At 33.0% G+C, this 241,633-nt stretch overlaps 12 protein-coding genes across 17 annotated transcripts; 7 read left to right on the top strand and 5 right to left on the bottom strand.

Annotated features, from left to right (window-relative positions):
* Window positions 1–4,760: 4,760 nt before the first annotated feature.
* On the bottom strand, window positions 4,761–28,800 carry LOC134252686 (uncharacterized). Its single transcript, XM_062735183.1, has 4 exons — window positions 28,725–28,800; window positions 18,463–18,634; window positions 10,406–10,526; window positions 4,761–5,067 (listed from the first exon to the last, which is right to left on the bottom strand). Exons 2-4 carry the CDS (start codon window positions 18,560–18,562, stop codon window positions 4,761–4,763), a joined length of 528 nt encoding a protein of 175 aa, XP_062591167.1. The 5' UTR covers window positions 18,563–18,634; window positions 28,725–28,800.
* Window positions 28,801–33,378: 4,578 nt separating this feature from the next.
* LOC134252678 (uncharacterized) lies at window positions 33,379–37,795 on the top strand. The gene is made up of 6 exons (XM_062735168.1): window positions 33,379–33,684; window positions 33,863–33,918; window positions 34,054–34,107; window positions 35,204–35,372; window positions 36,417–36,466; window positions 37,410–37,795. Exons 1-6 carry the CDS (start codon window positions 33,396–33,398, stop codon window positions 37,446–37,448), a joined length of 657 nt encoding a protein of 218 aa, XP_062591152.1. The 5' UTR covers window positions 33,379–33,395; the 3' UTR covers window positions 37,449–37,795.
* Window positions 37,796–46,422: 8,627 nt separating this feature from the next.
* On the bottom strand, window positions 46,423–56,447 carry LOC134252700 (serine/arginine-rich splicing factor 7-like). 2 transcript variants are annotated; one of them, XM_062735206.1, is made up of 5 exons: window positions 56,343–56,447; window positions 50,433–50,641; window positions 49,846–50,064; window positions 47,669–47,779; window positions 46,423–47,024 (listed from the first exon to the last, which is right to left on the bottom strand). In XM_062735206.1, exons 2-5 carry the CDS (start codon window positions 50,639–50,641, stop codon window positions 46,952–46,954), a joined length of 612 nt encoding a protein of 203 aa, XP_062591190.1. In that variant the 5' UTR covers window positions 56,343–56,447; the 3' UTR covers window positions 46,423–46,951. The 2 variants fall into 2 exon arrangements, 1 of the variants encoding a protein (XP_062591190.1); XR_009989007.1 differs by lacking the exon at window positions 46,423–47,024 and adding an exon at window positions 48,892–49,523.
* Window positions 56,448–56,577: 130 nt separating this feature from the next.
* Window positions 56,578–70,137, top strand: LOC134252692 (serine/arginine-rich splicing factor 7-like). 2 transcript variants are annotated; one of them, XM_062735190.1, is made up of 7 exons: window positions 56,578–56,681; window positions 56,916–57,195; window positions 59,046–59,213; window positions 61,042–61,104; window positions 69,084–69,107; window positions 69,367–69,393; window positions 69,668–70,137. In XM_062735190.1, exons 2-7 carry the CDS (start codon window positions 56,918–56,920, stop codon window positions 69,957–69,959), a joined length of 852 nt encoding a protein of 283 aa, XP_062591174.1. In that variant the 5' UTR covers window positions 56,578–56,681; window positions 56,916–56,917; the 3' UTR covers window positions 69,960–70,137. The 2 variants fall into 2 exon arrangements, with proteins under 2 accessions (XP_062591174.1, XP_062591172.1); XM_062735188.1 differs by having other exon boundaries at window positions 61,042–61,110.
* A 2,847-nt stretch (window positions 70,138–72,984) lies between these two features.
* On the bottom strand, window positions 72,985–78,967 carry LOC134252685 (uncharacterized). Its single transcript, XM_062735182.1, has 4 exons — window positions 78,886–78,967; window positions 76,079–76,235; window positions 75,720–75,884; window positions 72,985–73,135 (listed from the first exon to the last, which is right to left on the bottom strand). The coding sequence occupies exons 1-4, from the start codon at window positions 78,965–78,967 to the stop codon at window positions 72,985–72,987; spliced, it is 555 nt and encodes a 184-aa protein (XP_062591166.1).
* A 485-nt stretch (window positions 78,968–79,452) lies between these two features.
* On the top strand, window positions 79,453–92,938 carry LOC134252702 (RUN domain-containing protein 1-like). The gene is made up of 16 exons (XM_062735208.1): window positions 79,453–79,596; window positions 79,781–79,927; window positions 80,889–81,033; window positions 82,518–82,610; window positions 82,751–82,858; window positions 83,524–83,636; window positions 85,545–85,587; window positions 85,811–85,901; window positions 86,139–86,197; window positions 86,696–86,928; window positions 87,090–87,201; window positions 87,760–87,852; window positions 88,841–88,951; window positions 89,432–89,622; window positions 89,755–89,849; window positions 90,265–92,938. The coding sequence occupies exons 2-16, from the start codon at window positions 79,782–79,784 to the stop codon at window positions 90,369–90,371; spliced, it is 1,740 nt and encodes a 579-aa protein (XP_062591192.1). The 5' UTR covers window positions 79,453–79,596; window position 79,781; the 3' UTR covers window positions 90,372–92,938.
* Window positions 92,939–93,839: 901 nt separating this feature from the next.
* LOC134252695 (patatin-like phospholipase domain-containing protein 2) lies at window positions 93,840–103,267 on the top strand. Its single transcript, XM_062735196.1, has 8 exons — window positions 93,840–94,101; window positions 95,382–95,614; window positions 96,721–96,786; window positions 99,017–99,284; window positions 99,611–99,826; window positions 100,049–100,184; window positions 100,478–100,597; window positions 101,507–103,267. Exons 1-8 carry the CDS (start codon window positions 93,939–93,941, stop codon window positions 102,126–102,128), a joined length of 1,824 nt encoding a protein of 607 aa, XP_062591180.1. The 5' UTR covers window positions 93,840–93,938; the 3' UTR covers window positions 102,129–103,267.
* A 2,982-nt stretch (window positions 103,268–106,249) lies between these two features.
* On the top strand, window positions 106,250–133,867 carry LOC134252690 (tetratricopeptide repeat protein 17-like). The gene is made up of 26 exons (XM_062735186.1): window positions 106,250–106,399; window positions 109,080–109,224; window positions 109,620–109,734; window positions 110,131–110,242; window positions 110,483–110,599; window positions 110,774–110,883; window positions 111,461–111,608; window positions 111,976–112,115; window positions 112,256–112,422; window positions 112,545–112,678; window positions 112,802–112,906; window positions 113,261–113,379; window positions 113,514–113,709; window positions 115,016–115,090; window positions 115,406–115,630; window positions 115,823–116,095; window positions 119,729–119,864; window positions 120,231–120,293; window positions 120,617–120,714; window positions 125,101–125,271; window positions 130,060–130,363; window positions 130,598–130,727; window positions 131,670–131,901; window positions 132,171–132,290; window positions 132,562–132,705; window positions 133,035–133,867. Exons 1-26 carry the CDS (start codon window positions 106,286–106,288, stop codon window positions 133,182–133,184), a joined length of 3,843 nt encoding a protein of 1,280 aa, XP_062591170.1. The 5' UTR covers window positions 106,250–106,285; the 3' UTR covers window positions 133,185–133,867.
* Window positions 133,868–136,745: 2,878 nt separating this feature from the next.
* Window positions 136,746–178,680, bottom strand: LOC134252680 (protein saal1-like). Of its 2 annotated transcripts, XM_062735178.1 has the most exons (14): window positions 178,483–178,680; window positions 173,653–174,694; window positions 170,345–170,523; window positions 154,260–154,396; window positions 143,250–143,369; window positions 142,899–142,982; window positions 141,101–141,180; window positions 140,940–140,999; window positions 140,679–140,794; window positions 140,304–140,427; window positions 139,983–140,065; window positions 139,212–139,379; window positions 137,629–137,966; window positions 136,746–137,111 (listed from the first exon to the last, which is right to left on the bottom strand). In XM_062735178.1, exons 2-14 carry the CDS (start codon window positions 174,624–174,626, stop codon window positions 136,848–136,850), a joined length of 2,727 nt encoding a protein of 908 aa, XP_062591162.1. In that variant the 5' UTR covers window positions 174,627–174,694; window positions 178,483–178,680; the 3' UTR covers window positions 136,746–136,847. The 2 variants fall into 2 exon arrangements, with proteins under 2 accessions (XP_062591162.1, XP_062591161.1); XM_062735177.1 differs by lacking the exons at window positions 170,345–170,523; window positions 173,653–174,694; window positions 178,483–178,680 and adding an exon at window positions 156,033–156,130.
* Window positions 178,681–197,956: 19,276 nt separating this feature from the next.
* Window positions 197,957–206,865, bottom strand: LOC134252667 (battenin-like). 3 transcript variants are annotated; one of them, XM_062735152.1, is made up of 15 exons: window positions 206,810–206,865; window positions 206,410–206,476; window positions 205,858–205,937; window positions 204,932–204,999; window positions 204,735–204,809; window positions 203,729–203,781; window positions 202,310–202,344; window positions 201,178–201,284; window positions 199,861–199,912; window positions 199,608–199,765; window positions 199,358–199,443; window positions 198,939–199,058; window positions 198,712–198,822; window positions 198,460–198,625; window positions 197,957–198,278 (listed from the first exon to the last, which is right to left on the bottom strand). In XM_062735152.1, exons 2-15 carry the CDS (start codon window positions 206,431–206,433, stop codon window positions 198,217–198,219), a joined length of 1,197 nt encoding a protein of 398 aa, XP_062591136.1. In that variant the 5' UTR covers window positions 206,434–206,476; window positions 206,810–206,865; the 3' UTR covers window positions 197,957–198,216. The 3 variants fall into 3 exon arrangements, with proteins under 3 accessions (XP_062591136.1, XP_062591135.1, XP_062591137.1); XM_062735151.1 differs by having other exon boundaries at window positions 206,755–206,838; XM_062735153.1 differs by having other exon boundaries at window positions 206,793–206,815.
* An 890-nt stretch (window positions 206,866–207,755) lies between these two features.
* LOC134252666 (uncharacterized) lies at window positions 207,756–217,782 on the top strand. The gene is made up of 12 exons (XM_062735150.1): window positions 207,756–207,886; window positions 208,318–208,427; window positions 208,903–209,038; window positions 209,669–209,789; window positions 209,900–210,115; window positions 210,272–210,393; window positions 210,547–210,676; window positions 211,461–211,537; window positions 211,985–212,178; window positions 212,476–212,796; window positions 213,010–213,171; window positions 217,342–217,782. Exons 1-12 carry the CDS (start codon window positions 207,822–207,824, stop codon window positions 217,464–217,466), a joined length of 1,779 nt encoding a protein of 592 aa, XP_062591134.1. The 5' UTR covers window positions 207,756–207,821; the 3' UTR covers window positions 217,467–217,782.
* A 1,844-nt stretch (window positions 217,783–219,626) lies between these two features.
* On the top strand, window positions 219,627–222,340 carry LOC134252703 (ETS homologous factor-like). The gene is made up of 6 exons (XM_062735209.1): window positions 219,627–219,742; window positions 220,580–220,681; window positions 221,087–221,254; window positions 221,686–221,745; window positions 221,929–222,124; window positions 222,215–222,340. Exons 2-6 carry the CDS (start codon window positions 220,600–220,602, stop codon window positions 222,300–222,302), a joined length of 594 nt encoding a protein of 197 aa, XP_062591193.1. The 5' UTR covers window positions 219,627–219,742; window positions 220,580–220,599; the 3' UTR covers window positions 222,303–222,340.
* The last annotated feature ends 19,293 nt before the right edge of the window (window positions 222,341–241,633 follow it).

Below are 241,633 nucleotides of genomic sequence, written 5' to 3'. Positions count from 1 at the left end.
AAAAACATTGGGTATCATCAATGAGAAACTTCAGCATTCTCTGAGAATAAACTCCAGAAAACATGTGTATAGAATCATAGTAGAAGACTAATCACAAGACATAAAATTGCATGTATATTGAAGCAGTTGTCTATGATGTCGTAAGCTTGGTATTTATATTATCATGAGTAATGGTTGTATAAAATGTTGAAATTTCAAAAGTCGTGCTTTTTATTATTTTTTTTTATTGATTTTTATAAAAAGTGATTTCAAACTTTCAAGAGTTCATTTGATTTTATTTAGATTACACATACAACTTATCCATTTACATGTATCTATAATTGACTATAACATAGAAATGCAGAAAAGATTTCCTGGAACGCGATTTCTTTACATATATGGCATATGGCAGACTATTTATCAAGGAAATGGTAAACGGTGTAAATGTTTTTAGACGACGTATTTCTCTAGATAATTTACGGTGTGTCTGTGATGTAGCACAGGAATTATATACATTAGCACAAAACGTTCGCCCAAAGCTTTGGCTCAGGGATCGATGGAGACCAGTAATTACCTTCTTCTGAAATTAAGAAAAAACGTGACATGAAACATAAGAGGATAAATAAGAGCTCATAAATTCGGTAAACTTCATCTTTGTGTTTTCACGCTGTGAAATAACTATCAACGGTAAAATATTTTCACATTTCAAACACCAAACTCTATAACTTAGAATTTACAAATCTGTGCTTACCTCTGTCTAGCATGTAATCAATTCTAAATTTCAAGTGTATTAGGCAGTAGATAATTTAAACAAAAACTCAGAGAAGAACCAAGAGAAAGAAGATCCATCTGTTCTTTCTTTAATTGATTTCAGTTTTTGAACTAAGAGGAGATATTCAACATATCCTAGCTCTATTGCATGGTTAAATACGTTTCATTGATGGGGCGTTTTGATTAGCTCAGCGTTATAATGTTCTAGGTAAAAAAGAAATTTCAATGGCTGATTGAATCTATGTTGTTTTACGTCCAATACTAGAATATTTCACTCATATAGAGACGTCATTATGAAGGGCTTCAAATGTTGACGAAATTTCAATGAAAATAAAAAAGAAATGCAACAAGATAACATCATGTTTCAACACACACCTAAATCACCTTAGAACTACTGTTATTTCTTTAAATGGCCTTTCTATAACTACTTGCTTTTAAGAATGCAAATTTCAGCACGTGCTATATTTTAAATTAAAAATACACTCGAGTGAGTGCAATATACTTTTGTTAATTTTGAAAATAATTAAAACGTGATTTTTGTGACATGAACACGCGTCAAAAACTTCAAAAATCAAATTCAAAACTATATTTAATAGAGATTACATTAACCAAAAGTCTTAACATCTGTAACGGTTCAATTAGCACTAGTTATTATTATTATTATTATTTTTCTTCAAAATTTTGCTCAGATCTTGTCATCAAGAAACCTTTTTAGGGAAGTTGCAATAAATTTTTGCGCGCACGTTCTGAAATTGTTGCTTGTTGCCGTAACTTTTACATTTTTATAAATATTTAGAAATATAGACATTAAATTTGCTGAAACTTTTGTGTGCACGTGCTGAACTGACTTTTAGTTCCTTTTTAATGACTGATATTATAAGGATATAGTAGTAGCATAGACAATATGACATGGTAAAATTTTTGTGATCATGGTCAACTTATCTACGAAATCCTTTGAAATTTTGCTTACCATGTTATAACACACACGTGCACAAACAATCAAATAAAACACAAGAAAAATGATTTGGAACATAGCACCTTTTATATATAAAATAAAAAATTAAACAATTTTGGAACATACTTCTACACCTATACAAATATACACTATTTCAGCTATAACTCCCGTTTTCATGTTTATGGATTTTTCATATTGCTCAGTACATTCAAATCAGTTCATACAACACAAGTTTTGAAAGTATATAAATTGTTTACATTACGATGCAAAAGCTGATACACAAACATATATATATATAATGAAGCTTACAGGGAATATGGCACCAAAAGGGAGATGGGGAGCGTTTGGGGAACATATATCAATTAGCACTAGTTCAAACTTTGTTTTACTGAAAAATTATTTGATAGAACTAAAGAAAAGCGCCACATAAACTGAAAACTCACGACTAAACTCAGAGCAAAAATAAAACATAGAGGCATTGCTTATCATCCCTTGTTATGTGAATTCCAGATTTTCTCGTAAGTGCCTGGGAGTAAAGAAGTGTGGCCCCAATATGGCGGCCAAAATTAGAAAAAAAAATATAAAGATCAAAATTTGACCAAAAAATAGCAGAAATATGAATGGTGTGAGCGTTGGTGGCCTAAGGAACTCTTGCTTTTAAGAATGCAAATTTCAGACTTATATTTTACCGAGTTTATATTTTGTTAATTTTAAAATAATCGTGATTTTTGTGACATTCAAAAACTTCAAAAATCATTCAAAAATATAGCACATTAACGTCTTAGAATTCTTTGTAACTTCAGCTCGGTCATCAAGAGGGAAGTTGCAATAAATTATTTTATGAAATTGTTTTGTCTAATATTTTTTAAAAAGCAAATCATTAAATTTGCTGAACTGTCAGTAACTGACTTTAGTTCCTTTTAGTGACTGATATTGTAAACGATACATACAGTTAAAATTTTTGTGATCATGGTCAACTTTTACGTGGCTTACCATGTTTCACACATGCACAAACAATCAAATAAAACACAAGAAAAATGAAAGCACCTTTTATATATAAAATAAAAAATTAAACAATTTTTACTCTCACCTATACAAATATACACTATTTCAATCGCATGTTTATGGATTTTTCATATTCAGTACATTGGGATCAGATTTCATACAACACAAGTTTTGGACCTACGTTTACTCAGATAAAAGCTATACACACATATATATATATAGTTAATTGGTGTTTTATATCAAAGCTGCCATATAAAACAAATTTATCACAAATAAATACTTCTTTCAGATTGTCCTTATAAATAACATAATTAACCATAGCATTGACAATACGTCTAAGACTAAATTCAAAGAACCAGGACTTTGGCCCCATGGTGAGCAAGATCCACCTACGGTTTACGTTAAGTATGGTGCATTATTTATCTTCATTTATCAATAACTGGTAAAAAAAAAGAACCCACATATTTTAACCCAAATAATCCTATTCGATCTTCAAAAAGCAAAAACAGTCTTTTTGATATCAAAAATTCCCCTTTTTTAATTGAAAATGTGATTTTTGAAAATTTAAAATACGTGGAAAACTGTATTGCCATTCAACAAATTTCGAATTCAATTTTAATATTCAATTTTCAACATCTTAATAAATATGTGGAGAAAGCTTGTACAATGGTGTGTAAGATAATTAAACCAATTAAAGCATATATTATAATAAAAACAATGTACAACTCCTATCAATGTATATATAAACTTTCAAAAGATTGGAATGTATAAATAAATAATAAAATAAGAGTAATATTTCTGAACAGACTGTACAGAGAAACAAACGTAGTTTTCCTTTATAACTATAAAAATTTACCCTTGTATTAACATACTGTATTTTCTAAGTTAAAAGACTAGAACTAAAATTTCAAATTATACAGATACGGAATGATTTGTGAAATACACTTTTCAATTATCGTGACATTCAAAAACTTCAAAAATCATTCAAAAATATAGCACATTAACGTCTTAGAATTCTTTGTAACTTCAGCTCGGTCATCAAGAGGGAAGTTGCAATAAATTATTTTATGAAATTGTTTTGTCTAATATTTTTTAAAAAGCAAATCATTAAATTTGCTGAACTGTCAGTAACTGACTTTAGTTCCTTTTAGTGACTGATATTGTAAACGATACATACAGTTAAAATTTTTGTGATCATGGTCAACTTTTACGTGGCTTACCATGTTTCACACATGCACAAACAATCAAATAAAACACAAGAAAAATGAAAGCACCTTTTATATATAAAATAAAAAATTAAACAATTTTTACTCTCACCTATACAAATATACACTATTTCAATCGCATGTTTATGGATTTTTCATATTCAGTACATTGGGATCAGATTTCATACAACACAAGTTTTGGACCTACGTTTACTCAGATAAAAGCTATACACACATATATATATATAGTTAATTGGTGTTTTATATCAAAGCTGCCATATAAAACAAATTTATCACAAATAAATACTTCTTTCAGATTGTCCTTATAAATAACATAATTAACCATAGCATTGACAATACGTCTAAGACTAAATTCAAAGAACCAGGACTTTGGCCCCATGGTGAGCAAGATCCACCTACGGTTTACGTTAAGTATGGTGCATTATTTATCTTCATTTATCAATAACTGGTAAAAAAAAAGAACCCACATATTTTAACCCAAATAATCCTATTCGATCTTCAAAAAGCAAAAACAGTCTTTTTGATATCAAAAATTCCCCTTTTTTAATTGAAAATGTGATTTTTGAAAATTTAAAATACGTGGAAAACTGTTTTAAAGTACCAACCCATTTTAATATTTTTATCATTAAAGTGTTAATATCACAATGCAACTTTCATCCTGTGTTGAAACAATTGTCTAAAAAATTGAATGTACATTTACATATCTGGAATATTTGATTTTTGGCAATTACTTTTAATTACTATAGAAAATAAAAAGATATTTCAATCATGTAAAAAAAAAATTACACAATGCACCATTTTCAACAAAAAATAAATTTTGAGTTTTATATCTCTTTTTTCAGGTATATGTTCGATTCCTTCTGGTGCTGATTGGTCGGGCTCGAAGTTTGGAATGTTACAGAAAAAGACTTTGTGTTCGGATCATATGTTTGGCTAGCTACTGTGGAGGGATCTATACTATTGGATGTAGTGAGTTGTTTACAAGATTTATAATTCTGAATTTTAGTTAAGTCCTCATCTGTGATATGACAGTCATAAGGGCTTTGGAAATAGGGCGCCTTTAGCTCCATCATTTTATCTAAACACATCGGAGCTACATTTCCAACACAAAATAGAAAATCTACCAGGCTTCTGTAAAATAAAGGCAAAATATGGACATCATATTGAGATTTGAGAATTATGCAAAATACGTTATATAGAAAACAACGCGATATTAAATTTAACTACTCTAAATCGCCCGCGAGAAATATTTGCTTATTTCACATCCGACTTTGAGTCGCTATTGTAACAAAGTAAATAATTGAAAATCACTGGAAAATCTGAGTTTAACAACTGTTAGTTGATAAAAGTTAGTTGAAACGACATTTCTTTATCTAATAATTTACCATAACATTTATGCTTCAATATACCTCATTACCAGCATATTGGATTTATATATCTCAGTTGATTCCATACGTAAGAGTATGCTCTTCCTATAAACAGTTTCCAAATCTTGGTAAATTATTGACAAGCAAGTTGATGAAACAAGAATGAATGTCAACAGTCTCTTTTTAAAGTCCTAATTTTGTGAGTTCTTTGGTCTATACAATGAACTTGTCAGCAAATACAATCTATTAAAAAGGCAAGTGCTAACTGACATTTTTAAACTAATTGTTATGATATTATTTTCACACTGAATTTCCAATTATGAGAAGGAGCACAGGACGGCTTACTCCTTGGTGACACCTGGACTGGGTTGCTCAAATTACTGGTTAAAGAACAAAGTACGGTATTGGTCGATATTCGCCGAACATTAAAATAAATTTATGTTTATCTGACTCAAAAGTTAAGAACTTTGTCTTTCTCACAATATATGACTTGCTTATATCTGATTAAGTGTAATACATCGCAAATAATGATAAAAAGTGGTGTTTAAGCGATGGTAACGTCCATTCCGACGTTCATTTTGCTAGACGACGCCATTGACGTACATGTCTTTCGTGCGTCATACAAAGATCCTATATGTATAAAACAGTAAAAATGATGTACGATTTTCTGTACAATAGAAATCAATCAATTCAAAGATATTTTAAGAATTTCTCTGCAATTAAGTTTACATTTGATCATTTGGGTCATAGCAGAGATAGCCCGGGGTAGGGATGACAGGATTTTATAAGAATTTATAATGCATATCGAATCATCCATCTGCCTGCATATATAGGACACAAAACAACCTCTCATGATTTCAAATTTTTCCAGGAGCCCGAATTACTTTTATTGCTTTCTCTCTTTCAATCTCAATATCTTATTAAATACACCGTTACATACCTATGTACGTTTGTATATCCTGTATATAATTTCGAGGTTATGGAAAACGGATAACAGACCTGCCTACCCTTTTCATTGCAAGGGTGTAATTTCAGTACATTTTTGATGGAATTTCAGATGTTAAAGCGTAATCAATAATTTTTGCCTATTTTGTTGTTTTTACTATAACACTTTATTTTCTTTCAAAGCAACCGAAATTGTACATTACTAATATAAACAATGCTGGCATAAACTTTTCTTTTTCGAATCATTTATTGGCAAATACTTGTTGTAAAAATCAAACTCAATTCAACCGAACACCCTTAATGAAGCATTTCGTGGACTTGTATCAAATAACTTAACTGAAGGCTTGCGTTTGCATGTTTACACAAATAGTACATAATAACATTGTATTTTATCTTTTTAACACAAACATTTCTCTTTCTTGTTCTAAGCAATGTGAAAACTAAATTAATTGAGCATAGAAATGGCTGTACTTATTGCAATATTATTTAATAGTTAATTAACTAAGTAGTGCCTTCTCGTCTTCTTTCGAATATTCGCCATGTTTGCATGTAACTATAAGGTACCGGTATATTACGTACGTTATCGAACCGGTCTTCTATTAATTACTTTTATTAGAACTTATTTCATTTCAGCAGGTCGTTCTATAACTCTAACTTTAGTCGTTCATAAAGGATTTTAAACAAAAATATCAGCAGCGTAAAATTAATGTAAGCGGCATAATACCGGGTAGTGTAAGCTGATGTCGAGTAAGAAAATTAAGGTCAATTTTGGAATTGATTTCAGAATATCTCAAGAAGTATACGGAATTGCAGAATGAACTTTGGTAGTAATTAAGATCATCGTTTATATATGAATAGATATGGATAGAAAGTAAAATTGTAAAGCATCTGATTTAAAAGAATTGTTTTTGGCGAAAGTAGGTACCCTATGAAAAGAGTTCCATACCTTTTTTTTTTCATAACACCTCAATTTTTTTTTCTAAGGGATCTAAAGGCCTGGGATTTCCCCCAAACTTTGCATGTACACTGAAGGTATTGAAGTTATATAAGGTACAAAAATGAAGAGTTTCGCTATTGTAGTTTTCACGCAATAAAACCCCAGTCGGCCCCCTTAAAACGTACCTATAATAATTATTATTTATTTTTAGCAGGAGAAGGTCACTCAGTAAGATCCTTTACAATGCCAAGGAATTAATCCTTGAAAGAGTCCATTTAAAACATTTCTGATGATGATAAAGACTTGAAAACCTATCATATCCCTTACAGTTTCGTTATCCCTGCCTAATATTGCTACAGAGCCACTTCAACTTGACTTATAAATGAATGTCTTTTTTTAGTATTCATTAACATTAATTTTTTGATTGCAATATCTATACTCCTTTGTTTCTTTTGTTATCCTCCAAAATTTACAACAAATAATAATTTGTTAGTCATAATTATCCACTGGTTAGGAGACTTATCCCACCTCTGTGGAATGGCTAACTTTAGCCAATATATAACCACTGGATAGCAAAGTTAACCAGTGGATAAATTTTGAGCAACAGAATTTAACCAATGGTTCAAAGTTAACCGCTGGATAAGAGATTTAACCGGAGGTTAACGATAAGCAATGTTTTGAGCAACTCAGTCCTGATCACCTGTGATGTTTACGAAGTCAGTTCTGCTCCTGCTGATTTGTACTTTTTTAATGGAATTCTGAGCTTGAATACTTTTTTTTCATTTATATACTAGGGTCATTCATTAATAATGCAACATGTTACCTAAAAATAAGGAAAGTACGCAATACATATTCTTAATAGTTCCAATGCCTCAAGACATTTCCTTTTGCCCTTTACAAATGTCTTATGTCTTTGTATCAATGAACAGAAAACTTTAGCATACTCATCTTAAGGAATGCCCCAAAGACACCGATGAATATCATTTCTCGTGACTTATATGACATTATATAATCTTCCTTTGATTGTTTTCATGTGTTTTTGGAATAAAAAGATCTCACAATGGATTAGATCTAGCTATTATGAGCGATGGAAAAGTTTTGTTTACTTTCTTTTCTTCAAAATCTTATTTATCTATTTAAGCTTAGATGCAAAGTTCTGCGTTGTAAGGAACAGAAAAAATACTCTGGTCATCGAAATTTTGACTACCATTGCAGGAAATCTGTTTTTAACTTTACTTGGTGTAATTCTAAGATAAAAGTAACCATAGCTAGTCCTTTATTTTGATGAATGTATTCGTTCTGATGGACCCCTCTAAATACAAAGACTATTAAAAAATTTTTGGAGCCCTTACTTCTCTTCATCATGATAAAATGAAACCTTTTCTTGATTCCAATTTTTTTTTGTTATTAATATTATTTTTCGGCTATAAAAATGTACATTTATGTTTTGTCATTTATCAAGCAAGTTTAAAAAATCTTTTATTTATTAAAAAAAATTGTTTTTAATTAGACCGTTTGCACATTTAGCACGTGTTTTCTCTGAGGCATTTGTGAGAAAATAGGGCACCTATCTGATAGAAATATTGCAATTTTTTTTTCCTTTTTTAGAATTCTATAAAATGCTCTGATGATTCTAAATGTTTAGTATCTTAACGATGTCTTTCCATTAGATTTAGCATTTTTAGGTATCATGTGGCACATAACATCAATATTTTTTTTGGTGTCCCCACAAATTTCAGTCAACCAGATTTACTGTTATATTTAAACTCCCTTTTTTCTTCTGAATTATGGAATCCATCCGAAAAGTATACAGCGTTAAAGATCATTCTTTTACATATGAAAATCATATCTTAAATAAGAGTTTTTCGGCAGTTTATGTAAAAAGCACAATTTTAACATACGCTGTTTTTTCATCTTCTTGTCAGAGATCATTTATAAACAGCTTTCTGCTCAGTGCAGTGACTATGCTTACTTTAAAAGTAAATTTCTTTGCGAAGACAACAGGAAAATTTATGGGGGTTTCTTTGTTTAGGACCTCTTTAATAGAACTTTTCAAATGTGAAAAAAATAAAATTGAATGTCTCAGTCTTTATTATGATTATTGAATATTGCATCACTTATTGAATGACCCTCATACTATTCATTTACAAATGACACTATATATTAATAAGAAATTTAGTTAATATCGTGAAATCAAAACAACTGTGAAATGACTAACATGAGAATTCGTATGAAATATCAAATTCGTTGAATTCAAGATTGTTCAGCAGACAGTTTTTAGAAATAGAAATTATATAATGACTTTATATTTCTACATATATATCTGCATATTACTTGATGAAACATAAGAAGATAAAGAACAGTATTCAAGATCAGAAGTCCATTGAACAATACAAAATACTAGCAGAGCAAACATGAACCTCCAAAACATCAGAGGTGGGATCAGGTACCATGAAGGAGTGAGCCTCTCTTGCCAACCGGTAACACCCGCCGTGTGCTCCTTGTCATGATCTGGGAATAACGGAAAAATCCGTTGTCAATCCAGTGTAGAAATAATAGGATAACAATGAGTCTAAAAAAAGTCAGTCAGCATTAGACTCAATGATAAATTGTATTTGCTGACAAGGTTATTGTATCGACCATAGAACTTACGAAATGGTGACTTTAAACGAGACTGCCGATATGCTTTGTTTCACCAACATTTGGTCAATGATTTACCTCGTTTTAGAAATTGTTCATACGTAGAGCAAGCTCTTGCTCATCGAATCAACTGAGATATATAAGCTCCGTATGCAGGTGATGAAGGTATATTGCTGCATAAGTAAGGGAAGTTGACAATTGTAAAGTTTAAGTCATTAATCTCAAAAGATTTCATAGATAATGTCAATGAAAAACTCCAGCACATTTAAGTGAAGATCTTTCAAAGATCTTTCAATCTTAGGTCTTCAGTGATTTTAAGCTAGATTTTTGCAAAATGTATGTGATGAAATAAAAGTCATATATTAAAAATCCTGTTAAAAAAATACTAGGTTGCCAATCAAACCAACATATTGTGTAATGCACATTACAACAGACCAAACTGAGTACATATTATGTAATTGCAACATACATAATACACCGAAGGGACCCCGTGCATATTTTTAATATCAACATGGGAGTACTTGTTTGTAGAATTAGATTTTTAAAAAGAATTTATCATATTGTATTCCAGTGTTCTTACCGACATAATTCTGTGCTTTGTTCAAAGTTGTCATATTTCGTTATCTTTGTTTCGTATTCGTTACATCCTTTTTGCATGTCAAAGAACTTTTCTTCACAAGTCCCAGTGCAAGCATTTGCATCTGCAATGGAATAAATAAATCTTTATTATTTCTGTGGAAAGTTCACAATACACTCAATGTTAATAATTGTTTATGCTATTGATTTACACAAAATAACATACTTTCCGGTATTATTGTCAAAATTTTGGACTACACTTCGCCTGTATCTAAAGATATAATCATTTCATAGAACTAGATAAATAAAAAATAAATAAAAAAGATCTCAAGAAAGACTAAAGGAAATCAATGTCTCCATCTGTTTATATCTACAGGATTTGAGGCCAATAGAAGTGTAGGGAATCTGAGTTTACATCAAAGTAAACTAAATTAATTTTATCGTGTGTGAATACAAGTGTTTGCAAATTGTGTCAGTAATAATCTGTATTGTAAGTAATAAACGTATCGTTATAGACAGATTTAACTCTTAGATGTGGTTTAAAGACACAAAAATCAGCACACATAGTGTGATATATTATATAAACTTAATCCAAAATGTTCCAGAGGGAAAGGTACAGATGTTCGGCTGAAAGGCCGTATACATATACAAAATTATGTGTTCTGTTATTATAATAGTACGCGAAATTAGTACAGCTACTTATCAATACATATACACAGCAAAACTCGGTTATAACGAAATCACTGGGACCTATGAAAATACTTTGTTATATTCGTAATTCTTTATAACCGTTTCAGAAATTCATTAAATTTATATAGCTGGGCATCCAAGATGACTTCGCCATATTATCCGTAAATTCACAATATCCGTGTTCGTCCTAAACGAGTTTTGTATATTGTCTTTTTTGATACATTGCTCCACAATCCCAAGTCTTGTTTCAAGAAAAAATGACAAACAAAAGTTGAAGAAATTATCATTTCTTTTACCTATAAGTTGTTTTAAAAAAAATATAAAGCAGAATTTGTCAAATCTTATGCGTGAAAAGAAGAAAACACTTGATGTGGCCTTCAACTCGACTTTCAGATATATCGACGACGTATTGTCAATTAACATTGGTAATTTTCATTTTTATGTCGATACGATATATCCTGGAGAGCTTGAGATAAAAGAAACCACAGAGTCTGACACATCTGTTTATATTTGAATATTTCACTTGAGAAAGACGTTAATTGTAATCTTACAACCAAGCTCTATGATAAACGTGATGACTTTAACTTTTCAATCGTCAACCTCTTTTGCTTATGCAGCAATACACCTTCATCACCTGCATAAATAGTTTACATATCTCAGTTGATATGCAAGAGCATGTTCTGTGTATGAACAATTTCTAAAACGAGGTAAATTATTGACAAAAAATGATGAAACAAGAATTTCAGCAGTCTCGTTTAATGTCATCATTTCGTAAGTTCTATGGTCGATACAATGACCTTGTCAGCAAATTCAATTTATTATTGAGTCAAATGCTGACTGGCGTTTTCATACTAATTTTAAGTCCATTACTTATACACTGAATTGAGGACGGATTTCCCCGTTATTTCCTGATCATGACAAAGAGCAGACGGCGGGTGTGACCTGTCGGCAGGGCCGGGATGCTCATTCCTCTATGGCACCTGATCCCAAATCTGATGGTTTGGAGGTCCGTGTTTCCTCTGCTCCTATTTTGTATTGTTTTATGGATTTTTGATCTTGAATACTGTTCGTTATCTCCATATGTTTCTTTTTTCATGAAATCAATTACATGAATCACAGGCAATGTATGCCGATGTATTTTTCTGCTTTTTTAAAGTACCATTGCAGTATTTTATTTATTCTTCAAAAATATTAATTTAATTTCAGTTGTAACACGTCATTTGATTGGGTAAAAGATTTAATCCATTTCGTATAACATAACTTGCCTACGTCACAATGAGTTACGTCAAAAACGTATCACTCCGCTTGACATTAATTTCTCGCATAATCACCAGTGTAAGATTGACTTGTCAGGTGTGAGACAGCAGTGTGAGATTTTTCTGTCTTACACTGTGTATTACTACGCCACGAACGAGAACGTAAACATTCCGTCATTATATAAAGAAATTATAACAATGTAAAAAAAATATAACACATAATTAAACTGTTGTCATTTAACTTATTAATATAAACTTATTTTCATTCAAAATATTGTCGTATTTTCACTTTTTTAATGGCACTATTTTTAGATCGCGGAATGATTCTTCTTTTACGCTGTCGGATAGATAAGTTTTTTATTCCCAGTTTTTATCTTTCTGATTAATTTACACGGACTGAAAATTATTTTATAAGTTTACACTACGTGTAAACCATTTTCAGGTACGTTCTCTCCGATGGTGTATTCAGATTTTTAATTAGATGGAAAATTAAAAAAATTTTTTTAGCCCCATCATGGCGACGTCATTGACAGGCCGTTATTTTGGATAAAATAATGCGAGAAAAATAATCATTCATAACCTACTCGTGTTGGATAGTAAAATTGCACCTCGGGACCAAGATTCACGGTCTAGAACTCGCAAAGCCTCGTCCTAGACCGTGAATCTTGTCCCCTCGGTGAAATTTCACTATCCCTCACTCGTAGTAATGAATGATTCTATTATTATCCGATATAACAAAACTTGGGGCAGTTTACGCTTATTTATAAACCGCTTCGCGGTTTATAAAGCGTAAACTGCCCCAAGTTATGTTATATCGGATAACATAAGTTGAAATAAGCTTCATTCCTTAAATAATTAAATAATAACATTAGAAAATAAATTCATTTTTTTTTTACATGCGTTGACTATAAATGAAATTTGATTTTTGTCACCAATCTCAAATTTTAAAACAAATCATATGTTACGGATTTTCCCCATGACTAAAATTACCCACAGATTGGATCACCCCAATTATGCCCTGAATATTTAATCTACGTATCGTAATTTTATTTGTAGATATCATGGGAATATTACCAATCATCGTATGTTATTAATGTATGCTTTATAATTCATTGTATATGTTTATTTCATGAATATCATTTCGTTGTATTGTACAAACCCGAATTTCCTCCACAGATCGTAATAACTTATGGCCGTCTGGCATTGTTATTCAATCAAGGTACCCAAATCCAACTTGGCATCGTTACCAAAACAATTCCCAAACAACAAATCATCCCTTTTCCCGCATTTGTAATGCTAAAGCCTTTACTTGATGCAAAAGTTATGAGTGTTACCATACAAACGTCGCGCGAATACTGGCGGTACCGCTTGTTATTCGCACGTGAACTAATTCGCACCGGAATACCAAAAGGTATATAAAGAAGGCACTTTAGACTTTTTCTTCAGTCTGGGGGGTTGGTCAGCCCCTTTAACATCTGACCAACTCAGAGTCCCAACTGAGGCCCTCACATTGGGTAAATTTATCCAATATCCAATATTGGGTAACCCAATCTACCCAATTATTATATATCCTGACCCAACTTAAATCAGCTGAACGTACTATCCCATTGTTGATATTGAGGAACCCAATCAGCTGATTATTATATATCCTGACTCAACTTAATTCAGCTGAACGTACTATCCCATTGTTGATATTGAGGAACCCAATCAGCTGACTATTATATATCCTGACCCAACCTGAATCAGCTGAACGTACTATCCCATTGTTGATATTGAGGAACCCAATCAGCTGACTATTATATATCCTGTCCCATTATCCATAAGTATACTCTGTTTGTATTTAATTCATCATAAATCATTATTGTTATTGTTTGAATAAATTCATTTTTATAGATAAACAAATCTTGTTGATTAATTAAGGTATATCACAGGAATAAGAGGACTCACATAATTTTTGTAACACCCAAGATCGGGTTACGTTACACATATCCAAATCAAATATTCTCAGAGCATCTGTCACAGAGGCGACCACGAGGTCAACAGGTTCACCTGAGGTCACATTCCCCAAAGGCATAAATGGCATGAGACGCGCAATAATAGGTTACTCTCGATACCAATATATTCCATTTAGTTCTCAAAGATCTTATCATAGAACCTGCCGAATGATGCCCCTGCGGCAACCTGCAGACTGAAACAATACGGCGAGACGTGGAAGCATGGCTATTGATTCTGTGGTTGGGTGATAATAGGGTTATAATGTGGTAAATTTGTTTTATTTGGATTACAGAGAGTTGGAATAATTATACGACTTATTACAATCGGTTCAACTAACGTGTTAAAAATAAAATAAATTGTGATTTTTTTTAACATTCAGGTTTAAAGTGTTGAATAGATCTAAATACTAGAATATCTATACAACACAAATATTTTATTTTCCGCTCTCTTTAACAGACGGAAATAGAGCTCATTTACTGAAAAGAGCAAACAACTTCTTAACTTCTCATTAATAAAGAGATAAAATCATACATCATGCATGCTCATTAATCTAATGCATTTTGTCGTGTCCTCAGTGAAATTAAGAAGCATTATCAGGTAACAAATGTCAAACTGGCTATCCGTACATCGACTTCCTCTCAAGCTACATTGACTTTCTGTCAAGTTAAAACAGAGCAGATGCTTTTGTAGCTGTGGTAACTACTACTAGAAATAAAGCACATCGAGAATTTCAAAAATTCTACAATTACGAAATGAAAGATTTCATCGGCAAAAAATGAGAGAAATATCGTATTATGTAAAAGACACATCTTTGAACACAATTTTGTGGTGAAAAGATTCCTTCTGATTAAAAAAGAGATCATTGAAAGAATTTTTAATTAAAAAAAAAAAAACTTGTTACTGGCCACAAACAAATACAGGGGTTGTGCATTTAGTTTGTACTTCCCTAAAACCCCTATAGTTAACTGTATTTTACTATCGTAAATTATAGCGAATACATGTACTTTAAGTTTTTTTTCTAGAACTTTTTTGAGATTAAGTGCCTCAGTACAGCTCAAACATGAAATATTTCCATCTTTAAAATAAACAAAAAATGCATATAATAATAAATTATTAATAATTGGAGAAGAATACCATAACAATATGAAATTCATGGTAAAATATCGCTGCAGTTGCTTTAATTCTATAGTTTGTGAAAACAAAGAACAGTAGTCAAGCTTACATTGGAACTGTAGAAATCTGGAGGAAAGCTAACAAATATCTCTAAATACATAAGTGGTGGGATCAGATGCCATGGAGGTGTAAACATCTTTCGTCGACTGAGCATACCCGCCGTTACTCCTTGTTAGGATCAGGCAAATGGACGAATCCGTAGATAATAGTTTGAAAAAATAGTGACTTATTCTTCTAAACGTCGGTCAGCATTCGACCTAATGAAAGATTGAATTTGCGCCAAAGTCAAAATGATATAATTTTTCTTTACTGACACTTAATAATACCCTAATGTAGTATTATTTCTATGGATTTTGCCAAAGTAGTGTGAACTACAACAGCACAATATTGCTCATTCAATTATTAATTGGATGACTATAAAACGCCAATATACATCGATTTATAGTCATTTTCACATTTATTTCATGGGTTTTAGTACACCCTCACCAAAATAAAAAACAATCCCTACCATCCCACACACACGTAGAGTAAGTTCTAGTGATACGTTGTTTAAATACATATCTTTTTATATCTTTTTATTATAACAAATGCATTAAAAATGTTAAAAATTTCATTACTTTGCAATTTCTGTTTTCAAAAAAAAAAATGCCTCGTAAGGTACCTCAATTTTTGGTGAGGCTACTTTTAAGATTTTTTTTAATTAGCATTACTTCGATGACAAAATCTTTTGGGGTGGGGGGGGGGGTGAGGGGGGGTCGTCAGAACTGACATAGTTTTTCGTTTTCAGGAACTTAAAATCGCACCCCTGTCTCCTTAACATACAGAAGCCCATAAAGGATCCCTAAAGATATTTCTTAATTTGATAAAACACATTGTCAACTTGATTAAAAAGAATGTAATAAAATTGTTTAGTTTCAATATGACAGACTCCCCTTGTAACATGGTTTAAAAACACAACAAAGCATAACTTATTGAAGTACATAGAGATCCTGGCATGAACCTTACAGATAAGATAAACTATGCAGGTTCAATGAGGGATCGTTTTATAGTTCACCACATTCTTATAAATAAAGCTTTCCAGTGTACTTTTCCTTTTCCATTATCCAGAAAGTTTTCAAATTTATCGACATTCCATGTAAACGTCTGCCTAGATATCTATGGAAGAGTTGTTTGTCCAACAGAGAAATGCAGTTATGAAAAAAACCTTTCTTATAATTCTAATTTCATCTCATAAATTTCAAGTGTAAACAGAGAGCCTATTTTAACAAGAAAATACATTGATTCCTCTCTTGTGTGATCTTTGAAATTACACTATCGATGATTCAGTAATCTACAAGACCAGGTTTTGAAGAAGCGATTCTATACCGGTCATTTAGTGTTCCTGTGACGAAATTCTGAAATCATACTCTCAACCTCAATTATTAAATATCATGAAATCAACAATTTCAGGGAAAATGCATTTAATGTATAACCTTTGCATTTTAAAAATAAGCGAAAGTGTTTTGAATAAATAAGCTGGGCAGGCAGTACATATTGCTATTTAGTTTTAATTTTAAAACGTAAAAGTGGAACAACTTTAATGAGAAAAAAAGCGGGAAAATTCTATAAAGTAACAATTCGCCATGCATAACGTGGCCCTTGCACTGAGCAAGTAATAAATATGTATTGCGATTTTCTAAGTAAAGTGTCCTGTGACAATCGGCTAGGGATAAATGCAGGTTTGTATCTAAATTTTATTTGTTTCACTCAAACTTAGATTTTAAACATTCTGACAATAGTTTATGTTACAAAATTACAACAAACGTACATGCATTTATTTGACCCCATCAAACAAATACATGCAATGTTTTGCTATTTGTTAACGTGTAATAAATATCATGATTCAAACCTAAATATGACACTACATGCAACAGAAGTGATGAGTAACAGTGATACAATAGGTGACTTTTTCCAAAGGTATGCTTAGGATGTAAACGTTTACACCTTTAAGTTTTTGGTTAATATGAGTAATTAGAGAAGTTATTTTATCTTATATGTCTTGGTGGGCGATTTAAATATCTTTCAGCTGGATTACACAATCCTTTCTTTTCAATACAATAATCAGTTTTCTTCTGCATGTGCTAATTCACTGGAAATTCCTTGGAGTTAAAAAAAAAATAAATCTGACAAACTTTTCTTTTACATATATATATAGTACATACATTGTAATTCGGCTCCAAATAATACAAACACAATTCATGATTTATCATCCGAATAAAAACACACTTAGACATTTTTCTTTGATAATTTATTTCAGTGAAAGACGATATATTCAGTTTAAAAGACATAAACTGACATGCGTTGAAAATATATACAAAGATAAACATGCAGGGTTAAACAAGAAGTGAACCATTATTCGTTTTTTAACTTTCAGGTGCGTTCAGAACACCGGGTTTGATCGGTTGATACATTAAATCGTCTTGGAATCGTTTATTCTTTCTGTAAAGAGAACCGATTTGCAGACTTTGCAAGAAAACAAATGTGCTATCTGCAGATCATAAAGTGACATTAGGCACATACAAAGCGATCAAGTTTCTAGAGCAGATGAATTGATTACACAAAGTTGGAAAGCACTTATTATTGCAAGTCTGGCAACCCTTAGATGATATTATGATATAGAAAATATTCCACTGTTAGAGTAAAAGACAATAGATTCAATATCATGCAACAACGAGGAATACAGCGAAAATTTGTAAGCAATGCTGACGATGAGCATGCACATATGCTCAGTAGCATCAACCAACTCATTATTGATTTCCTTGATTCTTTGACAGACCCAGACTGTCTGGTATTAATGAATGGACATAATACATTAATGATTTGTTTATTAAAGATTGCATCGCGGTCAACAAGTGCGAATATATGAAGCAAAACGTCTAAAAATATGAATGATATTGAAATGTCTTACCTGTTTTGGATAAATGACAGGTGAGCACCAGCATCTTTACGAACACAGATATATTAAGTATATAATCCAGAAGTGGACATCCTTTGCATATAAGTTTCATGCTGTTTCCTGAATTAAACGCCAAATATGGTCCGTCAAAGGTAAGGGATCGCTACCGTTTCATCACATGCACCTACAATGTATACATTTAAATGACACACGACGCCGAAAAACACCTTCATGTACAAAACAAATATTTTTATCAGTGTTTAAACATGAGTCAACTAATCATGGGTTCCACTGATGAAGGGACGTTAAAGAAAAAGACCACGACAAGAACTTGGCAAAAGGCGAGCCATAGGTGTTATTTTCTGTGATGGAGTTTAAGCGCTTGTCCCTTTCCTGTTGGTGTAGGAAATCCGAAGGACAAAAATCGAACGATGCTATCACTGCACTGCTGACAACGCATTGGAGATCTCTGAGCTGTTCCTAATTACAGCGATCTATTTCTTTCCTTAGTTCCTCACAATTGAAATCTCATTATATTTTAAAACATCGGGAGAGGGCATCTATAACTCGGTGGTCGGGTTTTTGAGTAGACTAAGAAATGCAAGACGATATATATTTTTATTTTTACTTTTATCTTGGATTCTGAGCAACTGCTAGGAGTGAAAAGAACTAAATTGTATATTTATCTGGATGTGATCAGAAAATTATGGTCTCAGCTCCTAGATTTCGTGATGTTGTCATAAATTATTACGATTCTAGGCTAAGTGGAACATTGTAACAACATGCTTCATATTAAACATAAACCCATAAAAATGATAAAAAGTTACTGCTATGTACCGAATTCACACAGTACCCTATTTCTTGTTGAGTTCACTTATATCACTCTTTATGAATTTATGAATATGAATTTAAAGAGCTTGATATTAAAATTATTTTTTTCTTTCAATAATGGTTTTGATATCAGAAGGTTATACAAGAAATCCCCATGCTTTATTATCACCACAGTCAGACAAATATAGAACACGAGAAATATCCAAATGTTCTAGCATATGCGAACTGTGAACATTCGACGCTTTATGAAAGAGTTGTTTAAATAAACTATTACGCAATTCATGAGTACATGATGTTATTTTGCCGAAGAGACAGAGGTAGTATTACGGTAAGAAAAAATTCCGTCTACTTGATCAGTACAAAGTAGACAAACTAGGGCTCACAGTGGGTATTACACGGGATGCTTACTTTTACAAAGCACTTGAACCCACCTCTGTAATTAAATTTCAGGGTGTCTGTGTGTAATCCATGTTTACAGATTTGTATTTTTAAAAATATCCTATAAGATTAAAATATCTTTATAAAAAGTCAATCTTCGCCCTTTTCACAGTGTTGCAATAGACTGACATTAGAGCTCTGTGAACTATAAAGATAAGGAGCAGTATTCAAACGCAAAGTACTTTTAAACCATTCAGCTAGAGAGCAAAGCATAAACATCAGAGGTGGGATCAGGCGCCATGGAGGAGTGAGCTTTCCATGCCACTGTGTGATCCTTGTCATGATCGGGATAAACGGGAAAATCCGTAGACAATTCACTGTGTAAATAATGACCTAAAAATAAGGATGACAAACGTCAGTCAGCATTTAACTTAACGATAGGTAATATTTGCGTACGAGATTGTATCGACCACAAAATTTGCATAATTATGTCTTCAAACGAGACTGTCGATACTGTAAATTCCAACTTACCATTGGAAGACCCGGATCTCCAAAAACTACATATTGTCAATCAGAAACTCAAGCATCTTTTTTATCTTAACTTCAGAGTACTTGTGTGTACAGTTAGAATGTTCTTTGGTAAAAATTATTTTGCAAATGACCAATGAAAAGGTAAATAAATTTACGAGTTCAAGTTTTATTGAAAACGTAGATTTCAATGATATTACAAAAAAGCCTGGACTTATCGTGGGGAATGGTTGTGTCCAAAGTTGAAAATTGTTTCCTTGCTGTTGATTTTGGTAAAATCTTGTGATTTCAAATTTTCTTAAAGTTCCTTGAAATTTTAAGTATCCACATCTGATTTACACCACTTCTCGAATATACTGTTGCACATTACTCCTGAAGTTTTCCCTTAACTACTGTTAATATTGTAGTGAGGATTTATTGTTTTATTGAAAACGTAGATTTCAATGATATTACAAAAAAGCCTGGACTTATCGTGGGGAATGGTTGTGTCCAAAGTTGAAAATTGTTTCCTTGCTGTTGATTTTGGTAAAATCTTGTGATTTCAAATTTTCTTAAAGTTCCTTGAAATTTTAAGTATCCACATCTGATTTACACCACTTCTCGAATATACTGTTGCACATTACTCCTGAAGTTTTCCCTTAACTACTGTTAATATTGTAGTGAGGAGTAAAGAAAGAGGCTTGGTAGAACATTTGCTGGAACCTGCTATGTATCTTTGATTGTAGGGGATTTTTATGAAGTTTTGGAATCCAGTATATATATGGTAATTCAAATTCATAGTGGTTGATAAGAATATTAAAAACACATTATAATTATTGTTTCTTTGAAGACATTGGTTTTAATAATTCTACGTCTGAAAATCCAACTTACACTCACAGTTCCCTTTCTAAGGATGAATTTTTTTTCAGTGTTTAATACTTTAAACGTTAGCGTCAACGTGTTTTCAATCTATTACAACTATACTGGATTTTTATAAACTTCATAAAATCCCTGAAAACAGGGATACCTTACCGCTCTCTTAAGGGGGGACCTATGTCCGAAAAGTCTTTGTGTGAATTTTTCAAAACTTTGACATTTCTTTCCTGACCACTTGATCTTAATTTTTAGGTATTAAAAACAATACCTTTATATGCTTATTTTTACACAGGAGCACGTGCAAAAACAGTGTGAAATGCTAAAAATAGATTATTTTCAGACATTATCTTTCTACTCCAAAAATGCGCTAAAAAGAACAAAAAATGTCAAATCACATTCGAAATCAACATGTATTTAATTTATATGACTTGTATCTTTGAAATGAAGGCAAATTCATTGTAATTCATCTCACATGAAAAATTATAAAGGAGCACAATGTAAGTATCACCCCGTTTTTCGTGTCGTATTTTTTACAATTCCGACATGCATAACAGGTAATATCTTAAAAAGTCTTTGTGTGAAAATGTTGTAATTCATATTTTTTTAATGAAATGACCCCTCTCTTTATTTTAACAAGGAAAAAAGTATACCTTTATGATATAATAAACGAGAAATATGACGTTTTCTTTTATTTTCGTACTCTTCTGTCATATATATTGACCTTTCTGCACTAAAAAAAAAGGTAAGTTAGCACTGACAAACATCTGAATATAAAACTATTTTGCAAAACCGAGTATTTTTTTTTTTTGATAAGAAATAATTTAAACAGATAAACTCTTTTCTTCTTCATTCTAATCATTCTGCCCCCCCCTTCCCCATGAACAACTAACACCTAATAGAACCTAAGAATGACTTTCTACAGTAAAATCTACATACACTATAAATCAATAAGTAATATAGGTACAAGTACATTTCTTAATTTTTTTCCTAGTTTTATCCAGAAAATACAATAAATGGTCATCATAAAATTAAACATATTTCCCTAATTTAAGCCGCTGTCTTTGCTGAATTTTATCTTATATTTTTTGCATTTATATATCAGCATATCATAGAGGTATTTCTTCACAACTGAAATTGCTATGAATTATCAACCAAAGGAAGAGAATTCTGATATTAACAAACTCCATAAATCATAAAACTGTTTTAAATGATGAAAAAATTTTCTTTTTGTAAACTGTGTACGTTTTTGATTAATAACAATGTTATGCCTATAATCACAGTTGCAAAAGTCAGCGGGAAAAAAAACAAACGTCGCTATTGTGACGTCACATAACGCTGCTTTGACGTCGAACGACATAGGTCCCCCCTTAATGCTCTACCAAGCTGTATCTTTTCTCCTTGCAAATATATTCTGTTATGAAATAGAGACTCCAGACTTTCAGTGATATAGCATATTCTTCAAGTGCAGCGCAAGTCAGTTGTGGATTCTCATCAAAACGTACGACTTTTCAACACTTTTTGCACATTCTTTACATTATTTCTCCCGATGAATTAAAAGCAAGGACTTATGTGTTCATAGATTACAGTTTTTTTTCCATAAAAATAGAAGTCGGATTTTTTTGTATGTTATAATTGACATCATCAAACAAAATTACCTTGTTTGAAACAATTATAATTGTACACAAAAGAAATCTGAAGTTGGTATTCAAAAAAAGCTGAAGTTTTTTCATTTACTGCATTTTTCTAGTTTTCGGGAGACCAGGTCTTGCAACAAACTGGAAATAGAATTCCAATAAGCACTACTTGTACGCCTTTTTATCCGACTGTTATAATATTGCTAATAATTTACTCAAAAACTTCCACATGAGTAGTAGAAAACACTTGTTGTTGCCTTAAACACGATACAGCTGTATTCAGATAAATAGGCGACATTTTTTTCAATTATCAATAGTTTACAATTTTAAAGGGTCATTTTCAAAAAAAGTCCATTTTTTGAATGACATATTTTTGAAAAATGAAAATGGTTTTACCATGATTTCTTCAACTTTATTTGAATAGTATAGTAATAAACTACTAAAATCCACTGCATTGCATAAAAGAAAATATTTCTTTTAAAAAATATTGATATTTTGTCTTAGTCATTTAAACTTTAATGTCCTTCCTGTAACTTTCATAAAAAGAGCTGTAAAACTCTATTTCAAAATTTTCATCAAATTATCTTTTGTATACCATTAATAAATGAAAAAAATTATCATTGAATGCCAAGATGTTTGACATTCATCTAATATATGAGCGTTTAAAAGCATGTCAAACTACCATAAACCAAACAGAAGCAAAATCTCCGGGTTTTTCTTCATGAAAAGCCTTATTGCGGAATGTTTATATGCTATTGTTTAAAAAAACATTCTTGTACATTTTTTTTGTGATAAGAATAAACAATTACAGAAAGTTATTTATACAGGTGCTCTGCCAAAGCAATTTAAACTAGGAAAATATACTGGTAACAGTAAGGACTCGGGTAACAGGAAGGACAAAACAGTAATAGGATGGACAAAACAGTGTAACAGGATGGACAATGAAATCTACATTTTAAATAAAAAATTGACTTCTTTAAAATTTATTGGTTAGGAAAAGAGAAATAAATGTAGAATAAAAACATGATTTTTTTCAAATCTGGCACATTTGAGACAATAAAAGACATTTATGTCCATCCTGTTACGAAATTTAATTGTAAAGTGCTATCAAAATATTTATCAGTTCAATTTTTGTTTATTAAAGGTACTCTATGCTGTTGCAAAACTAAGAATTTTTCATAATTTTAAGAAAAACAAATGATGAAACTTAAATAGGTATATAAATACCAGGATAATTTGTCCCTCCTGTTACAATTTCTGTCCATTCTGTTACAAGAGTGCATGTTTAAGTTATAATGGCACTATTTGAGCACTAACTTATTTCAATATGATTTACGAAGTTTTTTAACATGTGTTATTAAACTTATATTACTTAGAAAAATAAAAGTAATTGTTTTTATTGTTAAAACTCAAGATTTGAAGTCCAGTTTTCCTTACTGTTACCATATTAATGGTAACAGGAATGACAGTAACAGGATGGACGTTTCTCGTATAAATCACCAGTTAGTAAGTATAACGTACTCTTTTTGCATCATCGAGACATTGAAACAGTTTCTTTGTAACTTAGTTAATCTGATTGTTTTAGCAGAATAGACAATTTAAAGAGTACTTGCATATTATGAAGGTAACAGATAGGACATATTTTCATTATACTCTACCAATAAGACAAACTTATCGACCTTTGAACCCTTTCTTTACTCACTTTCAAATCATGGCGCTCATAAACTTGAGACAACAGAAAATGATGATATATTGTGGATCATTAAAACAGTTCCTAGGAAAGTGAGATAACTTTTATTTTAACATTTTCTTTTTGGTAACAGGAATGGCATAAACTGGAGGGACATGTCACTTCCTGAATGTTAAATGCACAATACTAGTCTTTAGTGGGCGGCATAAGTAAAACAATCATATTTAATTAATCTGCAAATGAATTCAATAAATATGAGGTGCAAAATTTGTACATATCTTCACAGGGTAATATTTTCCCTATCATTTAAATAAGCGCGTTATAAAATTTTTGTTAATGTGACATGGTTTTACTGTTAAATTTTACTCGGAATGCATAGAATATTTTTTATAAAACACCTGGGAGATGATCATAAAAATAACTTATAAGCTGTATGACCATGTATATTAACCAACAGGAAAAAAAAATTCACTCTAAAATTGTTTTTCCTATTATTCTGATCAAAAGACAAAAAAGTGGACTTTTTTGGAAAATGACCCACTTACTTCCATTCATATGTCAGCCCAAGGTATCCATTGAAATAAACCAGAGTCAGTCATATCTGTTTAATATTTAGCCTTTTGTTGAGAATCTTTGACTTAATTTTAAATTGCTAGTATTCGATCTACAAGGATTAAAATTATATATTAATTACTCATATCTTTAAAGTTAAATGCATTTTTTTTATCATGTAAGGATAAATACTGTCTGATTTTTTTGTTTTGGTTGTGAAATGATTTAATTGTTCATTTGGAAGAAAGTGTAACTGACACTAAAAATAGTATCTTTAGAACTTTACTTTTCATACAATGTGTTTGCGATTAAAATGGGATTCATCTACTGTCTAATATGATTTGTTACTGATAATTATGTTTGAATAAAGTCCAAGAAACTCGGGACATTAGAAATATTAGTTATATTCTTATCATTCCAATATATGTCATTATATTCTAAAAAAAGAGGTTAATTGATGATAAACTCATACTCTTTCATTGGATTCAAACATTTTCCTTTCTCACATCTGTGATACTAGTAACATATATATTTGAATACAGATAGGTTTTTAATAATACTTTATTTTATTCCAAAGATCGTACAGACGATTATTTTAGCATATCTATTTTCAATGTTTAAAACTTTTAACTTAATTCTCTTATCGTTTGAGTTTGTGTATCGTCTTCTCCTTTACGAATCTGACAAAAACGCCCTCTTTATGAGATGTCGACAATATTATGTAATTCTGTTCTATGCATGAAAGTTACATCCGTGGGACCTAAAATTATTAAACTAATCTAAGACTCTAATATATAATCTAAATATTTCTCTAGGACTAGTTACAAAATTTCAATTTCTTCTTAAGCTGGTCAATAAATTAGCATCGGCATAGTAATTTTTTCAGGAAAAAAGCAAATTCAGAGAATTGTGGTCGCCCTTTTTCGGTGTCTAAGTGGTGCAGATACTATTTTTATGGCATATCGTGTCAAATATGAATGTTTTATCATATGTCATTCCAAAGTCATCACCAAGGTAAGTTTATTTTTATGCGCCCGAATTTATTCGGGGCGTATATTGTTTTTGTCCTGTCTGTCTGTTTATCTGTTTGTCTGTCTGTTTGTCTGTCTTTTGTCAACTTTAACCTTCGCCATAACTTTTGAACCGTAATAGATAAAGACTTCATATTTGGTATGCATACTCCACTAATTAAGAACTTTCAACTGACACCAGAGTCAATGACCTTGTGACCTTGACTGTGACCTCTATGCTAAAATTTTTTTTTCGAACTTTCGCCATAACTTTTGAATCATGGGAGATAGAGACTTTATATTTAGTATGCATACTTCACTAAATAAGTGCTTTAAAATGACACCAAGGTCAGTGACCTTGTGACCTTGACTGTAACCTATATGCTAAAAATAGCTTTTTCAAACTTTGTTGCCGCCGGGCGCATAGTGTTTCACAAACACATCTTGTTTGAAAATGAACTCAAACATAAAGGTCAAGGCCAATGGTTCAAAAATCGTAGTATGCTCCGAAACATCTTGCCTCGAGTAATGTACATGTCAAATATGAAAGTCACACCTCTTGTCATTCAAAAGTTAACAACTTTTTAAAAGTAGGTCAAACTTCATTGTCAAGGTCCTGGGTTAAAAAATCATAGTATATTTAGAAAGGTATTGCCACAGGTAATACACATGTGTAATATGAAAGCCCAATTTTTTTTTCTTTCTAAGGTTATGACTTATTTAATGTAGTCTTATTTTTTTTGTTGAAAATACGTCAGTCATGAAGATCAAGGTCACGGGGGAAAATCATAGCATATTTGGAGAGGTTTTGTCCCAGGTAATGTACATGTAAAATATGAAAGCATTATCTCTTCCTCATTCAAAAGTTATGACCATGGTTTAAATTTTTGACAGACTGACTGACTGGCAGACATACAGACTGACGAACGGGCAAAGGAATGAGCATTAATGTCCCCTTGCTTTCACGACAGCGGGTGATAAAAGTCAATATTTCCATCGAAATAAATTTGCGAAGAAAATAAAAAGTACTTCCAATGCTAATACTGTTTGTCTGATTGTTGATCTGAAAACTGTGAACATTTTTGCCTTTTATTAAGAAGCTTTCTCTGATGAAGAGCCACGTCCTTCTGAGAGGGGATATAAAATTATACATGGTGAAAATAAGATGGAATCATTTTAAATTTCTCTAAAGCGATTAACCAGAAAATATGGTAAATGTTCAAGCGTTCTAGCTGACAAAGGCGTAGATTCAAATTGAGTCTTGGTGAACATTGTAATTCTCAGGTGGCTAAATCGTCATACATGTATTGATCTCAAAACAGCAATAATTATATACTGTAAACCAACTTTTATTCGCGTGCGAGAAATTTTCGCGAAGTTCGCGAGAGACCCGTCATCGCGAATATTTCTCGCCGCGAACCGGTCCTTAAAGTGTATGTGTCTATTAACAACAGATCCAAAAAGGCTTGATCGCGAAAATAAATCGTCGCGAACTAGTTTATCCCTGGTAAATCGCGAAATAAAGTCGTCGCGAATAAAAGTTGGTTTACAGTAATATCACTCATCAAGACATAATAGGGTTTCAGAATTTTGTAATGTAGATGCATAAAAATTTGGGACAGCTAACAGATACAGTACTTGAGCTTATGAAGCAAATATCATTATTTTTAAACAAGGAAACAAGATGTGTTTGTGAAACACTATGCGCCCGTCGGCAATAAAGTTCGAAAAAAGCAGTTTTTAGCATATAGGTCACAGTCTAGCTCACACGATCATTGTCCTTGGTGTCATTTGAAAGCACTTAATTAGAGAAGTATGCATACCAAATATGATTTCTCTATCTCCTGTGGTTCAAAAGTTATGGCCAATATTTGTAAAAAGCTATTTTTAGCATTTATATCACAGTCGAGATCACAAGGTCATTGACCTTGGTGTCAGTTGAAAGTGCTTAATAAGTGGAGTATGCATACCAAATATGAAGTCTCTATCCCTTACAGTTCAAAGGTTATGGCGAAGGTTAAAGTTGATAACAGACAGACAAACAGACAGACAGGACAAAAACAATATATACGCCCCGAATCTATCGATTCGGGCGCATAAAAATGCATAAAAATGCAACATATTTAAGAAATAATCATTATGGTGATTTTTGTCACCTTAAAAGGTTAAGAATAACGCAGACTGATCTATCTCCAAAAAAAAAAAACAATAAACAATACAATTATGTAAAGATGGTGTTAAACACGGATCCCTGGAAATTCCAGAGGAGGAAGTTTAAGGTGCCTATGACGAGAAAGCAACCCCTGTTGACCGGCCAATCCGTGAGCCCAATGTTTTGATCAGGCATACGGAACTTTACCTAGCCGGTACAGTATAAAAACAAAGGCCTAACAATTGGTATTCGAGGGACAAATTTACAAATTATGATAAATAGGTTTTGTAAGTTTTAAAAACAACTTGCAAAAACATGTCTTTAGGTGGTGTTTTTGAACTTAACAAATGGGAAGATACCAAAACTAGTTAAGGTGATAAACCAATGATGTTATTTGATAAGTCTTGTTAAAGTTTTCCTGATCGTTGAAAATACTAATAATTGAAAAATAAACAAAATAATTACCAAAGAAATCGCAGATTCAATTTATTTCACGTCATTGATAGAAGACTTCAAGTATGAAAATAAAGTAGAACTGACAAGGTAAAGCTACCAAAGTTAACGGAGATGAACAGAGTGAAATGGCTGGGTATATATGTAGAAGTAGAGAAAAACACTGAAGAGGAAGAAATAGAGTTACATACCGCCATCAAAGGTTAAGTATCTAGCAGTCGCAAAGGTAAGGCAGGATGTAAAACTTTCACAAAAAAAGTTACAAAAGAACTTTTTCATCGCGAACTTTGGAAGATTACAATTAAAAAAACTGATGGTAATAAACATTAAACGAAATGCAAAGGGTTTGAGTTGCTACATGTACATGGTGTGTTTCTTGGAAAGTAAATTTAAAGGGGATGTAAAATTCCCACCAAAAACCCCCGTGTTTTCCTTTTTAAGAAACATACAACCCACAGATTAACCTTCAAACAAAGTTCCTTTATAATTAGAGAACGAAAGCACACAGTATACAAAAACTCCACAGCAACTCTTCAACAATTATACATGTCCAGGTAAAGTTGCTAATTATGTAACGTTGTAAACAAATAGCCACTTCGAGGTATCAAGGGTAAATTTCAATAGAATATGCATAGCGGGACTGCATTTTGACTTCGAGGGATCAAGGGTTTCGAGAGATCAAGAGATCGGGAAATCAAGAGTAAATTTGCTGAATTATTTAGGGAAAAATTCGGGACCGGAAACTCACTTCGAGCGATCAAGAACTTCGAGAGATCGAAGTTCGAGCCATCAAGAGTTACCTGTATGTAAAAGATCTAGACAAACAGCGATTAGTCTCTAACGTCCATTCAAGACTAGAGCTCACGAAATAATACCCTCTGCCTCCCATATAATTCTAGTGGCAAAATCCATGCTTTACTTTTGGAGACCCGAAATAAATGTCAGATCAAAAATTGAAATAGGAGGTCACAATGGCACTATGTTATGCAGAATCTGTGAAAGTATGATTGAATTTTATTTAGTGGTATGGAAAGAATTGCGGATAAGAGATGGGTACCCGTCAATATTATATAAAAAATGGCAGTGTCAGTGTTTTGCTATGGGAGGTACGAAATAAGTTTCCGATCTTAAATAAAATTCTTTTCGTTGTTTACTTGCTAAAAATACTCATAGATCACGTGACTAGGTAACTATAAATACATTGGGTCATACGCATTCTTTATCGACTCTCGCTATAACCTCGATACACGTATATTCACGAAAAATAATGAAATTTCAGGAAAAAGATTTATTGTCTGTTGAAATACCGATTTATGCAAGTTTAATTAACTGAAGTATATGTGTAAATAGATATCATAATTTGATTGTCAATTGATTAAAGGTTATAGCGAGTAGCACTCCTAAAATGGTTTTTCTTGTTATTACTTAGAATAGAATTAATTTATATTCGGACGAACAAAGTGAGGGAGAATATAAAACAAAATAGGTCGCAGTGGCACTACGTAACAAAGAATATTTGAAAGTCTCATTAAATTTCATTCAGTGGTATAAGAAGAGTTGTGGATAAGAAATGGGTACCCAAAGCGTAACAGACGGTGTAATGAGTTCTGTGGAAGTCTGGAAGAAAACTACGGGTACTGTGAGCACTGACCTTACTAAATGATACCATCCACCCCCTATATGGTTATAATGGCAAAGTTCATGTTTTGCCATGAGAAACCCGAAATCAAAAAGTAAAATAAAAGGTGCACAATGACAATATGTTTCGAAGAATCTATGAAAGTTTCATCAAATTTCAATCATTGGTATTAGAGGAGTTGCAGATAAGAGATGGGTACCCCAAAGCGTAACAGACGGACGAACGTGAGGACACACGTACGGACATCCTGATCACTATAGACCCTCCGGCTTTTCAAGCGGGGGTATAAATATTTAATGATACTTTCACAGATTATATTCTTCATCACATAATGCCATTGTGCACCTTTTATTTTATTTTTTGATCTGACAATAATCCAGTTTCTCCCAGAACAAAACATGGACTTTGCCATTATAATGGTATGGGAGGCAGTCGGTATCATTTTTAAGTGAGCTCAGTGCTCATAGTACCTCTAGATTTATTTTGGTTGCGTGAAATCTTTCTTAGGCCGAAAGCTTCACATAATTTGCCTTATCTTACTCGACTTTGTACTTTAGGATTTCACGGTTCAGTATCGTTTGTTATACGTGATTGAAGATCATTTTGCAGATTCTTAATACCGAATACCATCGACATATTGAATGCTCCTTAATTTTCATGTTCAATCTCAGTAAGCGATTCATTCGAATAATTTTTTCATAAAAATGAATGATTAAACATTTATATATGTTATACTAGTTTTCGATAGATAGATTCGATTGTATGTTGTTTTACGTCCCAGTCGAGAATCATAAACTAGAGGTACTGTGAGCGATGAGCTCACTAAATGATACCCCCCGCCTCCATATAGTTATAATGGCATTTTCCGAAAGAGAAATAATATTTATCGTTCACGGAAATGTTTTGGCAAAGTCCATGTTTTGCTGTGGCCGGGAAACCCAAAATATATGTCGGATCAAAAAGTGAAATAGGAGGTGCACAATAGCAATATGTAATAAAGATTCTGTGAAAGTTTCATCAAATTTCATTCAGTGGTATGAGAGGAGTTGCGGATAAGAGATGGGTACCCCAAAGCGTAACAGACAGACGGACGGACGGACTTAACGATTACTATATACCCTCCCGCTTTTCAAGCGGGGGGTATAATAAACATTTATACATGTATAATATTCACTTATGTTCATAAATGAATTTCTCTTTCTGGACAGATCTTGGATGTATTTGAACGAAAATATTTTTACAATTTTTTGGTATTTCGATTTATGTGCATGAGATCAAAATAATAGTGTATAGACTGATTTTAATGTATTTTATTAATCAGATTAATAAATTTATAAACAGTAGTATTACAGTATTAGGCACTTTGCTTGGCAGCATTTAAATACCGTAAGTCTGGAAATTTTTGCTGTAGATAAATGTTTAGCAAATTTGCGAGTTCATTGCATTCGCAAAAATATTTTTCTTAAAAATAAAATACCAACTAGAGGTACTGTGAGCAATGAGCTCACTAAATGATACCCCCCGCCTCCCATATGAATATATTGGCAGTATCCATGTTTTGCTCTGGAAAATCCAAAATATATGTCAGATCAAAAAGTAAAATAGGAGACAATGGCAATATGTAATAAAGATTCTGTGATTTTCATTAAATTTCCTTCAGTGGTTTGAAGGAGTTGCGGATAATTACCCCAAAGCGTAACAGACGGACGGACGGACAGACGGAAGGACGGACGGACAGACGTACAGACGGACGGAAATACCGATTACTATATACCCTCCCGCTTTTCAAGCGGGGGGTATAATAAGGAAATGTAAACAAAGCAGTGGTCATTCGCAAAATTTTGAAACGTAAAAATTAATCAACAGCATTCTGACCCGAATTCGCAAAATAAAATCGACGCAAAAAATTCCAGATTTACGGTATACAAAGGCAATGACGATGTCGTCATTTTTGGAATGCATCAAATTGATTTGAAAATTGATTTCATACTGAAAATATTGTGAAATTCATAATGTACTTTTGTCAAATTTCTCATATGATAAAAGGTGTGATTGAATACCCTCATGGGTTCAAGACTATATTAAGATAAAGGAATAGTAAACTATTATAGAATAGATAAGATAAAGCCAGAATCGTGTTACTGTTTATCACCGATTCCAAACTCTACGAGGAAAACTGTATTTTCTTAAGGTAACTTTACTATTTAATTATCGAAGCTATATTTGAATATTAAATTACGTGCATTCGTTTGTCTTTAAATTTGAGATGGTTGAAACTTATTTGGGGGTTCTTAAAAAGAAAAAGACAAACATATGAATAATTTTGTGGGGTTTTAGTGGGAGGGGTTGGGGTGTTAAGACATTTCTTATTACATCAACAGATGCAATTCTTTTTATAAACCCCCCCCCCCCCACTTAAAAGTGGGATGGTATATAGTGATTATTGTGCACCTCTTATTTTACACATATTTCGGGTTTTCCATAGCAGAACATGGACACTGTCATTCCTTCTATGATATTGAAGGGTACCCATCTCTTATCCGCAACTCCTCCTATACCATTGAATGAAATTTAATGATACTTTCAGGGATTCATTGTGCAACTCCTATTTTATTTTCTGATCTGACACTTATTTCGCGTCTCTGAGAGCAAAACATGGGCCTTATAATGGCGTAGGAGGCGGAGGGTATCATTTAGTGGGGTCAGTGCTCACAGTACCTCTAGTTTTATTTAAATGTAACATAATATTTCTTGAAAAAAACTTTTTCCAAAACATACTGAGATAAGAAGTGAATAGCCTTTAAATATCTAAGATACATTTTGTTTGGAAATATGTCAATTTTTCTTGTTCTTTGGTTCAACTTTCGCCAGTTCAGAGGTTGTGTGAAAGTTCTTATAAATATGATAGGTAATGTTTGCTGTTAACAGACACAAAAACAGAATGGTGAAAAATTGCAAACTCTTGCAAAATGAAAATTGAAATATATGGAGATGATGAACAGTATGCAAGCTCAAAAGTCCATAAAACAATATAAAATAGGAGCATAGCAAACACAGACCTTGAAAACATCAGAGGTGGGATCAGTTGCCATAGAGGAGTGAGCATCCCCCTGCCGACCGGTCACACCCGCCGTGTGCTCCTCTTCATGATTGGGAAATCCAAAAATAATGTGAAACAGGGTTTTTTCTCAACTCTGTAATTTTTTTTCAGTTATAAAGAAAGATGGCATTTTGGGAATACCTTTGCTGCCTTCTTGCTGTGGCAATGCTACCTATCAATGTCAATGGTGCGGCATCGGTGACATTAACAACACCACCCCATCATACCCAGCCCATTGGACAGGACCACTTATTGATTGTTTTACAGAATATGCATCAATCGAATACCTACCATCAACTTACAACCCAACAGAAGATTTTCTTGGTGGAACTTCTTGCCGCCGCGGAGGTAGATGCCGTGACTCATTACATTGACACAGTTGGATTCGATAAATTTCTCTTATTTCTTGATGGTACGTTATATCTATCATGATTTTGTTTTATTATTTAGGATTTTGGAAAGTTTCATTTTCTTTTGCATGTAATTTTTATTTTCAAAAACTCACAAAAAAGTTGATTTGTTTGCAAAGTTATTACATAGAATGCTTAACGTTAGAGACCATATACTACATCAAGATTATATATATTTAGTGGTGACAAAAATAAATGCAACTGAGGCACATTTGTTGGAACATTACATGGTTCAGGTATTTATTTGCGCTTTTTAACAATATTAATCAAACAATTGATTGAATCGCATTGGTAAAACATGTTTTAGTTGTTAATTATTCTGTATGAATTGCTTGACAATAATTTCATACTTTTGCAATTGTTTTTATAAGGAATTGAATCAAGAGAACCCTGACGGCACTGGTCAGGGTGTTGTCGGAAGAAAGGTAAGAACCACCTTATTTCCATTAATTTTAATTTGATGTCGAATGGGTAAGTCAGCTTCCCGGACAATGTCACTTGTTGGTGGCCATGCATGAACTTTATTTCAAGATAGACAGGTCTAAAATAAACCTTTATAAATTTTGTTTCCTTTTTGTCAATCAAACTCTCGACTCTGGAAGCAAAAGTATTGAGGAAATCTGTCATTTATCCTTTCATGTGGAACTTTATATTTGCAACGAAGACCTTTGTCGATATATAAAAACAATGAACTAGATAGTACATAGTTAGGTTAGAAGTTTTATTGGGGAATTCTCAGTCAAATAAAAATGCAAAGGATTGTCTTTCATAAGAACGCATCCATCTCGATAGTACAGGTTTAGATGTGAAACAGATGAACGAGATTGTACTACTGTTGCACATTATTGATTCTGTTGAATGATGATTGCTAGATAGCGTGGAAACTAAGAATAAGTAAAGGATATGTTATTTCGAAATCCGTTATGTTTGACATAAAATGCTATAAAACAACAACTGAGTTTATCTTTCGTGACACTGATTACGAAATGGCGGTCAATCAGAAGAACACACTGTAAGGCACCAGATAAATTCATCATCATATAACATCTGGATGCACAAAAATCTGAATATACATTGGGCATGGGAAACTGACTCAAAAAGAGTTTTATGTTGTTAAAGAAGAACATCACACTTTTTGTTCTTATACACCAGTCTTAATAAGAGTGAACTAGAGGTAACTTTTTTCGTCTACTCGTCAATCAAACTTACATGTCTTAGAATAATTCTTATGACGAAAAAATATCAATTACCGGGTAATAAGAATTAATTTTCAAAGCAATTTAGATCTCTTTTCTTGGCATATAATTTTTTTTAAGTTTTCAGAACTTTATGAGTGTAAAATGTAAAGGCGGGTTATTTCTAATTCAAATTTGGTCTTTGGAGTTGGCCTTATAGCTTGAAATTGGGAAGATTTCTTCGGTGGGGGCAAATACTGTACCTAATGATTTTTGTCAAATAACCCTTTTGTTGGAAAACGGATATGTCCTATGTAGCATTCATTGTCCCATTTTTTTTAATTAGAGGGATTTAGCGAAGTTTCTGGCCACAGTACAGCAGAACCCCGCTGTGCAGTCACTACCCCCCAGTGATCAGGCCCTGTTGGACGAACTGTTGAGAGCCGCTGAAACCCACACACTGACACCCGTCATCCACAGAGAAGGATACGCCAAGATTGTCCAGCTTATCGAAGGTAATCAGAGAGAGAGAGAGAGAGAGAGAGAGATGGCGTCTAAATATGTAAAGACACATTTTTTCTAATTATGAAAGCGTTTTTCATCATATCCTGCATATAAAATTTATTTTATAAATTTAAAAATATCTGATCTGATTTGTTCCAAGATGGCCATTGATTATATATGCTATTTCGTTATGATAAAATGAAGCTGTCAACATTTTGTAAAATATATTTGAAGCTATGATTTGAACACAACTAATTCGACATTGGATTTCCATATCTCCATAGGATATCACATGAACATAAAATTACACATTAACGGAAAATATGTCTTTTTCAATATTTATCCACAGAAAGCAGAAACATACGAGAAAAAAGCAGAACAATATCGCCAGGGATTATTTTAAAGCTTTATTTATTTGATACACTTAGAATTTTTTTTTTTTTAGAAAAAGTGTTAAAATTAAACTTTTCAAGGAGTTATTTATTTTAAATGTTTTCACAAATCCTGTATCATTCTACATAATGTTAACGAGAGTAGTTGAGCAATTTTCATTTTTAAAAAGCCACGAAGTGGTATTTAGAGTTGGTCCCTGGGAATTAAAATAGAGCAATTCTATAAGAATAAAAGTTTAAGATACAACCCACAATATATTGATGACAGTACTCATAATCTGAAGTGCTGCTTATAATACGCAATCAACGCTTTCTATAGAGGAGTTTATGCAAGCTGGTGATAGGAACTATTACCAAAAACTCGTTGAAACATTAAATTGCACTTATGTACCTATACAACATAAGTTTCAAGACACTGCTTACTACACATGCATAATTTTAAAAAAAAAGTACCTCGTGGAAAAATCCCTAGGCTTTTTTTTTAATCATATACACTTCTGCTTTCATCGTTCATGTCTAGTGTGGCTGCTGTTCTTTTCATGTTCATTGTATACTTCTTTGTACGAGTATATCATGAATAAAACACCTCTTAAACTAAACTTCATAAAAACAATACAACATCGTTATAACGTCTTTATATATATAATATATTGAATTTTACAGACATTGGTACTCCAACTGAAACACATACTTTCATTTCTTACATGGTGTCGGTAAGTACAAAACCCAGGTATTTATGTAGAAGACGACGAACCTCCTTCTAGAGTACCCAATGAGACTGTGTTGAAATTTTTCAGTGAAAAAAAAGATATATTTTCAATGCATTTTTTGTACAATGACCACTACATAAAAGATGATATACAGGTGCACATATATATCTATCATTATGTATATGTTAATTTGGAAACTTCCTTTAATAAATTTTTTGTATTTATTGCTGCCTTTTACACCGAATACACCTAAATATAAACGAAAAAAATATTCCAAAGTCCCAGGGGTTTTCTTAAGGGCAGACTTGTAGTTCAAACTTAGTTACAAATAATCAAAGCAATATGAGATGCATTTTTTAGGAATTTTATTTTGCTGTTCAAATGTCTTATTATGACTTGTAAGTAATTTAAACCTTAAAATTTAGACTAAAATAAAGCATTAAATTGTTTCAGAACAAAGACTTCTGTACAATCAAATATATAGCATTATTTAAGAAATCAATATTATACAGAACGACAATAATGCAATTTTGCTTCAATCTTACTTATAAAAAGTTCTTCCGTCACTAATATGAACAACAGAATATTATATTCTTTTATCTCTGTTCTTGAAATAGTACTAGGTAATTACAATTTTGCAATAAAAAATTCCGCATCAAAGTTACAGCTCATATTGCTTTAATAAGTTATTTATTTTGAATTTCAAGATTAACATAAATTTACGACTTTTTTAAAAATTGTATAATGATTAAATAATAATAATAATAATAATAATAATAAAGAATAATGCTATTACATTTTTATGTTTGTTGATTGCTTTATACATACCGGTATATAATTCTTATTGTTTTATGATTCTGATGTGATATCCGATTTATAAGCCTATATAGTGCTTTTTGTCTATTTGTTTTATACTTTCTTCGTTTTCTTCTTTTTACTTTTACAGCATTTGAACCAGGAGGCTGCTCATCACTCTTCTACATAGACGCTCTGTTTTCAGACTGTTACATTAAATTGTGTTTATTTATATCTTCACAAAACCTTTCAGTTTCTTTCTTGTCTATCATATGACAAGGGAAACACGGCGGGTGTGACCGATCGACAGGAGATGCTTATTCCTCGAACGCACCTGACCCCACCTTTAATCTTTTTGGAGGACCATGTTTGCTCTACTCTCGATTTGTATTGTTTCACAAGATTTTACCAAAATCAACAGCTTTTAAACTTACAATTTTTCAACTATATACACAACCATTCCCCATGATAAATTAGAGTCCAAGCTTTTTTAGATCATCGACAGCTGCTTTTTCATTAAAAATGGAACTCGTAAAATTACTTACCTTGTCATTTGCAAAAGTATTTTGTTTAAAAACATTCTGAATGAACACACACAAACTCCAAAGTTGACATCAAAAAGGAGTTAATATTAAAAGATGCTTGAGTTTCTGATTGACAATATCTATGTGGTTTTTGAAGACCAAATCTTCCAACAATCTATTGGAATTCCCATGGGTACAAATTGCGCCCCGTTGTAAGCAGACCTATTCGTGTATTCATATGAGACATATTTTGTCCAAAATCTTATACGTGAGAAGAAAACACTTGTTGTCGTCTTCAGCTCGACATTCTTATGTCAATACGATATTTAATGGTGAGCTGGAGATAAAAGATGTCACAGAGTCTGACAAATCTCTTTCATATTTGGTTGTTTTAATTAAAAAAGACGTTACATGTAATAGTAATCTAACAACCAAGCCTTATGATAAACGTGATGCTATCGCCATCTTCCTTTACTTATGCAGCAATATGCCTTCATCGTCTGCACACGGAGTTTATATCTCTTAGTTGATTAGATACGCAAGAGCATTGTCTTCAAAAATTTAGAAGTGAAAAAAGATCGACATTTGGAAGGTTTGTTATTTTTTTTTTAGATGTGGAAACTTAAAAACTTTAAACGACTTTAAGAAAATTGTAGTAACAAAATTTTAATTGAAATCATAACATTTTCAGCATTCAACGTACGACTTTCCAATACTGTAAACCAACTTTCATTCGCGTGCGAGAAATCATCGCTAATATTTCTCGCCGCTAAACCGTTCCTTGAAGTCTCTGTGTATACTAACAACAGATTAAAAAGGCTTGATCGCGCGAACTAGTTTACCTCCGGTTAATCGCGAAATAAAGTTGTCGCAAATAAAAGTTGGTTTAAAGTACCGTATACAACCTTTTCCCAGCCCCTTATTTCTATATCAATATATCATTTTATCATCTGCATGTGGAATTTAGGTCTTCTGGTTGGTTAGATATGCAAGAGGGTGTTCTCATAACAATTTCTAAAACCAGGCAAGTTCAGATCTTATAACAAATGTGTCTCTTTTTTATCTCTCGTTCAATTTGGCCTATTTTCATGTAATTCTCCAATTATGTTTACAAGGCTTTTAAGGTGTATCGAATATGCATATGAACATTGTTATATCATGCACCAGGTATCTGCTTAATATTCGAATCAAAAACCAACCGTGGGTTCTTGTCTTGATGGCCCATAGGTTATCTATATACTGGCCTAACAATTTCTGCGAAAGACGTCAGTCAACATTTGACCTAAGTAAGAATTTAATTTGATTTGTAAAAATTTACTATCCCCTGCCGACCGACCACACCCGCCGTGCGCTCCGTGTCATGATCGAGAAATGACGTAAAATCCGTCGTCAATATCAGTGAATAAATAATGGACTAACAATTAGTATGAAAAACGTCTGTAAGCATTTGACTCAATGATAAACTGTATTTGCTGACAAGGTCATTGTATCTACCATAGATCTTACGAAATGATGAGTTAAAACGAGATCGACTGCTGATATTCTTGTTTCATCAACTTGTTTATCAATAATTTACCTCGTTTTAGAAATTGTTCATACGTAGAGCATGTTCTTGCATATCCAATCAACTGAGATAGAGATATGTAAACTCTGTATGCAGGTGATGAAGGTATATTGTTGCATAAGTAAGGGAAGTCAATGTTAAAGTCATCACGTTTATCATAGAGCTTGGTTGTTAGATTACCATTAACGTCTTTTTCAAGTAAAATATCCAAATATGAAACATATGTGTGGTATCTTTATGTCAAGCTCGCCAGGATATATCTCATCGACATATATAAGAATGGAAATTACCATTGTTAATTGACAATACGCCGTCGATATATCTAATTGTCGAGTTGAAGGCCATAGCAAGTGTTTTCTTCTTTTCACATATAAGATTTTGGACAAATTCTGCCTCATATGAATACACGAATAGGTCTGCTAACAACGGGGCGCAATTTTTACCCATGGGAATTCCAATAGATTCTTGGAAGATCTGGTCTTCAAAAACCACATAGATATTGTCAATTAGAAACTGAAGCATCTTTCTGATTTTATTAATTTTTTTTTATATATACAAAATTTTATTCACATAAGTGAATATTGGGCAGCAGGCAAAACCTCCAAGATATATAGGTATGAAAATAAATAGACAAATATAGTAACAAAGAAACAAAAGAAAAAAAAAGTAGATGTGTTGTACCGGTTAGAAAGCGTTGGCATAAGTAACATACATGACAGTGTCAATTAAAACGTTTGGTTGCTGTGATGAAAGCATGTACTGCTTCAAATATTTGAATATTAATACCTAGTCCATGATTGGGACTACCATACAAAAGTAAATCAAGTTCATGAGTTTGATCACAATCAATAATATTTTGGATAATTTGGAAAAGTACATTTCTTGGAGAGTTATATTTAAAATAATGATGAGCATCTTCAACAGAGTCAATACAGTATTCACACATTGGTGTTACTGATAAAAATTGGTTATATAAGTCTGCCTTTAAATTACTTGCATTATTTCGCAACTGACAATGTATTATATTTACTTTCTTATTCCAAAATGATAAATTTCTTTACCTTTTTTACAAAAATAAGAATATAAAAGACCTTTGAATGAAGATATTCCAGGAGCATTTCTGATATAATCAGGCAAGTTATTCCACAGTTTAACAGTTGATGGAAAGAAACTTTCCATATATGATGTAGTTCTAATAAAAGGAATTTTGAATTCTGCATCATTATTTCTAAGATTATAGGGGTGGTTTGTAGGACGAAAAGGTTCAATCAAGTCCTTTAAATATACATGTATAGGTGAATAGCCATTTATGATTTTATAAAATAGTAGCAATTTATGAATATTCCTCATAGTTTGTAAAAGATCCCACCCTTAAACCAGTAATGATTCTACCTGCTTCTACTTGGATATCTTCTAAAAGTTTTGCATCTTTTTCAGAACAATTGTCCCAGACAACGTCAGAATATTCTAAAACAGGTCTAATAAATGCAAAATATATCTTAACAAGTATTTTCCTTTTCACTTTATACCTAAGCATTCTGATGATATTTAGTCTTTTTGTAGCTTTTTCATGAATTAATTGTATATGCGATGTCCAGGTAGCATCACTTTAAAAATGTAATCCTACGTGGGTATGAGATGCATTTTGAATAATGGATGGGCCATGTTCACCAAATGTAATGGGCGGATATTTTATGTTTTTGCGGGTGAAATCAACATTTACAGTTTTGTTTGGATTAAAATCAACAAGCCATTTTTTTTTACCATTTATCAATTAGATCTAGATCACTAGTAAGCGATTGTGCTACATTTGTGGCTTCTTTTTCTACAATAGCAGATAAAGAAATGTCATCAGCAAAAAAAGACGTATATTATTTGCTAAATCATCACAAATATCATTTATGTATAGGAGAAAAAGAAAAGGTCCCAAAACAGAACCCTGAGGAACACCAGCATTTACTGTCTCATGGTTTAATGAAAAGCCATCAATTACAACTTTTTGTTGTCTATCACACAAATAATTCTCAATCCAGCCCATAATTTTTTAGTTTAGATAAAAGAACTTTATGCCAAACTTTATCAAATGCTTTTGAGATATCACAAAAAATAAATCTAACATCTTTTCATTTGTCAAGACTTGAAATTATAGTGTTATATGTTTCTACTAGTTGGTTCACAGTTGAGTCTCCAGGTTGAAACCCTGACTAATATTTGTAAATTACATTATTATCTTTCATAAAATTATGCAATTGTTTGAACAATATTTTTTCCATTATTTTACACAAGACACTTGTTAGGGATATTGGTCTATAATTTGATACTTCTTGAGCACTACCTTTATTTTCAAATACGGGTGTAATCTGTGATAGTTTCCAAATATCTGGCAACTTTTTTCATTTAGTGATCTATTAAAGAGTTTTGTTAGAGGGGTTTTAATTGTGCTAGCTATTTCTTTCAACACTCTTGGGGAAATGCCATAAGGACCAGGTGGTTTACTGCTGTCAATGATACATAATTGATCGTAAACTTCATTTTCAGTGAGAAATATTTCAGATAAAGTGTCTGTATTTTGTAATGGTGGACCAGGACCATGAAGAGGAATGTCTGGTTCATCTGTAATAGATGAAACTTGTGCAAAATATTTATTAAGAACTGTAGCCTTCTCAACTGGATGGAAGATAAGTTTACCTTTTGATTTTAGTGATGGTATAGGTTCATAATTTTTATTTAATTTTGATATTGACTTGACAAATCTCCATCATTTTCCAGGGGGATTGATTTATCAATCATTGAGGATATTCTCTTGTTATATTTTTCACGGGATTTTCGAATTTCATCAATAACTGTATTTCTGAGTTCTCTGTATGTCTGCCGATGTAGTGGATTGTCTGTATGCTTTGCTTTATAGTGTGTCCTATTTCGTCTCCTCGTTAATTTCCGTATGGTATTATTCATGAATACTTTATCTCTAGGTCTGATGGTAATGGTTTTCTTAGGAATATGTTTATCAATACAAGTGTTTAATGAAGAGACAAAATTAGAATATGTTTCATTGATATTGTTTGAATCATACAAAATAGAGTTCCAATCAAATTGTCTTAATTCCTCGTTTAGTGCAGTAAAATTTACATTTTCATAATTTCTTACTACCCTTTTGTAAGCATATTGTTTGCGGACAGTGAATTTAAGTTCAACACTAATAACACAATGAGAGCTGCAAAAAGGTGCTGATATGTCATGATTTTTTAATCAGACAAGTATTGTTTGTTATTATTAAATCAATACACGTCTGGGCAGTGCTCACAGTAAAGTTAGTAGCATTGTCTATGAGATTTGTTAGGTTGAGTCGTTGTAACAAGAATTTAAATTGTCTACTTTGGTTGGACATAGTATTGATATTAAAATCACCTAATAATAAAATTGGAATATTAAAATCTAAAGCTTGCTGTAGGTTATACAGAAAATGATCCCAATATTCTGCCTTTGAGTTAGGGGGCCTATAAATAACACCCACAAGTAATTTATTATTATTTACTACTACTTCAGACCAGAGAATCTCCATATTTCTAGAGTCTAGGTCTTTTCTTTCTGAAAAGTGTATACTCTTAGAAATGTATAAAGCAATGCCATCTCCGAAACGATTTCTATCTTTACGAAGGGGGGTATGATACCCAGTAATTAATATATCTTCATCACTGATAGAGTTATCTAAGTGGGTTTCAGATATAGCTATTATGTCATACTCAGAAAGTTCAGCTGATACAACATCCATTTTTGAAAGTAGACTACATACATTATTATGTGCTATACGCAAGTTTTGTTTAAATAGATTTGGTGGTCCAGGGTTTGTTTCCACACCAGACATAATCAAGTAATAAAAAGTAAGTACTCTTCGTTAATAATAATATACGTTAGTAGATCAGTACATACCTAATAAAACTCAATGTCCTTGGCAATCTAAGTAGACACATGCACTTAATCACAACTATCAAAAATGAAATAATGCTGATGAAGAAAACAACTGGCCTCGGACATTCCTACACTGCACACGTTACTTTTGAATCGGAAAAAAATAAAAGCATAGTAAGGCCATTCCAAGTTTTTTCTATGTTTAGCGTCCGCGTGCGCCTTGGTTTTTGAAACCCCATGCCATGTCAGAAAAAAAAAACAGAATCAGGAGTCCGAAAATTAATCATTCAGGTCAAAAATTGTGATTTTCGGCAATATCTCTAAATATTTTTATAATATTTCATAATTTGAATAGTTTCAATATTTAATACCTTGATTTTGCTCAAGAAAATAAGTTTATTTATGAAAAATGGATAAATAATATCTCTTGAATTATGTCATTCTTAATACTATAAAATATGTGTTTTATTTTTTCTTTTTGACTTGTGTGTTTTTTGCGAATAGGTAGCTAGGTTCTTGAAATATGGGTGGACGCTAAACAGAGAAAAAACTTGGAATGGCCTAACTGCCAAACCGGTATTGATACTGAAAAGCATCTTTCTGATGTCAATTTCAGAGTACTTGCGTGTACAATCAGAATGTTTTTTAACACAATAATTTTGCAAATGACCAGTGACAAGGTAAGTAAATTCACGAGTCCCATTTTTATCGAAAAAGCAGCTATCAATGATATCAAAAAGCCTGGGCTTTAATTTATCGTGGGGAATGGTTGTGTATATAAAGTTGAAAAGACGTAAGTTTTTAAGCTGTTGATTTTGGTAAAACCTTGTGATTTCAAATTGTCCAAAAGTTCCTTGGAATTTTTAAGTATCCACATCTGATTTACACCACTTCTTGAATATATACCGTTGCAAAGTACTCTTGAAGTTTCTCCTTCACAACAGTTGATATCTTAGTGAGGAGTAAAGAGAGAGACTTGGTTGAGCATTTACTGGAACCCGCTTTGTATCTTTGTTTGTAATGGTTTTTGTGAAGTTTCGGAATCCAATATAGACATGGTAGTTCAAATTTATTTAGGGTTTTGGGGGATCTTAAAAATATTCAGAACTGACATATGACTTTGAAAAATTTTTTCTTTAGAAAGGGAACACTGGGTGTAAGTTGGATTACCACTTGTAGAATTAAAGCCAAGTTCTTCTAAAATACAATTTATATAATGAGCCTTACAAACGAAGACAATGTTGTTACCTGCTTTGTCATCGGGACCAGTACATACTAATCATGTAATCTCTCTAATTTTTGTCACTTCTGAATACAGAAGGATAGATAGTTTTCATATAGCTCCTCAATCTTTTAATACGCAATCGTAACATAGATCTGATACATTTCATCCATTCTGACAAAGTGTCGTCTTCTTTTTCATATATGGCCCATCACCTGGCGTAATCTTCTATAGAATCCATAATATTTAAGATATTCAGTCGCCAGTTGAAGGATCAGGGTTCCCTATGTTTTGGACATTTTAAAATCATTGATATAAGGTCCTCATTATTAACTAAAATTACATCACTTGTAATAACGTGTCCAGCAGGACTTTAGTTATATGGTGAAGAAGAATATAAACACGATAGAGGATTATGTTTCAGATATTCGATATCCAGGCCCTGTAAAATTTTCTTGTAATCAAAAAGTGTGGAAGCAATAGTCGATGTATATTTTGCAAGACTGGACCTTTTGTGATAATATTAATGTATTTCTTTTTTCAAATTGTTCTTGTACAAACTTTTTAAAAAATCTTTTCCGCCGCCAGTAGTTTTGTTGAAATCAATTCCCATACTATTTCCTTGAGGCTGTTAGGCCAGTTTGACATACATTTGAAAACTTTGAGTTGCCAAACAGGCAACACATGAGTGTTTCAAACCCAAATGTTTAATTTGGCCTCCATTTAGTTCTCTTAATCAGTTTAAGATCGTTCTTGAGCAAAATATTTTTTCCTACTTATTCATTTGCTAAAATATGACACCCATTGTTGGCTATCCCTACCCCTGGGGGTCTTCATTTGAACTAATTTGATTTTACACTACTTAAGGATGCCTCCATATCAATGATTAATCAAGGTTTCTCTGTTCTTGAGAAAAATTTTTTTTCCTAATACATGTTCCTTTGTAAAAATTTGATCCCCCATTGTGGCCCACCCTACCCTCGGGGGTCTTGTGTTGAACAAACTTGAATTAACACTACCAGAGGATGCTTCCATATAAATATGACTTAATCATGCCTTTGCTGTTCTTAGAAAGAAGAGTTTTAAAGAATTTCCCTATGTATTCCTATGTAAAACTTCAATCATCCATTGCAGCCTTGCCCAACCCCCATTGATGATTTTAACATTCTTGAATCTAAACCAACTGACGATGCTTCCATATAAATATGACCAATCATGGCTTTGCGGTTCATGAGATTTTTATGGATATTTTCCTATATACGTATGTCTATGTAAAACTTCGATCCCCCATCCCACCCCTGGGTCATGATTTGAACAAACTTGAATCTACACTATCTGAGGGTGCTTCCATATAAATATGACTATTAAATCATGCCTTTGCTGTTCTTATAAAGAAGAGTTTTAAAGATTTTCCATATGTATTCCTATGTTAAACTTTAATCATTTAATTGTGGCCCCACCCGACCCTCGTGGGTCATAATGTGAACAAACTTGAATCTACACCAACTAAGAATGCTTCCATATAAATATGATCAAATACGGCTTTGCCGTTCTTGAGAAGATTTTTAAAGATATTTTCCTATAATTATTTCTTTGTAAAACTTTCATCCCCCATTGTGGTCCCACTCTACCCGTGGGAGTCATGATTTGAACAAACTTATATATCTACACCTCGTAAGGACGCTTCCATATAAATATGACCAATCAAGGCTTTGCTGCTCTTGAAAAGATTTTTAACGATATTTTTGCATGTCTAACATAACTTACATGAAAATGTTTAACGTTTATGACGACAATGGACAAATTTCGATCACAGAAAAAGGAGATTTCTGTTCATCTCTGTATAGCAAGGGTCATTAAGTTTGAGATATTTTTTTATTCCCACAGCATGCTTCATTAGGGTTATGGTTATCTTTCCTCTGATCTTATAAAACACAAACATTGCTGAAATTTTTTATACACGTTTATTACAATTTCATATAAAACATTCTGTAAAACAAAGGCTTTAAATTCCTAACTGGAAATGTAAACCTTTCTTTGAAATATTCAAGTAATATTCAGTCTAGATATTCTAACATGATGAACATAATGATGATTTTCAGTTCAGATGATACTCTTGTCTGTTAGTCACTCAAAATTATTGATATTCTTGCATATTAACAACTTATGCAAGAGTTACATGGATATATTGTTGTTAAAATATTTTTGCAAGAAATACACTGGACACATCAAATTGAAGTTACATAAAAAAAAAGAGGGTGTATGTATGAATTCAACAAAACATGGGAGAAAAATGAATAAAACATCAATGCACAAAGATATTTCATCAAACATTTGCTGTAAAGTTGATGATGTGTAACAAAAAAGTCATGGTTTTCTTGTGTTCAAATCAATGTGCCATGTCTGAAAATGTCACAAAAGTGGTCACAAAAAGTCAGTCTTGCATGGACAGAACATGACTGGAGTCTGGAATTCTAGCGCTCGTCGTGCTTAGAGCTTCCCTCCCTACTGACGCTCCTGGTGCGCCTTCTTGGTGGGGAAGAGGACCTGTAACCAAAATAAGCAGTTTCACATTTAATTCTACATTCTAATGCAATTGTTTTGTAAAAAACGTTTTGACTGGCTAGTGCACTGATGTATGAAGCAGTAAAACAAGCATTAATGAGACAGAAAGCTTTTCATTGCGACATCATAACAGGGCGACACAAAAAGACAATGCCCCGTGACACATTTCATGTGACAAAATTTAACAAAATAAGATGTTAACAACAAACAAAATGCAATGATTGCATTAAAATGGAAATTCTTTCAGCTTATGCGTCGCCGGTAAAAGTAAGTTTGCGACTGTTAAATCAGCATTAATGGTCGCAAATACCAAATTAGAAGATAGTTATTCCCTAATTCAACTTATTCAAGTATCTAACGCTGTAGTCCACTTGAAACTCAATCAAAAGATCTCTAACATTTATTTCATGATCTCACTACTATATAATCATTTCAAACAATATTTTTAAAGAAAATTTCTATTACAAATGCTTTTTAAAACACATTTTTTCATCTGAAGTTCCAAGATAATATAATCCTTAGGTAAATTTACGTAAAATGTTAAACTAAACTTTATACAATAAGATAATAAGCAGTGATAATTCTACAGTACTGCTTCATGACTGTAATGAGGACCTCACACTGACCTGCTCTTTGTCCTACTTCTGGTGCGGTACCTGGGTCTGCTGACACTCCTACTGCGAGATCGGGAATAACTACGTCTCCGTGGAGATCGGGATCGGGATCTGGACCGCGATCTGTAATGAGGCCAACAGCAGTTCATTTACTAAAATGTTAATAACTATATCAACTACACTCAACTGGAGACCTCAATAAAAACTCTTATCTGTAATAAGAAACAAAAGAAGGGGATTGGCATGGTGGGATCTTCAATTTTGAGTGGCACTGACTGAAAAATCTTTCATTTGGATAGGATACAGGAGTCCGATTTACAAATGAACTTACAACAAAGACCAAAATTTGGTTCTGTTTATAACTTTTTAATTTAAATACGATTAAAAAAGTTTTTTTATGTTTTTAAAAGGAATACAGATAGATATTTTTACGCTAGAGATTTTAAACAGACACCACTTTTGCAAAGTTTAATACTTAACAAAAGTTTTTGGTCTTAGTTGTAAAATCTTCTGTAAAATGGGCCACTATTTTTTTTTATGTTTATTTCAATACTTCTTAAACAGTTGTGTACAAAATTATTCAAGCAATATACGTTTTAAAATATTTAAGAGATAGACATTAACTTTTGTTGATCATGAGAATTCACTTGTAATTTTTTTTTTTTTGTGCATTCTGAAGTTGGGGATCTCTTTTTTGCCTTCTGTTTACATGAACTGTTTTAAATCCAGAACTCTAAATTGCACAATCTCATGAAACTCCTGGATTATTTCAATTTCACGACATTAATTCTTAGTTTTTACATTTATACCCATAAACACATTGAGAATTTTAAGGAGCATACATTTTCATTGTTTCTTTTTCTGGTATGAAAAATCCCAAATTCATTTCCTTCATGAAACATCAAAATTCCAATATCTTATAACTCAATCATCATCAACCAAAAATTGACTCCTCAAACCTTAAATTTTTCCTTAAACAACAAAAGTGTGTCCCTTTAAAAAATTAAAATCTGCATTAATTAAAACTATTTCTAATGATTTTAATGTTTCATTTGATTCCCCCAAATCAACTGTGTTCAACATAGTCATTTCATTGGGTGATCAAACAATAGTTAATGTCAACCCCCCCTTTTTTCCTTTAATTTTATGCTTCAATTTGTGCAATACTTGTACAAAAAACCACCATACCTTCTGAAACTGAAAAAGTAAAATGCATTCAATGAAGAATAACATACCCATTTGTTGTCAACAAGTTATCAAAATGCAGAAAGATCAAGAAGAGTCTGAAGGGGGAGAATCAGGTGGTGACTCAGTCTACCTTCAAATCTTATTGGCTGATCTGAAGAGGTATATCTATTCTCTCAAAATTGATTGGCCCATAGTGGTCTGGTGTGTTGAGATCTGATGTGAATCTACTCTCAAATCTGATTGGTCAAAGGTAGATGTTGTGAAGAGGAAGAAGTAAATCTATTCTCTGATCTAATTGGCCAATGACTGTCGATTGTGAGGAGATATCTAACAACTTTAACCGGCCAGGACGATCAGGTGTCCAAAGCAGGGTGTGAATCTATTCTCAAATCTGATCAAACCATGATAGACTGTTGTGATGAATGCAATTCTTGTCATCATGATCAGCTGAGGTGAAGATTCTCAGATGGGCCGTGATGGACAATGGCAGGGATGACTTAATCATTTCCGAGACAGGGGAAGCTACAATTTTGTGTTTTCAAGTTGAAAAAGGGGCTGTGAACTTGAAGATTCTGAGCACTTCTAAGAGAGGGTGCGGTTGAGCTCAGACATTGTATGTTGCAATCTAACTTGAAAACCGAGGCAGTCTAGATCATTTGCCAATGGTTCATGAGGATGTCTGCAATGCATTAGTGAAGATCTGTGTTATTATTGGCACTTATTTTTTTATATAAAAAGCTGTTAAAATTCGAATGCTATGTGCAATTAAAATATGAAACATGCATATATTGTACAATAAGGCTATTCAAGTATTTCATATAAAAAAAAATTGTCCTTGAGTTTTTTTATGCATGGTTCCAATGCATCTAACCTAAAATGTCCTTGAGCATATAATATGATAATTATCAAATGTCTGTTTCTTAAGACTTGCTCCATTATTTCCCCCTTGTAATCACTGAAAAAAAAATCTATAACTTGCACAAATCTTGACCCTTAGTTACCTGGATCTTCTGGACCCCCTATTGGACCTCCCTCTGCGGGTACAGTCATATGCGTAGTGACCTCTCCCACCACACTCATAACACTTGTCATCTGGATGAAAAGGTCGACGACCTCCCCCTCCTCCACCTGACCTTGGGGGTCGACCTCCACGTAACCACGGTTTGGGTCGAACTTTCCCTGTAGAGTGTTCTACTCGAACTCGGGATCCACATATTGATCTGGAAATAAAAAAAACACTTAGCTACTTGAATGTTGGCTCCTGTTATTTCAGATGTGGAGGGTACTAAAAACATAGTTAAAAAGGCTCTCTTATGAGCAAAAGGACACACAAACTCCTGTTAACACTGGTGTTCAATTAAGGTGTGAATCACCACCTCGTCCGTCTTATTCAGTTCATGCATTTTAATTTCTTTTGTTCTAAAAATCCACGCTATATTGATTAATAAACATTACATAGGAAATTTTAAAACATTTTTCTTAACTTCCACAATATGATTTCTTTACTATACCCAATTTACTACACAGGACAAAACTAATTTGAAATCAAGAACATTCAAGTCCTGTTTTATAAGTTACAAAGGCTTACGTTCCGTCCATCCCTCTCACTGCATCATCAGCATCTCTTGGATCTTCATATTCCACGAAGGCAAACCCTGCTGGATTGCGTGCAACCCAAACATTTCTCAGTCTGCCATAATATTCAAATGCTCTCTCCAAGTCCTTCTCACAAGCATCACGACTCAAGTCCCCAACATAAATTTTTCCTTCCAAGTTATTGTCCCTGTATCGAGACATCTGCAAGGAACAAAATATTCTGTAAATTATACACAACACAATTGGCCTTTTCTATTAAAATCTAACAAATTGTATTCATATCAGTTCCCTGAAAACTGAAATAGTTGGCATTGACTAAATCAATTTCTTTACCTGAATCCTAATGATCAAATAAAATTAAAGGACTAGAAGACCGCATCTATTTGAAAATCAGTCCAAAATTATGGCAAAATACTATGGCTTATCGAACTGAATCAAAACCCAACAAGTGATAATGTTAAACCAACAATCAAACAATTAATTAATTTGAAAGCCACTTTTATGTATCTTCATGCAAAGAAATATACACAGAGCATGCCAAAAGTGTCAGGTCCAGGAAAACACTATATTTAGCTACATAGCTTAATTTACCTATATAGCTTTTTTTACCTATGTAATATTGCTTTATTTAGCTATTTTAGAACAAGTTTCTGTTTTATGAAAAGCAGACAAAAAGTCGCATGAAAATTATGGCTGATATCTTTGTAAAAAGGTTTGATAAAAACAACCTAGGGCATAGATAGTAAAAACATTGCCTCTTTTAAACACTTTTTAACCAAAAAAGGCATTTCTATTGTTTGGATAGCTGTCCCTCACCAGTGTTTTCCCTAAGAACCGGCCAAATTGACCACTTCAATTGACAAATATGCCGCTTTGAAATAAAAATTTGTTGTAAGGTCCACAGAGATTTTGTTTATAAACCTCATACCCTAACCTGCTGAACTATTACAAATCAATTACCTTGTTGACCAAAACTGCTTTTCTTTGTTAAAGTAGCTGCTTAATCACAGATTAACTGTTATACATAGCCCCAAAACTTTTAGATCTTTGATTGCAATTGCACAAAAGGAGAAATATTTTTAAAAGTGGGTTTTTGGTGAATTGTTTTCACTTTCAGTCCATTTCAATGTTGAAAACTAGGCCTAATACTGCCTCATTAATGACATTATGCGACTTCTTGTCTGCTTTCCTTAAAACAGAAATTTACTCTGAAATAGCTAAATAAAGCTATATTAGAGGGCGGAGCCCTCTCACGGGCCCGAAGGGCCCGTGAGAGCGAAGCTCTCCCTATAGGTAACACGTATGTATATGAAAAATAAAAGAAATCTATTGAAAACTATATGTCATTTACGAATGCTGGACAACTCGCCCCCAAGACAAGTCGCCCCCAAGACAACTCGCCACCTTTTCAGGACAACTCGCCCCCAATTTAGGACAACTCGCCCCCAGGTTAAGATAACTCGCCCCCAGCTTTAAGAAAGCAAATTGGGGGCGATATTTTTTATATAAATGTATATATTTTTTATTTAATATATATATTTTCATATTATTTCGATATTTATTTTTATTTTAAATGTTTCTGGTGTCAGTTACGCTAAAAAATTGTACTCCTCTCCTCACGTGAGATGCCTGAAAAAGAAATATGTTTTAGATTAAATTCATCAATATTTGCATTTATGCTGTCATTTATGCCTATAACATTGCGCTTAAAAAAGGAGAAGATACGATTAATATAATTTTTTTCTATGAAATTAAAATGTTTATTTTTTATATAATATTAAATATATTTTTTTATTGAATTATTTGAATGTGATTTTATATTTTAAATTATTTGTTTCCAACTCAAGCTTTCTTGAATTCTTCATCACTTTAAGGTTTTAAGTTGCTTCGGAGCTTGGATACACCATTTTTTTTTTTATCAACTGTATATACGTAATTTTCGAGGCTTGCATGCTCTAATTCTTCATTACTTTAAAGCTGCTTTGGAGCTTGGACAAGCCAATTTTTGGTCAACTAAATATACATAATTTTCTTGGCTTGCTTGTCCTAATTGATCATCACTTTGAAGTTCCAAATTACGTGTGGTTTCATTAAAATTCTGCCTGATGTTTTCATTTCAGTTTTCATAAGCCGATGTCAATGGAATATCATTAATATGTCATTAAATAATTAAGATTGTTCAACTTAGAACGCTGTACTTGATTTACCTAGACATATTCTACAGATATAATTTTAAAACAATATAATGCATTTTTTGCTTTATTTCATAAGAAAAAAGTCTAAGGAAATAATAAATATTTCATACATATATTGTATTTACTTTATATATGAAAAAACCCAAACAAATAACAACATATTACACACACAATCGTAAATATTAATTTTATTTTACTTATAATAAATATCAATTATAAATCATAAATTAATTTTGCATTTAAAATATATTTTAGTGAATAATATATGTCGTTTTTTCCTTGCAATACACAATGAAATATAATGGGGGCGAGTTGTCTCTACAGTGGGGGCGAGCTGTCCTGAGTGGGGGCGAGTTGTCCTAAACTGGGGGCGAGTTGTCTTAACAGGTGTTGGGGGCGAGTTGTCTTGGGGGCGAGTTGTCCTGATTCCTCATTTACAATACCTATGGAACTGAGATTCTTGGCGACAATATGGCGTCGGCACAAATGGCGTCGATTTCATCCACGCGCAAATTCTCGTTGTTGATGAGACTTTCATCAAAGTAAAAAACATTCAATCCAAGGATAATGTGTAGTATTTGTTTTTTACTCAAAATCAAATCCATTAGTAATCAAACCCTTCCTACTTTCGTTTTAGACGTTTAGATTTATTTATAGTTCGCGCTAACAAGTAAAACGGCATTTGATTGGTCAGAATTTCCCTGAAGGCAGCGCTGTCGTCTGCACTATGGAGGAGCGGATCTACATGTGGCCCCTTTCACAAGAATATTTGTTAAATAAAATCTGCGAATAATAAATGTCTTCAGGATTATACTTTTCAATACATACCAAGCTAGAAATATAGAATTTTTTTTGACAGTACAGTATAATTTTTTGAACAGTTAAAAATGTTTTAAAAGTGTTAAAATAAAATATCATTTATTGAGTCTCAGGAGACTCAATAAGAGTGTGTGGATTTCTTTTTTTCTTTTCCTTTTTTTAAGGTATCCAAATTATTTATGAATATCTACTTGTACATGTATACATAAATATTTAGCCAATCTATGGAAGTCTGATTCTCATTTTTGTTGTGATTTTTTAAAATTTAATATTTTATTTTATAAAGTTTTTCAAATGACAAAATTTCAGTTTCTTATAAAGATCACTATCAAAAGAAAAATCTAATATGATGTATGCATTTAAAAAATTCAAAAAGATTTTTTTGACAATTGGAATAACATATAAAGCCTAAATTAAAGCAGGAAAAAATAAGTTAAACAGTGTATAATGTACAGTCTGGGGTAGTTGTTCAGTCTACATACATCTTTCAGTAAATGCATGAAAATATCCACAAAGTTATACAACTTCAAAGTGCAGTGCATGCTGTTAATGTATACCTATTTGTACACTACAATACTCAAATTTAATACACATCAAGCATATAAGTATAGTTTTCAATCCTAATACATGTGCTTATCTATTAAAAACATGAAGCAAATATTCAGAATCTTTGTTTGACATCGATAAAATATTCTATTCATAACTTATCAAAAGTGTACCCTATTATATTATTCACAAGTGTTGGTCTTGAAATTATATAATTAACTATTTATGATAAAGATACCAGAAAAAACTTTTAATTTCAACGTTTTTCCCACAGATATATAACTGTTTTCTATACGATTGTGTTAGATCTAGAAAATTCTAAAGACTATTTAAATCAGATTTGTTTTTTTTAAAATTGAAAGGTGAAATAGACATTTTTCATTAAAATAAAGAAAACCACTGGTTACCAATAATGTAAAATAAAAAGAAATAAATAAACAGAAAAAAAGATATATCACAACAGGGACATAGTATTAAATGTCCCTGATCATGCATCCTTTAGTTTCCATTTTTTTTTTCTTATATAAGGTGTGATGCTTTTATATTTTCAACCATTTTGCTACATTGTAGTCACAGTCAAATGTTGGTCTGATGATTAGATTCATCTAAGAAGTAGATCATCTGTCTGTAGTTTGGGTTCCAAGTTTGTCTTCTGATCTGGTCTTGACAATATTGTTCTTACTTTAGATGACATCATAACCATGGAATGGGAGTAATACCAGTTGAGAAATGACTCAATGTCTCTAGATAAGTGTTGTTAAATAAGCATATAAATCAAGAAGTGAAAGAAAAGGATTGATGCTCAGAAAAAGTTTATGAATTGATCTATTTTAGAACAAGTTTACTGTTATGTGTATAACTATTAAAGTTTGAGGTGTCGTTGGACCGAGTGTCTCACATTTCTTGGGCCCAGTATGTTGAATCCAATACTGGTCCAATCCATGCTCCTCTTTTTTCCCAAGATGTTCTTCAACTTTAAGTGCTCTGGCTAGACAACCATTCATCTCATAATGAAATATCTTAGTTTTCAGATTTATTAAGCCATTTTTTTTTCAAGAGAACTGAGTTCTTTTTAAGATTTTCTGACACTACCATAGACCTGTATGAAGTGAACCCATTGCTTTAGGTATATGCACTGACAATTTCAGAATTTAACTGATCAGCTAATTTATTATTGCTAGCGCTCTCGAGCGCTAGCAACTACGTTAGTCCAAATTCCTTGAATACGCATGCTCGGCCGCCATGGTCGTGCATTCTGGGAAAACTGTGAAAAACTACTACAGATAGACCGTACGATAACAATTTCGTTGTATCATGTTGTAGCATGAAATAACTGTTTATTCATTGTGTAACTTACACTTTAAAGATAACTCCATATTTCTAATATTTCAAATTCTGGGGGGTCTGATCTGATTGTTCTAAACAATGACAAGGGAGGTTGTTTTTTGTTTTGTTTTTTTTACATCTAAGCATAATCAAAGATAGATTCTAATTTCTGATTGGTCAATTCAGCCAATCTTACAAATACCAGAAACAAGCAAAAATTTACACTAAAAATAACGAATAAATCCATCATTTGTGTTTAAAAAATTCTGATGTGTATGGCTTTTAACCTTACATATCTTGACAAATATGACCCAAAAGACCAATTAAGCTACTTCACATGCGTTCCAAACTCTCTGGACTCTTTGGTACACGACATGCACTTTGAGCTATTTTCTATATTCCTTTCAGCTCCCATGTATTTTCTTTGCTACATTGCCAAGAAATTCTCTTCTTTAAATCAGCTCATACATGCAATGTCTCAATTGGCATCTTCCCCCCCCCCCCCCCCCCCCCCCCCTCTCCAGTAAAGGTTATATATGTTCCGTTGCGCCAAAACTCGAATAGGTCACCCCCCCCCCCCCCCCCCTTATTTCTTAACCTTTGTGTCTATAAAATACGCCTCACAGAACAATAATATCTTTACTCTCCAGCCTTGATAAAAATTAAAGAATTCAGCAAAATAAATCACTTGATCACGGATCTTCCTTTCTGTGTTTAAAAAATGCTACGGCGCTAGCTCACCTATCTTTTTAAAAGATAAACTTGTTAAACAATAAAATGTAGAAATTTTCTCTTCACGGCTCCGCCCTCACTAACGGTCACACCGTCTAACATATTATAAAGGTAAGTAAAGCTATAAAGGTAAATTCAGCTATATAGCTAAATATACTGTAGTGATTTTCCTGGATCTGAGTGTTGCAGGCTGAAACATGAGAAGCGTATCGTACCTTCAAAATAAAAAATTTAAGGTAAAGTATTGTATCTAATGAGCAAAGGACCAAACAGTATCTGCTTACACTCGATAAATGTAATTTTCTTCCGTTTTAGTTTTCTTTTCTCTCTGTCGGTAGGTCAACGTTTCGCCGTCTCAATCCAAAATGGAGCCAACGCGTGAGCGAAAATCACGTGACTTACTTTTTCTTCATAAATAAACTCATGAGTTATAAAATATTTCTTCTCTTTTCAAAATAATTTAAAAATTAAAAATCCAGTGATTAAATTTATTTAATAATCTTATTTTCTATTTTTTGCAGATTTTCATTATCACGTAAACGTTTAGGATATAGTGTTTTGACATATTAACTATTAAAGCGTCACATTAACGTTGATTTTAGGCGTGCACTTGCGGGGAAGAAGTAAGAACATTTGTTTTATTTTTCTCCCCATATTTCTCCAATTTTAGATGCGTAGTCTTAAGCTTTCCTTGCGTAATCAATATTTCTTTTACTTTAACTTATAATCTGTTCTAATATGCGTAACAGTGCATGATTTTAATTGACTACATAAATATGGTAGACCTAGAATTGATGTAGGACCAGGAAGATTTAAAAGATCCTGGCATTTATACAAATGACACTTTTTACACATAGAAATGGGAAGATCTAGATCAAGAAGTCGTAGTCGAAGCTATGATCGCAGACGCAGCAGGAGTGCCAGTTATGACAGCAGAAGCCCTTCTCCTGAGGAGGGTTACAGAATCCATGTAGCTGATTTGGGCATGGATCCCTCCAAGCGAGACATTGAAAGAGCATTTGAAAAGTTTGGGCCATTGGTAGAAGTATGGGTTGCAAGGAACCCACCATGCTTCGCATTTGTTGTATACAAATACAGAGAGGATGCTGACAAAGCTATTAGAGAAATGGATGGGAAGTAAGTCTTCTTATCATAAATGAAACTAGTTAAACTAAGTTATACAAGGAAATAATTAGTCCTTTTCGGGTACTACTAAACAGAGAACCCTAGAGAACTCTAGAGAACCTTAAAGAACCCTATTGATTTTAAATTATTTATTGTCTGTAAATGAAATATTTATAGTTTAGATAACTAATATGTCATGTTAAAACAAAATCAAATTTTAAAAAAAATATATTTTGACAAGTTTTTTGCTTATTTAAAAGAGTACTATAATCTCTTAAAACTTCAACATAGCTTTCATGATAAAACTAGTAAGAAATTAATTAATATTTTTAAGATCAGAGTAATTGCTTAAGAATTATACATATCATTAAAATTAAATAAAAAATAATGTGAAAATTGCGTGAGGCCATCCTTAAAAAAATGTTTGTTTGGAATTGCCGCCTGGGGGTTTTCAGACCCAGGAGGGAGGGAGGGATTTTATTTTTTTTATTTAAATTGAAGCTAAATGATAAAAAATGAAATCTCAATGAACAGTGGTAATTTCCATTTATTATCCTCTTTCTTTTATTTTATTAATATTTGGTCCGATTTTGAAAAAAAGATATACACAGAACGGTACTCAAATATTAATCTCATTTAGATGTTAAAATCTGTTCATTTATTAATAGTTAAATTTCAGCATCAAACTTCTAATTTATTTTGAGAAATCTTTATTAAACAATACTTTTATCAGTATATTTCGTAGTATTTCTTTTTGAAATTTACCCCTTTGTTAAGACAACGCTTGCAAAAAGTTTGAACTACACAAAATTTCTTAGGAATAGTTGGGATGTTTTGTGGAAAACCGGGAGGGGGTGCTTGGTACGTTCTCGAGTTTTCACCATGCATCAGTTTTAACATTACGTTTCAAAGACTTGTCATACTGACAGACAACATTTTTCCTTTAGTATTTGGAATAAAACGTTTCTGATCCATGTAATTTTTTAAGTGGGAACTGGACGATCATTTTTTTTTTCAACATGACGGACTTAACTTATCAAGTTCAACATGTTCAATGTGCAATCTATTACAATAGCTCTTTCCAGGTATCGATGTATCATTCCATTTAATTTTTTTATTCACCTTTTATCTTTATAGAGATGCATAAATGTTCTGCTCTTCAACACATCGCTTGAATGTTTCCAATATGGTCTGACATTTTGGCGGCTTTTATTTTGTCAAATCGCAACCTATAATTGCTATATCATAAATACTATGAAGAAAGCGTTTTATTGACCCGAGTTGTTAAATTAATGTGAGCTCAAACCCGACTTTTAAAAAGCTATTTCGACGAACGAACTAACTTGTACTAAACATTTAAAACAACGTAAGACGATAAAACGATAAAAAAAATATTGTTAATATTTTGCCAATAAAATTTTTTGAGCGGGGGGTATTTTAATGAGGCTGGCAGCAATTCCAAACAAACTATAATTTTATTTTGGCCTGATAAAAATTTTTATTGCGATAAACAATGTTTTTTTAAAGTCAATCGGGATCGGGATGTCAAAAAATATTTCGCCATCTATTTTGTTACGTTTTTCCGATGAAAACTTCCATAAAATAACTTTCTAATTGATTTTATGTATAAAATACTATTTATTTAATACAAATCAACTCAATTGCGCATAAAACATATAAAAATTCACCATATAAACCTAAGGTTCTCTAGGGTTCTCTGTTTAGTAGGACCGGTCCTTTTCCTCTGATTAAAGAAATTATTTTTTGGATTAAACATTGCAGTGTCATTTTATGCATTCCCATTGCCAGTAAACTGAATATTTCAAACTAAAAGTTGTGCTGTATATGGCCTTTTTTTAAAGACCTCTTGCAGGAGGAAGAGTCAGATGCTCATTTGCACGACCAAGAACAAGAGGAAGAAGGAGGAGAGGGTTTGATCCAAATTTACGGTGTTATACTTGTGGAGAGAAGGGTCATTTTTCCAGGGACTGTGTTGAAATTTGGAGACAAAGGCGAAGAAACAGAAGTCGGTGTGTACAGTTCTCTAGCCATTCACTAATTATGTTTAATGAAATAATTATTTAAACAATATATATTTTTCAATTTTTCTTTCCAATATGTAACTAGATTTTGTTTTACACTGTGTGATCTTATATGTGTTTAATTTTCAGGAATCGGAAAAATATTAATTTGAGAGTTTAATCCGTTTTCCCCTTTAAACTTAACAATTCCACAAATTAAAAAAATCCTTTCACACTCCATGGTTGAGGGTTCATTATGTCTGATCAATATTTGTTTATTGTTTACACAGATAAAAATTTGTTTTATTAAGAATGGATGTCTAAAACACCTTCTTCAGTCAAACCCAATTTTGAGAAAATAAAAAAAGAAAAGAAACCCTGATTTGGAACCAGCTATTATTATGAAAATGAGCTTTGTGGCCTCATTGCCATTTACCTAGATAATTGTTTGTTTTGTTTATATGCAGGCCAATTGTGTTTGGGTTCTGAAGACATTTTTCAATTTTCAAATAAACTTTTCCCATTCATCTATGTCTAAATCCATACCTCTTATTTACCAACTTGCAATTCAAATATCATCATCAATGAAGTAGTATTTTTGGCAGGAGTTTATCAAGTTCTTGATTGTAAATTACATTGTCATTCAAAGAGCAAGAGGATGAGAGGCATCTTCACTAGCAGAACCAGATATTTTTAGTCACTCTGAAAAATGGGTAACCAACATGAACATATTTCCTCTTTCAAAACTTTTTGCATACTAACTACCTCACAAGGTAAAGAACAAAAATACCACTTTGCACTTACTAACAATTCCATTATCATGAAAAAAATGAAAAGAAAAAAACTGTTTAACAGTGGAAATTATCTGAAGAATTCCACTCCATTTATGACTCTCCGTAATGTTTTTATCAGGCAAGTGGTAATGGTATATTGATTGTGTTGGCAAAGAGTTGGCAATGGCTTGAGTTGATGATGGTGGTCCGCCGCGAAAATTTTGCGGATCGGACCTTTCTCTAAAGTGTGATTGGTTGATTATGGTCAACAGCCCTGTGTTCAGGAAGTGCGCCCCCTGAAAAAATAATGGTGCGTCCCTCTGTGGTGGGCATTGAGTGGTATTGAATGTAGGCCTGTGTATAAGAAATAATGTGATATATTGCTATTAGTCAAAAGGGGTAAGTATTGTGTTTATGGAAAAACAAACTTAATTGTAGACAATGACATTAAGTGTTAGATTGTAAAGTCATTTATCCATGCCATTATTTTACCAAAAGAATTAAATATTATGCAAGAAACCTCATTTTCCTCTCATATTCTAGAAATTCTTCCATTCAAACCACAGCATGTAAAGCTTTTTAAATGCATGATTATCTTTGCTGGTGCTGGCCTCTTTTAAAATTCTTCAAGAATTGTCAAGTCAGTAGTATGTTCATTTCAAAGAAACCAGTATACAGGTATTGAACAAAAAATATAGCTTAATGTACATGATTTTCCAAAAAAAACAGCAGGTTACCAGATCTTCATGAACAGGAGACCAAAATTTACAGGGGCTTGGAGCATTTATTAACGAATCTGGATGAATTAGTAATTAAGTATGCCACCATGTTATGCCTTAAACTCTCAAAATTTATAGAAGAATGATATAAGAGTTTGATCCTTTCAGGGATTTAATTTGGTTATATCCCCTTCCCTTTCAAAAAAATGTTCATGACCCCAAAAATTGATGTGATGAAGATATTTTTTCTATATAACAGTAGATATGCATATTACATGTAATTTCAACATTTTCATTCATTTCACTCCTGCTTCACTCTTTGATACCTATTTCTTGTATTTACAGAGATCGCCGAAGGAGAAGAACAAGGTCTCATTCCAGAAGTGGGTCAAGGTCAAGAAGAAGCAGGTCAAGGTCAATTACATAAATTATGTATACAGTAAAACTCGTTTAGTACGAACACGGATATAACGAATTCACGGATATAGCGAAGTTTTTCTGGGTCCCCGGCAAAATTCTTAACAAATCTTTGTGAAATTTTACGGTTATAACAAACTCTGATATAACGAATTTACGGATATAGCGAACTCATTTTGAGTCCCGATGAGGTTAAATATAATGAAATTTACATCTTTTATAACGAACTTTCAAAGATCTTAAAATTTGCTAAATTGAATTGACTTCATTTTCTTGTAGCATTTGAATATAAAATTCAATTCATAATAAAACCTTAGTTAGTGACGGTATATTTTGTAATATTTGCTTCAATAACATAGTGTAACGGGGTGGGGGGGGCGGACGGTACCTCTCCTACTACTGCTGGGACCGCCGTCTCCCTCACTCTATCTATAGGGGCTGTCTTATCTTTCGTGGCAAGGCTTGCGTTACACAGCTCAACCCGAGCTCAGGAGGGCTAGTATGGAACAGTGGTTAAAAACTCAATACTCTTTAATCTTATATCACCACACACTAAATTATCTCCCTTTAATCAATGAACTCAGATAATACACCACTGCCCAAAACCTAAACCTCCTTTTATTAACCCGCGCTCTCTAAGTTACACTAAATTTATTAATACACGAAATCTCTCTGTTTTACTTCTCTATTTTTCAAGCTTGTTACAACCTAGATCTAAGGAAGTCACTATAAATTCTCTAATACTCATTTATTTCATTAATACTCATTTCTTACTCTTTTAAATCCCACAATTTCCATCTTGTTGGAAAATCACACTTTGATAAAACCTTGTAAATCTCTGTACTTGAAATGAGACAAAATACAGTTTTACAATTTATTATAATAATTATCTCTCAATTAAACAATCAACAAACAAATTCTAAGTTCTGTCTCAGTCTGTCTGTGTCACCTATTAGTCCTGACTTACCTAAAACCAACCTCAATACAACTCACAAAACTCCTAATTCTCAGAACTTCCTTCCAGACCTCCTGGATGAAAGTAAAAACCAATAACTAAAACTTAATCCCTTAAACCTAATTAATTCCTAACAAATTTCAAACACCAGTAATTCCTGCAAATTTCCTAAGTCTGAATTTCAGTTTAAAACAGTAGCAAAATTTAGAAATACACTAAGCTTCCTTAGCTAAATGTATAAATTACCTAAACAATTTCAAGTAATTCTAAAATTTAACAACAATTTACCAAAAATTCAAACAATCATCAAATTTTAACCAAGTCCAATTCTCAGTTAAAATTCACTAAAATCTGACCAAAACTTCCTATAAAATTCTACAAATATTCCAAAAGTTCCTAAATATCCTTAAACTAACCCTGGCTCTTCTTAAAATAAAACTAAAAAGTCATTATTAAATCTAATTTAAAAACGCCCAACCCATACTAACTCCTTACCCCTAAAACACGACTTCTCTAAACAAACCAACCTAGCAGAAGAGCAAAAATTCCTTGAATCTCTCTCTTTTATACAAGAACATGACGTAAATGTTGGAAACTGTTGGACTCACTGGAAAACGTTGGAGAATCTCTCGTGACATTTCCCGTAAAATGCAAAGTCTATAGAAAAATCTAATAACAACATACAAGACAACTTTTCTGAATGAAAGTAATCTCTAAATACATTCTTCAATTAGAATAAGTAAATTAATCTCTAAATCAACAAATAACACAATTAACTCCAAAAATCCTAAAACTATCGTAACTTTTACGATCGGGCTCGACCTACACAATTTACGACCGCCAAGTTCGTAAACAAATCTACCAGTTTGCAACAGGACATTAAACTGCCAATAATTAACTGAAAACAAGTTAAACTTCAAGAAAACATGATTTCATCTATAAATCTATGGTTAATCTTCTACAGAAGACCAATTAAAGTACCTGAAACATGAAGTAAGCTAAAATAACAGCACAACTTTACTACTGCCATGATCAGCTGATTTCTACGTAACTCAAAACATGTGCACAAACTATTTCAACTCATGTAAATCACTTAAACTTGTCAATAATCACCTATCAATTACATGCAAAGCATAAATTAATACATATTCCTGCATGTCAAGTAACTATAACACATAGATTAAAAATTCATCTCAACTCTCCTACAAATGTCAACAATAATCAGGTTCAATAACTCTGTATAAAACTTATCTGTCAAATCTCTGGACCGTTACACTACCCTCCTCTCAAAATATTTGTGTCCTCACAAATGACTTATCTCAAGTAAATGTCAAATCTAAACATTAAGGTCAAAGTGTCTACCTTACAATGTACAATCATCAATACATTATAATATTATGACATAATATCTGAAATAAGAACTTTGGCTATAATTTACACATATCAATGCTTTAATTTACCGTCCTTTATTCTTTCCTAGAATAGAATATCACTTAGCACAGTTCCATTTAACACAATTCCATTTAGCACAGTTCCATTTAACACGATCACGCGCAGTTCCTGGTCCTTCTCATCAAGGCATCGTCTCGTCAGATTACTTCTTCCCGTCAAGCATCACTGTCTGGTCCTATGGTCCATCTCTGCTTGGCTCATCATCATCACCTCATACCATCATGGTAATCGTCAAAGCTGTAAAACGTTTACCTTTGTGTTCTCCTTATGTGGATCCTCTGTGAATGATGGGGGTCTTGCTCCACCAATGCCCCCTTCTCCTGTCCCCTTCATGGCGAGATTCCTGATGATTCCAACGTTGGTTTCCCACTGCACAGGTAAGGCTGTGGTGAAGGTTCCATCGTTGCCACCATAGACAGTGGATTTTACAGATGGCAGTAAGTACAGTCTCTTCACTGGCACTGCACCATAGCCGGTATCCTTTCCTTGACTTTGAGGTAACATCAATATGTCTGATCCTAAGTCAAACTTCTTAGTTTTGTCTTCTTCATCTCCCTGGATGATCACGGTGTTCACCTCTTCCTCAGAGATTTCCATGCTGATTCTACTACCCATAACTTCATCATTATTCTCAACAACATTATCTGCCATTGTCTCTGGATATCTAGCAGCAAACTTTTCCAACGGTTTCACTGTAAAACCTTTTGACACTTCACTAAACTCATCCTCTTCTCTATCAACAAGTACTGGTACATCCACAATCATTTCTGATTTGGAGGGAATCTGATAATCTTCCACAGCACAAACTTTCCCCAGTGGGCTGGGTTGATGGTTCTGTATGCAAGGGATGGGACAACTATTCAACAGGATGACACCCTCATGGAGATTAATGATGGCTGGTCCACCTGGACCCTTCATCAGCACATCTAATCCCAATAAAGCTTCATCTTCAATTTCAGCAACGACTAATTCTTCCTCAAACTTCAATTCTCCTAACTCAAACTTGAACTTGGCTTTCCCCATCTCCTTCAGAGGTTGGCCATTTACACTGGTTAACATGTAAGACTTCTCTAAGTGGGGTCGTACATCCTCAGGGATCTTCCTGTAGGCCCGGTCTGACAGCACCGTCCGGATTGCTCCTGTGTCGACTGTGAGCATGACCTTCATGCCTTGAATCCTCCCTTTTATGTAGATGCCCTCACTCCTCATGAGTTGTCTTGCAATTTGTGTGATACCTTGATCACCAAGGGTGGTTTCTCCTGTTGGTTGTGTTGTCTCCTGCATTTTCCTATGACCGTTATCTTTCCCATCAGTTTGGGTCACTCCCTGGTCAACAGGAGTGACCCTCTCTAGTTTGACGACAAGTGGGTCAAATTTGGAGAGTAACTTTGTAAGGTTACATCTCCACTTCGCTGGATATCATTGGATGGTTGATTGGCAGTACTAAGAGTACTCTGTTGGAATCTCCCTTCATTGTTATGAGTTTTCTGTTGATTCCTCTGTGGACAGCTCCTGGCAAAATGTCCGTTTTGGCCACAAGCAAAGCAAATTCCATTATTTACTCTGCTTGTTTGAGGATCTGCTTGTCCCTTGGGTGCTGGTAGGTTACCATGGTAAGGTGATCTTACATTGAAGGCACTAGTGGGATTTTCCCTCCTCCCTTGCCATTGGTTGGAATCAGATGATCTCTCTGTAGACTGTGTCTGTAATTGAGATCTGATTTGTTCCTCTACCAACTGCTTTACCAGATTTTGAAGATCTCCTTCCTGTATGGTGATGGTCCTTGGAGCACCTGTTTGGGGTTTCTGTTGTGCAGACTTCCATGCTGTTGATTGCTTTTCCTGTGGCTTTACTGATTTCTTAACAGGTTTCTGCTTGACTGGAGCATTGACCTGTCTTGTGGGTTTCTTTTCCTTCTTGTCACTGTCTTCTGGATTATGGGGATATCTGGTGGTCTCCAGGTAATGTACCACATGATATACAGCATCCTCGATTGTCTCAGGCTCCTTATTCAATTCCACATAAATCCTTGTCTTCTGGTCTCGAAGTCCTAGGAGGAATCTCCTTAACAAATCCTCCTGTCTGATTGAGATGCCTCTGTTTTTGTAAGCTTTATCATACAAACGTTTAAGCTCAGCAGCATACTCCTCGGCTGATTCACCAGGCTGTTGGTTCCTGCGGGTAAACTGCATTATGTAGAGTTTGGTAGTCTCAACTTCACCAAATCTGCTTTGTAGCTCCTTCAGTAGGCGTTTGTAGTTACTTAGGACTGAGGTGGGTAACTGTCCGTATGCAAACTCCCCAGCTACTCCTTGTAGCCTTGGGAGGATTTCACGCAGTTTTTCCTCCTGTGTCCAATGCTCAATATGGGCGACAGCCTCAAATCTGTTGTACCAAACTTCCCATTTTTCAGCCTTTCCTGTAAAAGCTGGTAACTTCACATTTGATTTCTGGCCTTTGTGGGTTGGTTGGAAAATTTCACTGGTCCTGACACTGCCATTTGATGACCGTCTCCTGGGTATTGGTTCTATCTCTTCCTCTGAAGATGAGGGGGATTGATACTGGTCCCTGGGTGTTAACTGGGTTTTCCTCCTCCGATGTGCCATGCTCCTCGCTAGGCGGTCAGAGGACTTGCCATTTTCCAGGTTTTCAACAGCATGGGCAGAATTCCGTTGGTCGGTGAATCCCGCAAAGGCTGTCTGGATAGCTGAGATCTGATTCGTCATCTCCTTCAAGGCTCCTTTTATTTCATTAAAAATACCAAGTGAATTGTCTCCCGCATCGTTGGAAGAATTTCTTGTAGGAGTTGGTTCTGTTAGATCAGCGTTTCCCAACCTCCTCCGTAATCCAGGTCTTCCAACATGCCTCAATGGTGTAGGCCTTCTCACTTCATGTGGATCTGTCTCTCGCCTAATGCTTGGTAGTGATGGACTGCTTCTCATATGGACTTCAGCTCCAACGTTGATTTGTGGTCTGACAGTATTTGGCATGTCATCTTCCTCAGATGACCCAAATTCATTTGCTGTAGTTTCATAATCTGTTTCTCCTTCAGTGACAGTTAAGGCTTCAGTGTTCATCTCATCATCTGTAATCTGCTGTATCTCCTCATGATCAGCCTGACTTCCCTCACGTCTAGTTGTTGAGGCTTGTTGTCTCCTCTTCACCATTTTTGTAGTTAGAGATGTTCGTTTCACTGGATTTGTGGTACCAACACTCCTTGGTTGGAAGTACAAATCCTACCGGCGACGCCAAGTGTAACGGGGTGGGGGGGCGGACGGTACCTCTCCTACTACTACTGCTGGGACCGCACTCCCTCACTCTATCTATAGGGGTTGTCTTATCTTTCGTGGCAAGGCTTGCGTTACACAGCTCAACCCGAGCTCAGGAGGGCTAGTATGGAACAGTGGTTAAAAACTCAATACTCTTTAATCTTATATCACCACACACTAAATTATCTCCCTTTAATCAATGAACTCAGATAATACACCACTGCCCAAAACCTAAACCTCCTTTTATTAACCCGCGCTCTCTAAGTTACACTAAATTTATTAATACACGAAATCTCTCTGTTTTACTTCTCTATTTTTCAAGCTTGTTACAACCTAGATCTAAGGAAGTCACTATAAATTCTCTAATACTCATTTATTTCATTAATACTCATTTCTTACTCTTTTAAATCCCACAATTTCCATCTTGTTGGAAAATCACACTTTGATAAAACCTTGTAAATCTCTGTACTTGAAATGAGACAAAATACAGTTTTACAATTTATTATAATAATTATCTCTCAATTAAACAATCAACAAACAAATTCTAAGTTCTGTCTCAGTCTGTCTGTGTCACCTATTAGTCCTGACTTACCTAAAACCAACCTCAATACAACTCACAAAACTCCTAATTCTCAGAACTTCCTTCCAGACCTCCTGGATGAAAGTAAAAACCAATAACTAAAAACTTAATCCCTTAAACCTAATTAATTCCTAACAAATTTCAAACACCAGTAATTCCTGCAAATTTCCTAAGTCTGAATTTCAGTTTAAAACAGTAGCAAAATTTAGAAATACACTAAGCTTCCTTAGCTAAATGTATAAATTACCTAAACAATTTCAAGTAATTCTAAAATTTAACAACAATTTACCAAAAATTCAAACAATCAGCAAAATTTAACCAAGTCCAATTCTCAGTTAAAATTCACTAAAATCTGACCAAAACTTCCTATAAAATTCTACAAATATTCCAAAAGTTCCTAAATATCCTTAAACTAACCCTGGCTCTTCTTAAAATAAAACTAAAAAGTCATTATTAAATCTAATTTAAAAACGCCCAACCCATACTAACTCCTTACCCCTAAAACACGACTTCTCTAAACAAACCAACCTAGCAGAAGAGCAAAAATTCCTTGAATCTCTCTCTTTTATACCATAACATGACGTAAATGTTGGAAACTGTTGGACTCACTGGAAAACGTTGGAGAATCTCTCGTGACATTTCCCGTAAAATGCAAAGTCTATAGAAAAATCTAATAACTACATACAAGACAACTTTTCTGAATGAAAGTAATCTCTAAATACATTCTTCAATTAGAATAAGTAAATTAATCTCTAAATCAACAAATAACACAATTAACTCCAAAAATCCTAAAACTATCGTAACTTTTACGATCGGGCTCGACCTACACAATTTACGACCGCCAAGTTCGTAAACAAATCTACCAGTTTGCAACAGGACATTAAACTGCCAATAATTAACTGAAAACAAGTTAAACTTCAAGAAAACATGATTTCATCTATAAATCTATGGTTAATCTTCTACAGAAGACCAATTAAAGTACCTGAAACATGAAGTAAGCTAAAATAACAGCACAACTTTACTACTGCCATGATCAGCTGATTTCTACGTAACTCAAAACATGTGCACAAACTATTTCAACTCATGTAAATCACTTAAACTTGTCAATAATCACCTATCAATTACATGCAAAGCATAAATTAATACATATTCCTGCATGTCAAGTAACTATAACACATAGATTAAAAATTCATCTCAACTCTCCTACAAATGTCAACAATAATCAGGTTCAATAACTCTGTATAAAACTTATCTGTCAAATCTCTGGACCGTTACAATATTTAGTAGTAATATTTGAAGAAAAAAATTCATATTGCGAACTCGCTATAAATGTTTATACGAATTTGTTATACGGATATAACGAATTACGGATATAGCGAATTAAATTCACAGGTCTCCTGGACTTCGCTATAACCGAGTTTTACTGTACCTATATTTTTAATATTTTTGTTCTTTATCATGTGTATCCCAAATAAAAATCAAATTGTTGTGTATCTTGTTTCATTTAGATGACTGATGTTAAGTTTTTTCATTGATATCGTAAACATAATTAGTATTTTGATGTTTTATTTAGCAATGGCATTACGCATCTTTCATAAACAATACAATAAACATTAAATAAACAAAGCTGCAGATTGGACATTTGTGACCAGTTAAGAAATTTATGATGTACAGTACTAAATTGTTTTAATAAACTTATCTTTCACTGTTTCAGATCCAGGTCAAGAAGAAGGGATAGGTAAGCTTGTACTAATCTTATGATTTCAAACAATCTCGTATATTAATTAATCCTGTGAATAGCAAAAAAATGTCTGTATATTTGGCATTTTTGAAGTCAAGTTACAGTAATATATACCCAAAACATAAAGCAATTAAATTTCAAAAAGACAAGGAAAGTTGCACCAATTTTTTTTATTCCTTGTGGTCCTTGGCTTTAAATACAGCAAGGTTCTTATGGGTTTCAGAATATTTATACCTTGTTATTTATTTTATTTTAGGTCAGGTTCCAGGTCTAGGAGCAGCAGGTTTGTATTAAACAAAACCAAATTATAAAATTGTAGCTTGCCTATTTTATTATGAGGATGGCATTTTTGACTGGGTTAAACAAGTTTTCTTCATTAAATTCTAAATGGAAACAATAATTATAATTGCTTGAAAAATAAACTTTTGATATTAAATTTTCATACAACTTTTAAAATTTGCATAAAGGATGTAATGTTATGACCATTTATGTGGACTTTGTTGTCAGTTTTGCTTTTTAAAGCTATTTTTATTAAGTTGAATGTGATTTCTTTGTAGAAGAGACAGGGACAGAGAGAGAAAATCCAGGTCAAGGTCACCGAAACGTGAAAAAAGGAAAGAGTCCTCCTCCAAATCTCCACGAAGAAGTCGAGATCGCTCAGATGATAGAAACGACAAGGAGGGTTCTGACAAGGAGAGCCCTCCAAGAGCAGACCAGGAGAAAGTTCTGGATGAGATCAGGCCCTCGCAGTCCCGCTCTCGGTCCAGGAGTGCCCCAAGGTCAGAGAGGTCAGCATGTTCTGGAAGCAGGAGTCCCCCTCTAGGGAGGGAGGAAGATGAGGAAGACTAAGGAGTACTGGACCAGGCACATTGGTTGTTGTTAATCTCTTTGGACTGAGAGGAAGGGTACTGGACCAAACTGATTGGTTGTTGTTAATCTATTTAGTGTATTTTATCCATTCAATGTTTATGTGTAAGAAAATCATGATTCTTTATGATTGTATCATTAAATATGAAAAACATACAAAGGATTTGACTGTTTTTTGTGCTTGTCAGTTACAAATACCTTCAGTTTCCCCAATGGAAATCTCTGTAGATGTATCTTCATCAGTTTATGCAGTTGAGTGTCTTAAAATCTGCTGGCTTCGCAGCACTGTTAAGGCCTACTATGAGAAATCAACGGAAAATAGACGCGCAAAAAGTGGGTTTTTTTAAAACTGGATTTATTTTAATTAAGCTGTTTTATTATCAAAGAACTTACATACTAATGGAAATAGCATAGTATAACCCACTCTTTACTGTATGAAGTTTGGTCCCATCGATGGACAGTCACGTGATGAATGCATAATATGTCTACTGAATGTAGGTCATTAACAAATTTCAATATTGCAAGGGCATACCCTAGTTGAAGTTAAAAACTCCAGCTATTAATTGTTTCTGCATACTTTGTACTTTCTGAAAATGTTGCTGCATTGAATAGAATTCGCGTTTTAATAGTTAAAATTTCAAGTAAATGGGCCAATGTCGAAATATGTTTGACTTTTACCAAATATTTTGTGTACTTATAAAACCACGCTCTCGATTTAAAGAAAGCAGCAGCACTTTTCAAGTTAAGGAAAATATCCTATATCTATATTCAAAAAATGGTTAAGATCTATTCAGTGTATGCCCTTGCGAAAGTACAATTTTATGAGGCATCTCGCTGTTAAATATAGGTAACCTGTACATAATAACACGACATGATTAATTAAATACATTCTCTTGATAGTTAATGAATAAATGCAATAAACATAGGATATACATTGGTATTAATCGACCATTTGAAACCTGTATATAATATTCCGTTTAATAATAAAATGCATTTTTCATCGTTTACCAAAATGACGTCATGATTGACAAGTTCATCAAGATCAGTGATTTGTTTATAACCAGCTACTTAGGATTTAACTAGCAACTTTTTTTAATGCATTAATAAGTTTTTTTGTTGTTTATAATGCTAATACAGTTTAAAGTTGCAAATCATTTCATTTTCAGGTATTTTGAGGAATACATAAAAGTCATATTTTTGTGTGACGTCACAGTAAACTTTTCCCTTATAAATTAGGCCCCGCCCCATTTTTTCAGCCTTAACAATGCTGCGATTGGATTAACGATGTATGAAATAAGTAATGCATCTATTTATTGAAGGATCAACGTTCATTTGGTTCTGGTATTAATGTGATATGATAAAAAATTTTCCATCACTTAGTTCAAGGTAAGATTTTAAGTCGAGATATATAATGAGAAATACTTCAACAGGCCAAGCTTGGGACAGCCCTACACTGAGCTGCAACAAAGATTTGCTTTTGTATGCACATAAAAAAAAATTCACAACAAAATTTGTTGTAAAAATTTGTAAATTCAATTTTGATATACATGTATAATATATGTATTGCTAAAACACACTATATCTTGAATTTCCCCAGTGAATACATGTATACTTATAATAAATTCAAAATCATGCACTGCAAACCCAGAGACAAAATGTATGACAACAAAGCAAAGGTTTAATTTTCTGAAATGTGAATCAAATATGTTGGTACCTAAAGAAGCCTTCTCACAAGAAATACAAATACGAAATATAAAACCCTAGCAACGCCTCTTCAAAAGGTTTGGCCAGTCAAACTTTGGAGTCAAGGGTCAAGGTTGTTGGTTTCTAAAGAAAGGCCTTAACACAAGGATTACATATGCAAAGTATGAAAGCTCTTGCCGTAACCGTTTACAAGTCATTACCAAGGTTAAAGTTTTTAAATAGTAGGTCAAGGTCAAAGGGTCAGAATTTTGGTAACCAGTAAAAGGTCTTGATATAAAGAATAGAATACTTATTTGAAGTATTAAAGCTTTAGTCCTTGCCGTTCAGAAGTTATCTCCAAGGTCAAAGTTGTTGGTATTCAATGTACGTAAGGTCTTGTCACAAAGAAGACATATGTGAAGTTTGAAATCCCAGCCCCTACTGTTCAAAAGTTATGGTTAGTTAAAGTTCTTTTTAAAAGTAGGTCAATCTCCAAGGTCAAAGTTGTTGGTATCCAATGGAAGGTCTTGGTAAAAAGAATATATATGTGAAGTATGAGAGTCCTAGCACCAACCGTTCAAAAGTTATGGCCAAAGTAAAAGTTTTCGATTTTGGTGTAAAAGTGTGTCAAACTCCAAGGTCAAAAAGTCAAATTTGGTGGTACCCAAAGAAAGGTCTTATCACAAGGAATATACATGTGAAATATGAAAGCCATAGCCCCATTGACAGTCAAAACTTTTGGGCAAGAGCAAAGTTTTGCGAACAAACAGACAGACAGACGGACAGAAAGGGCAAAAACTATATAACCCCGAATCTTCGGTTACGGGTGCATAAAAAATGAAACTCTCCAAATAAAAACTTGTTATTTAACCTTGTAATAAGAAATGTGTATCTAGAACCAGTAAGATAAAAAGCTATCACGTTTGATTATTAATTTGCTCTCCGAATTGAGCTTACCACTGTAAATATGAAAACAAGACTTTATGAAAGAAGCCATTGTGCACCTCATTTTACTTTTAGCATCTCTAGATACAACAAAACATCTAGATTATAACCATATATGAATCCCTTATAAGCAAGTTGCTGTATAGCACTAACCTTGTAATAAGAAATGTGTACTGTTCCAGTAAGAAAGTCATATATGATATAATTTGTAAACTATATATTTCATATGCTAAACAAGACTTTGAAAGAAATTGTACAGTCATTAATTACTAGTATAGCATCTCAAGATACAATCTAGATTTCCTTGTATATGAATCCCTTATAAGCAAGTTGCTGTATAAAAGACAAAACAAAATCATTCTATATGTGAAGAGTCTGTTTATTCGTTTTTGATGAACTGTCCGTCCCACCACCTGTCATTTGACGTCTCATCATGGACGTCCTCAGGGAGGGACAAAGCTGGCTGGTCCTTAGACTTCGCCATTATTTCAGCCTCCATTTTTCTCTGTTCCGTTCTACTAGCACAGCATCTGCAAAACGGCGAAATTTCAACATTATTTATGAAATACTAGTACACATGCATATAAAGTTATGATATTGTTTTTTGCACAAACTTTATGTTTTTGCTTTGTAATCACATTTTGGTTTCTTCTTCCATAAAAAACAAATGGTTAAGAATCCCCTTTCCTCTATAATTTATTCCAGTTATGACCCCCCCCCCCCCCCTCGATTCCTCGTGAGTTTCTTAGAAAACTCATATATCGAGGAAAACGTTTTGAAATTTCCATAAAATGTATTTCCCTCCCTACAAAGACGAACAATATATTCAAGTTTGGGATTTTCAACGAAAGAATTTCTAACGAATAATATACACACATGTAATATGGAAGCGTATTAGTGCCACGCAATATTTTTTTAAGTTAGTAATTCCAACTTTTAAGTTGGAAATTCCAACTTTAATCTAGGCTTTTCCAACTTTAAAGTTGGTAATTCCAACATTAATCTTGGCTTTTCCAACTTTTAAGTTGGAAATTCCAACTTTAAAGTTGGTAATTCCAACTTTAATCTTGGCTTTTCCAACTTTTAAGTTGGAAATTCCAACTTTAATTTTGGCTTTTCCAACTTTAAAGTTGGTAATTCCAACTTTAATCTTGGCTTTTCCAACTTCTAAGTTGGTTTTTCCAACTTTGATCTTGGCTTTTCCAATTTAAAGTTGGTAATTCTCACTTTAAAGTTGGTAATTCCCACTTTAAAGTTGGTAATTCCAACTTAAATCTTGGCTTTTCCAACTTTAATCTTGGCTTTTCCAACTTTAAAGTTGGTAATTCCCACTTTAAAGTTGGTAATTCCAACTTTCAAAGTGGTAATTCTCACTTTACTTTGGAAATTCCAACTTTAAAGTTGGTAATTCCAACTTTAAAGTTGGTAATTCCAACTTTAATCTTGGTTTTTCCAACTTCAAAGTTGGTAATTCCAACTTTAATCTTGGCTTTTCAAATTTTTATTCGAGCTCTTCTATCCGCTTTTCTTTAGTTATTTCTTTTGTTTAAAGTATCAAAACTTGATAAAAGTGAAAATAGCTATGGAAGCGTATTAGTGCCACGCAATATTTTTTTAAAAGTTGGTAATTCCAACTTTAAAGTTGGTAATTCCAGCTTTAATCTTGGTAATTCCAACTTTAAAGTTGGTAATTCCAGCTTTAATCTTGGTAATACCAACTTTAAAGTTGGAAATTCCAACTTTAATCTTGGCTTTAAAGTTGATAATTCAAACTTGAATCTTGGGTTTTCCAACTTTAAAGTTGGAAATTTCAACTTTAATCTGGGCTTTTCCAACTTTTATCTTGGCTTTTCCAACTTTAAAGTTGGTAATTCCAACTTAAATCTTGGCTTTTCCAACTTTGGAGATTCCAACTTTAAAGTTGGTAATTCCAACTTTAATCTTAGCTTTTCCAACTTTAATCTTGATTTTTCCAAACTTTAAAGTTGGTAATTGCAACTTTAATCTTGGCTTTTCCAACTTTAATCTTGGCTTTTCCAAATTTAATCTTGGCTTATCCAACTTTTTTCGGCTTTATGTATTAAATTGTCTTAGATACTTTGTAACTTAAATTGTGTTACGTTTTATACATGTTATTAAAATGAAAAGATACAATTTTGGCGGTTGCCGACCCCCCCCCCCCCCCCCCCACCCCCCACCACCACCAATAATACAGAAGTTGCATACATATAATATTGGTAGTTGGTTGTTGATAGTGCCCCAAACTGAAAATATTATGCTCCATATACAAAATTGATACGGTCTCTTTTTTTAATGCTTAATAAAAGTCCGATCTCTTAAATATCTTAGTTTGAAATCCTGTCATGTACAGAGTTGACTGAAAGTCTTTATACGAGGGTTATGTAACTATTTTTTTCCTGCAACAGCTTCGACATTAATTGCCATACTATCAAACAAAGAAAGCATTTTATTATTTAATATAACTTAAGAAATTAACATTAACATAAATTAGGATCCTACAGTAGTCTTTACATTATACGTAGATTTATTTTTACTTAATAAAAATTTGACACTGAACAAATAAACTGGCACAGATAAAAATTGCTAACCAATTCATTTCAATGTACTCGTATATATTAACTTTATTAAGCATAATTCAAGTTTTATACCATAACTCCCTATGGACCCGTCCACCCTTCTTAAAGAGCCTCTCTTCTGCAACCCCCCCCCCCCCATTTAGGTTGCGAAAATTTATTGATACCCAGTCTGTTCCAGTGTATTACAGTTACATTAATAAAGTTGGTAATGGTTTAAAATAAAAGGGAAAAACTAAAATAAAAAGGGGGAGATCTCAAATTAAAGTTAGAAAAGCCAAGATTAAAATTGGAATTACCAACTTTAAAGTTGGAAAAGCCAAGATTAAAGTTGAAATTACCAACTTTAAAGTTGGAAAAGTAAAGATTAAAGTTGGAATTTCTAACTTTAAAGTTGGAAAAGCCAAGATTAAAGTTGGAATTACCAACTTAAAAAAAATATTGCGTGGCACTTATACGACTTATAGTGACCCCCATCCACCCTGTCTTCAATGCTATGCCAATCTTGCTGGAAACTTACGGTATATTGTCCTCTACTGCGTAGTATTTCTTCTGAACTCTATCAAACAAGCGATCCAGACAAGGAACTGTGCCCCTTTTGCACCAAAATAGGTAAATGTACAATAGAGCCAGGAGGATAAAAGTCACTCCTATACCTACTCCAATGGCAATCATTTTATCCCACCTGCAAAAAAGACATTACCACTTTAGTACATGTGTATACAGTTGATGTGTATGGTTTTTAATTAAAAAAATATTTTAACTTACCAGTAATTATCTTCATTAACAAAAAAAAGTTTTAATGTCGTAGAATCAAATTTTAGACTGTTTCTTTAAATAGAGGTATCCAGTGTATCACGTGATTATATTTCTACTCACCTTTCGCCGGGCTTGCAGCAGCCCACGGAGGCCTCCTGGGAGCAGCACTCGGTCTTGCCCTGGGCCACCAGGGACTCGTCTGTACAGTCCATGTAGTTCCCTTCGTCTGATGCAGGCTTAGTTTTGTCCACGATACATTTCTCATCATCCCCAACAGCTTCAGTGATAAAACAAGATGTATGTGTGTGAAATACTGAAACTTTTTGTGAAGATTTGTGAAGTTTCTCAAATGCAAAGCAAACTTAATAATTGAGGTCAAAAGATCAAATTTGTTGTTACTCGGTCATTTGAAAGGACTTGTGTCAATAAATATACTTGTGAAATATAAATACCCAAGCACCAACATATTAATGTAATGGCCATTAATTAAGAAGGAATACATGCATGAATGTAAGCACCTTAGTATTAAATTTTCAAAATTCATGGCCAAGGTTATTTATGCCCCCGGATCGAAAGATCCCTGGGGTACATTGTTTTCTTTCCTGTCTGTCTGTTTTTCTATTCTTTTTGACTGGGTACCACCAAATTTAACCTCTCGACCTTGGAGTTTGATCTACTTTTACAAAAAAAAAAAAAAGAATACCACACTTAAACCGGGCCATAACTTTTGAACAGTTGGAGCCAGGCTTTCTTACTTCACGTGTGTATTTATTGCGACAAGACCTCTCAGTGGGTGTAAATGTTTTTACTTTGACGTAAGTGTTTGACCCACGTTTTAAAAATTTTAACCTTGGTCATAACTTTTGAACAGTTAGAACTGGGGTATATTTCACAGGTACATCCCTTGTAACAAGACCTTCCTTTGGGTTCCAACACTTTTGACCTTGGCCTTTGGAGTTTGACATGCATTTGAGAGATTTCAACCCTCGTCATAAGCTGCCATACGGGGGCATCCGTGTTTTACAAATGCATCTTGTTTTTGCTGCTCAAACTCTAAATAATGTCAAAAGGTCAAAAATATTCATAATAGTAGATTAAGGTTTTGTCACAATTAATATACATGTGAAGTATAAAAGCCCTTATTACGTCGACTGCATGTTCAAAAATTAAAGCCAAAGTTTTGAATTTTTTTGCAAAAGTGGCCCAAACTCCAATGTCAAGGTTAGAAGGGCAAATATGTTGGTATGCAGGGAAATTTGGTCTTCTCACAAAGAATGCACTTGTGATACATAAATAAAAGCCTGGAGTAATTTTTTGGCGGACAAACAGACAGACAGGCGGACATGAAAATCATATATACCCCCCAAATCTTCGATAACGGGGGCATAATTACGCTTTATCAAATTTTATCACCATGTCATACCGACATATTTAATGATTTGTTTTTGTAGCTTGTATCATAGAACACTACAATCAAATATCGCGCATATAGTTTTCTGCCCTATCCGACCGTCTGCATGTTTAGCTGTCTGTCTGTTTGTCTGCAAAATTTTAACCTTACCCAGAACGTTTGATTGGTTGGAACTATACTTTTCATATATTCATTTCACAAGTGTATTTCTTGTGACAAGACCTTTAATTCTTTGGAAACCAAGATTTATGACCTCGTAACCTTGACCTTAAAGTTTGACCCCTTTTGCAAACTTTTACCACACTCTAACCTTGGCCATAACTTTTGAACAGTTGAGGGTAGAATTTGACCTGCTTTTGAAAAAAAACATTAAAAATGGTCCTAACTTTTGATCAGTTTTTTACATTTATACGAATCTGGTAATTGAATTAAGTTCTAGAGTTAAGGAAGGTCCATACTTTTACGGATCCGGTTTTAATTTTACACACCAATATAAAATTCTGATCATCACTTTTTTATTGAAATAAAATATTTTGGGTGCTTGAAAATAATTTAATAAGTATATATTTATTAATTATAGTGTCAATTTGATTATATATGCGTTTGATATATATACTATTTATGGAAATTAACACTTTACACTCTGTCCATAGGATTTAGCACATACACAGACACAAAATTCTTAATTGCGTTTATGAACCTACACCTTTCTTATTTTTTTTTAAAACAAACTAACTGGAGATCTATTTTAATAGATTTTAGGCCTATATCATCTTTTTAAATTTTACTTTCGTTTAAAATTTTGTAAAAAATGGTTGAAAAACGTGATATTCCAAAAATGGGGGTATACGTGTTCAAAGGGCTGTTTTGTTAAATTTTTCTGGTCAATCATAATAAAGTTTGTGTTTTTGTTAACCTTAGATATAATTATTACTACTTATAAAGAAAAAATGGCATGTAAACAGTTAAGATTTTGAGAATTATTAGAAATGAAGATATTTTGAGATTTTATTCTTAAAGACGTGGGCAGATTCAACATCAATTTGTTAATGCTTTCCAGGAAAAATTTCAAATATTCTCCTGGCAAATGAATATTTTTTGTTTCCACAAGTTTTAATATAAATTTAATTTGATTTGGTGCATAGCTAAGTAAAATATGATATCACACTTCTTTATGTTTAATTTTGGCTGTTGAATTTTTAGAGGTATGTACTCTGAGACATGTTGTACTAAAATTAACCTGCAAAGATATGTTTTTTTATGGGTGTTTTAGCTAGTTCATGAGTTATTCGAGGTATTCAAGTTAAAAAATGATCAGTTTGACAGAAAATTTTGAAAGTACGGACCTACCTTAAGTATATTTAAACAATAAATGGTTTATCAGGTAGGGATCTACTAGTATATACTAATACTTATTAGTTTATATATCAGTCCCTGATGGTATTCATATCAAAGTTTTATGTGTATTAATTCTCGGTGGATTCATTTTATATGCAGAAAATGTATAAATACCTACCTGCTTGAGTGATATTTGAAACAAAACCTAGAACCAGCACAACAAGAAATGTTTTCTTTAAGATTATTATTCGAACAGCCATTTTGTAAGGTTTTACTTTTATTGACCAATATACAACGCTCTGTTAATGCTTGTTTAATTAAGTGCTTTTGTGTTTTATACATTTGGTAAGAACTCTTACAGAAATCAATAACGTCTATAAATAAGATCGGAATATTAATCAATTATTTTACTGTTTAAAATGAAAATTTATCGATCTTTTTATGTTAAAATTTTGGTAAATTTGATCAAATTTAAAAATAAAACAGGATAAAATGTAAATAACACTCTAAAGAACCATTTGTGTCCAGTGAAAGTTAACAATGATAAATTAAAGATGGTTCCAGTGTTGTATGAAAGAAATAAGTTAATAAGAAATCTGTGAATTTATCTCAACCTTGAAATCAAATTTTATGATATTTTCATATGCATAAAACAGAGGGGGAAGTCAAACTATAGATATTCTTTTGGCTGAGGGGAAAAGGACCTTGATACGAATATTATAAAGAATGTCATAACTAAGAGTGAACGCGCCCTAATTGTATTCACGTAAGAGTCCCGGATAAACAATGGAAAACCGACAGCTGCTGCTGATAATTTAGGAAAATGTCACAGTTACATAACACCGGGAACAACTGAAGCATTCTTTGTGCAAGCATAAATATTTTCGAGGTAAGGTATATAATAAACAATACGGATCAAAGTGATGTTTTCATTCTCGAATCTAGTGAAACCGAAACGTCACAACACAACACATATTTCGAATTTCCTCTGGAACAGTTTAAGAATATTTGTTTTCATCTTCCCCTTGTTTCTGTTTGTTTCAAAATAAGATATATTTAAACTATTTAAATAGTATGATGGAAGAAACGACTCTACCCGCCGAGGAACCCGAGGAATATGATTATGACAGTTTCGATGAACAGTTAGATGATCGTCCAACTGAAAGATGGGCTCCTCTCGGACAAGCCACTAGTCCAGCCCCATCAAGAATGGAACTGAAGTATGGGATTTATTTACACACATTAAAAATGAATTCAATAGCTATGCAATTTATACTTTCACTTTTTAACCTGGGTGGAGTAGTTTGATTAGATAAGACAATTAATCATATAATGATATTGTGCAATCAGGATTGTCCACAGGATTTTTAAGAATAGCAGTGGATGTTAAAAGAGTAGAAGGGATATCCGGGGTTCCACTCCTAACAGGGGATTGATGATAAATATCAAAGTACAGGGGGATTATGTCATTATATGCAGTGTAATTCATTGCAACTACAGTGGGATTTTGTCATTACTCATTACGGTAGTCACTTTTTAAGAGTAAAATATCATAATACAGAGGGCAGTGTAATATTCCAAATAAAATTCATTAAAGCATCATTTTGAAAGCTTACATAATTGGTGAATGGGGACATATTTCTTCTGTCCTGTTATCTTCCTCTGTTCCACCTCAAATCTCTTTGTCAAAACACTGACATTTAAATTTATTGACAACTAATATTGCCTCAGTGTATTTTTTTCATGCTGCTGAACTCCTTAAAATGTCTCAATCAACCATATATGGCCTTTGAATGTCAGCTTTAAAAATAAGCATTCTGGCTTTTCATGTTAAGGGTCTTTCAAGGTGAAGGTCCTGAAAAGTAAAGAAATTATTAGAAATAGGAATAAGATATATAAAACCATGTTTTAAGTTGGAACACATTTAATACAATAAATAATACCATAGTGAGTGCCAATAAAGCATTGCCATTAATCTATTTTTACAAAGTAGATCTTTACCTTTCTGTTTTGTTTGTTCAAATTTTCTCAACCAGAGCTACTCTTCTGCAGCTTTTCATCAATTAAAAGGTAAAAACACAGTGTTATCAAGCCTCTGTCATTTAAAAAAGGATATATCCATATCAAATCATTGTTATCTCAAAAGAATCTAACATCTTATATCATAATATGTTTTGGCAGCCATGAAAGTCACTTGGAAGAGTTAGATCGACTGGAGAAAGAACAGGAGCAGCTGAACTCTTCACTTCTTGCCCTCACGACACACTTCGCTCAGGTTCAGTTCAGACTGAAGCAAATAGTGAATTCAGAGCCGGACCAAAAGGAGGTTTGTCACAGATAAAATTATAGATAACTTATTCTAAAATTGGCAAAAATGTTGGCAAAGTGTTTATTTCTTTATTGCAGCCTATTGGTTTAGTGACATACATGTGATAAATAATTTGTTTCATGTTTTATTTATTTCCAGATTTATTTAAAGATTTTCTAAACAGAGTTCAATACAAGTAGATACAAAGTTTTTTCATGCATCCAGCATGTCTATGTTAGCTATGAAAATTGTGGCCCCATGTAATTTAAAAAGTTTACTAACAAAAAAAAACAAAACGAAATGATGGTTTTCATGCATTCTAGTAAAGTACTTTTCAAGCAGATGGCAGATAATTTGCATTACGTTTCATGCATTCCTATTTTCTTTTTCAAGTTAACTTTTACACTGAATTGTTTTAGCATTCCTCTACTAAAGTAGCATCATAGCCAGTACTTATACATAGCAAACTGCAATGAGCTACTAACTGTATTAAACAAGGATTTTTTTCTCTCGATAAAATAATATAACACAACACACTTTTTAATGAAATTATGCATGATAAAATAAAAAAGCATGTATTAAATGGAAATATAATTGAAGATGATATAAGCATATGCATTCAAAATGCAATCAGAATATGTGTGCATTCTATTTCATGTGTCTCTTAGATACATGTAGCTTGAAGATATTGTTATCTGTGTAAACTATTTTTACATCCAGTTAGCTTTGATTCACCCTAAGGCATAAACACCTATATTTATACTGTACAAGTAATTGGTAAATGTAGGTATGAATAAAGAAGTGTCAATGCTTGAATGACACTCTGAAATCCAATTGGAAATCACAAATATACAAATATTTAAAGCAATATGAGCTGCATGTTTGACATTGGAAAAAAATATTTCAAATTTGTAATTAACTATTTCATTGACATGAAAATGGAACGTTTATTAACTTTTGTTGTTCATATTTGCTAAGGAAGAACTTTTTTATAAGATTTGATTGCAGCAAAATTGAATTATTGTCGTCCTGTACAATAATGATTTCTTATATAATGCTGTATATTTGGTTGTACAGCAATATTTCTTCTGGGACATTTTTACACTTTATTTTGGTCTTTGTGATCATTAGGGTTTAGATTACATACAGATTAATCATAATAACACATTTTAACAGCAAAATATAATTTTCACAAATGCAGCTCATATTGCTTTAAATGTGTTTGGCATTATATTTAGTTGTTACAAAGTATGCATTTGCCAAATTTTCTTGTACATTGTATATATATTATTAAAAGAAATCAGTGCTAAAAATTAAAGAAAATGAACTCTCATATATAATATATTTTAAAAAATCCCAATATTCATTCTTTTAGAATACCAATAGTTGTAATACATGTATATGTAATATTATTAGCTCTATTTTACTTCTAGCATTGAACAACAGTACAAGATTGATTTTAAAATAAAAAATAATGAAAATTTGATGAATCTTTGACACAGGTATTGTTAAAGGAATTAGAAGAATTTGCTTTCAAAGGAATTCCAGATGTAAGGGGGAGTCGAGTACAAGATGCACAGATTTTGGAAGAAAGGGTCAGTTAAAATCATACTACATGTAAATCTCTCTCTCTCTCTCTCTCTCTCTCTCTTGTGTAACCCCCCCCCCTTCAGTCTTCACTATAGGTGTTTGGTAAGATTCTGACATACACTTTGATGATTTCTTCTTCTTCCAGAGTGACAAAGAACATGAAGATAAAATAAATGAACAAAGAGAGAAACAAAGGGAATTAATTCAACAGCTGAAATCACAGCTTGAGGATTTAGAAAATTATGCATATGAGGTAAAGAACTGATGCATTTTTTAAACAATAGCATGAAAGTTAAATGTGAGAAAAGTTGCTATCGGATATAATAATTACAATACTAGCACTCTTCTCAAAATTCTGGTCAAAATAGGCTACTGTGGAAAAAAATAGTTTGTTTCTCCTCTCTTAACAAGTAAAAATACTGTTTTTTAATATCCTCCATAGGTTTCACATGAAGTTTTGAATATTTATGTTTTTTACACCCCCCCCCCCAATTATGCTAAAGTGAACTCTTAAAAATCAGACTATCTGGGGTTGTGTTAGGACAGAAATGATATAGGATCACATTCCAACATCTGTAATATTTTGGGAGGTGGGGGTAGGGTGGGGGTGCTTCCACTGTGAGCAGACTGGAGAAACAACAGGGCTGACAATAAATTTTACATTAAGGGAGATAATTGCATATGTAAATTTCTTTTATTTTCCAAGGAAATTAAATTACAATGAGTAACTATGCACTCTTCTTTCATACACAAATTAGTTATGATTCAAAATCATCCAAATTTTGGGGCAATTAGTTTAAGTTAGATAGTTTATTACTCTTGAAGATCAGTATGATAAGCAATAGTTGATCAAGCAGATACTTTTAACAAACCAATTAAGACTATAGATTGTAAAAAAAAATTGTTCTCTGTTTGCAGACAGGAGATGTTGAAGAGCTGCCCACTAATAAGATGATGGAGAAACAGAGGATTGTTATCGACGAGCTTAAGACCAAACTGGACCTCAATATGGAGAATTTTGATAAACTCAGGTACAAATCAAGAACTGTAATAATTGTATACAGTGTCAATCATGTGTCAACAGAACAGAATATAAGAGACATACAATAAAAGTCAGTCACTGCAGTATTTAAGGTAGGTCTCGGGTTTACTGCGTAAAAATTCTTACGAGAAAACATATCCTGAAAATTTGATAAAATGTTCCTTAGCATTTAAAGCGTATCATCTGCAATTTTTATGAAATTTGCCTAAGTAATTTTAATGTTATAGTACTGTAAACGCGGTATAGTTTTTAATCCTTTTTGACGCTTTTATCATTGAAATATATGGGAAAATGACGTTTTTAAGCCAATTTTGTGAAAATAGTTTCTTTTAAAAAGGTTGGATAACTTTTTAAAGACGTAGACGAATTATTCAGGAATTTCAAAATGTCAAGATGAGGTAAAATCAAAACCATTAATATAAAATAATCAATATGTCTTCTCGCTAGATTTTTTGCTAAATAATTTCAAAGTTTTCTTTTAAAGTGATAAAATTTGGCGTTTATGGTGTTATTAATATGTACAACGTCATTTGTTGAACGTAGTCACGTTTACAGTACTAGAATAAATATATTGACCTATGGAATATGCAAGTATTAAAAGGTGATATCGATACAAAATTTAATTTTATTCATCATTTAATTCATTGCGGAGACATATTAGGATGACCAGCAACTTAGTTTCACTAGTATTGTGAAATTCATATTCTGATCACAAAGTCAGAATGAACGGTATAAATAATCCTCGTGCAGCGACATTAACATGCAGCGACAATGTTCTCCGCGAGTGAGAAAATATTAGTACCTGTATTTTTATGCATGGAAATGCATGGTCAATAGGATTTCAGGCATAAAACAAAAATTTGATCACTTTATTTGAAACGGTAGGAAAAACATCCCTATCATGAGGAAATAAGTAGGCGGGGGGGGGGGGGGAGGGGGAGTACCTGCAATGTTCTTTCTATATTAGTCGCAAGGTATTGTATATGGCTCTAAATCTCAAGCAATTTTTTTTAATTTCGAATTTTCTGAATTAAATTTCAATACGTAAAATGTAAAACACTCGCATTTAGCTTTTACACGTTGAGCTTTTGTCATATCCTGAAAAAAATTATACTTGTAAATTGTTTACAGTGTTTTGTAAGTCTTAAAATCCAGGTGTTTGAATAAATTTGATTTTTAAACGCATTTCACAATTTATTATCAAGAAAAACAAGGTGAGTGCACGAGATTTAAATTCATAACAACCAACCAATATTAATAATGATAATTAAAAAAAAAAAACAGGAAAATACTTGTTATTAAATATAACTCGTTTTTAGTGATGAGGATTAATTTCCATCCTGAAAAGTAAACGCATATTTTCGCCCCGGCTTTGGTTTGAAGTCAAGTTCTCCTGAGTTTCAAATAACGTGCGCACATACAATCCCTCAAGTTTCTCGCTAAGCAATTTTTTATTTATGATAACTTTCTTTCTGCTAGCCATTAATTTTACGCTGATTTATTCTGATTGACTTTTAGCAGTTTAGTTACACTTCAAATTTAATTTATTGCTTTCATTTGGTATTGTAGTTAATTAGTCCAAAGACATTACATATAATCACACCAAAATTTTGACTGAAATTTATTTTTAAAACATGTACGAGGTTTATGTACAAAAGCATGCACTTTGTGTTAAATCTACTTTTAAATTCGTACAGACTTGAAGTCATTCGCAGAGAATTAAACGGGAAACACAGTGACGTTGCCTTTGTGACGTAACTGACGTCATAATCAAATGTGCACAAAACAACCTCTCGAATCGTCAAAATTGTGTACCAAAATTGATGACAAAAGCAAACCCGCGACCTACCTTAAGAATTGTCAAATCAGATATTGAAATTCTTGTTTGTTATTTCAGCACGGACGACTTGAAAAACGTAGTGGATCATGCCATAGGACAGGTAGAGTTTACATTCATTAATTATCATTCAGTCAAAAGTGGTAGAATTCAACTATTTAATGTTAATAAAATTTGAAGAAATAGATAAATTAAGATATTTGTAATATCTCTTAAGATAACCACAAAACATGGAGGTATGTATGAATTAGGCACTTAGTTAAAGTCGGCATGGTAGAAAATGCTATTTAGAGAAAAATAGTTTAGAGTTTATGATTTATTTTTAGATTGTTAACCCTGCCAAGGTTAAAGAAAAGCTTGTAGGACAGCTTAGAACTCAGGTGGTGGATCTAGAGAGGTTTATTGCTTTCCTGCAAGGTAGGGTTAATAGAGTTCCCTCCCTTTAAATGCTTTTTATAGCTTGTTTATGAAACAGTTGCTACAGTAAATTTTTATTTTCTTCTTGAAAAAAAAAATGAATTGTTTTGAATGTTTCTGTAATATTTTTAAAGAGTCAGCTCAAATATTGTTAGGTTTTGGGTATTATAAATGTATGCTTATTAACATATATACATGTACGAGTATTTCAGTTGCACATTTCATTGAATACTGTAGGAGAAGCTAGCAGCCCAGGACCTCTAGGGAAAGAGAGATGCACTTGCCCAGTTCATAAGGTAAATATTTTCCTAATAAATAATTAAATATGAAGAACTTGATACGTGCATTTAGGCCACAGGTAATTAAATGCAGACACATTTGACTGTAAACAGGTCCATTTGATTTCATGGTTTATTTTATATATAAAATCACCCAATCTGTAGATCAATTAACTGTTACTTTATATCCAGTTTCTGATTTTATTTTATTAAAAGCAGATTTTTAAATGCTTTCATTACCTGTTATGTAAACCTTCTATGGCTTGGGATTGACAGGTTTATAAAAAACATAAAAAGTAATGTTCTTGAATTTAGTTATTTGAGTACTAGTCACAATCTTTTGCTTAAAAATACATGTTTACTCTTCTAGTATGTTTTCATTGTTCCTAGTTGTTTTAGCATATGTGTATATTTAAAAAAATATTTAAAAAGTAAGACTTAAATAGAGAGTAAATATTTTTTAAGTTCTTAATTTGAGTTGTAAACAAATAAAAGATGTAAACTTCTTTTGTTCAGTTTCCGGATGACAGTTCCGATACCTCAAAAGACTGCTGTACGGGAGTACCCCAAAGCCAGAATCGTCGCCTGAAGGAGAAAGCCGAGAGGGAAAAGAATGTCAAGGATACGCAGGCCTTCATCAAGAAGACCTTAACCATACTACAGATGTTCATTATCTCACAGTTTGGATGTGGGTCAGGAGAGTTCAAGAAAAACATGATGAAAAAGACAACAAAGGGAAACCACTGGGGGTAGAGAGTTATTGTACTGTATTCAATGTTCTAGCAACCTAAAATCATGAATGTGATGCCCCTGTAATAGCATCAGTAAAAATATGCTAAACAAATTCAGAGCATAAAGTACAAATGAATTTTTTTCTACCTACCTCATATCTATAATTTTTTTTAACCAGTGACCTTAGAGCTAGGTTAGAATTGGCCATCAACAAAACATTAGAACTGTCACAAAATCAAGAGGAGGATCCAAAAGATGACCAGAGTGAATATGGAAGTGATTCAGAAGAGGTGAGTACCAGAAAAACAATAGAACTGTCATAATTATAAGACAAAGTACCAAAAGATGACTGAAAATATAAGTGAATATGGATGTGATTAAGAAGAGGTGAGAATGCTGAACTTCCAACCTTTGTGATATTAACCTCAGGTTTATGATTTGAGAGACTAAAGTATCCAGGTACACAGTAAAATTTTGTAATTTATTCTTTTGATTTCCTTTTTTCTTTGTTAAAAGTTTGAATTACCCAAATTTTCATCGTCCTTGCTCTTCATGTGCACTGATATAATGAGTCATAGTCCTTACAGTGCCTGTGTGTATTGTCTTTGTCTGCTTCACTTCTGCTTCACAGTGTATAAGTCTTCATCACTTGAAACGTACTTTTGGATGACTTTGAGGTCATTAACATTACCGTTATCATAATTGTGTCAAAGACAATGACTCAGTACAAGTAAGAAATGTGACATACTCTATCACTGAACAATGATGTGCAGTAGATAACAGTTTGTAAACTAGGTTAGTTTTAGTGTTTGATTTTGTGCTTAATTACCCATTCCTGTGTGTTTCAGAGCCAGGAGCAGAGTAGTCCCGCCCTGACTCAGTGCGTGAGGAAGGACCTCGCCATGGCGATCCGGGACCTGATGCAACACGGACTTATGGAGGTCAGCACTGTCCTAAAACAACAGGACACTGTATCTAATCAGTCAGATGACATGCATGGTATAAGTGTAGCTATGTGAAAGTAAATTCATGGTCAGTTTCTTAAACTATTGACCTACCATGTATACAGTTTGTAAACAGGAGATGCACTAAGCACTGGTCATTAATTAAGGGAGAAAAATGCACATTTCTCATCAACATCGGTAAAATTCACATAATGTTTAATGCCCAGTGCCATCATATTCTTTGCGAAAAAAGGGATGGGTTATAGAAGTTCTGATGCAAACTCCTGAATTTCAGATAATTTTATATATGAAGCTTATTGATGAAGAGAAGTGAAACATGATTGTAGAAAACTGTTCCTTCAAACCTGAAACAGAAACTTTATATAAAAGATATATGAACTGGCTTCAGTTTAGCAGCAAATATTGCATCATTTATTTATTTACAGATAAGATTTATCTGATAATAAGATATAGTTCATCACACTCCGGAGACACCTGTGCATTACACTTTCTGTGTATTCAGGCCAATTCAGTTCACGTACATCTAGCGCCCACTTAATTATCTTTGTGTTTGTTTATCGTATCATATCCATGGCCTATATATCCTAAAGGTTTCAGTTATCAATAACAAACAAATTCTGTCATGTGTTCCTAAATTTAATCAATGCATTTAGAGAAATGTTAGTTTCAGTGATAATGAAATCATATACAGTGTACTTGTATCAAACATCAGATTATAGGTTCACCATTGTATGAAAAACTTTCCTATTTAAAAAAAAAACCCACAACCAACCACTTTTTTTTTCAAAGGGGGGAGGGGGAGGGGGGTCAGTGTGTGAAGATTAAAATTTAATATGTAGTTCTTTATATGCTTGTTGGAAACTTACAACAAGGATGTAGGTAAAAGCTTGGTTCTTTTTTTGCTCTACCCCGACAGATCAGCAGTTGTCACACCTAACCCTGTAACTTAGGGTTTTCGTTGTAGGTGGGGCAGAGTAAGAGTTTGGTGCCTTTTGGCTGTATCCCCAACAGATCAGCAGCTATCACACACTCTCTACATGCCTGGGATTTACTTCTCAAGTTTTATGATATGAAGGTAAGTTTGAATGTAGCTAAACAGTGTAAAAATGATATAACTACTGGTACCTTAAGTCAAAAAAGTTTTAAGGTGGAAAGAATACTGTAAACCAATTTTTATTTACATCTTTCATTCTCATCCCAAGTTTAGAATCCATCAGCGCCAACTAGGCAGTATTCTACATAGATACTTTGGTAAATGATTGGGTCTTGAGGAAAAATACTTACGAGTGAAGAAAGGTTGCAAAACTCGCAGATAATAATTCTCACACAAAAATAGATACCGTATTTGTTTACAGTAGTTCATTGCATGAAAAAATCCAGATACTTTGATGACTGAGAAGGCTCTTGGGTCATTTGATTATGTTGATGATTGGAATGGAAATTTTATCATGTCAGAAGTTAATTCCTATCTAAATGGTGAACATTTAATACTTTTTGATCAACTCTTCCTTTTAAGAAGCAATGAGACAAAGTTAAATTCTAGCTTTTTTTTCAGCATGGCAGACAATACAATGAGTCCCCAGCCAGAAAGTTGTCCCAGTCCTTTCACTTGGAGATGGTCGGGGGAAAGCCCATCACAGCCAAACAGACTTTACTGGGGGCCATAGACACAGTCATCTCCTCACACACCCCACTCAAACGCTCAGAAGACTCTCATTTTAAAGCTTTCATCTCCTTGGCTCTTAAGTAAGCAGGAAAAATATATTTTAAAACTCTAAAGACATTTGTTGCCTTATGCAGAATTTTGAAGTTACATAATCAGAGGTTAATTATTAGTGATATATTTCTTGATTTCTTAATCTGTTTTCTATTTGACAGTGAAAAGAAGTTGGTGGTCTGGTTTAAGTTACTTTTTCGCACTCAGACTCTGATAGATAGCTACTATCAGGACTGGAGTTATGTGGCCAGGACAGGTTAGATATCACTGTGTGGGGAAAACGGGAAAAAAGAGATATGTTTAGTACATTGTGTTTAATGAATACCATAGAGTTTTGGAAATTTTAATTGATGTTTTAAAAATAGGTTAAGGGGGTTATGGCAAATAAAAAATTGCTACCTTTAATGGATAACTTTTAAAAGCCATCGCAAACAATTTGTTCAAGTTGTTCATGCAAAGTCATTCTTGTGTGGAAGAAAATTTGTGTTCATTTTCCTCTGCCTCAGGTTATACAATAACCTGATAGAAATTCGCAATGCTGCAATCCCAATTACAGGAATCCTCAGACAAAGGGATCCTTATGTGTCTCCTATATGCTATGCAGGCAAAGTAACATATTTTGCTGCAGATTATGTTATTTAACTGTTGCAAGTTTTACATTTGTTTTATAGGTTTTGATGATGCTCTTAAGTCCCTGGACAAGCTGAACAGCATTCCATTCAAACTTCCTGTTGACCTTGCCGTACGACCTTTCAGTAATATCAAGGATGCGTTCTAACCTTCTTCAGCTTAAAGACACAATATTGATGGATTCAGCAGGGGGTATTTACCCAAAGATTCAAAAAATAAGATTCCTACTTAAGAATTTTTTTCCATCCCTGTCATCTTTTCAGGAATTTTGAACTCTGTTAATAATTTTTTTCACTCAACATCATGTGTTTGTTTTATAATCCTTAAACAATTTTTGTAGATCATATTTTTTAGACTTGAAACTGATAAGAAGCATTATCATTATAATATTCAATTGATGAATTTAAAATTTCATGAATGTGCTCTTTTATAGCATAGATATGTCCAGTTTTCATATTAATATCATATGCATACCAACTGACAAGTCTCGTTTTATGTTGGAATAAAGTTACTTAATCTCACAATATTTAATAGGATAAACTTGCAATTTCAAAGATTTCGATACACTAAATCCATTTCAATTCTTTTTAACTTAGTCAGAAAACTTATTGTTATTAGTTTAGTTCCCTAATGGAGTAGGATTTTTTTTAGGGGTGGGTGGGTAGACTAGGTAATCATAGAGCTAAGGGGATGTGGCTAGGTGTACTGTAGTTACTCTACTCTTTTCAATTATTTCTATGCGCCATTTTTTCAGAAGGAAAGGGCATCAAGAGTATTTATTTAGCCTTATTGGTTATGATAAACTAAATGTTTTAGAAGTCCAGATCCCTGTATCCCTTTGGAGTTACAATGTACCAAGTTGTATCCACATGTAATTCTTGTATATCATAATGTCATTTAGAACCATTTCCAGCTTAGTTTGGACTTTCAGTAAGTCATGGCATTCTCGACGCTACATGTTTACTGCCTGTCAAATGGCGAATAGATTCTCATTGGTTAAGAAATTAATAACATCAGGAACTTTAAATTGTTGTTGACAAGATTGTTGATGAGATGAATTAAGCTTCAGCTCTTTGTAGGATGAAACAATGTAATTGGTTATTCGATACACTGATTGGCATTTGCCCGAATTTCTATCCCATGTATATTTCAACAGTGAAGGAAAGCTGTGTAAATTTCAGAAGCTATTTATGTAACGTCAAGAATGTCACACCTTACTGAAAGTACAAACTAAGCTAGAAATGGTCCTACCTAGGATAATTCAAAATTCGTGAGTGACTCTGACATTTTTATGAATAGGAAATTCAACTTTTATCCCTTGCTCCAGTTTATTGAACACTGAGATGAACTCAATGATATCTCACAATATTCACTATGTCCAGTTTTTTCTGACTTTAATGTCATGAAATCAACACCTGCCTACCCACCTCCTTTCAAGAAAAACCTAGATATATTATGTAAAGGATCCGGAGATGGTGCTTTATGTTCATAAAAGTTATTATTAAAATATAGACATAATATTTGTGCAATAGATAGACTGAGTAAAGAATCTCTTCTGAAATGTATACAAAGTACTTCATATGTAGGTCTTCAATATTGACGCAATACTAATTGTATCAGAGTTTCATATATATTAGCATTTTTGGATATATACCTGTAAGTTAAATATAAAGCGAATCTCACTTTTTCTGTCTCCAATCATGGTTAAATATTCTATATCACTTATATAATAGCTCAATGATAATTATTTATTAGCTTTTTGTGGATTACGCTGTAGTTGAGCATATTAACTAATGAATTCCATTAACTTTTACATTCCTTAAGTTATGTTCTGAATTAATGATCATAATAGATCTCTTTGCTTTATAAAAATACATTGTATTTATAAATGTATTTATTCTTGTAGGAAATCCATCTGTTTACATTTATGTTATATTTTATTCTTCACACATTATACATGTATGCTCATATTATTATTTTTCAAAGTTTATGTACTAGTATTTATGAAAATGAAATCCTTTGTTCTTTATCTGATTAATCTATCTTTTTTATGGTTGTGTTGATAAAATACTGCATATTTTTGTGCAATAATTTTTGTTTTGAAATCCAGTTTCCTATCCTATGTATGTTATAATTATAATAATAATGTACTGTACTTGTATGTATGAAAAGCCAAAATTCATCAGGTTACTGTATGCATGTTTGAGAATATTTATTTGTAAACTTACGGGGAAATGGGTATATGTATGATGTCATGAGTAGTTATTTAAAAAAGATCAATTTCAAAATATACCAAACATTATAAATGTAGATTACAGCAGTCAAATATCAAATGAGAAAATAATTCATAGGTATACATTTTTCACCACAAATACAATTACTATAAATGTTTGTAATGAACTATATGTAAGTAAAATCTTCTGCTCTCTTATTTATAAAATGTGATAAAATTTCAAATAATTGGTTAACATGTTTCTGTGCAATATCCTTGTAAATATATAAATATAGTACATAAGAGACCGTATAACTATACATGCTACATAAGTCTCTGGTTCATGCTCTTGAGTTTACCTGCAATACCTCTTTTTAACGTGAATTATGGTTAGAAGTAATAAGATATTTTACTCCTATTAATGATAATTATAATTGGCATTTAAATCTCTCACATTGTTATCTTTGTTGTAGAATGAATAAATTTATTTTGATGTTGCATTATTTAGTCTTTTTTTTCTCGATACAAATGTTCCTTTTTAGCCATTACATAGTGGCATTGAATTTGAATTATTTAGAAAACAGGAATCTCTTCAGTAGGACTTTTTATCCATTTGTTACAATATCAGTATACAGTATATGGCTGTAAGTGAAGCATATAATTTTTATAAGAACAAAACCAATTTTTGCTAATTTTCCACCATACAGTCAAACTTCATTATCGTGAACCTGATGGGGATGAGAAAAAACTTTGAGATATCCAAGGATTCAAGATATCAAGGGTAAAATACAAATACATGTATGTGGTTTGGACTTCCACATCACTTTGACATATATCCGTGGAATCCGAGATACCAAAGTTCAACTATTTTCTTTCAAATGATGTAAATTTCTCCCTTTTTTAAATAAAAAGATACATGTACATGTACTATAGATCATTAACTTACAAGAAGTGCAACAATTCTAACCACTTAGACTGACATAGTACAATATTTTCTTAACAAAATGTTTTGTATCAGATCTGAGTCAGTGCAAATAAATAATAATTGATTTCAAAAAGTAAAATAAATGATATGAAGAAATATAGTAATCACTTTTACTTGGAAATATTCTACAAGCTGAAAAAAGGTTTCAATTTTTTTATAGGCCTAATATGATGGTGAAAAAAAAACACAAATATTATCGGGTACAGTCAGTATATATCACTTGTGTTATTACTTACTTTTATCAATTGTTTTTACTCAATATAAATTATTGAAAAATTCACGAAAAAGCGAATCCGGATTCAAGTCTTGTATTTAGATATGACACGATTAGATTTATCCAATCAAATCGTGCTATTTGGGGGGCTCGGCAATGAAATTATAGTCACGTGGTCAAAACAAACAGTTCAGTAGCATTCAGATCAGTCGACAGTATTGACATCGAACATTCAAGAATTTAGCCTATATTAAGGGTTTCGAATAAAACATCCCAAAAAATGGACGAGTAAGGAAGTTTTATTATGAATTTTTCTTTCGCGGGTTGTGGTTTTCTTGGAATTTACCATGTTGGTGTAGCAAGTTGCCTCAAACAACATGCACCACAACTGGTGGAGAAGGCGACGTTTTTAGGAGCTAGTGCAGGTGCCCTAGTGTGTACTTGTTTGTTATGTGGTATAGATATAGGTAAGTTCTATTTCTTTGTGTTTTGATTCATCGTTATTTTGTTGATCACCAAGGCTTGCATTTCGTAACATGGCCATAATGGTCCTTGACCTTTAAACGTGTGCTCTATTGACCCAATTTCACACGATTTTACGGTTACTTTTCTAATTAGGTTTAAAATCCATGTGAGTGGACACCACTTATGTTCTTAAAAAGCATATTATTGACGAAAATCCAAAATGATATAAAGTAAACATGGTAAAATACTTTCAAATTACTAATTTAATTAGATCCAGGCATATGTAGGAAGGTTGGTGCATAGGAAGTCCCGGTGCATAGTAGGCTTAATGGAATAATTCTTTAATGGGTCTAATGATCAGTGTCAGCTAGCAGTTTCTCATGAGGCAAAAATGATTTACAAATTTTCTAATATATACCTCTCCTCGTGAACATAGAAATTAGGAAAATCATCAAATCAATCAGTGGATTTATTCAGCCTGTGTCATTCATCCTGATTTATGAACAGGATTATCTTATAATAGGGAAAGGAAGAAAGCTCCGGTAATTAAGGAAATCTCAAGTTGATTGTGTTTGTATATCCCAGAGCTTACTTGAGTTGACAAGATGAGTCAGATGAGCAGCTGACCATGCATAAAAAATTTGACATAATGTATGATAATATGGAAATGTAGGGCAGATTTAACCCATCTGCCCTTTCATGACCGTGTTTAAATTAGGTCCATTCTAACACCCCTTTTTTCACCTGTCCTCTACACAAAGGAACATGCATAACACATCTAGCATTTGTACTTTTGTGGCCAGAGGGCCCCCCAATTGTGAACTATGTAACACTGAATAATATGTTCCTTGTTGAATGACAATTAAGTAACAGTTTCAGTGGGAAGTAGTACCATTAAACTTTAAAAAAGTAAATATACTTATATAAAAAAAACATTTTCGAAAAGTTTGTTGAAAATTGACATAGTGAAAGTAGTCACAGTTAGAAGTCACTTTTAGATTAAGTATTCATAAGAATAGTTTTTTAGATTTAAAATTTTTTTAAAAAAAAGTTCAAGGTCTCTCGAATTTAGCAATTGTTTAATATACCCAAGTAAATAATAATGAGGACTCCATTGTGTACATTTATTGAATATTATTATGAAGGATGTACATGTGTACATTAATTATTTTGGAAACTGCAGAGTAACAAACAATGAAACATCCTAACACGACCCATCCTAACAGATTAAATTCACTACAAGAAATGCTCAAATAATAAATAAATTTATGTTCAACTTTAGGTGAATGTACAAGTTTTGTGTTACGACTTGCGACAAAAGCTCGTTCCAGAGCTCTTGGACCTCTACATCCAAGTTTCGACATTTCAAGAATTCTCAGGGATGTGCTGGATACCATATTACCAGACAATGCCCACGAGATTGTCCGGGGTCGGTTATATGTCTCCCTGACCAGGGTCAGTGACAAGCAGGCAGTGCTGGTGTCTGATTTCCACTCTAAGGCTGATCTTATACAGGTAAGTCCACACAGCAGAGCAATAATAATGCAACAAAACCTTAAATGACAAAATTGGGGTATGCATTTTAGAGTGTGAGGCTGATTGGCTGTTAAGAACCAACATGCCCAATATTTGAAAGCATGTGAGAGTTTATTTAAGGAAACAAAGTTTCTAGGTCATTTGGCCAAAGATTAATATATCATGTGAATTTCTCCCAATTTACAGAATAATGTATGTCAGTGTAACTTGACATTGTGCCAGAATCCCCCTATAAAAACTACATATATTTTTTCATTGTTGTGGTAGAATGAAAACAAGAATTCATAATTATAGTTCATTAACTCCATACTATTCTCATTTCTTGTATAGATATGCATATTCTTGAATATGAAAATAAATGGTAAAAGAAAGTACACTGAATATGTATTTTTAGATTATTCAAAATTAGAGCATGCACTATATGCACTTTTTATTTGGGTAATCTTGAGATGACATTTTACATAGTTCTAGATTTCAACCTGGCCAGGTATAACAACAGGTCGTTTAAAAAATGCTGTCAAGTCCTTCACTCTGAATTTCTTAGATAACAGAATACACACTTACATACCTAAGCCGACTATAACTTGATTTGATATATTACATGATAATTGATTTAAAGCTCAAATGATTACATACATGTATAAAACAAAAACAAAAAAAACTGGTCAAACTAGAGCCAAGATGTCAAACTGAAAAAAAGTTATTTTTAAAATTTAATATATAAAAGGAAAATTGCTGTTAATCATAATAAATGCATTTGATCTCGATTCTACTGTAGATCACTTAATTTTTGCGATACCTTATTTTCGCTAGATAGTCATTGATAATTGATGAGCGACACAAAATTTTCATGAATTGTGGTAATTGCTCTATATAATCTTAAGGAATACATGTACTACTATACGCGAGAATTAAATTTTCGCAAGCACATTGTTTCGCATAATTACGCGAAAATAAAGTTCACGCGAATAAAAAGTGATTTACAGTACCCTGGTATGTATATGTAGAAGTTACTTTAAATGTAATATTTCTGCTTCCCCGGAGTTTTTCACAGAATATTTAATATTCTATCACCTCTTTTTTAGGCTCTGCTGTGCAGTGCACATGTTCCACTTTACTCAGGATTGATTCCACCTTCATTCCATGGAACGGTGAGTTTTTACAATTGTCTAATAGTATTTATGAGTACTTCATTATACCTTCAGCCCAATGCTGCTGTGGACATTCATTAGGTGATGTCATGCCTAAATTTAGAATAAACAGTGTTGTTCATTTTTTTTTAGACATTAATTAATGTGTTAGCATTAAAGAGGTTAAAATAACTTTGTCTTATGACTTGGTGCAAAGATTTTTTTTGAGATGAGGTTCTGCTTTTGTCATACTGTGATACGTATTGTTATCCATCCAAAAGTCAAAGCTATTAGTTTAATAAGATGTTAAAGATGATCTCACATGTATGGGTCACACAGTTAGGGTACTCATTATCTTCTATTGATAGGGTAAATGGTATTATGATGTAGAGATAAAGGGAACAGCATATAAGTTTGATACATAGTACAGTAATTTTCTTTGCTGGCAGTTCTCCAGTAGCATGGCAGTTCTCCAATAGCACTATTTCTGTTAGATGTAAACATGATCAAAGGGAACCTACTACGTAATAAATGAGTTATTGGTGTGTAAATCACACAGACTTAATTGTCACGTAGGTATATTTCATGAAGAGCGCTAGCACACAGATTTTTGACATCTTGGGCATTGGGGGTCTCCAGGTAAATAACACCACTGTTACTTTGACCACTCCCTCTCGTCAGGTAACCGTACGGTAAAAAAATTGGGTCTTTAACCTATTCTCTTTACTTTAACATGTTTAATGTGATTTTTTACATCTGTGAACCCTCATCCTGTTTAAATTAAAAAAAAATTAATAAAAATACTAGTACATTAATTTACTTTCAAACACTATTTTGAGGTTGAAAATCATATTGTTAAAAATGTTTGAATTTCCTTCAGTTAGCAAAAGTGGCACATTACTGCAGTAGTGGTTGGAGTAAAACAGTTTACTTTTATTAGCTCACCTGAGCCGAAGGCTCAAGTGAGGTTTTCTGATCAAAATTTGTCCGTTGTCTGTCGTCGTCGTCGTCGTCGTTGTCGTCGTCGGCGTCGGCGTAAACTTTTCACATTTTCATCTTCTCCTCAAGAACCACTGGGCCAATTTCAACCAAACTTGGTACAGAGTATCCTTGGGTGAAGGGGATTCAAGTTTGTTCAAATGAAGGGCCACGCCCTTTTCCAAGGGGAGATATCATGAATTTGTTAAAAATTAATGGCATTTTTAAAAAATCTTCTTCTCCAGAACCGCTGGGCCAGGAAAAATGAAACTCATGTGGAAGCATCCTCAGGTAGTGTAGATTCAAGTTTGTTCAAATCATGACCCCCGGGGCAAGGGTGGGGCCAAAATGGCCGACCCAAGTTTTACATAGGAATATATAGGAAAAATCTTTAAAAATCTTCTTCTCCAGAACCACTGGGCCAGGAAAGATGAAACTCATGTGGAATCATCCTCAGTAGTGTAGATTCAAGTTTGTTCAAATCATGACCCCCGGGGCAAGGGTGGGGCCAAAATGGCCGACCCAAGTTTTACATAGGAATATATAGGAAAAATCTTTAAAAATCTTCTTCTTCAGAACCACTGCGCCTGGAAAGATGAAACTAATGTGGAATCATCCTCAGGTAGTGTAGATTCAATTTTGTTCAAATCATGACCCCTGGGGCAAGGGTGGGGCCAAAATGGCCGACCCTAGTTTTACATAGGAATATATAAGAAAAATCTTTAAATAAACTTCTTCTCCAGAACCACTTGGCCAGGAAAGATGAAAATCATGTGGAATCATCCTCAGTTATTGTAGATTCAAGTTTGTTCAAATCATGACCCCCGGGGCAAGGGTGGGGCCAAAATGGCCGACCCAAGTTGTTCAAATCATGACCCCGGGGCAAGGGTTTACATAGGAATATATAGGAAAAATCTTTAAAAATCTTCTTCTCCAGAACCACTGCGCCTGGAAAGATGAAACTCATGTGGAATCATCCTCAGGTAGTGTAGATTCAAATTTGTTCAAATCATGACCCCCGGGGCTAGGGTGGGGCCAAAATGGCCGACCCAAGTTTTACATAGGGATATATAGGGAAACCTTTTAAAATCTTCTTTTCAAGTACTTCAAAACTATGATTAGTGATATTCATATGGAATCATCCTCAGGTAGTGTAGATTCTAGTTTGTTCAAATGATGAACGCCTGGAGGGGGGGGGGGATACAAGTCCGATGTGCTCAGGTGAGCACTGTGGCCCCTGGGCCTCTTGTTTTCATTATACTTTCATTTTCAGCGATACGTAGATGGAGGCTTGAGTGACAACCTTCCAATCCTAAATGATGAAACCATCACTGTCTCTCCTTTTGCGGGAGAAAGTGACATCTGTCCTTCTGACAATTCATCCAATTTTGAGCACATCATACTAGTCAACACGAGTATGCAGCTAACCAGCAGGAATCTCTATAGAATCTCTAGGGCCCTGTTCCCTCCCCACCCCTCCATACTCAGCGACATGTGTACAGAGGGGTTTGATGACTGCTTGAAGTTTCTACAGAAGAACAGTAAGAGCTTATATGTTATGTTCTTTTAAGTTCAAATGTGCAGATTCAGAACTGTGTATCAAATTTTGATAGTGGCTTTAATGAAAATAAAATTCCAGTATTCTTGGTAGTTAAACCAATATAATTGGCTGACATACTCATTGTTTACTGTATTTATACATGATAATAAGAATTTAGGAAAAGGAGCATGTATTTATAAATATTAAAAATGATCTTAGATTTTATCCAGCAATAAGGAGTTTCATAATGATTGCATCTGAAACGTAAAATTTCTGCTATAAGTTTAAATCAATTTATGAAAATAACTCCTTGTCATTGTACTACAGATCTGATCTCCTGTACGCGTCACCTGAAGGTTAAGTCCTCCATTCGTCCCGTCCAGAGCTCGTGTCAGTTAGACGCCATGGATGTTGAGCAGTGTGACGGGGAAGAGTCAATACTGGAGGAGGAGGAGGAGGACCCCCACGGGGAAAACTGCCAGGAGTGTAGACAGAAAGTCCAGGGGGCCCTGACTGATACACTACCTCCAACTGTGGCAGAAGGTATGTCTGGTATTGTGTATAGATCACTTATTAAAAGTACATTTATAAGTAAAATATATTCCTTATGCCTTGCTCATAAAGGCTGGAAAAATGCTGTAATGCTTCTCTGCTAGCAAAAGGTCTCTTTTCACGTCTTTATTATTGGATTGAAAACGCAGTGTCTAGGGGAGATGGCACTGGAATGACTGGATATATGTAATAAGATGTCTTGTATATTTTCAGCTTTCCAGGTGGCGTGTGATTCGATGAACAAAGGTTTCCAGTCGTACCTCCATAGACACCGAGCACTAAGAGTAGCCTCACTTATGGTTGCCCCGTGGTTCTTACCGGCTGATATTGTGTATAACTACACACTCAGGTAAACACTAGTGAGTTCTGTTAATTAGACAAGGTACACATACACAAATGTGCGCACATAAGTAAAGGTACTTGTGGTCTTAATGATTCAGTGAAAGCGTATATTAGTAGGGAATTTTTTTTTTTTTTTTACCAGAAATGAGGAAAGATTAGAATTCATGTTTTTAACAATACCTATATGCCTTGGTATAATCTGCTTCACATAATTTGTATGATTTTATAGTATTGTATACCCAAAAGATTTTAACAGTTGCGTATAAATTGAGTCCTATAAAGTAACCTTTATCTTGACAGGGTGTTAGAGTACTTGCCTTCCTTGCCAAATGATGTGCGAGTAATGTCTCAGGAAGTCGTTAGCATACTGCGCCATCTTCTTCATCAGTTCCAGCACACCAAACGCAAATACCGTGCACAGTAAGTACTGGATAATAGATTAAGCATCATATTTACTAGAAAATCCCCAAATCCCCAAAGTGTGTGTTTATTCATTTCTCAAATCACTATAAGGTATTTTCTTAATAATACGTGTTAGCTTGTTGAAGTCTAGTAAAGCAAGAAAAATTTAAATCTAAGGACATTCTATTTTAAGTGATAAAGCTTCTTAACCCCTTACATAGCATATACGCATTTCTACGTATCTGATTGAAAACCGAGTATAGTGTGGAAAAAACATTCACAACCTCGTTAATACTGCAAATATCAGAATAAATCTTGCATCGTTGGAAAGAGAAAATAATTGAGATAAAATAATATATAGAAATTTTTTTATTGGTTGTACCAGTTTTTTGCTGCTTGAGTTAAACTTTGCGCATTATTTGAGTGATTTTGCCATTATCGAAATCAATGCAGGGGTAACACGCTATATGTAAAAAATGCTAAATTCTGGTGATTACCTCCCAACCCCCCCAACCCCCACCCCACCCCCCACCCCCCAAATACCTAAAATTGGGGTTTTTTTTTAAAAAGTACATGCTCATAATTTTCAACACAACAATATTTTTTTTAAAAATATATTTAACTAAGCGAAAAAAAAAAACTTGAATGATATCTCATTCTTGATTAAATGGAAATTCCTGCATGATTATGGTGTATTTCGTTGCTATGGCAACTGAAATGATATTTTTATAATCATTTTCAGAAACTGCACAATACCTGCTCTCAGAATATATACATATACATTGGTAAATACAAAAAGTACAAGAAATACTAAAAAAAAAATGCATCGAAATCTTAATATCAATTTGTTTAGAAATGCTTAAAATCTTTGCCATGGAAGGGGTTAAAGCAATTATCTGACGTTTGTTCCCCTTCATTATTTTATAGATTCACATGCCAGCTTGCCATCACAGAGATCAACTATGGAAATCAACCTCGGTTGCCAAACTCGCTAACAATGAGTCCTTATCAACCAGAGCCTATCAACCCCTCTGTCAGGAACCTCAACATTGGCTTTGCAGTTGACTTTGAAACAGAATCCAAAGATCTGGTCAAGTCTATAGGACACATCGGGAGACATCTTAATCAGATGGACATCAACCAAGTGGAGGTACGCTCCGAGGAGAGGGGTCGGAACATCCATCTGAACATGTCTGGTGACCAGGCCTCCAATCAACTGTTTGACACTTTTGAACAATGTCTGCTTATTTCAAACGAGATGGAGTCAGCCATGGCCTACTATTACAAGGATGAGAGCAATAGAGAGTGCTACAATGTGCAGGAAATCTATGACATAGACAGTGTAGGTATTACGTTACCTAGTCCCACTGATCTATCCTCAGGACAGGACTTACCAGATTCTGACTGGCACACCTATCTCGAATCCAAACCAGATATTGAGAATGAGGTGGGAGACAGAATACAGGAAGTCTTAGCCATACCAGAATTCCAGAGCAGTGACCATGGTGATACAATGCAATCCAAGTATGAGGTTGAAGAAGATGATTAAAAATGGGCATGACATTCCACTTTGTTTGACTGCTTCATTATTTATTGTTCTGCAAGCAAGAATTGACTTATAATTTTGCATTTACCATTTCTTAATTTTGCTATTGGTCAACATTTGGGAATCTGTTGTAAGTTTCCTTTTGTTCCGAGGTCATGCTGTCCTGTCTCTAAAGATATTGTTAAACAGCATGCACTTAAAATTGAAATGAAAGGTTTACTCAGTGCTTCTAACATAGTGCCAGTGTCTGTGGGAGCTATTACTGAAAACTTTTTTAGGAGATAGCTTCAGTATTCATCTTCCTTTGTTTGAAATATGGATATTTTCCTCCTGTATTCCATTCATACCTATTTATTACCACATGCACATGTGCCAAATTTGTGTGTTTTTATGTAACAGTTTGTCAAGATGAAATTTACTATATTTTAACTATTTATTTATAATGTCATTTTGTTTTAATTCCCTATAGCATTCTGTTTTTATTGTAAAGGACTTTTGAGATATTCCTTTTGTAGATCAAAACCGATGTAAAAATGCATATCTTACAATATATGTTCATTGTACCTGTATTAACAAGGATTCGGCCAAAATTTACCTCATATATGTACTTGCAATTTTAACTTGGCTTTTAGTGTTTATACTTTTACTGTAAATTTGGTGCTTCCTTTCATTGCCATTCCTTCATTCTCATCACAGTATTTTATGTAAATTGTACTTTCATTACTTCTAGTTTGCTGTTTTGTACAACTAAAGCAATGCAATTTTTTTGTGTGTCCATTTTTTTTTAAGTTTTCACATCTAATGCTTATCCTAAGCATTGTATGTGTACACTTTATGTAGAACAATTTTCTTAGCTTTGTAAATATGTACATACACACACGTTACAACAAAACTGATTCACAACCAAATATTCAGTCCTAGTGCTTGTTGTTTTAAATTCTGTTGCAGATGGCTGATATTCTGGTTTATATTAAGACAGAACTTGTATCATTTAGTAATAATTATGTATTGTTATCCCATAGTGTTCTTGTATTAACGTCAGTGTTGTTATGTAGTTAAACTGTTGATCAGGATTAATCATAATGGCATTAGTTCAGAAAAAAAACTTGTTACAGAATACAAAAAATAAATAAAAGAACAATACACTGTTGTTTTTTCAACGAACTAAACAAAAGACTCAAAGGCAACAATATTTTTGAGCTTGAAATTTTGCTTCTCTTAATACATAATAATAGCCATTCTCTGTAACCACTTAAACTTCGTTGCCACGCATGGTCACCGATTTTGATGAAACTTCACCCATGCTTAGTACTTGACTCCAGAAACAAATATCAAACAAAATTTCGTTGCTATGTGTCTCGGTTGCTACGGCAACAGCCGGAAAAGTTTGAAAAATCGAGATTTTCAGCCACTTTAAATTTTGACTGTGGCTTAATAAAAACTAGAAAAAGCAAACAATCCATTCTCACAAAAACATTACACCTTGATGTCACTTATACTGTAAAGAAACTGTTTAGAATATATCTCTAAGTAAGTGGTAACCAAGGGTACATTTGGAATACATTTAAAATGCTGAAATATGCTGAAAAACACTCCGTATTCACTAATGGTAGGTGTTACATGCTAAAACTCAATCAGAGACTTGAGAAAAACAATGAAAATGTTTTACCTTAGGAATATAGGTATAAGCAATATTATTTTATAAATAACTTTTATGGTTGCCATGGTAACACAGTGTAACCATGCAAAACCAGTAACTAAGATTGGGTTAATGCTACTGTCTTGAGGAAAAACATGAAAATTCAAGACTGGCAAATTTGCATCCTTAGGACCTTGCAACACCAAAACCGTAAGAAAAATTGGGTATTATTGCTACTTTGCAGTGTTACCATGGAAACAAAGTACCAGTGCTTAAAAGTGAATTATTTTTCGCTGCATTAAAAATTAAATTGCCATTTAATCAAGAAACAAATTAAAGGACTCAGCTTGAATAGTACTTATCTGTTAGAACTAAAGTTGAATATCATATATTGGTAAAATTTTATGAATAAAACAACTCTGTTGCTATGGTTACCAAGAAGGGAAAATGTTCGATTTTGTGAACTTTATATCAATATTAAACCCTGTGTGCCAACTTCTTGCATCCACTTAGAGATTGGATGATAGTCAAAATTAAAAGTCAAGTTAGCTGTTCATAAATATCGATCATAAAAGTTTTGGGAATCTACATTTAAGGGTACGTATCCAAGGAAAGAAAATATTTTTCAGGTTTTTAAGCATATATTTTCTGCTTATTTCCATAGCAACGCTCTATTTAAAGAATCTAATCTGAATTTTTTCAAATGGGAAAACTTGGAGCACACCAACGTCTTATAAAATTGATCATTGGTTATGAGGAAATGTGCTTTTTTTAAAAGATAGGATCAGATTTAACATACAAAGTGTTACATTGAAGGCTCTCTGTGGTATAAAAACCTTGGCAACCATTGTCAACCAAAATGAAATATCATATTTTGTTCTTGGTATATGTTTCAAGGCTCTTTTTTCTACTATTTGGTCACATTTCATCTTATAATTGCTTTTTATTTTTACGTGTATGACTTTATAAAATTCAATGAATATTTTTTTTTACTTTTGAATACTTTGTTACCATAGTAACGTATGTAGTAGTTGATTTACCAAACATGTTTATCATGCATTTGAGACATCTGACCTTCAACTTTTGGAAACAGTCATTGCCAATTGTTTGCTTTGCCGCAAATGTTAACTATGGGGCTCTAAACATGTTAAAAAATGCCATTTTTCGAACTTGAAGACATGTTGCCATGGTAACTATAAAACATAGCAACCAATTTTTGCCTGATTTCAGTTTAGGGTATCAATGACTTTTATCATAGAGAGTTTGGAGAAATTCTGAGACTATGCGTGCCACAGCTCCTATATAAAATTTCAAATCATTACAGAGAATGGCTCTTAAAACTCATTTACTGTAATAATTTCAATCCAAATATGATTGAGCTGCGTAATATCTATTCATTCCTTGTCTGTTTTAGAATCATGACATCTCCATTTTGATGATATATTATAAGGCACATCAGGATGTGTTGTAATGTTAGAAGATAAAGTATTTTCGCCAAAATTATGATGGATATTTTTTGCATACAAATTCATAAAGTAAAAACACAAATGCAAGTACAAATTTAATTTGCACCATGAATTGCACCATTTACAAAGTTATAAAATTAATACATTTAGCTGCTCTAATTTTATGTAGCTGATACATCTGCTGTTGTGGAGAGTAGGGAAGGAATGAGTCTGATATTTCATGTCTGAAGCATGTGTAACAAGAAAGGATAAAATGTAAGGTTGGACCCAGGGAATTAAACTTGGACCTCCCTGTATCACTAGTCAGGTGCTTTACCAACTGAGCTCTCCAAGCAGATAGCATTGGCCCTGACCATTATTACATTACTCCCTCTGTATATTGTCTTCTCTGTTGGAGACTTGAACCAAATTCCTATTTGCCCCTGCAGGATTTTCACCTGCAAGACCAGGGTGGCCAATGGTACCAACTTTGTAACAGGAAAGAATAAAATATGGCTGGACCAAGAATCGGACCTTAGCCTGACCCTGTATCACTTTAGTGTCTCAGGTGTGAAATAAATTCCCCATCCATTCATAGAAATTTAATTTCCTATTGAATAATTTTGTTTGTTTTGTTGTATTTGAAGGGAAGAAAAATCACGAGCTTTTCCCACTTTTGATATTTTTACAGTGATGATATTAATACATGTAACTTATCTTTTTTATTTAAAGGAGTATTTGACTGTATAGCCCGAAATATCTGACTTTTTCCAGGCTTTTTTTTTTTTTTTTTTTTTTTTTTTTTTTTAATTTTGATATATTACCTGCCAGGAGAACGTAAAATAGTAAAATACTAAAATAGCCTGGAAAAGTTTAATACATTATAATATTCCACCTGGTCTTTGTATTTACTTAAAATTTGCTCAGTAAACAAAAAGACCACAAATATGGCATTCAGGTATCGGTAGACACCCTGGACTTTTAATAAACGTCACTACCAACAATCGATAAACAATGCCACGTGTTGCAAGAGTAACGGAAGTTTCGTGTCTCATAAATATTCATAAGAAAACAATATGGCGTCCATGCTGGTGGTTGTGTACATGGTCCAGCTAATTTTACACCACATATCTCCATCAGGGGGTTCATCACACTGGGTTGTGACCGAGGATGGACGAATTCAAGCCCAGGTACAGAATTTGCATCATAAATTTCACGCTTCTACAAAGTTAAAGCTGAATAATTTGCCATTTATAGCCATTTACAGAGATTCTGTACGTAATGACAGCTGAGCATGAGGGAGCAAAGATCAATTATTATCTTTTACAGTCAGATGATGTTGACTTTGCTTGATATGAAAAAAGAACAAACTTTAATAGTTTGAATAAATAATTCAATTTAGTTGTGATGTTTTAAAATTCATGTAGTCAATTTCTTTTTAATTTTAATAATAAAGCATCAGTACATGCATGCATTATACTAGACCCTTTGATTACTTTTGGACCAGCTTCAACAAATCAAATTAGTGTTTTAATTTAAATTATAGTCTAAAAATTTCATAAACCTTTATGTGATTTGTCCAGAGATAAGAAACAGATAAAAGAGAGAAATTTTGGATTTGAAAGATATGCTAGCTCAGTAGTAAGCACAGTTAGTGGGAGATCTTGGGATTTGAGTACCAGTCTGGCAGACATTTTTCCCCGCCTGATATATTTGGTGCCCAACATTAAAACCATCGGTGGTTGGGAAGAGATTCGGGGAAGTTTCCAAGAGGAAAAACCTCAAGAAAAAGGGGGGATAGTGAAAAGGGGATGGGTACATTGGCCCTGTAGCTCAGTGGTTAGAGCGCCTGCATGGTTATATTAAATATATATAGCCAGAGGTCCTGGGTTCGAGTCCTAGTCTGCCTGTTATATCATGTTGAGTCCTTTATGACATGGATATATACTTGATATAACTCATTAATTTTGTATTTCGTATCACACTGCTGTCTCACAAAATGTCTGGGTTTTGCTTGAAAGTGATGAATTGAAATAATGTGGAGTCATTGTAATAAAGAGTTCAAACAGTGTAAAATATTTTTTTCATGTATAGAACCTGATGAAGAAAACTTCCCATGATTTGTGGTTAGATATGATTTTTAGCCAAATGGTAAGGCTGAAAAATGAAAAACATACAACTCGATCTTTGGATAAAAATAATATTTAAACACAAATCATGAGAGATCCTATATGAATATATATTGATATTTACATAAAAGGACAAAACAGTTCAATTAAAGCATTAGTATATAAAGTACCAATAAGTAAAATTATGCTTAAGGACCAGTATTTAACTAATTTTAATTTTAAAAGTATAATTTGTCAAACAAAATAGCTCCAATCATTGTTTTTTTCTTGCTGCATGCAATAATTTTATAGCAATGTTGCAATACTTCAATAGTTTGATTATGCAGTTTAATTTAGCAATAATCAATAGTTGCTGGTACCGGTTGAATACTCGTTCAAATTCACAATAAATATTTGATAGTGTGGATATGTTAAACTTTGCAGTATGTTATTAGTTTTTGAAGTGTATTCATTGATTTTTTTCAAAATGTTATATATTCCCCAGGTACATTCAGTCATCTAAGTAATATGCTGCAATTTAAAAAAAAACATTTTTTTCATTTAACAGATTTCAAAACCAATGGTTTCTGAATGTAAATAGTGTATATTTGATATACATCCTCTTGTCATACAAAATGGTTGGAAATACATATTGTGCTATCTTGCAACATCGTCTCTGTGACAAGAATTGCTCAAATATTTGCTATTAATTCTCACTTCCATTAATTTTCCATTTATTGTACCAATTTACATATTATAATTTTGGAATGGAAAAAAAACAACAAATAAAACAATGATATCTTAATTAGTATCCAACCATGCTTTAATATATGAACATTAAAAAAAAGTGAATTCAACTTAACTTAATTATTAAGTAAAGCTTTTACAATATTTTTTTTTTATTAAATTTTTTTTTAGAAATTTAATATTAACAACAGAGTGAAAAATGTGTGCAGATCATGATATTTTAAAATCATATGATATATCATGATAGAAAATTTTGGTTAATACCCAACCCTCATATATACGGTGCAAATTGTTAAACCTTATGGTGAAGTGGTAAATTTTAATTTTTCTGATCATCTCTTGGTTAGAATATTAAAATAGAAATTGAAATGAGGAAGAATAATTTTCCAAAGACCTTGTTATTAAATTTGACTTCATTTACCATCCTTTTTATTTGTGTTTCACATTACTCATGTTTGATAGATTATTACAGTCTTTTGATAAAGTGATGGTAGACTCCTCTTTGTTCCTGTTATAAAGAACCTTTGTTTTATCTTACAGGAACATATGAAAATGATTTCCTGTTTTATCATGTTTATATGCACTGTGAATTATTATGTTACCAAGTACTGTTATTGTCTGTATCCATAAAGAAAATTGTCTCTCTGAATCATGAATAAGACCGTTGTAAATATCAAAATAATCATTACTGATTAATAAAATGAATTTAAATGCATAGCTTAATTTAAATTAGGAATTATTTTTATTTTTCTCAAGAGAACATTCAGATGGAAATAAAATTATCAATTTGATACAAATTTATAAATATACGTAAAAATTTCAAGTAAAACCAATATATATGTGTAAAAAATTTCTAATGTTGTAATTTAAGGGAATTAGTTGTATTATGAGATATAAGTTTTTGGTTGAACCCTCATTCTTAGAAGTACATGATTACATTATGATTTAATGATCTGTGACTGAGTGTTCTCTATCTGTTACAATAAGCATGATTTTCATACATTTGTATTAACAGTTGGACACAGTTTTCAATATGAAGAGGCCCTATGATCTGGTAGCTTTTATGAGACAGGAAGAAAGATCAGGGATGTTAGATAAGTTAAAAGAGGAACTGCTGTCCAGGAAAGACGAGATAGATAAAAATGAAGATCGGGATACAGGTATATAACATCTACTTACTGGTAATACATTAAGGTTTCTCGACCCTCTGGTAAGAGAGATAACTCTCACTGGAATATATGTTCTATTGCTTTTTCAAAATAAAACGGCAAGGTTAATTTATGTCAAATTTGACCCATCAACTAAGGCATGTACATTCTGAAATCATGTCTATGAATCAAAGTCCTTTAGGTTTGCATTAAAGCAATGTTTTTATGGGTGAAGAATAGGGACACCTTAAGAAATTTTACAGGTGCCCCAGATTTATGCAAGAATTAAGTAAAATAAACATATCATATAGGGCATATGGTAGATTATTTCTTGCAAGAAATTTCAAACCATGATAATCTTTTTTCAAAAATTTAAATTATTGAATTAAATGGAATGTTATTTTTAGGTCTGGAACAGAGGTTTTATAAAACAGATCCAGACTGTTTGATGGCAGTCAAGCCTCTACCCGAGTTTGATTTATACATCAGTACCGTGTTACCTTTAGAAAACAAAGGCATACGGTAAGGAAATCTAACAGATCGATCACATGCAAACATAACAATAACAATAACTGAATATTAGGTACATACCAGTATGGGTAACCATTCTAAGTATTTTTTTTTTGTGGAAAAATATTAACTTTGAAATTTCAAAATGTTTTTTAAAATATATCACAATATTGAAATTTGAAATGGAGCAGAGAAAGGTAACTTAGAGTATTCTGGAACTTAAAATTGTCTAAGGACAGGTGTCAAAGAAAGCATTTTGACAATCTCTGATGAACATTTGTACAATTTTTTTCACTGATGTACACAATCATAAAATAGTTTAACTTCACCTATCTACAGTGTATAAGTGACCAGCACATTAATTTATCAGACAGTCAGTTGCTAATTACATGTATCTCTGTTTTACAGGCCTGAAGATCATATAGATATGAAGAGTAAGTTACCCTCAACTTTACTGGCTCCAAATTGTGAATTAATAGAAGATTTATCATTTAGTATGGATGCCTTTGAACATTTAGAGGTAATGAAAATTTATATCTAAAGCTAGCTCATCTATATTTTGGCGATTAAAACTGCAAATTATTTTAGCGCATGTTCAACAATTTTAATAGTTATCTTTTGAATGTAACAGAAATTCTAATCAAATACACTAGGTTCATATTTGAACATTCCAGTCCACAAAGAACATGAAGTAGGATTTAAAATGTTGAATTTTTTGTTATTTATAACATTGATCTGACCACTGTCTTGTAAATTACAGGGCATGAAGGACCGCTTGTCCCTCTCTGGTACCCCAGAGTTAGGTCTGAAGAATGCCATAACTTACCAAGACAGTGTTGAGGAATATGGGCATAGAGTATATGAGGCCCTTAAAAAGGTAAATGTAATGTATGAAAATATTGACTACTTAGGCAGTGCCTAAAAATTTATTTTCCTTTTGCTGGTGGTACAGTACATATTGAAAGTATATGTTTGGTAATTTTCAAAAAAAAAAAGAAACACTTACAAATTAGACATTCTTATTACAGTGTATGTGAACTTCTTTTTTTAGAACACAACATCATGGGTGCTTTATAATATGGCTGCATTCTTTTGGAGGATAAAAGGGGATCCATATATGACAATAGAGTGTCTTAGAAGAGCATTAAATTATTCTCCAAGGTAATTCTCAATGTGCCGGTTATATATGTTCAAACGTATGGTGTGTCTCCATGACCTTGGATTTTTGGACAAAGACAGGGTTTTGTAAATCAAGGGAAGAACTTATGAATTGTCAGTTATTCTATATTTGAAAAATCTTAGAAGCACAATTTTGACTGAAAAAGTTGTATACAGTATAAAGTAAATGTCTACAGCTTAATTGACCAGATGTGGTTCACATACAATAAGTATTTGCATTTCATAATTTATTTTTTGTTTGTCACTGAAAATTGACTACTGTAGATTCCTAAATATATGTGAGGAATTTTACTCACTTTTATTTTAATGATGCTGAAATCCATGTATATTTTCTTCATGAAATGTCCATTTGCAATTTATTATTCTCGCAATCTGATTTCGCAATAATAAATACTCGCAAAAAATAAGGAATTTACAGTATCACTTTGTACTAAAGATTATATAATGGGTATTTTTATAGCCAGATTTAAGGCTTTAATTTGGCACATAAAATTTATTCAGAATATTAGACCTTCTGTACTGCATGTACTTTGATTTATGAACATCAACTTTTTTTCAGGTTGCATAAAGATGTAGCATTAATTAGTTTGGCTAATGTACTTCATCGAGCCAGATACTCTAATGAAGCAGCAATTGTTGTTCATGCAGCACTTGATGTGTCAAAGGAACTTAATGTAAACCACTTTACTCTAGGAAATATTTATGCTGTAAGTATTGGATACTGCTCAACAACCATTCAAACCAGACATGTTTATGTTACAGATGCTTCATGTTTAAATTTGTGTATGTAGACATACATGAAAATATTCAAAATGAAATTCTGAAAGAAATTTGCAAGTTGTTATGTCTGTAAACACATGATAACTTTTTATGTGATTGCTTGGATGGTAATGTTAATTAGATAATTTATTTAATACATTTATAAATATCAGAAGAAAGTGTGGATGTGCACTATGCACAAGAATGCATTTCATAAGAAAATTAAAGACATTGAAGACTTTGTATTGACCCATATGACTGGTTCTTGACAGCACTTAGGCAGAACTCTTAGGCAGAACTTTTGCTTGTCCACAGGTGATGGCTGAGTACAATAAGTCTGTTATCTGTTTTGAGAATACTCTGAAGATCCAGCCTGATTTTAAAGCTGCTGCAGAGAGAAAGTATGCCGTGTTGTGTCATGCCAAGTTAGAGGCTGCCCTAGAGACACAGCACAGGTACATAAACAGTAAATAGAAAATAGACACTGTAAAGAGGCTGCATGCTTACAGCACAGGTACTTGTAAAGTGAAAGTAGAATAAAGGATATCAGAAAAAAATTATTCTGAAAGTCTTCATATTGATGTATATTTTGTAGATCTCTCCAGAAAACACTGAATGATTTAAAAGATTACCAGAAGAAGCATGATTACTGGCAGCAACAAAACGAGAAGCTGGTGTCGGAGCAGGTGTCTGCCAACATCAAAATCAACCAACATGTCGCTCACGAGAGTCTCAAAATGCAGCAAACTAATGTGGAAATAGGTTTGTTATCTGCAGTATCTGAAACTGAATGTCTGATCCAAAAACTTAAATGTTGCTTGTGTAAAGTAGCATGTTTCTGAAATTTGAGAATGCAACTTTGACTGTTTTTTTCTTTTTGGTAGGTGAGTTTTGTCAGATGGTGGACAGGAATGGCAGACAGGTGTTAATGTGTACTTGGGGTAAGAAAGCCATGGAGGATGAAATGGACTTCACAATGTTTGGAGATTTTGAGCATGGAAACCTAGTAGACATTAATGTAGGTATTTTAGAATTATTTTCCTGTTTTTGAATATAAGTAATGATGGTTGGTTTGTTTCAATATAAACAACTTTGTAACTGTAATTATCTGTAAATAATTTAAACTTATCTTATTCAATAGAAAAGAGAGGAGGAAGAAGAGGAATCTCCCATTATTGACTACACCAAACCTGTCAGAGCTCCACTGTATACCAATTATCAATTAGATAGAAAAGACACACCTCTCGTTTTCTTCTACTCTGCTCCATTTCCATACTTTCAGGCACTTTGACGTCATCGTTGGAATTTATTGTTTAGGAATTTAGCAATCGTACAAAAAATTAGTTAAATCACTGTCCCAAAGGGCTTGTTGTAATGCATGCTGTTTCCAAAAAAGAAATTATACTCTGAAATAAGTTATCCCCCTTTGAATCCATCCATATTAACTTGCAATAAAGAGATTATGTAGAACATAGCATGAGAAAAATGAATTTTTGAATAAATGATTAAAGCATATTACTAGAGGCTATTTTCTTTAATGTCTGTTGATGTACACAAAGAAGATTTTTGTTGTTACATTCGGTGATTGTGTGTATTTCAGTACAATCATCCTGACAGTGACTGGCCAGCTAAAGATGAATGTGATACGTACGTCCAGAAGGTCCCAGATCCTCGGAATCTGTCCACCATTTATCTCAGTCCCGAAAACAAAGGATTCGAGTAAGAAAATAGCCAGGTTTTATTATTAACCGTTCCTAGGTATAACTTACTCTGTGTGAAACATATTTCATGTTATTGATACTCATTTGTTTTGAGGTAAAGGGAACAATTAATTTTTGTTTTATTCACACCAGGGTGAAAGCATTGTTGACAGAAGCCCAGAACCTGTTACCGGAGGATGAACATCCTCTCCCATGGTACCCACCAGTTTGTGTGCCCCTAATGGAGATTCCCGAGGGTCAGAAGAAAACCTACGACCACATCAAGTCCGTCTCTTACGATGAGAGAACAAGAATACCGCTAAAACTTAACGATCCGTCCATGTTTCCTGTAAGTATAGATACTGTAATAACTAAATGATCCGTCTTTTTCCTGTTAGTATAAAAGTATAGAATATCTCAATAACTTAGTGAGCTGCATCTGTTTCCTGTAAATATAGAATGCCTCAATAGCTAAATGAGCTGTTCCATTTTACTGTTACCTCAGTATACAATGTAATTCAATGATCTGTTCAGTGTTTCCTGTTAGTATAAAATACAAGTAAATTACAATGACCTGTGAATGATGTTTTAGAAGTTAGTAGAGAATACGTCTAAAATTCATGTTTTGTCAATACCTTCTTTTTAAATAGAGGATATTCAACGTTTCCTGTTTCCTCCTAGTATTGTCCCAGTGAGAGTCCATACTTGGAATAGTGTGAATCAAAATAATCACACATTTCATATTCCAATAATGAATTCAATAATTCTTGTGTTACATACACATACATTATAGGGGTGGGACGATACACACATTATCAAATTTTTATATTGGCATGGTAACGTATCTCGATATTATGAGAAATTATAAAACTTTTTAAAAAAATTAGTATTTTATTTCCTTTTTTTTTTTTTGTCTTGATATTAATTAAATCAACAAATTATTCTATATCAAGTCATGTTTGCTTTGAAATTAATACTTGAAGTACATCAATTTAATTGACTAAAACTTTACAGAAACATTAATACATGTTACTATAACCAAATTACTATTCAGAAGTTGTTTAGAAATAGTTGTGTAGTTTATCAGAGAACACTGAATAAAAATTCATTTAAAAAACATCGATCATATAACATTTTTATTAATTCATTGCTGAAAGTCTGTAGCCAAGTTGAGATTACAAAAAAAAAGTACAAGATGGACTAACAATTAATAATATCAAATGTTCCGGAAACGTGTTTTCTGTGTATAGCACGCATTTGGACATTTTCAACTTTTCTCTTGTCCAATCTTTCGACCAATTTCAACTGCTTAAAAGTAAAAACATTTTACCCCTAACCAACGACTTATTAGTTCTAAAGTGAGTTTTCAATATCAACATCATCTCTTCCCTCGTACAAGCCGCCATTTTCCAAGGACAGGTACTTTCATTTTCAATTTTTGGAATCGTTCGTGTAAAAATATTTGAATGCTTGTATCGAAAACCGTATCTTGGAGGAAAATATCGATATGTATTGGTGTATCGGTATATCGTCCCACCCCTAATACATTAAATATTATCAAATTTTTTTGGCTGGTAACTACATGTACCTAGATAGCATAATTTTCCTCTAGTTGTCAGACAGCTTTTTTTTCTTACTGAATCTCATTCTTTCAGATCCTGATTGCCCATGTTAATGATGGGATTGCTATAGAAGAAATAGGACAAAGACTATTGACTGCTCTAAAACAGGTACCTTGTTCATGCAAATCTGCAAAGTAGATACACATGTATTTGGCACCAGAATAAAAAATCTGTTGCCTATCAATGTGATTATATAACTTTACGGAATTGTATTTTACTAATTTTGTGCTATAAAGAGATGTATAAACATAAATTTCAATGATTTTGTATGTAGTTTTTTTTCCAAGCAATTTATCTATATTGTACAAATCAATTTAGTTGTTCTATATAATTTTTTGATGGAATATTGAAAGGTACCTGTTTGCAATCTAAATATATTGCAGTTGTCTATGAATTTATCTATAAAAACCCCATAATTTGTAGAAAATAGGTCCTGGGTGGGTTTTGTATAACTTGGCTGGACTGTATTGGAGGATCATTGGTAACAACTACCAGGGGATAGAGTGTATCCGGCGCTCGCTGTACCTAGTACCGGACGAGTACCGAGATGTACCGCTGATTAACCTAGCTAACATTCTGTACCTGTGGGGGCGGTTTGAAGACGCTGTCACGGTGATGAAGGATGCTTTGGCTGTTAATGATTTGGAGGTATGCTCATCAAATAAATGTCATGTTTAAACATGTTATGTATTTCTGTTGAAGTAAGAAAGATCAATGATTTGAGAGTAAACAGATCAAATGAAAGAAGTTTTTAATATCCTATACAGAAAAAAAAGTCTAAAGTATTTACATGTATGTATATTGAATTTAATTTTTAATATCATTGAATTCGTATTTCAGCCAGAGTCTCATTATTTCTATGCAAACCTTCTCTGGGCAACTAAGAACTACACAGGAGCCGTCAAACATTATGAGAAATCCCTGGACATCCTACCAGAGAGTCAGGACACCTTCAATAATCTCCGAGCCATTAGATGCTACTTGAAATTTCACCATGCAGCTCAGAGTGCTGTTGCAGCCAAGCAGACAAAAAACCAGGGGTGTATGTCTAAAAATAAAGGGAGTGGATCCAACGGAAACCAGGAGACGGAGAGCAGGGTTATCTGTAAAAATGTGAGGCAGTTTATATTTGTTGTTAAAATATTTATTAAATTTTGTAAGCATTGTTAGCATTTAATCATATGCTGTTTCCCTAACACACAGTACTAGTGTACATATGTACATCAAAAAGATAAAGGCATCATTTACAGTCAAACTGGGTGGTAGCGAAGTCACTGGGACCTATGAAATTACTTCGCTATATCCGTAATTCGTCATATCCGTATAAGAAATTCATTGAATTTTTATATAGCTGGGGATCCAAGGTAACTTCGCTTTATCCATGAATTTGCAATGTGATATCACATATAAACGTAGAACTGATTTTGAGATCAGTAATATTGAGACAATCTGGCTAGAAATTAATCTAAAAAATTCTAAACCTATATTTTATTGCTCTGCTTATCGTCCACCATCTGCAAAAATGCTGGGCGGAGGACCTAGCAAGGGAGGTGAACCGTGCCTCCTGCTGTGACGATACTGAAATTATTCTATCAGGTGATTTTAATATTGATCTAATGAAAGACCCCCCCAATATTGGACATCTGCTTTAGAGGAGTTTGGACTTTCTCAGATAGTACTGTTCCTACTAGAATAACAAGTACCTCAAGTACCTTAATTGATCATTTTTATACAACTAAACCAGAAAACATATGTGAAACAAATGTGCCCCCTATTGCTATTTCTGACCACTACCCTGTATGTTTGACACGGAAAACTAATTGTATACAGCGTAGAGGAAAACATACTGAAATCCAATATCGAGATTTTAAACAATTCAACGAAAACGAGTTTTTGAGAGAGTTAGAAAATGCAAATTTTAACACTCTTCTTAAACTTAAAGACCCAAACGAAATAATGAATAAATTTTATGAATTGTTTAATGATATTCTTAACAGGCATGCCAAAGTAAAAACAAAAAGAGTCAAGACTGAAATTCGACCTAAATGGCTAACACAGGAAATAAATGATGCCAGACATTTACGCGATACATATCATTTACAAAGGAATTCAGAAAATTACAAAATTTGGAGAAATAAAGTTACACAATTAATAGATCAAGCAAAATCAAAGTATTACAAATCTGCAATTGAAGAAAGCTCAAGTCCTAAAGAAATGTGGAGTTATTTAAACCATTTGGCATCTAAATCCAAAACTTTTACACCTAGCCGTATTACACAAAATGGTTTAGATTTTGAAGATTTACAGGATATTGTTGATATTTTTAACAAACACTTTACGGAAATATCCTGTAAATTATTAGCAGATATGTCAGTACAAAGTTTTGATTCAGAATTATTAAATCGGTATACAGAAACTAAACTAGGGAAAGAAAATGTTTTCAGTATTAATGAAATAACTGAATTTGAAGTATTGAATATGTTGAATACACTTGATGTAAATAAGTCAGCCGGTATAGACTTTATCGGACCTCGTCTTCTAAAACTTTCGGCAAATGTCATATGCAAATCTATTACACATCTTATAAATGCTAGTATCACTAATGGAGTATTTCCATCCAGTTTAAAACAAGCAAAAGTCACTCCTATTTTCAAAAATGGCGACCACGCAGATCCAGGGAACTACAGACCGATATCCATTCTTCCAACATTATCAAAATTAGTTGAAAAACACATAGCAAATCAAATACGTAACTTTGCCTCTAACTTTGATCGTTTATTTAAATCACAATCTGGATTTCGAGAATTTCATTCAGGTCAAACGGCTCTTACAAAACTTACAGATAATTGGCTACAAGCTATGGACCAAGGAAATCTAGTAGGCATAACTTTCATCGATTTTAGCAAGGCATTTGATTTGGTTAATCATGAAATTCTTATAAGTAAACTTCAATCATATAACTTTGATCAAAGGGCTATTAAATGGTTTCATTCTTATTTAACCTCAAGGTCTCAGTGTGTAAAAATAGGAACATATTCCTCTGATTTTTTGCCCGTCACAGCAGGAGTGCCCCAAGGTTCTATCTTAGGTCCCCTATTATTTTTATTGTATATAAATGATCTCCCTTTACATGTAAATAGAACAGATATTGATATGTTTGCCGATGATGCAACCTTGCATACATATCATAAAAATATAGAAGGTATTGAGAATGCCCTTAACTTTGATTTGTGTGAGATTGAAAATTGGTGTTCCAAAAATCAAATGGTGTTAAATACCAATAAGACAAAATGTATGCTTATGGGAACTCAGCAGAGAAAATCAAGAATAGATTCACCTGAACTAAATTTATATGCTTCAAACAAATTAATTGAAAATGTTGAATCTGAAAAACTTCTGGGAGTGCATATTGATGGTTCATTGCGCTATAATCACCATATTGACTCAGTTTGTAAATCTTTGACATATAAATTATATACGTTGCGCAAAATTAAAAAATTCCTCCCCTTACACACAAGAAAACTATTCTATAATGCATACATTCTGCCCTCTTTGAATTATTGCCTAACTATTTGGGGTAATGCGCCAGGTGCTGGCATAGATAGAGTTTTTAAATTGCAAAAAAGGGCAGCCCGTATTATACTAGATGTGGCTTATGATGCACCTTCACTACCATTATTCGAAAAACTTGGATGGCTGACTATTTACGAGTTGATTGATTTTCATAAATATATATTACTGTACAAAACACTTCATGGTATGGCACCTACTTATCTAAGAGACTCTTTTGAATTTATTTCTTCTAGTAGTTATGCTCTACGATCTGAAACAAACTATGACCTTCATCTACCGAAATATCGAACAAATCAATTTAAAAATTCTTTTCATTATTCCGGTGTTCATTTATGGAACAAACTACCTTTGTACATACGTTTTTCACAGAATTTACACACATTTCGTAAAAATGAAGAAAAATTCATAATAACATGCCGCAACTAAAATCTCCTGAAATCTATATGTACTTGTATTTTTACGTCATGTTGTATTATTTATTATTGTACAATGATTTCATTATTGTATTATTGTGAACATGCTTAGAGGGCCCCGAGGAAGACTAGTGCCTTGCACTAATCGGGTCACCCTCTTAAAATAAAGTATTATTATTATTATTATTATTATTATTATGTCCATGTTTGTACTAAAGATAGTAAAGAAGTTTTACTGTATAAATGCTTTTATATGTTATGACAGATAGCAATACAAAAATTGCAAGAAATTGTAAGGGCTTGTTCAAGCCATAGTTTCCTCTTTAAGATACATCTATAACGTGTATACAGATCTATATGAAAAATTTTATGCCCCCCTTCGAAGAAGGGAGGGCATATTGCTTGGCTGCTGTCTCTTGGTTGATCAGTCTGCCTGTCCACCATCAGTTTTGATCAGGCCATTTTGGACAGAGTTATGCCCCTCGGACTTAGAAAAATTCCAATCATTTGAGGGAGGGGGGCATAAGTGTTTTACAAACATCTCCTGTTAGGAGAAGGTCCTGCCAGTTATGTAGTGTATATTTTGACCTGTGATTCAATTCTATAAGAAAAATTTCTCTGTTTATCATTTTACAAAATATAACATGAAAGATTGATTTGTTTGTTTAATACTTGGAGAACAAAATAATATGTACAACTGGAACTTTGTAGAAAACCCTGGAAGATATAATGATTGATTAGATTGGTGAATGCTTTATAGGAGAATGGAGAAGAGAAGTGTGTCATTGAGACGAGGAGTCGTACAAAGTCGGGGGAGTGTAACGGTCACTGTACCCAGACCTGTACAGTCACACCCATCAAGTTTGACAGCTGTAATGGGGAGGAGCCAGGGGCAGGTACGAGTAGTCAAACACGAAATAAAGAGAAATGTGGGTAACTCACAAGGAAGAGGGGGAAGGGGGCTGTGGTTGGTGTTGCAGGTGGTTGGTCCTTGAGAAGGTGTTTAGACGGAGCTTTAAATCCTTCCTAAACCAGACTATCATGAAATAGGCATTATACATTTATACCTTTTCAGCATTATGAAAAATCTTAAGACTGAAGTCTTGATTCGTGACTCAGAGTGTCTGGTTTTGACTAGTTATGAAGCAGATTTTTTTTTCTGTAATTAAAATGGCAACAATCTTTAACCTGTTACAATATGTATAAGGTTTCCATTTTATACATACTTCTAAGTATTTTGTGCAACTTATTTTCAATTTTAGGTAGTGCATGTTCCCAGAAAGGACCAACCCAACCATTCCCAAACAGTGCTGATGAACCCAACTGTAAGAGGCTGTAGTATAGTTTATAAAAGGGGGGTTCTTAAGAAATTAAGTTCAGAATGTTTTGGGGATTAATTTTAAATTGAAAAAGTAATTTGAAAGAATGTTAAACTGCAAAAAACTTGTTTAAACAGAAAAATGTTCCACCTATGCATCAAATATTTTACACATGTGTGAAACTTAAAGTAGTCCTTGCAATTGAAAACTGCTCCTTCAATTATTTAAGCACATATTAAGTATTTCACCTGTTTATTTGTCAAAGTTAAATAGAAGTAATTTTCTTGACAGAGAAACACAAAATAGCATGTGATAACATTTTATTACAGTGGGAGGTGATTTTTCTGATCGGCTTGATGACGTTAGTGAACACTTCATGTCTAAGGGGGTGTGTGAAGGGGAGGATTGTAGACAGCTCAAAGTACAGGTACGTCATTAGTACAACCCACTACTCTTACTCTGTCACAGTATAGACAGCTCAAAGTATAGGTACTTCATCAGGACAACCCACTTCTATATTCTGTCACAGTAAATACAAAGGAGTGTCTTCCTTAACAAATCATTGTGTGTCATAGCTACATGTAAATAAACAAAAGTTTCGGAAGTGAAAAACTACTGTAAACGTATTACATTTGGCTGTGTATTCTTTTTAGTACCTTTGGCAGACAAACTTCTGCTAATTCAAGTACAACTCAAATGTTGTGCACATACAGTTAATTCTCGATAAACCGCCACCTTTTGTAATTTAGAAATCATGGCGGTATAACGAATTTGGCGATGAATTGAATTTCCCATCGTTTAGGAAACCAGAAGTAGAGTTACCGTTCTTAGAAATACAATTTAGCGTTTCTATTCTCATTATTACATGTACATGTACATATTAAAACATATTTCTAAGTTTTAAAATACTTCAAGTAATTTTTTATGTACAATTTCGCTAAAACAGAATGTGCAGTTATGAAATAAAGACAAGCACATGTGGATGCATGTAAATCTGCACGACTGATATTGAAAAAAAAATGCTGGGTCGATCGTCGTGATATATTGCCGATAATATGTAAAATGAATTCTTGAATAAATTCGTTGTTTAAGGCATCATTGTTAATAAAACGTTCACAATTTATACCGTATTATTATTTTTAGAGCAAACTTTGCAAGGTTTAAAGCAGCAGAGATCATCAAAATAATATCGTTATCGGCGTACTTTAACAATGACCGCTTTGAGGCAAAGTCTTGACTAAATGATTTTTATTAAACAGAAAACAAAATTATCATAACAGTTCATGTTAAAATCATTGTTTATCTAATTCTTATTTAATTATTTAATTGCATGTACCTTGCCTGGCTTTGCATGCTTTACAACAGGGATAGCGTCAACCAATTAGCCGCGCTTCACTGACCACATGCACCTGTGGCGGTATATCGAGATAATTGACACTTAAAAATGGACGTTTGTTGTGAAAACAGGGTGGCGGATGGCGGTATGCGAATTTGGCGTTATAAAGAGAATTTTATATAGCAGGAAAAACGTTCTTGGCAAATCATGGCGGTATAGCGAAAATGGCGATGAATCGAATGGCGATAATTCGAGAATTGACTGTATATACATAAATAAGAACATTAAGAAATACACTAAATCAAATCTTTGCTAACATGTTCATTAATCAATTTCTGCCAAATTTTGTGGACGCTTAATATAAAAGTATACATTTACAGTATGTCTTTGAAATTTGAGTTCCATATATTGTAAATTATTTTGACAACCCTTTTGTCCCCATCTGAATTAATGTTAGTAATGTTATGAATAACTTTAGTATAGCTGTAGAAATCAAAGAAATTCTGAAAAATATTACATTTGTAAAACATGCTATAGAGAGTATGATGGGATTTTAAGTATAGCTTATGTATGGTTATATATGTCAATAATTTGAGGATGTATTTTTGGTTGACTAAATTTTCAGTGTACGGTACCCATAGTGACAGGAACGGGGACCATTAGCTACATGAGTACCTTACCTAAATACCTGACTCGACCAATATATGCTTACAAAAAATGCCCGGTAAATCATGCAAGCCAAAAATTTACATGAATGTTTTGTGCCATTTTTCAAGTGCTGTCTTTCAGTCAGATGCTTTATTGAATTCATTTGAAAAGCTCGCAATCACATTTTTATGTCTCACCCACAATTTATCAAGAACTTCCCTAGTTTTATTCATATCTGTCGTTTTCTATTCTCTACAACTTAATTTCAGGAATATGGCATTTTTGTAGACCTGACCATTTTTTCTGGTATACGTTTACAGAAAGAGCTTAATATTTCTTGCCTGATTTTATATTGAGATGACATACTTTATTTAAATTTTCTTCTCTATGGCTGATGTCATCTTTGCTACACAAGAGTTTTTGGTCCACTTCATTACCTACAGACCTTTGTCAAATTAGGCAGCTAAGACCTTGATCGATATTAATTATTCATTACATGCTAGACCCCTTGAACCCCCCAAAAAAGACAGGTATAGACCTACATTATGTCAGTAAAATACTTACAAACATTCATTTGTAAATGATTTGCTACTTTTGAATCCACATATGTTTTATATCTTTACTCCCCCTCTTTTCCATCGGTGAAACTTTAAATTATCAAACGCACTTTAGTTTACCCAAGTATTGAGATAAAACTGTGAAATAAAAAAAACAGGTCATGGTGACCTACATTTGGGTTGACACAATATGAGGATGTAAGATGCATCAACTGACAACTTTGGAGTAATAATTCCTGTCATTGTTAATGTGACTCAAGTCCATGTTGTTTCTTCTTCAATGCTTAATATGTTCTTACATGAATGCTTTTCTCTCTTCTCTGTAGAATGCAAATAAGTTTTTTTCTTTTAATTTTTTTTAATTTTTTTTTTTAGATTTCTGTAGGAATTAAGTACATGTTTTTTCTTTTTAGATTGTATGATTTTCAGTTAATTTTACATCAAATTTGTTTATTTTATGAATAGATATGATTGATTATTGACTTCTTTTTCTCAAGTTTCATTAGCCATATAGCTTATTATTACCAAACTTTTTGAAAGGGGAATTGAAAAGAAAACCTTTCGAAAGGGAAAATTGTATACAAAAATATTTAGGTTTGTAACCCTTGGACTAGAAATGAGTGTAACATAGGTTTTAAAAAATCAAAATGGTAGTTTCAAAAGTATTAAAAAATCAACTCTTTTAAGAGTGATTGAGCTGAATAATTTGTAACTATATGTTGGCTTAATTGGAAAGAAATGAAAGATATTTCTCTATAGGCATCTTCCAGGATAAAGTTGAATGTTGATACTACAATGTGTAGCAAAAATTGATCCTAGAAAAATACACTTAATTAGAAAACAATAAAGCATTTTTTTAAATTCAGACCTGTTTTGTGCATAAGAGCAAGGTGATTGGAGGTCATTTTAGAATGTAATGCATCAATTTTAGAACTAAGAATATGAAAAAATCCTTTTATTTAGAGTGGACAGAAAATTATTTTGGCACCTCTGAGAATAGTAAGTTCTTGGGCAATGCATGTTTTGGAGCGGAGAGGAATCCTGAGCTGAATAACTTAATGTTGGGGGAGAGGTTATGTGTAGAATCTTTATGCATGTTCTTACTAGTGATTAGATTACAGTATTCACCTACATGTACATACACATGTATATTATATATTTACTTGTTGTGAGGCCACTAGCAAATTTATTGTCCTGAAGGCCCCTAATAGTCAACAGCTTGAGGTGTAGCCAATGGAATATTTGCTGTCAAGGGGGACACTCGCTCATTTAGTAAATAGGAGTTGCTTTATACCAGAGCTGATTTAGCTTAATACCAAACTTTGAATTCTACATCTGCATAGATTCAGAAAAGTTCTGAGATAAAAAGCAAGGAAATCAAATGCTGCTGGTGAATAATTTTGATTACTATTTGCCAGAGTTTAAGGTTATTTAGGGGAAAAATAGGAATTTTTTGCTTCATTTTTATAAAAAAAAAATACAATCTTATTAATTAAGAATGTGTCCAGTTTGACGCTTGAAGTGATTGGGTTTATAACTTAATTTGCATGTTTTTTGAGGCAGAAAATGCTTTGTGTACTATTTCCTTTATCATTGCAACTAAAGAATCTTAAAATTGCAAATTTTGTGTGTATCAAGGTTTAATTTATTACTTATTGTCTATGCTACAGTGTATTATAGCACAGGAAGAAATGGTGAACTTATCATTTAGGAATTTATAAAACTAAAATTTTACGTCACAATGCTATTTCTTCACAGATATGAACTTTGTTACTCTAATTAATAATGTAAACATGTACTATGACCTGGTTAAATGTCCTTTACAAAGACAAACTCCAAGTAATATCACAGTGACAAGTATGAGATATGTACAAATTAAGTTAAAATTATATCTATGGATGAGGGGAGTATATGTCTTATTTATCAAAGCATAATAAAAGCCAGGTTGTGTAGTGCAGACATGTATAGGCCCTGGGTTTGAATTTATACAACTGATGTAAAAAGATAAATAAATAAATACTGTACTTAGATAAATGTAGAAAATACATTTTTTTGTACAAGATATTAATATTAATAAATTTTCATGCGAGTAACATACATGTATGTATTCAGACTTAATTTATTCAATTTGTCATTTTATTTTATATGAAGCACAGTTTCTTTTACATTGTTCCTATTGAAATTAAAAAAAAATATTCATAACAAATGCCACAGGTGACCTGCCCTGTACAGGTGATTTTCTATTCGTTAATTATGAGTTTTTATGTTGTAGCATGGAGGACAGCGTCCACACATCAAGCTGGAGGTGGAGAATGGAGTCCTCCATCAGAAGCTGATCTTCGCTCAGTCCGTAGAGGAACTTTACGTCGAACCCCACGAATGTGTTATTTTTAACGATGGAATGAAATCCAGTGGATGCAGCAGACCGGAATATAAAAACTATGTAAGTACCAGCTTTGTTGTGGCCTGATAGGTTTTACTGATGATGAAGGGTAGGAGGTGTGTGGGCTGTGGAGGTTCTCTTAGATTCGGTATTATTGTAAAAGTTGTTTGACTATCGAACTTTGTATGTCAAATCAACTAGTACACTTATAATTTTATGCAAAGTTTTCAGATATGCTTACAGTTGTGTGACAATACAGTTACATCTGTAAATAAATTATAATATTTCAATATGAGTTGTGATCTGTGTGTAGTAGAATTACTTACTATTGCATTGCTTATGGGTTCCTAATTACCAGTACTTGTTAGAATATGACAACTGTACTATATAATGTGTAAGACAATGATAAGTTGTTCCTTAGATCAATCAGTTAATCAATGGTTTCCAGCTAATATCTTATGAACCTTTCGCTTGTCAGTCATAAAATTTTTTAAGCAGACTAGATATTTTTTCTTCTTTTTCCTAATCTAATGCTTTTTTAACAATATCTTCAGGCTTTTTGCTCCGGATGGCCTTGATAAATTTGTTTTCTCCAGTTTTCTGGTCATGCAATTGTTTAAGGTGATAATTTTTTTTTAAACCTATTCATATACATGTACAGACATCCTAGTATTTTGATAAGCATGAAATGTTGGTTGTGATAAATAGAAGACCTCCTTTGATTTTGATAGCAAAAGGTCAATAATCACTTAGTTTTCTGTTATACTGTAGAGTTGTATTGGTTGATTGATATTCATGATATCACAATGTGATTTTAAGGTCCAGGATCAACAGGTTTTCTATCATGACTTTTCCATGTCTGTCTGTTCAGTATATTGGGAACCTTCTGTTTTATCTGATTGTGTGGATAGTTGGTGTTGACATTGAGAAATAAATACTGCTCTGTAAAGGATGGAATGAAAGAGGCCTAAATGTTTGACATATATTTCTTACATTAGATAAAAGGAAATAGAACTGTGCTCCATGGTGTTTATGTTATGTTTAGTTGCTAGTTGCCAATCCAGACATGACAGTGGTTATAGATGAGAACTGAGAAAGTGAGTACAGTGTATCTCTATTGTCTAACCCAAGTGTCTCCCTCCAAATGTCTAGAGCTCCTATGCCATTGATTGAGTTTGTTACAAATATAAACCCAGGTTCACAATCAAGTCTAAAGGAAAGACTGTTGTTCAATGAATTAGGTAATTTAAGGGCTACTGTTACATTGTATTTAACTGGGTTGCTTTACTAATTTTAAGCATTTAATATTTAAAAAACTGAATATTATTATGTTTTTTTTGGTTCTGTAGATAATAAAGACCAAAATTTGTTTTCAATCGCCTTGGTTAAGTAGAGTGATTTGTTGATGTCAGAACTTTTTTTTCAATACTTATGTATAATGGGTTTTTTTTTGCTTCTAGAAAAATGAAATATTGAATTGAGAAGGTATCTTGCACTCAAATAAAGTTTCTTCATGCCATACTTTCATTGATTTCTTGGTTTTGAAAAGTTTGGGAGGTATTGACAATGGCTGAGTTATTAAATTAAATTATGAGGAACTATATGGAATAAATTCAATAGCAACCCAAGTTTTACTTGTTAAACCTGGTTGGGAACAGTTTGTTCTTTTTTATAAACCATTTTGTGGTTTAAACTATTTACAAATGACTGTTTTATTTTTCAGCATCCCTAATAGTTGAGGACACTTGGTATTTTTAACACTTGCTTTATAAACTCACTCTTTGGAAGCTTCAGAACAGCTGAAACAGAACTGTTTATTCTGTGTTAACAATCAAACCAGAAATAACAATTGAGTCACATTTTTATCAAGGGATACAAGTATTTTTCCTTTAAGATAAGCCTTTTTATGTTTTTTTTCTTCAATTTTGGTATTTTATGGGGTCTTTTCCCCTAAAAATTAAACTTACCTTTATTATACAGATTTGAAGGGTTTAGTTTTAATTTTTAAAATTTTTTATGGTTTTCATATATGCTCTCTTTAAATAATGATAGTGATGTGATAACAAAATCTGCTCAGTAAAGGTAACCTTTCTTTTAATTTCTTTATTTCTTATGCAATGATCGACTAGGGTTAAGTTAATGGAACAGGTCCAAGTTGATATTAGTCCTATTGCTTAACTTTTCATACTAGCTGACCAAACATGCATGGATTATGCTTCAAGGGATGCACCATACTATGTTTTAGATGCTGTATCTGTCCTAGCTGTATTATCTGTATGATAAAAGTGGTTATGTTTTAGAGAATGGGTCCATTCCAAAGTAAAGTAACTGTTAACCCTTTGATGACCACATTGTCAATTGATGAACAATGGGTTTCCCTCAGATCTTGCATCTGACCTACATTTTCTGGAGGAGTTTACTAGGCTCAAGTTTTATTGAGCAGCTCCATTCCCAAGTGACTAAAAGCCCTATACAGTGAGCAAACTAGCTAGCATGGATAGTGCATCTAGGAATGCACACGTCTACCAAATGTGCCATGATGGCAGATCCAAATTATCATTGAATCCCCTTATTGACTTCTTGATTAAAAAAAAAATACAGGTAGTGTACAAACATACCATTCTTTTTCTATTTAAAAAAAAAATGAACATCTAAATTGCATTGAATTAAAAAAAAATCACATTATTTATTTTTTAAATTCATATTCAAAATAAGAAAGTATTTATATTTCTATGTAAATTCAGATTTGTAAGGAATGTCCAATTCACATATCAGCATTTTTAGTAGTTTTTTTTAGTGATATGTAATGATATTTGCTTATTGTGAGAGTATAAACTAACTTAAAGAGTGATGCAGATGCCAATTCTTTGAAGATTAAGATGAAATTCACATGTCCAAAAAGCACAAACATAAGCAATCAATATTCATAGGTATATTTAGAGTTGGCAAAGAGGTCAAGTTCCTTGCCTGTAATTTTTGCGAACAAAATCCATAGCAATTATGTTACTGAAAGTCAATATTGCCGTAGAATAAAGGAAGGGGGGGTCATACTTCACTTGAAAGTCCTAAGAGCAAAAATCAAGGTCACTTTCCAATTAAGTAAAGGGCCTTTAACAGAATGATATTTATATTAGGGCAATAAGCATGTGTTTTGCAAATCACAAGTGTAAGAAATGAAGATTAATCATTGGGAACTAGGAAAAGACAAAAGACTAGTCTACAAATACATGTGATTCAATTTCATTCAAATTTTTGATCATCATGGTGAGAAGTGGACACTTGTACAGTACTTTAAATTGTTTTAGGTAATTTTTTTCACTTAATTAGCTGATGTTTATTTTTTTTTAGACAATTAAGATTCAGTGCTTTTAACACATGCAGTTTTCTAAGATATTTTATTTTCCTTTCATATCAGAGTTGCTCAAAATGTTATTTGATACTGTATATATATATATATATATATATATATATATATATATATATATATATATATATATATATATATATAAAAGAATGAATAAACCATTCCAGAATGAAAGTGGTCCTGAGTTTTTGAATTTCTCTATATGTATACTGCATACATGTTTTTATGCAAGCAGACTGAAGTTTTCCCATTTAGAGTAAACCAGAATATTTTATGCTGATTTAAGATATGTAAAATTTTATCAAGTTCAAATAATGTTCTGCACCAATTCTTGATATTTGGTGGATTAGGAGAAAAAGCTACTTTAAAACATAGAATTTAACATAAGAGTATTTTGAGTTAAGATTAGGAAAAGATAAAGGTATAGTTTGTGAAAGCACAAGAGGTATAGTCTGTCCCACGACCGGAACGTCACTACTTTTTGCAAAATATCTCAAAATAAATAAATACCTTGGCCTTCAACCTATGTCTGATTGGTAGATTGATTTTTTTGCCAAACTTCCTACATTTATATACCCTCGAGGTCAACCGGTGTATACACACGGCGGCAAATTCAAAGTCTACGGGGATTTAACATTGTCATTAACAACCTCCCCTTTATGCTAAGGCAATATTATCTTGGATATCCAGAAAAGACAACACGAATAATGTTATTGATGGAGGTAAATTATCTGTTGTCTAATGTTGTTATTGTGAATTTTTTCTCTTTTAATTTCAACTTGAATGAATGTTGTTTCCCTGATACAATGACAGAGCCATTTTGTTAATGCCCTATAGATTTTCATTTGCATGGCTAATTTTATAGAGTTGATTTTTAAAGCAGTACTGTTGTTGTTCAGTGTAATGTGTTTTTGTTCTGCTCATGTACCCTGTGTGTAGGTTTCTGAGTCTCTGATTATGATAAATTACATTTTCCTGAAATTTCCCTGAAATTCGGTGATGTGTTTTCATTTCTTACAAAGTGTTGATGTTGTGATTTCCTCAGCAGCAGCCTTAAATTATTTATCTTGTTGATAGCAGTTTAAATCAACTGATGTAAATTTTACATTTAAAAAATAGGGCCAGTCCACACTTGGTTAAGGTACTCTAGATCTAATAAACAGAGATAAAGTAGTAGATTTAAATCCAATGCCCTTAATTTCTGCAGGTCTTATGTGGAAGTGACAATACTTGTATTAGCTGAAATAATCCAGATAGCTTTTTTGTGTGGATTGGCTCTTGTTGGTATTTATTTCTGATTCAGTATATGAGTATGAAATATTGAAGCAACATAATATATTGATATGTTCATGTTTAGCTTTGTATATTGTATACAATTCTGTTTTTCTCAGTTTCATTTATCATTATTTTTACAGCCTTAAAAAATATAATGAAAGCACACTTAGTTCTTAGGAATGATCAGTATTCTATTTTATTTTATCTAGCTACACAACATCATCACCAACAAAATCGACTATGAGCAGGTTGAACTTATTCTGATGGAGCACCTAAATGCCCAAAATGACCCAAAACACCAGACCAAGTGTTCAGGAAAAACTCAGAGTTGTAGCTGTTCTGAAACTGCCTCCCCTGATGTCAAACCCCCAAAAGGCCCCATGGTAGAGAAGATTGAAAAAGTGACCTTGACCTGGGGGAGTGAGGATGGGAACCCAAACAAACCTGACGTGTCTGACGGGAAGGAGCAGGAGATCGCCCCAGTGGAGCAGCTGCCAGACAGTGAATTACCAGGTAATGTAGGATTCTACTGAGTAGTTAAAGTATTAAGTCACTAGGAATAAACACATCACAAACAAAACTTTGGAGCTGTATACAACCTTGAAATATTAAATTTTTAGTCTTTTGTTTTGAATATAATTGAACATTGAAATAATTGGAGTTAATGTGGTCTTCTAGCACTTAAAAGTAAATTTTATCTCTCAACTGTATTTCATTAAAACGAGATTAAAACTTTACTACTTGTAGATACCACACACCACATAGGTAGGAGGTACCATATAGCCATGCCTTCTTTGGAGGAATGCCAGAATATGCCTAAAATGGATTTTACTGAGTTCACCAGCACTTTCCTTTGTGTGTCTGCAAAAGGCATAGAGTAAGTTCTATTGTCATTATCCTCATGTTAAATGTTGGTGACATTTTCGTGATAATCATTTTGTACATAGTGGACAGTGCAAAAGATTTTTAAAATAGAAGTCCTACTAGAAACTGCACAAGTTGTAAAACAATTAAAACAATAAAACAGTTGTACAGAAGGTAATATATAAAAAAAAATCATGTGTCAAAATGATTTGAAAGTCCAAATCATTGCTTCATGAATTCTGGGATATCTCAATATTTTTCTCTTAAGTCCATTGAGCTCAAGATAACAAGGTTTGATCGTATACTAAATGAAATTTTCAAGTTATACTGTACTGTAATACGCAAGTTTCGAGATTATCTCCCTTGGTGCGCTCTTTCGTTGAGGAGGGGAGATTGGTTGCCGCGTAAATTTATTATTGGATATACTCATCGATATACTTTTCTTTATAATTGTAAAGATTGTTCAGTAACCAATTTAAAGTAAAGATGTCATTTTTTAAAGCAAAACATCGGAACAGAAAAGAAAATTCAGAGGATTTGAGACTTTTCAGACAGGGAAGAGATATATGGACCTCTAATATGAACATTTTCACATGTTAAACACATGTTTTTTTACCTTATTATAACTTAAAAAAAAAACACTCTTTTTAGTGTTGTCTTTTAAATTATTTTGTTTTCTACAAAAATGTAAATATACACACTTGATAAAATGACGCATACTGCTTAACATTTTTATCTTCTATTTTTTAAAGTTTAAAAGCCATAAACATCGTTGATTTATTTATGCGCGGGGCTGAAATGGATACTTTTTGGGGAGAGTTACCTCGAAACTCGTGTATTGAACATTGAAATAGCTATAACAGTAGGATGTTTAGAAAATACAGAACTGTACAGGGATATCTTTTCATGTTGATAGAATTACTTGACCACCTCTGATTTTAATCTTTGTACACAGTTTGAGGAAACATATAGATTTTGAGACAGTGATTAAGAGGAACCTGGAGGAACCTGTTTGTATGACGGACTTCTACAGTGACCTAGAACTGGACATGTTACCGGGGATCGTCAACAAGCTCCACCTTAACTACCACCCCGAGAGTGTACTCAAGGAGGTCCTACAGAAACTCGGGGGCGATAAACAACCGGTGGAGGTTATGGGGACAAGGATCGCACAAGCTCTAAAAAAGGTAAACTAACTGTTCATATATGGGGTCCGGAATAACACAAAATAAAAAAAATACAGCAATGGTTACATATTGGTTTGTGTTATTGAAAATAGTTACACATAATTGAAATTAAACAACCAGCAGTTGGCATGTTCTGTATTCTAGATTATAGGACCAGCATTTGGACAAAAAGTTGATCACAATAAGGACTGGGCCTGTAAATCAACTACTGTGGATATTGAAAGTGTAAGACTTTTCAAAATGTTTTACATTGACTGTTTGATTTTCAGAATATGACATCTTGGGTTCTGGCTAGCACAGCAGCGTTATACTGGAGGGTGGAGGGGGATGCTAAACGTGCCATAGACTGTCTCCGGCTGGCTCTGACCACAGCTCCAAAGGATGTACAGGTCAGCCAATACTGAGAAACCACATGACCTACATTTTTATATTAAATAATTATGAATGCAGGCAAAGGCTGATAACTAAACTGTAATGACTGTCAGAAAAAGTCAAAATTGGAAGTACTGAAATGGAAATATGTCTTCATTGTATTGATGTACAAGTTGACAATTCATACTAGTATACATAGATGATCCTTACATCGGTGTAACATTAGAAGTACCAGTATTCAATGGCCATAGTACTATTTACACTAAACACAATGATTTTTAATTACAGGATACTGCTCTTATCAGTGTTGCCAACATTTTACACAGATCCGGCTATTTGAATGATGCCATAGTGGCTACAAACATGGCCCTGGATGTACCAGTCAAACTGGTGGTCAGCCACTTCACGATGGCCAATCTCTATGCAGCAAAGGTAAGGAATATACATGTATTATGTTTATTATTAATCTTTTCTCTATCCATGTGTTTGAATTTGTTATTGCACATTCTGATGACAAAAAATTATACTAGACTTGTGTAAACTTTTTACCTGGGTAATTTGTTATAAAGGACAAAAATTCTTGGAATATTGTGTTAACTTAAAAAAAAAGTTGCCTATTGTATTCATTAACAAAAAAATCCTAATAAAAAATTTTAATTACAAAGTTTTACTGTATTAATGAAATTGTCTCAAAATACGATTTTATTCTTCAAGCACTTTAAAAATATACACAATCTCCATAATTTCATTATTTGATTCAGGGTCAGTGGGATAAGGCCACCATGTTTTACGAGTCAACATTAGGACTTCAGTCTTCCTTTGAGGCAGCTAAACAGAGACTGAAGAGAATTAAATGTCGCTTTGTGATGCAGAGGCCGGAGAACCAATCAGGGAAAATCCACAGACCCTGAACCGCAACCTTATCTTTAATTACAGGGTTTTCAGTTTTACTTGTATTTTATATGAAGATAGTCCCATTTTTTTAATTACACCGTTTGTTTTGTATTTTTGCGAGGATACAGTTTCAAAGATTTTTATCTGACATCATGTTTCTGGATAATATGCAGACAAGTAGCTGTCTTATGTTTATTGGGTTGTACTGAAGGTTTGAAAACCTAGTAAATCAGTGTTGGAATAATTTTTTGGAACTTTGGAAGGCTGGATCCATGTTAGTCTTATAATTGCTTTTTTTCATTTGTTAGAGTTTCTAAAAGGTGCTTAGCTATTACAGTCATTGCAGCTGAAATAGTGATATTTGAAATATAGCTGTGATGTTTTTGATCTCATTAATTGCATGTGTTGTTTACTTGTGACTGAGTTGTGTAAATCATGTGAATGATAATTTGAATCTGTTGAAATATTTAACAGGAAAATTAGGGATGTGCGATTTTATTGGTATACCAGTATATCGCGATTTTTTGTTGCATGATACGTATCGTGATACGGAGACCTAAATACCGGTCTTTAGGTACATATTATAAAGTCCAGAAATTATTCATTTATTTGTTCAATCTTTTAAATTACAATTACAGAAAGTACAAAAAATGTTGTAAAAAGTGAAAAGAACGGCATCTTACCATCCAAACCTAATTGATTTTATTTACATAAAAATTTCAAGGAAGTAAAATTTTGTTTATCTAGGCTAAGCATATTTTTTAGAAAAATAATGACTTTTCATATAAAATCATTGTTAAAACTGCTTTGATATTATTAATGATAATATTATTAATGATATTATCGTGAAATTGTGGGGAAATATCGTGATATATCACGATACGAAATTTTTGGTGATACCCATCCCTAAGGAAAATACTTCATCTGTAATTTTTTTTTCAAAAATCCTGCAAGAAAATAACAATAACTGATAGCTCAGACGAAGGATTTTACTTTGGATAGTGTATTTCCAAATCTGTTTGTAAGCAAGTATAAAGAAATAAAAATTGAGGATTTTTCAAAACTTTTAATGGGGATGGGCTTTGTGCCTGGTAACAAGTTATTAGATTCTGAAGTTGAGGGGGGTGGGGATTTCTTAAAATATTTGATTGTACAAGATCATGGCTTCCTCATCCTGCATCTTATTAACTCTTAAGTATTTATAGCAAGGCTCCTACAAGGAATCTGTGCTTTCAAGGCAGAAAACATGCTTATATAACAAAATTTTAGGGATGGATAAGATTGATTATTATATCAGTTAATAAAGTTCGTGATTTTATAGCCTTAGGAATGGAAATCAGGATATAGTAAGGTTCAGTTCATTTCAAGAACTTTTTTCTTAATATTCAAATTTAAAATTAGGTCAGTATCATTTTTAACGATTAACTTAAAATGTACTTAATACTCCAGCAATAATTATGTTAGCCCTATTGGTAATGGGCAATATAATGCTTTATCAATATTTTATGATATACAGTTCAATGTTTACCACAAATCCAACTCATTTTCATTCTTTCCTCATTTTTATACTTTTCTGGTTCTATAAAATTTCAGTCAGTCCTCATATTTTAAATATATCTTGTGCTAATTGATAGCAGTACATGCTTTATATTTTTAGTTATGAAATATTTCCTTATATTTACCCCCGGCCATTTACAACTACACATATTTCATGGACATATTCCTTATTAAAATTGTACTTGTAAAACTTTTAAAAAAAAAAAAAAAAGCATTAATTTTGTATATTTAAATAAAACAAAAAGTGTTTAAAGGGTTTAAATACTGCTTTATAATAATTAATAATAATTAATAGAAACTCAATGTATACGGTAGATATAAGCAGGGAAATTTAATGTATACAGACGCACTAAGAAGATATAGGGTCTGCAGAGCCAATTTTCTGTTCTCATGTACATGTACATCAGGTTGTCATGTTTCATTTTGACTGGTTGTCATCTTTATTATACATTGACACAATCATTGTGTACATTTATGGTTAGGAAGCTTCATTGCTTTTGTGATCTAGAAAAATCTCTAATCACTGTAACTTCATTTTAAATATTTTAAATAATTTTTTTTGATTTATAATAATTAAAAGTAATAACATATTTCTTTTTATTCTGAGTTTTCATCATTGTACCATTGTTCTTGTTGCGAACATTGACAAAGCATAATATGACTTCTTATCAGCCTTGCAATTGAGCTAAGTGAATAGATGTAGTGAATAATACACAAGCTTATTATGTTACCTGTATAATTGTTTAATAATTTCAATTGTGTTATAAATTATTTCTTTTGCTCGCTCTGTAATAGCAAGGGGTATTTAATGATTAAAATGTGATTGATCATTTGCAATTAAAAGCAAGAATGCATTTTCTGTACATTGTCATTCCGGCATTTGACAAAAAATTTTCCAAGAAAGGAGAAAATTGTGACTGGACTGGGAATCAAGGCTGTGACAGCCTGCATTACTTGTCAACACTCTAACCACAGATACATGTATCTAGAGTCATATCACCAAAACCAATACAAAATGATAAAAGTATACTGAATGATTGGTACTGATGGCATATTTGATATATATACCTTTATTTGACAATTGCCAATTATCTGTGATTGAGCTATCACATAGAAAAGTGAGTCATTTCTGTCACAGCTGTTCTACATAAAGTTTCTAACAGAAGGCCCAAGGCCTGAAATCATTTCAGATAAATTGTCCACCTTCACTTCTACTCTAAGCCTCTCTATGTGTATCGTAAATATAATGTATTTAGATAAAGCCTTGATATAGGTCACAGTGACTTGCTTTTTGAGAACCTTGGATGCATCAATTAAATTGACAAGGATGGAGGATTCAAGCTTCTTGTCATATGAAATATTTATAGCATTTATCCAACAGTAGGTCATTTTGGCGTTGTTTTTGTATGACACAATCTGAGAACTGTTATGATGTTATTTCAAGGGTGATATGTATATACAGAGCATTCGATGAATACATGTAAATATGTTGACAGAATAATGATGGGGATGTGGGTTTATGACAAGGGTTAACTCTAAAATCCTCGAACACAGGTCCCCTGCAGATGATGATTCCAAGGGGTTTATATCTCTCAGTTGATTAGATATGCAAAGTATAAGTACAATTTCTAAAACAAGGTATATTATTGACAAACAAGTTGATGAATCAAGAACATCAGCAGTCTCATTTAAAGTAATTTTGTTAAGTTCCATGGTAGATACAATGACCTTGTCAGCAAATACAATTTATCATGGAGTCAAATGCTGACTGACATTTCTAACCAATTGTTAGTCCATTATTTACACACTGAATTGACGACAGTGTTTTTCCGTTATTTCTGGATCATGACAAGGAGCACACAGCAGTCTGTGTTTGCTCTGCTCTACTTTATATTGTTTTATGGACTTTTGAATACTGTTTGTTATGTCCATATATTTCACAGTATCAGAAAATGTTAAAAGATGTCAAAACAAATATGAGGAAATATACATAGATGTGTTGAAATAGAAAACAACTCATGCACTGATAAAACTTTTAATATTTTATATTATGAATCAATGATGATATACACATGTATGTATAACAGATGTACAAGATTCTTTAATCTATACCAGAACATTCACTAAGTTCCATTTCCATCAGAATTTTCTCTGCTCACACAGCGTCCTTCTAAGACTGACTGAATGATTCGACCAAGTCTTTCAAGTTTGAGCTTGTTTGCTGCAGTTTTTAAGGTATCTACAGGATTATATGATTCATTTGTGGAGTCCTTAAGAGTGGTTATGAAGTAATTCAGACGAAGCCTGCTGACGGATTCGTTCAGGTAGATGAAGAGATTTTTGTGTTTCATTTCTTTCGACAAATTCTCCTCCTCTTCTGTCATGGCCTGTAACATTGAATACAGTTTTATATCACTTATTTTTTTTTTTTAACTCAGAAACTACATAATAGCCTTTACAATGCAAAGAAAGAAATTTTTGTACATCAAAATTCAAATGTTCAAACTGGTCAGCTGTGTATGCACACCACACATCTACATTGAAAATGATAAAATGGTTTCGGTTCTACATTTCTGACTCTTGTGGTATGGCACATTACTTGGTATTTAAATTTTAAAGAAAAAAAATTGGTGTACTTGTTCACAATAAAATGAATTTTTCCCTTTTTCCATAGACCAATGCTTGCTGGTTTTCTATAATCAATCAATTGTACTGTCAAACTTGTTATGATTTTAATTTTTTTCTTTTCTCTAAATTCAAATTGAAAAATGTTATCCTTCACAATAGCACCCAGACCCCCCAAGCAATACTTTATCTGAGCCTTTGGCACAGTGTGCTAATATTATGGAATGTTATAATATCACTCAAAAAAGTAATGTGGATGAGTTTATCCTTGAAACTTACCATGTGAATGGAAAACAAAACATCATATGCAAATCCCTGAAGGATTCTATAGAGCATCATCAAGTGTCTCTTAGTTTTCTCTGACATTTCATCATCATCATCCTCTTCATCATTAGCCACATCATCGTCTGATTTCTGAGCCACCTTTTCATCGGTTTTGTTGTCATCAGCAGAAGATGAACACTGTGCCTCTTCTGTGTCTGTTTTGTCCCCCTCTCCATCTACATCAGGCTCCTTTTCCAATTCTTTGTCTTTGGCACTTTCCTCGGAATTAATTTGCTGAATGTATGGCATCAATGGCTCTAAAATTTTCAGGAATATCCTCAATAATTTTTCATCTGAAAAGAGAAAGCCCTGTTTAAGTGAACATCAAGTTCTTTGCCATTTCAAACAAGAAGTCTGTGAGCCAATGCTCAATAGTAATACCCCCACTCTGATGTGAATATACACTATCATGTTTATATACACAAGTCCAGTCCCGGATAAAGAGAAGTTGACATCAGGTTCATACAAAAATAAATCCCACAATATGGCATGTCTCAACAAAGTATGTGTTAAAGCTGAACATGACTAGTAAATAAGCATATGCTATTTTTGATATTATTATCTACAATATATCAACACTGGGGTATACTCTTCAGATTCGTTACACCTGCTGCTTTATTGTCATGGGTATAGGCATGGAATGTCGACCCATGTTCGTGCTGGTTATCTTGCATTACCTTGGTTTACATTTTATTGCAGTTACGCAGTATACATGTATTTGTGTTTGTTTGTATACTGCACTAACCTGTGCAACTGTTGTAAGTGTCTTTGGTATCTTACTTTCCTGAACTGGGAGAGGTACAAAGTTATTTTTATCAATACTTAGTATTTTATAGGATTACGTCCGTATACCCCGGTGACAATTCCTTACACTGAACAGTGACTAAGTGATTTGCTCTATTTATAGGGGTCTGCAGATATAGCGAGAGCTTGAACAAAAATGGCGGACAAATTCCTTTTACAAATCGTGTTCATCTTTTAAATTTCAATCATCTGCAACAAGTAGTTACTGAGAAAACTGTGACGAAAATTTGTTATGCATGGTACTGACAGATGCACGGATAAAGAGGAAGTTGACATCAAATTTAAAAAAAAAAATGAATCCCACAATATGGTATGGCTCAGCAAAGAATGTGCTAACATTTAAAGCATCTGCAATGACCAGTTGCTATGAAAACTGCAATGAAAATTTGTTGTGATAGTAGGAACAGACACACTGATAAACAGGAAGTTGACATCAGATTTGACCAAAAATGAATCCCACCATATGGAATACCTCAGTGAAAAATGTGCTAAAATTTTTTAGTATAGTTGCAATGAGTAGCTGCTGAGAAAACTGCAAAAAAAAAATTGTTACGGACAGACACACTGATAGACAGATGGACAGACACACAAGGGTTAAACAATATACCCCCTCTCCTTAATAATTATATTCTTCAGCTTAGTAACTGAAATATATCCAAAAAGAATATTTGTACATGTATTTTTCATAATCTCAGATAAAAAAATTTGACGAAGACTGATCTATGCTTGTTTACCTCTGAGAAGCTTGGCTGCCGTTTCCTCATGAGAAGTAAATATGACATTGAGGACAGACAGGGCTGAGGATATTGCTGCCTCCCGCCCCTCCAGTCCTACTATTTCATCTTCACAGAGTATTCCGAGGTACTTCATCAGCGGGGGGCATAGGCCATCAGCACACTCAACTATACACAAAAAGTATAAAGTTCAATGACACATTCATATTTTACATGCATAACAAATGTTTGCAGCTGGTCAAGATAGCCTGAAGGTAAAGTGTTCACTTCATCATCTAGAGAGCGTGGTTCAAATTTCATTTGCTGCTTCAAACCGAAGATGCATAAACATAGGTAGTGACTGTTCCTTCTCCAATTCAAGTATCCATCATAAGAAGTGAAGGCATTATAGTCTTTCTAATGAGAACTAAAAAATGGAGGTGCCATGTCATTGAAGAATAAAAGACCCTTGCTGCTCAATGGCCACAAGTGCCAAGTAAGGCCTAAAGGTCTAAATTTGTAGCCTTTCACTGCTTTACAGTGACATCTTTATACGAGTGAAAAATTCTTGAAGGGGACATAAAACATTATACAATCTATTAACCAAACAGTCAGAGTCAGACAAATCCAACACTGTTTTAGTTTAATTACATAAAAAACGTATAAATAAAATATAATTATCAGTTTATTTTTATTCCAAAAAATTATGGATTATTACTTTTAGCACTTGAAAACTCTTAATTTAATTCTGGACCTGTATGTATTAAAGTAAAGGAGCTAAGATTCACTTACCTAGAGATTCGACCCCTGTTTCTGTGGTGGACAGCAGCTGGAAGATATGTAAGTAGGTTTCCAGGGCTTCACTGTGTTTACATCTGAATCAAAGACAGTAAATAAGTATGCAAAATCTGATTCATATGTCCTTCAAAAACACAAGAAATTAATGTTTCAGGCTTATTAACATTTTATAATCCTACACATAACTGACTACCTTCAGAAATCACTGGGTTTTTTTTGTTTTGTTTCATGATTCAGCTATATACAAATCAATGAATTTATCAAATCACTTCTACTTTTATGGATTATATAAAGAAAAAGCAAAGAATCTGTTACCCGATCTGTTTGATTGCTTCCAGCATGGACTGTATAAGAAGGGGTGTGGCCCACTTTTCACAAAGCTCCTCATCTACATCTAGTAAAACATCTAAAAACTCAGCCGTGTTGTGTAGCAGATCACCTATAAGAGCAGTGCATAAATGTAACTTGTAAATTACATAGGGCATGGTACATGTATCTTCAGAGATAGATAACTCATGATAACAATTCCATTGCAATTCATTTATATATACCATCATTTGATTTGAATCTTCATATACAAATAACAATCATTAATCTGTAGTTTAAAACTTAATAATGAATTATTGTAAAAAAAAAAAAAAATCATTTGATTACTGGGATTCATTAAAAATCTAAAGAAACATTGACTACATTTTGTGGAGCTTTGAAAGATAAAGTTGATGTGATCCTGGATGTTTTCTGATCGGGTGATAGTCTCAATCCACGCCCCCCTGGCCGCAGGGTTAGACAGACTGGTGTAAAGAAACCTGAAACATTAGACAGTTTATAATGTTAACATACTACATGTACTTTATTGTGGACTTTCGCCTTTGATTTATGACATCCTTAAATATAATGTAGTAAACAAGACATTTTTCTCCTTAGAACAACCAAAGCTATACCAATTCATACCTGGTTGTTTCATTTAATGTCTGAGGATCAGAATTGTCTAACAGCAGCAAGGCCATGCTCCTAAAACAATTGAATTAGTTTTATAAATAAGAATTTTCAAGTTTATTATTGATAAAATCATTAGCATTGTACATGTATGGAATGTGAAAAATCAAGCTTACCTAACTTTTTCATTTTCTGACATTGTCACACAAACTGTTTCATCACAAGCCATGTTTCCCAAAATACCTACACAAATCTCCTGTCAGAAGAGAAATTGACATTTAAACAAGTAAAAGTTCATACTAGGACTAAATTTTTAAAAATGAAAAAAATCTCATTTATATACGAGGGTTGATCCAAAAGTAATATCACAACTTCGATAAAATTTCTCCTAGTCGACGTAAATTAACAAAATTTTACATGATGGAAGCTATATATATTTTAAATCAGTCCTGAAAAATTCAAATTAAAATGACTTATACTTTTCAAAATATCGAATTAAACACAGAGTGCGATTATGGTAGTCGCCGCACCTAAATAACGTCATAAAACGGATCTATGCGCCGTCACACACTTTTAAAAACGCCTTCACATCGTTTTATTAAAAAAATGATATTCACAAAACATTCACATATTTTATTTTCTTTAAGAACAATTGGCACCAATTGTACACTTTATTTATAATTTAATCCCTCATCAAAATTCTATGAACAATACCATAAGACAAACTTTAAAGTGTCTCATATCACTCAAACTGCCGCTAATCTCTTTTACGACAACGTCGACGCCATTGAACGTTTCCACCCGACCTCCTATCTTTCGGTATTTCTGTCCCCAAATGATCATTTATTTACCTATTACCCGCCCAAAATCTCTGAAACCATCTATGAACAAGTCTCGTTGACATTCTTTCCTCTGCGAGTTTGATTTACCATCATAACTGTTTCTACTTGTGATTTCCCAATTTTGAAAGAAAAATACATTACAACTCGTTTCGGTGTTTCATTCCATTTCGACATTTCCTTTCTGCAATACATCAGATATAAACAATATTGTTTATGATGAAAAAAAAAAACAATGCTGCCATTTAATTTTTAACTAAAGATCAGAAAATGTCGTAAAATTTGTCTTTTAAAATATTGGACGGTTAGACGATTTTTTAGATACTTTTTTAAATGTGCTTGTCTTTTTTCATTCTAACAATATTTACTTTAAAACGTGACGTTTAGTTGTGACGCGGCGACACCCCCTATGTTTAATGTTTAAAACATCTATAAAATGAATTCAATTGAACATTATTAAATGAAATTTTCAATTTTGATTAGATTTATGTTTATGCATCTTTTGGTGCATTATATTTGATAATATGACGCCAAATATTAAAGATATGGACACAGTGACATTACTTTTGGATCAACCCTCGTATATCTTTAAAATAAATTTTATTAGCAGCAGACCTTATAGATAGTTGGTCTGAAAAATTGGGATGGACAAAAAGATTGAGAGAGCGAGCCAGTACTACTGCCACCATTAAAAAAATTGCACATTTATTGCACACAAGAAATATTGTGCCATGTTCGTGATTTATTACTCGATCTGTATATTTAAACTGCCATTTCCAAATATTTTTAACATATTTTAAAAATTTTCTACAATGAAACATTTAGAAAGACTGTGGTGATAGCCCCACCCCACAACCTGAAGTGAGATCATCAAAAATTTGGCTTATTTATGCATGTACTCTTACATGTAGGTGGCAAGACAATAAGGTCCATCCTGCTTTAGCATATGTCAGCTAAGAGATTGACAAAGATCTAAATTGAACGTTTGTGCAGTTTAACATGCTGAAGTAAGAAACTGGAGTAATAAATCCTGAATCCAGCACTTTGTATGAATAAATAAACATTTTTTTGCTTTGGAAAGCACTGTAGCAGCGTCACCTCATAATGGCAGAAAAGCTAAATAAGTATCACTTACTGTGACCCTGGGAGCTTTTGATTTGCCAATAACTCCAACAAATATATCAATAGCTTTGAATTCATGGAGAAACTGGACCACTTCCTGTAAAAATATTCAAAAGAATCAGAAAAAATATAAATTGGACAATTATTTGAAAGTCCATCATGTATATATGCCTGATAAGAAATCCTATGCTATACCAAATAACATTACAAACAAAAATTTTACCTAGAAAGACAATTTATATGTAAACAACATATGTTCTATAAATGTTTCCATCATATAGTATAAGAATGAGACTTCATATGAACAAACTCCTGTATCCACTTTGACATTCCCCTGAATTCTGCTATGATTTCCCAGACTTACGGAGTTCATGGACATGTCCCAGAGTTCACACAGCTCGTTCTGTAAGTCTTCGTCCACATCCACACTGAAATCATTCTCCCCATCCCCTACCGCTCTGTTGTCCCTCTCTTTATCTACTTCCTGTCAATACAAAATGGAATTTTTACATGGGGACTCAGGAGATACTGATAAAGAGAAATGCATGGTTATTCCTTAAACTCTCTCTCATTCATTAAGAAATTTTAAAACAGTGGACTAAAATCATAAATCATTTATTTATATTTTAATCCAAATGCATTTTAAAATACAGAGACTACAGACCAAACTAATATCTATAAACTCAATAGTGGTTTAAGTTCATCCCCACCCACCCAAATATATTATATTGTGGAATTACAATTTCCTTTTTCCTCCATTATCAAATAAATCTGTTCACAGATTAAATATGAGTTATGGTAGTTTCTTTACAGTATAAATTTATTGTTATCGTGTAAGACCTAAATATAGCAAACATTCTGAATAACAAATTCAAAACCTTTTTATACTATGTAAAGTCATACATAATTATAAGTTTCTACAATCTCATAATAATAATGTAATCACAATATTACTCTCTCTCATTCATCAGTTTGCTAGCTTTCAAATTAATATTCTTTTAATAAGGTGTACAGTTCGGTGCCAGACAACTCACCGAAAGACAGATCACCAACAAAAGTGAAAATCACCGAATGGACAATTCACCGACAATAGTGTCAGTGAGAAGAAATTCATGGACAATGTTTTCATAATAATTGTTAAATGTCAAATTAACTAATCTGTTCAGATATAATAAACACATCAAAGATGTATAAAAAAAACCCATGTATTTCTTTGTCTTTTTTGTATATCCATCATTGTTGGTCTAGAGCATACAGATTGCTTTTCGTGCATCCGAGCAAGGTCATAGGTCGGCAATATTAGGTGAAGTTTTTGATTTAATGAAAAAAAGATTTGAAAATGAATAAGAACATTTATTCACATGCTCGATTTTCTCTAAATATTTGTTAAATTTCGATGTTTTCTAAATTCGGTCGATAATGTGTCTGTTGGTGACCCTTCTTTTGGTGACTTGTCGTATCGGCGAGTTTTATAGTTGTCGTTCGGTGAGCTGTCTTTCGGTCACCTGTCATAGACCCGTACAGTTTGATACAATTGTTTCTTCTGCCATTGATATACCAGAAACAGATATATTTTTTCCAAAAAAAAAAGTCTTAAATAAAAAGTCAGGAAATATCTCACTCAATTCACGTATTTACTTATCTTGGAAAATCAATTTTATTTCTAAATAAGTCTTTGACATGATTAATTCAAAAAGTGTTTAAACATTAATATTTTTCACTGCCACCAGAGTAATACTAAGAAATGTTTTTGTACTCTAGCTGGCAGGTGTTTGAAAGATAAAGAGGGGGAGGATGTGGCATGTGTTTGAAAGATATAGAGAGGGGGAGGTTGGGGATTTTTTTTTCTTCAAAATTATACAGTGTAATATCCATTATAGTGATCCATTAAAAATGATTTTAATCAATTAGTTTTTTAATCATATAATATTATTTTCAATTACTTTTTTAATATTCCTTCAAATTTTTTGTTATTTGTAAGATAATTTGTTCAAATCATCAAAGTGGTTTCAGGTGTACTAATAATTATAGACAATACTAATTAAGAAGTTAAACATCAAAGGGGGAAGCCATATCATCAATAAGCACTTGACACCTTGTACAATTATCAATGGAATCACAAAATAAACAGTAATTATGAAGCCAAGAAAACTGGCATGTCAGTATCCCTTACAAATCCCTTTGATTCCCCTGGCACATCAATGGAATAGCCCTATTTTTTTTTACTTAAATAGAAGTGAATTTGCTCCTTCTCTACACCTCAGCTGTCAACTGAATGGTCACTATGCCTTCACAAGTAAGAATTTTTTACCTCTAGCTTATTACACTATGCCTAATCCCATTGGGAAAATTGCTGTTACAAGTAATTTTTAACATACTACAACCATAAATAAATTGCTTGGAATGGAAAATGCAAATAATGACACATTGTACTGTTGTTAACTGGTTTTAGTCAAAATATCATTTCAAGTGCCAATTAAACTTTGATAAGTTTGATAAATACTCTCAATCCTTATTGAACTGTTTAAATTATGCAAGAATGGGTGTGTTCCAATATTATATCCACAGGCCGCAAGACCATAAACTAAGAACTGACTTAAGTCAAAAGAACTATGCATGATAACTCCGGATTCCTGCCACTTTACAACCATTTAATTCAATATTAAAGACAAATTGGCTATAAATTCTTTGTTTAATACAAAAAACAGTTCAATGCTAGTTGATTAATAATTTTAGTACCAGTGCTGTATAGTAAAATATCCCTAATTCCAGCTTTTGAAATAAGGGGGGTAGATTCTATTTTCCACTGATGTCAGCCTAGAAAGCATCACAATTATCTAAAAAAAACTTTTGCATATGAATAAATTTTTCTTATGTTTTATGCATATAAAATTAATCATATATATTAGTAAAACATTAAGTTTCAGTTGTAAAGCACTTGGAAATGGCTGAAAAACTGAGCATTTTTGTCATTTTTTTTGTCTATAAACTTATGTCCTCCCAACCCTGAATCACAAAAAGCTTTGGTTTGAATTTGTGAAATGACAGTCCATATTACCCATCAGAAGAAATTTTTGTGTCACAGATCCAAGGGGTACAGTTTGGTGTTGTGTTAGGTTAGAACTTAGAGTAGTGTTAGTATCAGGCAGTATTCAATGCACCCCCACCAGACGAGTGCTGACCAGTGAATACTTCTTGCTGTTGTGTGAGGTTATAACGTAGGCTTTGTATCACACTTATTTCTCCACAAACACAAATTCTTTGCCAATTTCTGACATCCATACAGCTATGATCAAACTCATATATACCGTTGTCAAAAACATCAAATTGTTACCAACTTTAAGGACATAAATAGAAAGGATCAGTCTCAAAGAAGTGAGACCTCCATATGCTTTTATAATTGTGGCACATTTTGTAACATCATTAACAATAAATAACGACCAGTTCCAAAATAATCCACGAATATCATCTATCAATTTCTGAACACGAAACCAAGGATATCAATTGAAGACACCTTAATTTTGATAAACATAAAAACTTAGAATAGAGTAGGGTTAGTATCAGGCAGTATTCCTCCCCCACCAGAGGGGTGCTGACCAGTGAATACTGTTTGGTGTTGTGTTAGGTTAGAACTTAGAGTAGGGTTAGTATCAGGCAGTATTCCTCCCCCGCCAGACGGGTGCTGACCAGTGAATACTGTTTGATGTTGTGTTAGGTTAGAACTTAGAGTAGGGTTAGTATCAGGCAGTATTCCTCCCCCGCCAGACGGGTGCTGACCAGTGAATACTGTTTGGTGTTGTGTTAGGTTAGAACTTAGAGTAGGGTTAGTATCAGGCAGTATTCCTCCCCCGCCAGACGGGTGCTGACCAGTGAATACTGTTTGGTGTTGTGGTAGGTTAGAACTTAGGGTTTGTATCACGCTTATTTCTCCACAAACACGAATTCTTTGCCAATTTCTGACATCCTTACAGCTAAGACCAAACTCATATACTGTTGTCAAAAACATCATATTGTTACCAACTTTAAGGACATAAAGAGAAAGGATCAGTCTCAAATAAGTGAGACCTCCATATGCTTTTACAATTGTAGCACATTTTGTAACATCATTAACAATGAATAACGACCAGTTCCAAAATAATCCACGAATATCATCTATCAATTTCTGAACACAAAACCACGGATATCAATTGAAGACACCTTAAATAATTTTGATAAACATTAGTACTTAGAGTAGGCTTAGTATCAGGCAGTATTCCTCCCCCGCCAGACGGGTGCTGACCAGTGAATACTGTTTGGTGTTGTGTTAGGTTAGAACTTAGAGTAGGGTTAGTATCACGCAGTATTCCTCCCCCGCCAGACGGGTGTTGAGCAGTGAATACTGTTTGGTGTTGTTTAGGTTAGAACTTAAGAGTAGGGTTAGTATCAGGCAGTATTCCTCCCCCGCCAGACGGGTGCTGACCAGTGAATACTGTTTGGTGTTGTGTTAGGTTAGAACTTAGAGTAGGGTTAGTATCAGGCAGTATTCCTCCCCCGCCAGACGGGTGCTGACCAGTGAATACTGTTTGGTGTTGTGTTAGGTTAGAACTTAGAGTAGGGTTAGTATCAGGCAGTATTCCTCCCCCGCCAGACGGGTGCTGACCAGTGAATACTGTTTGGTGTTGTGGTAGGTTAGAACTTAGGGTTTGTAACACGCTTATTACTCCACAAACACGAATTCTTTGCCAATTTCTGACATCCATACAGCTATGATCAAACTCATATATACTGTTGTCAAAAACATCATATTGTTACCAACTTTAAGGACATAAATAGAAAGGATCAGTCTCAAAGAAGTGAGACCTCCACATGCTTTTATAATTGTAGCACATTTTGTAACATCATTAACAATAAATAACGACCAGTTCCAAAATAATCCACGAATATCATCTATCAATTTCTGAACACGAAACCACGGATATCAATTGAAGACACCTGAATTTTGATAAACATAACTACTTAGAGTAGGGTTAGTATCAGGCAGTATTCCTCCCCCGCCAGACGGGTGCTGACCAGTGAATACTGTTTGGTGTTGTGTTAGGTTAGAACTTAGAGTAAGGTTAGTATCAGGCAGCATTCCTCCTCCACCAGACGGGTGCTGACCAGTGAATACTGTTTGGTGTTGTTGAAGGTTAGAACTTAGAGTAGGGTTAGTATCAGGCAGTATTCCTCCCCCGCCAGACGGGTGCTGACCAGTGAATACTGTTTGGTGTTGTGGTATGTTAGAACTTAGAGTAGGGTTAGTATCAGGCAGTATTCCTCCCCCGCCAGACGGGTGCTGACCAGTGAATACTGTTTGGTGTTGTGGTAGGTTAGAACTTAGAGTAGGGTTAGTATCAGGCAGTATTCCTCCCCCGCCAGACGGGTGCTGACCAGTGAATACTGTTTGGTGTTGTGTTAGGTTAGAACTTAGAGTAGGGTTAGTATCAGGCAGTATTCCTCCCCCGCCAGATGGGTGCTGACCAGTGAATACTGTTTGGTGTTGTGGTAGGTTAGAACTTAGGGTTTGTATCACGCTTATTTCTCCACAAACACGAATTCTTTGCCAATTTCTGACATCCATACAGCTATGATCAAACTCATATATACTGTTGTCAAAAACATCATATTGTTACCAACTTTAAGGACATAAATAGAAAGGATCAGTCTCAAAGAAGTGAGACCTCCATATGCTTTTATAATTGTAGCACATTTTGTAACATCATTAACAATGAATAACGGCCAGTTCCAAAATAATCCACGAATATCATCTATCAATTTCTGAACAAGAAACCACGGATATCAATCGAAGACACCTTAATTTTGATAAACATAAGTAGTTAGAGTAGGGTTAGTATCAGGCAGTATTCCTCCCCCGCCAGACGGGTGCTGACCAGTGAATACTGTTTGGTGTTGTGTTAGGTTAGAACTTAAGAGTAGGGTTAGTATCAGGCAGTATTCCTCCCCCGCCAGACGGGTGTTGACCAGTGAATACTGTTTGGTGTTGTGTTAGGTTAGAACTTAGAGTAGGGCTAGTATCAGGCAGTATTCCTCCCCTGCCAGACGGGTGCTGACCAGTGAATTCTGTTTGGTGTTGTGTTAGGTCAGTATTCCTCCCCCGCCAGACGGGTGCTGACCAGTGAATACTGTTTGGTGTTGTGGTAGGTCTTAGAACTATTCCTCCCCCGCCAGACGGGTGCTGAGAACTTAGGGTTTGTATCATGCTTATTTCTCCACAAACACCAATTCTTTGCCAATTTCTGACATCCATACAGCTATGATCAAACTCATATATACTGTTGTCAAAAACATCATATTGTTACCAACTTTAAGGACATAAATAGAAAGGATCAGTCTCAAAGAAGTGAGACCTCCATATGCTTTCATAATTGTAGCACATTTTGTAACATCATTAACAATAAATAACGACCAGTTCCAAAATAATCAATGAATATCGTCTATCAATTTCTGAACACGAAACCACAGATATCAATTGAAGACACCTTAATTCTGATAAAATTAAGTACTTAGAGTAGGGTTAGTATCAGGCAGTATTCCTCCCCCGCCAGACGGGTGCTGACCAGTGAATACTGTTTGGTGTTGTGTTAGGTTAGAACTTAGAGTAGGGTTAGTATCAGGCAGTATTCCTCCCCCGCCAGACGGGTGCTGACCAGTGAATACTGTTTGGTGTTGTGGTAGGTTAGAACTTAGAGTAGGGTTAGTATCAGGCAGTATTCCTCCCCCGCCAGACGGGTGCTGACCAGTGAATACTGTTTGGTGTTGTGTTAGGTTAGAACTTAGAGTAGGGTTAGTATCAGGCAGTATTCCTCCCCCGCCAGACGGGTGCTGACCAGTGAATACTGTTTGGTGTTGTGTTAGGTTAGAACTTAGAGTAGGGTTAGTATCAGGCAGTATTCCTCCCCCGCCAGTTCAGTGCTGACCAGTGAATACTGTTTGGTGTTGTGGTAGGTTAGAACTTAGAGTAGGGTTAGTATCAGGCAGTATTCCTCCCCCGCCAGACGGGTGCTGACCAGTGAATACTGTTTGGTGTTGTGGTAGGTTAGAACTTAGAGTAGGGTTAGTATCAGGCAGTATTCCTCCCCCGCCAGACAGGTGCTGACCAGTGAATACTGTTTGGTGTTGTGTTAGGTTAGAACTTAGAGTAGGGTTAGTATCAGGCAGTATTCCTCCCCCGCTAGATGGGTGCTGACCAGCGAATACTGTTTGGTGTTGTGGTAGGTTAGAACTTAGGGTTTCTAACACGCTTATTTCTCCACAAACATGAATTCTTTGCCAATTTCTGACATCCATACAGCTATGATCAAACTCATATATACTGTTGTCAAAAACATCATATTGTTACCAACTTTAAGGACATAAATAGAAAGGATCAGTCTCAAAGAAGTGAGACCTCCACATGCTTTTATAATTGTAGCACATTTTGTAACATCATTAACAATGAATAACGACCAGTTCCAAAATAATCCACGAATATCATCTATCAATTTCTGAACACGAAACCACGGATATCAATTGAAGACACCTTAATTTTGATAAACATAAGTACTTAGAGTAGGGTTAGTATCAGGCAGTATTCCTCCCCCGCCAGACGGGTGCTGACCAGTGAATACTGTTTGGTGTTGTGTTAGGTTAGAACTTAGAGTAGGGTTAGTATCAGGCAGTATTCCTCCCCCGCCAGACGGGTGCTGACCAGTGAATACTGTTTGGTGTTGTGTTAGGTTAGAACTTAGAGTAGGGTTAGTATCAGGCAGTATTCCTCCCCCGCCAGACGGGTGCTGACCAGTGAATACTGTTTGGTGTTGTGTTAGGTTAGAACTTAGAGTAGGGTTAGTATCAGGCAGCATTCCTCCCCCGCCAGACGGGTGCTGACCAGTGAATACTGTTTGGTGTTGTGTTAGGTTAGAACTTAGAGTAGGGTTAGTATCAGGCAGTATTCCTCCCCCGCCAGACGGGTGCTGACCAGTGAATACTGTTTGGTGTTGTGTTAGGTTAGAACTTAGAGTAGGGTTAGTATCAGGCAGTATTCCTCCCCTGCCAGACGGGTGCTGACCAGTGAATACTGTTTGGTGTTGTGTTAGGTCAGTATTCCTCCCCCACCAGACGGGTGCTGACCAGTGAATACTGTTTGGTGTTGTGGTAGGTTAGAACTTAGGGTTTGTATCATGCTTATTTCTCCACAAACACCAATTCTTTGCCAATTTCTGACATCCATACAGCTATGATCAAACTCATATATACTGTTGTCAAAAACATCATATTGTTACCAACTTTAAGGACATAAATAGAAAGGATCAGTCTCAAAGAAGTGAGACCTCCATATGCTTTTATAATTGTAGCACATTTTGTAACATCATTAACAATGAATAACGACCAGTTCCAAAATAATCCACGAATATCATCTATCAATTTCTGAACACGAAACCACGGATATCAATTGGAGACACCTTAATTTTGATAAAGCATAAGTACTTAGAGTAGGGTTAGTATCAGGCAGTATTCCTCCCCCGCCAGACGGGTGCTGACCAGTGAATACTGTTTGGTGTTGTGTTAGGTTAGAACTTAGAGTAGGGTTAGTATCAGGCAGTATTCCTCCCCCGCCAGATGGGTGCTGACCAGTGAATACTGTTTTTTGGTGTTGTTTTAGATTAGAACTTGGAGTAGGATTAGGTTAGAACTTAGAGTAGGGTTAGTATCAGGCAGTATTCCTCCCCTGCCAGAGGGGTTCTGACCAGTGAATACTGTTTGTTGTTATGTGAGCTTAGAACTTAGAGTAGAGTTAGTATCAGGCTATTTCTCCACAAACACGAATTCTTTGCCAATTTCTTACATCCATACAGCTATGATCAAACTCAAATATACTGTTATGAAAAACACCATATAATTACAAACTTCAAGGACATAAAAATAAAGAGGATCAGTTTCAAAGAAGTGAGAATATCAGATGCTTCTATAATTGTAGAACATTTTTTGACATCAATAACAATGAATAACAACCAACTTTAATTCATGAACATCAGCTATGAATTTCTGAGCAAGAAACCACGGGTATCAATACGCCAGTCTCCCTTGGTGCGCTCTTTTGTTGAGGAGGGGGGTTTCATTGCTGCGTGAACAGACAGGTGTGACAGATATGTATATATTGGATATATTGTATCATTTATCATAGCTACATGATTGTCAGGTTGCACTCTACAACTCGATAATAACCGAGCTGATGTAAAGGTGTCATTTTTTTAAAGGAAAAACTCGTCACAAAAAGGAAAATATCACTGGATGTGAGACTTTTTAGACGAGGGAAGAGATATGAACCTCTAGTAAATACGATACACATGCATTTGATCATTGCATGTCTGCAATCTAAATGACAATTGATTCTTTTCCTTATAAAATTTTCAAAAAGCCCAATAACTTTTTAGAAAATGTTTGTACAATCAAGAAAATATGTTACTCTTTACAAAGACTACAATATTTACAGTTACTCACTTTACAAAGACTATAATCAATTTCAACAGAATTATGTAGAAAATAGGGTATTTACATGTCATTCAATTTAATATCATATGAAAAGTTTCCATGAACATACTAAATACCGTTTCCTGAGAGACTGTAGGCAATCTGGATTTTCCTTTGTCGAAGTACCTGTTTTTCTATTTTTCATTAAAAATGATTTACAGTATATTTGCAAATATGCATAGTTGAGCTTGATAAAATCACTGCTTAACATCATTATCTTTCTATCAAATTTATCACATTCTAAAAGCCATAAATATCATTCATTTATTCATGCACTTTTGTATACAGAAACAACCTGTCCCAACTCCATGCTGAAATGGATACTTTTTGTGCCTTTAACATAGGAGAGTTACAATTACAAAACTCATGTAGTGAATACAGCTTAATTTTGATAAACATAAGTACTTAGAGTAGGGTTAGTATCATGGTAATTCCTCCCCTGCCAGACGGGTGCAGACCAGTGAATACTGTTTGGTGTTGTGTTAGGTTAGAACTTAGAGTAGGGTTAGTCACACTTATTCCTTCCCTGCCAGATAAATTCTTGGCCATTTCCTGCTATTCATTCAGTTATGATCAAACTCAAATAAACTGTTATCAAAATACATCAAATAATTACCAACTTATAGAATATAAATAGCAATGATCAGTCTGAAAGAAGTGAGACCTTTATAAGATGTCTTATAATTGTGGCAAATTTTGATATATCAATAGCATAAATATTTATTTATTTTAAAGCTTTTTTCCTTCGTGAGCATTTTCAAAGAAATGGCTTTATAGCTATTACTTTTTTTCCTTGCGGATGCATTGACTGACAAATTCAGCATGTAACTTCCAATGGCGATTTTGATCAAGCTAGATGACCTTAGCTAGTACTTGACACCATAAAAACACTACCCTTCATGGTCAAAGAAATACAAAGCTTTTTGGAATATACATGTATGTCCATATACATGTTGATGTTGAGCAAAAAATATTTTCCTTCCCCATGCAAAGCTGGCTTATAGGTAAGTATATACAGTATTCAATATCTTTTTTTTCTAATGCAAAGACTACTTACACAGGCCCAAGAAATTTTACCAATTGAGTAACTTACAAATAAAGTGCAGGATTGAAAAATGTCACCACATCAACATGTATATATACTGTTAATCACTTTTTATTTGCATGGACTTCAATTTCATTTACTGTAGATAAAATGTCGTTTTACGTATATATCCATGAGCATTTGATATACCGGGTATATAAAGTAATAATTAGAATTTGTTAGAATTCTTTTTCTAATAAATAGTAAATAACTCTCACAAAAATAAAATATGGCAAAAGTTGTGTTTTTCTTTTATTTTATAAGTGTGATTTTTATATATATATTTACATTTGCATTTCATACCGTTTAAGTGGAAATTTTAGCGAGACACAAATTTAGCGATTTCAACCTAAAATCTGGTATTATATTTTTAGCGAGAAGTAATTTTCGCAATTTTAAAATGCTAATCAAAGAAGCTGTTACAAATAATATACAATTAATTTTTAGCGGTATTCAATTTTAGCGATGTCGCTAATAATGCCAAATTAAATTCTCGCTAAAATTTCTACTTATACGGTATGTAAGATACTCAGGGACTGAACTGCCTGTGTTACATATTCATTCTGTGTGTTCTTTATTCCATGTATGTCAACCTGCCCCAAATCGACACTAGAAAGTATGGAATATTGATGTAAAATATCAGCCTTTAGAAATCATTGTAATGTAGGAATATGTGCAAATAATAATTTTACAGGTACTACATAGAAACAGGTACTACTGGAGTTGAGCTGCATATTGTACCTCAATAAGTTTCATGAGAGTTGAGAATAGCCAGTGTTTGCTGAAGGTTGTGTTGCGAATGGCCCCAGCTTCAAACAGATCTTTGTTCTCCTGTAATTCAGGGGGAGGGGAGGGGTTCCTCGCACAGCTAGGAGAATCTGTGGGGAAAACTATGATTTTGAAGAAAAGTGGAAAGTTTGTTTACTGTAACAGTGTAACAGATGCCTTTAAATACTATCAGGTCTAGCACAATCTTTTGATTAAGCCTTATTAAGCTATTTTCTCATTTTCTTCTCAAATGGTTTCATTTCTCAGCATTTACGAAAAAGTCGCACGATGGTGCAGTTTTATTATTCAACTTTCAGTGATTTTTCTACAATTTTTAAAAGGGGCCTGAGCCTTTTCAATTGGGAAAAATTGTCGACATTTGAGTAAAATTGGGAAAAACAATAAGATTGTAATTTACCTTCATATTGACAAGTAAATAAAATATATAAGTAAATGTAATATCATTTACTAAATTTATTTGCTGCCTACAAAATTTTTCAACAAAATGAACAAAGTTCTACTTTTTTAATGTTCTTTCATTTTGTTTTTTTTGATTGTCCTATATTCTTTTTTTTGCCATAATGGTAGACATAATTGAGAAAAAATCACTCCCGATTTCTCGTTATTGCTCGCGTTGGAGACGGAATAATCTTGACACGATTGATGATGTATTGCTGTATTTCTCGACAATGCTAGTCTCTGCAGGATGAAGAAACAGTTTAATTTTCGTGAACTCAAGTACGCTTGTTGTAGAACTACTAGTACTTGCAATTTAGAAATTGAGCTATATTTAACCGATTCACATGCATATTTAATTTCTTCAATGTATTGACACACAAGTTTGACTTCGATGTGTTTTTCCAAGTCTTGCAAACACTTAAATAAATTGCTGTTTTTTGCCGTTATTTTAAGCGTCCGAATGACCAAAAACAATAGCGTTCCATTTTAGATAAGTCGTACATAAAAAATTCAATATAACCAAAACAATACGTTTTTGATTTTGGGAAAAAAAGCAGTTGAAAATTGGGGAAAAATCGGTTATTTTTGAGAGGGGAAAGGGCCGATATTTGGACCTAAATTGAGTGTAGAAAAATCACTGACTTTGAACTCTTCTGAATACAATACATGTAAAAATCACTCACCAAAGTGCATCTCCTTGAGAGACTTTTTCAAGTTTTCAATGTTTTGGGGCTCTTGATGAGTGACCACACAGTTACTTCTTGAATTAAATGATAAAGGAGGTCAGCTATGATCAACAGGATAATTGATTGGTAACGGCTCCAATGCAATGAGGAGCAATCATTATAACTTATCCATGCCTTACTGCACACAAGGTAGTCACTTCTAGTGTACAGTCACACAAGGAAAATTCGTCTTTTTCTTAAAAGTATTCAACAGCTGCAATGTTAGAACTTGGTTTTTTTTTCTTTTTTTATAGCCCATAGTAAGCTGGTAAATATAGGAGTAGTCAAATATTTGTGACTTTTTGCTTATTTTTTATCCTTACTAAAACGTTTCTATGGAAACTTCATATAAATAAATTTATCAAGCTATTAGTTTAATGAAGCTAAATATCTATTTCAAGCTATATAGCTTAATCAAGAGATTGTGCTGGACCTGACGAACACAGGGTAAGTTATTGTTTACATTTGCTTATTTACAAGTTTTAAAAAAAAATACTTTTAACCTCTATTTCAGGTTGTGCATTATGAATCATAAATATTAGCAATATAACATCAAGTTTACCATCGCTCATTTTCCTATTGAGTCGTTTGCATGGAGTCTCACCCTCAAAATATATTTAAAATTTAATTTTGTTTTCCCTCATGCTCTCTTCCTTTTGTGTATACCGAGCCCGATTTAAACTCTATTCCCAATTTTCAAAAGTGAGTTATCTCCCCTCAAAATCGGAACTCTTCTACACTCGCCTAACTTCCGCGGACTACTCAACAAAATAGTGATTAACTTACACGCTGTATTTAAAAATTTTAAAAGAAGGAAACGGTTTGCATTTTTTTAAGATAATAAATTATTCTATAAAGGGTCTTTTAGCTCCCCTCCTTTTCTAGAGAGCTACACGAATTAGCCAGGCACGTAACATCGTCTTTAAAAGTGGGGGGGGGGGGGGGGGGGGTAGCCAAAGAAATATTTTTTCTTACCTGGAAAAGTTGACAAGCAAAGAAAAACCTTGCCCAAAGTTGAAAAAGATACTTATTTCAGTACCAGTTCCTTGGCATACAATACTACATTTCCCTTATTTAACTTTTTCGTAGTATTAACTGTGTGTGTGTGGGGGGGGGGGGGGGGGGGTTGGCAACCTGTCTATCAATGAACATTTTCAATAGAAAAAGTAATATTAGGAAAAAAAGTGGGGGTGGGGCTAAGCCCCTTGACCACCACCCCCAACCCCCCTCCCCCCACCCCCACCCCCCGTGCGTACAGGTACAGAATATGTAAATGGGTTGAACAGTTGAATATGAACCATAGTTGTGAAAATTGAAAATTATTAGAATTATTAATTGTGAATTCAATAAAATTACGGTACATATATTTTTTCACAGATGTACATGTATGTCAGTTACACGGGGTTACATGAGTCTCTCTCTCTCTCTCTCTCTCTCTCTCTCTCTCTCTCTCTCTCTCTCTGATATTGTTTTTTTTACACACTTTGCAAAAAAGAATAACTTATAAAAATAAATACATGTACTTACACTGAAAGTATTTTAAAAAAATAAATAACACTTGAGAAAAGAATGTTTTCCGTTAATTAACGAGAAATACGCTAGGAAATTATTGTATCAATTTCGTGTTTCTGCTCTCAATTCTCTGATCTAAAACAAAATGTGTATTTTACTCGGGAATATACATGTATATATGCTTAGATCCTACACTAAAACTTTGATTAAATGCAGCTAAGACTTTATACGACATATGTAACACGAATTCAGGTCAATGCCATTTTAATTAGTCTTTCTTCGTTACATGAGGACATGAGATTAAATTATTCATTTAGAATTCCATTCAAAGTTTTAATACTATATAGTGAATCAATTATTTTACAAATAAAAAATTCTAGAAACACTGTTAATTCAAATGAAATAGGCCTTTAATTGTCACCAAATGTGTTCTTGTAAGTAAAAGTTCTTTGTTATGACATACAATCGAGCAAAAACGCAGTTTCTTGATATCGGTTGCGGAAGACGAACTACTGCTGTATATGCAGCAATTTCAGAGGTAAAACTGTAGATGGACATGTCATCAGTCTCCAAAAAATTCCTAGATATACAAAGAAAATATGGCTGCAGCAGGCTAGATTAATTCGTAAAAACTTTATAACTAAAAATTTGTTCTGCACAATTTGTAAATAATGATGATCCGTCTGTAGAACATCAACTACCGAAAATTAGCTTATTAGGTTTTTTTTTTAATTTCTTAATCTTAAATAGGCCTATTCGAATATGTATCAGCATTTATCAGTAATTTGTTTCGTTTTTTTTTTTTTTGTAAGGGGGGGGGGGTCACACAGCACCTTATTATAGTACTACACTGATTAATACAAATCCAGAAAGAGACTATGAGTGGGCAATTTAAAAAAAATACGAATCAGTTAAGATTTCTTTTTATTCACAAACACAATAACATTTTTCCATATGACAGAGGCATTACACCATGAACATATTTACATCAAGAACGTCCGCGGAAGTGACTTTATTTATAGCGCATGCGTATTAAACACAGTAAAAGAGTTCCCTTCAGGGGAAATAACTCACCTTTTGAAAATGGGGAATTCCGATGAGCCACTGCAGAGTGCGTCAAAAGCACTATCCCGATACTCGAGCATGAGTAAAAACTACTAAAGCATTGTTAAAACTAGAAGAATTTTCAGCTTTATTATTTCACTTCTCTATTAGTGTTTAAAGGTACTTGGACACAGATTGAAGTTATTATTTTCTCTATAATATTAAGACCTATATGTTTTAATAGCATTTCACACAAAAATTAATTAAAAATCTTATTTCTTATAAAAGATATTAAAATTTCAAATTTTTTGGCGGGTTTGATTGACACATCCTTGCACTTTCATAAATTAATTTTATTCTTAATCCTTAGGGAAAAGTGGCAATCTTGTTGTGTATAAATGAAAAATATTAATACTATAATCCAGAAAATTCAGAGTAGACATGTTCGAAAGCAAAACAAACACGCAATATATTGTCAGTCCGTGCAGTTGTGGTAAGCAGACTGTGACGTTTGAACGCACCCGTAGAATTATAAACATCAACAATAACAGAACTCGTGCCCTGTTAATGCTATGTTCCCACTATCACGATTGGCGCTACGATTGATATCGGGGACTCGAACGTGGACAAATCGTAGTTCTCGTATCAAACCGAAACAAATCTTGTGTTCACTCGTGACCATCGTGTTGATCGTGAAATTTTTTTTGACTGTCAAAAAATTTTCTACGATTAACACGAATAGATTTTAATCGTTATCATCGCATCAAAAAGCATTACATCGTACGTAACTAACCTCAGCTGCATCGTAAGTAAACGCATCTAAGCTGGCTTTCATATCGTGATCATCGGGATTGATGTCAGAAAGGACAAACATCCCGCTGAATGGCGATTCGTTGCGATATCTCACGTTCTGTCACTATCTGTGACGCTTTGCGTGGCCGTACTGCTCACGTGCTGACACGATATTTTCCCGCTCAGAGACGATTTGATACGGACCGACGTATGAGAGTAAACGCCATTAGACACGAGTGTTAACGCTTTTTTGCAGACAATCACGCTATATTACGAGTACTTACGCTGGTAAAAATAACGGGAAAATTGAAGGCGTTTCTTTCCCGACTGAAAAACATATCTGAGTTTTGGAAAAATATTTTAAAAATGCTACCTAAAACAGGTACAAAAAAGGGGGGGGGGATCCTATCTTCTTCTGAACCTGAACCCCTTCGATCAGAGGCAACATCAGTGAAAAAAATATAAAAAGATAAGAAATAGATATACTGCTGCTTTTGCCCTACTTTGACAGCAATAACATACATGTATGACCATAGTTACACAACAAACACCACATTTATGAAGTTGTCATCAACCTGTACTTCTGCCATTATCATTGATTGTATGTTTATGTTTGTTTGATTTTCATTAAATAAAATAGAATGAACTCAGTATAGCCAGATTTTTATATGTCTATCGGGGTACAATCGTAGCTCAAAGCGTGTTCTATCTTGACCTTGATCGTGAAAGGCGTTGCAATGAACGTGTAATTCTATCGTACATTAGCGCAAGAGTGCGCAATGAACGTATTATATCGTATTAGTGCGTATTAAAACGAAGGAGATCCTTTCTAATCGAGAACTCGGATCGTGATATTCGTGACTGATCGAGGTCCTTTTTCGACTAAATCTTGATAATCTTATCGAAACGTAATTCATCTTATCCGCACGGTAGTCAGATCGTCAGAGATCGCATCACATGAAATTTATCCATCGTGGCAATAGCGCATTAAAGCGTAACGAAACGTATGAGAACGCACCTATACGCATCTCTTCGTATCTTGGCATAAAATTCAATAAAAACTCTGCGATCAACTACGATTGATCTATCGTGACGTTCGTAACTGACCGCACGACAGTGGGAACGTAGCATTACAAAAACTGTGTACATAACACGAGTGTGCTCGATTTGCTAAACTCTGTACGCAACTCTTAGTTCGGAATGACGATACTTGTGAAGGAGTTTTGCTTTCTAACATTTTTGCTCTGAATAAAATCATTTTTCTGGATAAAAGTTTTAATATTTCTCATTAATACACATCCAGATATATAAATATATAAGTCGTTATATTATAGAGAAAATATTGACTTCAAATCTGTGTCCAAGTACCTTTAATAATTAATTTCGTTCTAGGAAGACATAAACCGTTTTTTTTTATTCATTATCTTGATATATTATACGACTTCTCAATGACTTTTTTGGCTTCCCATGCTTGTTTCAGTTATTTATAATAATTTTTTCAAGTCACCATTAAACAGAAGATAAACACAAGATTTTTAATAAATATCAATAAATCAAAATAATTAAATAACGCAAGATATCTTAAACTAGAAGAATAAACTCATTTTCAGACATTGATCTGTTTGCACACTTATCTTATTTTAAACATCAGGCACGTAGCATCGTTATTGAAAGTGTGTGTGTGGGGGGGGGGCAACCAGAGAAAATTTATTTTTTCTTACCTGAAAAAGTTGACAAGCAAAAAAAAAAAAAAAAAAAAAAAAATGAAAATTAATAGTTGCCCAATCCCCAAAATCCTATTTCGTGGAGGGGGGGGTAGTGGCCAACTACCAGAGATTTTTTACCGGGTGGTAAATTCCAGGTGAGGGAGGGGCTTATTTTGAACAGGTGTGAATGCCTTGGGGGCTAGCAGTCTACCTGTGGCCATCTGTCCCTATACACAGGAAGTGATTTGATACACAGTGAAATACCCAGGTGTCAAAGTTTATCTGTGTTGGGGATTATGAGACAATTTTAAATCAGAAGTAAAAGTTTCTCAATAAATCTATACTGATTTATTTTTAAATGTTTGAAAACATCCCTACCCTTTTAAAACAATTATGATGATATCATATTATAAATTCAAATATTACAACAAAGATTATTTTAGATACACATGTACTAATATTAATGTGTGTGTTAATTTTAAAAAAAAGTCCTCCAGTAACAACCAAATTAGACTTATTTCATTCATCCCTAGGATCCCATCTATTAAATGAAATAAGAGCTGTGTTGCTGTGTTAACTACACTTCGTTAATTTTTTTTTAGATTTAACCTATTCTTTGTCACCATGAAACATGCTAGCCTGAAAAAGATTGCATGTAAATTCTTATCTGAATAACAAAGAAAAAAAAGTTACCCGTGATAAGAGAAACATTTATAAATATTTTTAAATTTAATAATATACTTCACACAGTGTTGCTCTAAACTTAAACAATAACATTTTCATTTTAGGTTACTGTTTAGCATATTAAAATCAATATAGAAATTTCATCAGAATTTTTTTTTTTTATCTACCAAAGTTTATTTCTTTTTAATTTATATTATATTATAATCCTTTCAAATACTTAATTAAAAATATTTAATTCATATAATCAAGCTAAAATTTTTTATTGTAACTTGCAATTTCTCTATACCCTATTTGGTAAACATCAAAGGATCAAAAGTTAATTTGAAGGTCCCCATGAGTACCAAACAAGGTGTACAGAGTATACACAGGGACCAGTAAGTAAATGTCAATCGAGTTCCAGCATCCAATCATGGACCTTCACGCATTTGATTGACAGGGCTACCTAGACCAGGTATTTTTGAAGGCATTGCTTAAAATCTCTGCCTTTAAAGCAGCTTAATAAGATTAAATTTGAGGAGTTATCGTGGGTAAAAACACGTTACTTTAAGAATTCAGAGACATTTATGAAATAAATGAAGAAAATACCAACTTTTGAAGTTGGTCATTTCTAAACAAAATATCCTAAATTATACTTATACAAGCACTGTGTTGATAAGCATCAATGCAAACATTCCAATATATTATTGGCTATTGTTCAATAGTTAATACACAGGGATTTGGGTGAAAGATGTTCTGTAGCTCAGCTGTTGACCACTTCGAAAAGACTGTTAAAAACAACAGATGGTAGAATTATCCGAGCAAACAAATGTGTGTCATTGACAATATTAATGGCAAGTAGTCGTAATGACAGATTGTATACCCATCGGATTGAGAATCATTCATGATCACCTAACAACTTTTTAGAGGACCTAACCTTGAACCAATTTGTCTGAAAATTTAATAATTTCTAACTCCATTGAAAATAGGTAGTTATGGGTAGTATGAAAAGGAAAAGAAAATCTGAAACAAATCTCACAAATTACTTCTAAGGTTAAGACTAGAACAATCAATGACTTAAATGTAAAAAGAAAACGTTGCACTTTTCATAGTTACTTGCGTGTATGAGAGGGTTGTGTGAGAGGGTGCGTTAGTTCGTGTGTGAGAGGGTGCGTTAGTTCGTGTGTGAGAGGGTGCCTTAGTTTGTGTGTGAGAGGGTGCCTTAGTTTGTGTGTAAGAGGGTGCCTTAATTTGTGTGTGAGAGGGTGCCTTAGTTTGTGTGTGAGAGGGTGCTTTAGTTTGTGTGTAAGAGGGTTCTTTAGTTTGTGTGTAAGAGGGTGCTTTAGTTTGTGTGTAGGAGGGTGCCTTAGTTTGTGTGTGAGAGAGTGCCTTAGTTTGTGTGTGAGAGGTTTGTGTGTGAGAGGATTGTTTGTGGGAGGGTGCCTTAGTTTGTGTGTGAGAGGGTGCCTTAGTTTGTGTGTGAGAGGGTGCCTTAGTTTGTGTGTGAGAGGGTGCCTTAGTTTGTGTGTGAGAGGGTGCCTTAGTTTGTGTGTGAGAGGGTTGTGTGTGGGAGGGTGCCTTAGTTTGTGTGTGAGAGGGTGCCTTAGTTTGTGTGTGAGAGGGTGCCTTAGTTTGTGTGTGAGAGGATTGTGTGTGAGAGGGTGCCTTAGTTTGTGTGTGAGAGGATTGTGTGTGAGAGGGTGCCTTAGTTTATATGTGAGAGGGTTGTGTGTGAGAGGGTGCCTTAGTTTATATGTGAGAGGGTTGTGTGTGAGAGGGTGCCTTAGTTTGTGTGTGAGAGGTTTGTGTGTGAGAGGATGCCTTAGTTTGTGTGTGAGAGGATTGTGTGTGAGAGGGTGCCTTAGTTTGTGTGTGAGAGGGTTGTGTGTGGGAGGGTGCCTTAGTTTGTGTGTGAAAGGGTGCCTTAGTTTGTGTGTAAGAGGGTGCCTTAATTTGTGTGTGAGAGGATTGTATGTGGGAGGGTGCCTTAGTTTGTGTGTAAAAGGGTGCCTTAGGTTGTGTGTGAGAGAGATCTTTAGTTTGTGTGTAAGAGGGTGCCTTAGTTTATGTGTGAGAGGGTTGTGTGTGAGAGTGTGCCTTAGTTTGTGTGTGAGAGGATTGTGTGTAAGAGGGTGCCTTAGTTTGTGTGTGAGAGGGTGCCTTAGTTTATGTGTGAGAGGGTGCCTTAGTTTATGTGTGAGAGGGTGCCTTAGCTTGTGTGTAAGAGGGTGCCTTAGTTTTTGTGTGAGAGGGTGCCTTAGTTTGTGTGTGAGAGGGTTGTGTGTGTGAGAGGGTGCCTTAGTTTGTGTGTGGGAGGGTGCCTTAGTTTGTGTGTAAGAGGGTGCCTTAATTTGTGTGTGAGAGGATGCCTTAATTTGTGTGTGAGAGGGTGCCTTAGTTTGTGTGTGAGAGGATGCCTTAGTTTGTGTGTAAGAGGGTTCCTTAGTTTGTGTGTAAGAGGGTGCTTTAGTTTGTGTGTAAGAGGGTGCCTTAGTTTGTGTGTAAGAGGGTGCTTTAGTTTGTGTGTAAGAGGGTGCCTTAGTTTGTGTGTGAGAGGGTGCCTTAGTTTGTGTGTTAGAGGATTGTGTGTGAGAGGGTGCCTTAGTTTGTGTGTGAGAGGGTTGTGTGTGGGAGGTGGCCTTAGTTTGTGTGTGATAGTTTTTCCTTTTGAGAAACGGAAATGACGTGATTTGTATCGGGATGGATGAAGAATGCTGCACTGATTTACTAGTATTGGCGAAGGGACTTCACTTAACGGAGTCCCTTGTTTATTAACATTTTATGTTCCATAATTTTATGATGTGATCCATAATTCATACATATTAATGCAACAAAACTTTATCAGAGGTGATTACGGCGTGAAATAAATCTTTAGTCGGCAAGCAAAGATGGGCGCTGTCGGGAGTCGTCGGAAAACAAGACCACAGATCACAATGCTCATCTGAGTAACTACTAGTATTGCTTTGTTTTTCATCGGCAGAATTTTTTTACTTTTATATTTTATGTAAAACTTTGATCACATAATGTTGCCCCACGAATCTTCCACGAGGGTTTTGATTCCGTCCTCGCCTAGCTCCTGTGATGCCACGGGTTTTAGCAAAATCTGTTTTAAAATTCATACCTGAAAATATTGTAAAGAAAATATTGTAAAGAAATTGTTATTTTAGAACTTCCATCAAAATTCTATACATGAACTAGTTTTTACATTTTTAAATACATTGTTTACTGAAAATATTTTTTTTTGCTGGTATATACTTATGTTTACTTATGTCCTTACAATGTTCTTAAGAAATATGATTACCTATAATATTTAAAGCGATAATTAGTCAATATTGAAACTATATTCAGTGAACATAAATACTTTCTCTACGTTGAAACCAATAATATTGTGAGGATGGAAATACCATAAGCAAACTTCAAGATCACACAAAATGATATAGAGCTCTGCTGATCATAAAAAATGAATTTTCCAATGTATTTACATGTACATGTATTCGGATTAAAAAAATCATTGCCCATACTGTCTCAAACCTTCTCTCAGAGAATATGCTTTGAACAACCTAGCTTGGATTAATCCTACACATCAGAAAGCTTCCGCGTGTTTCATATTTTCTGGTCCATGCAGCGGTTCGTAGAATATATGAATGAACATAATCATTTTCACTAAGTATTAGTATTTCAGGCGCGGATCCAGGATTTTTTTTCCCGCGGGTGGGTTCCTTCCCATGCATTAAAAATATCCAACCTCAGAAATTTCTTGACAATCAAAAAATTAAAAAAAAACCTAACCTTCTTATCCCCAAACGTTGACAACCTATTTCAAGGGGGTGGGGGGATGAGTTCGTAAGCTTCATACATGTATCTTTGATTTTTCTTAACACCTAAAAGCGACATGGACACAGTTTCAACTGATTTTTATAGAAACAAATTTTAATGTTCACAATTCTTTATTAAGGCAAATGATCAGCAAAAATTTGAACTTCATTTGTTGATTTGCGAAGGAGATACAAAACTTAAAGTCCTTCATAATGTGAACAAGGCTCGTACCTTGTTTTTGTTTACATATAGAAAATATTATACTTATATCAAAATAAGATTCAGCAAATCACTAAAAAATGTCTAATCGTACTTAGAATTAACTTCTTCATTGAAAAAATATGCTTTGAACGAATATATATTTCTATATTTAACAAATATAAACAAAAACATGGCACGAGCCTTTGTTGCATTTAACAAAAGTTTGGAGCTCTTAATCTGTCAAGATTGTATTTAGATAACTGAAATTCAAATTTTTGATAATAATTAAAAATACTTTAATAAAATATTTATAATAAAACATAGGTAATCAGAGATTACAGAGCTCACCTCAACGAATGTCGTCTTTAAGAAAGGCAAAGTTACACAATTACCCAATAAAGAGTGTACATCCAAAAATGCAAAATTTATGCAATTTTGATATGATACTTTGGAATAGACCTATATAAAAACTTCAAACTAGTTCTTCATCACGAAAATGGGATTAAAATCCAGCATCTGAAGCAACCTTGAGAGTTTTCATCCCTTGATGTATCATTTGGGCAAGTTTGGCTTATATAAGCCTTATAGTTTCTTGGTAATAGACCTGCACCCATAACTTTTACCTGGTCCATTATCTGGAAAATGTATGTCGAATTCAGCATCCGGAGCAAGTCCATTAGTGTGCATCCTAAGATGTATCATCCATGCGAGTTTGCACAACACAGGGCTAATAGTTACTTAAAAATGAAACCTTCATAAAAATTTAACCTGTTCACTCATCCAAAAAAAATGTAGGTCAGATTCAGCATCCGAAGCAAGCCTGGTAGTATGCATCCTAAGATGTATCTTCCATGCAAGTTTATGAAAAGGAAAATTCTTATGCATTTACAGTTTGAAACGTTAAAATTTTTTGTGTGGGGTGAATCTTTCATGTCATTATAGGGCTCATTGTAACTTGGAAATGAAAACTGCACCAAAAATTTAACCTGTTCACTCAACTGGAAAATGTAGGTTAGATTCAGCATCCAAATAGTCTGGCAGTATGCATACTAAGATGTACCATCCATGCAAGTTTGGTCATTATAGGGCTCAAGGTATCTTGGAAATGAAACCTGCACCAAAAACTTTAACCTGTTCACTCAACCGGAAAATGTAGGTCAGATTAAGCATCCGAAGCAAGCCTGGTAGTGTGCATCCTTAGATGTATCATTCATGCAAGTTTGGTCAACATGGGTTTATAGTTACTTGGAAATGAGACCTGCACCAAACATTAACATGTTCACTCAACCAGAAAATGTAGGTCAGATTCAGCATCCGAAGCAAGCTTGGTAGTATGCATCCTTAGATGTATCATCCATGCAAGTTTGGTCAACATAGGGCTTATAGTTACTTGGAAATGAGACCTGCACCAAAAACATTAACCTGTTCACTCAACTGGAAAATGTAGGTCAGATTTAGCATCCGAAGCAAGCCTATTAGTATCATCCATGCGAGTTTGGTCAACATAGGGCGTTTGGTCAACCTTGGAAATGAGACCTACACCAAAAACTGTACCAAAAATGTTAAAAGTGCTCCAAAAACATTAATCTGGTCATTCCTTTGCTGAAATTGCAGCATCTGAAACTTTGACTGGTACAATGAAACACACTAGAATAGCATCTTCCATGCATGTCTAATCAATATAGGACATAGAAGTACTTAAAAAGAAATTCAAAAAACTTATACATAATTAAAAATACTTTAATAAAATATTTATAAGCTAAAAATTTTAAAATAAATTTGATAATATTTAGCTGAAACTGTGTCAATGACCCTTTAACACAAATCAGTGTTTTCAAAAGGGTGTTTTAGGGGGAGACTAAGGGCAGGGGATACAACTCTACATCAGCGCATGTATTTCTATATATTCTACCCTTGGAAGAGGGTATGGTCTTCATTCTTCAATTTGAACGAACCTGAATTATCCTCACTCAAGGATACACAGTGTCAAGTTTTGTTAAAGGAGAATAAGACAAGAAAATGAAAGTTTGCGATAGGCAACAAACAAATTTCGATTCGAAAAGCTCGCTTGAGCCTTCGGTTCAGGAAAACAGATAAAGACTATACAAGTAGTTTTAAAAATCTATTATTGTGCATGAAAAATAATTACTGTAAAAAATTTAACCTCATTCAGCGAAAAAATATCCCTTGTGTTTACTCGGTATTTTACGACTTAGATCACTTGAATAAAATTGCCTGGTTTAAGGCAGTTTAAAAAGGTCATGAGTTCTCAATAAATAAAGGTCGTACATCTAACGAAATGATGTGCACAAGGTTATCTAATATAACAACAAACGTGACTGGAGTCTGCGTCACACGGACCATGCCTGGGAGCCCATCTCTAAATTTAACGTCCTCTTTCTTCCACAATTATATTAACTCACATTTAATCCTCATAGCTGCAAACTTTAACTTCATCAAAATGATTTTAGTATCTAAACTCTGCTTTTTGTGTATATAAAATTTTGTAATGAAATGTAGTTTAAAAACATTTCACTCCTTATTGTTCATTCAAGTTTTGATAGTCTTTTGATATCAAATTAATCAAGTATGCTTTTTTTTCCCTTGGAATGCTACAGAAAAGCATTTTCAAATTATCCACCTGTCTTACACGTCTTATCAAAAAGCTATCTCTAAATAATTTAAAGAAGATGGGCGACCCAGACGTGGAAAATGACCAAATATGGTGGAATTTTCTTTACGTACACTTTGAGGGAAAACATTTTTTTTTTAATGGAGTATTGACCAACTCAAAGAACTGTTGATATTACGTCAAAAAAATTGGCCATCTAGCCTCCAAAAGACAACATCTGAAGAAGTCTTGGGCAAGCTAAAAAAACTATAACCCAAGCTATTAAACGCATATTTGTTTTTAATAAATTTATTTTATTTTACAGCAGCTATAAATTTAATACAATCTTGGTGAAAAAAATATGGAATGTAACCACACTGGAATGATTCATTCACCGATAAGACAGACATTGTATGGAGAACAAACAAGACTGTATATGACAAAGGACTCATACAACTGAAAAACTAGCAATGAAACGAAATAACATAGTAAAAAATCATTAAACTATCTCCAAACAGTTGGAGGTAAAAAAGATTGACTGATTGACATACATTGCAATTCATCATTATTATTTTTTCAAATAATAAAAAAAGGGTAATGAATGATAGGATTTCTTCTGCCAACAACTGTTGCATTTTGCATCAAAAGCGATGTTTTCCATTATCACGTATGATTTGATATCCTGTATACCATACTGTGAAAATGATCACAGGAAAAAATTACATGCATGTTTTTAAAGAAAAAAGTATGAGAAAAGATTCACTGTTTCCAGATATATAGATTTAAAATGTAAGAAATGTAAAATAATATTCTTTGGAATGGATTTTTTTTGTTTTCTCATTAAACTTGAGTAATCTCTCTTTTGATCATGTTGTAAATTTTGAATTTACTAGGGGGAGGTAAATACAAAATAGGTATATAATGTTGTAAATTTTGCATTTACCTCCTAGTAAATTCAAAATTTACATGACAAGTTGCTGAGTTGCGGTATGATAAATGCTTTATATAGAACTGAAATGCAATGAACAATGAACTCATGAATACCCCCCCCCCCCCCACCCCAAAAAAAAAATCAAATAAATATATTTGACACATGTATTATATAACATTGTTTGATAAAGAATGTCCAAAGATACCTCACTCAAATGAACCAGGACATAATGATAACAAGCTGTTCATAAAAAAGGGAAAAAATCTAAGTAAAAATCAATATATCTGCATATAAAATTTAACTACAATCGACTGAATACAATTCGTGACAGCAGTTTAGCTGCTTATCTGGGTTTTAAATCTGTCACAAAGAACATCCTGTTCATGCTTAATATAGGAAAAACAAAAGAATACGATAAATCGTGACTGGACCTCACCTATAATATCTTTTCTCAAATACGCTATAATTTCCACTGCAATCACTGGAATATTGATATTTGTTTTGTTAAATGTTAATATCTTTTAAAAGATCCTACAATTGAATGACCCATTCATTAGTATCGTATTCAGCTCTCATTTTTATCCAGGAATCACATACATATACATTGTATGTACTCGTATACACTGTAGACACAATCATAATATCTACATACACACATACATATGTACCCACTTAATATAAACAACTGGAGGTTCATGCACGACTTCATTTCTGAACTTCTCTTTGGATCGGGACTAAGAGTATAAAATACAAGATTTATGAAGAAAGAAAATAAAATGTACAAAAATATAAGAAAAATGGATTTCTTTAGATGGACATTAAAGCTATGAATAAAGGTCACGGCAGAATAATCCAAATTAACATTTACAGACTTTTACATAACTCTTGATAACTGCTAACATTACAAACATTTGTCTTTTTCTCTCCTTCCCTCTTTACTTGTATTATGTAAATAGAAAATAAAAAAAATCATTAATGTAAGTTTATATAATGTAAAAAAAAAAATTGTGAGGACAAAGGGATTTCTTCAAAATTTTGATCAAAAATACATTTGTTCATACTTGTTCTCCAGCCTATGTATGTTATCATGAGAGACACATGATTTATGGCATGTAATACATGGACGGAGCGGCGGAGATTCTGACGCTAAAATCAACAACATCCAACAGCACACTTCACTATCACATCCGGTCACGTGCCAGTGCTCCCTCAAAAAGAATCACAATTTGAACACTCGTAGAAAAATAAACGTTTTGCAATATGGAATGCTGTTTACATTCAGACGCTCATCGATCAATATTCAGACAATATATGGTTGATAAAACATCCTCATTTGTAGTCTAGAGCTTTAAAAGATAGTAATACACTGTGTACCAAAGAATCATCATCCAATCGCACTCTTATCAAAAAGTATCAATACTTGTCTATTATGATTTTCTTTCTACTTTTCATATTTTCCCGCCAGCGCGACTGGCCGATACAGACACCAGGGAAGCGCCACCATCGCTCGAGATCGTGATAAACTACCGGGTGATTATTTTCCCCCACCTCATGAATCATGGAGCAGATTCTACACCAGAAGAACGTGTTGATATTTCCACCGGTGCCCTTCCATCTGAAGTATTCGTTGTATAAAGAATCATTCTTATCTAGTTTATGAAGATATTCGGCGAGATCTTTAGGGGTTTCGAACTCGTCCACGTGGATGTATGAATGATATGGGGCCGCTCTTTCGTAGTCCTCTGGGGCTGCACCCATTACAATTGGTAAAACATCGTTCCTGAAAATTATATATCATGATGAAAGACAAAATCACAAAATACAACTGTTTTATGTAAAAACAATACATGGCTGAGCTACACATGATGATGTATGATGAAGTAGATTCTGAACAGTTTGAAATAGATTTATACAGGATGACTCCATAAGTAAATGGCATAATCATTAGGAAAAGGCCAGTATTTCTAGCAGAGTAGGTTTCCCTGGGAGAATAAAGAATTATCCATATTGAGACGCAGGTACTTGTCGGTGAAGGGCTGCCAACACCTAATTCAACACAGGACCTCGGTTTATTAAAATGACCAGTCTCTTTGTCCCGCAGTGTGATGTAAACGGTCATTTGCAGCATCTGAGGCATCTTTGATCAACTCTAGTTGCAACATATATATATATATATAAGCAAGTTCGCTCAATGTATAAAGAGAGTATTCTAAAATTTCTGTTTGTTATAAATAATGTAATGTATAATGTATAAACTGCATCTTTGCTTTGTTACTATGTTCGGGTGCTGAGCCAACTCCCCTCAGACCTATGGTAAGGAGTTGACCCAGGGTCACTTGTGTTGTAAGGATAAACAAACCAAGCATTGTACAGTGTACGTTTATTAAAGTTAGTATATTTTTATCATAAGTTCATAATACATGGTACATGTTTCTACCTGTAATGAAACCAGCATGGCAAATAGTGTGTTTTAAATGCAGCCAAAGATTCATTTTCCATTTGCACGTTTTAATATAAGTTTTACACAAAAATTCTCTAAAAACGTGTGTTTTGTTCACAAAATATTAGCGAACGCACAAATATACAATTAATAAAGTTTCTTCGCGTTTGAATCTGTTACTGGAAGTAATCAAAATCGAGCTTAGTGGAGTTCGGAAACATCAATACAAGTTTGAACAAACATGGCCACTAAGAAAACAACTCCGTCCAGACCTGCAAGACTTCAAGCTGCCCGCTTATCTGGAAAAACAGACCATCTAGGCATCTACAGCGTCCAAAACCTGTTTTCATTATTCCAAACAAAATATAGCACTATGTGATAGGAATCGAAATTACTACATCTCATTACATATGATCATTCTGTGACGTTGCAAATATGGAGAAAGTAATATATAGATCGCTCGAAAAGACAGATGTGAGTACAGTAACATTTTTAACCTAACCCCATTTAATTCTACGTCCTGGGTCCTAAATCAAGTTACAAAAAAACACACATACTGCCAATTGATATGGCCGTAGATACATGTATTAGTCTAACAATTTCTTGTTGGTTGTAAGAATAAAAATTGAAATATCACAGTCATTGCAACTACGGTTAAAGTTTCTGAAGTTAATATAAGCATAAAGAAATTAAAACTCTGGAGCCCGCTGCATAAGAGAAAGAAAATTTAATGATATTTTAAGTAGAATCAATAACTGATTAAAAGACTTTTTTTCTCGAAAAATGACACAATCAAAGAGGCAATAAAGTATCCCATTGCAGGTACCAACTTATGTTTAATCAAAGAAATCAACAAATCATGATGAATTTTTCATTGGCATTTGCATATTTTTCCTATGTGCATGGAATGTTGCAAAGTACAAACAATTTGGTTCGGAGGTAATTATGAATTCTAATATAACTGTATTTGGAAATTTGTCAAAATGAGGAATGTAGCACGTCTCTTAACAGAGTAGTTATGTTTGTGGTTCATCAATAATTCACATTGCTCTAGCGTTACAAGTTATACACAGAGAACAATTTTCCTCAATTATGATAAGATCCAGCACTACGCTATTAGTGGGTTAATAAAGAAATGTGTCTTAACTTTATTAGCAATCAGCTCATTAATATTACATGGAAGAACTGACATTTTGAAAGTGGATGAAATACTGCTTTTAGCTTAGAGCACAAGCTTTAATGCACATATATACTTGTAATTAAATACGTGTATTACGTGAAAGTGCTTTGACCTTTCAATGTATGTAGGTTAAGTGTAGTGTTAATTAAACATTTTGTTATTTTTTCGTTTTGCAACGTTTCGTTTCGCAAATTCATATGACCGGAACCGGAAAAGAGTTTTCTTAATAGCAACTGAATGACGCTCAAACTGGCGGCTTCTGAATGAATAAATGACCTTTTCTCTCATAAATATGTCCCAAAATGCAATTTATTTCCGATTTGATTTTATTGAGGCCCCATTAAAGAAATTTAGCCACGTGATTATATAATACCTTTAAGACGTATATGAAACTATTTAGATATATACTATATGCAGAGAAACGAATCCTGCAGACTATAATAAATTGTGTAAAATTGTTGCATGCTGTAACCATTTACCATACATGTTACAATATCACTAAACTGATGCCCATTATGAGAATGTTCCGTATCCGAACTCTTTAATACACAGTTTATGGGAAGTTCTGTTCAAGAAAATCTACACGCAGACTTCCTTTCATCCGCTACAGTTATTACATTGACAGATATACATTTCTTTGCTGTGATCTTTGCATTTAGCAATTTATATACATGTATTGTATAATAGATTTACACTTGAATTTATTTGAAAATTTCTATGTTCGGTGAGCTAACGTTCTACTCAAAAACTAATTTTTTTACTGACATATTGCCATGCAATTTTTGAGTACGTGTTCTTTTAATCATTCTACTTAATTTTACAACAATTTTCAAGCGGTTTCATTGCATACATTTTTTTCAACACTACTTTAATCGAAATTCAATATGCATTCTACTTGAGGTAAAGTTTTTTGGTTGTACATTCAAAAAGTAGGCTCCATTAACTGCAAAATGCAATTTATTACCTTGAAATGTTAAAACAAGACTGAAGTGATTTGAGAATCTGCTCTAGAGTCGAGAAGTAAGGAGCCAATCCTTAAGTCGCGGGTTCGAATCCCACTGTGGGGCGTGGACACCGGATGAGACCGTATAAACTGAGGTCCCGTGTCGCAGTAGGTGCTGGCACGAAAAAGATCCCTCACTGCTCAATGACCTTGAGTGCTGAGTATAGGACAATATTTGTAGCTCTCTACCGATAAAAAGTGGCGTATCCATATGAGTGAAAATTGTCGAGGGGGACGTTAAACAACATACGATCAAGCAATCAATAAAACAGGACTGGATACTTACGTTAGGCCGTTCACGAAGAACTTTTCCGTTATATAATCTCGGCAGTTTGAGTTTTCGAACGATAAATAAAATTTGTAGTCTTTACTGAGCATTGTAAAACAATCATTAGCTTTGTGTCTCGGGCACCTTAATGGTCCACAAGCACCGTAAATATCCACAGGTATATATTTTGATAACTCCTCTACATACTGACGACGAGCATTCCTTGCACCACAGTTTGACACAAACCAAGCCACTTTTTTGGTTTTACCTTCAGCATAATTCTTTTTAAGCGGTAACGTTCTTACTGATTCATTGTGTAGAGTAAAACGTTCGTAAGGCGCAACTATCACGGAATCGTGTCTATACGTTGCCGTCCAGTTAAACACGTCATTCACACCGCTCAGTCCCGGTGTGTGATAAGGAGACTCCAACAAAAACAAAAGCCAGATTTGGTTGGGTGGCCTTGTCGCCCAGGGTCTGGATGGTGAGTGGTGGAACATGACGATGTCAGCGTCATTGATTCGGCGTCTATCGTCGGTCACGTGACAATGCTGAACTGGACATTTCTGTTCCTTGAATTGGTTACGTCCATGTTGTACACCCCAAGCTCCATAACCGTGGTAAACTAAAATCACTTTCTCCTTCACTTTTTCGCCTTTTTTCTCCTTGTCAAGCACACCCTTTGGACGATGGGCCATTTGAGCCAAAATTCTGTCATCGTCATAATATTCCAAAGATGGCCAAAGCAAGGAGCTTAGAGAACGAATGATTTTGGTGGTTGTGGGTGTCTTTTTCTGATCTTGAATCACGTGACTGTGAAATCGACCATGTGGATCTACTTTCAGGGCTCGTTTGTAGGCAGAATCAGAATCTTTCCACGGAGGGTCATTGTCTACGCTCGTCAGCTTATTCTGATTGTAAAACAGGAATACGAAAAAGACGACCAGGGTAAAAAGGCCATAGGTCACGACCTTCCGTGGATGGATCCTCATTGTGGTCAGGCGGTGATCATCCTCTCTCTCCGCGCCCCTGGCTCACCTTCACACTCCACACCCGATGCCTAAACAGACAACACATAGATTAAACAATTGTAAAGTGCAGAAAAATCAATTTAAATATCGACGTTTCTTGTGTCATATACAAGTACTAAGTATTGATTTTAGCTGGAATATGTAACTAGTAACATTGAAACTCAAATACAGGAAAATGCAATCAAATTTTATTTTTCAAGCCTCCTTTTACACTTCAGAACATATTAAAATTAACATTTATCATAAATATTCAAATTGGAAAAGGGTAAATTAATATTTAATTAACAAATAGCAGGGAATAAAAACTGCTGTGTCTGAAACATATGCACATGTAACAAATTGTTAAATTGAATAAATTCATATTCATACAGTCATCTGTAATCTGCACTAAGGACAATTTTAAAGTTCATTATGTGTATGTGGGATACGATATGTACATCTCATCACAGAAATCACTATGGTAGGTAAATTATTAATGTGAACTAAATAAAAAAAATAATCATCAATGTGTATGATGGTAAATAGTCTCTTACAGTAACCTTAACATACAAAATAAATATATTTTGTTTGTGGTACTTTTCAATCTTATAAAAACAGCTAAAGATTCATTAGACAATAACATGTCATCCCCAATATATATCAACCTGAAACATGTTAAAGAGGCAGGCTTTTGAATCATTATTAGACTTAGATAATTGAATAAAACATTTTTATTCTCTGCACTATTAAATTACATATTATTTTTTAACTCCATCTTTCATCAAGATAATTGATATAATAACATACATGTATTTCTGATTCTGAACAATAATCCACGCCGTGTGAATGCTGACTGGGTATATAACTAACCAGGGGGTTGGGGGGGGGGGGGGGTTACTGTTTTGGACTCGCAGATCAATCTTACAAACAAGGGTATAAATAAAGCACATATCTACGTTTTTCCTATAACCCCCTCACCATTATTCTCTTTAGAGAAATAAACTGGAACAGCCTACTTCCATGATGTTGTGTCCTAACGAGAATGACTAGCCAACAAAATACTACCATTAACAGTGATTTATGAGTAGAAATGTAAACAAACCACCCGGAAAAAAATCAACCCAGATATTTCCTCTTATGAACGAAAAACTACATACAATTACAAAGCAAAACATTTCCATCTCTAGATTTACATATAGAGATAACTAACCTTTCATAGCATAACGAAGAGAATATTTATAGGCGACGGTCAACACTGCCATTTTAATAATCGACCTTCGTGTATTTATTCACCCGTGTAGCTAGAAATAAACCAGAACATGACTATAACACCTGTTTGGCCCCTACCTTACTTGTTCAGAAATCTGGCCTACAATAAATCCATATCCAATGAAAGCAAGGCGTCAACCCTTTATCTAAGGCGTACAGAATGAACGTGTATACCGAGTATGTACAACACAATATTATCACCACAGCGTACCTGTCGCAATCCCTGCAAAAGATCGTGTCACGTGGTTCTTACCGATTTTTTTCAGGCTCGAGTTCATAGATCTTTACTATGTATGTATTTCGCACATTTAAACTCCCAGTATTTTAAAGTAGAATCAGTAGAATCCACTGAGATAGGTAAAAAGAGGGCGTTTATGTCGGGGTATATCACCTGTAAGATATAGTGCATTTTCCAGATTAGGGCCTTTCGCGACATAGTTTTTTTTAAACCAAGTATTATAATATAATTAGTAATAAATTGTATAATATGATATCACATAATTGTTCAGTAAAAATAAAAAAAAAATCACAACTTTAAATTCACAGTGTGTATCAATCGAAAAGGTGTGAATCCAATAAATTAAGAGTCTTGCTATTAATACAGTGTTCTCGCCACAACAAAGGATTGTGGATTCAAAATTTAAAACAAATATCTACACGACTCTATTATATTAGATACACATTCTTCACTGTTGTTGGCTGATTGTAAACACCATATCAAAATCTAGGTAAGATCTAAATGTAACCCTAGGGTAACATGAAATTGTCTTACGTATTAAAAGAATTTTACAAATAACTCACTAAAGAAATAGTTCGTACTTGGCGTAGTAAATATTTCTTACACGACTAAAAAGTGACAAGTCTCCAGGCATGGGTAAACTTCAATATGTAATAAGATTTTTTAAAACATCATGTGACTGTTGATTTCCTCATGTTATTATGCCTTTAATTATTTGATTGGGAGTTTGTTATATGGCCGATAGTGAAGAGGCTTTTATCCTGGTTGTTCATCTTTTTTGAATGACAATCTTACATTGCTGCTGGCTAAACGAATATGAAATGTATGTTCAGCTGTTTTGTAGTAAAATCAAAACAAAGCCTGAATTAAATCACCATATTATTACAACAATGTTGTTTATTGTTGATAAATGTGACAATCACTGAGCAATGGATAGCCTAGGTTCGCTGATACATCACACCTACATCCTTTGAAACCACATAAGGCAGTACATGTACTTAAAAAGATTACTTTTTAAATGTTTCATGCAATTGTCCAATAGAAAAATCATAAATGTCTCTAGCATATGGATATTACCCCGTAAATATGTATTAACAATAGAAAATGAATAAATAAATAATTGATAGTATTTTCCAAACTTTTAAATAGATTGTGCTTAGTAGTCTTTGCCATAAATAATAAATGGTTTATACAAATGGTTAATATCTATTATTGTATTATACGGTAATGTACGTGTATTAAAAAAAAAATAATTTCTCAATCCTTCAGATTAAATAATGTTGCATTCAAACATAAACCTAAAACGTTTTAGGTCTATGATTAAAATCAACAGATATATGTTCATATGAGCAATATACTGCATAAGATGAGTTACATTCCTGCACTGATACATGTAAAGTCAAGGGTAAATGACCATGTAAGCTAGGTTAGGTCACCAACGTTTTAAAGTATCACAACAAAAATTAATCACTTAAGAGAGAGAGAGAGAGAGAGAGAGAGAGAGAGAGAGAGAGAGAGAGAGAGAAAAGTCAAGGAAAAAAAATGGGAAAACATTGCGTGTAAGAAACACACTTATTAAAAATGTCTTTTGTATTTATTTGAATTTCAAGCCCATTTTTTACATCGAAAATGGCCGAACAAATCGACAAAAAATGCATGACATGAAACTTCTAAAGGCTTCGTTAGTACTTTTAACAGACCTGTTTACCCATTTCGCTGTCTCTCAGTATTTTTTAGCAGATTTGTCCGTGAGATTTTGCATTTGCCAGTAAGATTTCACTTTTGATCGATTTTTCATGTATTAATATTGAGAAAAAATGTTCTTTTTACTACAAAAACAAGGTTAAACAACATTATTGGTCTTTGACCTTTTATAAAACCACAGCGTTTTGGCAACCCGACATCGCTTACGTATTTGAAATTTTCCCCTTTTAAGAAATTAAAAAGCGTGAAACTAAGAGAGATCATTTTAATGAACAACAAAAATGTGCGAAGAGAGAGAGAGAGAGTAAAGGAACGTATTTCCAATTTCCGTATTTTCATAACAGCAAAACGTGATTACGTATTTTATGAAATAAAAATCCGTAAAAAATATGGCGAAATCGTAAGAGTAAACAGGTCTGTTTTAAACACTCAAATTGAACAGGTTGAAGACAAGTCGCCAGAAATACATCCTGTTGGCTTACACTCAATAGTCAGCTCAAAATTTCTGTAATTCATTTCCGTTACTGGCGCATACGCAGTATCATTTATACAAATCTAAAGAACCACATGCGCTCTATTTCTGAAAGAAACGAAGAGAAAATATCAAATGACATGACCAAGACTAACCTGCTATCGTGTTATGAAATATACCCTCTTGACTTGGATGTACTTTTCAAGTACCATGTTAATGACGAGATGTCCTTCCGGGCCACACAATATATTCCTCTTACATAAAACTATAATTATCAGGGACGTAAAATGCAGAACACTTTCGTGTTTCTACACAGTCCCATAATCCTCTTTTCTTTCCCGGAATATCCTCATTAATTGAAATGTCATGGGTGGATCTATCATTTTATCTACAAGGGAATTGTCAGTCAATATAGTTTTGACTCGGGTCAGTCGGGGATTATTTGATGTGGACATCTAAATGATGCTGGTCGTTTCTTTTCCCTATTCCTGTTGGATACCGAAACCAAAAATGATGTCTCGGAAATACTAACTAAATATGTTATTTCATTGTTTTGATAAATCTAAAGAAAGAAAGTAATAAAAATAGCAACAAAACCACGCTGATACAGGAAGGAATAGAGATTTATGGTATATAACTGAAACCCAAATGTTCATGATAAGATTTTGTGTACAAGCTACCCAAAGTACTGCAACTTGTGCCCAACCATCCTCGCGATGTCATGGTCCCTGAGTCAACACTGGGCATACAAATAATTAAAGAATATGCACATGTATATAAGAAAATAGACATAAATTAAGTCTACAGCAAAAGCAAGCACTGTTTACTAAGTAGTTTACCGTAATAAAACTTTTCTTGCAGAGACAACATATAGTGATGAGTTATACTTACATTGTATATATATTTATAGCGATCTATTCAGAATTTAAGTTGTTCAATGATTTGGAAGATAATGCTATCCGAAATCTTGTCTAAATCAAAACAAACATCACACCTCTTTGATTAATTAACCGGAAGTAATATTACGCATTGTAAATGACAAAATGCATGACGGCATATAGTAATAATTTTCTAAAGTTTAAGATTCATAGAAACAAAACCCCAAATACGTAATTTATTATAGATAAAGATGAAACAAGCTAAGGTTCTAAGGAACTTGGCCATTATATGTTCTATTATACAAAATTAAAGACTTCAAGGACAAGGGACTGCAAGAAATGCCTGTACGTGGTATAACCCCCCTCCCCCCTCCCCATGATTTAGTTGTTATAAGCCATATTTTGCAGGTCTTGATTTTTATTAGCTCTACAAGGCTTTATAATTCTTTTTGATCTTGAAAACTGTTCGTTATCTCCTCTATATTTCATTCTAGAGTCGCGGATTTAGTTGCGTCGCGGGTTCGAATCCACTGAACTGTGGGATGAGACTGGTCCTTCGGATGAGACCGTATAAACAGAATTTCCGTGTCGTAGTACCTGATTGCACGAAAAATATCCTTTACCTCTCAATTGCCCTTAAATCTTATAACCGATTTGTGGTCAAAATTTGTAGCTCTCCATCGGCAAGTGGTGGCGTCTCCATGTGAGTGAAAATCTCGAGAGGGTCGTCAAATAAACAAACATTGCATTTGTTTCAGTAAATTCAACTGATTGGTAAATTGAAAAAAAATATTTTGACCTTGAACACATTAGAGACAATTTTTTTCAAGATATACATGCACTTAAGCTGCTAATGAGCATTGGTTGGAACACTTGAAACCACTCTTCATAAGTATCAATGTTTGCAGACAAAGAAAAATTGTCGCCTTATTTTAATAGACGATTCTTATGTGATCTGAATTTTCTGTGCAAGTCAAAAAGCATTCATAAGAAAGTGATCTGGTCTCATGATTGATATAAACCTGACTCAGCATGAAAATTCTTGCACACAAAGTACACAAATCTTGCCATATCTAATTTTAAAATAAAAATATTTGTCAATGATTAAAACAGGAAAACTACAAAGATGAGAATACATTTATTGGGCTAAAAATGAAAAAGAAGATCTGAACACTTTGTCAGAATGGATAAAATGTTTTAGAAATGTATTAAAAATTCCTTTGATAAGAACCACTCTGATTTATATACTAGTACGTATACTCTAGAGATGATATTGAAAGATTATGTTGGATTTCTCATTGACAACATTTATATTGTCTTCGAGACCAGGTCTCTCAACAAACTGTTACAATTTCGAAGGGCACTGTTGCGTTCTTTTATTAGCTGACATGTTTTTATACTTATATGAAGCAGAATTTATTAAAAAAAACCTTCCTGTAAGGAAGAAAATACTTGCTGAGGCCTTCAACTCGATACTTATTTATACAGTGTATCGATGTGATATCAATGAACTATTTCGTTCCTTTCCTTCATATGTCGATTCGATATATCCCAGTAAGCATGAGATACATAAGACAGCAAAGAATCAGCTGTTTCATATTTGGATGTTTTACTAACTTTAAATAGTCAATAAGGACCAGTTAACAACTGAAATGTACAAAAACGTGATATGTTTAACTTTCCTTATTCAAGTCGTTTTATTCCATTATAACATGCATATGGTGTTAACTTTACATCTCCCATATTCGAAACTCAAGAGTATGCTCCGAATATGAACGATTTTTAAACCGGGACAGGCGACTGACAGATAAGTCGACGTTACAGGAATTTCAAGAACCTCATTTAAAGGCGACATTTCTTTAATTCTATGGTCGTAAAATTGACATTGTCAGCAAATATAACTTATTATTGGATCATATTATGACTGACTTTTTTTCATACCTATTCCTTCGTTTCAACACAGAATACAGAAAGTTCAGTCTACCTGGTCAATATATAAAGCTCACACCAAGAGTTAGCGGTCTACAGAAGATGCTCACTCCCCCTAGGCACCTGATCCCATCCTATTATCAGGGCTCCATGATTCACGTCCTCTTCATGGATTTGTATTGTTTAAAGTTATATTTTTAGATCGATTACTCTTTGTAATTGCATGTCGCTTTGTTCATAAATAAAATCTGAGAGAAATCAATAAATTCCAACTGCCTTTTATATTTACTTCAGTATGAAGAGAACATTTTCTCATGAGTATATCGCAATCAACTCTATATTCTTCAATATAGACTTTGTCATTGTATCTCAATTCAATCAACTCTATGTTTATAAGACATTTTCTTATTTTCATTCAAATTTAATTCAACTTAACAAAGAGTAATTCTTTGTTTCATTATATTGTTAATAAGGTTAAAAAATTATCCTCTAAGATTCAGTAAAAGTAGTGTGTTTACATACGACATTAGTTAGAAGTCGTCAGGATGGAATTGAGTAGATTAGCGTGGTCGTGAAGTCTGGAAATTTGCTGTGACAAAGGGCGGATATGGCATTTATTGTAGAACAATCTGATCAACATCTCCATTCATTAATGGACCCAAGGGGGTTCCGAATGAATTGGTGTGTTGTCAACGCAAGTAACGTTATCAACACAGATTACAAATCTAATAACCAACATACCAAATTTAAGTCCCTCGAGAAATTTGTTTATATCACGAGAACGAACGGTTGTAAATTTTCTATGGCACTGTTTTCTAAAATAAATATGGAAAGAACTTATTTTGCAAGAGAGTTCATTCGCTTTGACACCAGTCTTATTTTTACCTATTTTACCTATTCGTTGAAATTATTGGTTTTCATTTCTCTTTTTTATAACATTTGCATAAGAAGACTTTATAAAATAAATTTTTGCACCATATCCATATAAAATACTACACACAACAGTTTAGATAGTCCGATCCTGTTCGAGTTATTAATTATAGTAATTGAGTCCACTACTTATGGTGGAGATGTAATTTAGCTTGATATTTTGACGAAATGAAGACTAAATGGATTTCATGTACATATAATGCATGGAAATACTAGCTACAGAACTGTAGCTCTCCGCTTGAGAAAATTTGGGCAGATAAAGCAGAGATCTCTGCTTTATCTGTCCGAATTTTCTCAAGCAGAGAGCTACAGTTCTGCAGCTATGGAAATAATATGTATATACATGTAATCCTTTCGAGTGTTTTATTTACATGTATGTCGTCTTCTATAACATTTAAAGAGTTGTTATGAAACTACTAACTATTTGGGAAGGTTGGGGGTTAGTTTTGGTTATTTTATAAATTAAACTACTTACTTTTATGGGAGGGTGGGGGTTAGTTTTTGGTAAATCTATTGGTACGAGGAGACCCACGAATTTATGCCTACCACGAAAAGTAAAAAATGTTAAACACTTAACTTCTCATTACTTCTTCAGCCATGAGTTCCAATTCCCAAACGAGCAATGTTTGCTCAAGCCACAAAATAATGAGTCCTATCATTAATATTTACATGTATTTTACAGTAAAATATCAAGATGTTTCTCATTCAAAACAACCCCCCACGTTGTTATTTCATATCCCAACTTCCTACCAGCCAAAACTATCTTTTAGACACAAAAACACTACACATTCTTTTGTATCGTGTGTAATTTCCAGAGCTTAGAGAACGCCCCTTCCTCTTCAATTATGGAGAAATACAATCCGTTTGGCTTTGAGGAAGCTCTCATTTCTGTTGTGAGAATGGGATTTTTTTATATTTGAAAACCAAGAGAAAATGGATCAATATGTTTTATGTCGAGAGCAAAGAACAGAGATTTGGAATAAAAACAAACTTCTTTTGGTGTCATTTCACAACCATAAATTGTCTAATGGAATGCGTCTTTTAGGTTACATACGGACGAATTTGTGCCAAGATGAAATTTATATCTAAATGATATATAAACACTATTTTGTTTGATATCTTAACAGTTACGAGTCTTCTTTGTACATGTTTATATATAAATTGTATTCTATTCTCTACTTGTTTTTGGCATTGGATATCACTAAAACCCTAAAAGCGAGCAGTTTTCCACAGACATACATGCATAAATATTGCGATAGTACGGTTACACCTACCTTTGACCCATAATGAAGGATGATTCCAAATGCTAGATAACACACAAGAGAGTTCACTTCTACACACGCCTAGACGGTCCATACCGAGAAGTTACGATATTCACACACGTGGGTCAATGAAGGGGAAGGAAACTGGCTTTTTCTTCATCTCGATTCCTGCTAAGCTTTCATGTATTCTGACAATGGCTCACAGGAATCGAAAATGATCAATGCCGCTGTGGCGTAGTGTATGTACACGTATATTGACTAGACACGCGCTCGCTTCTGGGAATGGTCAGTCCAGACTTTGTCAGTATAGCCCCGTTTTATTAATCAAGATCAGGCTTTGAGGCGAGATAGACTGTTAGGGGAAACCTTTTATTAGGCTAATTAACTTTTTAAGTCATTTTCGATCGGGTTGGCATGGACTTTTAAAGAAGAGAAAATCGTGTATGTGTATAATCAATGCATTGTGTAACCTTGAAAATGAAGGACAAATGAAAGATACATGTACATGTAGTTTGAAGTTTTTGCATATAATGAAGAATTATATTTCATTTCAAAGCAAGATGTTCATTCATTTGGAAGCCACTTCCATCCTAGGTAGTGTTGAATACATGTAAGAGCAAGACTAGCTCTTTTCCTTTGAATTCATATGATATTTAAACTATTTATTTTATGTTGTACAACAAAAGCTTTATATTTCTAAAAGAATTGTTGATGCAAAATCCGATAAACGGCATCCTTTCCCCAATGAATGAAGGCGAAGAGAAGGACTATTGATTCTTTTTAAAAAATCTACAACCAGTACAAATTCGCAATGAAGACAATAAAACACGGACTCTAAGACTCCAGAGTTGGGATCGGGTGCTAAGGAGGAGTAAATATCCCAGTCGACCGCTACACGTACTGATCTGGAGGGTGGGATTTTCCGTAGTCAAATTAGTATAAAAACAAAAGCATCAGAACTGGTATTGATACGTCAGCGAAATTACGACCAAATATTTGATATATTTGCTAACAAGTTCATTATAACGATGCTAGAATTAACAGAATGCTGATATTAAACAAAGTTGTTGAAATCCCTGTAACATCAATACTAATGTTAGTAGCCTGCACCGGTTTGAAAAAAAATGGACTGTATGCATATCATGCTCTTAAGTATCGAATAAACTGGGAGACGTAAACACCATATGCATGCAGGTGGTAGACGAATATTTCTACAAAAAAGGAAAATTGACGGTGGATATGCTGAAATCATGTTTTTCAATATTTTAGTTGTTAGTTTGCTCTTATCATCTATACGCAATAAAACATCCAAATATGAAACAGAGACGATAGACTCTGTGGTGTCTGTTGATCGCACATTTTCTTTAAATACATTCAAGTTCAAAATAATGGAAAAAAGCTTTTGATATGCATTTTTAACATGCAAACCTCGTTGCAAAAAATGGACGCTATTCGCCCAGACGATGTTATTTTAAATAAGATCAAAATCACGATGTTTTTCATGTCACTTTACAGTTTCTATTTTTGGTGCTAGTCAAGACCCATGTTTTGGAAACCAGCGAAATCCCTCAACGACAATTTTCGATATACCCTGGTATTAGTTTTTAGAATGTTAAAAGAAATGAAGTGATCACATTCAACCTGCTTTAACCTGAGATCTAAAAACACACATCTCACATGAAAGCTCTCAAGATGTGGCCTAGTATCTGATGAAGAGCTAAGTTTCTAAATTGATAGGTATGGAGAATACCATTTATGTTCTTACTGCAATTGATTATACAAGCACTCGGTTAAGTTTGGGTATACTAGTATTTTTGTTATTCTGCTTCATCCGCCTGTCAAACTTTCTTCCTTCAACTTCCCTTTTATTTTAAGTAAGATTTTGAAAGAATGGAGGCGTACAAGGCGAGGACAATCCCCCGCTCTGAAAAAAGACCTTTCTCAATTCTTAAAGTAGTATTTATAGTTTATATCATCTTTTACATATCAAATTCTGTACTTCATTGTTTTAATAATTTATTTAAATATATTTTTCACTCATGTTTTCAAGACATTTGAAAACAAAAAAGAAAAAGTTTCATGCATGATTCGAACTCTCTCCACAGCGCAGGTTTGGTCCAAGACCAACCGCCTTAACCACTACGCTACGAAGTATATGCACTATTGACGTCTTTCAATGTGATTTAAATTAACGGGTTTGTTGAAGCGTAAATTTTTTCAGAAAAGTTCGATTTTCATATAGAATGGGTTCAGATTCCATTTTTTGGACAAATGAAATAGAATTCACATTTACGTTTCCATCATTTAAGCGTTCACGAAGAATGGAGACATGACCCATTCATGTTCAAAATTCCTTTTTTTTTAGCTCTATTAAACCAATTTTCCACTAAATATGCTTAACTGTCAACTTTGAAATAAAGATTATCAAATGATAAGTCGTTCAGTAAAATAAAATAATAAAATGTTTGGAAGATGACATTACTGAGAACATGATTTTAGAAAAATGTAACTTTTTTGTGAATTTTAAAAATTGAGAAACATTTTGTATCAGAGCGGGGGATTGTACACGCCTTATACGCCCTCTTTCTTTCATTTTCACCCCGAAGGCCAAACATCTTACCAAAATCTTTTCCACGAACGTCTCTTATTTTATTTATTTATTTTTTTTTTGCCGGACCCATTCATTTTTGGGATATGATTGGGATTGTCCTTTAGAAGCGCAATATGGAATTGGAATTTCAACTGGTCATAGTGTCGAGAAGACACTGTGTAAAAAAAAAATTCCCAGTTTTTGCCAAAACTTGGTTCCCTTAACTCCTTTTACACTTTTTGTGATAACTAACTCTTCTTCATGAATATGATTGAATATGATGTCTTGTAGATTTGCAATAGGTTTTTCGGAATTTCACGTAAAAAGTTTTTTTTCTAGAAAAAACCTAGTTCCATCAACTCCTCTTACTTTTTGTTCTGCTGTAGTCCTATCATATTTCGGAATATGATTAAGAGTGTCATCTAGATGTGTTATTTTAACGTTTTGACATTTCGACTTTCACGATTTTTGGGGGGTCGATATTGGGTCAAAAACGTTTTATGCAATAAAGCTTGGTTCCTTCAACTTCACTTCTCTCAGAATTTTTGCAGTAAACTCTTCATATTTTGGAACATGATTTAGATTGTTTTCTAGATGTCAAGGTATTTCACCCTGGGGAACGCCTGGGAGTCAAACAACGAGGTGATTCTACATTGAAAACCTGGTCCACTGAACTTTACGTTAATTTTCTGCAGTAACCAAATCATCATTTGAAATATGATTGGGTATGTCCTGTATAATGCAATGAGGTTTCAGAATTTTGAATTTCACGGAGGGACCAAATAGGGTCTAAATGATTTTTTAAAAATATTCCTTGTTCCCAGTACTCCTCATTCATTTTTCATAATAGCATAATCAGACTTGGATCTGGGTGTGTTCTATAGATATGCATATTTCAATTTCAATTTTCACCTGAGGGGAAAAGATTTGAAATTCACTTTTTTAGATTAAAGAATGATTATATTACATCTCTTGTTTCCAAATATGAAGGTGATTCTGTTTAAAGGCAAGCAATTCTACGTGGGTATAACATTTAGTTTTTAATACAATTAATTTTTAAACAAAGAAAGGCTCCTAACAAGTAAGATAATGCTATATGGCTTTTAGCAATTTCAAAGTCAGCATTTCGCAAATTATACAATTCTTTTTCAGTTATAATGAACTTGTTTAGAAATACATGTTCAACCTATTTTTAGATTGTACTTTTGCTAATACTAGTATACAGTAGTTTGGTCTTGTCTGGCGTTTCCAGAGACCCAGGATTTTGCCCCTTTTTATTTACGATTCATATCAAAGATGTCAAGAACATCATTATTTGGAATCAATAAACCCAATAAAAGTATAAAAATCGATCACATCAGATGAATTGATTGAAGTTTGTATTCTGTTGAGCTCATACATGTTTTAAAGCTGTAAGGGATGTTTCACACCGAACTGATGCATTTCTCAATGATACAGGACCCTATTCCTCACTAATATAATTATGACCTAAAATTTTAAGTGCATTTGGACAGCTGTCCATGGATATTGTTAATATAACAGAATATTATCAAATTGTGCACAAAACTATAATCTTTTAAATGTGACAAAATTAATGTGACATCTAAGAGGTAAACCAGTGATATCAAAACGCCACACTCCAAAAACAAGTATTTTGTTATTATTAAATTAAATCAACATTTTGATTTGGCAATTTGGATGAAATTTTTTTACACATTTCAAAGGTCAAGTTGTAGAAGAATTGCATCGTTCAAATGTCAACCGGTGTATATTCAGCATAAAATCATGTTTTAGCGTCTTGTTTTCAAAGTTTTATCGCAAGCAAGGTGACAGTTTGGGTAAACTTCAATCACTAACTGATTAATTCGCCATCACCGCACTGAGGACATTCCACTATCCTCCAGCAATGGAATTATTTGGATAACACTGAATCTCGTTTTTTTTCCTGAATACAGATTCATGCAGTGTCTGTACACAGGATCTTCGGGTACCAGATCACCACCACCACCCTGCCAACCAGCTTTTTTTTTTTTTAAATCAGGGGTCGCCATACATTTAAAAATTTGTTCTCTCAAATATATGCATGGTATATTTTCTACCTTTTCACCTGTAGAAGCTATTTGAACGATTCAAATATCGCGCTTTCGACTAACACGGTGTTTCAATTTCAGGTTTTAAAGACAAATAAAAATATTGGGGTGGGACTGGTCCATGCTCCCAGTGCCAGTAAGCATCTGTACAAAGTTAGTTGAAATATGATGAATTATATTATTAAATGTACGTCATACATATACAAGTCCTTTCTTTTCTTGGATGCTACTGGTGATTTTTACCAGCAAAATAGTCTATACGTCGGAATACTTCAAGAATTTGAAAGAAAAAAGACCATCAACTTACTGCTCAACACTTACGGATTGTAGTTCCCATCCACTTTATTCCCAATGTTAGCTAGCATATGCAGATCCGTAGATTATATCAACACAAAAATGGGATGTGTTGTTAAGATTTCAAGATGTTGCCATTCGAATCCTAAATGAATCTGACTGTGAAATCTCAATCTGTGTTGCTGTTGCTTTTTAATAATACATTTATTGATTACGTGCATTATGTGTTGATTGTATAAGAATATATATATATAAAAAACCTTTTTATAGTTCATTTTATATTGTATTTCCCAGTATGCAGGGAGCTGGTTCGTATGTTATCAATATTCTGATATGACCTGTTGCGGGTCTTTCAGTTGCAAATATTAGTTTTAATTTATTAATATTTACATTCAGTGTAATTTTCTTTATGAAATCCATTAGAAATCCATGACGTTCAAATCTATATATCACACGCGAAACCTCGTCACCGCGCGTTAGAATACACAGTAGGAACTATATGCATTTTCAATACTTTATGAACACCAAAATGTACATTGTTTGACACAATTTAATTTTAAAAAATTAACTCTGTTGAATTAAGGTAAAAATACATCAAATGTGCATTTAAAATTAATTTGTCACTTTTTTCCTCGCAATGTTCGTTTGCGTTACGTCTATAAAGCACACCAGTTTTGAAGGGCGCTAGATTCACATCAAAGATTACCGAAATAAACAATTATGAAGAGGAAAAATTAAAGAATGTAAATATAAGTATTGAATTCATATTTTGGGATGTCTTTGGTCCTATAACACACCTGGCCGTGCTGACAAATTATCATACCGCGCTAACGCGAGGTATTCAATTTGTCGACATCCCAAAATATGAATTCAATGCTTAAATATTGTTTCGTCATTATTGTCTGTCATGTTTAGCCATCACTTTTCAGTTTGTGAATAAAAAGCCTTGGATTAATGGTAATATCGATATGAATGATATATATTTCTTTCTTTTTACTTGGTTACAAATTCAGCGAAATTAAGCCTAAATTAAAAATGATAAATAAAAAACATGGGAACAAGTCTTAACTCTTTATTTGGAGGTAAAAAGTTCATCCTGTTGATGAAAGCCACCCTATCCAAGAAATGTGGTAAAGTAAAGGACTTAATCTCTTTCTTAAGTCTGTTTTAGGAGTGGCTCTTTTTCTATTAGGTATAAAACATTTTGCAGTTTAAAAGCTGGTTTGCATCAAACATGGTGATTAATTTTCACCGAAGTTATATAAGTTAAGCCCCAGAGAGAACTTCAGACCTCAATATTTCGGTTGTCTGTCGCCATTTCCGTTTAAAATATATACCATTCTATCATTAGCTTCTCTTTCAAGTCTTGCAAAGTGCATTAAACAGTTCAATCTCTATAAGGCTAAATTTACTCTTAATATTTTATTGAAAAGTTATTTTTGACATTTAGAAATATTTCTAGCCCATTGTAGCAACACCAATAAATACTGTTAACTTAGGAAAAGTACTTATCTGACTTTCTCAGAAACAAAAGGTGATTTAGGCTACGACAGGTAAAATTATAATTAGAGGGAATGAAGAGGTCTAAAATTGCTAAATAAACATAAATATTGTTACGTTTCACGAAGTGTACCTGTGAAATTCGGGTTAACTCTTGTTTACAAGTTCGAAATAAATGGACCCTGAACCCGATGTTTATAAACTACGTACATATTTGTCAATGAACAGTTAACGAAAGAAATGAACACTAATTGATTTAATATGACTTTATTAATTTAACATGTATAATTTAATGAGAAAGTGATGTATTTTGTATGTTTTATATGGGTACAACGTTATTAATTTAGTAGGTAATTTTGTTGGTTAAAACTCGCTAACTTATTGATTGTATTGATTGTGACGTAATTTAGGTATTTGATTGTCTCTTACGTCATCATAACAACTTTTGGCTATATAAACCAGGGACTGTTTTGGGTTTAGACTTCAGTCGGCTGTGGGGAACGACTCGGAGCACACAGCCTTCCCTGGTAAGGGAAAAGTGACCTAAGTCACTTTGGGGAACGACTCCGTATACTTCGGTTATAAGACGGTACCAAGTCTATGTATACGAAACCATTAAAGGGAACCAAGTTATTAGGAACGTCCTGGATTGACCATCGGTTGGTCACCTTTTTGTTAACCAAATAACGTTGTACCAACCAAGTTACAGTGTACCATTTTGTGTGTTTATAAGTGAACCATTTGATCGTCTTAATAAATGTTATCAACTTTTAACAAGCGTTATTCCTAAGAAACATTGTTTAAAGTGACCAAAATTTGGTCATTACGTCAACCAAATAAGTGACCAAAAGTTGGTCATTACGTCAACCAAAGAAGTGACCAAAAGTTGGTCATTCTGTTAACCAATAAAGTGACCAAAAATTGGTTATTAACCATTATATAAACTGTGACCAACGGAAGTATCAAACCTCGATCAAGTGACCAGAAAACCAATAGCGGCCCACGAGTTAATTATTACACGATACCCTCGGTTTCGTTACATTGGTGGCAGCGGTGGGATCCGCTATTCTGTGAATTGTGAACCTAAACCATTACAAAGATGTCTAGGAACGAAAAATTGGTGGAGGAAAGTGACCATAATACAGAACCAAAAGAACCACAGTTTATCGACGGTACTCCAAGCAAAGAAGTTCTTTTGCGGGTTAATAACAACGACCAGATAGGAGACGGCAGTGCAGTCAACACATGTACCAACGACAGTCTACACATAATTCTACAAGAATTAAAAACTTTGAAGTCCCAAATGAACCAATTACAATCTCAAGTGAGACCAACGAGTGCTAACAACCAATATGTAGACCAAAATTGCGTGCAATCCGGTACCAATATTACGTCTAAAGATGACCAAATACACAGTGAACATCGCCCATATAGAAATACGTACCTACAAAATTCATATGACGAATTTTGTGATTATGAATATTCAAGGACAAGTTGGTTAAACCCGACGGCATCACGCAGTTATACTACCAACGATAGGACCAACGAATTTCAGCCGACCATACGCAACTTCAATTACGATGTACCAAATTATGGTCAAACAAGACAAGTTTATGACCACGGATTCAGGCGTACCCCGGAACCTAAAGGAAGAAAACCAGCAACGTTCGATGGTACCATGAACTGGAACGACTATATAGTGCATTTCGACATGATCGCCCAATTGAACCACTGGCATGAGGAAACAAAGGCATTAGAGTTAGCTACCAGTCTACGCGGCCCGGCACTAAGCGTTTTGAGTGACCTACAACCAGAATATCGGTATAATTTTCGTCACCTTGTTACCGCACTAGCAGCAAGATTTGACCCAGAAAACCAAACAGAAATCTATAAGACGCAACTAAAGAGCAGAATACGGAAGAAAAACGAAACGATCACAGAGTTAATGCAAGACATAAAGCGACTTACAAGGATGTCATACCCGAACGCACCCCTAAGTTTCAGCGACCAGATAACCAAAGATTCGTTCATCGGAAGTTTAAATGACCAAGAAATGGAATGGGCAGTGTTTCAAGGAAAACCTAAAGACCTAGAAGATGCAGTGCGACTAGCATTGGAATACGAGGCCTTTCAACAAGCGCGGGGGAGACGAAATACAGTTGCAGTGCGTATGCAGACAGAGGAACCAGCGTATACCGACAGAAATAATTTCGAAACAGACCTAGTGGCCATGATCAAGCAAAACACAGAAAAGAAGTTTTACAAGAAAGGTCCCTGTTTCTACTGTAAGAAAGATGGTCACATCAAAAGAGAATGCAGGTTATTACAACGGCACCTAAATAATGAAAAATACAGAAACCAGAGAAAACTGGAATACGTAAAGGACGTGACGACCAGAGAACCCGAGAACCAGGGAAACGCACAGTAGTTGACGTTGGCGGCCAAACGTCAACTACAAAACAGAAAAGGCCACATGTTTTTGGAATAAAGAAGTCAAATACTCGCAGTACCAACTTATTAACAATTGATGTGCTTGTTAACAATGTGAAAATTAATTGTGTCATTGACACGGGTTCAGTTATAACAGTTATCCACCCAAAGAAATATTACGAGATGGAAAGATGTGTGAAACCTAAATTATCTCCAAACCGTAGTAACTTACAAATGGCCAACGGTGATTTAGTTGTACCAGAAGGTGAGACTATACTTCAAATTCATTTTAATGGGGAAGTTACGGAACATAAAGTGATCGTCGCTGACGTTGAGTCACATATGATTTTAGGCCTTGATTTTCTTAAACAGCATAACTGTCAATTGAACTTGGGTGAAGGAACTCTTACATTGGGAAAGAAAAAGTTACCATGTGACCTTAATAGTGAACAAAATCCTGTGTTCAGCATTTCCGTACAAAAAGCTGTACAACCTGATAATAAGGACCGACGACCATGTGAACCTTGTGACGATATGTATACAAACGACGCTGAGAAGCATATCAGAGACTGTACCGTTGGTGACTCAAAGAAGAATCAACCAAGGGAAGTCGGAGGAAAACCGGGTCAATGTTTAGCTAGGGAACCACTGGAACAAGTGGCCAACGACATCCTTGGTCCTTTACCACGGACCAAGAAGGGTAACAAGGACGTTGTTACCAGTTCAGATTATTGCACCCGATGGATAGAAGCAACCGATAACCAGAAACGAAAGTATGGCACCAAGTCAAACCAGATTAAGTACACCCCAGGACAATGTGTGTGGATTGCGTCAAAGTCATGGACCAAAGGAAGATGTCCTAAACTTAAGGTTCATTGGAATGGACCTTACACAGTGTTACGCGCCGTGTCCGATTCGGTATTCAAAGTGAGGAGGTCTGCAGCAGAGAAACCAAAATATGTGCATCATGACCAGATGAAGCTGTTTCGTGGTGAAGCAGATGACATTTTATCCGTGTAACGCGTATCTTGAAAGACATTACCAGTGGACTTGTATAAGTTATTGATAAAATACCCCGAAACGAGGACGTTTCGACTTAAGAAGGGGGTAATGTTACGTTTCACGAAGTGTACCTGTGAAATTCGGGTTAACTCTTGTTTACAAGTTCGAAATAAATGGACCCTGAACCCGATGTTTATAAACTACGTACATATTTGTCAATGAACAGTTAACGAAAGAAATGAACACTAATTGATTTAATATGACTTTATTAATTTAACATGTATAATTTAATGAGAAAGTGATGTATTTTGTATGTTTTATATGGGTACAACGTTATTAATTTAGTAGGTAATTTTGTTGGTTAAAACTCGCTAACTTATTGATTGTATTGATTGTGACGTAATTTAGGTATTTGATTGTCTCTTACGTCATCATAACAACTTTTGGGTATATAAACCAGCTGTTTTGGGTTTAGACTTCAGTCGGCTGTGGGGAACGACTCGGAGCACACAGCCTTCCCTGGTAAGGGAAAAGTGAGCTAAGTCACTTTGGGGAACGACTCCGTATACTTCGGTTATAAGACGGTACCAAGTCTATGTATACGAAACCATTAAAGGGAACCAAGTTATTAGGAACGTCCTGGATTGACCATCGGTTGGTCACCTTTTTGTTAACCAAATAACGTTGTACCAACCAAGTTACAGTGTACCATTTTGTGTGTTTATAAGTGAACCATTTGATCGTCTTAATAAATGTTATCAACTTTTAACAAGTGTTATTCCTAAGAAACATTGTTTAAAGTGACCAAAATTTGGTCATTACGTCAACCTATTAAGTGACCAAAAGTTGGTCATTACGTCAACCAAAGAAGTGACCAAAAGTTGGTCATTCTGTTAACCAATTAAGTGACCAAAAATTGGTCATTAACCATTATATAAACTGTGACCAACGGAAGTATCAAACCTCAACCAAGTGACCAGAAAACCAATAGCGGCCCACGAGTTAATTATAACACGATACCCTCGGTTTCGTTACAATATGTTTTAATATTAGATTTGCTTTACAAGTCTGCTCTAATACTGTATGGAAATCACCTTTTGATTTTCGACCATTTGTATATTCAAATACTGGATTGTTTACATAATCCGAAACATAACTAGCAATCAATTATCTTCAAAACGTTGCCTTAACTTTCTGATGAATAGTAATTTTGTCGCAAGCGGATACTATATTTTAATATAAATTCATGAATTATTTAATAACTCCGATAAGTTCAGTCCAATCTTATTTAACACAAAGAACAGCGTATCCCCTGACAGTTAATCGGTTACTTAGTTAAATGACTAAAACAGGACTAGGTCCACGTATAAATTGCTACCCATACCACTTAAAACATTCGATAGATTAAGCATTAGTGATATGTTTGGCAAAAAGCGAAAGATATATATTCAGAAACTTCTGAGAGTGCTAATGACAGGGAAAGTGGTAATCTAGCTGCCAAAATGTATGAGAGTTACAAAATCTTTCCACATAAAATGTTTAGCATAAAATATATGGAGCTAACGAGCAGCATTCAAGCTCAAAAGTCCATTAAACAATACCAAATAGGAGCAGAGAAAACATGGACTTCCAAAACATCAGAGGTGGAGTCAGGTGCCATTAGGAGTAAGCATCCCCTACCGACCAGTCACATCCGCCCTATGTTCCTTGTCATGATCGGTTAATAACGGAAAAAAAATCTGTCGTCAATTCAGTGTACAAACAATGGACTAACAATTAGAATGAAAGACGTTATTTGTCTCAATGATAAATTGTACTCGCTGACAAGGTTATAGACCATAGAACTTACGAAATGATGACTTTAAACGAGACTGCAAATATTCTTGAATCACCAGGATTTCTCTGTTTACCCAATCATGACAAAGAGCACAATGCTGGTTTGTCCAGTTGACAGGGGATGCTTACTCCTGTTATGGCACCTGATCCCACTTCTATGTCTAAAGGTTCGTATTTGCTCTTATCACAATTTGTTAAGTTTCAGTGGATTTTTGGGCACATCTGTTCGTTATCTTAGTATTTCGAGTGATGATTGAGTCTCAGACTCATACCTGCCCCATTTTTAGCTGCAAAGGAGCTTTAAGTTTAACACACCCAATAAAAGAAATGAGAGAGGTTGTTGATACAGCAAGATGCGGATGTAACAAAGCCCAGTAATTCATCAGACTATGCTTTATACCATTGCTTCGTCAGATACTCAATAAGGCCTAGTCAAGGCTTTATCATCCTCCTTAAGTAAACTAGATTGAGATCCCTACAACTCTGTATTTAACCTAAACCAACCTTTCTTTGCAATAACTTTTGTTCGTGATACCTTAATTTGAAATCCATCCAGGACTGAGATAAAACATTTAACAATGTACATTTAAATGATTAGTTCATGGCGAGAAATATCAGCTTGTGAAAGAAGATCGAAAAACTATTGGGTATATATTTTAGCTATTTCGAGCGAGAAATTTTAAAATTGACGTTGTGTACAATTAATAATTTTTTTTTCATGTTTCAAAAAGAGAAATTACGAATGAAGTCAAATGTACTGATCATTTTTGTAAATATATTTTTTTTAACACGTTTTCTCCTATCGAAGCAGATTAGCAGAAGCATGCATTCGTTTCCGTTTTGAAATGTATGACATTATTGCATCACAGACACTTGACAATACATATTTTTCTTACAAAAAAAATAATTACCATAAACAAAATAATATTGGGTTATTTATCTAAATAAGAAAAATATGTAATTAAAAGCATGTGTATTACATGCTCAAGTTATTTTAATTTTAAAAAATGTAGGGAGCTCAAAGGCATACATGGAAGCTGGGAGCAAAGAGACATGGATTCCTTGCATTATAAACAATCGAAAAACAATCTTCTATTTCCCCCATGTAAAACATTTGAACATAAGAGAATGTATTATCATTTTGTATCGGTTACAATTAGCTTTTGGTATCAACCCTTGTCCAAATGACAACTTCAAGGATTTACGATCTTTGACAGTATGGGCTCTTCCATGATATAGATCTCATCCCGTGTCAAATACATCTAAATCTGATGAATAATTGATGTGGGTGAAACGTTATCTGATTAACAAAGCTCCGTCTACGAAGTCCCAATTGATTGTTCTGCTGGGACCACCTCGATCAGACCTTCGGAGATGAGAGAGGACTATCAGCATTAATTGTACCTGAATTAAAGCTCGGGATATTTGTTTTCCTTTTGATCGATGTTTCAGATTTCATAATTTAATGTACTTTTATTATATTTTCAGTACTAAAATTTAATATAAAAAAATTATCACAATAAAAATTTGTTTTCAAAGAATGATTGATGATATTCAGATAATATTTTACACTCTAACTATTTGTTTTTGTAAATCAATAGAGCAATAGAAAGCATGATTTGATCATGAGTTTAAAGTGCATTTAAAGTTAATATTTGAAGTGGCTTTAACCAGAACATAGTTACGCTGTCTTCGTTGATTATTAATTTTAATAAGACAATGTGATTCCATAAACACCACTTGTGTATTACATGTACACAGAACAGAACCATCACAAAAGTAAACTATTAAAAATTAAACAAAAATAAACAATCAAAATAATAGGGAAAAGGGAATTAAGAAAAAGAAAACATTGTTTTTTAATGTATAATGTTTCATTATTTGTTTATCAACATTTAATAAGTTTCAAGCAGATTGATTTTTTTGGTAAACAAATGTAAATTTTTAGATATGGATCAATTCAAGTAATTGTTCGGGAACATCACCAGTAAACAAAGCAACGTATCGGATTTAAACAGCTGCTTAAGTTTACCGAAACATCATCTTATCTTCATAATCAGTATATGATCGATATATTTTTTTTTTGCATTTTGTGAGGTTTATCACATATTTTTTTAATTTGTGCTCGATTTAATTACTTAATCTCAGTAAATGACCTTCTTTCCCATATCAAACTTACATTTTTCACATGCAGGAACATGGGTAAATAAAACAGTACAATAATATTGATATTAGTTTTTCTGTCTTAAAAAAACATCTCAAATTTTATTGCATGTATGTAAAAAGAAATAAACGAAGCATGCAGTTTCATGATTTTATAACTTGTATAAAGACTGGAGTTAATATCCAGAAGTTAGGACTCAAATATAACAAATGTCAAACAGAAATACATGTACAGCTAACGAAACTTCAATGTAGAACCCACATGTTCATCAACGGAAAGAAAGAAACAAATGAGAGAAAACAAGACTCGGTCCGTAGAACAAAGAAGGAGACAATGGAAGCCTAGAATAGTGGAAGAGGGAGAGATAATCACTGGTTGATGACAAGGGGAAGAAAAAACAAAGATTGCAGAAAAATAGCTTTATCAATATAGTATTACGATTGCATCAATTTTTACATCGACTAAGATCACCATACTTGGGAACAAAACAATGGCTTCACAAATGACCAAGGAATGACAACTCTACTTACTGTCTTAAAATGTTCAATTTATTATCAAGTATGTAAGGATTAAGTCTCCCACTTGAACTCTCATAGATTTAATTATTTATCAAGAACAATTTTTAAAAAATATGACCAGTTCGCAAATAAAAATAAGTTATTTATGATAAATTAACAAACAACATGTAACAAGTTTTTAAAAATGTTTTAAAAATACATGTAGATTACAAACATTGGCACATATAGCATGGTTTAAGTATTTTTTAAAAAAACTACTGAAAGTTATTGATACAAGAAAAAAATATAACTATGTATAAAAATCTCAATTCTATTAAAAGTAAATGAAATTTAACTTGAAAAATAATTTTATGAAATGAAGGATGAGTATTGTTTCAATAGCACCACATTGTGTACACAAATGTCAAATCTATAGAATTTGCTTTATGTCCAAAGTCATATTGGAGAAAAAAAAGTCTGATCTTTGCTAATCACTTTTCAGCACAGTGTTGAAAAGAGCAGTTTCTAATCCGGTTCCTAAAACTATCCCTGTTTAAACAAAAAAGAAATGAAATATAAATTATGATGAACAATTTTTTCAGATGATGAAAAATGTTTGGTCCCATAAGATTTCAACATGAAGTGAAATTTCCTTACTTTCTGTTGCATCATATCTAAATGAATAACGTCATGACTTGATTACACTATTCGTAAAATGATTAATTTTTACCTCCAGTAATGAAGAGTGATGTAATGTTTATACAGAATTCCCTGTCTTCTTCTGGGTATTTATCCTCATGCAGCAGTAGATAAAATATGTTGACATAGGAGGCCCCACCCAAAAGGCCCACATAGATCATCAACGCCGGTAAAAGATAGACGGGTATGAATTTATACTGCAAGTTGCAAACATCTAGTCATATATAATGTTCTATAAAAACATTTTGACTTTGGTTTCTTATTCAGAATGCATCATACTTACATGAACATCAATTATCCATAAAATCATATTAAGAAGTTGTAAAAATGAAAGTATTTCCACTCTTCTGATTTGAAATAATTGCACAGATGACCTGGACACAAATACCCCTGACTGAAAATAAGAATGGTTAAAATTTAATATTGTGAAGAAGTTTAATTTTTGACAAATCTGCAAATAAGTAAATAAATGTATTTGTGTGCATTTAATAAATAATATTTGTTACTTACTTGATAGCAAAACGAGAGGGCGGCAAAAAGTTCTGGGCATCCTTTGTTATATTCGGATTTCGGTCGTACTTTTGCAGCACAACCTTGTGCAACATACTCAAACAAATAGACTGCACATAACTGACATAAGAAATATAACACAACATATAGAACAGGTCTGAAAGACAGAATTATGAAATATTGTATTTGAATAGATATAAAAATATCTTGATGTTACAGCCATAGTATTTGCGGTCAACTAGTTCCATGGTTGTACCATAGTGTAATAAAATAATTTTCTCCATTTAAAATAGCTAACAGCATAAAAATAAGCTAACAGCTTACAAGTTTAAAATTTAAAAAATGACTTCTGAAAATCTTTATCTACAGTATTTTTCAATAAACAATAACCACATGTATATGACTTTGCCAACACTCACATTTACAGACAACCACCAGACAAGTCCCCAGCATCTCTGAAGTCTTCTACAGAGGGATTCCTTTGGGACACGGATTACTGTGCTTTCTGTAAGTTAAAATATTAGATAAAGGAGAGTGTGCAATATATACATGTTCATATACATACAGTATTTCAGTATAACTTTTCATTTACGTCTATTTACGTCTAGGTCATCTGTGCAATATACCGGTATAAAACGAAAATAAAAAGACTCTATATATTCACCATACCAGAATCCGAATCTTGCAAAATTGGCTTCTTTTCTTCATCTAAACGGTCTTGAACATTTCTTCGGTGAATAGTGTCGTCTTCTTTAGGAGCTTTGATGATGAAGAAATACGCGATGAGATACACGGCTACAAATGGTAACGTCAATAGGAAGGCGTACCTAGTCAGGTAACAAATACAGTGTTAACTCACTATAACTTCTCCCATCTCAGCTGAGATAAAAACTTATAATTACTGGGAGTAATTATTACTTACTTTGTTAATGTTTTCAATTGTGAAGTTTTATTGCTTTCTCCTATCGAACAACCTTGAATAAATAAAATAAAATATTCATTTATGATAATTTATTTTTCTTATACGTATATACGAGGGTTGTTAGAAAAGTTCGCGGACACATTGAATTACGGAAAATCTATTGTGTACTGTGAAGTATGACCCATGTCGGAATAATTTCCTACATTTTGTTTATTAGTATGTAAAAAATCAGGTTCATTTAATAAAATCTTGAAAAATTACGAAGATTTTTACTATTAGGTCATGTGATTCACGGAGCAATCACTTGACGTAAAGCGACGTGACAAACAGATTTCAACCAATTAAGCTTTATCGCAGTTCTATAAATCTTTCATTTCTTCAGATTTTTCTTATATTTTTTCTACTTTAAAATTGAATATTTGTATCAAGACATGTTACTATTCTACTATAATGTCTTTTGTACTGATTCGGATATTACTGAGATCTTTGAAAAAGTCTATGCAGTTAATCGATCAGGTATGGAAACTATGCAAAACCATATAGGCACGAGGTCCATGCGATAATGGGTTATTGAAGTATCGATGGAGTTAATCATTCAAAATGTTAATCCTTCCATTCTTATAAAGCTACAACCATTTGAAAGCTATTGTACTTTGTATGTATAGGAAATTTTCAGCAGCATCCTGAACATTTTAATATCTTTTTAGACATTTTCCTGCCTGCACACATAATTTTACCTAGTGCAGTGCTCCATGACGTTCCGATTTTTGGCCGTGTTTTTACGCGTTGATCATTAATAAATGGCTACAAAACAGTTATATACCCTACAATTTAATTCAAAATTTCACCCAGTGACGTTTCATAAATACTTTAGCGACAGGTAAAATATAAATCTCTTTGCACTACAATTGTGCAATTTTATATTAAAAAGAGTCTTTGAGATGTAAACGTGCCAAAATGTAGCATGCTCGTGAAGCAAGTTTTATCAAAATAAAAAAGCTGTATATTTTCAATGATCACCGGAGAGCACCAAATTTTTGTATATTTATTGGAATTTAGGTTAAGATTTTATTTGGAAAGTTTGACCGGTTTCGTGGAAATAACGCGCTCACAATAGAACTTGTCCGCGAACTTTTCTAACACTCCTCGTACATGAACGTTCTTTGTTTTTAATTCTTATTTTGATAATAACAAAAATAAGACAAATATATCAATAAATAACAAATCCACATTTTATATCATTTTCGAATATGGAAATAGATTTTCACAAACTTATCACATGTGAGAAATCAATTGACTTTAAATGTAAAGTCTTACCAAAGATAATGTAAATAGCAGAACCTAATATTCCCGCCATGCCTGTCCCACTGGACCAGGCATTAACACTTTTACTGGGAAAAAGACGTAAATATCCCAGGGCTACGCTACAAAAATAAAGTCAATCATAATTACTTGTTTTAATTTTCATATTGATGAAATAGGGATATCAGCACTCTCCTTTAAAGTCTTCATTTCGCAAGTATTTTTGGCAGATACACTGATCTTGTTGACAAATACAATCTATTATTAAGTCGAATGCATGTTCATTGACATTTATGATACGAATTATTTAGCCTTTATACCGTTTCCTCGATTATGACAAGAAGCAAACGGCGGGTTTGACCGACAGCGGATGATCAGTCCTCCATGGCACCTGATCCCACTTCTGATGTTGTTTTTACAGAATCCTGTTTGCTCTGCTCCCTGCTTGTATTGTTTGAATGGACTTCTGATCCTGTTCGTTAAATTCACATTCCATGTAATATATTTTAATAACTAAAGTGTATGCTGTCTTAAATTTAAATTTATTAGTCCTCAATATATGCGAATATTATCAAATTGATTTATAATAGATTTAAAAGAGGAACATCTTGTTTAGATTGATCGGAATTTCTTCTGGTTTTTTTTATCTTAGGTAACATACTTCCATCAAATTAACATATTCCCTCTATTCCATTCACTTTATAAATAAATCATTTGGCAAATGACGGTTACGCAACTGTCCATTAAAAGGAAGTAAAATTAAATTATCCGTATTTTTTTTAATCTTCTGTCAATAACTTGTATATCTATTATTTTTCCCCGTACAATCAATGAACTAGGTTGGTTATCAAAACACATTATTGTCCTAAATATAAAAAGTAAAGATAAAACTAAAAAAATTATTGCAACTACTGAACTTTGATAAGCATATGCATATCTGCATATTTTTATCTACCTAATTAACGAACAAAAACTTGGTTATCAATTACACACGGATAATATATTTTATTTCACTTGAAGCTCAAAGAGTACAATTTTTAAAGCATAAAATCAGCTATATAAAATTCATTAGAGTAAAAGGTAGTTTTATCAACTTATATAATTTATGATGAGATACAAAGATTTGCAATAATGTCTTTATACTTACTTTTCACCAAAGGCTGCTGAGGAACCCACCACTACCTAATAAAAGAAAAAAAAAAACAAACTACCAGTACATTTTAAAAATATATACATGTATGCACATGTTTCAAAATATAATAGACATAGATCAGGTAAAATAATCATTAGGCTAGCAGTTTATTTGAACACAATTATACACAAACCACTACATGTAATATTGTAAAAAAAAAACAATTCTACACAATCATACACAAAACATCTATAAAACAACACTTTTATCCCTTTTCTAATGTGACTATAGACGTAAAGGCCCTTATAGCACAAGTAGATCATTGAGAGACCCTTTGGTTAATTTAAATATAACACGAACTTTCGGCGACTTTAAAAAGTTTTAAAGTCAGTTTCTGTTTCAATGTTTTCCAGAAGGAGATGTAATAGGGTTTCTTTTTGGATGAAGTACTGAGGATTTTACAGATCAATCTCGAGATCGCACCTGTTAATACCTCTCAGGTAGATTAATTAAGTTCCAATGCATCCAGTAGCCTGAGATGATCTCCGAGTGATCTCGCAACGATCTCAAAGATGTCTCCAGATTTAGGCGTCCATTTTGCATTCTTTGAAACCTCTAAAAGATCACCTGGGAGATCCAAGAGATTATTGGGAGATCTTTCACCTATCTTTGAGTAAGACTTATACGTCTATCAGTGATGGCTGAAGACTTGTTTCGGTAGGGTCAAAACTCTGGACACCATAGAGATTGTGGAGACCTCTTAGAGATCACTGAGAGATCATGATGATGACTGAGCAATTGTTAAAAAAAATAATGAGAAACATTCTAATTTTTCAATGCTCTAAAATCATTCGTCATATCCGCCAAAGGGGATCTCCCTCTGGCCTCCACATTCTTCATCGTCTTTCCAAATTTTTGACTTGGGAAAAAAGTCTATCAACGATCGAAAGTCTCTCAGGGATCGAAGAAGGAGGACAGAAACATTACCTAAAGATTTCCTAGACCTCCTAAATCATTTCTCAAAGAATTTATAAAGAACGGAATATGTTTTCAATATACTAGTATTAAGTGTAACATATCCGAAAAATCATCATGAGACCAGTCGGGCTTACTTTAGACGCACCAGAGTTCTACGAGAGACGAACAACTGCTCAAGAAATCATGGAAAATTTTTGAAACCTAGTTTGAGAAATGAGAGCGTCTTCCGTGATGTATGATAGAATATCAACAACTTTTACACCACACAACATATTACCCTCTTATTACATTAATACAGAGTCATACTTATATGTTACTAAAGTTTCTCAATTATCAGTTATGACTGGTAGTTAAAATTTAATTAACCTTCGGGGAGTTGGAATCGGGACGTTGTCCTTAATACTGTCCGAAAAATAAAGGTCTAGAAGATGTTAGAAGTCTGAACAAGATACTTACAATGCAGACAATTGCAAACCAGAAATCAAAAGCAAAGGCAACTCCAATCAAGCCTAAAAATAGAAGAATATAACTCTGGGTTTTTTGTATTATTGTATAAATGCATAACAATGATAACAGATTTACAAGTAATGTTAAAAGGCATTCCTATCTACTGTACTCATTTGGATTGCCAAGTTTTCAAACAAGACAATAGAGTGTAATAGAAAACAAAGGCATCCTATTATTAATAAAACAACACAAACACTACTATTTTATAGTGCTTATTTTATATTTGATTTTAATGTTAATTCTTGAAAAATATCAACAATTCATATTATTTTCTTCTTTTTTATCATGTTGAATTATCATTTACCACCAATACAATATATATGATACAGATGTGCAAAGTCAGTTCAAGAAAAGTATTAACCAACCCAAAAAGGACTGCATACCTCAGAGGTATGCATGTATTTAATGATACAAGTCCCTATTTTAGAAAACTATATTTTTGATCTCTTGACCTAAACCATAGAGTTTAACTTGCATGTTAACCTTCACCATAGCCATATGGAGGCATCTGTGTTTCACTAACGCATAAGTGAGGGAAATTAAGAGGGTAATAAATTCAAGGAAGAACAAGATTTGAGCAACTAAAATATTTAATTTCTCAATGCTTGTGTTAATAGCATTCAGGACATATGCTAATTTATTTTTTTTTTAATTATGATGTTAACAACTAAATTTATTGATTAAATAAGTAAAATAAAGACGTTTAACAGCATTAACTTTTATTTTGTATTCAAAATTTCTTGATAATGTCAATTAATCATAAAAGTAATTAAAGAAATATATAGCATAAGGATATTGATGAAATAATGAAGTAATTTGATCATTACAGAAAGTTTACAAATTCAAAAATATATTGGAAATTTGATCTACAAATTTTGAATTGCTAACTCCCTTTATCTAAATTACATGTATTTTGAAATACATGTATATTGTTTCAGATGCATTCTGTACTCACCTATAACCATTAACCCTGCATTCACTACATATCTGATCCAATATGGCACTTTTAGTAAAAACAGGCCATTGATTGCTGGAAGAAATGGTATAAGCTTCATCAGATGAAATTTATTTACTGTTCACCAAATGCATATCAAAACATATGCAAACATATGTTCTAAATGATTCTATATAAAGAGTATAAAGCTGACTTGCCTTTGACAATGACAGACAGAGCTACATTGGCACCAAACACCACCCCCACATCATTTCTTTTGTCAAAGCTAAATAAAATAATTAAAGCTGTATAATAAATCATGCTTGATTATATTATTAATCCTGATAAACTTTTTAGAATAATCTACTACAGATGTATTATATTTAGCGTGTACGATATTTGGCGGAAATTGACTTTTGAATAAGTTAGCAAAGATTTGATTTAGCGCATTTTTTCATATTCTTATTCATGTGTATACAAGCAAGACATTTAGCCATAAACTTGATTTAGCAGTTGCTAATACACAGCAAAATATACATGTAATATGTTTACAGTATTTGATAAAAGTGATATAATCAGTACCTTGTATGTACTAGATTTTTAATAAAGAACATTTTGAAAGAGGAGTGAAAATTGAAAACAGGTTTCAATCATCACATATAAAAAGAAATGGTTGTACAGCAGGGCCATATGTCGAAACTGGAATGCTTTGGTGATATTATGACATTTGTATTGATCAACATGTTTTTTTAATGCTAATATCTGAACATCTACAAAAAAACTGGTGTTACAGATGTATTTTTTCCTTCTGAAAGTTATTTTTAGACCAATATCGAACATTTATTAACCCCTGTTACATTGTCTAATTTTTCTAAATAAGCAAAATGACAGAATACATATCTTCAAATTTGACTCTCATCATATGATAGTTTTTTTTAACTTAATACAGAAGATGAGTGGGTATGACAAAGTACAGTTAACATAACCTCAGTTTGCAGAATGGTTGCTTAAAAAGGAGCAAGCTATTCAGAATGGTTTTTGAAAGGATTGATTTTAAGCAAATAAAACATATCTATAAAACCTTTTTAAAATCCTATTGCGATGTACATGTACATAGTGAAATAGGAAATTCCCCAATACGAACCTGTCAGCAATGGTTTTTGCAGCAGAGGTGACTATGACATAGGGTAAGTTATTGATTGACCCAAGGAGGAAAAGTCCAATCTGTGTGGAAAGAATTATCATGCCATTATATAGTTATATATCTTGATTTAGTATTTATATGGTTTAGAATCTGTTGTATATGCCTCAAATGAATTTATGTCCAGACATAATCATTTTAAATAAAGACCAAAAACACAAAGTAAATAAAAGAAAATGTTTGCTTGACTGTTTGAGGCAGAAATCAGATAAAATCAATCTGTTTAACATAATTGTTCCCCCTTTCAAAAAGAACATTTTTGTTCCATTTTAAATCTTTTCAAAATTGTTTCTTTTGAATGTTTTTAGATATCTGAGAGATATAAAAATATGAAATTAAAAGGTTAAATAAAAAATAATACAATACTGCAGATAAAAAAAATAAAATAAAGTATTGCAAGCTATATACACATATGTTTTAGAAATTTGTCTTAAACTAATTAATGACATTTTAATTTAATTATACTAGTCTTCATTTTTACACTTCATAACTTACCCAATTTCTAAGTGAAAATTCCATAGTCTCTAGGTCAAACTGTCCTAATGTTTTTCTTCATAAACATCTTAAAAGATAATTAACACACATGTAAAGCTAATGCAGATAAAACTTCACTTCAAGCTGCTCTAATGTTTTTTCTTCATATCCATCTTAAAAGATAATTGACATAAAAATATTTAAATAATAATTGAAAATGCTAGCTTTGAAACTAAAAAAAAATCAAGCAGAAAAAAAACATGACTTTAAAGCACACTGGATTGAACCCTATAATGAATAGTAGAGGCATGGGTTTGATTTAAAAAGGGGACTACAGTTACCCAAAGATGTAATTTAGTTACTTACTAGTACTTAGCGGGGGATACGGTTAAAACACCGAGTACCGCCTTGATTTGTTTACCTCTGATCTATGCCGATCACATGATCAAACATGATAAAATGAAAGTTGAATACCGAACACCGAACCCGACCATGATTTTTTCTATAAAAAAAGAAGACAAATTTGCAGAAGAACACGTCAAAATACTCTCAAACACACCAAATAAAATAGTTATTGAAAGAATATTTCGTGGTTGGTTGAGAGTTGATGGACTTTTATTTTTAATTTTTTGTTTATTTTCTTTTAAAAGCTAGAATTGTTGCAACAACAACAAAAAAAGAAAGACCTCTAGGTCGCTGTGAAGGCCTACAAAGCATATCCATACACCAAAAAAGAATTTAAACAATTTCCTAAATTCAACGAATTTTCAAAACATTTGTATAAGAATACACGTAGGAATGAACAATGTACGCATTGAAAACAGTCTGAAAAATTGTCAGCTAAATTCTCTCGTTTCAAAATGTTCTTTCTGAAATTTTTTTTTAAGATTCGTCTGCGTGGTTAAATTTCAATCGTATTTCAAATACACTAATGTTGTTGCAAACAGATGACGCTATTTTATTTAAATATAAAGTAAAATGCGCCATTCACCTCAGTATACGCATTTCAAAACCTACTCCAGCATGCTAGATGTTCACGGCGAGATACTTTTGACTTGGCTCCGAGGTATATAAGGGACGTTAACCGAGGCTCTTACTTGTAGGAGTATTCAAAACCATGCTTGTAAAATCAAAATGAAGCAGACGAATTTTATATTATTCAACACAATAAATGTGAAGTAGATTTAGAATCGATCTACTGCGTATTTGAAAAAAGGTGTTCTCGCTCAATTTCTTACAAAAAACTTTGAAACTTTGCAATTTTCATACTAATATAGAACATAAACACGGTAAGATTTGTACGTAAAATCATATTGTGACGTCAGCAAACCTGCGATCTACAAGTTTGTAATGTGACGTCATAGACATTGTAACGTCACAGTTAAACTTCAAACAAACCTCAAATCAATGTTAGATCGTAACCACAGTAAACTATGGTTGATACAACTGAATTTTACTTAGTACAGGAGGGTATTAAAAGGAATAAAGAGTCCATACGGTAAGTAAAATAAAGTCTATAAATCTGGAGTTCAAAGGTTTATTTCTTTGAGTGAGCATGAAATCATTTTGAGGAACTAGAAAAGTCCCTGGAAGTAGCGTATGTATAAGAATTGAACATATTTTATTGACAAAGCCAAAAGGATAAGACACAAGTTCTACAACAACTTAGATAGTCTTCTCCCTATACAAAATTTTATAAAATTGCTATAATAAATGTACAATTATTATGGATATCATTCATGATGGTATATATGTTGCTGAAGAATATCAATGGATTTTGTACTTTTGTAAGCGATTACATGTAGTCACTTCTTCACATTTCGAACTACATCTGATTGCTTTCAAAGTATAAAACTTATCGATATATTCTTCAGAATCATATTTTATGAATTGTTTATTTTTTGAGACAAATGATTAATTAATCTGTAGACTTCAGGATTCTATAGGATTGATGATCTGGAACCGCGCACACGCAGAATTAACATATCTGCAAGAAATCGAAAGCTGGAAAGACAAAGTCCAAAGTGAAGAATCTAGAGGTAATTTGACAATCAGTACATTATAAGTTACCCCCCCCCCCTCCCAAAAAAAAACAAAAAACAAAAAAAACACACACACACACAAAACAAAACAGATGGGTACCCCTAAGCGTAACAGACGGACGAAAGTACAGACGGAAGGAAGGGGGGGGGGGTTAAAGAGAGAGAAGAGAAATCAATTCTTAAATTGTTTTTTAGTGCATCCGGTCTATTGTTAGGAAAAATGTACTTCAGTTGTAAAATTTCTGTAAAATTGATTTTGAACCCCCTCCTTACTTTTTTGAACAGGAATACATTGTAATAATGTTAAAAAGACAGCTGATTCCTTAAAAAAGAATATGTTTCCCCTATTGTATTTCTAAGAATGCTTTATTACAGGGTCAATTTTCTTCGTTTCCTTTCAGACTGTCTGATTTTTGCGCATCTCATTTCTCTTATGAAAGTGACGTCTCTTTGATTTTCTGTTTACTTTTAGATGAGTCTGACGGCAAAGGCCTCCTTGATTTCGTTAAGCCGGCCCTGACTGGAGAGGCGGACCGAGCCGCTGAGATCCACAGGGACATCTATAACAAACTGATGTCAAAAACAGGCCCTTATCAAAACATTATCAAGTGAGTCCGATGGTTACATTAAGAAGCTTTATATAGCACAATTCTCAGTTATCCTTGGACTTTCAATAATATAAGGCGTGATATTCTCGACGGTACATAATTAGCGTCTGAAATTTACACAGCTTTCTTTCACTGTTGAAATATACATCGGATAGAATTTTGGGCGAATATCAACGAGTGTATGAAATATCATTTCTCGTAAGGCAAAGAGGTGGGCTTCAGTCGTCTTTTCGTTGTCAACAACAATTTAAAACTCCTGATGTTATTCATTTCTTAACCAATGAGAATCAATTCACCATTTGATAAACGCTAATTACGTAGCGCCGAGAATGCCACGCATTACTGAGTGTCCAAGGAGACAGTGAATTGTACTGAATCTAATTCCATGACCAGTAAAAAATCTTTCAAAAAAGTGCGGTTTGTTGGTTTCCTCAACAGTATAAATGCATATTTAAATACAGTATGGTGTTCTACCAGTTGGAAATTGTTTACAATATGTACATGCTATTTATTTACAAAATATGTAGAAATTCTAGAAATTGCGCATTTCATGTATTCCTACTTTTTAAAAAGTTAATTTATTATCATTTTTGGTGGGGTCTGGAAACTTACTTTTTCGATTTTTTATAGACACACTAGAATGGAGCAGGAAACTAGTAAAAGAACGAGGCTGAAGGCAATAGAGGAGGAATTTAATTCATTCAACAGGAGGCGTAGTGAACTGGAACATAATGTTAAAAAACAAACTCAGGTAAGTATATAATGTCTCAAAAAGTAATCCATGTCATTCAATATCAAAAATCAGTTAAAATTCTAATAAGATGTTGAGAATAAATGTTATTTCAAACTTCTACTGTGTAGTCTGTAGACAGCATGAAACTCCGTTTAGATGGATTGGAACAAAAATTGTCCAAACGAAGCAGACTCACAGATGGAAGGCGTTCAGCCAGGGGCATGCGCAAACTAGATTCCATCAATGCCCAGGTGTCTCAATTACGAAAACGCATCGAGACTTCAACTGCATCCTGCAAGAAAGACGAGGCAGAGCTTCAGGACCTCATAGGCAGCAAAAGGAAGGTTAATACTAAGTCTGAAAAGTAATTAAACCATGATGAAAATGCATCTCCAATAAATATTATCAATACATCTTATGTGACAGTCATGTATTTGTTTTGTTCCATTTAATTTCTTTTGTTTGAGATTTAAAATAAAGCATGCATAACTCTTCCCCAGACTCTTAAGAAAATGTTTCAAGAGCTCAAAGAGTTGGACAAAGGAAGGCTTACTGTAATTCATAAAGTTATCATGCAGTACGTCACAGAGATCATCCCATCAAGTGATGCAATCCGTGAAAGGTTGGTGTATTGAATACGAACCCTTTTTTTCTATCTTCAACATTGTAAAATTTCTTAAGTTATGTACCGTTTTACAAATTCGAATTAATTATTTTTAATTTCTAGTGACAACGTATCCTTTTTTAATCTGTTTTTCTACAATTTTGTTTACAGTATTAAAGAGGTCTCCAAAATATCAAAGAACCTGCAAACCGTAGATATTGAGGAAATTCACAATCACAACTGGGATAGGACAGAGAACAAAGCAAGACTCAAGAAAGCGGGGCTCGTGATGGGCTTCGATGTATGTAAATTACCTTTTATGTATATAACGTAATACACTGTACACATTTTTCTACCTTTAAGGACCCTCTATGTACATGTATAGTACACATTAAAGAATTCTAATTCTGGGGTATTTTTCAGTTAGGCTGATTTGTCCTTATGGGTACAAAAAATTACTGTGTTTTGAGCAATTTGTAACCAATACCACTAAGATTTATGAGGTCAAGGTGGATAAATATTAACTGAACACCTTATTTGCATGAATCTTTCCTATTTCAATATACAACAGCAGTTTTAATTGTTCATAAAATCGAGAAATAGATTAATATTTAACATAACATATGAAAGAAGATGGGGAGCAAGGCGTGCAGAATGCCTATAGCTTTATATATATTAAGAAATCATATTCATTATGTAAATTTAATATTTGAATTAAGTTCTCATTATTGAAATTCTTAAAATTATGAGAAACAAATCTTTTATGAGAGAAAAAATCTCTGAAAAATTATTCTTTTATAAATATATGAGATGGAATCCGTGGAATATACATGTAAGATGGAATTACTTCATGCCTGTCGGACTATAGGCACTTCATCCGCCTTATCCCCCATCTTCTTTCCAATGTCAAAAACATTAATTTTTATTATAAAGTGTATAAAGGACCATCTTCCTAGATCTTAATTCCTTTCCTAGATTCAATCAAACTTCAGTCTGATCCGTAATATAAAGTTAAAACAGGAAAATGCTATCATTGTTAAGCCTTTTATACGGTATGATGTAACCCATTGATTATGGTTCTGTAGATGTTTCTGGTGACCAATCCATCATTACGAACTCAGGATCTGGACCTCACCGAACAAGGAAAGGAAGCGAGGGACAGGTATAGGATTATAAAATACAATTGAATAAGACTAAGTGCTAATATTGTCAAATCCAAACAGTGAAGACGTGCATTTTCATACGGAAATGAATCGTTTCGTTGATTGTATTATAAGCATTTTAGACACTTATATTTCCAAATGAGAAATTGGAGGAAAAATTAGAGAGAGAGAGAGAATTGAATTTTCCCATGTCATGGCTATATTAAGCTAAAGTGTTTATTGTCTATAAGTTTAGTGGTTTCTAAACACCTTCTTTGGCGTTTTTCAAAATTCTGTGCCTCCACTCCGTACTTACTGTAGTAAGAGCCTTCAAGAGATATAGCTATATTATTTTGACCAGATTCCAAACACGAAACTGATATTGTTATTAAATGAAAATGGAATCTGGTTAATTTTTTCATGATCAGCTTATTTAAATAAATCAAAGAAAAAAATATCATCGACAGAGTGCAAGCCATTAGAGGAGATACGCCATTGCGAGGTTCCGTATCCGATGAAGACCTAGAGGGGCTAGAAGAGGATCAGCCTCATAGAGCAGCGAACGTTCAGTCAGCTCAGAGCGTTTCTTCATGTCCCTCTAAATCTAACACGACACCGAATAAAACACCTGTCATGAAGAAACCCTCTTTGCTGGTGTCAGGTTGGGCAAAACATCATTATGTCCAGATATCTAGATTTAGATCTATTATCATATTTTATTTATTTAATTTGACCTCGAAAAAAGGCTGACTGAATTCAATATTTTCGAAATGAGGAATACTAACATCATAAGCTTTTATTGAAATGTTTTAGAGGTTTGTTAATATTTATCAACATAATTAGATTAAAGAGAGTCTTTTCATTTTTTTTAAAAAGTCATATCAGTATGTATTCTGCTAGTTATGTTCCGTTGAAAATGTCCTCAGCACGTAATCTTCTATCATTCCTGTGTTCAAAGAGATTTCCCCAGAGGAATCAAATCTTGAACTAGAAACGATTCAGCTAGTTAAAGACGACACACGATGTCGACTCCCTACCCCATTCACTGTGAAGCCATTTTGTGTTCGTAAGGAAGCTCCGGGACCCAGCAAAAGCATTGAGGAAGTCAGTCTGCTTAGAAGCGACGAGGAGGACTTGTCTGAAGTATACAGCAATGATGAGAGCGACGAAAGAAGCGATGAATATATCACCAAATCAAAATTTGGCAACGATTGCGATGATGATGAAGATGAGGGGTTTGAAGATCCATCCTCCTCCAGAAATCATGTCGTGGAATTTGGTACATTCGGTTTGATGTGATTAGTGTAATGATTGATTTGAAAGATCTTTTTTATAAACAAAATTTTTTTTTTTTTTTGCTTGTTTTACAAAAAGATTAATACTAAAAGATTAAAGATATCTACTTTTTACTAAAAAAAGCTGTTAGTTCTAACCCCTACAAGATATCGTTATGATTCCACAAAATATCCTGATGAATTTAAACATTTTACAGATTCAAAAAATGTCCGTCTATACTCCAGGCTGAATGTTGATCAGCCAGAGAGTATGATGCCAACTCTGGTAGATGGTGATATCGGGACATTGAGAAACATCCGGGTTATTGCCAACAGGAATTATAAAGCTCGGACCATTAACGAACTCAATCTAAAGAAAGGTAAATATAAGTAATGAAATGAAAAAAAATAACAAAAATTATTTTTAGGGTGTCATTTTTTTAAAAAAAGTTGCCAACTTCTCCTCATTTACATGTCCATACATATTGTAAGCAAAAACTGTCTGAGGACGCTTCTAAGAAGTCCATGCAAATAACCTTTACAAAAATCAATTTAAAAAATGGTAATGCGATTATTACAAATCGCAGTCTTTCTCTTGAATATTCAGGAAGCGATTGGATAGTGCGAGGTACATGTAGCATTTGAGATGGAATATAGTATATCTGCCAAAATTTAGAGAATATTGAATCACTCAAGGTTGACAGAAAAAATATAATGCTTATTTTGTTAAATACATAGATAAAAGGAGATTTGAAGCCATAAGAGCTACAATTAATGTTGTTGGCATATAATTGTCTGCCAAAACTGATGCAATGATCACTACCTTTTGCAAGTATTTCCCTTTCTTTTTATAGGGGGTTAAAGTTTCAAGTTGTACTATATTTTCAAGGAAATAATGTTTTAGTAATTGACTTGACTTTAGAGCCTTTATGTCAAAAAATCTAATCCAGAACACGTTTTACAGAAACAACAATCAGTTAATTGTTGATATACTAAAACCAAGATTAAAGTTTGGTGGCTTTTTTGTGAAAGTGAGTCAAAGTTCAAGATCAAGAGGTCAAATTTGCTGGTACTCAAAGAAAAGTCTTGTCATAAGGAAAACACCTGTGAAATATAAAAGAAATAGCCCCATCCACTCTTAAGTTATGGGCAAGGTTGAAGATTTTGCGGACAAAAAGACAGACGGACGGACAGGGCAAAAACTTTATACCCCGAATATCTGATTACGGGGGCATAAAACACTACAAAACAAATCAAAATTAAAAACAAAACATAAAACACTACAAAACAAATCAAAATTAAAATGAACCTGAGGTACCATTACACGGACCGGGACCACCATTGAACTTTTCACTTGATGATTTTGTTATCACAGAACAGGAAGTATTGGATCAGCTCCAAGTTATAAATGTTACTAAACCTCAAGGTCCTGACTGTATGTCACCTTTGATTCTTAAAAATATAACTAACTCGATAGTAAAACCACTTACCAAACTATACAATTATTCACTTACTGTTGGGCAACTTCCAGACATTTGGAAAAATTCACAAATTACTCCCATCTATAAGAATAAAGGAAGTGCACAAGATGTTGATAATTATCGGCCAATATCAATAACCTCAGTTGTATGTAAAATCTTAGAAAAATCATATTCAAGCACTTGTATAATTATTGTCTTTAAAATAATTTAATTAATAAATTTCAATCTGGATTTCAACCAGGTGATTCCACAACTAATCAGTTACTAGAAACATATCACACAATAATATCTAGTCTTGATAAAGGTAAAGATATTAGATTTGTCTTTTGTGACATTTCAAAAGCATTTGATAGAGTGTGGCATAAAGGTATCCTTTATAAACTAAAATACTATGGTATATCAGAACAAATTGTTAATTGGATTGAGAATTACTTGTCTGATAGAACTCAAAAAATAGTTCTTGATGGCTTTTCATCAACTACTAGAGCTACCAATTCAGGTGTCCCTCAAGGGTCAGTCCTTGGTCCCTTTTTATTCTTATTGTATATTAATGACATATCTGAAAAATTATCATGTCCTGTAAGGCTTTTTGCAGATGACACCTCCCTTTATGTCATAGTTGATGATGATATTATTAATTCTGCAAACTTATTAACTAAGGATCTTGGACAAATAAGACAGTGGTCTAATATATGGGCAGTAGAATTCAATCCTTGTAAAACAATCAATCTAGATTTTAGCAGGAAAAATATTTGCCATCCAAAAATTAAGTTTGGTGAAGATGGACCCACTATTAAAAATGTTGAACCACATACTGATTTAGGAATAAGATTTCAACAAGATGGTAATTGGAGATCCCACATACTTGATATTCATGCTAAAGCATGTAATCGCTTAAATATCTTAAGAATGTTAAAACACACACTTAAGAGGGATCGATGCTTTGATAAAAATATATTTTGCTTTTATTCGTCCTGTTCTTGAATATTCAGATATTATATGGGATAATTGTACTGAAAGAGATGCAAAATTACTTGAAGATGTTCAAGTTGCAGCTGCACGAATAATAACCGGTTTAAGAATCAATTCATCAAGATCAAAGCTTTATGAAGAGCTTGGCTGGAATACTCTTGAAATAAGAAGAAAAATACATAAACTAGTGTTATTTTATAAAATAGTGTATGGATTAGCACCCCAGTATTTGCAAGATTTATTACAACAATGCATTCTTCCAGATAATTCTTATCCCTTAAGGAATCAGGTCAATCTTACATTTCATATTCCACAAGCCAAAACAACTTCATTTATGAAAAGTTTCCTCCCTTCAACTATAAGACTTTGGAATGATTTACCATTTAATATCCGAAACCTTTCTTCACTTACATCATTCAAGACTGCCATAAAGAATATATACTGCATAAACCTAAGAAATATTACAATTATGGAAGTCGTAAAATGAATATATTGCATTGTCAATTGCGAAATAATGCTAGTAATTTAAATGATGACTTATTTAATCATTTTTTAAAGGAAGATAAAAGTTGTGACATGTGCGGGTTTAGTTCAGAAACATCATATCACTATTTTATGAATTGTCCAAAATTTTTACTGTATGCAAAGACAGAACCTAATACAAAACTTTAATACTTTGCAATTACCAATGCCTTTATGTTTACAACTTATTCTAAATGGAGACAATAATCTTACATACAACCAAAATATTGCAATATTTAAACTTGTTCAAGAATTTATTGCAACTAAAAAGCGATTTGCATGATATTCTATCTTCTTTTGTTTTTCAATTGTCAAATCACAGAACCAAAACCTATTTATGTTTTCTTATTCATTTTTTGAAATTTATACAATTATTAATATAATTGTCAGTCATATATGTTAAAATATAAATTTAAATTATATTATCAGCTCATATATTTCTCTTTTTTTTGTTCTCCTTAATTTGCCTTGTCATATACATTTCTACTGAATATATGCATGTATATATTTATATTTTTCAATGTTATATTAATGTTTACTTGTACATGTATGATTTTGACCTTGTATTGTGGAAAGGACTTATATAGGCAGTGCCTGCTGTCCAATCCAATTATGTTTATTCATAATAAAATATTGTTTGAATTAAAAAAAAAACAAAACAAAAAAACAAAAAAAAACAAAACATAAAACACTAAAAAAAAAAAAAAAAAAAATAGCCCCATCCACTCTTAAGTTATGGGCAAAGTTGAAGATTTTGCGGACAAAAAGACAGACGGACGGACATGGCAAAAACTTTATACCCCGAATATCCGATTACGGGGGCATAAAACACTACAAAACAAATCAAAATTAAAAGCAAAACATAAACACTACAAAACAAATCAAAATTAAAAGCAAAACATAAACACTACAAAACAAATCAAAATTAAAAGCTAAACATAAACACTACAAACCAAATCAAAACATAAAACGTTACACAACAAATCAAAATTAAAAACAAATCATAAATTTAAATGCAAGTTACAAGCTTAATCTTTATTGATTCCAATGTTTGTCTGGCAGACTAAGACATGTCAAGTAATCATGAAATGTCATTACAGACAGGAAAAGTGCGTTGTTAAAGTGCTTCTGATGTTGGCCAAATGCGGAGTATGTGCAATTATTATTCGCTTAGAAAGTGCATTTAGCCTTATTTTGTATTTCGGAAAAAAATGTTTTCTTTTGAAATGGAAACATTTGATTGATTGATCTTGTCTTCCACACGATCTTTATAATTAAAGCATTAATTATCTTTTGTATGTTTTTGTTAATATGCATGTCATGGACCAATTTCGCTGTCCATGTACTTTTCCCTAACATTATAATACAATAACACACAAACGGTGAGAATTGCATATTAACTAAGAAAGAGGCAATCAGTTCATAAAAAAATCATCGTCATCGAAATGAATGAAAATAATTTTACAATTAAATAATCTTTCCGATAATAAACAGGACAATACATCTTGCAAAAGATTGGGAAACAAACCTCATCTTATTTTTATACCATTTTTATACACATCTCTGATTAAACAGGGCAAGTCGTCAAGCAGAAGATTGGGGAAAACGAGGACGGATTCGCATATGGATGGACACGTGAAAGTAAGCTGTCCTCCAAACAGTACGGCTGGTATCCAATAAGTGTCGTATCCTACAAGTGAATATCCGAAAATCGAATTGTTCTCCGATAAAGCTGGATTAACTGATATAAATTTTATGCATTAAGGCTCACTTTTATTATAAAGGAAAATGAATTGAAGAAATGCTGATAGCATTGTATTAAAGAAATTAATGATTTGTTAAAACAGACACTACTTATTGAAATTCTGATAAAGAGAAAGTGAAATGAATGAATAATATTAAAATATAATGAAAGAAATTCATTTGACAAAGATTCTATTTTGAACTTTGAATTCTGGATCTGTGAGGCAGTCATTTCATGTAAATGGAAACAAAATAAATGAATCTGGAACTGCATTATTTAAGTGGTCTATTTTTTTTTTTTACACTTCGTGTGAAAGTTTGGCTTAACATTTACAATGCGTATATTCTTGAACCAAGTATCCATTTAGAAAAAATCCAAGTATTAGTTTGGGAAGATAAAAAAAATGATGAAAGTCTGTGATCAATCTTATTAATTCTGTAACAATACAAACAGAATAGAAACACTAGAGGTAGAATCAGATGCATAGGAGAAGAAAGCATCCTGTGTCGAATATTTTCACCCGCTGAAATAGGCCCTCTTCATTGACCAGGTAAACGGAAAAACCCGTAGTTTAATTTTATTGTTGTTTATATTATAATATAAGTTGTATTTATTTGGAACGGCTAATTATTCTAACTGTATTTTAAAGGAATTGGCATTTGATTCTACAAGTAGTAATCTAACTTATACCCATTGCTCCCTTTCTAAGGAGGAAATTCTTCAAAATTATATGTCAATGTATTATATTTTAATTTCAATTTTTAAAATGAGTTTGAATAGTTATACATGTGCTGGATTCCGAAACTTTATGGAAAAACCTTAAAAACGAAGATACATAGTGTAAATGTTCTACCAAGCCCCTTTCTTAACTCCTAACTGAAATATTAACATCTACAGAGTACTGTGCAAGAATATATTCGAGAAGTTGTGTAAATCAGATGTGGATACTTATAAATTCCAAGGAACCTTTGGACAATTTGACATGCAAAATGTTTATTCAAAATCAATAACATTATAAATACGACTTTTCAACTCTATATACAATAATCCCCCAATAAATAAAAGCCAAGACCTTTTTTGACACTGTTGACAGCTGCGCTTTCAATAAAAATGGAACTCGTAAATTGCTTACCTTGTGACATTGGTCATTTGATTTTTTAACAAAACATTTTAATTGTACACACACAGGTATTCTGAGATTGATATTAAAAAATATTGAATTTCTGATTGTTAATGCCCATCTATGTAGATTTTGGAAACCAGGTTTTCCGACACACTTTCAGAATTCCCATCGGTACACGGTGCGTCAGTTAATAGTAGACTTCTTTGTGTAGAGTTTATTCAAAATTGTATACATGAGAAGAGGAAAACATTGCTGTAGTCTTCAATTCGAGATTTTAATATATCGACGACGTATTATTAACTAACCATAGTTACTTCCATTCTTACGAGAACCTAATATATGCGAGTGAGCTTGAAATAAAAGATACCACAGACTCTGACACATCTATTTCATATTTGGATTTTTACGAGAAAATGAGAATAATGGTTGTAAAACAACAAAAGTTTAAGATAAACGTTACGGCTTTTCAATCGTCAATTGCCCTTACTAAGTATGTTGCAATCGTAAGGAAAAAATAAACCATGTATAATAGGAATCTTTCATTCATCTGCTTTATTCCTTGTCATTGCGACAAGATGATGATGTTTCATACAAAAGAAACAAACTAAAATTCATGTACAAATCGACTGTAGTAACATAATGTGAAGAACAATCATTTTATTTACAACCAGTGTAGATTTGAAAGTATTAGAATTTTCTAGCATTTTACTTAAAAATTATTCAATTTTTCCATACTTCACAAAGATGTTAACCAAAAAATGCAGAATTGATACCGTTATGTTTAACATGAATTAAAACAGTGCACTTTACTATGAATGATGAAGATGAAAGCAACAAACAACTGAAAGTGGACACCCTCCCTTCCCCCTTTGATATGCAGAAATAACAATAATCGGTTGTTTTAACAACCATCTGATAAGGGTGGAGTTGAATACACTAGTGACATTGTTTTTGGTCAAAGGCATGTTGATTTTTCCGAGAAAAGAGACTCAGAAAATATTCCCGCAATTCAAGAGTATCGCATATCATTAAGAGCTGAAGAAAAGCAAGTCGCCACCCTGGATTTGAAGAGAAACAGTTTAACTTTTGTCGGTAAAGGATATCTGACCGTAAGTACTATTAAAATAATCATACTTCAGTTGTATTTAACTGTAATGATGACTAGTTAATTATGACAATGCTACATTAAAAGTAAACATTGAAATAAATTAAAATTAAAACTATTAAAAATATCAGATCGCTAAACATATTGAAATACAATGATTTTGTATAATTAGCAAAACATGTGGTAGGACTCTTTCAAATTTCTTGTAGGGGAACAAAATAATTTTCCTAGCCAAAGCCTCATAAAAAATAAAAATAAAAACAAAAGAAATTGGGCAACTTAAATTAAAAGAAACCATAGAATATCAAGCAACTATATATTATCCATGCCTTTTTTCATATTTACTTCATGAAATCTTAAAGAAAATTAATTCCAAGAAAATTTTAAAGAAAATTAATTCCAAGAAAATCTTATCAGTTGACGTTGTTCGAAATTCACCTTAAAAGTATTATCGTTGTTGATAAAATAGAAAATGTCAATGAACGAGAATGCATATCAACTCAAGAGAATCTGTGAGACAGAAGTCAATACTATAAAGACATTATGTAAGTACATTTTTTTATATGACCTCATTTTAATTTTTAAAACAACCCATTTAAAAATATCATTAAAAAGAATAAGAGTAATCCATGTTATCGTTTTTATGACCTAAAAGTATATGTCAGCTTGTACCTTGCAAACTAAACACAAAATTTGACCAACTTAATGAAAAATGGGACAAGTAATTAAAATTTTAAAGTACATAGCACAGTTTCCTTATCAATGAATGTTACCATAACGTCTAGCAGCCTTGCTAACATACCAGCATGTTTCTCAGACGTAACATGACATTAACATTCAGATCCCAACAGAGAACTACCGATGACTATGAATGAACACAATGAGAGTAAGGCCTTTTCTGGCGTGAATGACATCACCTCCCACGTGCGACAGACACCAGAAGGTATCGTCAGCCATATAACACGGATAATGTTTCCTTGTAAATTTCATTTGCATTAATGCATACTGGACATCAAACAAATATTTTTCTAGACATATAGAAAAAAAGAATTGGCATTTATGTTACCTGTCAACTGCATTAAAAGCAGTTGTGGGAGGACCACACAAAAACTATATATGAATTTGTTTTAAAGACCCATTAATTTTCTTTTTTGGAAACATTTGATTATTAATCTCTGACAGTACTTTGACTTTCATTTTGATGTTTCTGTGCAATAAAGAACAACTGCAGTTGGTCTTTCCTATTATAGCTCGCTTTTTTTAAATAATAGAGTGTGTGTAACCTGTGTTTTGTACTTTCTGCAGCAAAGTAAAGAAGAAATAATAACCTTTGCTTGTTTTCTTTCAGAAAATCTGAACCAAATTGACAGATTAGAAATGCAGAAGTTTGAGGATCTCGACTTGAAAGTACAATATAATAACGACAGTGGGGTTATAGTAGAAATGAATGGTCTAGTGTACCCTGTAGACACAGGTCTGGACTTCGAAGCCACCATGGAGGATCTCTATATTTATGGTGCTCAACCTTTAGATCACATTTTACTGCTTAAACATTTCTAAAACAAATTAAGCATTATTGAAAACATTACTGACAGTTCACACTTCATTTTAAGAAAATTATATGATAGTAAAAAGAGAACGCTGAAGCACCTTTAGCTAGGATTTTTAATGGGTTTTAATCGGTTTTCTAGTTGCATGCTGAAATTTTAATTTCTAAAATTGCAATCTTGTATATGAGTACTGAACTTTGATCAGTCTATTGTTAAAAGTTAAATTTATGACCCTCTCCTGCAACCCTTTCAAAATGATATCGACAACATTGAAACCCATAATTTATGGGTTTTTTTCTGGTAAAAAGATACAAGATTTCGACTTTAATTAAAGGGTAACTAAATTATATTATTACAATATTCCCAAATTGATATCTAGATATTTAATATATTTCAGATGATCTGGTGTTAAAAAGAAAGGCAAACAGGAAAAAGAAAGCCCCCTTACCTGGTAAAGGTCCGTTCTTTTATAAATGTTCAGGCGTTCTTTTTTTAAATAATATTAAATATGAAATAATATAGAATACATAAACATAATGTCGAAAAGATATGCTACATGTGTTTACATGTTGATTAATACAAAATGAAATTATTGTTTCTATGCGTTGTTGAAGATCTGCAATATATCCTATAATTCCAGAACAAACAAATTGTCGTCTTTGGGAATTCATACGCGACCTTCTTTGTAACCCACGATATAATCCAGATATCATCGCTTGGTCAAATAAGGATGAAGGTGAATTTCGTGTGGTCAAAACCAAAGAAATTGCCAAAATGTGGGGAAAAAAGAAAAACAACGAAGGCATGACATATGAAAAACTTAGTAGAGCTTTAAGGTATGTAACTCCAGTTTGACATAAAAGTGAACTTGTGAACGAGTTATTGGCCGTTTTACATTATAACCAAGCTTGTTGATATTTTTTCAGATATTATTACAAGACAAAGGTCTTATTGCCTGTAATTGGTAAACGCCTTATATACCAGTTTGGTCCGTCTTCTTATGGATGGAAGTAGGCTGCTTGTGTGATTTACACAGAATATCAAAATTAATGAAAAAGAAATTATTCCGCTAATTATTTTTATTTTATACTAAAAGTATTCTTGTTTTTCATCATCTTACTTCCCTATGAGAATTATTTTAAGGTGCCGTTTTCTTGTAAAAAGCAATATTTTTCAAGTATTTGGATATCTTTTTATCATATATCAAGGACACTCTGTATTATAGTAATTTTATCATTATCGTTGAGGAGTGTTAAATTACTCATACATCCATGTATAGATAGTAAGATCATCTAGCTTACTGTCTGTTACTGAGTTATATTTTATATTATTGTATTTTGAATTTATGATTTATCATTCTAACAAAGAATTGTATAGATATGAATGTTCACATTTCGTCATTATGTATTTAAGATTTTTTCCTGTACATTGTATTTCATTTTTCTACATGCATACAGAAATTGATCAACTAGTTCATCACTTTATACACTGTATCGCAATATGATATAATATATGTATATACAACTGTTGTAAAATTTTTTAATTACAACATTATGCTAAATTAAAATCGCTGAGTCTCAACCTAGAATTTTAAATGGGAATATCACACCAAGGCTGTATTAACTCGACTATACAGGGACATGGACACAATTTCAGCTAAAAATTTCACATTTTTTTTTTTTTTTTTTGGTTTACAAATATTTGACTGAGGTTTTTCTTATTATCATCAAAAGAATGAATTCCAGTTGTCGATATACAAGAGAGATTTAGAGCTCTTAACCTTTGTTATGTAAAAGAAGCCCATACCATTTTTCTGTTTACATAGGTTAAATAAACTAATATATGTTCCATCAAAGCAGATTTTTTCAATAAAGAAGGTAATACTATTAGACAATTTCTAGCGATTTGCTGTGTTTTATTATACCTAAGTAAGATATTTCTATATGTTAACAAAAACAAGTCATGAGCCTTGTTTACATTTGAAGTTTTAAGCTCTGTATCTCTTTTGAAAATCAACAAATGATGTTCAATTTTTTGCTGATCATTTGAATTGCCTTAGTTAGGATTTGTAAACAGTAAAATTCGTTTTGAAAAATTCAGTTGAAACTGTGTCCATGCCCTTTAAAACATTATTATTATATTATTCAACAATAAAAGAGCGAGGTTTGCTCTTAATTACGTGTCTCTTGTGTATTTTAGTGGATATTTTTTCTGAGAGAAGGAATGCGAGACTTTGGAAATAACACTATAGAACATAAGACAACACAGTAAAATCTATTTTTGATTGAATGGGGGTGGGTTGGGGGGGGGTTCATGGATGAATAAATCAGCACACTCTCATATATGCACCAAAGGATCATTCTCGTACCGGGTATATCCATTATTGAATTAAAAAAAAATCATATTTGGTTATAAGATGAAGTTAAAGACAGTTATGAAAAAAGTTTATGAACTTTTTGAATGACACTAGTGTATGCAGAATTAGATTTATATATTAGTTGTAAGTTTTTTTTCATTATTAAAGTTTACTTTAATGCAATCTTATATTACATATACATTTTGATATATCTGTCCTTCCTTAAAAGTATTAAATATATTTTGCTCTCCGAAAGTGGATTTAAACTTGTTTATAAAATGTATATTGGTTAATTTGATCAATAAACAGATTTTACAATTGTTCAATTCGTGTAAGTAAACTTATTTACCGATTCCAATCATAATATCAAAAATTATAACATTGCGGAGAGAAACCATACTACAGTGTGTTTATTTTTTTTAATAGCAAATTTTTTCTATGAAAACGAAAATTCTTCTGCATTTAAGGTTTAACGTTAAAATTTTGCTGTGGGATGAATCTTTCGTGATTCTAGATTTTTAGAAGGTGACTCTGAAAAATGCCACCTTATTAACATACAATTTCAAACAGATTGCACCCTGCGCTAAAGTTTTTCAGATAATGTCAGAAAATACAAAAGCATTGGATTTCATATTTCAAAAGAGCTACTGTTTCAAAAGAACGGATAAAAAGACAGCTGCAATTGGCAAGAAATTACAAAAAATCAAATAGAACTAATTGTTATTTTTCAGCCAAGAATATATTAAAGTTCTAGCAATTGATTTGTATGAAGTATGTTTTAGTAAATAAAATAAAACTCAACTGATGTAAACAAATACTTTTAAATTGTATTTTGATGTCCCAACACACAAATATTACATTTAACAATGTGACCTTAATTTGTCCATGTGAGCTTAAAAAGTTTGTTGAGCTGTATATTAGTTGTAAGTTTTTTTTCATTATTAAAGTTTACTTTAATGCAATCTTTGACTCGGGATTTTGATATATCTGAGGTCCTTATCAAGTATTAAATATATTTTGCTCTCCGATTATAATTTAAACTTCTTTATAAGATATATATTGGTTAATTTGATAAATAAACCTATTTTTGAATTGTTCAGTTCGTGCAAGTAAACTTATTTACCGATTCCATTCATAATATCAAAAATAAGAACTACTATGTGTTACATCTTCTGAAGAGAAGTAATAATTTACTGATTGGCAATAAGTATGTCGTAAATTTCAACGACTGCCTCCCAAGTTTTTCTCAATATAACTCACCAAACAAAAGCATTGAATTTGAGCTCAAATGTTTGTTAAGTTAACTTGAAGCATAAATGTCTTTACATTTACATTTAATTAAAAAATGCTCCCAAATTATTATATTATAACGTCATGTACTTGTATTTGTATATGAAGAATACCCAATCATATATATTTATGTTATTACATACTTATTTATAAAGTAAAACTTTAATATCTTACCGTTTGAACTTGAAATAAGACAATACAAAATCTGACTTAGTAATTTTTCTATTGTCAAATTCCCTTATTTTGTTGAACAATATATGATTATCACTTATTTTGGAGTTTATATATGCCAGTTTTTTTTTTTCGATTTGACAGAACTCTATGTACAAATAAAATTTAAAACGAAACAAGCTTTTGACAAATACGATTTGATGATTTGAAGATGTCAACATTCTTGTTTAAAGTCACCTTTTTTTTTTAAAATCTAGGCTTCATACAATGATCTTTTCAGCAAAAAAAAAAAAATCGTTAAGTCGAAAGGCTATTATTTTCACATTGAATTGTCTATGCCATTGTCCATTTGCTCGGTCATGAGAAGGAGAACACGGTAACAAATTGACATAGGATTCTTACTTATTTTTTTTTTATTTTGTAAGGTTCATATTTGCCTTGCTCTCATATTTTCTTTTGCTACAGTGAACGTTTGAGCTTGATTATAATTCATTATCTTCATATTTCATTTGTAAGATGCTTTCCACATCCCAAAAATGGCTGAATGCGGAAGGGTAAAGAAGACCAAAAAAAAAAAAAAAAAAAAACTAAATAAATAAAGCTCAGAAGAAAGTCAGTTAGAAATTCCTTTTAAAAATGATGTGTAGGGGGACCTAAAGATAAAGTTTTTAAGCCAACTTTTAAAAAGGATAAAGATATCTAAGAAGTAAATGAAATCTAAGAATATGCACTTTTAGAATATGTGAATAAATACGATTTTCCAAACAGAGTCGGCACGTCGATCTTTGTATCCTTTATGAGTTCCAAATTTAAAATTTTTTTGTGAAATGCAAAATAAATAAATAAATAAATAAATAAATAAAAAATAAAAAAATAGAAAAAATAATTTTTAAAAAAGTTGTGTTCTTTTCGTCTTTGATTTCGGTTGAGCCGATATTTATGTTATTTAAATATATTTCATTCAATCTTGTCACATTATTTCATTCCCGACGATAAATTTAAGTCCAGACTTTTTAATATCATTGACAGCTGCCTTTTCAATAAAAATGGAACACGTGAATTTACCTACCTGGTCATTGGTCATTTACAAAATTATTTTGTTAAAACACATTCTGATTGCACACACAAGTACTCTGAAGTTGACATCAAAGAGATGCTTGAGTTTCTGATTGACAATATCTATGTGGTTTTGGAGACCAGGTATTCCAACAATTGCCTTCCCATGGGTACCAATTTTATTATTAGCAGACCTATTTTATATTCATATGAAGCAGAATTTGTGCAACATCTTATTGAAAAGAAGAAAACACTTGCTGTGGCCTTCAAATCGACATTTTATATCAGTTGTCAATTAACAATGGTAATTTCCATTCCTACGTCGATACGATATATTGTGGTGAGCTTGAGATAAAAGATACCACAAAGTCTGACACATGTGTTTCATACTTGGATATTTTACTTGAAAAAGACTTAATGGTAATCTAACAACAAAGCTCTATGATAAACGTGATGACTTTAACTTTTCTATCGTCAACTTCCCTTACTTATGCAGCAATATACCTTCATCACCTGCATACGGAGTATATATATCTCAGTTTTTAAAGAGCGTGCTCTAATGTACAATTTCTAAAACGAGGTAAATTATTGACAAGCAAGTTGATGAAACAAGAATATCAGCAGTCTCGTTTAAAGTCATCATTTGAAATAGTACGATTTGTCAGCAATTACAATTTATCATTGAGTCAAATGCTGACTCGTTTTTCATACTAATTGTTAGTCCATTACTGAAATTTTTTTGTGAAATACAAAAAAATGAAAAAGGCTGTGTTCCATGGCACCTGATCCCACCTCTGATGTTCGGTTGATCCGATTTGATGTTATTTTGTATTGTTTAATATATTTATTGAATCTTGTTATCTCATTATTTTGATAGAGTTATGAAGCAACATCTTTTAATCATAAAAAAAATATTTAAGTAGACAACGCATTAATTGAAATAATAATATTTGTCATTGATACACATGCACTTTTGTGAGTCATTTTATTTAAATAACAAATAAAAAATGAGTATGTGGCTTTAATGATGATATTTCCTTGAATATTCCCTCAACACTGGTACAGTTGTAAACAAGTCCCAAAATCCTAATTTTCTGCCTAAAGTTTATGAAGGCATTAATAACTCACTATTTGTTCAGAAATATTATTTGGAACAAAATGCAAGAGTATTTCACATCATGCAACGAAAATGTTTCTCAAAGGTTATAACCGCCTGCTTCAAGGTTTTAATTTTTTGAAAAAATAAATCATGGCATTTTAAAGATCTTGTTCTCGGTCGTTTGTCGTAGGAAAGTGTTAATGGAGGGTGAGATCTAAAACTTATATGCGTAGGTGTGCACATATTTTGACGTATACATTTGTTATTTGTTTGTTGAAATTAAAAGATGATTTTGCGACCAAAAGTCAATGCCTTCTTCAAGATGATAAGAACACTTAGTTTCCTTTCCCTCTTTGGGTGAAGACACATTAAATAAATCTGATGAATTTTTTTTTTTTAGTTCTGGCGGGTATAAAATTTTGAAAAAAAAATTTGCCAAAGTACTCTCTACTAGTATCTACGCCTCATCATCACGTAATTAACTTTTTTCTTACTAAATTTGAAGCTGGGGGTACGGGTCATTTAAAGAATTTCTCTCATTGACATTCAAGTGTAGACAGCTCAAGGGAAAAATTGCTTAAAATCATCAACTACTTTCAATTACAACTGAATTAACATTTACGATATTATCATCACACCTCTGAAGACGAGACATACGAATTTGCACGTATATGGTGTCTATATTAATAACTCAGAAATGCAACTCATCATATAAATCTGAAGAATGTTTGATAATTTTTTTCAGGAGAAAGGTAAAGAATAAGAAAAGTACATGTACACGTAGGCCTAATCGACTTACAAAATTTCAAAAAAAAAAAAATAAATAAAACCTGAAAACACCGGGCATAAAATACTGACCTGCGAAGTTTCTGAGGTTGGAAGAGGTGTCTAGAAGAACTAAGCATCCCTTATAGATCGGACACAGCCGCCTGGAGCTGAATGCATTGATCAGGTAGAAGGAATATTTTCTGTAGTTGAATTGAATGTAAAGTAAGACTTAATAGCAATTAATATACAGTGTATAGCACATAAGTCAAAATACCGGTTCGCGGTGAAAATATTCGCGATTACGAGGCTCTCGCGAACTTCGTGAAATTTCTCGCACGCGATTAAAAGTTGGTTTGTAATAGACCCGTCCTCACAATGTTTTAAACCAGAGTGTTGAATTTCTGTGTCATTAACTTATATGTCAGTAGTCTACCTAGCCTTAAGAATTGATTGTACTCAAAACATGCTCTTGAGTACTTTATAAATTGAGAGACATTTTCATCATATGCAGATGATAGGGGAATATTACAACATAATAAAGAATGAGTTATTGACTTTAATAAATAATGATGATCCCTTGTTGTTATAAATAAAGGTGTATCCACCTGTTTTAATTTTAATATCTTTAATAAAACCTTTACCTGGTACCGTTCATATTTCGGAAAGCAGCTTTGACTCATTATTGGTTCAGATAAATTTTAGGAAACAACAGCATTTTTCTGCTTATGTCACAGCCATACAATGTTTAAACAGACAGTTAAAAGTCTGAACTATCTACTTACAGTTGGATTCAACATTTTGAGTTTTATTTCAAAAAGGTTATGTCGCCTTTAAGATAATCAGAATAATTTAAGTCTTGTCCATCTCTTTGACTTCAGTGATTGAAAAAATAAATTTACCGAAATAAAAATATCCTTTTATTTTTATAATAACATAAAAATTTACAAAATAACAAGAGAAAATTCTGGTTCCTGTGTACATAGAAGTTTTCAAAACAAGATGCATTTTAAGGGAAAAAAAGAAGTACATCCACTCCTGACACAAGTTAAAAATTTGAAACTGTTTGCTCAAATTTAACTAAAATCGTTTAAGGTGGGCTGCATTTGTCTAGCTTAATTTATTGTGCCAATTTTTTTTCTATTTGGCTAAAAGAAGAAAAAGGCATTGATATAAAAAAAAAAATCAAGTATGAAAGGACAAATTTACAATAAAAATCAAATATGCTATACATTTTAGATGATGAGATTATGCAGTGAAAAAAAATTATTTTTAATCTTTCTTTTTGCATCTTAAAATTAGACACACACAAAGTTTACAAGAAAAACAATTTAGAAAACATGTACCTGCCCGTCAGATTCTTTCACTTCAAACGGAAAACAAGACAGTTAGTCTTAAAGGCGCCAAAAGTAGAACAAAAAGGAAGAAAGGTCAACGCTACGCTGCCTCCAGATTAGTCAAATGATACCAAACATCTGATTATGACATTGTTTATGTAATTTACAGAGACAAAATATTATTCTATGGGCATAAATAACGTTTATGACTAAGTGTATTTATTTGCATGTTTAAATTTGTAAATGCAACTAAGCATAGTATTATTTTTAACAACATAATTTATGAGATGCTTTACTCCCAAAACACATGGAAAGAGGTTACAATTTAACATATGACAGGTACCAAAATACGGAAACATTTAAACTGTTTTGCCAAAATCATTTGGTTTTATAATGCTCATATTTAACGGATGGACATCTTGATACTAGTAGTTGTGTCCAAAATAATGAGTACTTATATTGATAGAGTATAGGAATGAAAAGAATAAACACCAAAAGATGTCACTTAAAAACATATGCATTTAGACAATTCATTGTGTTATATGAAAGTTTCTTTAATTTAGCTTATAGAATAAAGAGAAATACATAATTTGTTGAAGAAACAGTAAAAACAAAACAAAATAGTCTCTAAATGAGAAAATATTGTTTTCCTGTTTTCCATCATAAATCAATCGTATTCTTTTATTGATAATATAATTAACACAACTCATAGTCAGTGTATTGAAATAGTTTGTGTGAGACAAAGTATTTATTGCTTACAATGTAACATTACAGATTTACTGGAGACGACTGAGGTTTATTGTGTGAAATCAACAATAGAAAAAACTATTTAATTTTATGCCATATATAACTTATATTGACTTCAGTGTACATGCCAGGTTTTGAGAAAATCTATCGTTTAGGTATTTTTAAGCTACCGTCTCAAAATACAGGTACATTTACTATGGGTTCATATATGTATAGGAAAGTGCCATATTTCGCACTTTAAAGAAATTATACAAGTACTACAATAGCCTTTTTGCTCAAATTATGATATCTATTGGAATTCCCATGGGTTCCAATTGCGTCCCGTTTTCAGCAGACCTATTTTTGTATTCATACGAAGCAGAATTTTTCCAGAGTCTTATACGTGAAAAGAAGAAAACACTTTCTGTGGTCTTTAACTCGACATTTAAATATATCTACGACGTATTGTCAATTAACAATGGTTATTTCCATTCTTATGTCGATACGATATATCCCGGTGAACCTGAGATAAAAGATACCACAGAGTCTGACACATGTGTTTCATATTTGGATATTTTACTGAAAAAGACGTTAATGGTAGTCTTACAACCAAGCTCTATGATAAACGTGATGACTTTATTTAATTTATCATTGAGTGAAATGCTGACTGACGTTTTTCATACTAATCGTTAATCCATTATTTATAGACTGGATTGACGACGGATTTTTCCATTATTTCCCTATCATGACAAGGAGCACACGGCGGGTGTGACCGGTTGTTGCAAACTCCTCCTTGGTTCCTGATCCCACCACTGATGTTTTGGAGGTCCGTGTTTGCTCTGCTTTTATCTTGTATTGTTTTATGGACTTTCGAGCTTGGATACTGTTCGTTATCTCCATAAACTACATACAGCTCAATGCACTTTTTAAACTCACATGGTTTTTCGCACAAATTAAGGTCACATTGTCATAATGCAAAATTGTGTAACGTTACAACAAAATTTATTTTAAAAATAATTTATAACTTAATTTTGATCATATTCCATTACTTTAAACATAATTCACACATAATAATTGGTAGGATTTTTATATTGTCTTGGATGATATATCATGAGAGTTTCCAAATGGTTTTTTCATGGTTTCTCTTCAAATGCAACTGTCTTTGTATCCATTCATTTTAAAGCATACTTTTGCCTTGCCTTCATGCAGAAACAGTGCAATTCATGTAATTTCTGTATTTTCCGTACATTAATATGACACTAAGGCGCAAGATGATAGAAGTATTTCTCATCTGTTCGACTACTATCGTGCTAAAAAGATGACATTTTTTCAGGTTAACTTCCTGAAATCTAGCATCATGAAAGTTACCTACCAACACAAAATTTGAAAGTTTCAGACCATAAATGTAAAAAAAAATCTTTTCAATATTTACAATTTACTATGTTGAAAGATAAACAATACTTTATTATCCTATCCTTTCACATGATTTCTTTATGCAGTTTTGCCATTTTTCGGCGCTGCATTTCGACAAAACCATGACAAGTATTGAAAATGTGCAAAGTACCTGGTAAAATACTCATCTGTAAGAAGTCAATTTGAACTTTTCAACCAAATAGTATCAAATAAAGTTCGATTAATTAATTTGTAAATACCTATGATAGAATCATACACATATAACATCATACGATTTATGAACAAATTCCCTTTTAGAACATTAACTTTTAAAACTTAGATAATGATTCTAGAGAATATGCACCTTTAACATGAAATATTTAATAACATAAGGGTTATGTCTCGTACTGAATCTCGATAATTTTAAGTTTTATTGCAAGATAAATGTGACTTTAATTTGTGCGAAAAACCATGTGAGTTCAAAAAGTTTGTTGAACTGTATAATTTATAATATTTTATTGTACATTAGATACAAGAAACACAAATTCTACCGTCTTGTTACCAGAGGGGCATCTGAAAATGTCCAAAAGCCCCCAAAATGTTCTGTTCTTTTTTAAAGGAGTACTGCAAAACATGACAGATACAAAGGATTTATACAAAAAAAAAAGATAGAAATATTTGATAGATCATCATTTTTTTATGTTTTAAAGCATATGAGGATACATCTAATACTTTTTCATTGATAACATTTTTATTACCCCTTTTTTGAGAGTTTCAGTTTATTGAAGGAAATTAGCCTGGAGTCCTCAACGTCGGCCTGGAAAGCTCAGTGGTTAGAGCACCTGCCTAGAAATACAGGGGTCCCGGGTTCGATTCCCGGTCCAGCCATATGTTTTCATTAAATATGTATTTCTGAATTTTCAATGTATGTTTACTCATTCCTCCTTTCCATACTTCATTATCATGGCGTGAAAAAAAACCACTATTGTGAATCTATTGTCAATCTAACTATCAGTTGAAAATCGTCATAAAAATAAGTGGAATAAAATTATAATTAAATTTTTGAACCTTTGATTTTTCAATTGTGTTAAATTTTATTAATTATGTGAAAAAAGTTGCTTTAAAACAGTATATACGCTTCATTTTACGATGATGCGCGAAGTATTGCGCAATAGAAACCCCAGTCGACCCCCTGAAATGCATGCATTAACTTTACAAACAATATTTAGAAAATAATGATTAAAAACACCAAAAATAATACAAAAACAAAAAGTTCTTATTAAAATTTATCTCCTGTTAATGTATAACCCAAATCCCACTGTGGGAGGTGGAGACCGGTTCTTCGGATAAAACCGTATAAACCGGAGTCCCGTGTCACAGTAGGTGTAGGCACGAAAAAGATCCCTCTCTGCTCAATGGCCATATAAGTGCCGAGTATAGGACAAAATTTGCAGCTCTCCACCGGCAAACCATGGCATCTCGATATGAATGAAATATTCTCTAAAGGGGATGTTAAACAACTAAACGATAAATAAATAAACAAGTAAATAAATAAATTTTGGATCACCGCTTTTGATTAATTGTCGGACTGGTATCTTCCTCGATGTACCTGGGTTTTCTATGAAATTTATATTTCAGTGTCTAGTCGATCCTGTGGAATTTAATACATTTAAGCACATACATGTTTAGATTTGGTAGTCATTATAATAAAAATGATTGCTTTAGCCTTTGGCTATCTGATATAACTGAAATCTGGCACTGCAAAATATCATTGAATTAAGGGAAAGAATATTTTTGTCTTTTTAATCTTTTTTCTGTTTTTCTTAGAATAACAGTCTACTTTAATCTAGCTTGCATCGGTTACACATATTACCATGATAAAATGTCTTTGTAATTAATATAATGCAATTGTTTTAATCATCCGTAAATAGGTATTTTCTCTATTATTATCACATTAAGGATAACCACATGTGCAAGTGATTTCATAGCCCTGACGACCGCAGAGGTACTATTACGCATGACTATGTCCTAAGAGAGACATATGACGTCCAAAACAAGACTACACTTATTTTAGTGCATATCCAGTCAGTCCGAATGGCTGGTGACATAACTTATTATGGTCGAAAAATACTACGTGCGACATTGAACCGTGAGTGAAACGTTGTCACCTTACCAAAGGCTTGTATACATATCTACAAGTCATATCTTGTTACCACTTCTCTTAAATGTTTACCAGTGACAACTCTGTGAATGCTGCCTAATTTACTCTGGATTTATACAGGTGATGTTACAATGACATCTCTCACGTAGGAGTCATATTATAATTTGACGTATAATGATAATTATTTTTTTTATTTTGAAAGTCAATGTCATCATAAAAATTAAATCAATTACAATATCAGACGAATTGATGTGCTTGTCTTTTTAACGATGCATCGATTGAATATTTATAATCTGAAGCACAATACGATTTTTGTATTTTTTATAAAACTAAATTAAAAAGCGGCCACATATTGCCACTCCTAAAATCTTTCAAAGAAAACCGCATTGTATAAATAATAAAAGAATTGACAGAAAAGAAAAACATGAATGAATTGATTTCACATGCAAAATTAATTGATATCGTTCCTTCTGCAACGGTATTATAATTGTCTTTGAAGCTGTAGTTTACAAAAATAAAAATGATATAACCGCAAGCCCAATCCAAAATGAGATTTTCTGATTGATATTTGTCATTGTCATAATCATCGTAAACTTTTCTCCTTTTCACTCTTTAATAAAAAAAATCGGACCATTTTCAACCAAACTTTGGACAGAGAAGTCTTGGGTGTACAAGTTGCAAATTTATTCATACAAGGCACCGCAAAGTGCAGCATCCCATCAAAATGCAGAACAAAATGCAAAATTAATTGATATCGTTCCTTCTGCAACGGTATTATAATTGTCTTTGAAGCTGTAGTCTACAAAAATAAAAATGATATAACCGCAAGCCCAATCCAAAATGAGATTTTCTGATTGATATTTGTCATTGTCATAATCATCGTAAACTTTTCTCCTTTTCACTCTTTAATAAAAAAAATCGGACCATTTTCAACCAAACTTTGGACAGAGAAGTCTTGGGTGTACAAGTTGCAAATTTATTCATACAAGGCACCGCAAAGTGCAGCATCCCATCAAAGTGCGGAACATATATCTATAAATCAAGACAGCATTCCATATTGATCTTGATGCAAAACAAGTTACTTGTGTTTCGAACAGGACATAATACGCCCACAAATGAACACACACACTCAAGATTGAGTTGCAATACCCCTTCCAACTCTTTTCGCTAAAGGATTATAAAGGTGTACATCCAAAAATGAAAAAAAAAATTACAATACAGCTTGTAGAAAAACAGCAAGACCAACATCAGTTAGTCTATAAAGAGTTTTATTTCAATTTATGGCTCCTAGGGGTATAGGTGAGGTTAAAATGGTTGAAAATTGTAAATGTATTCAATTTATTTTTGACATGGTCTATATCAATCTAATTAATATGCAAGCAACCCTAGGAAAATCAAAACAAGGGCCATTGAGCAAGGGATCCTTGCCGTGTCATTGCCTAGACATGGGGCTAAAACAGTAACTCGTAAAGGTTTCATCTGAAAGACCCTTTCAAACGAGAATCGATCAAGGCCTTGAAATCACGGAACGAAAGTTCTACCACTAAGACTGAATTGGAAAAGAATTCTTGAGATCTTTTGTATCAAGAAATAAGAAATAGAAATATATGTATTTGAAATATGCAATCAAACTCAGGTATTAAAATTTGTTCAAAGTTACCCAATTTGTTTGATTTTTTAAATTTTTAGAATAACCTTTTCAAGAAATCGCAAAGTTTGAGGAGATATAGCACCAGATATCTACATATGGGGTGGGTTATAAGTGCGTGCGTTCAAAACGGAGGTAATGATTTATCCGGATCGGTAAGCTCTTTTTGATGTGATTCTACACTTTACAGTGCCCCCGCCCATTTTATTATTTTCCCTTTGCAAAAAGATGAAATTAAAAAAAGAAAATTGTCGTCATACATCAATAGGATTGCTTTAAAATGCTCGCAACATCAAACAGAAATTCGATATTCCGTGTTACCAGAATGCAGAAGTCAATTAGTGTATAGCAAATAAAAAAAAGATGCTGAAAAACTCAGATATTGTAGTAGTTTCCGCGCGAAGGTCAAAGTCTGACAAAAATAACTCTTTCACGACCTTGGAATTCCTGTTTCGCTAAGAATACTATTGATATTATGTGATAGATAATCTTATTGAAATATTGAATTTACCATTAAATCAAATGGACCAAGCTGCCCTTTTCGAAGTTTTATTGATTTACATTTCTCATGTCATTCATTGACCCACGTACATGTATGTGATACCAAGTCTTGGTTTTTCCAGATTTTGTTGATAAAAATCTTTTATTTACTAACTTCATCTCCTAAAAACACTTTATCCCCCTTATTTAATCCAAATTATATTATTTCAAGCAATTTTGTAACCCTTTATTGCTCCAGGATAGTTACCTAGTCAGCTGTGTTCGTTCAAGCGAGACATGATTTCCTACATGTGGGTTTCAGTTTTCACACCTCTGCTGCATTAAGTAAACAAAGGGACTTTTCTGTGTACATTGAATAAACAAAGGAGCTAACCAGGACTACACAAATTTTGTACATGGTACATCTAAAAAATTCATTTTCGCCACTTATGAATTTTTTTTCGCCACTTTTGAAAAAAATTCGCAATTGGCGACAATGGCGAATCACAGCTCGAGCCCCGTTAACCAAGAAATCTTAAATGGGAGAATATCGCCTCAGATTCGATAATTTAGATATGTTTAATGTATACATGCACGCTTCTATATATATCCATGTATATTTATATACCGGTATACTACAGCTGAGCGTAGAAAAAATGTTTAAGCATTAAAATTCAGCAATACATCATTATTCATGTGAAATCATTGATTCTGTGAAACAAATGTCTAAATACATGTTCCCGTCACTTTCAACTGCCATTCAGAAAGTTACAGGTCTTATTTCCTTGTCTATTTATGTCTTTTTCCTTTTGAAATTCAATCATTTTACACAGTTGAAATGAAGATGCCGAATGCAGATGAATATAACACATCAAGTGAAGGTTAAAGGCCATGGCCTCCACAGATTGCTTAAACCACAGAACGTTACGGGAGCCTCTGTCTGGTGATGTGGCTGTTTAATATTCTATAACGTTTCAATGTTTGTTAACATTTTTAAGGTTTATGTAACATATGTATGTTTAACATTACATGCATGAATACTTCTTTATTCATAACATTATACTACACAACAAGGATGCTCTGCCAGATGTAAGCTACGTACAGTACAGTAATATCTTTACATCAAGAAATTTTGGTCGATCAAAAAAGAAAGACAATGAAAAAAAGGTTAAACATCTCCTAAAGCAAAGGTAGATAATACTTAAGTATGAAATACCTGTTCCTTGAAAAAGAAAGATAGAGAAAAAGCTTATGTTTGATCAATTCTCTGAATTGAAATCTCTTTCTACAACCTTGCTAATGAATAAAAGATGTACTACATGTACGCGTGTTTCTAGAATTGAATTGCTGAACATACATATGTACAAGGCACAATTTGATGACTACATCAAAAATTGATAAATAATAGATTATGATATGGATTATTATATCTGTAATTTTGAATTCTGAATTTGTAATGGATTCAAATAATGGCAAGTTAAGTTTCTAAATTAAGGTATCAATGACTGGAAAAATTGAGTTATTCAAAATTTATGTAATTTGAGATGGAGAAAGACAAAGCCCAGATATTTCGCTAGCGCAATCTATATAAATATAATATATTTCTATTTTATCTGCCATTTTAGTAAAATCAAAGTAAAGTACCATTTATAAAATACAAATATAAACGACAAGCAACTTGTTGAATAAATAATTATATTTATTTTTCATGTATTCATTTGTATCTTTAGCAATTCAATTCTAAGAAGACCTTCTTTATTCATAAGCAAGTCTGTAGAAAGAGATTTCATTTCAGCGAATTGATCAAAGTGGTTTGTTTGGTTTTTTTTTTACTTTTTATTCTTCAAAGAACAGATATTTCCTACCCAAGCACTACCTTACTTTGCTTTAGGTGATGTTTAACCCTTTTCATTATCTTTCTATGTAAATCTTTTTTACCCAACAGTGTTTAAGATCAAAGTTTTACAAAGAAATATCTAAGATTCTGCCGATGAAGAACAATTTATATTTTAAAAGACAATGGGAGCGCAGTTGAGCGGTGTGTCCAACGGGGCTATTCATTGTATTAATAAGCAACTAAGATTGAGTTAGTTGGTGTGTTGTGTCTTTTTTTTTAAATTATTTTATCATATCTGCAATTTTGAAATAATGAAAATCAAGTTCTTTTTGTAAATTAAGGTATCAATGAATGGTAATTTATGTTAAAACAAAATTTCATTAAAAATAGATAAAAATTCTTTTTAAAAAAAGATAGCAAAAGGGCGTAGACCATTTCAATCATTGAAATAAAAAAAAACAATGTCGTTGGTGCTATTAAAATAAATGCACTATATTTCTACACATTTGTCATCTTTAGTAAAATTAGAATTAGGAACCATCTTCTTAAATAAGTGAAACATATGGAGATAACGAATAGTATTCCAGCTCAAAAGTCCATTAAAGAAAACAAATCAGGAACAGATGAAACATGAACCTCTAAAACTTTAAAGCAAACATAAACAAAAAGCAACATGATAAATACATATAGAATAACACGTATACCAACTCAATCTTAGCTGCTAATGATACTTGTTGATATTATAGGTATCTTGACCACAATGCTCACCAGCGCTTCCATTGCCCTTCTTGAATGTTCTTCATCGGCAAATTCCTCCTAGATGTTCTTATGTTAAACTTTGATCGTCCCGTGTAGCCCGCCCTAAATATTCCTATGGGGTCATGATTTGAACAATATTCCTATGGGGTCATGATTTGAACAATATTCCTATGGGGTCATGATTTGAACAGAATTTAAGGGTGCTTTCATATAGATATTATGGATAATGTCTTTGTTTTCTTTGAGAAGAAGTCTTGAAGTGTTTCCCCACAATAAATATGGATCTATATACCCAGGTTCAATTTTGTTTAATAATGGCTTTACCTTACCCCTAGGGAATATGATGTGTACAAACTATAATCTACTTTTTTTCTATGTCTTGAAGCTTTCACATAAGTTTAATCTTAAAGTTTTCTTGTGAAAAACGTGTTTAAACGTCGAAGTGCTGTGAGCTTTTTTCGTATTTTAAATCACTTTACCCATTGAGAATCTGTACCATTTTGATTGGAATTAAACAAGAAGAAGGTGAATTTGTAAAAGGGTGTACGACGTCGATGAAAATGACAACGAAAGAGAAATTTGATCATAAAAAATAACTTGAGCCTTCGACTATAGAAAGATAAGGAATTCCACGAACGAGAATCATTTTACATCTGAGGGTCATTTAAAACATTTTTGGCCTAATATTTTTATGATTGTACGCATTATAATATGTTTAAAAAACAACCCGTTGGGTTTTGTCAAGTAATATCCCCCAAAATACTGCGACAAAAGTGCGCACAAATAGGATAAAAATAGAAACAGTTCTCTTATCTTAACAGAAAAGTAATTAGTCTTCAGATAGATTTTTTAAACTATAAAAATCTATGTACAAAATATATGTAACAAAGTAATTTGAGATTAACTTATTATTTAAATATTAAAATCCTTAGTTCTACACATGTAATTACATGTTCAAAATATACACAATAACAATGAAATATTTTTCCTAGTTTGATTTTTTTTCTGTAAAAAAAAATAAATTAGACCAACGAACAGTTTACAGCAGAACAATAAAATGTCATCATATGGAATAATATTTCACCTACTTATTAAATTGATAAGCATTCAACTATAAACATCAAACTTTTTCATATCATCGTATGTTTAATTTGTGACTAAACTAGGCATCAGACCCCCACTGCTTTATTTGTTTATTTCTTATTTGCCGTAGTCATGTAATTTAATAAAATATATAATTAAAGAACAGTCCTTTAAGGTAAAAGATAAAAATATGTTTATGTAATTTAATGAAAACACTTTCATTTCTTGAGGCGTAATTGATTGAGTAAACCCTTTAAATAAAAATAAATATTATACAAAATCTTAGCAGGTACCCGAAACTTCCTATATCTAATCAAACCTTAATCCGCTAATGTCGCTGCATGTACAATGCCAACAAGGCAGTTCATAAAACACTGTAAGACTTAAAAGTAAAAAAAAAAACCCTCATTTTTTTCACAGAATGATAAATTGTTTTATAATACAAAACGGTCATTATCTTTTCACTGGCTTCATTTTTCCCGTAGCGAACAAAGTAAATCTTAAGCTTCAATATTTCTACAATGCACTATCCCTATACTTCTTGTTTTAATATATAAAATAAAAATGTGCATATAAAATATAGGAAAATATTTTACTTCACTAAATTTAAACTTGAAAACATCAATGCAGATCTTTTGCAAAATAGTGTTTTATGAAAATGTCATCTTAGCATAAAAGATGAATCAGGGGCCGTTAAAAGTAACAATGAATAATGATGTGTCTCCGGTGCAGACAAATTACAGACTGTTGAAAATTAAACAAATTTGTATGAAAATGCTAATATTATAACAAAAACACTGAACAATTACACATACATACACTGGTATAGTGAACTTTCACCACGTCACGAATTAAAGCATATAAAATTATTGTAAAATTACAAAATAAAATTTACCTAAAAAGTTTTTTTTTTCAAGAAATCAAACTAAATTTGACATTTTCAATTAATCTTGTTATCAGTGCTGAGTAAAAGAATATCGTTTTCTGATGTTAAACATATATATAAATGCAATTAAAAGTGAGAGTACGTATATACTTGTGCATCATATGCTTGTACAATATAAATGTAGCTTTTAAATCTTGTGTATATTTATGTCTTATGAAACAAACATATATACTGAACTTGTACATCACTCTTAGTTAAAACAATACACTATTTTTTTAAACCCAAGATGATGTCACAGAAGCGCAACAAGTTTTTTTTTTATCTACGGAGGGTACAGTCAGATGAATAAAGGACATTAAACAGTTCAAATTTCTTTGAGATAAATAGCACATTTTACATGGCTCAATTATGTTTACAAACCATTAGCACTAATGCATTTCAACGACTACATAATACATTATATTTCCTTCAAAGAAAAAAAGTCAATACTTACATTTATTATTTAATTTTATTTAATTATTTATATTTTTTATTCTATGTTACACAATAAACATCAACAAAACATAAAACCAAATGTGCGGTCAGGTATATTTTAAAAGAAGTCACGATTCAGCAAGCGATCGACGGGCTGCTGTACTTTAAAAGATATTCTGAAAATGCCTCCGAGTGATTCAAAAGTTGAAACATCTTCTATAAACGGCAGTGTTCACATAGCACGCATTTTGTTAAAGTCTTTACCTGTACTGAAGAGTCCCGTGACAACTCGACCTCATTAACCTATAACAATAGTTTACCTGAGAACAATACAAAGTCTGAGAATTAGGTCGAGTAAATCAATAAAATCTGGGCACTGGCTCTGCGATTGGCTCTCTTCTCAACCAATCACAGAGCCCGGCCTTGGTATTTTACAGAGGGCTTTCTAGGAGAAATTAAATTGTTTAAAAATTTTGAATTAAATTTATACTTTTTTAATAATTATTTTTTGTGCTACAGTAAACAGTAAATCTATTTCGTCATCATATAAAATCTTGATATGTTTAAAACAAGAATTCTGTAAATTGTTTCACAATAACCCTTTCCGTACCTTGTTAAAAAATTTACCCTTTTGTCAGGTTTGCATGTCAAAGTCTGCATTGTACAGGTATGCAGTTTCAAAAGAGTATTGTTATTGCCAAGTCATAGAGGGCGTTCATTCATATTTACATTTTACGCGCCTTTAATTTGTGACTTGGAGGTCATAGTATACATACCCTGGACAAAACCGGGGAATTTAGTCGACATTGATTACTTTATTATTGC

Source organism: Saccostrea cucullata, unplaced genomic scaffold (genome assembly GCF_032062105.1).
Source record: "Saccostrea cucullata isolate Sc308-1 unplaced genomic scaffold, CSIRO_AGI_Scuc_v1 ctg99, whole genome shotgun sequence".
NCBI classification, from domain to species: Eukaryota; Metazoa; Mollusca; class Bivalvia; order Ostreida; family Ostreidae; genus Saccostrea; species Saccostrea cuccullata.
The sequence above is the reverse complement of the archived record's forward strand: the minus strand, read 5'-3'. Positions and strand labels throughout refer to the sequence as shown.

Bases quoted from the DNA above. Each gene is read 5' to 3' on its own strand.
- LOC134252702 (XM_062735208.1), top strand. From the start codon at position 79,782: ATGATGGAAGAAACGACTCTACCCGCCGAGGAACCCGAGGAATATGAT. The intron at 83,637-85,544 runs GTACAAATCAAG...TTGTTATTTCAG, and splicing joins GAGAATTTTGATAAACTCAG to CACGGACGACTTGAAAAACG. The intron at 86,929-87,089 runs GTAGAGAGTTAT...TTTTTTAACCAG, and splicing joins ACAAAGGGAAACCACTGGGG to TGACCTTAGAGCTAGGTTAG.
- LOC134252692 (XM_062735188.1), top strand. From the start codon at position 56,918: ATGGGAAGATCTAGATCAAGAAGTCGTAGTCGAAGCTATGATCGCAGA. The intron at 61,111-69,083 runs GTCAATTACATA...TCACTGTTTCAG, and splicing joins TCAAGAAGAAGCAGGTCAAG to ATCCAGGTCAAGAAGAAGGG. The intron at 69,108-69,366 runs GTAAGCTTGTAC...ATTTTATTTTAG, and splicing joins AGGTCAAGAAGAAGGGATAG to GTCAGGTTCCAGGTCTAGGA.
- LOC134252680 (XM_062735178.1), bottom strand. From the start codon at position 174,626: ATGAGGATCCATCCACGGAAGGTCGTGACCTATGGCCTTTTTACCCTG. The intron at 141,181-142,898 runs GTAAGTGATACT...CTCTTCTGACAG, and splicing joins CAAAAGCTCCCAGGGTCACA to GAGATTTGTGTAGGTATTTT. The intron at 140,066-140,303 runs GTAACAGATTCT...TCTTTGATTCAG, and splicing joins GAAGCAATCAAACAGATCGG to ATGTAAACACAGTGAAGCCC.
- LOC134252703 (XM_062735209.1), top strand. From the start codon at position 220,600: ATGACTATGAATGAACACAATGAGAGTAAGGCCTTTTCTGGCGTGAAT. The intron at 220,682-221,086 runs GTATCGTCAGCC...GTTTTCTTTCAG, and splicing joins CGTGCGACAGACACCAGAAG to AAAATCTGAACCAAATTGAC. The intron at 221,746-221,928 runs GTCCGTTCTTTT...CTATAATTCCAG, and splicing joins AGCCCCCTTACCTGGTAAAG to AACAAACAAATTGTCGTCTT.
- LOC134252700 (XM_062735206.1), bottom strand. From the start codon at position 50,641: ATGTCTCGATACAGGGACAATAACTTGGAAGGAAAAATTTATGTTGGG. The intron at 50,065-50,432 runs GTAAGCCTTTGT...TTTTATTTCCAG, and splicing joins GTGAGAGGGATGGACGGAAC to ATCAATATGTGGATCCCGAG. The intron at 47,025-47,668 runs GTCAGTGTGAGG...TTTTGGTTACAG, and splicing joins AGAAGTAGGACAAAGAGCAG to GTCCTCTTCCCCACCAAGAA.
- LOC134252685 (XM_062735182.1), bottom strand. From the start codon at position 78,967: ATGGCTGTTCGAATAATAATCTTAAAGAAAACATTTCTTGTTGTGCTG. The intron at 75,885-76,078 runs GTGAGTAGAAAT...TCTTTTTTGCAG, and splicing joins TGCTGCAAGCCCGGCGAAAG to GTGGGATAAAATGATTGCCA. The intron at 73,136-75,719 runs GTAAGTTTCCAG...GCCGTTTTGCAG, and splicing joins GCAGTAGAGGACAATATACC to ATGCTGTGCTAGTAGAACGG.
- LOC134252695 (XM_062735196.1), top strand. From the start codon at position 93,939: ATGAATTTTTCTTTCGCGGGTTGTGGTTTTCTTGGAATTTACCATGTT. The intron at 95,615-96,720 runs GTAAGTCCACAC...CCTCTTTTTTAG, and splicing joins CTAAGGCTGATCTTATACAG to GCTCTGCTGTGCAGTGCACA. The intron at 99,827-100,048 runs GTATGTCTGGTA...GTATATTTTCAG, and splicing joins ACCTCCAACTGTGGCAGAAG to CTTTCCAGGTGGCGTGTGAT.
- LOC134252666 (XM_062735150.1), top strand. From the start codon at position 207,822: ATGGTTGATACAACTGAATTTTACTTAGTACAGGAGGGTATTAAAAGG. The intron at 210,116-210,271 runs GTTAATACTAAG...ACTCTTCCCCAG, and splicing joins TCATAGGCAGCAAAAGGAAG to ACTCTTAAGAAAATGTTTCA. The intron at 210,394-210,546 runs GTTGGTGTATTG...TTTTGTTTACAG, and splicing joins AGTGATGCAATCCGTGAAAG to TATTAAAGAGGTCTCCAAAA.
- LOC134252690 (XM_062735186.1), top strand. From the start codon at position 106,286: ATGGCGTCCATGCTGGTGGTTGTGTACATGGTCCAGCTAATTTTACAC. The intron at 110,243-110,482 runs GTAATGAAAATT...TGTAAATTACAG, and splicing joins ATGCCTTTGAACATTTAGAG to GGCATGAAGGACCGCTTGTC. The intron at 130,728-131,669 runs GTAAGTTCTATT...CTTTGTACACAG, and splicing joins GTGTCTGCAAAAGGCATAGA to TTTGAGGAAACATATAGATT.
- LOC134252678 (XM_062735168.1), top strand. From the start codon at position 33,396: ATGGCATTTTGGGAATACCTTTGCTGCCTTCTTGCTGTGGCAATGCTA. The intron at 33,685-33,862 runs GTACGTTATATC...ATATATATTTAG, and splicing joins ATTTCTCTTATTTCTTGATG to TGGTGACAAAAATAAATGCA. The intron at 36,467-37,409 runs GTAAGTACAAAA...TTACTTTTACAG, and splicing joins TCATTTCTTACATGGTGTCG to CATTTGAACCAGGAGGCTGC.
- LOC134252667 (XM_062735152.1), bottom strand. From the start codon at position 206,433: ATGGAATTTTCACTTAGAAATTGG. The intron at 201,285-202,309 runs GTAAGTATAAAG...TTATTTTTGTAG, and splicing joins TCAGCAGCCTTTGGTGAAAA to CGTAGCCCTGGGATATTTAC. The intron at 199,766-199,860 runs GTAAGTAATAAT...TTACCTGACTAG, and splicing joins CAATTGAAAACATTAACAAA to GTACGCCTTCCTATTGACGT.
- LOC134252686 (XM_062735183.1), bottom strand. From the start codon at position 18,562: ATGAAACTTATATGCAAAGGATGTCCACTTCTGGATTATATACTTAAT. The intron at 10,527-18,462 runs GTAAGACATTTC...ATTCCATTGCAG, and splicing joins CTGTCATTTATCCAAAACAG to ATGCAAATGCTTGCACTGGG. The intron at 5,068-10,405 runs GTAAGAACACTG...TTTATTTTACAG, and splicing joins CAAAGCACAGAATTATGTCG to AAGCCTGGTAGATTTTCTAT.